Source organism: Myotis myotis, unplaced genomic scaffold, assembly GCF_014108235.1.
Source record: "Myotis myotis isolate mMyoMyo1 unplaced genomic scaffold, mMyoMyo1.p scaffold_m19_p_3, whole genome shotgun sequence".
In the NCBI taxonomy this organism is placed as follows: domain Eukaryota; kingdom Metazoa; phylum Chordata; class Mammalia; order Chiroptera; family Vespertilionidae; genus Myotis; species Myotis myotis.
In genome coordinates this window covers 209,570,859-209,842,469 of record NW_023416335.1, presented here as the reverse complement: position 1 = coordinate 209,842,469, position 271,611 = coordinate 209,570,859, and the positions used below count along the sequence as shown (strand labels likewise).

The 271,611-nt window shown below is 49.7% G+C and overlaps 12 protein-coding genes and 1 pseudogene across 20 annotated transcripts; 6 read left to right on the top strand and 7 right to left on the bottom strand.

Annotated features, from left to right (window-relative positions):
- Positions 1–1,174: 1,174 nt before the first annotated feature.
- Positions 1,175–16,431, bottom strand: CCDC134 (coiled-coil domain containing 134). Of its 4 annotated transcripts, none has more exons than XR_004966089.1 (8): positions 16,192–16,431; positions 14,393–14,511; positions 13,000–13,121; positions 12,711–12,795; positions 10,682–10,863; positions 9,622–9,693; positions 5,973–6,081; positions 1,175–5,627 (listed from the first exon to the last, which is right to left on the bottom strand). XR_004966089.1 is itself a non-coding variant. In XM_036299785.1 (7 exons), the coding sequence occupies exons 2-7, from the start codon at positions 14,493–14,495 to the stop codon at positions 5,502–5,504; spliced, it is 690 nt and encodes a 229-aa protein (XP_036155678.1). In that variant the 5' UTR covers positions 14,496–14,511; positions 16,192–16,427; the 3' UTR covers positions 1,175–5,501. The 4 variants fall into 4 exon arrangements, 1 of the variants encoding a protein (XP_036155678.1); XR_004966087.1 differs by lacking the exon at positions 5,973–6,081 and having other exon boundaries at positions 1,175–4,276; positions 5,417–5,627; positions 16,192–16,428; XR_004966088.1 differs by lacking the exon at positions 5,973–6,081 and having other exon boundaries at positions 1,175–4,276; positions 5,442–5,627; positions 16,192–16,428.
- A 1,317-nt stretch (positions 16,432–17,748) lies between these two features.
- Positions 17,749–75,906, bottom strand: MEI1 (meiotic double-stranded break formation protein 1). Its single transcript, XM_036299057.1, has 31 exons — positions 75,769–75,906; positions 72,373–72,496; positions 71,212–71,262; positions 68,945–69,018; positions 67,669–67,774; positions 66,959–67,162; positions 65,438–65,568; positions 63,909–64,023; positions 62,966–63,082; positions 61,915–62,014; positions 61,687–61,821; positions 55,719–55,833; positions 54,834–54,925; positions 53,684–53,825; positions 51,337–51,448; positions 49,425–49,485; positions 47,668–47,765; positions 46,998–47,166; positions 46,469–46,616; positions 41,388–41,663; positions 32,726–32,891; positions 31,497–31,601; positions 30,352–30,462; positions 29,878–30,038; positions 27,653–27,734; positions 27,296–27,471; positions 20,733–20,814; positions 20,161–20,267; positions 19,042–19,173; positions 18,743–18,855; positions 17,749–17,928 (listed from the first exon to the last, which is right to left on the bottom strand). Exons 1-31 carry the CDS (start codon positions 75,904–75,906, stop codon positions 17,883–17,885), a joined length of 3,789 nt encoding a protein of 1,262 aa, XP_036154950.1. The 3' UTR covers positions 17,749–17,882.
- On the bottom strand, positions 59,995–60,460 carry LOC118649431 (annotated as a pseudogene).
- Positions 75,907–76,852: 946 nt separating the features above from the next.
- On the bottom strand, positions 76,853–81,775 carry LOC118651167. The gene has a single exon (XM_036300053.1). The coding sequence runs from the start codon at positions 81,740–81,742 to the stop codon at positions 77,513–77,515; it is 4,230 nt and encodes a 1,409-aa protein (XP_036155946.1). The 5' UTR covers positions 81,743–81,775; the 3' UTR covers positions 76,853–77,512.
- A 5,636-nt stretch (positions 81,776–87,411) lies between these two features.
- On the top strand, positions 87,412–93,709 carry SNU13 (small nuclear ribonucleoprotein 13). Its single transcript, XM_036298848.1, has 3 exons — positions 87,412–87,547; positions 92,250–92,370; positions 93,304–93,709. The coding sequence occupies exons 1-3, from the start codon at positions 87,545–87,547 to the stop codon at positions 93,564–93,566; spliced, it is 387 nt and encodes a 128-aa protein (XP_036154741.1). The 5' UTR covers positions 87,412–87,544; the 3' UTR covers positions 93,567–93,709.
- A 3,392-nt stretch (positions 93,710–97,101) lies between these two features.
- Positions 97,102–122,335, bottom strand: XRCC6 (X-ray repair cross complementing 6). 3 transcript variants are annotated; one of them, XM_036298845.1, is made up of 13 exons: positions 122,183–122,335; positions 121,534–121,624; positions 117,367–117,479; positions 111,376–111,514; positions 110,871–111,125; positions 110,056–110,239; positions 104,346–104,532; positions 102,486–102,654; positions 101,442–101,603; positions 99,867–99,996; positions 99,561–99,661; positions 99,286–99,399; positions 97,102–97,502 (listed from the first exon to the last, which is right to left on the bottom strand). In XM_036298845.1, exons 2-13 carry the CDS (start codon positions 121,607–121,609, stop codon positions 97,306–97,308), a joined length of 1,827 nt encoding a protein of 608 aa, XP_036154738.1. In that variant the 5' UTR covers positions 121,610–121,624; positions 122,183–122,335; the 3' UTR covers positions 97,102–97,305. The 3 variants fall into 3 exon arrangements, with proteins under 3 accessions (XP_036154738.1, XP_036154739.1, XP_036154740.1); XM_036298846.1 differs by lacking the exon at positions 117,367–117,479; XM_036298847.1 differs by lacking the exons at positions 121,534–121,624; positions 122,183–122,335 and adding an exon at positions 111,657–111,704.
- Positions 122,336–122,416: 81 nt separating this feature from the next.
- DESI1 (desumoylating isopeptidase 1) lies at positions 122,417–143,889 on the top strand. Its single transcript, XM_036299268.1, has 6 exons — positions 122,417–122,782; positions 135,030–135,051; positions 136,178–136,247; positions 139,026–139,135; positions 139,762–139,884; positions 141,449–143,889. Exons 1-6 carry the CDS (start codon positions 122,419–122,421, stop codon positions 141,540–141,542), a joined length of 783 nt encoding a protein of 260 aa, XP_036155161.1. The 5' UTR covers positions 122,417–122,418; the 3' UTR covers positions 141,543–143,889.
- Positions 143,890–148,173: 4,284 nt separating this feature from the next.
- On the top strand, positions 148,174–156,083 carry PMM1 (phosphomannomutase 1). Its single transcript, XM_036300758.1, has 8 exons — positions 148,174–148,333; positions 151,434–151,551; positions 152,665–152,741; positions 152,854–152,945; positions 153,163–153,262; positions 154,383–154,458; positions 155,130–155,245; positions 155,593–156,083. Exons 1-8 carry the CDS (start codon positions 148,247–148,249, stop codon positions 155,713–155,715), a joined length of 789 nt encoding a protein of 262 aa, XP_036156651.1. The 5' UTR covers positions 148,174–148,246; the 3' UTR covers positions 155,716–156,083.
- Positions 156,084–156,280: 197 nt separating this feature from the next.
- Positions 156,281–168,929, bottom strand: CSDC2 (cold shock domain containing C2). The gene is made up of 4 exons (XM_036300759.1): positions 168,744–168,929; positions 159,531–159,829; positions 158,623–158,745; positions 156,281–158,139 (listed from the first exon to the last, which is right to left on the bottom strand). The coding sequence occupies exons 2-4, from the start codon at positions 159,704–159,706 to the stop codon at positions 157,977–157,979; spliced, it is 462 nt and encodes a 153-aa protein (XP_036156652.1). The 5' UTR covers positions 159,707–159,829; positions 168,744–168,929; the 3' UTR covers positions 156,281–157,976.
- Positions 168,930–181,562: 12,633 nt separating this feature from the next.
- Positions 181,563–190,410, top strand: POLR3H (RNA polymerase III subunit H). 2 transcript variants are annotated; one of them, XM_036296813.1, is made up of 7 exons: positions 181,563–181,636; positions 181,749–182,032; positions 185,389–185,485; positions 187,056–187,142; positions 187,659–187,722; positions 189,050–189,251; positions 190,114–190,410. In XM_036296813.1, the coding sequence occupies exons 2-7, from the start codon at positions 181,922–181,924 to the stop codon at positions 190,165–190,167; spliced, it is 615 nt and encodes a 204-aa protein (XP_036152706.1). In that variant the 5' UTR covers positions 181,563–181,636; positions 181,749–181,921; the 3' UTR covers positions 190,168–190,410. The 2 variants fall into 2 exon arrangements, with proteins under 2 accessions (XP_036152706.1, XP_036152705.1); XM_036296812.1 differs by having other exon boundaries at positions 181,566–181,629.
- Positions 190,411–191,434: 1,024 nt separating this feature from the next.
- ACO2 (aconitase 2) lies at positions 191,435–233,504 on the bottom strand. Of its 2 annotated transcripts, none has more exons than XM_036296810.1 (18): positions 233,376–233,504; positions 215,691–215,827; positions 210,382–210,640; positions 206,281–206,373; positions 202,610–202,768; positions 202,238–202,388; positions 200,413–200,517; positions 199,451–199,542; positions 198,858–198,963; positions 197,557–197,714; positions 197,306–197,379; positions 196,736–196,847; positions 194,767–194,889; positions 194,459–194,614; positions 193,447–193,638; positions 192,877–193,009; positions 192,269–192,390; positions 191,435–191,917 (listed from the first exon to the last, which is right to left on the bottom strand). In XM_036296810.1, the coding sequence occupies exons 1-18, from the start codon at positions 233,409–233,411 to the stop codon at positions 191,783–191,785; spliced, it is 2,343 nt and encodes a 780-aa protein (XP_036152703.1). In that variant the 5' UTR covers positions 233,412–233,504; the 3' UTR covers positions 191,435–191,782. The 2 variants fall into 2 exon arrangements, with proteins under 2 accessions (XP_036152703.1, XP_036152704.1); XM_036296811.1 differs by lacking the exon at positions 233,376–233,504 and adding an exon at positions 216,505–216,552.
- Positions 233,505–234,033: 529 nt separating this feature from the next.
- PHF5A (PHD finger protein 5A) lies at positions 234,034–241,643 on the top strand. Its single transcript, XM_036296814.1, has 4 exons — positions 234,034–234,221; positions 234,632–234,655; positions 235,130–235,296; positions 241,003–241,643. The coding sequence occupies exons 1-4, from the start codon at positions 234,170–234,172 to the stop codon at positions 241,090–241,092; spliced, it is 333 nt and encodes a 110-aa protein (XP_036152707.1). The 5' UTR covers positions 234,034–234,169; the 3' UTR covers positions 241,093–241,643.
- A 7,118-nt stretch (positions 241,644–248,761) lies between these two features.
- TOB2 (transducer of ERBB2, 2) lies at positions 248,762–258,456 on the top strand. 2 transcript variants are annotated; one of them, XM_036297513.1, is made up of 2 exons: positions 248,762–248,956; positions 254,611–258,456. In XM_036297513.1, the coding sequence occupies exon 2, from the start codon at positions 254,708–254,710 to the stop codon at positions 255,716–255,718; it is 1,011 nt and encodes a 336-aa protein (XP_036153406.1). In that variant the 5' UTR covers positions 248,762–248,956; positions 254,611–254,707; the 3' UTR covers positions 255,719–258,456. The 2 variants fall into 2 exon arrangements, with proteins under 2 accessions (XP_036153406.1, XP_036153405.1); XM_036297512.1 differs by having other exon boundaries at positions 248,763–248,952.
- The last annotated feature ends 13,155 nt before the right edge of the window (positions 258,457–271,611 follow it).

Here is a 271,611-nt window from a genome sequence, read left to right as displayed (position 1 = left end):
GCTGTGCGCACATTACGTCATCTTCCCAGCTGCCGCCCCCTCCTTCCCCCCGGCCCTGCCCGCAGAGGAGAGCGGATGGAATCAAACCGGGGCCCCTGAGGAGTATGGAGACCATTCAAACCGCGTTCCCCCCACGCCCCTTATAAAAAGGAAACGGAGGGTCAGCGTGGACCGTAAATTGTCCAAAACCTCTGCGCCTTCGCACCTGCCGCGAACACGCGCTTCTTCCTCTGGTTATCGAGGCGCGCGCGCGCGCACAGACACACACACACAGACACACACACACACAGACACACACAACACACACAGACACACACAGACGCGCGCGCGCGCACACACACACACACACACCCGCCTGCAGACCTTTAAAGCAATGCCAGTGCCCGGGCCACCACGAGCCTCGCGAGGCGGGGCGGCGTGAGCATTTTGACAAAATTCCGCAGGAATTCTGAGGCACAGCCACCCACAGATTCCCACTCCTTCAAGCACCCACCGCTCCATCTTGCAGCTGGTTACATAAACAACCGCAAATTCTAGTTTATCCTAAGGAATGGAGTACCAGTGCTCAAAGAAGTCCGCAAGTGTGTGTGTTTAAAGACTTCCACCCCGAAGTCTAACTAGGGAATTGGGTAGCCTAATAGGGGCTGGGTGAATAATTACATCCACACAATGGAATACCATGCATCACTAAACATGACATAGATAGCCCTGACCGGTTTGCTCAGTGGATAGAGCGTCGGCCTGCGGACTGAAGGGTCCTGGGTTCGATTCCGGTCAAGGGCATGTACCTTGGTTGCAGGCACATCCCCAGTGGGGGGTGTGCAGGAAGCAGCTGAATTGATGTTTCTCTCTCATCGATGTTTCTAACTCTCTATTCCTCTCCTCCCTTCCTTTCTGTAAAAAAATAAAATATATTTTAAAAAAAATTACATAGATAACTGTATACCTACTGACAGCCTTTTGCAATATATTGTTAAAGGGAAAAGTATATTCCCTATGAGCGAGAGGCAGCTGTTGCTCAAGGCTTCTGAGCACACAGGCCGTGTGAGGCAGACATATGGGCCCACTTATGCACTGTGCCCTTGGGCAGTGTGACTGTTCCAAGCCTTAGTTTTGCCATCTCTAAAATGGGAATCGTGTCCCCTCATAGTAGCGAGGATTAAACGGGATCATCTGCAGTCTTTGATAATATTTATTGAACACCTCTGTGGCAGGCAAACAGAAATAGTTCCTGTCTTCTGAGAGCTGCCAGTCTAGCGAACAACTGTTAAACAAAAAAAAACCCCAGACAATACATAGCACAAGCGATCAAAGAAAAGTAACAGGGTGTGATGAAACTAACAAGGGATCTGCCCTGGGATGTCAGGAAAGCCGCCCATATTTACGACAAAACTTAACACAATGAGGAGAGACCTGCAGATGGTGTTGGTGTAGCTGGAGCAACAGACAACATGGACAGGGACCCCGAGGCAGCAGAAGCGGCTACCAGCCAGCACGTGGCATAGCCTGGCATGTAGTAAGTGCCCACACAAAGGAGCTACTGTAATTGAAAAGAACAGGGATCTACGCGCTCACATGAAGGGCAAATGGATGCAAGGCCCAACAGCTGACTGTCAGTCATGGTTATGGGAATGGTGGGTTTAGGGTAAATTTTACTGTCTTCTTGATATTTCAGTATGCTTTTTTATAATGAATTGTGTAACATAAATAGTCTTGTTTTTTGGGGGGAAAAAGACAGGAATGTTCTCATTGTTTACAGACTAGAGTTGGTATTGATTATACCGGTCTCCGGTCTCCCTCTGAAACAGGAAACCAAACCCTGCTGCCCAGCTCTGGACCAGGCACTGAGCTGGACAATGTGACCTTCAATTGCACCTCTTAGTGGCTCTCACAGGGCTCCCCCTACTGTGGGGGGGAGGGGGGTGTGAGAGGGAGGGAAACCATCTGCTGGCCTACCCTATGACTCAATTTGGTCCAGTGCCCTCTCATTCCCTCAGAAACCCCCACAGGAGGCTGTAGAACAGCATGTCAGACTTGCGGCCGGTGAGCCATGAGTTTGACATGCTTGCTGTAGGAGCATCAGGTTAAGTAGGTGGACACAACCTGCCCAGAGGCCCTGGTTCCTAGCAAAGTAGCCTGAGGGAGCACAAGTGAAGGCTCAGTAAAAACTGTAGAAGAAAGGTGGTGGCACTGGACCCAGCCTTAGCAAAGAACACTGACATTCTCCCTCCGACCCTGGCTTCTCACCTAACCTAACAGCTCTTCCCGCTGGCACCCTGCCTTGGCGGGGAGAACTGAGGCTGGCTCCAGGGGTAGAGCAGCCTCAGACAAGTCACTCCTCAGGGCCTGCATTCTTCATGTGGAAAGGGAGGGGTTGGACCAGATGATCATTATGTCCAGACACCCACCACAGACAGGTCATAGAAGAGAACTTGGCATGTTTTATCATTTACTGCTTCTGATGCCTCCCCTTGTAGGCCTCTGTCAGTGTCTGTCTCCTTCTCCCTCCTCCCCCCATCTTTTAGAATTCAGTTCATGTATCGTTTCCTCCAGGATTAAGCAAAAGCGCGTATCTCATGGTTTAACACAGAGGTAGGCTTCAGGGTGGAAAATAACATTTGGTTTTGGGTAAATTGAAACATAAGGATTGAGGCTTATCAGGTGACAACAGGGCAAGTGCCACCAGCTTTGTGGTCTTAGAGCAGGAGTGTGGAACAGCCAGCTTGCGGGTCTACTAGTAATCATTTGGTCTGGCCCTGCCAAGGCACTGGGGGTGAGTTAATTAAATGTTTGACCAAATATACCTGGCTAATTTTTTGTTGTTGTTAATTCTCACCCGAGGATATTTTCTCCATTGATTTTTAGAGGGAGTGGAAGGGAAGGGGAGCGACAGAGAAACATCGATGTGAGAGGCACATTGACTGGTTGCCTCCCACGCATCCCAAGCAGGGCCAGGGATCGAGCGAGAAACTTGAGGTATGTGCCCAGGATCCTTCAGTCTGAGGGCCGATGCTCTAACCACTGAGTACACCCGGCTAGGGCAGCAGGCTAATTTTTAAGTTGATAATTTTATGTGGCTGGAGAATGATGTTATAAATATCCCTTGGCAGAAAAAAGGTTCCCTATCCCTGTCTTAGAGGATGCAGCTGTCAAGAAGAAGGAAGGAGAGACTAAGCCAGTAAACTCTTTATTCAGGGCGCAGGTGAGGAAAGAGAAGTCGGGAAGAGACAAAGCAGATGCAGACCAAAGGCAGAAAACAAGGACAACACAGTGGCCCCGAGGCCTGGGAGGGTCCTCAGGAACTACCAACAGCATTTCCAGGCAGTGATGGGACAGCACAGGAAGATGTGGGGCTGAGATAAGGAGGAGGAAGGGATGTGGCCAGGGAGGTTTTGCCCCCAGGGGACATCCAGCAATGTCTGGGGACATTTTTGGTTGTCATAACTGGGAGATGACTACAGACATCTAGTAAGTAGAGGCCAAGAATGCTGCTAAATATCTCACATACACAGACCTCTGCACAACAAACAATTATCTGGTCCCAAATGTGAACAGTGCCACTGCTGAGGAGCCCTGTCTTAGGGGATACTGGGAGCACCCAGATTTTCCACGGGTGTCACAGATCGTGTCTGGAAGCTCAACAGACAGGAACGACGTCCAAGACCATGCTGAACGCACCAATGAAGACATCACTGTTGCCACCAGCAGGCACCCTGGGAGCTGGTCTGGCCACTAGGAATCCCCCTGACCCTGTGGGCCACTGTTTCCACCACCACACTCACACGGTGCATCTGGTTAGTGGCACATCAGTCACTAACTGAATGCTAGCTACAAGAAGGCTGGACAAACGAGTACCCTAGGGCCTCTGCAGCTCCAGCAGGGGAGCAGACAGGCTCTGCCTACAGTATGACTCAAGGTGGAGTTCCAGGAACAAGTGACCACACAATCCACAGTGCAGCAAAGGGAAGGAGGGGGGAAAGCAGGGCAGTTCTGTGTGTTTCTCTGAAGGTGTCAGATGGGAAAACTTGGAACCATTTGAAGATGGAGAGAGGCCGAAGATGTAGAAGGAAGAGCCCAGGAGGATGAAGGTACCAGATGGGGCAGAGGGAGGATAGGTAAGACTGGACCCCTCTCTTTGGCTGGGCTTACAGTGGGTGCTCAGCAAATCTATGGGACGAATGAAGAACCATCAGAGAAGGACACCCGCAATTGAGAAGCCAGGTCCCAGCCTTGGAGAAGCAGTTCAGATGTTATCATATTCACTTTGCCAGTGAAGCTACAGAACAGAGAACGGGTGGACCAGGGTCACTCAGCAAGCCTGATGGGCTGAGACAAGACTCAGGTCTCCCCTGGGCTCTGTTGGTGGTGGTGGTGGTATGTTCTGGGGTGGTTATGTCTCTCTCCTTTTAAGAAGCAGACCCTGGCTTTGCAAGGTCGAAGAGACAGAGCTGGAAATCCCACCAGAGCTCCTCCCTATCTGCCTGGGCAGAGCACAACTGAAGGGCAGCTGCTCGCTCAGGCCCCTGCAGCTTCCCTGCCTGGTGGTGACCACGGGTCTCCGCTCGCACACCTCCTGAGCCAGAGAGCTCGCTGCCTGACTCATCCAGCTTGGGACAGCCCTGCCATTACAATGCAGTCTTTTGCAGAGCTGCAGCCCACAGGCTGAGGGTCTCGCCGCATTGCCAGAAAGGACAGCTGACTCTTTCCTGTGCTTGCTCTATGGCTGTCCCCAGTTAGCTGAGGATAGAGATCATGTTACTCCAAGGTCACCTTGGATAAACACCCACCCAGGACACTTCCAGTCCCTTTCCAACACTGACCCTTCGTCAAGGACAGGGCAGAGAAGGGATTCGGAGGCCTAAGCCAAGCCCTACTTTGTGCCCCGCCAGAGCCTGGGGCTCCCTGATGAAGCGGAACATCCTCTGAGGTGCTCTCTACACGGCACAGGACCTCTGGTTCCCCAACCCAGGCCCCGCGCCACCTGCCTGGAAAAGGCCTCACAGCTTCCTAGGGCCAAAATCAGCTGTGATTTGCCCAGAGGGTTTGCCGACTTTTATTGTGTCTCCGAAGGGGGCTGGACCTTGTGCCCTGTGGCTCAGTGACACAGTGCAGCCAGCAGCAGGCGTGGCACCTCCACACGTGGCTCAGACCCCGGTTCTGCTGCCTCCCCATGGAGAGCAGCAGCCAGCCGAGCATCAGTACTAACCACTGGGAGGGTCCAGTCCTGCACCCGTCCTACCTCCCCCAGCACCTCCAGAGTTGTGTTTGCAGCACAGGGTCCCCTCAACGCTCCCTCCAGGGAGGTCCCGGGAGGAAACCCAAGCCCTCCGCGGCCCAGTCCCTGCAGCTGGGCTCAAAGCCGGCTTCCGGGGGCGAAGCAAACATGGCCTCCCCTCTCACAGGTGCCGACTCTCACCACCAACCAGATGGCACCGCTTCACGTTGGCCACACTGCCTCCTCTTCTTCCTCCTGGCCCCTTGAACCATGGGCTGCAACGGGGCTATAACTCGGACTGGGATCGCGAAATCCGCGGGCCTTTTCGGATCTCTTTCCGCTTCTCCTCTTTTTTCCGACGTTTCTCCTCTTCTCTCAGGGCCTTCTGGAAAGGGTCGGTGCTAGAAATGAACTGGGGGAAGAGCAGAGTGGTCTGACTCAGTCCACTGGCAGCAGTTTACTCCGAGCTAGGGCACTGTGGGGGACAGGAGGGTTGCTCAGATGCAGGCCCTGCCCTCAGGGAGCCAACGACATGGAGATGGTTAAATGGGCTTGGGGACAAGGCTAAGTGGGTTGAAAGATAACTAAGGGGCTGACAGCAAAGAGGGTGAGGGGAGGAGGACATTCCGGGCACAGGGACAAGCACCACGGTGTGAACAAGCACGGGCATCAGAGAAACAATAAACAGAATCCTCCCAGAGTGAGGGGCCGAGTGCCCGACAACCGCAGACCACCCCCCACGCCCTGGCTGCCATACCCCTGAGGAGGAGGGGAGAGCAGCCAGCGAGAATAAGAGACAGCAGGCATCCTGTCTCGGCAAGGGAGTGCACAGGAAGCAGGTGGATCAGAGGTCAAACTGACAGACCCTGGAAAGGGGGTGGGAGAAAGAGAAGACAATAGTGCCCAGGCTCATGGCTTCATAGATGGTGGATGGTGGATGGTGGTGCTGGTGAGGAAACGGGAACACAGGGTGAACAGGGATGGGAGGAGGAGGAGGAGGACTTTGATTGGGGGCACTCTTCTCCCTCTACTCTCTCCAAACCCATGGCTTCAGTTATGTCTATATGGCCAGTTACCCCTCAAATGTGTACCTCCATATCTAAGTGCCTGCCTGGCACCTCCACTGGGATATCCCAAATGTGCCCCCAACTTGGCATGGCTGCATCTCCTCAAAACCCAGTCCCCTTCTAGTGTCGCTGTCCTCATGAACAGTGCTGCCTGACCACACTCTACCTCCTGTCCTTACAAGTTAATTTTCTGGTCCTCTTGGGGGAGATGAGCTGGCAGGTCAAGGGATCCTGGCCCTTCATCCTCAATGGCTCAGCCTCACCAGGGACCCAAACCTAGTTGGGGCAAAAGGGAAACACTGCCCATCCTTTCCTGGATCCCTTTCCCATGAGGCCTGGCTAAAGTCTACTTTAAATTCCTGACACTAAACTCAAGTGCTGCCTGGCAATGGAGCAACTCTCCTACCCCCGCACCATTAGTCCCTCCTCCCTCATGGGTCGTTCCCATCAACAAGCAGACATGCCAGTCTTTCTAACAGATCATGGCTGTGAGCATGGCCATACACTGAGCCCTAGTGAATCATTAACCTGGGGAAGGTTTGGGGGACCCCTGACACAGCTGTCTATGGGTGACAGCAGCCATCAGCTCCAGTGACAACAACGAAAGACTAGCTGCCACAAAGGCCAGTCAGACAATGATCTGAATTAAAAGCCGCCACCACCACCTTTGCTGGATGATACTCCTAATGACCAAGCACGTCAGTCTTCTGGGCTACCGCTCAGAAGACTACAGACTAGTGGATGAGATGGCCATCCATCTTCGGGGCGATGAACTGTGGAAACAAATTGTGGCTGAAAACTGGACAGTCTGGGTCACTCGCTTAGAAACCCATAGGAAGGCCCTCTCTCTGATGAGACTGACCAGAACCAAACCGTGGATCCAGCCTACCCAGATGGGAGTCATTTCCACTTGAATGCATTTTCGTACTAGATGAAGCCACACACCTGCCCCATTGATGGCACAAAACCCACTCTGTACTTCTGGTTTGGCTACCCGGAGTCCCAGGCTGAAATAGTATGGCCCACAATCATTAGGATAATGACCAATTGGTTGAGTACGTCCTTGCCAACTGCCCCCACAGTGGCCCATGTCCACCAAGATAGGGGATATGATATGCCTCTGAAAATTTTGTAAAAATGCCCTTGTCCCATTCACATCTGACCCTTCTGGACAAAGATCTAGGTGAAAGTAAGGGATGATCAGTGACAAAGTGACATTATAGGTCCTGGGATATAACACACCGATCTTGTAGCAATAATCCCAGCGTCTAGGAAGAAAACGCCTTAGATCCCAAGAGACACGGGGAATAATCAATCCTTTTTGTGCCTTATGTCCAGCACTGCCACTTGGCAAAACAATCCTAGAGTCTGCCCAAGCCAAGTGACAGCTGCAGATGACAATCTGACCAGCTGCTGGACGTGTCATTCTCAACCACGTGATTACTGAACTACTCTGTGTGCCTGATGCCATCAAAGGCAGCTCCCGAAGTGACCCTGTGCAGACACTCATGCCAGTACAACCTTGTTTCAATCTGATGGATACAAATGCATCTTCTTCTCCAGATGCCCAAGTGGCCTGGGGTTCTATCATGTAGGGCAACTGAGGCTGCAGCTCCACAGTGACACTTAGGATTCGGCCAAAGAATGTAATGGTGACCCAAATCCAGAATAATGTGGGAGACAATGGGCCACGGAGTATCTCTCCACTAGGGAAGAGGGTAGCTGTGGGGTCCATCTACTGCCCTTGTAATTACTGGCAATAACATCAAAGATCAGCGGGTCAGTCTAAACTCTGTGTGGGTGGTAATGAATAACAGATTGGCCTTAGACCACATCCAATTGTCTAAAACAAGACCTACTGGTCTCCCCAAAACTGATCACAGCCGGCTGAGTCCAGGATCCTGAAGCACATGGCTGAGACCAATACTGCAGGCTGGCCTCATCCTGCGGCTTAGTCCTGTTGATGGCAGCCTTCATTAAATGCAGTCTGAGACAAACTGAACAAATATGGTTCTAGCCCCTATCAGTCAGATTAATAGATTGAATAGTACATTCGAGGAGTCTGAGTTAAGCCAAGACATGTAGGGCTGAGGGATGGCCTGTAGAGGAGGCAATCTACGTGGCCTGAGCGTCCCTGTGTGTTCTTGCTGGATACACCAAGAACGCAAAGCCCCGGCCACTCTGTATCTGGGCCATTTCTCAGGATTGTGCCTGCAGCGAACCTTGAAGGATGAGGTGATGTCTCCCCCAAAACAAAGAGAGGGTTTACTTCTGTTCACTATAAATCAGTAAATTTTCCAAGCTTAGTATTCTTCAGCTATGATGCAAACCCACTGTCTGTGTGGCATCCACGTGAGCCCCTCTGTGTCACTCCTGTGGGACTCAGGGAACCAACATGACCAGTCCAACAGTCTACACCAGTGGTTCTCAACCTTCCTAATGCCGTGACCCTTTAATACAGTTCCTCATGTTGTGGTGACCCCCAATTTCATGGTTACAAATTGAACATAATTAAAGCATAGTGATTAATCACAAAAACAATATGTAATTATATATGTGTTTTCCGATGGTCTTAGGCGACCCCTGTGAAAGGGTCGTTCGACCCCCAAAGGGGTCACGACCCACAGGTTGAGAACCACTGGCCTAGAACTGCTTTTGCTGTAAACTCTGATGCCTCTGACCTGTCGGTATCCGTGTAACAGTGGCAGGCTAGCTTGTTACCCTGCAAGCAGGGTATAAAATCTGAGAGGCCTCACTGATCCTGACCCCCTTCCCCTCCTTAGAGCAGGGGCCAGCCTGTGATTTGAGGAGTCCAGCCCGCCAGCCCTTCTTTCCTATCCTTCTGGCCCCCTCTGATCCCCTCCTCTCCTCTACTGTATGTGTCCCCATCTGTCATCCTACCCACAGCCTCAGCCCTGAGAGTCCACCTCAGGCCCCTAGAATGGCCACATGTACAGGAATGGAGGATAGAAGCTCGGCTGGGTGATTAGAGGCTTAAGGACAGAGAAGAGCATGACTTGACACCCCTTGGCTTCCCTCACATCCACCTGATGTGGGTGCCTACTGTTCACTGGGAAGGGTGTGCTCACAGCCTCTGACTGCCCCCCATAGCTGGGGTGCACCATGAATAGACAGGCGGCCTGAGGCTAAGACAAGGGCAATGGCTTGCCCAAAGGCACCAGTGAGTGAGTGATGGTTCCTGGACCCAGACCTGGGTATGTCTGTCTCCAAGTCCAAAGCCCTCACACTCCACCACAGGCACCCCAACCCCTGCAGTACCTGGCTTCCCGTAGCCCAGCAGAAGCAGAACAGACATGGCCACAAGCCCCCAGAGCTCACCTCTGTGTGGTCTACTTTAAATGGATTCTGGAAGTCAGAGTCTTTCTCGCTGATCCCCAGCTCCTGGGCCATCTGCAGACGAGGAAAAGTTAGTCATCCTCTGCCTTCTCCTGCCTCTTGCTCACCTGAGCCACTCCCTCCACATTGGAACCCAGGGCCCAAGACTATGGGCCAGTGCCGGGGTCCAACCCCAGCAGGTCCAGGGGTCCCCAAAGGTGTGGACGGAGTTGGCGAAGAAGGAATGACGCGGAGACAGCGTTCAGTTGATCAGCAGCCTAGCCAGGATCTCTAGCCAGGATCTCCAGCCAAGTTCTGGTCTGGATCTCCAGAGAGGTTCTGCTTCAGATCTCCAGCCAGGTTCTGTGTCCATGTTCTCTTGCTAGGTTCTCCAGCCAGGTTCAGTCCAGGTTCTCCAGCCAAGTTCAGTCACCAGGTTCTAGTCAGGTTCTCTTGCCCATTTCTGTAGTCAGGTTCAGTCCAGGATCTTTTGCCATGTTCTCTCCAGCGAAGTTCTTCTGTCTCTAGTTCTGTGTGTTCTGTCTTCTTACATCGGTATTTATACCAGTTGATTCCAATCCTATCAATCTCTATTTCAAAGGTTAGGGCGTTTCTTATCTCCATTCCAGGGAGTAAAGATTATGTAGCTTAAGCATGATTGTTCGTAGTTAAAGTGATTAATTACCTACCTGGCACTTAGTTAAGAGGTTTTATTCCCTCCCTAACTTCAGGGGAAAATCCCTACCTGGGGAAACAACCTTTCTCAGAGACCTTGGTTAAAACACATAGTGCCAAGAAGGTGAGCAAACATATTAAGAACAGTATGCCATATATGCCAGGTCCCTTGAAACAGCAAGCATGGACCGGCTCCCGGCAGGCCAGGTGATGACCCATAGGGACCCAGGTCAGCATAGAACCCCTTGAGATGGCACCTCAAGGTACCCTGAGGCTTATCACAGAAAACGCAACCAAGAGCTGACATTCAGGCCCAGATGCATACAGCTGCGAGGCTCACAGGACACTGGGAGACAGGGCTCCGGGCTGTCCCCGCCCCAGTCCTTACCAGGCTGAGGATGGGTGAGTGGGGCCCCTGGTCAAAGACGCCCGACTGGTTGCAGAAGCTGATGCCCCAGCGGATGAGGAGATTCCAGTTGGAGTTGTGGTCAAAGTAGTGGTGCACGATCCTCGGGAAGCGCAGCACCACATCGCCGAAGAAGGCCGTGTTCTCCAACACTTGGGAGAAAGCTGGTGAGAGGGACCTGATGAGAGCCCAGGGCAGATGACCTTCTACTGCCCTCCTGGCCAGCCCAAACACTCCCCAGACAATAGAGGCAAGCCCACCAAGCCCAATAAGCAGAGAACGGACAATTGTGCTAAGGCAGGGGTGGGCAAACTTTTTGACTCGAGGGCCACAATGGGTTCTTAAACTGGACCGGAGGGCCGGAACAAAAGCATGGATGGAGTGTTTGTGTGAACTAATATAAATTCAAAGTAAACATCATTACATAAAAGGGTACGGTCTTTTTTTTTTTTAGTTTTATTCATTTCAAACAGACCGGATCCGGCCCGCGGGCCGTAGTTTGCCCATGGCTGTGCTAAGGGCTTTGTGTCCACCAAATCACTGAATCCTCAAACCACGTTAGAGGGAGATGTGGTGGCCATTCCCATTTTACCCGGGAGAAAGTGAATGGCAAATCTGGCTGTAAACCCGGCTCTGTCTGACTGCAGAGGCCCTGCTCTTTCCCCCGTGTCTCATGGCTTAGAAGACTCCTTTGCTGTGGGGACCAGAGCAAAGGTGTGGGTGTCATTCTGCACAAGGAGGCATATGCATCATGCACCAGGCCTTTAGTCTTACATAACCACTGGACAACTATCTACACCAGGAAGTTAACATCAATACAATACATCCATAGACCTTATTGAAATTTCATCAATTTCCCCACTAATATCCTTCCTCTCATCAACAGTTCAGCCTAGACTGAATTTAGTGTCCACCATGGTGGCAGGTCCCCCGGCCCAGGCCAGCCTGAAGAGTAAGTGTAGACCCAGCCCTGGTGGCAGCTCCTGCTCCAGTGCCCGCAGATGAGGCCCAGGCAGCCCTCAGCAGCACTGGCCAGGCCACGTGCAGAGATAAGCTGACTCCTCCAAAGACAGGCCCAGCTGGGTCTGAGCCAAGTGGGGCCAGACCCCTGGGCTTCAAACCATCTTGCACTCAGGAGTAAGCTTGACTTATAGGTTAAGAGCCAAGTTATATGTATAACTTCCTCAGTTACAGTGGAGATGAGAGATGTTACTTGTAAAAGTGCCCACCATTCAATATGTAAAGGCCACTTCCATCCTCTCTCAGTGTAATCTAAGAGGTTTTATTGTTAAAATGCCATCAGTTCATGAGAAAATTATCACCGGAGAGAAATTCTTGGAAGAGGGAATGAAGGGACACAGAATAGTCTTTTATCTTATTTATGTCCTAGAGGCCCGATGCACGAAATTCATGCAGGGGACTCGGCCCTCACGGCCTGGCTGCCTCGCAGCCTCACCCCCTGCCCATTGGTCGGCCCACTGGCCACTCTGGAAGGTCGTTCCGCTGTCCAGTCTAATTAACATATTAGCTCTTTATTATAGAGGATGTTTGTCCCACCTAGTCTCAAAAAGGATTTAAGAAGGTTGAGGCTTTTAGAACAGTAGTAAGGAGTGTGGGCAGCTGCCCCTAGTGTCCAGTCACTTCAGTAGGCCTATTTTTTCTCCTGTAAATGCGAACAACCCTTGCCTTCTCTATCAGAAGGGTCAGGGGTGGAGAAGGCAAGGATCCCCGGAGTGGTAGCGGGCAGAGCTTCCTCCCTGGTTCCTGTGCTCCAAGCACAGGACAGCACAAAGGAATACATTTGTGTCAGGGACACAGAAATTGGCTCTGAAGCCCAGAAATTCTTGGAAAACCATATACTAAGTGCTTATCCACTAAAGGTGGACACTTGGAAGGTGCCACAAGAGGGTGTTTCCAGAGAGAAAAAAAGCGTGACAAAAACAGGAGGGAAGAAACAACTAGAGAAGATCAAGGTGGTGGGGAGGAGGGGGAGAGGTCAGGAAGACCATACCATCCTTCAGTTTCTCATCCTGGGGGAAGGGCCCATCTGGGAGCACGTCCGCAGCAAGGAGCACTGTCCGGGAGTCCTCCAGCACCTGAGGGAACCCCACCCTGGCTGAGTGGCTTTGCAGAGGCCTTCACCGCCCAGCCACACCCCAGTTTACTTAAACCCAACTTCAAATCTTTTGTGCCCGTAGTTCCCTCTAATTGATCACCATCCCGTTAAGGAACTCCTACTCATCCCTCAGTGCCCAGATCAAAGACTAGGCTGCCATGAGCTGCCCTGCGCCTGCATGCACCTTAAAGAGCCCCTTGAGCATGACATCAAGGATCTTGTACTGCTGGTGGACATCATTCAGCTGCACCAGGTTTTTCAATGCCAACAGCTGCTCCCGTCGCTTCACCTCAAACATCTTCTTGTCTGGGCAGTGTTAAGTTAAGGAGCTGGCACTGATACTTCTGGATAATCCAGTGGCCCCAACCCAGAAGGCCCATTCCTGGCCCATATCTGCAAAGGCCACAGATGCCCAGGTCCGAGGCCCTCCCTACCAGAGAAGTGACAAACTGAGAAGCGTTTGCATCCTACAATGTATCATTTGTCCAGTGTACAGAGGATTCTACACCCAAGAGCCTGAACACAGCCCTTCAGGACCTAGCTCCTGTACTCCTTCCCCATGGTCTTCCCACCATCTCCAACTACTAGTCACTGTCCCCAGAACCTGCGGTCCTCTGCTCACACCGTACACTCTGCCTGGGATGCCCCCCAACCCTTCTCTAGGAGTTTTTTTATTTTTTTATTTTTATTTTTTTTAACTATATTTTATTGATTTTTTACAGAGAGGAAGGGAGAGGGATAGAGAGTTAGAAACATCGATGAGAGAGAAACATCGATCAGCTGCCTCCTGAACACCTCCCACTAGGGATGTGCTCGCAACCAAGGTACATGCCCTTGACTGGAATCAAACCTGGGACCCCTCAGTCTGCAGGCCGACGCTCTATCCACTGAGCCAAACCGGTCAGGGCTATTTTTTTAATCCTTACCTAAGTATATGTTTTTATTGATTTTAGAGAGAGGAAGGGAGAGAGAGAGACAGAGAACATCAATGTGTGAGTGAAACATCAATCGGCTACCTCCTATAAACACCCAGGGATCGAACCCACAACCTAGGTACGTGCCCTGACTGGGAATCGAACCTGCACACTTTTGGTATACAGGTGACTCCAACTGAGTCACATGGCTAGGGCGCCTACGAGCTTTTGTTCTTTCAAGACCTCGCTCAAAAGCCAGCACAGTGTTTCTCTCCTGTTCCATCTCAGCAGTGATCACAAAGTACAATGTGAGGCCTGTGAAGGCCTCAAAGCCAGGGCCTGACTCATCTTTGTGTCCCCAAGTCCTGAACCCAGAGTAGGTGGCCCAGAATGCCAGGGCCTGAGTCCCTGCCCAGGGTCTCACCCACAAGGTACTAGGCATATATGTACTATTCTCAGAGTCCTTGTGGCTCTGAGAGATGTAAATTGCCTTCTCTGTTTAACATAATAGGGAAACTGAGGCTCAGAAGGCAGTGGACTCGATCAAGGTTTGATGAGAGTATCTTACCTTTTCTCTCCTATTCCCATCAGCTGGGCCTCATCCATCCCTAGAAAGTGCCCCAGGCACAGCACATTAACTCCACCTCCAACCCCAAAGGATACAGATCTCCAGGCTCGGGTCCACGGAGGTCCTCTGAGTGTCTGTGACTCCTGTCCCAGACACTAGCAGGACAAACAGGTAGACTAGGAACTGCAAAAGGTCCATATCCACGACCCTGGAGCTAGGAGAGTAATAGAGAAAGGAGGTGAGGCCTGAGCATGGTGTTATATAAACAGAATGAGGTGAACTGAACTCCCCCTGACATGACATAGCTTCCAAATACCAAGAACCCAACATCGGGAAGCCCCGGAGCCCCAGAGCCTAGCCCAGGGCCTGTGACCAGCAGACACAATAAAGGCCGTGGGATAGAGGCAGGAGGAAGCAAGAGAAATGTCAGCAATGGAGGGATACTTTGAGCACAGGGCTCAGTGCCTGGAGCGCTGAGCTAGAGCCTGGCTCTTCCCAGCTGTGGAACAGCAGGCAAGCTGCTCAGCCTCTCTGAGCCTCACTTCCTCACTATAAAATAAAAATAAGGAGGTCACCTCCCTGCTCCAGTGGGGGAGGACTGGGGGAGGCACCTGGGGAAGGTGGGGCTGGTCAGTGTCATTCCTTCTCACCCCCCCTTCTTTATCCTGGCCTCCCAGGAGACTAACTGGTCAAGGGGGTCCAAGCAGTAGAGGGGATGTGAAACTTCTGGTGTTTCCCTCCTTCCCTGACTTCTGTCATCAGAAAGGAAGGGACACAGGGCAGGAAGGGAGGCAGGACGGTCTTGGGGTAAAAGGGATGCCACTCACTCACTGTGTACCATAGGCACATAAGCCAACACCTATTCCTATTCAGGCAACATTCCGCAGTTATTTGTTGATCACCTCCCATGTTCTAGGCCAGTGATGGCGAACCTATGACACGCCTGTCAGAGGTGACACGCAAACTCATTTTTTTGGCGGATTTTTCTTTGTTAAATGGCATTTAAATATATAAAATAAATACCAAAAATATAAATCTTTGTTTTACTATGGTTGCAAAGATCAAAAAATTTCTATATGTGACACGGCACCAGAGTTAAGTTAGGGTTTTTCAAAATGCTGACACGCCGAGCTCAAAAGGTTCTCCATCACTGTTCTAGGCCCTGTTTCAGAGCTGGGAATACAGTAGTGAGTAAGATAAAGCTCCCTGCACTCAAGATATTTTCCTAGTAGGAGTAAGAGATAACCAATAAACTTGTAAAACAAGCACAGAAGAATGAGAGGGAGTTGGTGGGATGCAATATTTCAGTGGCCAAAGACGGCCTCAAACTCAGATGACAGGGGCCCAATTTTACTAGTGTGGAAACCAGAAAAGTGAGGTAACTGTCCAGTCACTCAGCTATTCCCAGGCTAAACCAAGTCTAAATGAGCAGTTTATTTCAGAGCAGACCACGCCCAAGGGAGGGATGGTCAGTTACTGACAGATCACCAGAGAACCAGCCCCACCCCACACAGAGGATATAACTGAAACCTAGAGAATGAACAGCTGTGCAAGTTCACCCAGGACTCACTAACTTCCAATGTCACGCTCCAGACTCAAGAGAACCGGATACAATCTAGAGCAGAACTTGGGGCCAGGGGCATATCAGACAGCAGGTAATGACTGAAGCAGGGAAGATGGGGAAAGAAAGCCAGGCTGCGTGGGGAGGATTCTGCCTTCTCTACTGTCACTCCCGCTCACCGCCCTAGAGCTCTTCCCAGCTCCGCGAGCTACCCGAACGCATTCTGCAAGAGGCGTCCCTGGGCCAGGTCCCTGGGCTCGCGGACCCCGATTTCTGTCCCCCGTCTTTGGGGCTCCGGGAGGAGAGGAGTCTTTCCAAAGAGGCGTATCTTACCTCCCACTCTTGCAGCCGGTTCGACCCTCGGTCTCCACGCCCCCACCTGGAGCCTGCCCGCCCGTAGACCCCACTTCCACCCACCAGGCCGGGGGTGCAAAAGGGGCAGCCCGGCAGGCCCTCGGCGTGCGGCTCGCAGGGGCGTCCTGAGACCAGCAAAGGCGCAGATCTCCACGGTACCGGGGAGCCGCAGCGCTGGGACAGCCGAGCGCCGTCCCGCCCACCGCGCCGCTGCTGTCCAATGAGCGCGGGCCGCGCCGGTCGCGCCGTGACCTCACTTCCGGCTCCGCCCCGCCGGGCCCTGGGACTGGTCGCGCGCGAGGTCCGCAGGAGAATCGTTCCTTCCACCCTGGGTCGGGCTCCGGCGCGTGGTGCTCGGTAAAGATGAGGTTGGAGGAAGTCAAGTCGGCGCCCAACGTAGAGGGCGCGTCAGCACACTGGGGCCCCGTCCGCCCGGGCGCCCTCCCCGAAAGTGTTTCGTCAGCGGACTGTTCTGGCAAGATCAGTTTAGTGTGTCATGACTAGCACGTGTGTTTTTAAGTAACCAGCCGTGCGGAGTTGGCACATCCCTGCTCGCCCCTTTGATGCACCAAGTTCTAAACCCAGCTCATCGGGAACTTCCCCGTCGATTCATTAGGGCGGAGTTCAGACCACTTTTGTGCAGGCTCAGGTCCCGAGAAGGAAGGGCGGGCTGGCCATTCCCGGGCACGGGGTCCTCACGGGCAGGCAGGTGGGCGGGCAAGGAGCTAGAAGCCCAGTGGGTTGAACTGGGAACGGGAGAGGCAGCTGTGGAGCGCAGATACTAAAAGAACCACACGCCCTAACCGGTTTGGCTCAGTGACTAGAGCGTCGGCCTGCGGACTCAAGGGTCCCAGGTTCGATTCCGGTCAAGGGCATGTACCTGGGTTGTGGACACAAACCTAGTGGGGAGTGTGCAGGAGGCAGCTGATCGATGTTTCTCTCTCATTGATGTTTCTAATTCTCTCTCCCTCTCTCTTCCTCTCTGTAAAAAAAAAAAAAAAAGCAATAAAATATATTTAAAAATAAAAGAATCAATCAATCAATAAATAAATAAAAGAATCACACATGTGGGTATACAAGTACAAGCTCCACGTTAAAGAAAGGAACACAGGGACCTACTTTAACCAGTGTGGGGCCGAGCTGTGACAGTTCCGCTCATTAGGAAGGCTGAGAAGGATTCGACCTGCTCAGCTTCCTTGCCTGGAAATGACACCTCTCTCCACCTTCACGGGAGGTGAGGCGGCAGTAAAGTACCTCTCAGAGCACTTGGATAACAACAGCAGGGAATATATGGTCTTTCTCTGCTCCTGCAGCCCTGAGCATGGATGACCTGGCTAGTGTTTTCTGGGTACAGCTGAGGCAACCAGCTAGGACTGGTGCTCCTAAACGGGGTAGGGTTGTTACGAGGACTAATCCTACCCCCTTTCCCTGAGGAGGCCACCCATTCTGGCTGAGGAACCAGCTGGAAGAGGCCAAGATAGGTTGAGAGGAAAATATTTTTGGAGTGCTCACCAGGCATGTGAGTGAATCATTTTATTTCCGGATTCAACAATGGAGAAAAGGCTCCAGATTAGTGGCTGCAGTTGTCATTCATTTCCCCAAACCACTATGCCCGACTGTCTTCTCCAGGTCTCAGTCCTCTCCATGTCTGGGTCTTCAATTGTTGAGGGTCAGTCTCTGATGTGGGACAGGGATACAACCACACCTCCCAGGCAGCTGGCAGCAAAACATGAGAGGAGAACAGCAGAGAGGCAGAGCCAACCGTGGGAGAACCACACTTCCAGAGCCCCAAAAAAGGGTAATAGCGGTCAGACGAACAGAGGTTCTCTCCTAAGAAGAGTGGGACTAGATTCTAAAATTGGAACCTGAACACCTGGGTTAGGTAGTTGTATACAACAGGGAACTACTCCATGGGAAAGGGAAAGAGGGGGCAGAAAGGGAGCCAGTAAGAGCTGGAGGAAGCACCTCCATACACAGACACACACCTCCTGACCAAAAGTGTCTCTGGAGCCCCACAGCCACCCCAGAGGGCCTCTGCCCACTGCCCACAACCCCAGGCTTTCTCAGAGACATGCAGCCATCCATGCTGGGCTGAGGGAAGCACCTGTGCCCCCTGGGCTGGGTGATTTTCTCCAAAACCGCTGGGGAAGGACTAGCTCCTCCCCGAGTTTGGTGATGTGGCTTTGGCAACAGGCAAATCTGGGATCAAATCTGGATATGATCCTGGGCAAGTCATTAACCTCTCTGGTCTGAGTTAACAACATTAACACTCCTAGATGCTGTGAGGATTAACACAGTGCACGTAATGTGACTGGCCCTATCTTTTTTTTTTTTTTTTTTGGCCCTATCTTAATAAATAACAAGTCATTGTCGTTGCTATCACTATTAATTATTTTCACTGACCGCTGCCTGCTTGAGAGGACAGGGCTGTAAGGCAGTGCACCTCTCTGTCCTGAAGCATGAAGCCACACCATCCCATAGCCTGAGTGACCTTGCACAGGCCAAAGCTTCCAGATACAAGAAAGGATACAGCATGTCTTGCAGGGGAGGCTGGGCTGAGGAGGCCCTGGAGGAAAGGCCCTCCAAGGAGGCCTGCAGGGTCTGGGCCATGTTATGATCAGTCAAGAGGCCCATGCTCTGAACCTAAGGGAAGAAAAAGGCAGGGAAAACAGCCCTTCTCAGAGCCTACACCACAAAGGCCCTCTCTACCCTCCACCCCCTGTATTCCAGACCCCACTGGCTGCTGTGACCAGACCTCCCACCTCCACCCAGAAGATGGTGTGGAGAGTCTAGCATCACAGCGGCTACATGCATCCTCTTCCTACACACCTGCAGGAGGAAGCCACGCAGAGCCTTGAGTGCGGTGTTCGAGAGAGTTGAGAGGTCAGCCAAAGCTGCGCCTTGCAGAACGAGACCCACCTCCTCAGGAGAGAAGACGCTGCTGCTCTGGAACCGCACAAACTGGCCCGGGAGAGAAGCCCCGAACAGGCAGTGATTCCCATCTCCTTCATTCAGACGTTTCTCCTGTATTCCTGCTGTGCTCAGCACTGGCTAACTACACAGATCTGGAGCCCCAGCACCCTTCAAGGAGCTCAGAGTTGGTGAGTAAGGGTGGGGTGATGTCATGGGAGACTGGGGTAAATGAGGCAGACTGTGACACCCTGAGAGTTAGCCCTGCTGACCCTACAATACCGACCCAACCCCACCCCGCTGCCTTGCACCTCACACTCACAGCCAAAATGGACTGTGTGGTTACCCAAACACACCATGTGTTCATATCCTGCTGCTCTCACTTCACTACCTGGATTACATTTCCTCCTCCTCACTTATTAATCCTTCAAGCCTCAGCTAAAATGTTCACTTCACGAATGAATGTTCTTTCACTGTAATAAAGACAGGCCCTGAGTGCCGACTACATTTTTATTCCCAGCTCTGGCAGAGTACTTGCTCTCTTCTTTAGTCACGTACTCTCTTCCCAGACCTAGCACTGATGTTCACTGACCTGCTTCACTGTCATTCACAGGCTCACTGCTTTGTTGTTTATTCAATGGACACTGACTGCGCATCAAGCACTTAGCATATCTCCTACTCTACCACCAATAACATCACACTTGAACTTGTCCATCTCCTTCTCTAGACTGAGAGATCCTTAAAGGCAGAGCATCTGGCTCATCGGCCCCTATTATAGGACCTGGCATATGGTGGCCAGGCTCTGATCAATTTTTTGAGTGAGTGAATTGAGAAAGACTGTCTGGCTCTTCTGGGGTGAGGAGATGTGGACATTGGTAGGAATTCTCTGAGCAGGCCTCTTGTGGGATGAAGGCCTGCCCAGCCCCCTGTACCTTCTTTGAGGATTAGGGTTACCTAAAGTAAGGTGTCCCTGGCCTCCTCGGGACAACTCAGCTCACGACATTCTTCATACCACAAGACCATCCTTACTGCACTTACCAGAGTCATGAGCCTCAAGATCTCGGGTCTGAGGAAGGAATTCTCTCCAGCATCCAGGAGGGTGAACAGTAAAAACCGGTTCCAGGGCTGGGAGGCCACATGTTGTGCTATAGGAAACACCAGTCATCCTGGGTCGTCAATGCTTCTTTTCCAAAGGCCCTGAAACATTACTAAGCAGGACTCTCTCCTATTGGCTCAAAAAGGGCTACTCAGCTAGAGGCAGGGCGTTGCACAAGCCGACCCCAGGACGTTCCTTTCCTCCCCGGGCTTCTATCCCCCTCTGCTGCCTGGCTCAGGGAGACCATATGCCCCACTGTTGTGGCAGGCAACAGGAAGAGCTCTGCCATTAAGAGCTTTGCGACCATGGCTGGGTAAGTGGCCTGACCTCCTGAACCGCAGTGTCCTCATCTGTAAACTGGGCATAACAGTGCCCATGCAGTTTTGTTGAAAGAATTACACAAAATGAGTGTGATTCACAGAACAGGGGATGGCAGTTTGGAGCAGGAAGTGGCAGAGGCTGGCCTCCTCCCATCGCCCTCAGGGGAACATCAGAGAATGGGGAGGGTTTCTACCCATATCTGGGCTCCTGGCATGCAGGTAGTCAAGCAAGGCCTCCAGGCAGCCAACACAGGCATGGGACAATAGAGGGTCCTTCTGCAAGAAAACAAAAAACACAAATGTTTATGTCAGGTTTTGTTACCAATGGGTTTGATGCCAACCAAGAAAAACAATTTGATTCAGAACAATTGGATTTCATAACTTCAGATTTGGGATTGTAGCCCTATAGGCAATGAAGAAATGTCTGTTTCATCTCTCACCCATACACAGAGCACAGTGCTTACACTAATGATTTACCTACATTCCAGACACTTTTGTTTCAGAAAGGAGATGGGCCCTGGGCCCCACTGAGAGATTCACAGATAGTTTATCTAAGCCAGTGAGTTTCAACCTTTTTTAAAAAAGCAGCTGACTCTTTCATAAAACAAAATGTTATGCTCTAATAAGCATGTGAAAAGATCTCATTATCATAGTCATTAGGGAAATGCAAATTAAAACCACCATGAGATACCACTACACTCACCAACAGCTAAAATTAAAAATTTGATAATATTGCCCTAGCCAGTTTGGCTGAGTGGATAGAGCGTTGGCCTTCGGATGGAAGGGTCCCGGGTTTGATTTCAGTCAAGGGCACATGCCCAGGTTGCAGGCTCAATCCCCAGTAGGGGGCATGCAGGAGGCAGCTGACCAATGATTCTCGCTCATCATTGATGTTTCTATCTCACCCTCACCCTCTCTGAAATCAATAAAAATATATTTTAAAAAATTGTTAATATCAAATGGCCAGGATATTGACTGAAACACTCATATACTTCTCTGTTGGGAAGGTAAAATGGTGCAGCCACTTTGGAAAATAGTTCGATGGTTTCTTATAAGGTTAAACATACAATTGGCATATGCGGTAGACAGAATTTTAAGATGGTCCCAGGAGTCCCTGGCCAGGTAGCTCAGTTGGTTAGAGTGTTGCCCCAAGGCAACGTTAGAGCGTTAGAGCCCGCCAAGTTTGCAGGTTTGATCCTGGTCAGAGCACATATAGGAATCAACCAGTGAATGTATACATAAGTGGAACAGCAAATCTCTTTCTCTCTCAAATCAATAAATTTTTTAAAAAGGGATGGTCCCATGACCTTTGCTCCCAGATGTTACCCTGTGATTATGTTACGTTAAATGGCAAAAGGGAGACATTTGGGTGGGTCCAATCAATTCATACTAGCGCTTTAAAAGCAGAGTTTTCTCTGGCTGGTGGCAGAAGAACCGGAGAGATTAGAAATGTGAGAAGGACTCAACATGCATTGCTAGTTTGAAGAAAAGGGCCATGTGGGCAACATCAAAGAGCTGAAAGAGGCCCCTGAGGAAGAGATGGGTTATTTCCCAGATGCCCCAGGTAAGTACCCAGGCTAGCCAATGCCTCATCTTCAGACCCTAAGTGAAGAACCTAGTTGAGCCTACCAGACTTCTGATATAAAGAACTGTGAGATAATAAGTGGGTGTTGTGTTAAGCCATTAAGTTTGTGGTAACCTGTCACACAGCAATAGAAAACTAATAACATCATTTGACCCAGAAATCCCACTCTTAGGTTTTTACCCAAGAGAAATGAAAACATATATCCACAGCAAGACTCGTCTTCAATATTATGAGCAACTTAATTCATAATAGCCAAAAATATGGACATCCCAAATATCAATAGGTCAATGGATAAACACATTGTGCCATAGCCATATAATGGACTACTGCTCACCAATAAAAAGAAATGAAGTAATGATACACACAACAATATGATGAATCTCAGAAGCATTAACCTAAGTGAAAGAAGCTGGACACACAAGACTATATACTGTATGATTTCATTTATATGAAATTCTAGAAATGGGCCCTAACCACTTTGGCTCAATGGATAAAGAGTCGGTCTGCGGACCAAAGGGTCCTGGGTTCGATTCTGGTCAAGGGCATGTACTTCAGTTGGGTTGCAGGCTCCTCCCTGGCCCGGGCCCTGGTCAGGGTGCATGTAGAAGGCAACCAATCAATGTGTTTCTCTCACATCGATATTTCTCTCTGTCTTTCCCTCTCTAAAAATCAATATAAAAATATCCTCGGGTGAGGATTAAAAAAAAATTTCTAGAAATGGTAAAACTATAGTGACAGAAAGCAGATTGGTGTTTGTGAGATTCAGGGATGGGGAGAGGGAACTGACTTCAAAAGGGCAAAAGGGCCCTAACCGGTTCGGCTCAGTGGATAGAGCGTCGGCCTGCGGACTAAAGGGTTCCAGGTTTGATTCTGGTCAAGGGCATGTACCTTGGTTGCAGGCACATTCCCAGTAGGGGGTGTGTAGGAGGCACCTGATGGATGTTTCTAACTCTCTATCCCCCTCCCTTCCTCTCTATAAAAAAATCAATTAAAAAAAATTTTTTTTAAAGGGCAAAAGGAGCCCTAGCTGGTTTGGCTCAATGGATAGAGTGTCAGGCTACAGACTGAAAGGTCCCAGGTTCGATTCCGGTCAAGGGAACATGCGGGCTCCAACCCCAGTGGGGGGCGTGCAGGAGGCAGCCAATCAATGATTCTCTCTCATTATTGTTGTTTCTATCTCCCTCTTCCTTCCTCCCTGAAATCAATAAAAATGTATTTTTTTAAAAAAAAGGGTAAAAGGAAACTTTTTGGGATGATGGAAATGTTCCATAGCATGAGAATTAACATCCACCTAATTCTACACTTAAAAATTAATGGAGCCCTAACTGGTTTGGCTCAGTGGATAGGCCTGCGGACTCAAGGGTCCCAGGTTCGATTCCGGTCAAGGGCATGTACCTGGGTTGTGGGCACATCCCCAGTGGGGAGTGTGTAGGAGGCAGCTGATTGATGTTTCTCTCTCATTGATGTTTCTAACTCTCTATCCCTCTCCCTTCCTCTCTGTAAAAAATCAATAAAATATATTTTTTTAAAAAATTAATGGATTTTATTGCATGTAAGTTATAGCTCAATAAAACAGATTTTTTTAAATGTAAAAACTAAAACTAACCCAAAAAATCCTATGCTCTCCTTTGGAAGGCAGCAACCTGATGGATAAGGGTATGGGGCAGACTCAGATTTGAATCCTTGCTTAGTCACTTACCATCTGTGTGATCCTGGCCAAGGTTACTCAGCCTTGCTGAGTAGGAATAAAAAGATGGCCTGGGTTGCTGAGAGTTTAGATGAGAAATGGACATAGTGTTTAACCAGTGCTTGGCACAGAGTAAATACTCAGTAAATGGTGAATATCTTAGTGGAATGCATAACAGGGAAGCATGCCCCCACTTTAACAAGCCCTGAGTCTCTTGCACAGAACCACTATGGCCTCCAAGGTGGACGTGGTTGAGCTAACCCAGTGGTCAGCAAACTGCTGCCCGCGAGCCACATGCAGCTCTTTGGCCCCTTGGGTGTGGCCACGAAGTTTCAATCGCACTGTACGTGCGCGCCCGCACGTGGTATTTTGTGGAAGAGCCACACTCAAGGGGCCGCAGTTTGCCGACCACTGAGATAACCCACTCACCTCATTTTACAGCGAGAAAATGAGGCCCAGAGAGAAAATACTTGACCTGAGGATACATGGATAGTAGGTGGCAAGTCAAGAACCAAACCCTTGGCCTTGTAAAAATATATAATAATAATAATAATAATAATAATAATAATAATAATATAAATGGAGCCACTTAAAAATGCAAAGGAACTGCCTTGCAGGTCTCATGCTTCAAGCTATTGGAATGTGACAACAGGGCAAAAGAATATTTTGACTGGGCCCAAAGCAACATTGTGTCCCAAAGAACTGCTTGTAAAGATGACAAGAAAGCAGATGCTATGTCTGAGCACCCAGGCAGTGGGTGGAGGTAGCAGACTGATGGCTACCGACTGAAAATTTAAAACGTTGCTTAGAATTATGTTAGCTTATTGCACCAATAGAAATGCCTTCCCTCTATGGGTGTAATTGCTCCCTTCCCTTTCTCATAAATACCCTTTGCCTCCTAATTGGAACCCTGTTTGGATTTCTGCCTGAATCAGTGCTTCCCGAAAAGCTGTTCTTTTTTTAAAATCTCAAATAAATGCTTGTTGGCTTTCACTTTGAAATGTCTTTTTCTTTTTAGGTTAACAGCTTTGTGCCCTTTCTCCTTCTCTGGCCTAAAATTCACTCTTTTTTTTTTTCTTCTTCTAAAATTCACTCTTAACCAGTGGGCACTTCCAGCCTCTTGCCAGGTATGCAAGACCATACAGCCATGGGCCAGCATGCCCCAGCTTCCCCACCTGGTGAGGAGCTGTGGGCACAGCGCCACTCTCTGACCCTATCACCCCATACAACCAGCAAGGGCCCCCTGGGTGATCGGCGAAGAGGTAGGGCCACTGGGCATTAGGAAAACCAGGGATTACCATTCAGGTAACAATGGCTCCTGTTCACAAGAGACACGTCTTGGGACACTGAAAGAACATGGGTCTTGTAGCCAAAAAACAGGTTTGAATCCTGACCTAAAATGTGTGACTCAGGCAAGTTACTTAGTAGCTCTAGGACTCTGTTTCTTTGTCTAGAAAACTGAGGTGATAATTTCTACCTACAGAGCTGTAATGAGTGAATAACAGGTCAAGTGCTTACTCAGGAAAGGTTATCTCTCCATCCTCCCCACCTCCTACTCTCCTAGACCCTTAACTTGACATCAACATCTCCTTGTAGGACTGACCCTTGCACTCAAAGCCCCAAGTCTTGTAAAACTAATTAGTTCCCTGATTTCCAATCTGATAACACATTCCACTCCCACCTCAATCAGAAAGCCAAGTCTGACCACAAAGGGTATTTCTCAGGCCCACCCTTACCCTCCCCCAAGACTCCCCGGGGATGTCGCATCTGCACCGGAATCAGAGGAGTAAGCCTGAAAGAGCTTCTGACCGAGACCATCTGACCCTGGTTAGTAAAGTATAGAAAGCAAAACCAACCAGTCCAGAGAGCCTCATTCTGAACCTCCAGGTGCAGGGCCAGATGAAGACACGTGGCTGCTCTGAGCAGGCTAAGCCTCTGTACCTCTTCAAACCGGACACTTGTCAATGCCTGTTTAATGCATACTTACACGTGTGTCTGAGCACCCGGGCAGTGGTGGTCAGCACACGTCATAGTGAGGGGTCAAACTCCCAGTCAAACTCCCGGTTGAACAATTTGCATATTAGGCTTTTATTATATAGGATTGTTGATTTCAGAGAGGCCAAGTGGGGATCAATCCTTAAACATAATCTTGCACAATCAACAGCCATATCATACTAGTGCAGTCATTATCTGGGCACCAAGTGGAACCTACTCTAATCAAGGCCCCTCTTCTCTCCTAGGAAGTCTCTGCAACTCTTCTCACTCATTTGCTGGCTGCCCCACCTCACTCTTCTTGCCCTATGAGTACCTCGCCATCAGATCAGACCATGTGGACCTGTGACTGTCTGACTTGGGCAAATATCGAAGGGCAAGAAAGGAGAGTCCAAGTCTAATTAAAACAGCATAAATGTCTGGGGCCTTGGTCACCCTACAGTGCGACCAGCTCATATCTGAAGCTCTTTGAAAGGGAAGAATCAAGGGCAGGAAATATGACACAGGGCCAGGGATGGGGAATGAATCATATCAGAGACTGAAATGGTACTGCTGTCCGGATCTCTGACGCCCCCTGCCATTGAGAACCTAGGACAAGTAATTTGGTCTTTGTAGCCCAGTTCAAGCACCTTCCCTGGGAAGCCTTCTCTGATAGCCAGCCCCACACTCACCCTGCACCAGCCTATTAGTTACATCCTGGGCCCCACAGTGCAGTGCTGTAGTCCAGCACTGACCGCACTGTGTTATCACCCGTCTACAAGGCACCATCCTCCCTCCAACTGTTAAATGCTCAAAGGCAGGCTCCTGACTTATCTCCATGCCCCCACCACCCTTCACAGTACACGATGGCTGGATAAACAATGATCTCCAAGAGCCCTCTAGGCTGTAAAACACAAACCCCTTTTGGGTGGACACCTACTGTTTTTGCTTGTCCAGGCTCTATTCTTCCTTCTTCTTGGAACAGTTTTATTTTGCAAACCATGCCTCTCTCATGTTCAGTCCACGTGGGTTATGGAGAGCTGACCATAACCTCCAGGAGAGGGCACTGACCCAAGCCAGGCCTATGAGAGCATCCCACGCCTCAGCCACAGTGATTGGCACTTCACCCAAGCCAGGCTAATGAGACTCAGCTCTAGGGAAAGAGAGAAACCTCCTTTTTGCTGGAAGGATATAAGCCAGGAGCAGCTGTGGGTCATCCTGCCATCCCATGACAATAAAGCCAAGCGACTGAGGCAGTTCTAGTGACATTGTCTGAGCCTCTGGGACCCAGTTGTGCCTGAAGCCAGTACTGACCCCTGAACTTCTCAGTTATGAACCAATCTGAGTTTCATTTCTAAACTAAAACAGTTTCATAACTAAACCCTACAGTGACCAGGTCACCATAACCTTAAAAGTTCCATATCAATCCAGGCTTTGAGAGACAGCCACTCCTTCCTGCTCTTGTCCTGGGTGAACAGGCTCCAGTACCAGGGCTCGGTCAGCAAGGGCCTTACCTGCACCAAGAGGTTCTGCAGTCCAATGACCAGGGACAGCACTTGTGATGTTCCCAGTGGAGCTAGGACAGTGTCCTCAGGGGCTTGCAGTGGCTGGGCTCCTGAGGGCACCAGAGTCACCAGGGCAGAGGAAAAGCTTTGCTGTAGGGCTGTCCGCAGGAAGCGCAAGAGAGCAGCTGAAAGCAAGAAACCCCTTACAGCCAGTCCCTGCCTTCTTCCCCACCTCCACCTGCTCTGTCAGAAGAGGAAACTATGGAGATAATAATGGGTGACCACAGGCTGGACTGGGAAGGGTGGTCCATCTCAGAATCCAGGGGAAGAGCTTTTCTTTTACTGCTACCGCCCCTGGGCCCACACCTGAGAGCAGCGTGGCCTTTTTCTTTGGAAAGCTGAGGGCCTTCAGTACTTGGTCCAGTTCCACGGACAGTGTCTGGTGAACCTGGCAGGGCAGGGGTAAAGGGTAACTCCCATATTCTGGGAGCTTGGACAGAAAATAACCTACCCCAGTATCAGTTCTACCCACGCACATACCAGCTGCATCAAGGACAGAGGAGGCCACACAGAATCTTGTGGGCCTCGCCAGCCCTGGATTCAGGAACGCGAGGAGGGAAATCAAACCTTCCCTGGAGAATCCCGTTTCTCCCAAATCTCCCCCATCCTCAAGGATCTCCTCCACTAGGGGACTTCCCTGGCCTCATCGGTGGTTCAGTCTCCTCTTAGTCCACCATCCAACTAACTTAGATCTGGAGTCAGATAGCCCGGAATCAAAATCCTGGCTCTGTCACTGGCCAGCTGTGTGGATGTGGGCAAGTCACTGCACTTTCTTGCCTGCCTTACTTCCTTCATCAATGAAATGGGGACAATGCCACCTACTTTCATTTTTTCCAGAGCTATTGAGAAGAAAAGACTAGGGGCAGCACTGGTGCATGTCTCCTTAACGTCAAAGCAATGAGCCAACGGGTTAGGAGGGGTGGCAGGTTCAAAGCCCTGAGCCTGCTCTGCATTCCTCATTCAGAACAGGAGCTGCCTGAAGGCAGGAACTACTCTGCTCGGACCTATCCCGCTCTGACACAAAGCAGTTCCTCAAAAATGCTTGTTGGCTGGTGGAATCGGCAGGTTCTAGGCAGAAGGTGTGTATAAAGGATGGAAATTCCAAACTAGTGTCAGATGTTAATAGAGGAAAGTTTGTGAGGGTTATATGGGCACTCTTTGTGCTGTCTGCTCAATTTTTCTGCAAATCTAAAACTGTCTTAATAATTAAGGCTATTGAAAACCAATCAAAAACAAACAAAGGTCTGGAGATGTGAAAGAGCGCAGTTGACTGAGAACAGAGACCAGGGCAGGAGGCAGAAAGCAGAAAGTAAGGCTGCAGAGGAGCGAAGTAAGCAGGGTCTCAGCAGCCACGTGCAGAACCAAAAGCCACAGGAGTGTAGGCAGCAGGGACGTGTGGGCAGACTGTGGCTGTGCGGGCAGATGTGGCGGAGGGGAGAGGCTGAGGGCACGGAGATGGTGAACAGGCCCTGTTCGCGGTGAGGACGAACAATCAGGCCTAGGCGCTAGCAGTGGGGAGGCCTTAGGTATTAGGTAACTGCTAGGTGTGAGTTGAGGGCCAGGGCAGAGCCAAGGCCAGGCTTCCAGCCAGCAGGTGACCGCAGGCATATGGGGAGGTCCAACAACTTCACACAGCAGAGCAGGGAAGGTTCCTGCGCACTGCAGATCTGCTGTAGCCTAGATCCGCCACAGACTGCTGCCGCCCTAGAGGCCAAATGTTAAAAGTGATTTCACTCCTACACTATAGTGTGCTTGACACTAGATTGGCACAGGGCTGGGCACAGTGTGAGGACACCTCGAAGACTAGGAGATGGTTTCTGTCCACAGGGAGCAGCCAGCCTTACGGAGGAGACACCCGAATGTACAGCAGCCCACAGAGGAGCTCTGCAAGGCCCTGGATGACAAGTCCTACCGGCGGAGGGGCTGAGAGGAAAGGAGGGGCTTTGTGGGCATGTCCGCAGCTCCCTGGTTCCCTGCATCACCTTCTCGGACAATCACAATGACAGCTTGCCACCCAGCACTTCAAGGTCACAGGTAGGCTTCTGCCTTCCTATCCAGCCTGAGAGTCCACTCCATACATTCCAGCTACAGAATACGCGCCCCCTCTCCAGATATGCACACCCTGTCCTACATTTGTGCGGCTTCATGCCTTTGCCCATATTGTTCTCTTTACCCGGAATGACTTTCCCCACTATCTTTACCTACAAATACATATTCCCCCAGGTGGGGGGAGGGGTGTGCTGTATTCATTAATTATTCCTCTGTGTCTAGAATACAGCCTGGCATGTAGGTGATCCAGGTGTGCTAAATGGATTAATATAAACTTCCTGACAACAACTCTGGATGTATTTCTGCACTCCACCCCCTACCCCCCGCCATTTTGTAGGCAAGAAAACCGAAGCTCAGAAAGTTAAATATCTTGCCGAGGTTACACAGCTAATAAGCCATAGATCTGGGACCAGACCTCAGAATCTTTATGCCACCCAGCAGGTGACTGCAGGCCACCAAAGCCACCGGGGTTAGAGACTAACCTGGAGACTGCCATCGTGCTGCTGGGCAGAAAAGGAGGCAGTGAGCAGCCAGGCAGAGCAGAGCAGCGTGGTCCTGGGCGAGCCCTCCCCGGCCCAGGTGAGCGCCAGCGTCTTCTCCAGGAGCTTGATCAAAGCTGTGCTGCTCAGGAGCACTGCGGCGGCTGCAGAGGGTCCACAAGGCAGGGCCACATGAGTTAGTCACACAGGAGCCCCAGCTCAGTGCCACCGAAGCTGAGTTAGCACCCGAAGAGGGCTCACGCACACAGTGAATGGACGCAGGGATCAGCTGGAGCTCCTAAGGGTCCCAGCTTCATTCCAGAACCACAGGTTATCAGAAGCAGAAAGGACCTTATGACCATCTGGTCCAGCCACATCCCCATTTATTTTTTTAAGATGGAAAAACCGAAGGCAGCAAGGGCCACAGACACTGCCCAGCACCCCTCCTCTTCACTATCACAGCCTGGGCCCCAGCACCTCTTTTCTGACTGCCCAGGGTGGTCTGATGAAGGCTCCAATACAGGAAGTTGAAGGAAGGCTGCAGGATGTCCATGTCCATGGGGCTGCATTTCCCACACAGCTTGCTCACTGCAAAAGATGAGAGTCCCCACACCCATGGCGCAGCGCTCTGGCTTTACCGCACATCAGCACTCACACTGCCCTCAGATGACGATTTCAGTCTCGGGGACCACACACAAACCAAGTCTCCTCAGTGTTACAGCCAATGAGGGGCAACACAGTGAGAAGCCCGAAGACATCTTCACACCCTCCATCTGAACAAACACCTGGAAAGCAGCCCACAGCTGCATTCCAGCAGACTGCACTAGTTTAGGTGGCCCAGGGGCATCCTCTAACAGCTCATGCCAGCACAGACTCGAGGTGGGAGGGTGTGCAGAGGTCATCCAGGCCAACCTGCTACCCTTAACAGGAAGAATACCCAGCCTCTGCATTCTCCCAGCAACGGGGCACTAACCACCTTCCCAGGGGAACTCTGTAACCATCCAGGTGCAATGCCCTGAACTTGCCATATTCTCTCTCTCACATCACCCCCATCGGACTAACTCCTTAATTCTATTCAGCAATCAAGATTCAGCTCAAAGTTCACCTCCCCCATGAAGCCTTCCTTAGCCTCTCAAGTGCCTTACAGTGCTCCCTCAGCCCTCATCAGAGCAGTCACTGTACTGTAAAATAGACTTCTATAGGACACGTACCTTCCCTCTGGGGAATCGCCACTCCTTGCCCCCATGACCCCAATATAAAACCTGCTGTGTGCCAAGCACTGTGCGGAATTATAGACCTACAGTTACTCTTTATCTTAACCCTAAGTCAGGTCATACTATTATTTTACCTGCGAGGAACATAAGGCTCATAGAGGCGAGGTGATTGTCCAAGGTCGTATAGCTAGTGATTAACCTAAGCACAAACCTAGGCCTTCCCAACTCCACTGCTTGTGCTTATCACATCATTTCATATAAACATCTATTTTGGGGAGTGTTATTTCACTCATAGGGAATAAACAGAGAGAGATCTGAAAGGTCCCAGCTAACAAGAAGCCCACAGGGATGAAAGGAGGGAAGAAAGGAGCACCCTGGCACACCCAGCCCGGGCCTTCAAGCTGGCACCTTGGTGAAGGAGCTTCATGGCCATGCTGTCCAGTTCCTGTTCCGACTCGTTCCTTAGCGGCAGGACCGAGAGGAGGCTCAGCAGCAACGGCAGGTTCCCCAAGGCTGTGAGGAACAAGAGGGCTGGTCAGGGGTCTGACGCTCAGATCTCCTCAAGGTCAGACAGGTACCCATGGGCTGTAAAAGGTTTGTTGGGATTTATTCCTACTTCCTGCCTTCTTCCTTCTTCCTTGGGCACAGGGGCAACTGACATACTGAGGGCTAATATGTGTTCGGTGCCAGAAATTCACTATTTCACTTAATCCCCTTAAAACCATGTGAAACAGGGATTTTTATTCCTATTTTGCAGTAAAGAAAATTGAGGCCTAGAGAGGCTGAGTGACTTCTTCAAGGTTCCACAGCTAATAAATGGCAGGGCCAGGACTTGAACCCAATGCCCACAGTTTTTCCACTACCTGTTTCCACAGAATCGCATGGCTCTTAAACACTGTTGTCAGTTAGATGGGGCTCATCCTTGCTTGCAAAGGAAGGACTCAGCTCCTCCAGGCACCCTTAAATCTATTTCTACCCCCCTCCCACCCCAAATCAGGACTGGACCAAGTGCAAGTGCCACAGCTCTCCTCCAATTTCCAAGCACTAAATCGCTTGGAAATTTAATTTAAAAATTCAACTTCCTAAAAATAGGGACAGACAAACCAATCTCAACCTTTGCAGTGTCTTCATACTGTACCAAACGTCAAGCTTCCTTGGCTTCAGGGAGTCCCATTCCAGATTTGGAAACTATCCTGGATTTCCCTGGAAGCTTCTAATACACCACTGACCCTCCCCCTCCCAGCTCCTGCTGGCTGCTGCTGCCTCCCTGGCCTCCCCCACATCTCCAGCTTTCTTTTCACCAACTGGAGGCTGCCATTCTTGTGACAAACAGCTCTCAGCACATGCCGTGCAGGGTGGGGACATGCACCCATACTTAAACACACCCACCCATGCTAAACACACAGTCATTAAACATAAAAACACTCACACACACACACACACCAAACCAAATGCGTGGAGCACCCACCCACCAGTGAGAGGGAGGAGGTAAAGTTTAGTTTGATGCCACACTCGACTGACTTATCTTTTGCAGAGAAAACTTTGCTTCTCTCCTGGAGCAGACCTCTTCAGGGCAGAGAGGCCCATGTCTTACTGACCTTTCAGGTCAAAACGTGCCCCCAGCTCTGCAGACTGACCTTCTAATGGCGAGTCCCCATACTCCACCAGCAGATGCTGTAGGATCAGCAGGAAGTGACCTCGGATGAGACCACCCACTTGGACATCCTCATTCCTTCTCAAAAAGGTCCTCAGGACAATCAGGACCTTGCGGGCTATATCCACGGGGCTGGAAGAGATGAGATCCTGAGCAGGAAAGAAAACAGTCAGAGCTCAAACGGCATCCTGGTTAGAGACCGTTAGACAGTCGAGAAGAGAGGGGTTGGGAAAGGGCTCAGGATGATGGTACCACAGAACCTGGGGAAAGAAGTGCTCACTGAGTCAGCACCCATTATGTACCAGCCTGACATCCTGTAGGTCCCTTCTAAGCAGGAGGACACAGAGGCTTAGAGAGTTCACATGATGTAGATGAAAAAGGGGCCACATAGGAAATCTGACACGCTCAGGGAAGGCCAGCATGGCAGGCCCTACAAACTCAGATTCAAGGTAACCACACAGAATGGTCTGGACTTAAAAATTCCTAACTAAATGCGAGTCCTGGTGGGTAGTCACATCCTAGGCCTGTAGCTTCCTTGACAAAGGTCAATCTTTACCTTAAAAGTGAGCCTCTCTATTGTCTCTTAACAACTAAAACAGCATGCCTTTGAAATGTCAGAGTAATCTCCTTTTCCACATCCCTCAGGGCACACATGCCATCATTACCAGTATGTGCTATAACTGTTCACTATCTCATACCCAGCAATGGAAAAGAACTATTTCTCTCTCCGTTTCACTTTTTATCCAATCCCAGAGATTCCCCCTGCGCCCCCACCCCCATTTGTTTCCTCCCATCCCTCTAATCCACCAATGGCTTTCATGTAACCTTCCTTATGTCTTCTTTGAGTCCAATGTATAAGATAAGCTGCAGGACTTATTAGGCCCTAACTGAGTGGTTGCTGTTAAAATTAGAGTTGTTTCTCTGGCAGCTGTGGAGGTTTGTGAAGAGCCACGGCCAGACACTGTGCCATCCAGTGATCAGCACATCTGATCAGTGCATCACCATTCCCTGGAGCACTTTCTCAGTGCATTGAGATTTTGCTTCCCAGTAATTGTCATCAGTTTGGCTCAAATAAACTCATAAAAATTCTCCACAGGTTTGGACATTTCCTACATGGACAATGATATGTCAAAGGTCACATAAACCAGTATGTGGCACAGCTAAGATTTGAAAGCATCTTCGCCTAATTCTAAGCCCAAAGCTCTTTCTACTTTCTAGGATGCCTCTCTCATGCAAATGGAAGCATCAGGGTCAAGAAAAGGTTATTTCAGGACAGCAGACCTGAGTGTGCCTTAAGGGAAAAGAGGACAGGGGGATGGAGGTGCCACTTGAGGGGTTAGGGCAGACTGAGGACCAGGCCAGGCCTTTCCTCTACCATGGCAGTCTGGCTATCTGTGCTCCAAGCTGTAAAAGCCCTGGGTTCAGAAGGTGAGCAAGGACACTGAGTTTATTCGCTTTCACAGTCATTTTAATGAGTATATGTTAAAGGCACAGCCAGTCAGAAGCTGCGCCACAGGCTCTCCCACTGATAACTCCTGGCACCTACCAGCTCCAATAAGCCAATTCCTTTGGACAGTTAGGGCTAAGTGCTATGAGCCCAAGGTCACACACAGACACTCTTTCCAGGAAGATCAGCTCTTGACGTGCAGAAACATGACTACAGGGCTCCAGACCAGACAGCTCCAGATGTGCTGATCACTGGATGGCACAGTGTCTGGCCTTGGCTCTTCACAAACCTCCACAGCTGCCAGAGAAAAAACTCTAATCTCAATAGCAGCCACTCAATTAAGGCCTAAAACTGTCAGGTACTATGCTGTATTTAAATAGTAGCTGAATGTTTATCTGTTCTCATAGTAACTCTTCCAGGTAGGTGTCACCCCAACTTTTCAAATGAGGAAACTGGGGCAAACTAAGTAATCTGCCTAGCAAAAAAGCAGTGGCCTGGCAACTAGAAGTTAATGAAGGAGTTAAAGCAGTGGCCTGATAACTAGGAGTTAATGAAGGAGTTAAAGCAGTGGCATGGCAACTAGAAGTTAATGAAGGAGTTAAAGCAGTGGCCTGGTAACTAGGAGTTAATGAAGGAGTTAAAGCAGTGGCATGGCAACTAGGAGTTAATGAAGGAGTTAAAGCAGTGGCATGGTAACTAGGAGTTAATGAAGGAGTTAAAGCAATGGCATGGTAACTAGGAGTTAATGAAGGAGTTAAAGCAGTGGCATGGTAACTAGGAGTTAATGAAGGAGTTAAAGCAGTGGCCTGGTAACTAGGAGTTAATGAAGGAGTTAAAGCAATGGCCTGGTAACTAGGAGTTAATGAAGGAGTTAAAGCAGTGGCATGGTAACTAGGAGTTAATGAAGGAGTTAAAGCAGTGGCCTGGTAACTAGGAGTTAATGAAGGAGTTAAAGCAGTGGCCTGGTAACTAGGAGTTAATGTCACCTTGTAGGGTTGAGAAACATCTCTGGAAGGAGAGGATCACAGAATGGGAAGGCTAGGGAATCTCAGTTCATTTCCATCAATCCTTTTACTTCACAGAATATGAGGCTGAAGCCCAGAGGGGGTGTGATTTTCCCAAGGTCCCAGGGCCCAAGGCCAAACCAGTTTCCAGGTCCTCCTCTACCAACAACAAGTGCCTGCCTGAATGCCAGATCTGGTCCCTCAGAAGCCTGAGTTAGTACATCTTAAGGGCCCAAAAGTAGGGGGCTACTCAGCCTTTGGTGGCCATGTGAATGCCAGGGGAATGTGTGCGCCCGCACATGGGCCAGTGGGAAGGCTCTGGGCAGAACACAGCCCACTCTGTAATCTCTCCTGCTCACAGCTGTCAAGAGCTCTCTGGGACTGGACCAACCAGGGTGCCAAGGCCAAGCAGGGAACAAACAGAGCGTCTGTGACATCATCGTTTTTTCACATCTAAACCACCTACACGAAAGACCACCCATTGATAAGAGTGGCAATTAACAGCGTTGTTTTCAGTTGTTAATTACCCATATCGAAAACAGAAAATGGTACCAACACATATTTTTAGACTCTTTTCCCCTCCTGTGGCTACAAGTTGGGGGAAAAATGGTAGGAATTATATATATAACAGACAACAAAGTTGTTCCTTGCTGTTTTGTTGTTGTTGTTACCACTGGTGTTTTTAGGATCTGAGTTAATGCAAAACTAACTTTAGGCTCCAATCCTGGTCATGACCCTCATTAGCAATAGGACCTTGGGCAATTCAATAAGCTCCTCTGAGATCCACATTCTCTGTGGTCCAGTCTGGATCCGGGTGGAAGACATCCAGAGCAACCAGGACTTGGTAAGCCTAGAGGGGCTCAGACTCTCCAGCCACTCCCACAGCCCAGGGTGCTGTGTGCAGCATACCAAGAGTGTTCCTACGTGTTCTTTCTTTTATCCTCCCGTTATCTCCATTTTACATGTTGAGAAAACTGAAGCTCAGAGAAGCCTCCATCTTTATAAGCCTCTACAAGGTGACAGAGCATTTGTGAAACAAGCATTTGTGATTTCCTCGAGGGCAAGGACTGACCTTAACTGAATTATCTTTGTATCCGAATGCCTAGTAAATACCAAACAGATGTATGATAAAGGAAAAAGTGAATGACTGAAGTCAAGGCCTCTAAAAACCTGCTCCTTTCTGTCTTTCTCCAACCTCGTCTCCTGCAACATATCCCACAAGCTCAAGAACCACCCCAAACTACTCCCTGTCCCTGAATTACAATAAACACTTTCATGTTGCTGTATTGGCCTGGCACCCCTTTCACTGGTCAAGTTCTTTGAGGATCAGCATTTATGTCACCTTTGTGCCCTTCTTACCACCCAAGCGCTCGGCCTGACCTTTACTGCCACTCAGTACAGTTGTTAGTGGTTTGATGCCTCAGATTCCCTCATCAGTGGTTAATGTAAACAAAGCCACTTAAAATGGAGTGGGAAGAGCATTGGCCCAAGGACTAAAGGGTCCGGGGTTCGATTCCAGGCAAGGGCATGTACCTCAGTTGCAGGCTCAGTCCCCTGGCCTGGTCAGGAGGCAACCAATCAACATGTCTTTCTCACATCGGTGTTTTTCTCTCTCTCTCTCTCTGTCTCTCCCCCTCCCTTCCACTCTCTCTAAAAAACAATGGAAATATATCCTCGGGTGAGGATTAACAACAACAAATGGAGTGGGAGCTGCAATCCCAGAACTGCCTTGCACATCTTACTTCTCAAACCTTTGGAACGTTAAAACAGGACAAAGCAGCCTTTGCACTGAGCCTAAAGCAACACTGTATTCCAAACAAGTTTGCAAAGAAAACAGGAAAGCAGACCTTAAGACTAAAACTGAAAATTAAAGGCATTCTTTGGAATCAGCATCATCCATGTTAGCTTATTTGCACCTTTAGAAAATCCTTTCTTAGCTTATTAACACCCATAAAAATTCCTTCCTTCTATTCAGGTAATTGTTCCCCTTTCCTTTCTCACTAATTGGCCTTCACTTCCTCATTGGAACACTATTTGGGTTTCTGCCTGAATCAGTGCTTCCTGATTGGATCTTAATACATTCTCATTGCCTTTCACCCTGGCCTTTTATTTTACGTTAACAATCCACAGTGCTCAAACGAACAGCTCTTCCATTAGATGGAACACTGAATCAAGGTTGATTTCTCTCTTGTTCTGAGTTAGCTCAGTTCACTGAAAAGAACATCAGACACAGAGTCCAAATCTGGGTTTTAATCTCAATTCCTATGACCTTGAGCAAATCTCTCTCAACCTATTTCTTATCCTTTTAAAAGAAAAGAAGAGGAGAGAACCAAGATGGCGGCATAGGTTAACGCCGGAGTTTGCTGCTCTGAACAACTACTTCAAAAGTGAAACCAAAAAACGGAAGGGACATCACCCAGAACCACAGGAACGCTGGCTGAGTGGAAGTCCTACAACTAGGAGGAAAGAGAAACGCATACGGACACTCAGAGGAGGCACAGTGCTGAAGTCAAATTCTGAGGTGCGGAGTGCGCGGAGCGGGCTGGCGGCGGAGGGTGCGGTTGGCGTTTTCAATCGGGAGGGAGTCCCAGACTCTGAGCTCCAGATCCGGGCGAGTCTTTAGGGACCCAGACTCAAACGGGAGAAGCGGGACTGTCTGGCTTCGGTCAGAGTGAGTGCAGCTTTCTCTCTGAGTTTTGCAGCGGGTGCTGGGACTCAGAGAGGCAGAGCCCCTGGGGACAGGACTGAGAGCCGCCATAACTGCTCTCTCCGGCCCACCCTGTTGATCCTGTGCGACCCGCCCCGCCCAAGCCCTGCACACAGGCATTTGTTGGATAGCCTCAGGCAAACGCCAGATTAGCACCTCCCTAGAGGACAGAAGTTCTCTCACTGCTGACACAGCTGATTCTCATAGCCACTTGGCCTGGAGGTCAAACCCTCCCTGGAATTAACTACAACAATCAAGATTTAACTATAAGCCTGCGAACAAAGACCACTAGGGGGTGCACCAAGGAAGCATAACAAAATGCGGAGACAAAGAAACAGGACAAAATTGTCAATGGAAGATATAGAGTTCAGAACCACACTTTTAAGGTCTCTCAAGAACTGTTTAGAAGCCGCCGATAAACTTAATGAGATCTATGAGAAAACTAATAAGACCCTCGATCTTATATTGGGGAACCAACTAGAAATTAAGCATACACGGACTGAAATAACGAATATTATACAGACTCCCGACAGCAGACCAGAGGAGCGCAAGAATCAAGTCAATGATTTGAAATGCGAGGAAGCAAAAAACACCCAACCGGAAAAGCAAAATGAAAAAAGAATCCAAAAATGCGAGGATAGTGTAAGGAGCCTCTGGGACAGCTTCAAGCGTACCAACATCAGAATTATAGGGGTGCCAGAAGATGAGAGAGAGCAAGATATTGAAAACCTATTTGAAGAAATAATGACAGAAAACTTCCCCCACCTGGTGAAAGAAATGGACTTACAGGTCCAAGAAGCGCGGAGAACCCCAAACAAAAGGAATCCAAAGAGGACCACACCAAGACACATCATAATTAAAATGCCAAGAGCAAAAGATAAAGAGAGAATCTTAAAAACAGCAAGAGAAAGAAACTCAGTTACCTACAAGGGAATACCCATACGACTGTCAGCTGATTTCTCAACAGAAACTTTGCAGGCCAGAAGGGAGTGGCAAGAAATATTCAAAGTGATGAATACCAAGAACCTACAACCAAGATTACTTTATCCAGCAAAGCTATCATTCAGAATTGAAGGTCAGATAAAGAGCTTCACAGATAAGGAAAAGCTAAAGGAGTTCATCACCACCAAACCAGGATTATATGAAATGCTGAAAGGTATCCTTTAAGAAGAGGAAGAGGAAGAAAAAGGTAAAGATACAAATTATGAACAACAAATATGCATCTATCAACAAGTGAATCTAAGAATCAAGTGAATAAATAATCTGATGAACAGAATGAACTGTTGATTACAAATAGAATCAGGGACATAGAAAGGGAATGGACTGACTATTCCTGGGGGGGAAAGGGGTGTGGGAGATGCGGGAAGAGACTGGACAAAAATCATGCACCTATGGATGAGGACAGTGGGTGGGGAGTGAGGGCAGAGGGTGGGGCGGGAACTGGGAGGAGGGGAGTTATGGGGGGGAAAAAAAGAGGAACAAATGTAATAATCTGAACAATAAAGATTTAATTTAAAAAAAAATAATAAAAAAAAATAAAATAAAATAAAAAAAAAAAAAAAAAAAAAAGAAAAGAAGAAAAAGATACCATCATTAGTATGTCTCTCAGAAGATCCAAATTCTCCACCCATCACCTTTTTTTGAGAGACTTGGATCTGTCCAAACCCCTAATTCAATGCATCAGCAAATAAAGTACCTACTGCGTGTGAAGAACGCTTCACCTGACAAAGAAAATCCAGTATCTTAGCTCTGTTCATTGCTACCCTCCCTCTTGTCCCATCTTGCCTTCCTCCCCTATGCACTAATGCTTTATTTTTAACCCATTCCTTCTCCGGTTTTCTTTCTCCAAGAAAGCCAAAGCATGAATGTGGTCCTTATCAAGCCAACCCATGTGTGACTTCACAAGATGAAAGTCCGAGTGGAAGTGTGTGCAGGTGTAAATGCTGACAGAGATTGGTACCTAAGGATGTGTGATATATAACATGCACGTGTTATTTTCACCACATCACTCCAATAAAGTCAGGGAATGGTGTCTGTTGATGATAAGAACATCAAAGTCATCTCATTGTCTCTGATAGGCTGTGCCATTCTTCCTGCACTAAGGAGGGGCCGAGCAGGTGAACTAGCAATGAAGGCAGTAGCTCTAAACCAAGTGTTTTCCATGCTGGTGTGCTGCCATCAGTTTAGGACCTGTCACTAGTAATTGCTCACTAAATACAAAGTGTCAAATGTACAAATAATTTTTATTTTATTTAATTTATTTTTGTTAATCCTCACCCGAAGATATTCTTTCCATTGGTTTTTTAAATATGTGTTTATTGATTTTTTTTTTGAGAGAGAGAGAGGGATAGAGAGATAAAAACACGGATGAGAGAAACATCTTCAATTGGCTGTCTCCTGCACGCCCCTAATAGGGGATCGAGCCTGGAACCTGGGCATGTGCCCTGACCAGGAATCAAACCAGTGGCCTCTTGGTTCCTGGGTTGATGCTCAACTACTGAGCTATACCAGCCAGTCTCCACTGATTTTTAAAGAGAGTGAAAGGGAGGGAGAGGGGAGAAGGAGAAGGAGGGGAGGTGGGAGAGAAACATAAATGTGAGAGAGACACATTGATTGGTTGCCTCCTGCATGTGCTCTGACTGGGGCCGGGGGAATCAAGCCTGCAAACCAGGTACTCACTGGTACCCTTTGGTGCTCAGGCCAATGCTCTATCCACTTAGCGATACTGGTGAGGGCGTGCAAATAATTTTTTAAACATGTAAATTACAACAGTTAACTCTGTAATATCACTCTCATTAATTTGTTTCCAATGTGCTTTCTTGAATGAAAGAAAAAAAGATGAAGTTAAAGTCAGTGTTTTATAAACTGCAGACAACAGGCAGCTCACTTATCTGATGTACCTGACAGAAATTATAGGGATGTCTGACTTCATAAAAAGCACTGGGGTTTCTGACTATTCTGGGTATGCCCAGGGGAGTGTGTTGCACGTGGACCATTATCATGTTAGTCATGGCAGAAAAAAGGCACAGTCCCCCTGCAATCAGACATCTCCAGCTACATCTCAGGGGACTCCTCTGATATTAAGCCCTTCTTAACAGAATCTGCTTTAGAGAGGACAGGGAGGTGAGAGGGAATGGTGGCTGAGATCAGCATCTCATAGTTATATCCCCTGGGGAGGAGAGGGGTACATATCTCTCAGTGAGCAGACTGCCATCAGACTTAGGCCAGGGGACAGACTTATAGGAACCAGGCACCTGCCAGCCAAAAGGGCTTCCTATTCACATGGGAACAGCATTAAGTCCAGAGGTGGGCAGAAGCAGGTGCTGGTACCCCATGACCTCAGTAAACCAGCAGAGAGAGAGAGAGAGAGAGAGAAAGAGAGAGAGAGAGAGAGAGAGAGAGAGAGAGAGAGAGAGAGAGAGAGAGAGAGAGAGAGAGAGAGGCGCCCTCTATCTCTGAATGCAGAAATGAGCATGTGGTTACCTACTAGCAAAATAAGCAGGATGCTGGGGCTGCTTCTGAGTATGTGGAACAAGGCTGCTAAGCTGGCAGGAAGGGTGGGCTGCCCAGCAGCGGGGACATCATCCAGCTCCTCATAGCTGCTCTCTTCCCAGGAGAACCAAAGTTCCAGGACACGATGCCCAAACCTACTCATCAGCTCTGGATACAACAGGAAGAACCTGAGCAGGAGCGGGTGGTGGGCGTAGATGAGGTGCAAGTCCGTGATGCCCTCTAGAAACTTTCTGATGGCACTGACCACAGCCTGGAAGCAAGAAATAAAGAAAGAGGCTAAATACACCTTACATGTCTGGGGAAATTGTATTGGCATCTCAGTACTCCAGGACACCTTCACTGACTCACCCCCGCGCCTCCTGGGAGCAGAAACTCCGCTGTGCTTACCTATGACAGTGGTTCTCGGGGTGATTTTGCTCCCTAAGGGACATTCAGAAATATTTAGACATTTTTGATGGTCTTGATTGGGGGAGTGCTACTGACATCTAGTGGGAGAGAGCAGGGATACCGCTAAATATCCTATAAAACACAGGGCAGCCTCCCACAGGAAAGAATTATGCTATGTAAAATGTTAACAGTGCCAAGGCTGAGAAACCCAGCTCTATAAATATACTTACCACAGTGTGTTGTAACTGTCAGCATATGGATCTACCTCTCACACTAGACTTGAGCTGCTTGAGGGCAGGGACTATGGCAGATTAATCTATGAACACCTGGTGTAGGGCCTAGCACAGATGCAGCAAATGATGTGTTGAATCATTTAACTCTCAACATCCTCTTCCCATTGCATATCTAACAAGGTTCATATTCCTTAATATGATATTCTAAGAGTTTTATAGTTCCTATTTGTGGCCCTTTCATTTAGCCCGTTGATCCATTTTTTAGTTAATTTTTGTGTATAGTATGAAGTATGGGTACAACTTCATTCTTTTGGGTTTTTTTTTAATGTATTTTATTGATTTCAGAAAGGAAGGGAGAGGGAGATAGAAGCATCAGTAATGAGAGAGAATCATTAATTGGCTGCCTCCTGCATGCTCCCTACTGGGGATCAAGCCCGCAATCCAGGCATGTGCTCTTGACCGGAATTGAACCCAGAACCCTTGAGTCCACAGTCTGACAATCTATCCACTGAACCAAACCGGTTAAGGCCCAACTTCATTCTTTACATGTGGACATCCAGTTGTTTCAGCACTATTTTGTTTAAAAGACTATTCTTTCCTTATTGAATTGTCTTGGCATCCTTATAAAAAAAATCAACTGACCGTGACTATGAGTTTATTTTTGTTTCTAATTTTTTTGTACTTTTATTTATGGGTTCATTTTTGGACTCTCAATTCTATTCCATTGACCTAGATGTCTATTCTAATGTCAAAACCACACTGTCTTGATTACTGTAGCTTTGAAATAAAAAAATGGGAGTCCTGTCCTGGCCAGGTGTCTCCGGTGGATGGAGTGTCCTCCCAATCGGCCAAAGCTGCCAAGGTTGCGGTTTCAGTCACCCGTCAGGGCACATGCAGGAAGCGAGCAGGGTATGCATGAACAGGTGGAACAACAAAAACTGATGTTTCTCTCTCTCTCCTTTCCTCCCTTTCTTTCAAAAATCAATCAAAAAGATTTTTTAAGTGTGAGTTCTCCAGCCCTAGCTGGTTTGGCTCAGTGGATAGAGGGTCCCACAAACTGAAGGGTCCCAAATTCAGTTCTGGTCAAGGGCACATGCCCAGGTTGCGGGCTTGATCCCCAGTGTGGGTTGTGCAGGAGGCAGCCAATCAATAATTCTCTCTCATCACTGATGTATCTCTCTCTCTCTCCCTCTCTAAAATCAATTTAAAAATATGTATTTTTTAAATAAATAAATAAATAAATAAATAAAAGTGTGAGTCATCTGAAAAAAAGGCAACTGAAATTTTGATTGGGATTGTGTTGAATCTATAAATCAATTTGGGGAGTACTGCCATCTGAACACTATTAAGTCTCCTTTTCTTTTCCAGTTTTATTGAGATATAACTGACATATAACATTATATAAATTTATTATGTTCAATATAAGGATTTGATAAATGTATACATTGTGAAATGATTAATATAATAAGTCTAGTTAATATCCACCACCTCACATACTTACAAAATTATTTTTATTGTGATGAGAGCTTTTCAGATTTAATCTCTTAGCAACTTTCAAATATACAAAGTAGTATTATTGTTAGCTACAGTCATTGTGTTGTATATTATATCCACAGAAGTTGCTTATCTTATAATTGGTTATTAAGTCTTCTGATTCATGAACACAGAAGAATGTCTTTCTATTTATTTAGGTCTTCTTTAATTTATTTCAATGATTTTTATTAAATTTATTGGGTTGACATTGGTCAATATGAACATATAGGTTTCAGGTGTGGGCTTCTTTGTTACGAGATCTGTATATTGCATGTGTGCCCACCACCCCACTCAAACCTTCTGTCATCATATGTCAATGATGTTTTGTAATTTTCAGTGTACAAGTCCTTGCACTTTTTTGTGAAATATTTTTCCTACATATATCATTTACTGATGCTATTATAAATGGGATTGATTTCTCAATTTCATTTGCAAGCATGTTATTAAAGATATAAGTCCGGCTTCTCTCCACTGTCTCCCATGTAGCAAAGTACACTAAACTAGTCTCCCTTACTTGAGTGTGTAGACTGGGCAACTTCCCAATTCTGTATCTTAAATCTTGCTCTACTCTCAGCCTGAAAATTCTCCCTTCACCTCAGTCTCCTCCAGGAAGCCTCTCCTGATGCAACAATCTCCTAAGTGCTGTGGTAACTCCTGGCCAGTCCTTCAGGCTCCAGGAGAGCACTCCCTGCAGTTGCTGCCTGCCTTATAGGAAATATTGTCTCTCCTGGCAAACCAGTGCTCCCTGAGGGAGAGAACGTGTTTGTTTCACCTCAACCCTGAGAGGACCCCACATGGCACCTGGCCCCTGTCAAGTGGTCAAGTCACATTGTTTGAGTTGCTAAAATGTTGAGAAACAAATAAAAAAATCATGTGCTTATTTATTTGAGTAGTGGTCAAGGGCTTAGGAAATGCTGATAAAACTAGAGAGAAGTTACTGAAAAGTAAGAGCTTCCAGGAATAAGTAGGGCCTGACACTCTGAAATGCCCATTCCCAGAGACACTAACACAGCAACTATTGTGGGCCCTCACATGCACCCCCAGAAGTCTCTCATCATACTAGAAAGCCCAAACTCTGTTAAAGACTACTAGGGTTGTGTCAAAAGGACTTAGAACTAGCATGAATAGGCTCCCACTGGCCAAAGATAGAACAACTTGAGCCTCAAAAGGCTAATATCTACAGTGGATTGAAACACATCAAATATTTTTAAATTCATGAGTTCATAACAATACTAAAAAAAAAAATCTCCTTGGATCAAATATTCAATCTATTCTTTCTACATAATCTATCATCCATAGTAACAAATAGTTGATAAGGGAAGGTTTTTTTTAAATAAAAGTATTCCAATTAATAAAGAGAAAATAACAAAATTAGGGTATTATTATTTTGCAATCCCTAATGAATTAATGAATCAAGGCAATGATCACCAATGGTTGAGAGACAATGGGACATTGTATACCTTGATCTATCTTACTTGAAAATCAATTGCACTTCGACTATCCCTTCCTGCTTCCATTCAAATTAAGTTTGCTTACATCACATTTGCCCCAACAGTAATAAAAAAAAAAAAAAGAGGCAAAATTAATAGTAAGCGAAGGAAAAGTATCCTAGGTTGAGGCTGAAGAGTTCACAGGAGTAGAAGCAATCTTCAATGAAAAAGGAGACTCAGTGATGACTCAGACATAGTCCTTGTCCCCAAGAGTTTATAAAGAGCTAGATAAGAGAAAACCTGATATACATTACCACCATCAAAAGTGATCTGAGATCAGCCTGACTGACAATAACCTGTCCCAGCCAGTGTTGCTCAGTGGTTGAGCACTGACCTATGAACAAAGAGGTCACAGTTCTATTAGGGATCAGGACACACGCCTGGGTTGTGGGTTCAATACCCAGTAGAGGCGTGCAGGAGGCAGCTAATTGATGCTTCTCTTTCATCATTGATGTTTCTATCTCTCTCTCTCTCTCTACCTTCTTCTCTGAAATCAATTAAAAAATACATATATATTTTTTAAATGCCCTAGTTGCTCTGGATCAGTGGATAGAGTGTTGGTCTGCAGACTGAAGAGTCTCAGGTTCAATTCCAGTCAAGGGAACATGCCTGGGTTGTGGGCTCAATCCTTAATGGGGGGTGTGCAGGAGGCAGCCCATTAATGATTCTCTCTCATTATTAATGTCTCTCTCTCCCCTCTCCCTTCCTCTCTGAATAAAGAGCTAGAGAATAAAAATATATTTAAAGCCCTAACCAGTTTGGCTCAGTGGATAGAGCGTTGGCCTGTGGACTGAAGGGTCCCAGGTTCGATTCAGATCAAGGGCATGTACCTTACTTGTGGGCACATCCCTAGTAGGGGGTGTGCAGGAGGCAGCTGATCGATGTTTCTCTGTCATTGATGTTTCTAACTCTCTATCCCTCTCCCTTCCGCTCTGTAAAAAATCAATAAAATATATATTTTTAAAAATCTGCTTAAAAAAAACACACACACACACACACAACAAAAAACAATAATGTGGGTTTCAGCAACCCGCTTTGTTGGTAAACTGTTACTAGGAGGAAATCCTCACACCACTCTCCTACACAAACTGGACTTGGTGCTAAGAAAAGAGCCTTGGGAATTGGTCAAGTCTGTGTTGAAGTCTGGCTCCCCATCGATTACCTGTGTGACCTAGAGAAAATGACTTTAACCCAAGTCTTGACTTTCTTGTCTGTGAAAAGGAAATAATAATCGTTGCTTCCCAGGACTGTTGAGAGAATTAACTAAATTACATAGGCTCTGTATGTGTCAGCACCCTCCCCCCTCTCCCTACCGCAGCTCTCTCTCTTCTCTATACACACAACATCAGTCTCCCAAGGAGCCACAGTGCCCAGAGGTGCAGGAGGAGGAGTGCCGGGAGTGTAGCCCATACCTCATCCAGGGCATCATCTTTGTCCTGGCAGATGGCAAGCAGATAGATGGATGCCCTGAGAACCACAAGTGGAGGGCGCTCACCCTGGGCCTGCAGAGACAGGAGGAAGCTCTGCACAGCCACAGATAAGTCTGCCTTTGAGACAAGCCTGTCAACCAAAGAGGGTCTGAGTGAGAAAGGCAGAGACAGCTGTCCAGCCTTGCCACATCCTCCCGTAGCCACTGTCATTCGGCTCCAGCATGTCCACAGCCTAATGACACCTTGCACAAAGACCGGGCCATATATACTTAGCAAAGCATTATCACACTCACAACACACGGTTCCATGCTTTGTGCAAGGCTGTTAGGGACCAGGACTCCTCACTCACACCCGGAAGGTGGAAGAGCCAGCTGAACCGGCATTGTTAAAAAGAAGGATGCTACTTCTGGAGGTCAGGAGGGCCCGCTCTGGCAGCCAGTCCACCCCTTCTCCTTGTATTTATCAGTAGGCATTTATGTGGTTAATGGGCAAATTTCTGGGGGAGGGAGACCTGTCCTCGTGCATGTAGGCCAGGTAGAAGAGGAGCAGGATGCAGAACTGTCTCTGGCGAGCAGCTGCCTCCACATACTGGCAATCCGACAGGAGGGCAAGGCTTTCAGGGCTCCTGCTGCTTATCTGGGGCAGCCCGTGCTGCAGGACCTCAGACACTGCAGAGAGTTCTGGCGAGAAAATAATTAGAGAAAGCCACACAGAGAACACATGAGAGTAGTAATGAGCACGTAAGTATCTGCTACATGAAGAGTACTGCACAAGGTAGCAGGGTACATGCAGGATAAAAGCAAATCAGAATCCCCTCTTCCTTTATGGAGCTTTCAGCCGACCAGGAGAGACTAAAGGTTACATGGATACAGTCTCTCATTCATTCATTTGACAAATATTCACTGAGTGGCTACTCTAGACCAGGCTGTGAGACACAGGCCCTATCTCCAGTACCTCCAGGCAGCTGGTGGGGAAAACAGATGAGACAAATAACCACAGGACATGTGATGAGTGCCATGTTTCTCTCTCTCTCTCTGTCTCTCTCTCTCTCTTCCCCTTCTCTCCCTCCCTTCTAGTCTCTCCTAAAAAAAAGAAAATGGGTGAGGATTAACAACAGCAGCAACAAAAGACTCTAAAAGACCACCACAGACCTCATGAGTAGTCAGCCAGCAGCATCTTACCTTCTTGGGAAGGTGGCCCTGTATTCTCTGGAGCTGAGAGGAGGTTGGTGCACAAGTAGTAGAGGAAACTGGAACACACCTGGTTTAGGGCTGAGTGACTTGGAGAACACATGAGAGAAGACATTGCTACTTTGGCTGGGACAGCATTATCCCTACATGTACTGGGGTGCCACTGCTTTGTGCCAGAGCCCAGTGATAGTCTAACCGTGGCCTTGGTAGAGGAGGTCTCAAGGTGGCTATAAAAAAGTAAATATGGCCCTAGCTGGTTTGGTTCAGTGGATAAAGCATCAGCCTGCAGACCAAAGGGTCCCGGGTTCAACTCCAGTCAAGGGCACATACCTCGGATGCAGGCTCCTCCCTGACCCGGACCCTGGTTAGGGCACGTGCAGGAGGCAACCACTCCATGTGTTTCTCTCACATGGATCTTTCTCTCTGTCTTTCCTTCTCTCTTCCACTCTCTCTAAAAATCCATGGAAAAATATCCTCGGGTGAGGATTAAAAAAAAAGTAAATATGGAGCCTGGGTAGACTGGCACAGTTGGCTGAGTGTAATCCCATGTACCAAAAGGCTGTCGGTTCAGTTCCCAGGCAGGGCACATATCTAGGTTGCAGATTTGATCCCCAGTCGGGGAGTGTGGAAGACTATCACTCAATCCCTCCCTCCCTCTCCTACTTTGTCTAAGCATGTTATGTACTCTGGTGACAATTACAAAAAAAAAAGTAAATATAAAACCTGCTATCCAGAGCTGTAAGTTAGGCACTTGGTCCATATAATTATTAATTAAAAATTTGCTGAAAAAATAAATCAAGGAGGCCACTAAGTTCCAATTTCACAAAACATACAAACAACAATGTGTTCCTGGGTCAGGAAAGGGCTGAGGAATACAAAAAAAGAGGAAGCTGTTGACCCCAAACGGGTACTCAAGGAGAACAACAAAACATCCAAAACGATGACTTTGAATCCAGCTGGACCCCCATATTTTCTCCTGAATACTGGGTGTTCTATTCCCAGGCATGAAAGGACAGGTGGATTCTGCCCTGTAGACAGTAACAAACGGAACCTGCCAAGTACATGCAGAGACAGGTGGCAAATCACAAATGGGAAGGTAAACAGGGCTGCTCTAGCCCTGGCTGGTGTAGCTCAGTGAGCTGGAGCGTTGTCCTGTACAGGTGGCAGGTTCAATTCCAGTCAGGGCACATGCCCGGATTGTGAGTTCAATCCCCTGGCAGGGCATGTGCCAGAGGCCACTGATCAATGCTTCTCTTTCATATTGTGTTTCTCTCTTTCTCCCTTCCTCTATCTAAAAATCAATTAAAACAAAACAAAACAAAACAAAAAAACAGGAACCTAAGAAGACAGACTATTCTGAATAAGAGTTTCTCCTCTGGAATTGCTGGGCTGGTGGCCGCTAGAACATGACTCTTTCTTGATGTTCACTGCATCCCCTACCCTCGGAGGGCCTCTGTTTCCCCATTTGTAAAATGAGGGGTTACACAAATGATCTCTAAGAACCCTTCCAGTTTTCATGTGAGAGATGCCCATCCAATTATCACATGGATGGAGGGCCTTACCAGAGCCAGATGAAATACAAGCTATAGACGCAAGTCTAGCTCATATGACTGGTTACTGAGTAATTCTGATACTGCGTCAGTGCCCCCACAAGTCCTATGACTAAACCACACCAGTCAGAAATTTCCACGTGTCCAGTCGAGGATGCTGGCTCCTTGACCATTAATTTTGCCTGGGACCATACGTACCTCAGGCCACTGCAGAACCTGGCCTTCAGTTCCAGAGTGAGTCGTATGAAGGATGAGGCAGCTTGGGGAAAGTGGGAGGAAAGCAGAAAGCGGTTTAAACCAGATGCATTAGAGATTCCCAAGTCTGGGGGGCACCAAGGAGAACTAGTGTTAAAGTCATGCAGACCAGAGCTCAAATTTTGCTCCTTCCCTATCTAGGACTATGACACTGGAGCACTTATTTAACCCCTTCGAGAATCAGTTTCAATATCTATACCTCACAGGTGGCTGTGGAACGGAGATAAAAGCAGGATTCTAAACAAGAACATCAAGAGCTCCCACCGCACCAGCTCCAGTGCTGGGGAGAATCTGTATTCTGTCCTGGGGCTAAAGCATCCCGCTGAGTTTCACAGCAACTTGCTGGGATAGCAGTTTAACCCATGACTCCCGCAGGGAGGGGGTGCCCAGCTTGTCTGCTGGAAGGGCTCCTCCTGGCCCAGTCTCTCAGGGACCCAAAGTCTCTCTACCCCCACTACTCCAGGTCTCTGCCCAACTCTTGGCTGGCAGTGCCTGCTTCCCTCTTCTCTCCTGCAGGTTGGGCCCCTGATCCTGTTCTAGCTGGCTTCATGCTGCATACTCTAAATCTCCCACACACAGCCTTTCTCTACATCCCTTGCTCCCCACCACTGTACCCCAGAGATTAGCACATCTGAAGCTCTACCCATCTAGCACACCAAGACTGGATCCTCTTGGCTCCTGAAATATGGCAGGCAAGAAGAATGGGTAAAAGGAAGGAAAGAAGTGTGTGCTGGCTGGCACTCCAGTGTAGACCAAGGGGTACAGTCATTCAGGAAATCTACATGTTATCTCACTTAATTCTGATGATCATCACCATGTTCTAACTGAGGACATTGGAGATAAGAAAACTGATTTGCCCAATATCAGTAAACAAGTAAGGGATGAAGTAAGAATCCCAACCCACATGTGCTAACAACAAAGGCCCTGCTTTTTTCTCTCTCCCACACAGCCCCCCACCCTCCCCTCTCCTGGAACTGTGCAGGAGCTTCTTTCTCTCTCTCTCTCTCTCTCTCTCCCTCCCTCCCCCTTCCACTCTCTCTAAAAACCAATGGGAAAAATATCCTTGGGTGAGGGTTAACAACAACAACAAAAATGACCGAGAGACTAAAATAAACAGATGCAAGAAGGCCTAGAGAAGGCTAGAGTCAGGAGCCACTTGGGGTCAATTTTAGGAAGGCACTTCTGTATAGAGCTAGACAGCAGCTTCACACAGGGCTACCGCTCCCCTAGAAGGCATCTGAACGCATGTGGGAAGTTTCTCAGTTGACACAATGACTGGGGGTACTTTGGGCATTCGGTGCTCAGGCATAAGAGATGCTGAACATATCATGAGGTCTGAGGGAATATGGAGTATGACAGTAATATGGAAAGAGGTATATTGAGGGCTTTGAACTGGAACCTCCAGGACACTCTAAGAGAAGTATCAATAAACTTGAGAACTGCTGCCAGAACCGGTTTGGCTCAGTGGATGGAGCGTCGGCCTGCGGACTGAGGGGTCCCAGGTTCGATTCCGGTCAAGGGCATGTGCCAGGGTTGCGGGCGCATCCCCAGTGGGAGATGTGCAGGAGGCAGCCGATCGATGTTTCTCTCTCGTCGATGTTTCTGACTCTCTATCTCTCTCCCTTCCTCTCTGTAAAAAATCAATAAAAATATATTAAAAAAAAAAAAACTTGAGAACTGCTTTTAAGGACTTTGTTTTCTGAATGATATTCCCTTCCACTCAACACTGGCAGAGCAGATTTGATTCTGAACAAATATGTCAACTTCCCATCAACAGGTTATGCTCTTTGAGCATCTGAGCAGCTGCCTAAGGTGCCTGCCTCCCTCCCAACGTCCACTCTGGCTTTCTGCCTACCGAGCTTCTTGGAGAACTTCTCCTTCATGTGGGGAACGATGACAAAGAGGCTGTGTAGAATTGAAAGGAAAACTTCCATCAAGGCTGGATGAGTGGCCTGCTCCAAGTGCCTCTGAAAAGAACCAGGAGGGAGAACACAGCCCACCAGGGATGAGCCTCTGAAGAAGAAAAATCATTAGCAAAACTGGCATCAAATCTGAAACGGTAGACTAAACCCTTTCAATGGAAGGAAACTGAAGTCACAAGCCTACATCCAAGGCTTATGATCCATCACTTAATAGTGTCAGGTACTTTACCCCTCTGGGCCTCTGTATCAAAAAGGGTGAAACAGGAGTAACAACAAGTTCTACTGCCCAGAAACAAACGAGATCTGGTATGTGAGAGGTACTTTCTAAATGATAATGCAGAGTGACACCCATTTCCTATTACTGTAGCCATAGTAATAATAATACAGTTTACAAACTGCCTTCACATTTATTTTTGATGTGATCTTTGAACAGTTATGAGACAGCCTGACGTAGTAGACAGAGCTCTGAATTAAGAGTAGAGAAACATGGCCTGGCTGGCGTGGCTCAATGATTGAACCAGGAGGTCACTTTTCAATTCCCAATCAGGCCACATACCCAGGCTGCGGGTTCAATCCCCAGTATGGGGCATGCAGGAGGCAGCTGAGCAATGATTCTCTCTCATCATTGATGTCTCTATCTCTCTCTCCTTCTCCCTTCCTCTCTAAAATGAATAAAAATATATATTTTTTAAAAAAGAGTAGAGAAACTTGGGTTCTAGTTCAAGCTCTGCACCAGATCACTGTGTCCTTGGGTCATTCCCCTCCTCCCCACCCCTCCCATCCTTCTCAGTGTCTCGGTTCCCTATCTGTAAAGAAGATCTGGGACCTCAGAACATGACTCTTAAGATACTGTTCCTTTGGTTTTTAACCAAGTTTTTTTTTTTTTAAACACCTTAGAAAATACATAGTGTGAAATACAGAAAAGTAGAAAGCAAGAATAACAATTCTATGGTCTATTCTAGATCTAGCTCTAACACTTTATAAATCTAAGAGGAAGGCAGAGCAGATGAGGACATCAATGTGAATTGCCCAAGTGTTACTGTTTGTGTCAATCAGGGCTACAACCCATGGCTCCTACAGTTACCAATCTGAAGACCTTGGCACCTTGGCTCACAGGCCTCTTCAAGGAAAAGCGGTTCTACCCTGTCAGACGCAGAGGATGGCCCTGGCTGGTGTGCTCAGTGTTTAGAGCATCAGCTCACACAACAAAGGGTCTTGGGTTCGATTCCTAGTCAAGGGCATGGACCTGGGTTGCAGGTTCGATCCCCAACCCTGGTTGGGGCATGAGCAGGAGACAACTAATTGATGTGTCTCTCTCACATTGATGTTTCTCTCTTCTCTCTTCTCTCTCTCTCTTTCCCTCCCTCCCTTCCTCGCTCCCCTCCACTCTCTCTAAAAATCAATGGGGCGGCGGGGGGGGGGGGGGGGGGACCAAACCAGAGGATGCCTCCCTGCTGCCCTACTGTTCCCAGATGGCCATGCTGACTAATAGGGACTCTTCAAAGGCTCACAGATGTCCAACCCTCAATCAGGACAGGATTCACTCAATGTCAGCTGGGCAGTCAACAGCTCTGGACCCAGATCTTCCTCCATCTCCAGCTCAAGTCAGCTCAAAATGAATTTCTTCCAGACCAGGTCTGTCTCCAGAGTGACCATCTCTCACTACACAGAACACATTTGTGTTCCTTAGTCTGGATCACAGACATTCATCGCTATGCTTTACTATGCAGGACACATGGGTTCAAACCTCAGTACCGTCATGCACTTGCTTTATAACCACAGGAATATGACAATACCCTCTTTAAACTGGCGGAAATTATAGCTCCCTCTCACGGGGTCACTGGGATGATCAAACTAGGTAATGAATATAAGGCATTTATCACCCCATAAACACTACCTATTTATTTTATTATTACTGTTTTCTACTTTTTCTCAAGAGGCATCTATTAGTGTTACAATGAAATACTACACTTCGTTTTTAAAACCAAAGGAAAAGTGGCTGCAAGAACAACCCCGCTGAGAACCTCAGAACAGCAGTTGCCAACCTTTCGGACCTCACGGACCACCAGTGGTCTGCGGTCCATCAGTTGGCGACCGCTGCTCCACCGGTTTCCTTAAACCAGCGGTCACCAACCTTTCGGACCTCACGGACCACCAGTTGGCGACCGCTGCCTCAGAAGGTCCGGTTGAGTAGTCACTGCCTGGCATCTCCAGGCCAGGCTCACACTCACATTCTTCCCCACCCCAAGCTTCACTCTGCCCGTGGCTCAGGGAACCCACCATCACCATGGGGATGCAAGCGGAGTCACAGACACTGAGAAGAAATTCTGAGAAGGCCTCCAAGGTGTCTTCCTTCTCGGCGCTGGGAGCCGTGAATGGATTCTCCTGGGCCGAAGGCTCGCTCTGGAATTCCACAGCCAACCTGAGAAATCGGTGTGTGAGTATATCCCCCTCTACCGAGGTAACACAGAGGTGAGAAGCATCCTCCTAGAGGAATGCCTGAGCTCAGGATCTGGAGGAAGTATCCCTAACAACAGATCTGGAGAAAACTCAAGAGGCCTCAGAGGGAGGGCCTGGCCCTTGGCTACCTCCCCAGCTTCGTGCTCCCACCCCCTCTCTCATAATAAATGACTCTTCCACCCTCGTACAGATGCTTCCCTGAGCATCCCACCCAGTTTGCTGTTTCACATCTCTCTGCCTTTACTGATGCTGCTCTCTACCTGAAACACCTTCCTCGGATCTGTGACAACCTAATCGCAGTGGTTGGCAAACTGCGGCTCGCGAGCCACATGCGGCTCTTTGGCCCCTTGAGTGTGGCTCTTCCACAAAATACCACGTGCCGGCGCGCTCGTACAGTGCGATTGAAACTTCGTGGCCCATGCGCAGAAGTCGGTATTTTGTGGAAGGGCCACACTTCAAGGGGCCAAAGAGCCGCATGTGGCTCGCGAGCCGCAGTTTGCTGACCACCGACCTAATGAATCCCACATATGTAGACAAAACAATCTCTGTGAGCTTGTCTTTCTACTTCCACTACCTAGCACCAGGCCTGGGACACAGTAGATATTTTTTAAAAGCACCATAAATGTGAACTGAATTAATCCAACAAGCATGTAGCTCAGTTATTTGGGAAGAGGAACAAAGTTGAATGAGACAACCTTCACCAGAACACAAACACAGTACACACACACAGAACATTATACAGTAACACAAACTTCACCAGAAGGGAATTTCTAGAAACCTTCTACTCTAGCTACATGTCTTCAAACCTCCTTCACACACACCCTCCACACCCACACATATCCCCGACCCCCACGCCAGCCAAAGTCCTCTCACTATGCAGCAAAGCATTAGAAATCAAGAACTTCATCCTTTGATTCCTTTCCAAGCCCACCCTCCATACCACTATTTTAGACCATAGAAGGCCCCTCACCTGCAGGCATTCCTAAATCCCTCCAGAGTGCTCAGGAGAAACGTTCCCCTTCGAAGAATGGCCTTCTCCAAATCTCTACTGGAGGCACGGCCCTGAGGTGAGGAGAGAAGGAAGCCTGGGTCAGGTACCTACTCTGGGTCCCAGTCTGTGCGTAGAGGACTACGGACCTCCTCTCACCTGAAGTCTGTCATTCCCATATACCTAACACTTTCTAGTGTTATCTCCTCGCAATCTAGCCACCTTACAGCTCCTTTAAAAAATGGGAGAAGGGGGAACCTTAACCATCTGTTTCCCTTTGAACCACAGAACTGGCTCTTGTTCATAAAGCGGCCACAGGCTGGTGGACACTGGCCTGACTGGTTGTAATGCCCACATTAGCTGCTTCAAAACACATAAAAATCTCCACCCCATTAGGTATGAAGACCTTGACTTCCAAAATTAATCTTGAAAGACATAATCAGTATTCATATTAACAGTATCTTTTCTGGTATTTTAAGTCCATGGACCATTAAAAACCAATAATTCAATACATTGCATATTAGTCAAATTCTTTCTAAGATTCTAGTAAATCTAGCCTTAAATAATTTTGTGAGCATGTTTAGCATACCTGCTTGAATAATATAAAAGACAGAGAGTGTAGTAGGCTTGGTACAGATACCCTGGGATTTACTATCCAAAATGAGGTACTTGTTAGTTTTGAACTTTATAGGAAAATTATTTAACCCTTATGACTTCAGTTTCCTAATCTGTAAAAATAGCAATTATTAAGCCTCACAGCTCTGTAGTTAGGGGGGAAAATAACATCTCAATGTAGGTATAGTGGCATACAAAGGTAATTATACTAAAACACATTACAGCATGATCTCCAGACTGCAGTTCACTGACCAGGGGCCTCCTGCTCAATGGGATCTGGGAGAAATCGGCACAGCGGTGCAGCATGGCTTCAAGCAAGGACCGCAGTTCCCTGTACTGCACGGGCGGAGCACTCTGATGGTCCTTCCTGCATCCAGAGACAAAGGCAGGCTTAGGGCGAGGTAAGGGTACTCCAAGATGCCCAGGTCCTAGGGCAGTGATGGCAAACCTTTTGAGCTCGGCGTGTCAGCATTTTGTAAAACCCTAACTTAACTCTGGTGCCGTGTCACATATAGAACTTTTTGATATTTGCAACCATAGTAAAACAAAGACTTATCTTTTTGACATTTATTTTATATATTTAAATGCCATTTAACAAAGAAAAATCAACCAAAACAATGAGTTTGCGTGTCACCTCTGACACAAGTGTCATAGGTTCGCCGTCACTGTCCTAGGGCAATGGGGAGCAATGTGGTTGATCAGAACACAGGGCCAGGATCTGCTCTGATAAAAACCCTTGCCCCAGCACTTATTTAGATGCATGACTTTGTACACATTCCTCATTCTCTCTAACACTGTTTCCTCATCTATTAAATGAGAGTTAGTAGTACTCTCCACATAGAATTATTCTAAGATCAAGTCAGTATGCTTAATAGATACTAAGTCTTTATAAATGACAGTTATGACTATTATTGTTGTTATTAAGGATACAGTGGATTTTCTCACTCAGAAGGACCTCCTGGTGAAAGAAGTACTGTCTAGAACTGAAGGTGCATCAAGAGATGCACCTGGTCACTGTTCTCAGGTAAGTGATAAGCTCTTCTTGGGGAAGAAGGATCAAATTTGCTCTGTTACCTTGATGAGGAAAAACTGGATCAATAAGGAAATGTTATCAGGACCTAGATTTTTATTTCAGTATACAAAAGAACTTTCTAAGAGTCAAAACTCTATCAGATAGAGGGGACTATCTAAGAAGAAGTGAGCTCGCTGTTCTTGGAGATTATAAGCAGAGGCTGAGACTACTTTTGGGGCTGCAATCATTGGGAGTGCTGGTTAAATGTGAAAAGTAACACGCTGAGGTCCATTTGAACCTGCTTATTCTACAGACTCAAAGAAGGCAACCGTCACTGACTAGTCTCCTTGTGAGCTCCAGGAAGCCAAGGACCAGTTTCATCTTTTCACTTTACCTAAACAGAGCTAGATGCATTATAAATTGATGCTACATAAAAAATATGTTAAATGAATGAATGACTACTTGGCAGGTTATAAGGTAGCAGTATTGGTTTCCTAGGGATGCTGCAGTAAATTATCAATAACTGCTTGGCTTAAAACAACAGAAATGTATTCTCCCACAGTTCTGGAGGCTCTAAGTTTTGAAATCAAGGTGTTGGCTCCCTCTAACGGCTCTAGGAAGAATCCCGCCTTGCCTCAGATGCTAGTGGTTGCCAGCAATCCTGGTCATCGGTTTGCAGCTGCATCGTTCCAATTTCTGCCTGTCTTCCCACGGTCATTTTCCCTCTGTCTGTGTCTGTCACTGTATGTCCCAAGCCTCCTCTCCTTATAAGGTCACTGCATTTAGGAGCCCACACTATTCAACCCAGAGCAGTAATTAAGGAGAAACCTATGCTAACCTTCATCACTTGGCCTTTCTTGAACATTGAGAGTAATCTGTTGAGCCTTCTAACAGGCACTCAGTCTATAATTTAGGCTTGATTTCCTGTTTCCTTCTTCATTTCTGGAAGCTCTAAGTTTCAATCCTACACTGACTGTCAAGCCCTGGTTCCCCCATCTTTAAATTCTTTTCAGCAAGCCCTAGCCAGTTTGGCTCAGTAGATGTAGCGTTGTCCTACGGACTTAAAATTCTCTTCAGCAATTCTCACTCCTTTTTCCTTGTTCGAGTTGTGTTCCACTTCAGAGGAACCATCTCAGTAAACATTCTTGGAAATGAAAGTCAAAATTAAAATAGTCTAAAGATTAATAACCAGCCCCTACCCATCACTATCCACAATTCTGACCAAACCAGCTTTCTGACTTCTTCTTGTATAATCCCCTTCACACGACTGCTGGCCACACTGGCTACTATACTCTGAGTAACCCCTACACTTACCTACCAACATGTTCTAGCTAAACCTGATCCTTCCACAAATCTAAATCTACCTCATCCCTCATAGCTCAGCTCAACTACTACCTCTTGCTTGAAAGGGCTACCAGTCCCATAACACCGACCGGGGAGACTTCCAGCTCTGCATGGGCACATCTGACTGACACTTCTCTGGCTCTATGCTTTGCTACCCTGTTGGCTTCCTCATCCCGCCCTCACTGGGATTCATGCCCCAGATTTAGAGATTTAAATCTAGGAAAGGACAAAGGGAGAAAAGAAACAGAAGTTATTCAGTGTATTAGGCAGCATGAAGCATATTATGAATAAAAATTAAAAAGTAAAATTGTAATGTAAATGCTATTTTTTGTCAATTTTTAGAACCAACCTAGAGTCAAATCACAAAGACTTAGCTATGGTTAAAGAAGAGACCATAACCTGACTGGTGTGGCTCAGTGGTTGAGCGTCGACCCATGAACCAGGAAGTCACAGTTCGATTCCCAGTCAAGGCACATGCTCAGGTTGTGGGGTCAGTCTCCAGTAGGGGGCAAGCAGGAGGCAACCAATCGATGATTCTCTCTCATCATAGATGTTTCTATCCCTCTCTCTCTCTTACTTTCTCTAAAATCAATAAAAACACAAAAAAAGAAACATTATAAAACATTATAAAAATATTGTTTACATGTAGGTTATTAATCACCAGAACTAAAACCAAAATGAGTTAAAATTAGTTTCCTTTAGGAAACAAGGACAGAGGACTGTACCATTTCATTATAAACTTCATATATTTTTTATTTTTTGAATATGTTACTTTGTTAGATTTTTAAAAGTGAAAATGTGGAAACAAAAGTTACTACATAAATAAATATGATTTTCCTCCATCATTTTTTCTAAGACATCAAGCATCTTGCTAAGGAATAATTTCCCATCTTGACCCTAAAATCTTTTAGTCTTATCATCCATTTTAACATCCTTCATTCATATACTGACTACCTATTGGGAGAAAGGCATAGCACAGTGAAAAAAATGACATTGTCCCTGATCTCTTAAAGATTATAAAGATACCAGAGGCCTGGTGCACGGATTCGTGCACATTGAAAGGAAATTAATTAGAAGGTGGCTGACAGGGTGGGACTGGGTAAGACAGGCCAGACACGCCCTGGAGCCAACCTCCTGCAGTCCCTCCCCTGGGGCAGCGTCTGTGGAGGTCTGCAGAGTGAGCAGAGTCCTTCCGGCAGGTGGGTCCCTCAGCCTAAACTGTGGGGACCGAGCCGAAACCAGCAGTCTGACATTCCCCAAGGGGTCCCGGAGTAGTATGAGAGGGCACTCTACAAAGTCACTGTTGCTCGGCAGCTCCTGCGTTGAGCGTCTGCCCACTGGTGGTCAGTGAGTGTCATAGCTGCCGGCCGGTTGGCAGGTCACTTAGGCTTTTATATATATAGATATAGATATATGTTGAGGTGAGACAAAAAGCAAGTGAATATATAAGAACTACCAAGTGTTTGGTAGGTGCTATAATAGCATAACCAGGCAGTTAGGGAACGATGTTCTGAATGAGACTTGAATGATGGAAAGAAGCCACTCATACAAAGATTTAAGGAAAGAGTATTTTAGGCAGAAGGAATAATTAGGAGAAAGGGAGTGTGGGGGGAAATTCTAGACTAAAACAAAAGGCTGGTATTTAAAAATTATATCCATGAAATAAATACAAAATAAAAATGCTATTTAAAATATGCAGAGAATTAGAAAGAACTCTTTCTTTTTTTCTTTTTTTTTTTTTTTACTCTTTATTTGATATTATACAGAAACCACACTAAAATGCCTTTCATTCAGTAAAAGGCAACAGTTTAGATACAGGGAATTTTATTAAATTGGCAAAGTTGGGACCAAAGAGATAAAATGGTCACTAACAGCTTATCTGCAGACCTTCCTTTTAACAAGCTAATGAACACAACCTGAAACACAAGCTAGTCTTGCAGGTCTAAGAGACAGTGAAGGGGTTTCCTCAGAATTTAAACATATTAATACAACCAGTCGTATAAATCTAAATGTAAGCCAATCTCCTACAGGTTTTGAGATGGCACTCACCACCTCTGTGAAAAGCTGAACACTAGGAATCAAGTCCCACCATATTGTTAGAAGGGAGGACAGTGGCAGTGCTTGCTGAACCAAAATTATCATCAAAGCTCAAAAAGTTGACCATATTCATTCAACCACAAGCCAATCTTATTTAAATCAGGACTGCCCGAAAGAAATGCTCTATTAGCCATTCATGATCTGAATTCTGGTGTATGAGATCAATTTAAATACAGTACACATAAAAAAAGTCATGAGACATTTGTAATAAATAAGGCAGTGGCCAACTATTACTCAGTAGCTTTTTTGAGATAACCTATCAAGTCTGCCCTCTCTGCACTCTTCTTAATGCCAGCGAAGATCACTTTTGTTCCAGGGATGTACTTCTTGGGATTCTCCAAATACTCCATCAGTGTAGCCTCACCCCAGGTGATACCTTTGTTCTTGTTGGCATCCGTGTAAGAAAATCCAGGGCCTAACCTGTCTTTCGCCCAAGGAGACCATGGAGATTTGGCCCAGTCTTGTGCCTGCCTCCCTTTTCCACAGTATGGCACTGGGCACACTTCTGAACAAAAATCTTGCCCTTCTCAACATCACCCATTTTTAAATCGCTCGTTAGTCGCGCGTGACACGGAGATGTGCAATCACGAGCCGGACGTCCTGCTCTCTCAGAAAGAACTCTTCCAAATTAAAAATATAAAAGCAGAGGAGTTACTCAGTTTTCCCAGGTCTCTCCCATGTATACAGGAGGGTATGCATGTTACTAAATTTGGTTTTTCTCCTGTTAATCTGTCTCATGTCTATTTAATTAGACCAGCCAGAGACACCTTAAAGGTAGAGTAAAATTTTTTCTTTCTGAACAGTTCTGGCGCATAAGCCAGAAGAACTCACTGGAGGGGACATTGCTAGCTACTGGGAACTGCAGCAGCTGAGAATTCTGTGATGTCTGAAAAAACGTTGCCAAGAAGAAGAAAAGGTTGCTATTATTCTTATCAGTGGACTTTGATGGAAAGAGACAGGCCTTTCTGGAGTTAATTGTTACTATGTAAAAGATTTGGAGAACATTGATTACTGAAGCATTTTCCTGATTGATGAAAAATAACGCAGTTATGTGCATCTACCCCTGCTAGAAAGTTATTCAGTGTATTAGGCAGCATGAAGCATATTATGTATAAAAATTAAAAAGTAAAATTAAAAAATATGAAAGCAGAAATAAAACACTCAATAGAAGGGTTGAAAGATAAAATCAAGAAAATCTCCCAGAAACTACTACATAATGACAAAAAGATGAAGAATTTACATAAAACAAAGAAAATTAGATGACCAATCCAGGATGTCCAACATCTGAATGTCAGTTCCAAGAAGAGAGAACAACAGAGTATCAGGAAGAAAAAAATTCAGCTCTATTTGGTTTGGCTCAGTGGACAGAGAGTCAACCTGCGAACTGAAGGGTCCCGGGTTCAATTCTGATCAAGGGCACATACCCAGGTTCCAGGCTCAATCCTCAGTAGGAAGCATGCAGGAAGCAGCCTATCAATGATTCTCTCATCATTGCTGTTTCTATCTCTCTCTCTCCCTCTCCCTTCCTCTCTGAAATCAATAAAAATATATTTTTAAAAAAGAAAGAGGTCTGGCAAAAAAAAAAAAAAGAGGGGAGGGAAGGGAAGGGGAAGGGAGGGGAGGGGAAGGGAGGGGAAAAAGAAAAGAAAAGAATAGAATAGAATTCAAGAAAATTTCCCTGACAAGTAGCCCCTAGAAGCTGCCCTGGCCTTGACCTGGCCCTCAGGTACATGCAGAGGTGGAAAGGTCAGCCTGCCTGTCTCTCACCTCAGAAAGGCAGAAATAGCCTTCACCGCCTCCATGGCCACCTCCAGCACAGGGCTGCTCACTGCCTGTTGGAGGGCACGGCCAGCATCTCTGCACATGGCTGAGCTTGTGAACAGCTTGATCTCCTCTGGCTGTCTAAGTGGTAAATGAGGAACAAGTGAGTGAACGATCACTGACCCCACCAGAAATAAATACTTCACTTCTTTCCTTCTCCACTGCTTTGCTCACCGAGTCAGGATCTCAGCAAACAGCAGCATGCCCTGCTTGTGCAGCTCTGTGTTGTTCATCCTCAGGCTTCCCTGCAGGCTCCTCACCACCGACTCGATCCCTACCTCAAAGTGACATGGCAGAGGCAGGGATGAGTGCGTGGTAGCTCCTTCACTGACCGCCCAGGAGAAGTGAGAGGCTCTGCACAGCACATGTTTGTTAGCAGCCCCTCGAGGAGGCACCCTGACAAGGTTGAGCTGATGGAACAAGACGGTGAGATCTTGAGGGCAGACCCTGATCGGATTTATCTCTGTCTCCCTGAAACCCAGCACAAGCCAAAGCACAGGCCCTGGCACTCAAAATATTTAGTGAATACCTACTGCCTGAGCTGCACCTTCCCCACTAGACACTCTTATTGCTCCTCAAAGAATCACACTGGATCTCCCCTCCTCCAGGAAGCCTTCTCGGATCCACTCAGGCAGAGCTGTGGGTCTTTCCTGAGCTCCCACACCTGCTGTACTTTCCTCTAGCACAGCCCTAGTCAGCTTGTTTATATTTCTCTCCCTTTCCAGGTCCAAGCCTGGTGCCTGGCTTAGAATAGGAACACAGAGCCTGGCCAGCGTGGCTCAGTGGTTGACGTTGACCTATGAGCCAGAAGGTCATGGTTCAATTCCCGATCAGGGCATATGCCCAAGTTGCAGGCTCCATCCCCAGTGGGGGCCCTGTCCTACAGGAGGCAGCCAATCAATGATACTCTCTCATCATTGATGTTTCTCTCTTACACTCTCCCTTCCTCTATGAAATCAATAAAAATATATTTTTAAAAAAGGATGAATCAGCAAAACGTAGGGACTAACTAGATGGGCAGATATCTGGAGTACAGTAAAGGACTGAAGAACTGTTGGGATAGTACTGCTTGACTATGGCTCTGGTAACGAGTCTCGGCTGAGGGAAATGATCAGAACCAGCGTGCCCCTCCAAGATGAAGGTTAGTCCCTTATCACTGCTGTGGCTACCCAACTTCAAAGTGCTGTCCTCCCAACCCAGAGCTAGTATAGGGCCCCACACCAACCGTACACCGTGTGGCACTTGGAAAAGAAGAGTGGCTCCTCTGCCAGAAGTATCAAGCAGTTGTAGCTGGACCAGATAAGCACTTCGCTGGAAGCGGAAAGATGCTCAAAGAGGAACTCTGGTGACAAGAGGGAAAGAAAACAATAAATGACAGCTATGTAATCATGATCCCTTAACTAATGCTGGGGCCTTAGATTTCTTCAGCATCTCACACCTGTTACTTTAGCTGTTCACACACCCTCTCCATGAAACATGATCATTAATTCAGATAAATCTGAAAAATGCCCTCAGGGTTATGGTTCAACCTCATTTTTTTAACAGATGGAGAAACTGAGACAGATAGAGGTATTATTAGTGGTAGAGAGGGGACTAGAATTCAGATCCCCTGATTCTCAGATGGGCAAGCAGCATGATGCAGAGAAAGAGTTTTTAAAACTAGAAAGGCTTATTTTACATCCCTTTTCTGCCAATGAATATCCTTGTTAATTTAAAGAAGTTATTTCCCTTCTTTGATCCTCAGTTTCCTTATTCATAAAAATAAAATATGAGGGCCTAAATGTGGCAACATTTACAAGCACCTTGGGGAATATTTCCTGGCTCATAACAAGCCCTTGGGAAACATTAATTCCCTTTGCCTCCCCGGTGCATGAGTCTTGTCACCAGCCCACACTGGGTGCTTTTTCCTAGATGGTCAAACAAATGATGAAGATCAGTAACAAACTGCTCAGGGTCATATAAGAAATCTGGAGCAAGAGAATTGAGACATCACGAGACCTACTTCCTAGAGTCTGTCCTGTAAAACTGAACCTGCCCCCAACCCATCCCTCCAGGATGCACTATCACCGAACCCCAACAAGACTGCTGCTGCTGCTGCTGCTGCTGACTCAAGGGTCACCAAGTCAGAACTCTAGGGTCCTTGGAGGAAAGGTCAAAGGGGCCCCTACCAGGGATGTCAGCATGAATGAAGGCCGGGGCATGCTTCGCTGGCGAGTGGACCAGCACCGCAGTTATACAGTGGGCACTGGCCACCTGCAGAATCTCATCCCTGGAAAGGAGGAGCTGGAGAAACAGGAAGCAGAAAGTGCTGGTTACACACCTGACAGGACCAGAAGCACACAGCCTGAGTGCCTCAGGGCAGGAACCTAATGTCTCTGAATCCCTCCTGCACTACCAGTCACCAGGCATGAGGATGGAGCTCAGGGAGGGCAGTTACAGGTTATGAAAAGGAGTCTCTATGCACAGCAGCAGCTGAGAAATAGAACAAAACAGTGGCACTGAAAGGACACGAAAACCATCACCTAGAAGTGATGTGTCTCACCACCAGGATGGCAACAGCAAAATAAACACAGAAAAGAGGGTTGTTGTGTGTTTTTTTGTGGGGGGAGGGGTCAGAGGCACAGGACTTGATCTTTAGATTTCACAGACCTTGTGGGGACCATTCTAGAGACATCCAAGGGGAACAAGGAGGAGCAGTCTGCCCTAGCTTTTTTTTTTTTTTTAATATACTTTATTGATTTTTTACAGAGAGGAAGGGAGAGGGACAGAGAGCGAGAAACATCAGCTGCCTCCTGCACACCTCCCACTGGGGATGTGCCCGCAACCAAGGTACATGCCCTTGACCAGAATCGAACCTGGGACCTCTCAGTCCTCAGGCCGATGCTCTATCCACTGAGCCAAACTGGTTAGGGGCTGTTCTAGCTTTTTAACCCCTAACTCACCTATCCCCAACTGTCCTTTCCCACTTCTGACCAGAGCTCCTCCTCTTTCCTGCAGGAGTCCCACAGTCTGGTCAATCAATGATACTCCTGCCAGCAGATGAGGATTATAGCTCTGCCAAGCCCTGTGCTGAGCCCTTCAGACAGACAGCCAAGCTCAGGTCCCACCCTAAAGAGGACCCCAGCTGATCAACCACAATATGGTGAGTAAGCACTGTGACTTAGGGGCACCTTCTACCTAAAAAAACGAGGGTGACAGGGGAGCCCTCTAGGCCTTGAAAGCTGAATCAGAGATCAACATACAACGGAAGGCAAAGGGGAAGCGCATCTGCACAGCTAGCCGGGATGTCCTAGTGTAGACAGGACCAGGGAGAAGTTGTATATGGCTGGAGCACTGGGCTGTGGAGTAGTAGACACAGGTGAGTAAGGCTGAAAGGGTAAACAGGGTCCAGAGAAAGAGGGCTCGGGTGCCACGCTGAGAAGCCTGAGCTGTATCCCTGCAACAGCGGAGGTAGCTTTGTTCCCGCTGTGGCACGTATTCTTCACTCCCAGGCAGCCCGATGTGAAGGGGAAGATGCAACATAAGGATTCACAACTGAAAAAAAGTGTATTTTGAGTCTTTGAACAGCATGCTGTTTGGCTGGTAAGGAAACGCTTTGTAAATTCTAGACAGAAGGAGTGGTGGATGAGGACAAGGCTCGGGACATTCGGGTTCCCTCGTCACTGAATCTGGAGACAGGGTATCACAAGACAAGGACCTTTTTGAGCACCAAAGGCAGTGTGGTCTCTCCTGGTGGCCCCTCAACACCGTCCGCACTTTCCGCCAGGGCTGACTTGTTCATGATCATGGACACAAAGAGATCATACTTCAGCAGCTGCCTCAGCAGACCTGGAAAACAAAGGGGTGGAAGTCAGGCAAGAGGAGCAGAGCCACCAGAGGACACCTAAGGGAGCTCCTCAGACAGCCCCTCGGAACGTCTTTATGTCTCCGAAGATACTCCCAAGTATTTTGTTTTGTATAATGCTATTGTAAAGGGCATTGTTGTTTTAATTTCTTTTTCAGATAGTTTGTTGTTAATATGTGGAAGCACAACTAATTTTGTATCCTGCAACTTCACTGAATTCATTTACTAGTTTAACCGTTTTTAGAGTTTTCTATCCCTATATATAAAAAGCCAGTGTCTGCGACGATCGATCGTGACCAGTCACAATGAGGGTGGGTAGGCAGGGCGGCGAACACAGAGAGCAGTGGCAGGCGGGTGGGTGGGGCTGCAAGCATGGTGGGGCAGCAGGCGGGTGGGCAGGGCTGCAAGCAGCAGCGGGCAACTACACGCGATTTTGCACCCTGGGCTCCTAGTATATAAGAATTATAGTACTATTTTAAACAGAATTCTACCTTTTTCTGTGCAACCTCCATAATAGCACTTACGACACTAGACTCTAACTGTCCACATCTGGACTATGAGCTCCCTCAGAACAGAGCATGGGTTTGATTAATTTTATGATTCAGAGCCCAGCACAGAGCCTGGCTCAGAATGCATGCTCACTGTGTGTCCCTGGACTGTTCATAACAGAGTTCTTGGCTCAAAATGGGAAAAGAAACTGTTGTCACCCAGACTATGCTTTTCCCTGTAACTCCTGCCTAAGGAGCCTCAAATTACATGCAAAGAAACCTGGACATCACCCTGGAGGCTAGAGGAAGCTACAGATGATTTTCCAAATAGGAAAATCTGACAGGATGCAAGCTGTGTAGGGTGAAGATGAACTTGGCAACAAGTACAGGGTGCACCAGGATAGGCAGTGAAGACTGGAGGCAGAAAAATGGCTGTCCACTTTCTTTCCTCTTCTCCTTCCAAAGGCAATATTCTTTTTCTTTTTCTTTTTAATATATTTTATTGATTTTTACAGAGAGGAAGGGAGAGGGATAGAGAGTTAGAAACATCGATGAGAGAGAAACATTGATCAGCTGCCTCCTGCACACCTCCTACTGGGAAGTGTGCCCGCAACCAAGCTACATGCCCTTGACTGGAATCGAACCTGGGACCTTTCAGTCCACAGGCCGATGCTCTATCCACTGAGCCAAACCAGTTAGGGCCAAAGGCAATATTCTTAAGATGCTACACCAACTCTACGCATCTTTCACAGTCTGTGCATCTTATCTCCCAAACCCATGGCTTTGCAAAGCAGCAAACTTCCCCACCACTAGAGAGCCTATACCTCAAGTCCTCAAGCAAAACCTCAAACACTTTCTCTCTGTTCTCTGCAGCCTGATGTTTTACCCAAGCAATTGATCTGTAGCTCCTTTGTCTGGGCACCATCCAGCGTGGAAAGGAAGAGAGGGCACAGCTTCTCCCGGAAATGGCCCGAAAGCACCTCAGCTGCAGTTGGTGAGGAGTACAGCTTCCCATAGAGGTAGCAGACAGAAGCTTGCACCCCCTCGCTGGGGTATACTAAACCTCTTACCAGATGCTCCATCAGGTCACCTGTCCAGAAAACAACCAAGGGGCCAGGGGAACCGCACAATGTCAACTGCTACATGAAACTATAAATATTGCTCTCAGTGGGGAAGTGATGATAATCCCCAGTAGTTTACCACAATAAATTATTTCTGGGCACTTAATCAAAGGGGAAACTAAAGTCTGGAAAAGTAAAGTGATTTACTCTTGGGTAAGTCCTCTGTGCGATACTTATTGCATTTTACTGATAGAAAACAGTGCTTCTAGATTTCAGAATTAATTCCTCCTTCCAACCAAAAGGAAGATTCATACTAGGTACTTAATTAGTTGTTTTAAAATAGTGAATATAAAGAACCCAAGACCAGAGTTGAGAAGCACTTTTTCAAATTGGCCAACATAGAGTGCATTTTGCAGCTGGAAACCAAAGCTTAGAAAAGGAAGTAATGAAGTTGTAGACAATGAATGGACCATCCAGAGGGAAGTGATCAAAGCAGGTGAAAGGGGAGCAGAAGCTCTTCCTCAGAGGCACTCACGATGCTCCATTACAAGCTTGTCGGCCAAAGCAGGGATGGCATCCACCAACTTGCCGAGAAGGGTCAGGGTGGCCAGGCTGCCTCGCATGGAGGGCATGTTACAGAGCTACAAAAAGTGAACATATTCCACTCCATAAATTAGGGTCAGGACAAAGCTCCCACAAAATTTACCTTGCCCTATCCACACCAAAGCCCACATTGTGCGTGTCTCTCCCCACTATCAGTAATCAGTCTCTTTAGCTAAGTGTCTGTCTCCCCATTGGGCTGGGAAGTTCCGGGGGAAAGATTCCTCTCAGTTGGCAACGTCATAAAGACAGAATTCTGGCTCAGTGCAAAAAAAAAGTATTGCTATTATCATTGCTACAGCTACTGTTATGGAACACTCTGTATGCTTGGTACTTCACAGGGAGAGTCAATAGTATATATTTCGCCTTTCCTATTGACTAACTGTAGCACCTTATGTAAGACCCTTAACGCCACTTGTGGGAAATGATAATAATATTAACTTCATAGGGTTGTTGGGAAGACTGAATGAGATACTGCATGTAAAGCACCTAAAACAATAACTAGCATATAGAAAGTGTTCATAGGGTTAAATGGCATCATCATCATAAGTACTAATATATATACTTATAAATCCAATCTAACATATTAATCACATACAGAGTAATTATAGTGGCATGATAATTTAATATCATTTATAATTACATGTTGCTCTTGATGGTGTTAAGATAAACGTGTCTTCCTTTGCAAAAAAAAAAAGTGATTCTGATCATTCCAAAATCTTAAACACAATGCAAAAGCTGCTTGTTTAATTGGTATCTTTGACTATACTGGAGAAAGCAGGTTAAACATACCCACTCAGTGCTTACCTTAGATGCTGATAAAAACAAATGCCTTCAGAACAAAATACTGTATACAATTCAGACCAAATAAAAATACTAAGTCAAGATAATGAACTTATTTCCTTGATAAATTCATCAAGGAAATCTGTATTATATTTAGGAGGACATAAAGAATGGCCATGGATGATTACACTAGAAAGATGGGACTTCACCACATGGAGGTAGCATTTGGGAGATTGAAAGGGGAAGGTAGGAAGTTGCAAGGAGTACTGAAGCAGGATCAAAAGACCCAGGCCCTAGCTCTGGCTCTGCCACTGACTCAGTGACCTCAGGCAAGTCCCTTTTCCTCTCTGGATTTTCATCTCCCATCTATTCAAAGAAGGGTTGGCCCAGCTCTGATATCTGAGGGGTACTCACAGCCACTGACTGACCTCTTTGTGGCACTCATCCAGCAAGCAAGGAATGGTCTGTTCTAATTTCAGCTGAGTTGTAAGCTGGATAAGGACTGAGCAGACACAATAGCATTATTAATCAGAAGACAACCCAGAGTTCACCTTCTATAGCCCTTCTACTCAAAGTCATTTGCTTGTGCTAATTGGTATTAGTATTTTCTGTCTCCCTCATTAAACCATGTGTGCACATCCAAACCAAAGAATTTCTGTCTTCACTGTTTTACATCAGTAGTTCACAATTAGGCTGCACATTAGAATCACCTAGGAAGCTTAAAAAAAATACCAATGCCCAAGACCAATTTAAATCAGAATCTCTAAAGAAAGAACCTAAGCATGTAGATATTTTTAAAGCTCCCCAGGTAAGTCTATTGTGAAGCTGAGGTTGAAAACTGCTATTTATATTAGCTCTACTTTTTTCCTTCCTCAGAATATGCTCCTTCATGTACTAGAAAATAGAATTATGATTGAGTTCCTTTGCCAGTAATTGCCAACAATATCACATCTCAACCCCAAATCCACCCTTCTATACAATCATGTGTGATGCTTCCGCTGGTGTTTGGAGAGGGGTAGAGAAGAGGCTGGCTCTACAAAGTGTGGGAAAAGCTGCCAATGAAACTCAGCCGCTGCTGTGGGAGGCTCTGTCACTTCCAGGGTAAAGGATAATACAAAACAGGAAGAAAGCAGGGAGCAAACAGGAACAGTGAGGAAGGAGCAAGTCCTTCTCCCTCTGGTTTTACAATCTCCATCTAGGGCCCACCACCTCAGTGAAGTTCTTGGAGTCTGTCTGCTGAAGGTTTTGCAAGCTGTACTGGCACCCATCAGAAGCGAATGGCTTTAGGATTATAGCCCCATTCAAGAGTGGCCTTGAGGAAAATAGTGAAATCTCCCTCCCCGGCCAGTAGTCAGAACTTCAAGTGATACATTTGTTTGTCCACCTCCTCTAGATCAGTGGTTCTCAACCTTCCTCATGCCGCGACCCTTTAATACAGTTCCTCATGGTGTGGTGACCCCCAACCATAAAATTATTTTCATTGCTACTTCATAACTGTAATTTTGCTACTGTTATGAATAGTCATGTAAATATCTGATATGCTATATGTTTTCCGATGTCGCGACCCACAGGTTGAGAACCGCTACTCTAGATTGAAAGATGGTCAGAAGTACATACAGATCGTGTTAACTTATTATCTGTTTGTTAGAGCTGCTGACTGTGTTGCTGGATGGTCTGGGTTTCATATATTGGGTCCTTCCTCCAAATTTATAGTTTTAATAATTCCAACCTTTCCTTTGTTTTCCCAGCCAGCCTAGGAACGGGAGCTACTTCTGACACTGCTACCTCTTTTTGTCTTCAGTTACCCAGTTAATAATTCTTCATATTGGTTTTTTTCTGTTCAAATAACATGTGTGGTTTGTTTCTTGACTAGACCCTCTGATACCGTGCTTGCTCATTCTGCAAGAATTCTCTCATCTCAATGCTCTTATCTTCCTTCTCATTGAGCTTTTTATAGGTAAACCCATGCACTTCCATAGCGAACCTATGTGCAGACAACTTCCAACCAACCCATATGAATGTAATAAAAACAGCGTTTGTACATCTTTGTAACAGCACTCGTCAGCTCTTGTTATCTACCAGCCAATCTTTCCGCCACGCTGTAAACTCTCAGAGGGCAGGACCATGTCTTTTGTTGTTGTTAACCCTCACCCAGGGGTATTTTCCCACTGATTTTTAGGGAGAGTGAAAGGGAGGTGGGGGGTGGGGAGGGAGGGAGGGAGGGCTGGGGGAGGAGGGGGGGAGGGAGAGAGGGAGAGGGAGAGGGAGAGAGAGAGAGAGAGAGAGAGAGAGAGAGAGAGGAGAAATATTTATTCAAGAGAGACACATGGATCAGTTGCCTCCTGCACTCGCCCCACCAGGGCTAGGGATCAAACCTGCAGTCTTGGTATGTGCCCTTGACCGGGAATTGAACCTGAGACCCTTCGGTGTGTGGGCTGATGCTCTAATCACTTAATACACTGGCCAGGGTGGCAGGACCATGTCTTATCCATCTATGTATTACAAGTGTCTAATACAGTACTTGGCACAGAGTAGGTGCCCAAGAAAGAAATGCAGACGTAATGACTAACAACTAATTGAGCTTTCTTTATCTCTATCTAAAATGGAACATTTCATCAAGATCTCAAATAACCACAGCTCCCATTCAGGCTGACAGCCCAGCTTCAAATGCTAAGTGCACACGGTTTCACCCTACCTTCAATGCAGAGGTCTGCCGTACTCCCATCTTCCACACTGCGTAACAGTCCTTGGAGGGGACGGAGGTAAGAGGGGGGGAGTTAATAGTAAAAGAAAGATAAACCCACAAAGGCACTCTGTGAAGTCTAAGACTAATAGCAGCTTTGAGCAACGCCCCAGCTATCCTTAGCACCAAACACCTAGAACTGGAATTTTACCCCAGGTCTGTTACAGACTCCACACTGAGCCACACGGACTTTTAATCCTTTTAAAGCCAGAGTGGGTCATTGTAAGTCTGGGTTCGTGGTCGGCAAACTGCGGCTCGTGAGCCACATGCGGCTCTTTGGCCCCTTGAGTGTGGCTCTTCCACAAAATACTGACTTCTGCCCATGGGCCACGAAGTTTCAATCACACTGTACGTTCGCGCCCGCACGTGGTATTTTGTGGAAGAGCCACACTCAAGGGGCCAAAGAGCCACATGTGGCTCACGAGCCGCAGTTTGCCGACCACGAACCCAGACTTACAATGACCCACTCTGGCTTTAAAAGGATTAAAAGTCCGTGTGGCTCAGTGTGGAGTCTGTAACAGACCTGGGGTAAAATTCCAGTTCTGCCAGTTGTTAGCTGTGACCTCCCTGAGCCTTAGGGATCATCGCCTCTCCCTTAAAGTACTGCCTTACCAGTTAAAAGCCGGAAAAGCCTCTGGCAGAGAAAAGTGCTCAATACGCTTAGCTCCCTTCCTCCCTAAAAGGGCTTATTCCAAAGAGTATTATAATTGTATTAGAAGAAGGGACATCTTAACACATCTCATTTTACACATGAAGAAACTAAAGCACAAGAAAGGGGAAGTAACTCAATTAGGGTCACAGCCAGGTCAACAGACTCCAGTCTGGGCCTTCTGATCCTGTTCAAAAACCATAAAAGACTAGACTTTTTGAAAGATCACACATTTCCCATATTCATCTTCAAATTTTCACTAACTTCTTAGCTGTAATAACCATATAATGCATCACGTATCTTAGAAAGGTGACCAGTTCTTCATCATTCTGACCAAACAATTTGCTAATAAGTTAGTGTTACTTCGAAAAAAAGTCTAAATTATCTTTCCAAGACCATCTCTCCAAGACCCCAAAAACAAATATACATGCAATATGCATGCCAAGTTCCCCTTTTAATCTCACCAAAAAGCGTTCTTATGAAGTGGATACAGACTCTGTGATCCTGAGCCAGCAGCGGCACGACCAGGGAGGTGTGCCTCAGGAGGACATCTCGGAAGCAGGACAGCACGTGCTTCTTGCGCACCAACTTGGGGTACATGAAGAAAAATATTCAGTAGCAAACAAGCCTCAGCCATTCTGAACCCCCAAAACTGAAATTATATATACAATACATAAATATACAACATAATTACAAGATGATACTGGAGGGGTCATCCTATTTATGGTCAAATCAATGATTCCCTCTCATTATTGATGTTTCTATCTATCTCTCCTAAAGGGAGTGTGGAAAGGATTTCATTTACACACAGGAATCCATGTGTTCATACAGAGGATTGTACATGAGCTAAGGTTCCTAATACCCTGTGTTTACACAGCACTTTACTGTTCACAAATCACTCCTTTACCTACTTGCTCATTTAAGCCTAACAAGTTAGTTAGCAAAGCAAGCAGAAGCAGGTATCATTATAGCCATTTTGGGGGTAACTGAGGCTCAGAGACTGTCCCAAGGCCTCAAATCTAAATCTCCAATCAGATCTTGTCAAAGGCCAGGGCTCTTTCCACTTCAACAGCCCAGCAGAGTGATACGGTGGGGGTGTGTGTGGGGGGGATCCTTCATGAACTTTTCAGAGGTAGGTAGAAAAAACGCATCCTTCCATTCAACACAGACATAAATCTTCACACTCAATTCACCTAGTAGTTGTGCAAAGTGCTGAAGATTGTAGCAAAAGTTGGGTCAAAAGGGGGATAGAATAGAAACATGGGTACAACTGACTACATCACCCTTTCAACTGGTGAAAGGTGAAGCTAAGAAAAGTGTGTTTGCCCTAACCGGTTTGGCTCGGTGGATAGAGCATCGGCCTGCGGACTGAAAGGTCCCAGGTTCGATTCCGGTCAAGGGCATGTACCTGGGTTGCGGGCACATCCCCAGTGGGAGGTGTGCAGGAGGCAGCTGATCCGATGTTTCTCTCTCATTGATGTTTCTAACTCTCTACCCCTCTCCCTTCTTCTCTGTAAAAAAATCAATAAAATTTATTTAAAAAAAAAAAAAAGTGTGTTCGTTAAAGGTGAAGTTGGCCCTGGCTGGTTTGGCTTGGTGGATGGAGTGTCAGCCTGCAGACTGAAAGGTCCTGGGTTTGATTCCAGCCAAGGGCACGTGCCCAGGTTGTATGCAAGAGGCAGCTAATCAATGATTCCCTCTCATTATTGATGTTTCTATCTATCTCTCCCTCTCCCTTCCTCTCTGAAATCAATAAAAATGTATATTTTTTAAAAAGGTGAGGTTGCATCTTATTGCCTCTAACCTATGCTATTGCAAATCTGTTTTCCTTCACCAATAACTCCTACATAATCCATTAAGCTAGCGCTCTAAATGAGTCCCTCCAAAAAATCTCAATGACTCTCCTTCACCTCACAATCTGACTTAGCCCAAGTGCCTTAGCTTGGATTCAAACTCTTCAAGGAACTGAGCTTAACCTGGTTATGCAACCTCAACTTCCCTTCAAACATTCTACTTCCCCAAACTCATCCTTGATAATTAATATCCACCTCCTGGGATAAGATTCCCCCATCTCTTCCAGTCCAAATCTTACCCATCTTCTCAGGCCTAATTCAAACGCTTCCTCCTCTAAAAAAAACACCTTTCCTAATTCCCCTCCTTATCCCACACAGCACGTGACCAGCTATATTCATCTTTGAAACTCCCAATAATGTGCTCTTCTCCTTGTCTCCCCCTACCGCACTGTCTTATTCATCTCTGTGTCTCTGACTCACTCACGGCCCAAGAATGACAACCTCAGACCTTCGGGCCTCAGCGATATCGCAGATGTCATCAGCGAGCTCAGCAGTTCTCACTGTAGTCTGGGGACCCTGAGAATCCCCTTCCAGGGGATCCATGAGATCAAAATTACTTCATATCACACTAAGGTGCTATTTGCCTTTTTCACTCTTATTCTCTCACAAATGTATGGTGAAGCTTTCCAAACATCACACAACATGTGATAACAGATTAAATGCATACAGGAAAATCCAGCTGTCTCCAAATAAGCCGGCCATTAAAGACACCTCCAAAAACGTAAAATAAAGCCAGTACTCTTCACTATCTTTTTCGTTTTGGAAAATGTAGTTATTTTTCACTTTTTTATTTTATTTTTTTAATATATTTTATTGATTTTTTTACAGAGAGGAAGGGAGACAGAGAGTCAGAAACATCGACGAGAGAGAAACATCGATCAGCCGCCTCCTGCACATCCCCCACCGGGGATGTGCCCGCAACCCAGGCACATGCCCTTGACCGGAATCGAACCCGGGACCCTCCAGTCCGCAGGCCGACGCTCTATCCACTGAGCCAAACCGGTTTCGGCTATTTTTCACTTTTTTAAATTATAATGCTTATACATTATACACTTAAAATAGCAAAATGGTAAATTTTAGGTTATGTATTTTTGCCAGAATAAAAATTATGTTAATGTGAAATAGATTTACTATTGTTTTTTAAGTAGATTAATATTTTAAATTTTTGTTTTGCTTTCTAGTACAGTAAATATCAGTGGCGCCCTCTGGCGTGGCTCAGTGGCTGAGCGTCAACCTATGAACCAGGAGGTCGCGGTTCCACCCGGGTCAGGGCACACGCCTGGGTTTCGGGCTCCATCCCCAGTAGGGGGCGCACAGGAGGCAGCCGATCAATGATTCTCTCTCATCATTGATGTTCCTCTCTCTCCCTTCCTCTGAAATCAATAAAATATACATCAATCAGTGGCTATAACCCACATACTCGTAAACAAAAGCTCTTTGGGGTGCTCAACACTTTTTGAAAGTGTAAAGGCTCTCTGAGGACCAATGATATGGCCCCTCCCCGCACCGAGACCCGGATTCCCTGCCCCCCTCACCCGCCCCGCGGCCGCGGACCGCAAAGCTCAGGGCAAAGGTGGGCGAGCCCGGGGGACAGCGCCCACACTCTGCCCGCTCTCGCTAGCACAAGTCTTCCCCACCCCCCACTCTGCCACCCCCACCGCCGCGAGCCTCCCCGGCCCATTTCCACCCTCTGGAACCTGGAGGAAGTGAAGGGCCCCGGCGCGTGTGCGCCTGGCCCCGGGGGGCGGGGGGGGGGGCCGCAGGCGACTGCAATGGAGGAGGCCTGAGCCAAGGCCGGAGCCTGGCGAAATGGCGCGAGGTCGGCCTCTGGCAGGGCCGCTGGAGAGGGGGGAGGGCAGGCGGGGAGGGCCCAGGGTTACCGCGCCCGGGACAGGCCCACTGGGGCACCGAGTGTGGAACGGGCCTGGGGGGGCCGGGGCTGAGCGGGTGCAGGGAAGAAGGCGGCTCTGGCGGCCGGGGGGGGGGGGGGGCGGCGGGGGGGCGCACCGACACCCCGGGCTCCGGCAGCAGCTCCAGCACGCAGGCCAGGCAGAGGCGTGGGCACGCGGGCAGCAGCCAGCGCGGGTGGTGCCGGTAGTGCGCCCTCTTGAAGAGCAGCACCGCCTCTTCGTCCCTCACAGCCATCTCTGCGCTCACGCGGCGGCGGCAACACGTTTTCCCCGCGCAACTCGCGCGCACGCGCACAGGAAAGAGCCCCCGCTGGGGCGGGGGAGGAGGGAGGGGAAAGGGCAGTGTAACGCGCCTGCGCAAGGACCAGAGCGCGCGCCACCTAGCCAAGCACTCCCTCCCGTGGTCTGCAGCCTTCATCACATGGAAGATTGAAAAGCATTTATAAAGAAATAAAGAAGCTGACATTCCCTGGGAAAAGGAAGCAATCTATGTCTATTAAAAACTTAAATGAGCGATTTCAGGTATTTTTATCTAAACATTATTAGCATGATTATTTTAAATTTATGTGACATCTTGCCCTAACCAGTTTGGCTCAGTGGATAGAGTGTCTTCCTACAGACTGAAGGGTCCTGGGTTCAATTCTGGTCAAGGGCACATGCGTGAGTTGCAGGCTCGATCCTCTGCAGGAGGCAGCCAATCGATGATTCTCTCTCATCACTGATGTTTTTTTCTCTCCCTCTCCCTTCCTCTCTGAAATCAATTTATATATATATATATATATATATATATATATATATATATATATATATATACATACACACACACATACATACATACATACATACTAGAGGCCTGGTGCATGAAATTCGTGCACGGGTAGGGTCCCTAGTCCTGGCTGGCAATCAGGCCTTCCTTCCCCCAGCTGCCAGCTGCCAGCCCCAGCCTTCCTTCATTCTGCACCTCCCCCTGGTGGTCAGCACATGTCATATTGAGCAGTCAAACTCCGGAGGGAACAATTTGCATATTGGCCTTTTATTATATAGAATATCACACACACACACACACACACAAAAGAAAAAAAGAAGAAGAGGAAGAGAAACAGATCTCTCAACTTCTCCATGTACATGCACCATGGAAAGTGCGTGTGAGGATGTGTGAGAACATAGTGAGAAGATGACCATTCACTAGCCAGGAAGAAAGCTCTCACTAGAAACTGAATCAGCCAGAACCTTTGGCTCAGAAGTTTTACTCTTGATTAAAACCAATAATTAGCTCCAGGATGTCCCACAGGTGGGCCAGGCAAAGCAACAAGTAATTATGGTTAGCAGTGCTTGAGAATTGGAGAGGTGGGGATGGTTTTTCTGTGGAGTCTGTTCATGGGCAGCAGAATCCCAGCTGGGAGATGCCCAGTGATCAGCCCCCTTCCTTGTGACCAAAAGGACACGAATAATGCTTTCCCCTGCAGAGCACTAACCCTCCCCGCAAGCAGCTGAGGCTGTCTGAGCATTTCATCTTGATCATAATTAGCGTGGAATCGGGCAAGACAGAACCATGGTAGAAACCTCAGTAAACCCTCCTGTGAGGAGCTGGGGAGGGGAACTGCTGGGAGATGACATTGGGCTGACCCACATTCCCCAAACCTTCAAAACCATAAAGTAAAAATGGCTTCTACCCCACCCACAAAGTATCCCAAACCCCAAAAGGGGGCACTTAGAAAACAGGTGCCAACAAAATCAGAACCCTACTGGTTCCAAGTAATTAAGTTTATTAGAGGCTTTGGGGGCGAACAGGCTACTCTCATGCCTTCTCCAATGTGTTCTGAAGACTCTGGGCCTGCAGCCTATTTTCTAACGCGATGCCGGAGCAGAAAACACCTCAAATGCTTTAAAAAGTCGAGCTTTTTGGAGGCTGGTGGATTCCGTGGGGCCCCAGTTGGGTTTTCAGGTTCCCCTTGACCCTGGAGGTTTTCTATCTTGGGAAGAGCGGCATCAGCACAGCAGTGACCCGGTGGCTGAAGGTCCCTCTTTGAGGAAGTGTGGACCCCGACGCTCTTCTCCCTTCTATGTGGGTCACCCACTTTGGGGAGCAGGGGAGGATCAGAACCCCTCAGGTTCAGGTTGGGGGCTGAGTGCTGAGGCTTGGCCAGCTGCGGGGCCCAGGAGGTCTCGTTGAGACAGTTGATGCTCAGGCTCCTTGGGGCAGAGCGGAGACTCCCCTTGAAGCTGGAGGTGTCTTTGGAGCAGGGGGAAGACTGCAGCTCAGCCCCCCTGCCCTCCAGGCTTTCTCTCCTCTGCTGTGTGGGCTGCTGACATTGGAGACTGGGGTGCTCAGAGGCCTCCTGGGACTCGCTCTCCTTCTGCCGGTGCTCATGGCCTGCCCTGGAGTATGAGGTTCTCCCTCTGCTGGGAGCCCTCTCTGACATCTGGGAGACTCCTGGCCTGACCATTTTCTCACTGGAAGGATCTCCAACACTTTCCTGGCCAGTCCAGTTCCTAGGCTCTGCTGCGGGCCTAGGGTTCCTGGGAGCAGGAAGCTCGGGGCTAGGAGGAGCCTCCTCCTGGACAGCCTGTCTTTCTATAGAGCCCCCAGGTGGCCTGACCCCCAAAGGGTTGGGGAGATGGATGGAAATGCCCTCGGGCTCTGATCCCTGTGGCCCACACTTCTCCAGGGCGCTGGCCTGTGAGGAAAGATTTGAGCTTTTGCTTGCTGGGGGTTGAACCCTCTGGGACTTCTCAGGGGACGTAAAGCCTGGCCTGGAGCCCTGAGCCTCACAAAGCCTTTCCTGCTGCTGTTGGAGCTCACAGGCTGCGTGTAATCCAGGGAGCTGCACCCCAGGAAAGGGCAGTAGGCAGGGATCTAATGAGTTAAAGAGCAAATGGGACTCCAGGATCCGCTGGGGGAGGCCCCACTTCAGGTGTTCAATCCTCCGCAGCATGAGGGACTCCAGGAGCAGTTGCTGGCTCTTCTGGAGGACTGGCCACTTGGGCAGGACAGTGAGGGCAATAGGAACACCCACCAAAGCTATGGTATCTTGGGGGGCTTGGCCACATGAGTCAAAGGGGTAGGAAGAAACCAAGTTCAGGGAAACAGCCAGAGACTGTGGGTTCTGGAGCTGCCAAGCCAGACTTGCATCCACTCTTTTGTCCTTTTGTCGGCTTCTCGGGGGTTTAGGCGGGGCCTGCAGGAAGGCTGGACTGATGCCCACTCTGGCAGGGGCCATGTTCTGGCTGGCCAAATGCTTTCCCTCCCCACTAGAGAGCAAGAAGAGTTCAGCCTGGTGTGCTAGAGGCTTCATCTCAGGACAGGTAACAGAGGCCACTACTTGTTCCTGGTCCAGGGCCCCATACCCAGAGCCAGTGAGGATGAGGAGCCCCTCATCCCCAGAACAGTCAACTCGGGGATTGCCTTTAGCAGCATCCCGTTCTCTGACCTGGTCCTCGATTCCTCCCCTTGGAACTCCAGGTTCTCCAGCATCCTCAGCTCTGTGCTTTCTCTGGCTCCCTCCATCCCAGATTTCTGCAGCATCCTCATCTCTATCCCTTTTCTGGTTCTCTTCCCCTTGAATCTGGATCTTCCCATCAATATGACTTCTTAACTGTGTCTGGGTCTCTCTGCCATCACCACCTGTGGTCTCTCTCAGGTTTCTTTTTCCTTGTATTTGCATTCCTGCACCATTCTCCTCTCCAATCTGCTCCTGGTGCTCCCACTCTGATGTGCAGGTCTTTCCATTAGCTTTACTTTTTAACCGTCTCGGGTTCATGCCTCTAAGTCTCTGGATCTTTCTACCATCTTGGCTTCCAACCTCTCTCTGGCTTCTCTTCTCCAATGTCTGATTTTTTGCATCGTTCTTTCCTCCACTCTGCTCCCAGTTCCTCCTCCCTGGTGACTGGTTCTCTCCAATGTCCTGATCTAACTGTTCCAAGTTCTCTCTTTCAGGTTTCTGGGTCTCTACACCTCCAGGTTCCCTTTGGTTTCTCTTCTCTAGGGTTTGAACTTCTGTGCCATTCTCACCTCCAGCTTGCTCCTCTTTCGTCCATTCTGCTGAATGAGTTTCTCCATCAATATTATTTGTTAATTCTCCCCAGTTCTGTGCATCAGATGCCTGGGTTTTTGCAGCGTCCTTGCTTTTAATGTGTTCCTGATTCTTCCATTTTGGTGTGTGAAATTTTCCATTAATTTCATTGCATAACTGACCTTGGTTTTCTTCCCCAAGTTCCTGGGTCTCTTTATTATCTTCACCTTTAACCCTTCTCATGTTTTCCATCTCTGGCAACTGAATGTCTGTACTAGTCTCATCTCCAAATTGCTCTTGGTTCCTCCTGTCTGGCGGATGGGTGTCTACATGAGTTTCATCTCTTATCTGTCCCTGGTTCTCTGCCTCAGGTGCCAGGGTATGTATGCCATCCTCCTCGCTGTCTTTTCTCTGGTCTCCCTTCTTTGGTGCCTGCATTTCTATTCTACGTTCAGCTCCAATCTGGCCCTGATTCCCCCAATATGGTATCTCAAATTCTCTGTCGACTTCACTTGCCACTGGTTTCTGGTTTTCCCACAATGCTATCTGGATCACAACCCAATCCTCCCCTCTTATCTCCCTGAGGTTCTTCTTTTTAGATGTCTGGGTTTCCCCGGCACCCTTGCTTCTTCTCAGGGCTTGCTCACTCCACCCCACTTGCAATTCATGTCTTAGTTGTTTCTGGATCTCTCCCCCAGCTTTCTCACTTTTACCCTGACCCTGCTTTTCCCATGCTGGTGTCTGGATTTCTGTAAAATTCTCACTATCAACACACTCCTGTTCTCCCCACCCCAGGAGCTCTACACCATTTTCTTGTTTTACTTCTCCCAGGTTCTCCATCCCATATATTTGGGTTTGCACAACATTCTCAACTCCAACCTGGTCCTTGTTTCTCCTCTCTTCTGTCTGAATTTCTGTTCCAGTATCACCTCTAATCTGGTCTTGTTTTCCCCTCTGTGGCACTTGGAACTCCTCACCATTCTCACTTCCAGTCTGGCCCTGATTCCCCATTCCTTGGGTCTGGGTCTCTGCATTAATTTTATATCTTGACTCTTCCTGGTTCTCTGCTTTATGTGCCTGGGTTTCAGGAAGAATCTCACCTCTAGCCACCTTCTGGTTTCTCTTCCCTGGTTCCTGAGTTTGGGCTCTATTCTCAACTCCCATGTGGTCCCAATTCTCCCACCCTGCCGTCAGGTTCTCTCCACCAGTTTTACTTATCACTAGTCTCTGGCTTGTCCACTCCAGGACCTTAGTCTCTGCATTGTTCTTCATCCCAAAGTTTATTGGGAGTTGCCTTTCAGATGCCTCCATCTCCAAGTCACCCTCCAGGCTGCTCTCTCTCTGGTTTGCCCACTCTGGAGCCTGGGTCTCTCCAATATCCTCTCTGCTTAGTATTGGGTTTTCACTCCCTGGTGTCCAGGCCTCTTGTGGACAGTCCCAGGGCTTCCAGGTGGGTAGTCCCACTTGATGGCTGAAAGGAAAAGGCAGGAATTCTCCAGAGCAGAACTGCAGCCTCTGAGAAGAAGGGAGAGCAGTGGTTAAAGTGCTGGTGGTGGAATGGGACCCCATGCTGACAATAGGCTCCAATGGCACTAACTCTACCTGGGAGTGGACCAGCGGTTGCTCCATCCTTTGATGATACATGTCCAGGTCAGGGAGCAGTGGCTTGTGGGTCAGATGAGGGTGCTCATCACTGAGACACCAGGGTACCTGCCACATACCCCAAGAACTGTCCTGAGGGAGCATGCAGGTGCTTGAAAAGCAGGTGGTACAAAAGTTGGTCTCAGAAGGGGTATGGGAATCCCAACGTGGACACTGACATGGGTGCTGCCAAGAGAGCAGGTATTGAGCCCCTGATTCCCGGAGGCTCCTCCAGTATTCCCATCTCTTCTTTTGTGCCCATTGTTGAATATGAGCGTCCAGGGCCCTGAACTTGCCAGAACTGAAGAATAATTTAGGCGTTGGGCCCAAACAAGTGTCATGTCTCACGGAGGGCACTGTCCACTTCTGTGGTGGTACCTGCAGGCGAGAACAGAGAAGCAAAATGCGTGCACACATTCTCTCGTCTAATCCTCACAGATCAGCGCTGCAATCCCCTTTATTCCGACGAAGGTGCTGGCGCTCAGGAAAGGGGGAGTCATTTCCCCTAGGGCAAACAGTAGTCATTCATTCAAAAAAAGATAAAACATTTACTCCAGGCCACGCAGTATTCTAGAATAGATGGTGGGGGTACCAGCATGAACAAGACAAAGTCCTTGCTGGGAGCTATCTTCTAGACATGGAGAGACAGTAGCCAAGTATACAGCATAATGTTAGCTATGGAAAAGTGTTCTGATGGAAACAAAAGCATTAAGGGAGTAGGGCTAGCTCCATTAGACGGACAGTCACAGAAGATCTCTCAGAGGTGGTGGCATTTGACTAGAGACCTAAGGGAAGTGAGAAGCAAACCAAGTAACATCTGAAGAGAGAGCATTGTAGGCACAGGAGATACTAGTGCAAAGGCCCTGAAGACAGAACCAGGTCACATGCACAAGAACAGCAAGGAAGCCCTGTGGCCAGAATGGAACGGGTAACGAGGAAAATGCTGGGAGATGATGTCAGAGAGAAATGGAGGGACAGATCATGCCGTCCTTGGAATTAGGGTGAGGAGTTTGGATTTTATCCTGAGTTTGATGGGGAGTGTGTCCTTAAGAGTCATTACTGGGGCCCTAGCTGATTTTGCTCAGTGGTTAGAGTGAGGGCCTGCGGACTGAAGGGTCCCAGGTTCGATTTCGGCCAAGGGCACATGCCTAGGTTGCGGGCTCGATCCCCAGTAGGGGGTGTGCAGGAGGCAGCTGATCAGTGATTCTCTCTCATCATTGATGTTTCTATCTATCTCTCTCTTCCTCTCTAAAATCAATAAAAATATGTATATTTTTAAAAAAGAGCCATTACTGGGTTTTGAGTGGCAAAGTACTACGATCTGTTTGTAAAAGTGTGTTCTGGCTCCTAAGCACAATGTTAGGCATAAACTGGGTGCAAAAGAAAACTTCTTGTATGATTCCACAATAGTCTGTGCTATTAGAAATCAGCAGACTTGTGACTGCAAGCTTCTGGGCTGCTGGTAATGGTCCATTTCTTAACCTGGGTGCTGCACATGCATGTGTTCAGTTTGTGAACATTCCTTGACCTATATACACTTAGAGTCTGTGTGTGTACATTTTCCTTAGATTACATTTTTAAAAGAAAAAGAAAGAAGGTCATTCTGCTCTGCTGCCTGTGTGGAGCCCTGGCTGTGGCTGAGTGAGAGAAGTGGTGGGGAAGTCCGGGTGAGACACAAGGGAGCTTTGGCCAGGAAGGTGTGGTGCGGTTCTGAGGAGTGATCAGATTTGAGATGCGGGATGCAAGCGGAGCCCGTGGTACCTGTAAATGGATTGGGTAGGTGGAGTGAGGAAGAGAGGATCCCAGGATGACCCACTGGGCTTGGGGCAGGAGGACGTGCTCCCTGACCAGTCTGAGTTCCCCAGTATGATTCGTCTCTGTACACAAGCCATAGGACAGGGTTTTGGTGACAAACGACTGAGGGAAGGAGGTACGTGGGACCCCTCACCTTGATGATATTCCTCATGCTGGGGGGTGTCCTGATGATCTGGTGTCAATAGTGCCGGACCTGCTAGATCACAAAGAGGCAGAGGGCAAGCAGGTTGCCGCATCCCTGAGGGTCCCTGCAGCTCTGATCCCCAGAGAGCAGGCCCCTCACTGGCTTTCACTCAGGGCCCTGGAATGGCCCCACCACCGCACAGGCGCCCAGCAGGGGCAACAGCATGAAAAGCTTAGGTCAGGCAGGTGGCATTAGGGAGCTGGAGGGCAGGACTGGTGTGGCTATCCCAGCCAGGTGGGGGTGGGGTAGCCCCTGCCTCACAGCACCTCTGTCACTGAGGACACCTCACAAAGGAGCCTGATGCTCCAGTTCAGCTCCAGCCTCAGCTCCAGCTTCTGAGCCCAGCACGCGAGCTACCTAACATGACTGACTTCAGTGCAGGTAAGGGCAGCGCTGGGGGACTGCCCACAGGAATTAAGAGGAAGAAGAATTTGTCCTTTGAAGGAAGAGATAAGTTCCCCCATGGATGATGGGTGATGTAACCTGTAGTCTGCTTATTTCTTTCTTCCTATTAGATACTTTTATACATTTGTCCATGTCTATCCAATATCAAACACTTAATGAACACTGTATTAAATATATATATTCTTGTTTCACCACCCCAAATTACTTTTCCCATCTCAGGATCAGTGTTGATGGGAGATGCTACCCTGAATAAATGCTACTGTCTTTCACCTAAAGATTATATTCAAATTATTAAGTAACAGAGCTGACAGGGATATCAGCCAATCAAAATGGGCCAGGCCTTAACCCTTTAATACCTGGGTTGTAAGTGGCCTGTGGAGTCTTGGGAGAGTGGAATCATCTATTTAACCAACCATTTGGGAAGTATTTCTCTACTTTACAAACCAAATATGCTACTCAATGTATCCTGGCTGAATGTCACCCCAGTTTATATTGGCACTCTCTCACAGACCCAAGACAGCCAAGGAGTGGAGGAGTGACCAAATGGCCAAATGGGCTCTCTCTTCCAGGGCTCTAAACATCAAGAACAAAGATTCAAAGTAGGCATAGGAAGCTGGTGATAAAAAGAAAAGCAGCTCATGGCAGCTAGAAGCTGACCCAGCTCTACCAGTTAGACCTTGATGTTGCTAGGACCTAGCCTCATACTCATAGTTGGGCCTTGGTGTTTTCCTGCTAATTTCATAGAACATCAATATTAGACAAAGCCACTCTAACTGTGAGAATCAAGATTAAAAAAAAGACCACTCTTTTTTTTTTTTTTTTTGATTTTTTACAGAGAGGAAGGGAGAGAGGTAGAGAGTTAGAAACATCGATGAGAGAGAATCATCAATCAGCTGCCTCCTGCACATCTCCTACTGGGGATATGCCCGTAACCCAGGTACATGCCCCTGACCGGAACCGAACCCGGGACCTCTCAGTCCGCAGGCCGACGCTCTATCCACTGAGCCAAACCGGTTTCGGCAAAAAGACCACTCTTTAATCATGTCTGAACATACTAGTAGACAAAAACATGAGCATTGTTGAAACTGCAAAAATAACCAAACATCCTCTTATCCTGGCTAATATGAGTGAGTGACTTTCTCAATTATAGCTTTAGCCTCAGTTCATTTCTTCCACCTTGTAGATAAAATTTATCATAATGCCCCACCACAGGATTACTTCCTGACGGTGTCTGATCTAGAGCAAATGCCACTTCCTTGAATACCTCTCTAAAATCACCTAACACAAGCCCAAATCCTATATTAAGTCTTTTCTAACACCCTCTTATTGAAAAGTCCCACCGTTCTTCATGGTGTGCATTCTCCCTTGTTGCAATGAGTAATACCGCTATAGGTGTGTTCTTGGTGGTCTCTGGCTGGAGGACATTGCCTGTGGATGGTCCTGTTCTCACAATCAGCTCCCCTTGAACCTCTGGGCTGCACCACAGAATATTTTCCCAAATTCCTTTTGGTTGCTTGCTACCAGAGGTCCCTAAGTGAAACAAGCATTCCCTTTGGGCTAGGCGTAGTGCCAGAAGATAGGTAGCCGCAGCGTCCAAAGCAGCTACAGATCCTGCTCTCATAGAGCTCTGCGTGGTTGGAACAGTGAACACAATAAAGACAAGGTCAATGAGTGATACAAATGGCAAATACAGGGGGCTTGTGGGTGCGCCTAAGAGGGGAAATTACCTGGTCTGGGTGATCAGGAAGGCTTCACTGAAGAGATGGCGAATAGGACCTAGCTACTCAGAACTCCCAACAGAGGGTGATGAAAGGGGCTGGAGGTATTGGGTGTGCTCAGGGTAGAAAACGAAGGTGGGGCCCAGCGGCATGGCTCAGTGGTTGAGCATCAACCTATGAACCAGGGTGTCACTGTTCTATTTCCGGTCAGGGCATATGCCCAGATTGCTGGCTCAATCCCCAGTGTGGGGCATTGCAGGAGGCAACTGGTTAATGATTCTCTCTCATTGATGTTTCTCTCTCTCTCTCTCTCTCTCTCTCTCTCTCTCTTTCTCTCTCTCCTTTCCACTCAGAAATCAATAAAAATATATTTTTAAAAAATAAAAGAAAAAAATGAAAGTGAATGGGACTATAACATGCAGATGAGGCAGAGTACTAAAGAGGGGTCTAATAAGCCATGGCAAGGATTTAGGTTTTTAAGGACAGAAGTGTGGTAAAAGACAAATTCCTAAGGCAAGTTGATCCTGATCATATGTCAATATTAATTAACTTACTAGTGAGGGAAACAGCAAGATACAAAAGGGTGGGCTAGTTCTGAGAGAACATGGAAATTGAGTAATTACATAGTTGGGAAACGGATTAATTAGGTAAAATGTGAGGTCTCATTACTCTTGGTCATGAAAACATCAAGTCCCTATCAGATCTGGAATATGATGGCCCAAGATGCCAGGTAGGCCAAATAACAAGCAGAAATTGTTATAAAAGACATAAAAAAGCAAATGATAAGAACACACCTATTAAACTGGAATAATAAGGTTTCATTCCTCCAGCAGTGGTGGGTGGTAGGTCCAACTAATATGATAACAGGAAACGGCATCCAAGAGAGGTGAAGAGCAGAGCCTGCATCACAGGTCCTGCTCTTAAACAGGAGCCATCAATAGACATTTCTTAATTTGGAGACAGATTTTGTTCTTTGACAATCATATATGATTTGCATGAGGTGAAGTGTGCTGGAGGGATTTTTGATGTAATAAGTGCTCAGTCCTGGAGCCAGTTCAAACCCATCTGTTGTCCAATGCCACAACTCATCTCAAGCAGGGCAATTCGATTTAGTGAAACTAACCCAGGCTAAGAGCCCAAAATGCCAAGGTCCAGTCCAGGCTCTGCCACTGCCTCACTCTGACGGTGGGTAAGCAGCTTCCTCTCCCTGGGCATCAGTGTCTGTAAAATGAAGGGGCTGGGCTGTATGACTCCTAAGGGTCCTGCCAGTCCTCTACTTCTAGGTTTCCAAAGGAATTAACTGAAACGAGTCCTTAATGGTCCGAAGATATGCCTGACATCATGCTGGAGAGAGATGAGTAAGGGCCATAAGCATCAGACAGGACCTACTGGAAGTGGGGAGGCGTGAGTCCAGCCTTAAATGACGGAGAGTCGGAGAAGCATAGAGGAAAGGACAGTATGCTGGGCAGGAGAGCATGGCTGTCCTAGGACATCTCCAAACTCAACCTGACAGAAACTCAACCCCCACCCCCAAGCCTGCTCCTTCCTGAATTCCCTACTCAATTGATTCCATTTCTGGTGGATCCCACACCCTTTCAGAAATCTTAACCCAGATAGCTGAACATGAAGGAAAACATTTAGGATTACTTATCAGTATCCCCATACCTTTCCCTCTCCGGTGATGAGTCAAAAAGATGATTTTAAACACAAGAATGGGCTGAAACATAAGCCGGCAATGGAATAATGTCACCATTGAAACTCTTTGTTTTGGTGCATTTTTTTTTTTTTTAGGTTTAACTTGTTTTTGCCTGCAATGTAGAATGATGGTAAAAAAATAAATAAATAAAAAATAAAAATAAAAACCCAGCAAAATGAGGCCCCAAGCCCAGGACTGAATGAAGCCATTCCACGCACCCCTTCCCTCTGGCTCTTGAGCGGGCGCGGCCAGCCCACTCTCGGTGACATCACTTCCGCTTCCGGCCGCACGCGCGGCCATTTCCACTACTTCCGTGAGACTTTGCGGTGGATTGAGCGCTCCTTCTCTGACGTCGGTCGGCGGCGCGTCTGGAGGGGAGGCGAGCCCGCGGAACCGCAGCGATGGTGCGTGCGCGCGCGGGCGGGAGGGCCGGGAGGCGGGCGACCCGGGGTTCGGGCCACTCGCGGCCCTGCAGGGGCTTAAACGTGCGAGGTTCGGCGCCAGGCCGGGCGGGACCGGCGTCCGGGAGTTGCGTAGCCCGGCCGTCCGGCCCCGAGTCTGAACTCGGGCGGCCGTGCGGTCCCAGCAGCCCCGCCGCAGGTCAGAGCCCCGAGAGCCTTAGGGTCCCAGCCGTTGCGAGCGGGGTGCAGCCGTCCGTGCGCGCTGCCGACGGCCTCTGGTGAGCGGGGCGGGCACGGTCCGACCTGGGAGAAAGAGGCCAGCCCACGTGGGAGAGAGGAGAAAGTTGGGTGAGAAACCTGGCTCCATCTTTTCTGTTTGGGGAGCAGGGGTCTCTAGAGGATGGTGCGGACTCGCTGGATTCAGATCCGCCCCCCCCACCCCACTTCCCGGGGCTGATGTTCCAGCGAGGATCTGCGCCGAGTGCTCGCCGCGAGTCACACGTGCCCGGACCTAGGGAGGGAGCCTTTGGCGTTCGGGGCGGGGAATGTGGGGGATCCCCGAGCCCCGGCTGGGGGTGCAGTAAATAAAGGCTCCGGCGAAGCTGTGGTCTCCGAAGTCAGGTCCTGGTAGCCCCACGTGCGGTTCCAGTTTGGGGCTGTCTGCTGTACAGGAGGCCAAACTGGTGGAGCTAGGGTTAAAGCTAGCTAGTGATCTCATTCATGGTTTAGTTAACCCTTTAAGAAATAAAAAGATGGGGCCCGGCCCGAGTGGCTCAGTTGGTTGAGCGTCGTCCTGTGCACCAAAAGGTTTCGGGTTCGATCCCCTGTCGGTGCAGAAAGCAACCCATCCACGTTTCTACCCCCGCCACCCCGACCCCCTTTCCTCTCCCTAAGCATGTGCTCCGGTGAGCATTAAACATTTTTTTGGAAGAATGTGTAAGTACACTAAGAAATTGCTGTTGCTATTTCTAACATCGGTAGCTGACCTTCTGTTATTGTTGACAGATAAGATGATTCCTCTTGGATGGGCGGGCAGGCTCCCCTTGTTTGCACTTGATGTTTGTTGAGAGCTGAGGATACTTACTTCCAGAGATGGGTTGGTGGAAATCACAATGGAAATACCTGACATTTTAAAACGTAACTTTGAGGAGTGATTGGAATTCAAGTGTTGGGTCCTTTATTGTTTAGGAGGTGATGATTGTTGTTGAGAATTAGATTTTGACAAATATCCTTTATCCAGGTAGGCACCAAAAGAAAAAAAATATACCACTCCAAACTAGTAGAGGGGAAAATAGTAGAGAAAAATTAATTATAAATCTAAAGGAAGAAAAGAAAGAAAAAATAAACATGTGGGACTGATCTGAGGCACAAAAAGAAGGAAGATTTGAATTCAGTGTTTACTTAATTTACACAGTCAGTACTTAAATATAAAAGTAAATATAAAAGCAGACTAAATGCTCCAGTTGAAGGACAGATTGAAGTAAAAGAATGGAAAAGATATGCCAATTTAAAAAGTGTTCTGAAGCCTATATGAACATCAGAAAGAAATGATCTGTAAAGATAGAGAGTGGCCAAAAAATACAAGACACATGTGAAAATGATATCATTGCAAGAAGAAATAGACAAATATGCAATCATACAGCATTTAAGTGTATAATTGTTCGATTATGAAGTGAAACCGTCAGTATGGAAATAGAGGATTTTAACAAGACTATAAGTAAACTTGGTTTAGTGATCATAGTGAATGTAGTAAATATTGCACCTGACAAGTATAAAAGGCACTTTCCAAGCACGGAACATTTATGAAGACTGGCTACTTCCTAGATCATAAAACAAGTTCACCAAATTTTGAACAATTGATAATAATACAGATCATATTCTCCCAACGAAAACACAAATAAATTAGGGATCAATAACAAAGTGTTTGGAAAGAATATATATCCCTGGCCGGGTAGCTCCGTTGGTTAGAGTGTCATCTCTGTTCACCAGAATCAACCAATGAATCCATAAATGAGAGGAATGACAAATCGATGCTTCTCTCTCCCTTTCTTTAAACAACCAATAAATTTTTTTAAATGCTTATGTTGGGGGGAAAAGAACTAAGAAAGTAGGTAAAGAACAAGCCTGGCCAGTGTGGCTCAGTGGTTGAGCACAGATCTTTGAACCAGGAGGTCATGGTTTGATTCCCCAGTGTGGGGTGTGCAGGAGGCAGCAGATTAATGATTGTCATCTTTGATGTTTCTGTCTCCCTCACCCTTCCTCTCTGAAGTCAAAATATTTTTATTGATTGGTTTTAGAGAGGGGGAAGGGAAAGAGAGAGACATCAATTTGTTCCACTTATCTATACACTCGTTAGTTGATTCTTGTATGTGCCCTAACTGGAGATTGAAACTGCAGTCTTGGTGTATGGAGATAACACTCAATAATCAACTGAGCTGCCTGGCCAGGGCCTAACATAAAATTATTTTAACCTTGAAGAATCTCTAGACCTAGTTTATTAAATAGCTTTATTGAGATAATTTACATGCCATAACGTTAACTTCATTAAAGTGTATATAATTCAGTGGGTTCATATATTTACAGAGTTGTGTGACCATCGATTTATTGAATTTTAGAGCATTTTTATTATCCCTCAAAGAAACTATGTTCATTAGCTAGTAGATCTAAAATAAAATCTTAAGTTGTTTTTATCTCAAGAATGCAAAATTGGTTTAACATTAGAAAACCTGTAAAGATTAAAGAAGAAAAATCTTATTCACCTGAGTCAGTGCAGAAAATCTGATAGAATTCAGCACCAATTTATTTATTAAAGGAGAAGCTCGTAGCACACTAAGAAATTCAGTGAATTTTCTTAATTTGAAGTATCTAGGAATAAGTATAAAAGATAATAAGGCTTTTGGAGATTAATAAAACTTTACTTAAAGGCACTAATATGAATGGGATTGACAGATTCTGCATCCTAAAGTTGTGTTACTGGGATTATTATATCAAATCTACAAATCAGACATTGTCCCAGCAGGCTTTTTTGTGGACCTTGAAAAGCTAATTCTAAAATGTATGGAGAAGAGCAGACAGATAATAAAGTCTTTCTTACCCACTACTTCAGGTAACTCCTTCAGCCCTCGCCTAATTTAATTGCTCATCACCCAGGGATCATGTGTTAAGCCTTTGGGGGTCGAACGACGCTTTCACAGGGCTCGCCTAAATACATCCTGCATATCAGATATTTACATTACAATTCATAACAGTAGCAAAATTACAGTTATGAAGTAGCAACGAAAATAATTTTATGGTTGCAGGTCACCACAACATGAGGAACTGTATTAAAGGGTCGCGGCATTAGGAAGGTTGAGAGCCACTGTGTTAAGGACTAGGTGTCTTGGTAAAATCTGGCCCTTAATATCACTTCCTGCTCCTTCCAGGGGTGGGTCATCTCAGTCTCGACAGATGCAGTTGTGAGTGTTCCCACCTGGCCATCACCCACAAGTCACCGCCTACAACTGGTGGTGCTGCATGTGGCCTGCCAAGAAGGTTCAGTCCCCAGACCCAGGGATGGACCAAACTTCCATTGGCAGACAGCTGGACTCATGAGATAGTGGTGTTGGGCTGCATTTGGATTGTATATATAATATAAATACATTTATAAAAAGAATCACAGAGAAAACAAATGAGAAATTAATGAAAATGGTTAAACTGGTCAGGTGGGAATGAGATGGGAGGAATGGAATAATTTCTCTTTCTCTCTCTCTCTCTCTCTCTCTCTATGTGTGTGTGTATATATATATATATATATATATATATATATATATATATATATATATATGATTTTTTGATAGAGAGGAAGGGAGAGGGATAGAGAGTTAGAAACATTGATGAGAAACATTGATCAGCTGCCTCCTGCACACCCCCTACTGGGGATGTGCCCGAAACCCAGGTACATGCCCTTGGCAGGAATCAAACCTGGGACCCTTCAGTCCGCAGGCCGACGCTCTATCCACTGAGCCAAACTGGTTAGGGCAGGGAGTAATTTCTTAATATTAAAATATCTAGTATTAGAATCAAAGTCTTTTTTAAAATATTTTTCTTATTGATTTCAGAGAGGAAGGGAGAGGGCGATGGAAACATCAATGATGAGAGAATCATCGATCTGCTGCCTTCTGCACACCCCCTACTGGGGATCGAGCCTTCAACCTGGGCATGTGCCCTGACTGGGAATCAAACCAGTGACTTCTGTATGCATGGGATGACGCTTAACCCAATGAGCCACACTGGATGGGCAATTATACCTTAATTTTGATTCAGTAAACTTAGTATAGTATAGAGTACAAAAATCTAAATTTAAAGATTACCCCAGTGTGACTCATTGAAACTGAGCCATGGGAGCCCATTTATAATCCATTTGCTGTGGATTATTACCAAGCATTAAGCTAAAGAGAGGCAAGTTTAAAAGTATATGACCTTTAGTATACATTTTTGGATTATGTAATTAACTTTGTGTTTAAGTCCTAATTCAGTTTTCCTAAGTTCAGAGTGTGCTCCTAACTTAGAAAAACTGGGCAGTGTGGCTCTAGTGTCATTTATAAGTGTGTTTGGGGGTGAGGAAGCAGGGAAGCTGACCGTTGTGTCTCAGTTGTCGATTATTTTGTGACTGGTCTGGAACAGCTTGTGGTTCATTTTCACTGGTGCTTTGATTTCACCCCCATAGACTGAGGCTGATGTAAATCCGAAGGCCTACCCTCTCGCAGATGCCCACCTCACCAAAAAACTATTGGACCTCGTTCAGCAGTCATGTAACTACAAGCAGCTTCGAAAAGGAGCCAATGAGGGTAAGGCAGCCAGCGTGTTCCAGGGGGGCTGTTGAAAGCACCTGACTCGGCAGGAGTCCCTGGTCTAGGTTTCCAGTACAGAAAGAGGGCCGGGTACTCTTGATTGGGACCAGTGCGAGGACCTGAGAACAGCATTTTTACATTAGATACTAAAGCAGTGGTTCTCAACCTGTGGGTCGCGTCCCCTTTGGCGGTCGAACGACCCTTTCACAGGGGTCACCTAAGACCATCCTGCATATCAGATATTTACATGACGATTCATAACAGTAGCAACATTACAGTGATGAAGTAGCAACGAAAATAATGTTATGGTTGGGTCACAACATGAGGAGCTGTATTTAAAGGGCCAGAAGGTTGAGAACCGCTGCTCTAGAGCCTGTGCCCTTGTCTAGTACTTGAGCATTAATGCAGAGTGTGGTCCGTGTGCTGGCGCTGGGCCACAGAGATAGACAGTCAGGAATAAGCATTAGAACGATGCTGGTGGTGGTGTGCTTCCTGGGTGAGTTGCATGTGAGCTTGTCAGAAGTATTGATCGTGGCAGGTTGAGATGGTAAAACTGTCACAGATCACAGAGTCTGAGAAGTGCTGCATGCTCTGCTTCCTGCTGGCGGGGCTTGTGTGAAAGCTGTTCCGATCAACCAGGCAAGAGATGGCGGTGACTTGGACATGTGGTACAGAGGAGAGGAAGGAAGTGGACTGATTCAGGATGTGCTCTGACAGAACTGATGGGTTTGAGGAAGGCACTGAGGATAACCAACTGGCACTTAAATCCCTTGTCACTTCCCAAGGCCACTACAGGGCAGAGACTTGCTTATGTGTGAGAGTTTTGCCCAGTTTTCTTGCATGTGTTTCTTTTCCTTGGAAATGGCTTTGTTGTGGCTTCCCTGCCCAAACCCCCCATCACCTATTGGCCTCATGTCCTTCTCTCTACAGCCACCAAAACCCTTAACAGAGGCATCTCTGAGTTCATTGTGATGGCTGCAGACGCAGAGCCCCTGGAGATCATCCTGCACCTCCCGCTGCTGTGTGAAGACAAGAACGTGCCCTACGTGTTTGTGCGCTCCAAGCAGGCGCTGGGGCGGGCCTGCGGGGTCTCCAGGCCTGTCATCGCCTGTTCTGTCACCATCAAAGAAGGCTCCCAGCTGAAGCAGCAGATCCAGTCCATTCAGCAGTCCATTGAAAGGCTCTTAGTCTAAACCGTGGCCTCTGCCACGCTCTCTCTTGCCTCCTCCCCCTCGATTGTGTATCATATTGTCTGTGTTACCATGTAGGATTTCCAGCTACCTTCTATTGTTATAAAATATTGTAGTAGTAAATCTTTTTATATTTTTGAATTGTTTTTGTTTTGTCGTATAGATTATCATCCCCACACCCACCCCACCCCTAACCCTCCTCTTCCACTTTCCTCTGCTATCTTTCCTCCCTTTTGAAAAATGAACTAAGCCCAGAACAGGTAGAAGCAGAGTGGTGACACCATTCAAAAGCAGGAAAGAGCCAGGGTAGAGAGATCCGGTTCCAGCTTTGAGGCACTAACCCTTTTGTGTACAGGGCATGGTGAAGTAGACACCACCCACTTGATCTCCCTGTGCCTGGCATACAGAATCATTCCATACATGATCCAGGGGTTCCTTTGCTCTCTAGGGTACTATGCATCATTTGAGGAAGAAGCATGTATCCTGTGAGGTAGTTGTATGCCCAAGTGTCATTTATTAATGTACCCCTACCGTTTGCTTTTGGAAATATATTTCCTTCCCCCCTCACCCTCCAGCCCCGCCCCCCCCCCCCCAAAAAAAAAAACCCTCCCAATTGTGCCCCTGAGGGTGGAGGACAGCAGCATACCAAAGGGATGTGTGCTGCAGGATTCCAAAAGTGGCCTGGGCTAGTGAGACATGGAGCAGTTGACCTAGGTCTTAAAGGAGTCTGGAGTGGCAAGAGAAAGTAGAGTCAGCTGGTGCTGGACTGAAGGATTCTGGGCAAGTCTTGGAGACGAAGCTACAACAGAGGTGATGGAGTCCAAGGAAACGTCCTTTCTGGTGAATAGACTTCTTCAGTGGACACTTGGTATCAGCTCTGAGAGCCTTTACCCATTTCCTGTCCCGCCACGATGTGGGTCAGAAGTATGTGTTCTTGATCACGTCAGAAGGACAGTGCTAATGTATCATTGTTGTGAGAGTCCTAGTAAAGAAATATATTCATACTACAACTTAAAGAGAAAGTGTGATTCTTGGTCGGTATCCAGCTAATACTTGAAGAACTGCTTAGCGTTATTAGTATGGTTTTAGCTGCTCAAACTTTCCACCAAGAAGCTGTGCAAAAGCCATCACTACGTACCAGCTGGTTTCTGGTAGTTCAGAACTTGGGGCTGGGTAATCCTGTGACGGAGGCTGCCTGTGTGTGGCAGGGTTTTTAGCAGCATCCCTGGCCTTTACCCACCAGATGTCGATGGCAACCTTAACCCCTCCCTCCAGGCATTGCCAAGTGTTCCCTGGTGGCAGTGTCACGGCTAGTTGAGAATCACTGTTGCAAAATTAGGGCTCCTGGTAGCCCTTGGGAGGGGGGATTGGGATTGGTGACTGAAATCATTGCCATGTCACCTGCCTCACCTATTTTTGTTATCAAAGGGGAAGTACCCTGAGAGCCTGCTACCTCAGCTGGAGACATTTTCTTACAAAGTACAAATAACAGTCCTGTAATGGTCAGATTAATGGGGATAGGTTATATTTGGTTTCCTCTTGGCCAGCATGGGCCAGTCTCTTCCTCCCCCTCCTCCCCAGCCTGCTCCAGTGTTTATACACACACTGCCCCCAGCAGTTTCCTATTTGTGGATGGTGAAGTTTGAGGTAGTTCTTACTCTCTTGTACTTTAAAGTACTCCAAAGGACTGAAATAATTTGGGGGCAGAGGGAACTAAGAAATCCAACCTCCACCTGAATGGAAACTCAGGCTTACCCATTAGAGCCCTAAAAGTGGGGTGGGGCGGGGCCCGGGATCTTCCTTCCTGGTGCCTGGTCTACTCCATTGTATCCGCTCCCTTGGAGGCCTTCAAAAGGCAGGGTCAACGTGGGATCACCTGAGACCCGTGGCTCTTTCCTGCTCCTTAGTGGTGGTCTCTGCGTGTCCTGTGTCTGCTTCACCGGGTTTTGTCTTTGCTCAGTGCTTCATATTTGGTTTCTGGAACACCCCCTACCCGTTTCCTTCTCAAATTCTTTGTGCTTGGTGTTCCTTTGCTGCACGGGTGGCTTTCTCCTCATGCTAGTCATTCACTGGCACTTCTTTAGGGCCTTTCCCAGCTACCCCACCTCACGTGGCCTCTCCTGCAGCACCGTCACATTCTGTTCCACTTGTCCTTAACTAATATCAGATTGTCTTCTGATTATTGCCCTCAGTAGAGAGCCAGAACTTAGCACCTGCAGCAGCACCCTAACAGGTGCTCCAATGTGTAGAATGAACAGTTCCTAAAGCTTAGACATGAAAACAAGGAAACCTGTCCTTTCCATCCAGCCACCTAGGAAATAGGTTGAAAATTTTGCGTATACAGTTTATTTTATTTTGGAGAGAGAATCCAATGGCTTTCACCTGGTCTCAAGGGGCCCTGATGAACACTGGTCAGGAACTTCTATTTTAGAATAAGTTTCCTAAAACCAATTTCTTAAGAGGACCTATGATTAAGGAATATTTTTACATTTACGATGATGACCTTGTGAAAAAGATGATTCATTTGTAGTATTGTTAAGTACTAAACTACATTTCCATTACCTTAAGTCCCAAATGACGTTATAAAGCTCAGAGCAAAGAACCCAAACTGAAAATCTCTCAAGAGTAATCTGACCCTCCTACCCGCTCCTCATGAGGCGCACGCTAATCCTGAGAGGCCCTACAAACTCTGACCCTCAAGCCATCCTCAGAGGACACAAATTCTTGCAGATGTTTTTCTTCCTTCTCTCAAGCTAATTTTTCAAAAGCAATAGCAGAGAGAGCAGGAAAGAAACAGGGAGGATGGCGGAGGGGTGGGAGAGGGGAGGGAGAGGGTCCCCTCTTCCCCTCCTAATACTAGGACCTCCCCTCATCGTGAACTTGCTTTACTACAGCTCCCCTGAAAAGTAAGAACTGATTTCACTTACACTGGAACCCAAATTCTTGGGGCAACAGAAACTATCTTCATACATTTGAATGTCACATTAAAAGGAATGCAACATGGGAGGTGGGGGAGTGCTATTTACTCAGGAAGCAAATGGTAACAGTATTAGAAATGTTACATTCTTATTGCTTCTGAAATCTGGCCTTTAGGTCTTAACCCTTTGAGTGCCAACCAATATCCTAGGAACTATGCTAAAATTGCCAAGGCATTTTTGCTGATTTGACAGCAGTTTAGGAAAAAAATTATGAAATGCAAGTAAACGAAGTTACATATTCAATATCTTCCACAAAATCGTCATCTTCATAGCAAGAATTGACATATTTAGCAATATCATCATCACTAATAAAAGCAGACTTAGAACTGGACACTGCAGGAGGAGTGCGATAGCGCTCCCAGCACTCCCCGGCACGCTAGTGGTTAATAGGACACAATTAAAGGAAAAGAGGAGAGGACAGGATCTTGCTGGGGCTTGTCATTCCTGAAATCTGCTCATCTGTCCTTAATCATCACACTGTCCCTACCTTCACTGGTGTTCATTTTGTTCCCATTGTGATGATGTGAGAAAATTAAGCTAATAGCCAATAGCAAATGATCTTTGGATGCAAGACACATGTTTCTTTCACACTAAAAAACAGCATTTAGTACAAAATTAGGGCTCTATTCAGTCAGAATAAGGCACAACAAAGTGGGAGGACTACTTTGCCTCCTTAGCAACAGAAAGTCTCATAAATGTGAAGTTCTGGCTTTTGTCAGGCAGCCTGGCTCCAGGGCGGAAGGGTGGCGGCTGGAGGGTGTCACTCAGTCCTTCTGGAAGTGCTTGGCGAGCGCATCCAGCAGCTCCTGCTTCCTCATCCCGCCCCTCAGTCCATACACCCTGCAGGCTTCCTTCAGCACGGGCACAGTGAGCTTACCCAGCGTGCCCTTGCTGACATGGGCCTTCAGTTCCTCTTCCGATAACTCCATCTTGGGCCTTTTGCTTCCAGCACCTTCATCACCTGGGGGAAAAGGTCGGGAGGGAGTGATTGGAAATGCTACCAGTGGCATCCCAACTACACGCATAGGACCTCACATGATCTGGACTGCAGTCAGACATTTTCCATAAGCCATGATGCCCACTTAGAACACTCTGGGGAGATAGTGCCTTGATAAGGCAGCTTCATTTAAGCATAAAATCAAAACTATCAACCTAGGAGGGTGTTAAGAGTACTCTGAGTGCCATCAGTTTACCCAAAACTGGTCTCATCTAAATGAGCAGGTATTCATTCCCTCCCTCTCTCCTTCCAAAAGCATTTCCAAAGACCAAGTAAGTACCAAGGGACCATGTGCAGGCTGAGCGAGACAAACAAGTACAGCACCAGTGCATGCACAGGTGTGAAGAGCTCTGTTCCCACGGCACTAGAGGCGCTTCTGATGCAGAAAGGATAAAGCCCACTGCCGCACCGACCCTAAAAAGGCCAAGAAAACTACATTTCATCATAATTGGAGAATTGCAAATCAAAACTGGATAGAATTTCCCCTCTTACTTTTTGTGAAAATTAAAAATAGTATATAAAGTCCAGGATTGGTGAGAGTGTAGGGAAACACACCCATCCCCCTTCTTGGACAGGGTATAAGCTATCACTTTTCAGAGGCAAACTGGCAATTCTTATCAAAACTTGAAATGTTTACAACCTGAACCAGCAATTACAGTGCTTAGAATTTATCCTATAGATCTGTTCACACAAGTACATGATGGTGGTCCATGTTCACTGCAGCATATCCATCAATAAAGGGCTGGCTGAATAAACTAGCACATCTATCTAATGAAGCACTATATAGCCTTATTTTTTGTTTTTTATTTTTTACATATTTATTTCATATTTTTCCCCTACTGATTTTTTAAACTATATTTTTATTGATTTGGGAGAAGGTAGAGGGATAGAGAGATAGAAACATCGATGAGAGAGAATCGTTGACCAGCTGCTTCCTGCATGCCCTCTATTTTGTTCCCTGACCAAGAATCAAACCGTGCCCTACTAGTTTCACAGGTCGATGCTCAACCACTGAGCCATGCTGGTTGGGCTCCCTCACTGATTTTTTAGAGAGAGTGGAAAGGTGGGAATGGGGGAAGAGAGAGAGAAACATTGATGTGAGAGAGACATTAACTGGTTGCCTTCTGCAAGCACCCTGACTGGGGCTAGGGATCAAACCTGCAACCTAGGCTTTGCCCTTAACTGGGAATTGAACCCGAAACCCTTTGGTGTGTGGGCTGATGCTCTAACCACTTAGAAACACCTGCCACGGCTGTTGTCTTATTTTTTTAAATGAGGTAGAAAAGTAAATATGGATAAAAATAACTGTTGAGCCCTGACCGGTTTGGCTCAGTGCATAGAGCGTCGGCCTGCGGACTGAAGGGTCCCGGGTTCGATTCCCGTCAAAGGCATGTACCTTGGTTGCAGGCACATCCCCAGTGGGGAGTGTGCAGGAGGCAGCTGAATCGATGTTTCTCTCTCATCGATGTTTCTACCTCTCTATCCCTCTCTTTCTCCCTTCCTCTCTGTAAAAAATCAATAAAATATATTTGAAAAAAAAAAAAAAATAACTGTTGAACATATATAGCTGAGTGACACAATAAACTAGAAACAATGTGAATACTAGTCCCCTTATGCTGAAGCATGCCTTTGTACATGTAAACATGTAGGTTTGCACAGGAACTCCGGAAGGGTCATTATTCTCTGCGGTAGGACCATAGGACAACTTTTGGAAATAACCCACAGGATGTCCACGCCCAGCTCTCACCTTGTTTTCGCTTGGGAACTTTCCCCTCAGGGTTGTAATCTGGTGGGTAGACAAGCTCCTTAAACTCCTCCACGAGGGAACCCAGTCTTTCATCCATTGCTTCAACCTTCGGCACTAGAAAATCAAAACATAGGAAAAATGGCCTGGTGAGGGAGGGTTAGGGACAACGAGGTTAAGTCTCAAGAGGGCGCTAGGAAATGCATCCACATTACTGTCCAGAGCGAGATCGAGCAGAAAGCCCCCCGACAAGACGCCTCTCAGTGGCGCCTTCTTACACGTCAGATCTTCTGCTTGTTCGGGCTCCGTCAAATCCAAAGCCAAGGCCTCCAGGTTCCTGAAGTGCTGCTGCAGCACTGGGTTCTCAAAGCTGTCACTTCTGTTAAAATCATCGTAATGGAAACACAAGTAAATTTTAAAATAAAAATGTAAACATGTTAAAAATAATAAAATTAAATTAACCCAACTCAGTGCAGGTCCCAGGTCAGCTGAGAAAACATATCCTCAGGTGAGGATTAAAAAAAAGGGACTTTCAACCCAGGAGGCAGTTCCAGAAGCAAGCCAGTGATCGGCCCGCTACTCACCTGTATTTGAAGCGGAGCTTCTGAACAATAGCCTTCATCTTGTCGACCTGCTCTGGGTTTGCCACGACTTTTTCAGTAAAGGGCACCTTCCGTTTATCGTCAGCATAGGGTAAGAAGACAAGATGGAAGCCTGAAGAAAAGAGATAAGATTTCTGAGACTTGACTTAACAAAAGGTTTCAGTGACTGAGTTGTCATTTGTCCCTCAGCTCCAAATTCACCCGTCTTTTTAAAGAGAGAGAAACACATTATACCTAGTGAAATATTTTGCTTTAAAGCTTACCTTATCTGATCCTAATGTAACTACCTCAACATATTTTTGTTGGCAGCATTTTTTTGGTATATTCTTTTGTTCTTCCCTTTTTTATATTTGAGGTTTATTTCTTGTAAGTAGCATGTTTTTTAAAATATATATAATCTGACAATATTTGTTGGATTTTAATTGGAATAATTAAAACATTTCACTTTCAAAAAATAAATAAATAAAGAGAAACATCGATTTGTTATCCCATCCATCAGCTGATTCCTGTAGGTGCCCTGACCAGGGACTGAACCCATAACCTTGGTGCATCAAGAGGACGCTCTAATCAAGTGAGCTACGTGGCCAGGGCCAAATTCACCCTGAGGCTGCGACCCTGCCAGCCCCATTTTTCCTTTACCAGCTAATTTCTGATAGCATCTGCCTAACACACTCCTCAAGAGGGCAACCCCAAGGCAGGAGTGCTCCTCCATATACTTCCTGTTCCTATCACTGCCAGGGCTCTTTACCTGGCGGCAGCAGCTGGTCCCACCTCCAACTTTTCGGATACACTAGAGCCAGCTGGACAGTGCCCGCTCCCTAAGGACTAAGTCCCAGCTCCATCAGGCCCCCTCTGAGCCCCCTCTTCATTTCCTCACCCTCCACCACATGCTGAAAGGGAAGAAGCGAGGGCAATCAGGCTGATCTTGTTCCACTCACTGGTTGGTTCTAGAAAGACTGAAAAATCTGGAGACTGGAGCCAAGCTGCTGCCCTGGGAAGTGCCCTTGCAGGCAATGCCAATAGTACTGGGCAAGAGGGAGGAGCAAGTCCCCTCGCTCTCCTCTGCCCTGTTATCTCCTTCTAACACCTACTCTCGACAGAGCCTCACCCAGAGCCAGCTGGAAAAGGAGAAACTGGGTTCCCTGGCCAGTGTGGCTCAGTGGTTGAGCATCGACCCATAAACCAAGAGGTCACAGTTTGATTCCTAGTTAGGGCACATGCCAGGTTGTGGGCTCGATATCCAGTAGGGACGTGCAAGAGACAGCCAATCGATGTTCCTTTCTCATCACTGATGTTCCTTTTTCTTTTTTTTTTCAGAGAGGAAGGGAGAGGAAGAGAAAGATTGAGACATCAATGATGGGAGAGAATCATTGGTCGGAGAGCTGCCTTGCTTGATAGTACGTGCTGTGCACTGTACAACCACATTTGGTTTCTGTGCTACTCATCAGACTCACCTGTGAAACCTTAAAAACACACACTTCCCAGTCCCACGAACCCCATGGGGGATTCCAAAGCCTGACAAGGTTCAGAAGCCCGGAAAATCTCTCTGCCACATACCTGGGGGAGTCACTTGGATTTTCTGGTCATCCAGCTCCTCTTCCTGTGGCATCAAGGCCACAAAATAAGGGGGGATGTTCTGGCGGGGGGTGTATCTGCACACTGCCACCACTTCCTTCTCCAGACACTTGGTGAGGAGAGCACTGAACAGGGTTGAGCTCCCTGCAAAACAAACATCCCTTTAGGGGTAATTTTTCTTCCACTTTCTTTAAAGGGTTTATGATACTTCAATAGGTAAGGGGTGATGGATCCAGAGCTGAGGGGAAAGGAATGAGAATGGATGCCTCAAATGTGAATTATTAATGTCAGTTCACTTTTACCTTCTTTAGGTTAACGACATAGCCCCAGTTATTGATGAAAACCAATCAGTCAAATCAGGGGGTTCATTAGCTATAGCACAGAATATAGGTCTAGAAGACAGTAAAATAAATCCAATGCCTGAGTTAATACCATCTTTAATTGCCAACGTTAGGGAAAAAGTTTGTTTTGTGGTTTGTTTTTCAAACTGTCTATCTGATGCCTCAAAGAAGGAAGTTTTTAAAATGCTAATTCCATACCCCTCCTGGATATTCATAATGCATATTGGCATATCATAGGTCCTAGAAAAGCTTCTTTTAGTTTAGTCCCACATTTCCAAAATTTATTTGCACATGAAACACTTTCAGAATACCTCAGTAAGCCCAGCTGATGTGGCTCAGTGGTTGAGCTTTGACCCAGGAACCAAGAGATTATCAGTTCAATTCCCGGTCAGGGCATATGCCCAGGTTGCGGGCTCGATCCCCAGTAGGGGGCACGCAGGAGGCAGCTAATCAATGATTCTCATCATTGATGTTTCTCTCTCTCTCTCCCTCTCCCTTCTTCTCTGAAATCAATAAAAACATATTTAAATATATACTGTGTATGTATATATACATATAAATGCATGTTTAATTACCCCAGTAATACACTCTATGCAGTTTCCAATCAGCACCTCTTTAGGAAATGCAGCTCTGCAAGTTGCTTTCTGTGCTACTCAGTCATTTACCTTTGGTCTGTGCCACTTACCATTAATCAGGGACTCCTCGGGGTACACAAACAGGGAGGGCCTCACGTAATGGTGCTTCTTCAGCATTAGCAAGGGCTTGAAACCAATGAGAACCAAACCTGGTTCATCAAACCGTTTTAGCTGTTCCGTCTCCTCTTTCTCTAGCACAATCTGACGGCTCCCATAGATCTAAAGGCGGGAAACAGGAAGGGCCACACAGGCAGGCTGTTGGAGATTCCAAATAGCTGCCACATGACGCTGGCGAGTCAAAGCCAGCTTTCTTCTACGGAGCAGGAGTATGGCTCACCGGGGGCATCACCCCCACCACCAGAAATTAACATTTACTGAGTGCCCAGCAGGTCCTTTGAGTTTGCCATCCTGTGTAATGTATCCTCTGTAATAATCCTTGGTGGGAGATGTTAAAACTGTTTTACAGATAAGGGGCCTGAGGCTCAATGGTTGGTAACTTGCTCCAGGTTATACAACTGAATTAAGCTTCAGCCAGCTCTGTCTGGGGCCAAAGACCACGCTCTTCAAGCTTCATTCTTTCCCTCGTTTTACATGTACTGGGCGCTCATCCCTGACACACAAAGGGTGTTGAACCACACACATTTATTGAGAGGACCTAAGTCAGGCAGTGGCTGGGTCTCAGGTAGTGGGAGGCAGATACACACTTCAATGTTTGTGTTGTGAACCTAGATACGTGATTAGTTACAGAAGTTACTCTGTTAGAGTCAAATTTGGGTTTTATGAAAAACAGAGCCCTGGAGGTTTTCTTTAGGGACATTGGGTCAGAAACTCAGGCCTGGCCAGCGTGGCTCAGTTCATTGCGCACTGTCTCATGCTCAGAAAGGCTGTGGGTTCGATTCCTGGGCAGGGCATATGGAAGGCAACTGATCAATGTTTGCCTCTCTCTATCTCTCTCTCTCTATCTCTCCTTCTCTCTAAGCATGTTCTCAGGTGAGGATTTAAAAGAAAGAAAGAAGGGCCCGACCAGCGTGGCTCAGTGGTTGAGTGTCGACCAAGGAACCAGGAGATCCCGGGTTTGATTTTCGGTCAGGGCATATGCCAGGGTTGTGGGGTCGATCCCCAGTAGGGGGCGTGCAGGAGGCAGCTGATTAATGATTCTCTCTCATCATTGATGTATCTCTCTCTCTCTCTCTCTCCCTTCCTCTCTGAAATCAATAAATATATTTATAAATAAAGATAAATAAATAAGGCCTATGTGTATCATTTCAAAACACAGGAGAAATGAGGGGGGGGGAATCTCTCCCTAAAAAAAATCAAAAATTTAAAAAGCACTTGACACGTAACACATTTTCCCTAACTCCCCATCTCCCTAGTTAACTATAAGCATTTTCTGCTATTATACCTGAACAAGGAATTAGACTGTAAGATACAGCCCATCCTGTGCTGAGTGATCAAGGGCTAGTTTTCTTGGGGGGAAAAAAAAAATAGTGTATTGAATTTTAGAGAGAAAGGGAGAGGGAAAGAGAGAGAAACATCAATGTGAGAGTGAAACATCGATCCGCTGCCTCCTGCACGCCCTCTACCGAGGATCAAACCTGAGACCTGGGCATGTGCCCTTGACCGGAATCCAGCGGACCACTTGTGGTGCATGGGATAGCACTCAGCCAACTGAGCCACACCAGCCAGGGCAAGAGCTAAAGTTTTCACTAATGTCTCTTTCAAACACTGGCTCTAACTTTCTAGCTCTCATGGTATCTCTGATCTAGATGCCACAGTTTCAAAGAGTAATGATGTTGTAACAACTTGGCTAGAAAGATGCGCACATGAAAGTTATCAGGTTAGGCTGATCACTGTCTCCCCTCCCTGTGAACTCCTCAATGAGACAAAATTCAGTCACTGGGCAGGCCTACCTGAGATCTCTTGGTGTCACTTGGCAGAAGCAAACTGCCTGTGTTTACATTGAATGTCCGAGTCTTGGTTTTCACTGGTTCATTTGTTTCCCGATAAAGCCTAATTGGAGGAGGTTTGTGAGCCTTCTGGACCATATTATAAATGCCAACAGTGAATGCTGTATCTTTGTTGAGCTTAAACTTCAACCTGGAGGACAGAAAAATAAAAAAGCATAAACTAAAACAGTGGTTCTCAACCTTCTGGCCCTTTAAATACAGTTCCTCATGTTGCAACCCAACCATAAAATTATTTTCATTGCTACTTCATAACTGTAATGTTGCTGTTATGAATCGTAATGTAAATATCTGATATGCAGGATGGTCTTAGGAGACCCCTGTAAAAGGGTCATTCGACGGCCAAAGGGGTCGCGACCCACAGGTTGAGAACCACTGGACTAAAAGATTATACTTTCCTATCTAAATTCCACAGTGGCACCCAAGACTTAAATTGTGTTACTCTCTCTTATATTCTAAATGAGCTCTTAGAATATAAATATAACTCATTTTAATAATACAATGGAGTTTGCTATAATACTATCTCAGGGTCTATGCCACAAAAATTAGTTTCAGAATATATTAACTATGTAAAATAATGATAAAGAATATACTGCCTAACCTATGTGGCTCAGTGGTTGTGTGTCGGCCCATGAGCCAAGAGGTCGCAGTTCGATTCCAGGTCAGGGCACATGCCTGGGTTGTGCCCTCAGTGGGAGGCATAGAGGAGGCAGCTGATTGATGATTCTCTCTCATCATTGATTTTCTATCTCTCCCTCCCTCTCTCTTCCTCTGAAATCGATTTTTTTAAAAATATATTTTATTGATTTTTTACAGAGAGGAAGGGAGAGAGATAGAGAGTTAGAAACATGGATGAGAGAGGAACATCGATCAGCTGCCTCCTGCACATCTCCTACTGGGGATATGCCCGCAACCCAGATACATGCCCTTGACCGGAATCGAACCTGGGACCTTTCAGTCCGCAGGCCGACGCTCTATCCACTAAGCCAAACCGGTTTCGGCTGAAATCGATTTTTAAAAAATAATTATTGAATAAGCTTATATTAAAAAAAGAATGTACTGTAATAAAAATGATTACTTTTACTGAGTTCAGTACTATTCCAATCCCTTTACAGCTATTCACTGTCATAATAACCCTACAAGTACTGTGTTGATTATCTGTTGTTTCTGCTTATCTAGTACCCCTTCCCCCCTTTTTAACAATGAAACCCCAGTTTTTCTTTGGGAACCACCCTTCCCCCACTGCAGATTTGGGGGATGTTAATCAAAGTGCTATGTCCTCCTCTGGTCAAGTGGTGGATACATCTGACCCAGACTCAAGCCATCGCACCTATTCTCTTGAGCGTCTGGGTCCTAAGCAGTGACCAAAGGCGGACATGGAGGGAGGGGTGCTTTCTGACAGTAGCACCTAGAAGGCACGGTCATTAGTTCTTGCTACCTAGACTCCTGGTGCCACTCGGGTTCCTACCCTCCCCACCCTGCTCAGAATATTGCTTATTATACGGACATTAATCAAGAGTCTGTTTCTATTGCTTGCCGCCCATAAGCCTTATTACAGTCCTTTTTACAGACGAAAGCACCGCGGCTCAGAGATGTTACCTAACTTGTTTAAGGGCAGACCAGTAATAAAACCCGGTGTTCAAACTCTGGTATGTCTGATTCAACACTCGTATACGTATCTATTATGACATATTGCTCCAGAATATTCATACCAACATCGTAAGAAGCAACAGGATCTCTAAAATGTATTCTATAGTAATGACAATGTGCAAAATATTTACTACATGATATTGTAAAAAAGGCACAACACAAAAATAACCCATGTCATGCATTCTTTTCAAGCACACGTGGAACATTCTCTAGGACAGACCATATGCTTGTCCACAAAACAAGTCTAAATAAATCCAAAAAGACTGAAATCATATCAAGTATGCTCTTTAACCAAACTGGAACTAAGTTAGAGATCTACCATAGAAAGAATTCTGGGAAAACCTCAAATGTTTGGAAATTAAACAATACCCTTCTAAATAATCCAGGAGGTCAAAGATAAATTCACAGGGAAATTTTAAAATTATTTTGAATTAAATGAAAGTGAAAATACAGCCCTAGCTGGTTTGGCTCAGTGGATAGAGCATTGGCCTGCGGACTGAAGGGTTCCAGGTTTGATTCCAGTCAAGGGCACACGCCTGGGTTATGGGCTCGATCCCCAGTTGGGGGTGTGCAAGAGGCAGCCAATCAATGATTCTCTCTCATCATTGATGTTTCTATCTCTCTCTCCCTCTCCCTTCCTCTCTGAAATCAATAAAAATATATTTTTTAAAAAAGTGAAAATACAACATATCAAAAGGTACAGGATGCAGCTAAAAAGTGTTCAAAGGAAATTTATGGCTTTAGAGATCTTTATCAAAAAGGAGGAGAGAATCAGATTAATAACCCAATCTTTACTGTAGTGGAATGTTCAGGAGTATTGATTTTAAAGAAGAGAACATATTTAAACAAGTTACAACTAGTTCAAAGGTATATTGGTTCACACGGTGGAAAGAACACTGGGTTGGGACAGAGTCCTAACTAGAAATGTTGGCTCCTGGAGCAAGCAGCTATTATGCATCCAGATCAATTTGGTAATGTATCGTGAGTACTAGTAACAGATGGCATTACTAACAACACCAACCACTTGGTGGCTTCCTATTTTAAATTATTCTGGCTGACTCAGTTAAACTCAGTTGTCTAACGGCTGCTGACAATAAATGTAACCAATTAAAAAACCTGCACCATCTTCAAAGTAATTTTTTAAAATTGCCGTGTCCTCTGAATTTTAGTATCCTGGGAAAGAGCATTGGCCAATGTGGTCCACTCAGACCTCAGGCTTCAAGTGATCTTGGTTCTATTTCTATCAAATCCATTACTCCCCGTACCCAGTCTTAAATTTTCACATTTATGTATTAAGGTACCTTTCGACCTTGAAAATATCATAACTCTGAGTTAAGATAAAGTTATAGCCCGACCTATGAACCAGGAGATCATGGTTCGATTCCCAATGTGGAGCATGCAGGAGGCAGCCAATCCATGATTCTCTCTCATCATTGATGTTCCTATCTCTCTCCCTCTCTCCCTTCCTCTCTGAAATCAATAAATATATATTTTTTAAAAGTTACAGTATAACATCATAGTTTACAACCTCATGGCTTATGTCATAACTTGTCAAGGAAAATATAGAAGCTCACAGTGCAAAACAAGTTGCTTGATATGTTTAACTTCATCTGAAATGTCTTAAGGTTAATAAGTGTTATTAATGGGTAGGTTTCAATCTATTTCAAAGGGTTGTCATTAAAGATTAAATAAGTTAATTAATATATTCACAAAGAATTTAAGACAATGCCTGGCACCCAATAAACATGCAATAAAGTAATTTTACTATTTGGTTATAGCAAGAACAAGTGTAATAATTTTCTAGGTCTTCAGCCTAAAGCATTATTAGTCCTCAAACAGCTCCAGTGTATTAGTCATACCAAGTATCCTATAATGACGCTACCACAAAGTAGTAAGAATAGCTAACATTTATAAATAATTACCATGTGCCAAGCACCGTGCCTAGGTTATTCCATTTAATCATCACAGCAATCCTATAAGGAGCTCTCAGTTTTGCTCCCATTTTACTGAGGCTCAGAGAAGTTACATGCCTTGCCTCGGGCCACACAGCAGAGGGGCCAGAACTAGAATCCAAGCAATCTCCCTTTAATTTATGCATCCTCACCAAAATGTGTAGTACCAGCATGTCAAGCTCAAAGGCTAACCTGAGCCAAATAAAGGAGGCAGAGAGCCTGCAGGCCACAAGTTTGACATGCTTGCTGTGGTAGGTTTCCAAATTGTGGTAACAACATGCCGTCATTTCAGAAAGGAGGAAGAGGTAACAGGGGCTTGAGGAAAGAGAAGCAGTTCCTAGGGGGAAAGGATAGCAATGACAACACGACGACTGCGGCAATGCGTGGGGTTGTGGTTCCTTACAATGCCATGCAGCCTCTAGTACAGCGGTTCTCAACCTGTGGGTCGCGACCCCTTTGGGGGTCGAACGATCCTTTCACAGGGGTCGCCTAAGACCATCGGAAAACACATATATAATTACATATTGTTTTTGTGATTAATCACTATGCTTTAATTATGTTAAATTTGTAACAATGAAAATACATCCTGCATATCAGGTATTTACATTACAATTCATAACAGTAGCAAAATTACAGTTATGAAGTAGCAATGAAAATAATTTTATGGTTGGGGGTCACCACAACATGAGGAACTGTATTAAAGGGTCATGGCATTAGGAAGTTTGAGAACCACTGCTCTAGTAGCATACCAGGAATTCCTTGAAAACTGCTCAGAAACCACCAATGGTCATATTCCTCTGTATTGAGGAAACTAGTCAAAAATGAAAGCCTGATGCTCTTAATGCCAAGGCGCCCTTAGGATTCCAATGCCAAAGTTCTCTAAAAAGAGATAATCTGCCCTAGCTGGTTTGGCTCAGTGGATAGAGCGTCAGCCTGTGGACTCAAGGGTCCCAGGTTCGATTCCAGTCAAGGGCATGTACCTTGGTTGTGGGCACATCCCCAGTAGGGAGTGTGCAGGAGGCAGCTGATTGATGTTTCTAACTCTCTATCCCTCTCCCTTCCTCTCTGTAAAAAATCAATAAAATATATTTTAAAAAAGAGAGAGATAATCTGCCCTGGCCAGTGCACTCAGTGGTTAGAGCATCGGCCTGGGCACCAAAGGGTTTTGGGTTCAGTTCCCAATCTGGAGGCACGCAGGAAGCAACCAGTTGATGTGTTTCTCTCACATCAATGCTTTTCTCTCTCTCTCTTTCCCTTTCACTCTCTACCCCCCCCTTCTTCCCTCCCTTCCACTCTCTCTAAGAAATCAACGGAAAAGATATCCTCGCGTGAGGATTAAAAAAACCAAAAAAAAAAAAAAAAGATGACAATCTAACTATCTGGTTCCTATTGGTCTCAAGTTTATAAGAAATCAGAATAACAGAATTTTAACAATGCTAACTAACATCTATTGAGTTTTTGCTCTATACCAGGTACTATTGTTATCCCCACTTTACAGAGAAGAAAGCAGGCGATAAACTAGTGAGCGCAACTGAGGATACTGTTAGGCCTCAACTGTTTACCCCAAGAAAGTGGGGGGCTGTGTTATTTTTTGTTAATTCTCACCTGATGATATTTTTTCCATTGACTTTTAGAGAGAGTGGAAGGGAGAGAGAGAGAGAAACATCCATGTGAGAGACATATCAATTGAACATGCAACCCAGGTATGTGCCTTTGAGTGAGAATCGAACCTAAGACTTCAGTACAGGGACTGACATTCTAACCACTGAGGCACGCCGGTCAGGGCACGGGCTGCATTATTTTGAAAAAATATACCAGCTCTTTCAAGGGAAGAAAAGCAAATAACTTATGCTATCCTAAAATCAAGCACGTTTTTTAGAGCAGCGGTCGCCAACCTTTTGGACCTCATGGACCACCGGTTGGCGACCACTGCTTTAGAAGAACACAGTGAGGCAGAGGCACCGCCCAGAGTTAAGTAGCCAGGGAGATCAAAGCTATGCATTACTGATGATGTTAGAGGACTCAGGGCCAGTTGGCGCAGGCTCAGTGCCCACCTGCTGAGTGGGCGCTTCCTGGTCTCCTTGGCTCGGACCTTCCTCAACAGGTCTTCTAGCTTGCTCGACTCCTTGAAGTGAACCCCCAGGTCCTCATCCTCTGCTGTGCTGATGACATCTCTGTAGAATAAGGATATGTCAAAGCCTCCACGTTTCTTCAGGTGCATCAAGTCAAGAAAGATACCTGGGGCAAGGACAGACACAAGTGAGGGGAAACAATTTTCAGCAAGACATTTTTGCAGTTAAGTTCAAATATGCTTTTTAAAGATCCCAAAGAGCCTGGCTGGTGTGGCTCAATGATTGAGCATTGACCTTTGAGCCAGAAGGTCACGGTTCAATTCCTGGTCAGGTTTGAGGGCTCAATTTCCAGTAAGGGGGCCTGAGGGAGGCAGCCAATCAAAGATTCTCTCTCATCATTGATGTTTCTATCTCTCCTTCTCCCTTCCTGTCTCTGAAATCAATAAAAAAATTAAAAATAATAAATAAATAAAAATCCCAAAGAACTAGGCTGATTAATAACATTTTGGGAATTAGAGAAAGTGGCTAAGGGAGCCAGCTGTACAATGACTTCGGACAACATATTCAAATAACTGCCATTCACAGTAGCATTAAAATCAAGAAAATCTTGCTCCAGTAGAGTCCTTTAGACTGCTAATGGCCTGCCCATTTTCACTGGGAATGTTACACAAGGGTCTCCTCCAGCTGCATGTTATTCTTTCATTTGACTCTGAATGGTGAAAAGCAAATGTTTGACATCAGCTATACAGAAGCAATAAAATTAAGTGCCAATTCAAAAGAACGGGGGAAATACCAACCTGTGTCACGGAGATCCCCAGCTTTGGTCCTGGCCCGGCTGGCTTTGGCACTGTCATTGCCATGGGGGTCATCTTCATTGGTGAACAGCATGATCCTCTTATGGCTCATCTTGAACTGGACATCGCTAAAGAGGTTGGCACAGACCCACAGCACTTCACTTAGTGAGTAGTCACATCCATAGCCGATCAGGTCTTGGAAATGTTTCTGTCCCTGCTGCCCCTTAAACTGCGCGAGCTCTAACACTCGTTTAGCACCTGATCAGAGACAGGGAGTCAAATGGGCAGAAAAGTCAGTGTCAGTGGACACCTTTACAAGACCAATGGAAGGGCCTAAGGTCCATTTGTCACCACGCTGTTTAACCCATACAGCAAAAGTCCACATCCTAAGAAGAGCCCCCTAGTGCAGGAAAGCATACTCTTAGTCAAGGTGTCATCTGCTGCCTTCTCCACATCTCTTTGTTCAGGGAAAACATGTAAGGGAAAAGTTAATCTTAGAAACACTGACCTGGATTATCCAGCTCCTGTAAGACATAAATATTTTTGAAATTCACTGAGTTTTTGTCCTTCTTGGTACCATAGAACACCACTGCCAAGAGATCTCGATCACTGCTTATGATTTTACTGGTGTACACACTCTGGATACACTGGAAAAATAAAAACAAAAATTCAATTAATGTTTAACTACTTAGCACTAAACTTAAACTCCATAAGTGCCTGGCACATATCGGTGCTTGATATATATTTGCTGAATGTAAACATGGCATTAGAATAAGGTATGACCTCTACCTTCAGGAAATTCATGAGTCAGCGAGAGTGATGGTCAGATATATTACACTATAACAAAAGCAGAGTGCAGTAAGTATATAATAGAAGTATAAGCAGTCCTTATCATAAGAAATCAGAAATTTAAAACATGCATATACTCAGGGAGGAAACTGCTATATGGGAAAAGCCCAGTAATGGAATCAGAAAACCTGGGTATTAGTCTCACTGATGTCACACACTAACTGGCTGGGTTTTGGTCAGGCCACTGACCTTTCCTCAAGTAGCTTGATACTAAGAAACAGAATTTACATTTATAAAATAATTATTTGTATAAAAGGTTTAAGCTAACAATAAGTATATGTGACCTGAAAAAAAGTCATAACTACTAACAGCATTTTCTATAATACAATTTGCTTAATTACACAATTAAAAACATCAGTATACCAGGAGAGGTCTAGCTACCTATTGAAACTAATGTCAGCACCTGGTCAATCGGTGTCTCTGAAGAGTTGGTCTGTCCTGGCAGCCTATTTAATTCTGGGGACACTGACAAAGTTAAGTTTCTGAATCTGCAAAGCTGGGGAATAAACCAGCATGGTGACTCCTCCATGTCCTGCCCGAGCTTCTCAGCAGCCTTCCTCCACAACAATTCTCTCGTTAAATGCAGAACTTACAGTGTTACTCATTGACAATAATCTGCAGGCAAGTAGTCATTTCTACAAACACTTCCATCTATTTTTTGAGCAGTCTATAAATACTTATAAAAATTTGGTGAGGCCTTCTTATAAAGAAATAAAAACACACACAAAAGAAAACTAACATCGAATTACAGAAAACGTTTTTTCATTGCTTCTTATCAAATACACGAGACTCTAGGTCAGAGGTCCTCAAACCTTTTAAACAGGGGGCCAGTTCACTGTCCCTCAGACCGTTGGAGGGCCGGACTATAGTTTAAAAAAAAACTATGAACAAATTCCTATGCACACTGCACATATCTTATTTTGAAGTAAAAAAACAAAACGGGAATAAATACAATATTTGTATTTGCATGTGGCCCGCAGGCCGTAGTTTGAGGACCCCTGCTCTAGAGGCCTGGTGCACAAATCCGTGCACGGGTGGGGTCCCTCAGCCTGGCAGATCAGGGTTGATCAGGGCTGGCTGGCTGGGAGAGGGACTGCAGGTTGGCTGTGGGAGCGCACTGACCACCAGGGGGCAGCTTCTGCGTTGAGCATCTTCCCCCTGGTGGTCAGTGCGTGTCATAGCAACTGGTCAGTCGTTCAGTCATTGGTCGCTTAGGCTTTTATGTATTGACTATGCTCATCTGTGAATGTCTCACGTATTCGCTACATAATACTACATTTTCTTCTGGGTTCTTTAGGCATCAAGGGTTCCTCGAACCCTTTGAAACTACATGTAGAACTGTGAGTGTGTGTTTCTGGGGAGAGGGACATAGTTCTCATCACATTGTAAAGAGTGGGCTGTGATCCCAAAAAGGTTAAAGCAGTGCTCCTCCAAGAGTGACCTCCAAACCAGCAACATCAGCACCACCTGGGAACTTGCTGGAAATGCCAATTCTTAGTCCCAGCTCTAGACCCACAGAATCTGGGGAAAAGCCCCGCAGTCCATGCTAACAAGCCCCTGCAGCTGACTCTGATGTAGGTTAAAGTTTGAAAACCGACTTCCAGGGGAGCAACTAAGATGGCGGCATAGGTAAACACCGGGAAATTATTGCCTCACACAACAATTGAAAATTACCGCAAAGGACTGAGCAAACATCATCCAGAACAACAGGAAGGCTGGCTGAGTGTAAATTCCACAACTAGAAGGAAAGAAAAGCACGCTGAGAGCCAGAGGCGCTACAGAGGTGAAGTGCAGAGGTATGGCGGCGCGCGCGAGGAAAGGGGGTGGCGCCTGAGGACGCGGCTGTCTTTTTGAATCACAAACTCCCCACGGCTCTGAACTCCAGTTCCGGGAAGTCTCTGGGGACCCAGGTCTCATACGGGGAGAAGCTGGTCTGTCCGGCAGCGAGCGAACTTGAGGGCGGCTTTCCCTCAGAGGTGCTTGCAGCCGTTACCGGAACACTGAGACGCGCGACTCCAGGCGGAGAATCGGCCATGGCCGCTTTCTCCGCCCTCTGACTCCCTGAGACCCCGCCCCACCCAGGCTGCGGCAGAGGCTTTTGCATGTGAATGTACCTAACTGCAGCCGAACCAGGCAGACCTGGAACTTCCAAGAGAAGGCCCAAGGCCCCGCAGCGGCTTGCATTGCTTCACAGCTGAGCCTCTTCGTGGCTCCTGCTGTGTGGCCTCAGGCAGAGGCTGAATTAGCACCTGCTTAGATCCAGGAGCCACTGTACCCAGTGGTCAGAGGGGGTCCATCCAGACTGCAACTCCTCAGATCCATAAGGGACGCACTCAGGGAGCAGACTCAGTGAGCACCAAAGCCCCACTGAAGCAAGTCTTGCCCCAGAAGGGTGTCTTCAGCACAGAAGTTCTCCCACTTTAGACACAGCTGATTCTCACAGCCAATTGGCCTGGAGGTCAATTCCTCCCAGTGATTCTACAACAACCAAGGCACCAAGAGTGCACCAAGAGTGTCCACCCCAGGTAACTGGGGAGGCTGAGCTACTGGGCCCTACAGGACACCTGGCGCACAGGGCCACTCTATCAACACAGGGAAGCTGCCAAAATGCGGAGACAAAGAAACAGGTCACAAATGGCAGAAATGGAGGAAAGCAAACGATTGGATATAGAGTTTAAGGCCACGGTTATAAGGTTTTTCAAGAATTTTATGGAAACCGCCGATAAATTTAATGAATCCCTCAATAAGTATAGGGAGACCATGGAGGACATGAAAAAGGACCAACTAGAAATTAAGCATACACTGACTGAAATAAAGAATAATTTACAGAGATCCAGCAGCAGAAAAGAGGATCCCAAGAATCAAGTCAAAGATTTGAAATACAAAGAAACAAAAAATACCCAACCGAAAAAGAAAAAAGAAAAGAGATTCCAAAAATATGAAGATAGTGTAAGGAACCTCTGGGACAACTTCAAGCGTACCAACATCAGAATTATAGGGGTACCAGAAGGAGAGAGAGGGCAAGATATTGAAAACCTTTTTGAAGAAATAATGACAGAAAACTTCCCCTACCTGGTGAAAGAAATGGACTTACAGGTCCAGGAAGCGCAGAGAACCCCAAACAAAAGGAATCCAAGGAGGACCACACCAAGACACATCATAATTAAAATGCCAAGAGCAAAAGATAAAGAGAGAATCTTAAAAGCAGCAAGAGAAAGACAGTCAGTTACCTACAAGGGAGTACCCATACGACTGTCAGCTGATTTCTCAACAGAAACCATGCAGGCCAGAAGAGACTGGCAAGAAATATTCAAAGTGATGAATAGCAAGAACCTGCAACCAAGATTACTTTATCCAGCAAAGCTATCATTCAGAATAGAAGGTCAGATAAAGAGCTTCACGGATAAGAAAAAGCTAAAGGAGTTCATCACCACCAAACCAGCATTATATGAAATGCTGAAAGGTATTCTTTAAGAAGAGGAAGAAGAAAAAGGAACTCTTACCATTTGCCACAGCATGGATGGAACTTGAGAGCGGATAAATACCACAGGATCTCACTCATTTGTGGAATATAATGAACAACATAAGCTGATGAACAAGGACTGATCCAGAGACGGAGAGGCATTGATTGGACTGTCGGGACTTGGAGGGAAGGTAGGGGAGGGTGGGGGTAAGGGGGAAAGATCAACCAAAGGACTTATATGCAAGCATATAGGCCTAACCAATGGACATGGACAACGGGGGGGGGGGGGGGGGGTGAGGGCATGAGCGGGGATGGGGGGGGTGGGGGTTAGAGGGTAACGTGGGGACAAGGACACATATGTAATATCTTAATCAATAAAAAATATATTTAAAAAAAAAAAAAGAAATTAAAAAAAAAAAAAGTTTGAAAACCACTGCTTTAAAGTTAAGGATTGATTTTTATTAATTCTGTTTTTAAATGCCAAGATATTCTGATCTGCCAAATGCAAGAGCTGCCTGTATACAAATTAGAACATGAGAAGCTCATTTGGTTCCAAACTCTAAAAATATGAGACCTAAGATATACAATAAATGTTTAGAAATTCTTTTCTATGAAGTGACCTTTTTAATTGAAGTGTAATTCATATAACAAAGTTAATCATTTTAAAGTGAGCAATTCAGTTGTATTTAGTAACTTTACAATGTTGTGTGCCCACCACCTCCATCTAGTTCCAAAATATTTTCACCACCTCCACAGCAAACGCCATATCCATTGCACCATCGCTTCCCATTCCTCCCCAGCCACCCCCACCCCGCCCCCAGGAACGACCAACCTGCATTCTCTATGGATTATCTAGTCTACATTTCATTTGTCTGGCTTCTTTCACTTACTATGTTTTCCATGTCCATTTACCTGGTGGCATATATCAGTTTTTTCATTTCTTTCTATGCCTGAGTAATACTACGATGTAGGTATAAGCATTCTTTTATCCACTTCAAAATGTTTTGGAATGAGACAGAAGTGGTGGTTACACAACATTGTGAATGACTAAATACCTTCGAACTGTACACTTTAGAAAGGTTAATTTTGTTCTGTGAACTACACCTCATTTTAGAAAACTAAACTAGCCCTGGCCAGGTGCTCAGCTGGTCGGAATGTCGTTCTATACACCAGAAAGGTTGCTGGTTCCATCCCCAGTCAGGGCACATGGGCTGGAGGCAGCCAATCAATGGTTCACTCTCACGCTCTCCCTTCCTCTCTCTCTAAAAATCAATACAAATATTTTTCTTAAGTTTAAAAAATATTTTTTAAAAAACAAACTAATTCTCACAACGTGATATGGAAGATACTATTATTCTCTCCATTTCACAGATGAGAAAACAGATACCAAAAGGTTGGGCAACTCTTTGAACATTAAACACCAGACAGTTTATTAAGTGGCAGAATCAGGATCTGAGTACCTGATTCTGTTGGGTATACACCTGGGAGAATTGCTGGGTCAGATTGTAATTCTATATTGAATTCTGAGGAACTGCCAAACTGTTTTGCACAGCAGCTGATCCATTTTACATTCCCACTATCAATGTATGAGGCTTCTAGTTTCTCCACATCCTTCTTATTTTCCTTTTTTTTTTTTTTTTTTGTAATTATATCCATCCTAGTGGGTGAGATATCTCATTGTGGTTTTGATCTGCATTTCTCTAATGACTAAAGACGTTCAGAATCTTCTGTGTTTGTTGGCTATTTGCATATCTTTAGAGGCATATTTATTCAAGTCCTATGCCCATTTTTTAACTGGGTTTTTTGTCTTTTTGTTGTAATAATCTTTTTCAACCACAGGTAACACCCAACTTCCAAATATCACTTACAAGAGGACTCATTTCCATACAATAATTGCTGGAATGTCCTCTCTTCCGCTCTGCTCCCATCTCTACAGAAGGAGCAGCCCATTTCTACTACCAGGACTAATGCCAAAGGTGGGAGCAATGTATTCCTAGTGTCCGGAGTTCAAACCCAGAATTAAATGGGCCTGTTCTCCAACACTGCCACACTTTTACACATAGCCATCCGGGGAGGCTAACCACCATTTATCATTCCCAAACAAAATTTTCACACAGAGCCCATATTTTTAAAAGCAGTGTTAATACTTTGGGGTTTTGTTTGTTTTAAATAAAAAGGTAGTCTTACCTGGATGCTCATGTCAAAAGGAGTCATTTCATCTTCACCTTCTGATTTAAACATGGCCCTAGAAGCATCAACCAAAAAAATCAAACTATCTCTTCCTGAATATGTGTATTCTCCTACAGGGGGGAAAAAAAAGGAAGGAAATGCTTGCCCTTGTGTTCATATTTATCATGTTTATTATTTAAATAGAACAAATAGAGAAAAGCCCATTAAGCAGAAGTATAGCCTGATGAATTATTATAAGACTAGAGGCCCAGTGCATGAATTCGCGCAGGGGTAGGGTCTGGCTGGCCCACCTCGATCAGGGCTATCGGTCCGGGCCAGCCTGTGGGGAGGGGCCATGGGCAGTTGGCGGGCTGGCCCTGCTCCCAATTGGGGTGCGGGGGAGGGGGGTAGTGATCAAGGGGGGGGGGGGCACGGGAGGTTGGCTGGCCAGCCCTGCCCCCTGGTCAAACTCCTGGTTGAACTCCACATCAAGGGGACAATTTGCATACTAGCCTTTTATTATATAGCATGAACACCCTTAAAATCACTACCCACAGTGAATCTTTTTTTTTTTTAATATATTTTATTGATTTTTTACAGAGAGGAAGGGAGAGAGATAGTTAGAAACATCGATGAGAGAGAAACATCGATCAGCTGCCTCCTGCACATCCCTAATGGGGATGTGCCCGCAGCCCAGGTACATGCCCTTGACCGGAATCGAACCTGGGACCTTTCAGTCCGCAAGACGACGCTCTATCCACTGAGCCAAACCGGTTTCGGCTCCACAGTGAATCTTACCAGTCACCCAGAAGCCCTCTCCATGTTCCCTCCCAATTACAATGCTGAGCCTCCCCTGATAGCACTGTCATTTAACCTAGTTATGAATAACGGGAAAGGAGCAAAGGGAAGGCCAAATATGGGCATGCGATTTGTGCAGCTTTGCCAGGAAGCTGCGGTTTAGATGCAGGACCAGTGAAGTCTGGATGAAACGGGTAAGGTGCTTGTCTGTCAGCCACACCTGGGAACAGGTCATTGGCCAGAGGAGGTGTGACCACTGCAAGCTCGGGAAGTTTTCAGATGTTTAATCTCCTCAACAAAGGAGCTTGCTCTTTTGTGCTCTTGCTTGCTGAAGTTGACTCCTGGCTTGCAGAGCTCTCACATTTCTACCTTCACCCAAAGGGTCACAGCCATGTGGACCCCACACACAATGGATTAATAGATTGCAACTAGCCTAATGCTAAACTGGACCCAGCTTCATACTGGAACAGAAATTTTGGATATATATTATTTTCTTAAGATAAATTTTTAAGAGGTAGAATTTCCTAGGTCAAGGTAGAATTTTGTTTAAGGCTCTTGACACATATGTCATATTGTTTTAATAAAAGATGGGTAATTAAATTTATTGTATTAAGTGGGCTTTGCTTCTACTTCTACTGAATCCCCAGCTATACAGCTTCTAGGACTGGAATCCAATGGAAATGGGACTTTATAAGCCCAAGGATGTAATTCCACAAAAACAAAGCTTTCTACCATATCTCATCCTCCCATAGGGGCCTCTGGAAATTCTTATATCAGTGGTACCCCAAGAACCCCACTCCCACTAGCAATGGAGAAAGACCATCCACACATTTATCTGGTAACATTCCCAAGAGCAGCCACTATCCTGACTTCACCTCCTTGTTTTTCTCCTTTTTTAAAAAAAAAATATTTTTATTGATTTCAGAGAGGAAGGGAGAGGGGGAGACAGAAACATCGATGAGAGAGAATCACTGATTGGCTGCCTTCTGTGTGCCCCACACTGGGGACTGAGCTCACACCCGGGCACGTGCCCTTGACCAGAATCAAACCCGGGACCCTTCAGTCCGCAGGCCGAAGCTCTGTCCACTGAGCCAAACCGGCTAGGGCACTCCTTATTTTTCTTCATAGTTTTCTCATCCACGCAAACACTCCTACACACTAGTGGGGTTTTTTTTAATGTTTTTGAAGCGCCGTAAGCTCTAGCTAACCCCCTCCATCGTTTGTCTCACAATGTATTTGTTGAAGAACCAGGATGTTGTGTCATGTGCAGTTATCCGCCTTCTGGATTTTGCTGACTGCATTCTTTTGGTGTTACACAGCCCTCCGTGTGTCCTACCACGGACCAGAGAGGCTCAGCACATGCCGGTTTTCTTTATTTTGGCATGGTTATATCAGGGTGATGTTGTGTTCTTCATATGTCTGATGGTCTCCTTTTTTAACGCTGCTGCTTAATACAATAAATTTCATTACCCATCTTTTATTAAAACAGTATGACCATATGTCAAGAGCCTTAAACAAAATTCCACCTTGACCCAGGAAATTCTACCTCTTAAAAATCTATCTTGCCGAAACCGGTTTGGCTCAGTGGATAGAGCGTCGGTCTGCGGACTGAAAGGTCCCCGGTTCGATTCCGGTCAAGGGCATGTACCTGGGTTGCGGGCACATCCCCAGTGGGGGGTGTGCAAGAGGCAGCTGATCGATGTTTCTCTCTCATCGATGTTTCTGACTCTCTATCTCTCTCCCTTCCTCTCTGTGAAAAATCAATAAAATATATTAAAAAAAAATTTATCTTAAGAAAATAATATATGAAAAAAACCTTATGCAAAATTTTCCCCAATGTTATTTATTAAAGTAAGAAGTGGAAAATAATTAAAATATCCAGCCCTGGCCAGTGTTCTCAGTGGTTAGAGCGTCAGCCTACACATCAGAAGGGTTGCAGGTTCAATTCCTAGTCAAAGGCATGTGCCCAGGTTGCAGGTTCAATCCCTAGTCCCGGTCAGGGCACATGCAGGAGGTAACCGATCGATGTGTCTCTCTTACATCTATGTTTGTTTCTCTCTCTCCCACCTTCCCTCCATTCCACTCTCTCTAAAAATCAATGGAAAAAATACCCTCAGGTGAGGATTAACAAAAAAATTAAAAAATAAATTTTAATGTATATGCACTATGATTACAACTATATAAAAACCCAGATACAAAGAAAAAACAGATATACATACGTATTTAGGAAATATGCAGAATGAAGGTATATGAAGGAAATATGCAAAATGCCAAAATGCTAGTAGTAGTTGTGTTAGGGTGATAGAGTATATAGATTATAATAAATATTCTCTTTTTTCAACATTTCCTGTTTCTCAATTTTAATAAAAACATTTTAAAGTTTTCAGACTTAAAACTAAATAGTATACAGATACATGTATCCCTTATTTCTCTTTCTTTGTCCTATGTGTTAGTGTGTTGGCTGAACATATACCCCCAAACCTGGAGGTTATGGTAAGGGAATGACAGCTGTAACTGCGTTGCTCATGTTTACTCTGGTTGCTGCAATTATTGTAGGAAGGCATTTTTGTATTGAGGTACTAGGATGAGTAAATCTATATTCCTGGGCCCTGGACGGGCGGCTCAGTAGGTTGGAGCATCCTCCCGTACACTGAAAGGCTTCAGGTTTGATTTCTGGTCAGGGCACATACCTCGGGTGTGGGTTCGATGCCTGATTGAGGTGCATATGGGAGGCAAATTGATCGATGTTTCTCTCTCTCTCTCTCTCTCTCTCCCTCTTCTTCTCTAAAATCAACAAAGACATAACCTAGCATGAAGATTAAAAAAACAACATGCCCTGACCGGTTTGGCTCAGTGGATAGAGCGTCAGCCTGCCAACTCAAGGGTCCCGGGTAAGATTCAGGTCAAGGGCATGTGCCTTGGTTGCAGGCACATCCCCAGTGGGGGGTATGCAGGAGGCAGCTGATCGATGTTTCTCTCTCATCGATGTTTCTAACTCTCTATTCCTCTCCCTTCCTCTCTGTAAAAAATCAATAAAATATATTAAAAAACAACAACAACAACAGAAAACTACTTTCCTGGAACAGAAAGAGGCTCACCTGAGCCATCTAAGGTAACAGAAGATGCCACTGCTCAGGGTCATTTACTGGAGCTCCACAGATGGCAACCTACCAGTGAGCGCCCAGCAAAAGCTCAAGCTAGAAATGCCCCACAGTCTAGAGCTGGCCGTGAATGAAAGAGCCTAGGGTAGCTCCGCAAAGTCCAAAGGGAGAAAGGTATCTGAGGTCCTCAGGAGAGGAGGGTGGGCCATTACACAGCAAAGGACACCCAGCAGACAGGCAGGGAGGGTCTTCCACACACACAGCGGTACAGGTGACAGTCACCTACCTGCTGCTTCCGGGCCCTCCTCCTGCTCTTCTTCTTCATCGCCCTCGTTTTTGTAAAAAGACTCCCACCCTGACATGTTGGTAACGGGTCACTAGATGAAAGAAAGTTAAGTTCAGTACAAGCAAATTTAAACCTAAAAATATCAATTCCTTTAAGATCTGTTCTAAGGGCCGGTGGTTACTCGTGAGGAATGTGGACGCTGGGTCCTGCTGCCTGGAGAGCTCTCGGTCCCCGAGACCCAGAGGTGAGTGGGCATCTTTCCAGCAGCCTCGCCTTCGTTATCCCTTAAGGCGGGGGCTCAGGGTGGCCACTCTGATGGATGTGAAAGTTCCGTTCCACCATGGGCACCGTCGGGACTTGAGGGATTCCCGCTCCAGGAGGCTCGGTCCTCTAGTGGACGCATTTGTCCTCATTCCGCCCCAAATCCCCCTCAAGTCCTCAGCCGGCCATGCCCAGTGGAGTCTCAAGTGCAGGCGGGCCTCCAAGGCCGCGAGCGTGCCACCTGCCCGGAAGGCAGGAGCGGGAACCAGAGGCTGCCTCTACACTCGGGCCGCACACCACAGGCCGACGCAGCCCTGCGGCCAGGCGAGGGGGACCCGGCCAACCCTGACCCGCCGGCAACACGCACACACGGACGCTTCCCGCCTACCTCGAGCGCAAGGAAGAGGTCGACTTGGGCTGAAGGTGGGGCGCCGGTACGCGCGGTCTCTCTTCCAATCAACGCCCTACGTCATCACGCACAGTGCGTACTTTTCCTGTCAAATGACACGCCCACTCCCACAAGCAGCTTTTCCTACAAGTCGCGAAGGAACACCACCCGGTCTGCGAAAGCCCCGCCCCCTCCAGCGAAGCCCCGCCCCCTCCGCCGGGCAGGATGGCGTGCACATGCGCCGAAGCGCGTCCCGCCCCTGGCCCTCTTCCGCGCGGACCCCGCTCGTCCCGGCTCTGTCACCTCACAGTAGTCGTTGCCGGTGGCGGGCGGGGAGCGCGAGCGGCGTGGGGCTGCGAGCAGAGCAGGACCGCCTCTTCCCCGCCCTTCAGGCCGGGCCCGGGCTCGGTGCCCCCGCGCTCCTTCCGCTCCCCACCCCGGTGGGTACGGGAAGGTCCCAGCCGCTGCCGGGTGCCGGAGGGGCTTCGTGGCCGCGGCCGCCACGGGTCCCGATGGAGCCGTCGAATCTCTATCCGGTGAAGCTCTACGTGTACGACCTGTCCAAGGGCCTAGCCCGGCGGCTCAGCCCCATCATGCTGGGTGAGGGCGCCGGCAGTGGGCGGGAAGGGGGGCCGGCCGGCGGAGGTGCGGAGGCCTGGGCCGAGGCTCGGGGGCGCCGTAGGGCCCAGAGGATGGAGAAAAGCCCGAGCAGAGAAGGGCGGGGTCGGGTTTGGGCCCCTGGGCCCCACGCTCCGTTTGAGTCCAGGGGTCAGGGATGGAGAGGACTCACGCCCTTCCTCATGCCTTCCGAGCCCCTGCGCCGGGAAGTGGGGCGAGCCGGCGCTGCCGCGGGTGGTTCCCTGCCTCGCCCGGCGAGCCCTCCAGCTCCTTGCTCGGCGCGGAGGTGAAGATGCCTGCCGCGTGGTGCCCCTCGCGGAGAAGGGGACACTGCGGAGATCCGCGGGTGCCCTCGGAGGGCCTGCCCTCCGTGCCGAAAGGAAGCTCTTCCCGCCGCCTCTCGGGCGGGTGGGCAGAGAAAGCTAGAGCCGCACAGGCACCCAGCCGTAGCCCATCCCGCCATAGAGGGGAAGTCAGGTCCACTGCAGCCCCGATGGTAAGAGAGCAATTCCGGGGAGGGCTGGACGCTGTTGTGCCGGTGGGATGAGTAAGGGGAGTCTCTCTGTTGTGCTCCATTAGACAGCGTCACTGCCAGCCGAGAAAATCAGTGTAAATCAAAACGCCTTGTGTCACATAGAGACGGTCAGGTTTGGGATTTCAGGTGGTAACCGGGCAGGAAAGGGTTCCAGGAATTGAAAATTGAACAGCTTTTGGCAACATCTATTTGAATGACTATTTTTTTTCCTGGCTTATATGGAGACATTTAGAGAATGCGGGAGTTCATGTGCATAAGACGAGAGGGCAGAGGTCAAGTAAGCAAGGCCGCTTTTGAGGGCATCTTTTCAATATCCTTGAGTTTCTAATGTGTAACAGTGAGTCGAGCTTAACCTCTTAACCTGGGCCATTGAGTGGTTCCTATAGTCAGCTTCACCTCAGAACCACCCGGGTGCTTGTGAAAAATACAAAGACACCTTCATTTTCAACATACTTTGTTAAATGGGAATTGAAAAAAAACACCAAAGTTAGAACAGTTTAAATGCGCAACTGTGTGTTTAAAGCAAAGGATATAGATATACTTGCTTAGGCAAATAATTATCTGGAAGAATACAAAAGAAACGGGTAGCAGTGATAACTTAAGGAAACGTGAACTTGAAGCAGGAAGGCAAACGTGAAAGGGGGACTTGGCTATAACTTTTTTGTACCTTTTGAATTGTATACTACATATATTATCTATTCCAAATAACCACGTTTTAAATACATAAATTCTAGAGCCTCACTACACAAGTACCAAGTAAGACTTTTCTGGAGTTTTGATCCAAAATTTTGTATTTTTAAAAAAATGTTTTTATTGACTTCATAGAGAGAAAAAAACATTGATGAAAGAGCAATATCAATTGGCCGCCTCCCACACATTTCCTCAGACACAGTTCCTACTGGGGATGGAGCCCACAACCCAGGCATGTGCCCTGACCGGAACCAACCAGCGCCCTCCTGGTGCAAGGGACAATGCACAGAGAGGTCACTGGTTGGATTCCCGGCTTGATCCCTGGTAGGGGCCGGTCAGGAGGCAGCCCATCGATGTTTCTCTCTTGCATTGTTGTTTCTATCCTTCTCCCTTCCTCGCTCTCTAAAATCAATAAAAAACATTTTTTAATATACTTTTATTGATTTCAGAGAGGGAGGGAGAGAAACATCAATGATGAAAGAATAATTGGTCAGCTGCCTCTTGCTTGCCCCTTATTGGGGATGGAGCCCCCAACCCAGGCATGTGCTCTGACCAGGAATCAAACCCTGATCTCCTGGTTCATAGGTCGATGCTCACACTGACTGGGCAATAAAAACATATTTTTAAAAAATAAAATAAAAAGCTCCTCAGATAATATATGTAGCTGATCAATTATTAGACAGACATTGGGCCTAGATTGTTAAAATTACTAAGGCAGCTCCAGCCAGGGCGCTCAGTTGGTTAGAGCATTGTCCCATGCCCCAGAAGGTCGCTGGTTAGATTCCCAGTTGGGCACACACCTAGGTTTCAGATTCAATCCTGGGTCGGGGCATGTACATGTATGGGAGACAACTGATTAAAGTTTTTCTATCTCCCCTCTCCTCCTTCCTCCCCTCTCCCTTCCTCTCTCTCGCTTTCTCTCTCTCTAAAAAATTAGTAAACATATACAAGGGTGAAGATTAAATAGAAAAGATTAGTAAGGCAAATCTGAAAGCAAAACTGACAAAGTCACTTGAGGAGGGTGCTAGTTTCGAAGAGATTGCATCAGTCAAATTCTAAATAAACTTCTTGGAATAGAGCCATTTGGTTAGTTTGATCATAGTGAGGCATTAAATATTTCCTAGGCCCAAAAATAAAAGCCTCTCCCTTTATAATGTTTGTTGTTTTTTTCTATTACCTAATAGTTATTGATTTTAGCTGAAAGGGTCCTTACAGATCATTGCTTCATAATTCATTCAGCAGGTATTTATTGAGTGCCTACTACATGCCATTTCTGTGTTAAACTTAACTAAGGATGACAAAATCAGCAAAGATACTCTGTCATCATGGAGCTATTTAGTGAGAAGACATTAAAAATAAATAAGCAAATAAAATAATTAAAAATGGTGATAAGTGCTGGGCTGTGCAGGAAGCAAACTGGGTGCTGAGAAAGACATAAGGAGACCTACTTTAAGGGTTATCGGGAGTAGTGACTTTTTTTTGGAGTCGGGGAGGGAAGAGAGAGAGAGGGAGAGAAAGAAACATTGGTTTGTTGTTCCACTTATTGATGCACTCACTGGTTGATTCTTGTGTGTGCCTTGACCAGGGATCGAACCTACAACCTTGGCATGTCAGGACGATGCTCTAACCAGCTGAGCCACCGGCCAGGTGGGAGTAGTGACTTTTTAAGTTGGGAATTTAACGATGAGGAAGAAGTAGCCAAATTTAATGATCTCTCTCTCTTTTCACCTTTTTTTCCATTTTGCTTTTATGCCTTTTACAAAAGTAATGAAGACAAGGGTTATCAAAGCTAACAGTCAATACTTTCTAGATTTGAACACTTAGGAGAAATGGGAATTGCCTTACTGGTTCATCCCATCCAGACATCACTAACCTTAAAGTTGGGTATGTTCTGGTTCTATTAATAGCCATATATTGATTTCCCATTCCTAAATATATATATGAACCTCTAGAAAATCAATTTGTTTCCTGACTTCTAGGAGCATATTAATACCCAGCTTCTATTGAAAGCTTACCATGTGCCAGACCCCTTTTCTGAGAACTTTGCCTGTGTTATAATCCTCACCACGATTTTGTGAGATGTGTCCTGTTATTACCTCCAATTTTCAGTTGAGGCAGAGCTAGGTTATGAACACAGGCACACTGACTTCCAGAGCTCATGTTCTCAGTTGCTTTATTATTACCACCTCTACTGTGTGATGTTTTCCCTTATAATTGATGCAAAGTAGGTACCTTGTTCATGTTTGTAAAGGCATCTTTGGCCAAGCATTTCATTTGAATGAGATAAAAATCTGGGCTCAATGTGTATATGCCATTCATAATCATCGATCTGTGATCATCCCTCTTTAGCTTTAATTTTCCCAAACTAAATTCGTGTGACCTCATCTCAGTGCCCTCTTATTCTTATGGCAGTTCCTCATTATAAGACCTCCCATCTAGCCCTAGCCAGTTTGCTCAGTGATTAGAGCGTCTACATACTGACGGAAAGGTCTTGGGTTCAATTACGGTCAAGGGCACATACCTCTGTTGCAGATTCAATCCCCAGCCCCCGCACTTGTGGGAGGCAACCAGTGGATGTGTCTCACATGGATGCTTCTGTTTCTCCTCCTCCCTTCCATGGTCTTTCTAAAAATGTCAATGAAAAAAATATTTTCCGGTGAGGATTAACAACAATAAAAAGACCCCATCTAGCTCTATGACAGTCATGGTTGGAATAAAGCCCAATGTAATTCTCTCCTGAAATATGTAGACTAGACGATACCCTGTCTCCTAGTTTCCAGTCCCCTAGAATGCTTTCCCTGAAGGTATTCCTGTTCCACAGTTCCGCAATCACCATGAAAATGATCCCAAAACTATCCTTAGTGTTCTTTTTTAAAAAATATATATATTTTATTGATTTTTTACAGAGAGGAAGGGAGAGGGATAGAGAGCTAGAAACATCGATGAGAGAGAAACATCGATCAGCTGCCTCCTGCACACCTCACACTGGGGATGTGCCCGCAACCAAGGTACATGCCCTTGTCTAGAATTGAACCTGGGACCTTTCAGTCCGCAGGCTGACGCTGTATCCACTGAGCCAAACCAGTCAGGGCTTGTCTGCTCTTTAAATTTCTTGACTTTTCTATGCTAAAGTACTTAGAGATAAATACAGAGGGTGTGGATTTTTTAAATTATAGTAAAAGGTACTTTATATTTGTTGATTGTTTTTGTACAGCTACATATCCTGAGGTCACATTTATTTTTCCTTACAAGCCTATCTTAAAGTTGTTCTCAAGTTTAAAGACAGGGATGTGGGGGCGGAATATATATATATAGTAATGAAAGACATGAACTCTGCCTCCCAGGAGTTCATTTCACTAAAAATAATGCATGTATGAATGCAGCAGCATAAAAGATTATGATTAGATGCCAAAATCATCTGTGAGTGAGTGGTGAAGCAATTATCATAAGCCTTGAAAGAAGGGAGAGGGCATGGTGGGCTGGATGTGTCAGAGAGAACAGCAAGTACCTTGAGCTCCTGGAGTGCAGACTCTGTCTCATTCCTCTGTGTGTCCCCAGTGGCCAGTCAGAGCTAGTGCTCAATAAATATTATAGGAATGAGTGAGACTTGAAGATTACGTAGAATTTATTTGAAGCTGAGGGTTTTTTTAATGTTTTGATGCCATCTATTGTGTTTTGTTTTAGATTTTTATTATTCATTGTGTAAACTTTTTTATAACCAGCTAATGAATTAATTTAGTGATCATGCAATTTCTTTATGGCAAAAGGAAAATGGATGTGGCTTACAAGGCCCTTTGTGATCTAGCTCCTGCTTTTCCTCCTACCCTCACTTGAACACACTGATGTGATCCTTTCTCAGCTGGGTTCCACAGGAGAATAAAGCCCTACGGAAGCGGATCTGAGGGACTGTTTTCTCATTCTCCCAATAGCTACCAAGTGGTGAAGGGCTGTTATACCCCCTGTCAGGGATACTTCCCCCATCTCTTGGCCTGGCTAACTTCTACTCAGGTCTCACCTAAAATGTCACTTCCTCCGGGAAACTTTCCCTGAACCCCAGCCCCCAAATCTTGGTGATGTGTCCCTATTGTATGCTGATAACATCCTCTGTTCTCCTTTAATAACATTCATCATCCTATTTTATAATTGCTTGTTTTCTCATCTATGTCCACACCCACCCCAACTGGACTGGAAGCCTCATTGGGGCAGGAACTCTCAATTGTATCTCTGGAGTCTAACAGTGCTTGGTGCTCAATAAATACAAACTGAGAAGAATAAACTGATTTTTTTAAGTTAACGTTAACCCCTTCATATTGCTGGTAATCTGGCAAATGACTGAGCCAACCAGCAGATGAAAACACTGTCAGTTAAAAACACTTTGACACTGCCCAGATTCCAGCTATGAACCAGGAGGTCACAGTTCAATTCCCGTTCAGGGCACATGCCTGAGTTCCGGGTTCAGTCCCCATGGTGGAGGCATGCAGGAGGCAGCCGATGAATGGTTCTCTCTCATCATTGATGTTTCTACCTCTCTCCCTCTCTCTTCCTCTCTGAAATCAACAAAAATATATATATTTTTAAACCAACACTTTGTCACTGGGGCTACATTTGATTTGCACATGGAACCCGTCACCATCATCCATGTTGTACTTATTAATAGACATTTATTTAGCACCAGCAGTATACCAGCTGCTGGACTTGAACACATCTTACAACTAGCATGTATATCTATCTGAACAAGCTCCATCTATCTTAATTGATGAGGAAGTGGATGGAATATTTTCTTCTTGACTCTTTTTTTTTTTAAATCCTCACCTGAGGATATTTTTTCCATTGATTTTTAGAGAAAATGGGAGGGAGGGGGAAAGAGAGAGAGAGAGAGAAATGTTGATGTGAAAGAGACACATCAATCAGTTGTCTCCTGCATGCTCCCTGACCGGGGTTGGGGATCGAACCTGCAACCCAGGTACATGCCCTAGACTGGGAATTGAACCCTCGACCCTTCGGTGCGTGGGCTAATGCTCTAACCACTGAGACACTGGCCAGGGCTCTTCTTGACTTTTATATATTCACTTTATTCTTACCATCAGTGGAAGGCTGACTAATGCGGACCTCACTTTTTTGTTATTCATGATGAAAAACAAGGCTGATATCCATGTCTTCCATTTGTTTTCATGTGCATAATTCATAGGCCTCAAAATCAGTGCCCTGGAAATGCTAACAAGCTTGGAAACATGCAGTCATCTGACCCACCTGCTCTCCAGCTTGCTGAGGAAATCCTAGTGGGAAAATAATCTGCTTTCTGTAATGTGCTGATATCCACTGAGCCTACTTCATCGTCCCAAAATGGCCTTGTGCCCTAATTCAGTCTCAAACCACCACCTCCTCCTCCCACCCCAGTCTAGCCAAAACCATTTAAGGATCAGTCCAGCCCCACTTCCCGTTGCCTGTCACCCTGTGCAGGAGGCCATCCTCTTCCTCCTGAGAGCAGGATGCCAAGTGGCTACCGTTTCTGTCTGAGCTGCTCCAACAAGTACATCATCCTAGCGTGCTTTTCCTTGTTTTTATGCTGGGCAAACCATGGGTCCTTAATAAATGTCGATAAATATTTGCCCTACACTACCTTGTATAGATGTGTGAGAGTAAGGATAACTATGAAGCACTTTAAATTAAGAAAATATGTAAATCTACTCAGCCAATTTTAAATGTTCTTTTTGGCTCCACATGTTTGGCAGTTGGATTAATAAATAAAAGAATGGGCCAAAACCGGTTTGGCTCAGTGGATAGAGCGTTGGCCTGCGGACTGAAAGGTCCCGGGTTCGATTCCGGTCAAGGGCATGTACCTGGGTTGCGGGCACATCCCCAGTGGGAGATGTGCAGGAGGCAGCTGATCGATGTTTCTAACTTTCTATCTCTCTCCCTTCCTTTCTGTGAAAAATCAATAAAATATATTAAAAAAAATAAATAAATAAATAAATAAATAAATAAATAAATAAAAGAATGGATAAGAGGATTTTTTTATACTCCCAATCACCATTCTACGAATGGATGAGATCTTGAATGTTCCTTGATGTAGTTGAATAAGAAGGAAGTGTTATGGCCAGCTTACAGGCAAATTTAGTGATCGATACAGAGACTAAAGATCAAAAGAATAAAGTAGGGTTTGTATCTTTCAACTTTTGAATTGTTTTCAAGTATTAAATAACTGACGGTGATCTCTGAGGCCCCTCTCCAAAACTCCATTCTTTTAGTAAGGCTGGGTTAGAACTAATGTGTCTGTCCAGCTGTCTTCCTGGGTCATTGAGCATGGGCATCAGAGAGGGCAGTGGCAGACTCAGAGTGCAGTATGCCAAGGTTGTAACGTCATTTGAATAACCAGCCAGGGCAGTTAAGATTGGGGTTAAGAACTTTGGCCTCAATAGCACTGGGTGTGTCAACCCACAGGGCTGACAACAGAACACCTCATCTCAACAGGTGGGTGTGCAGCATCTCTCTTGCAGGTGCTTTGCTAGGTGCCGGAATTACAAAGATGCATAAGAAACTGCCCTGTTTTGAGACAATTGTAATCTGATGGGGAGAAAGACAAAAATAGGTAGTTTCCATACCAAAGTGCTATGAGAGCAACCATAACAATCTCAAATTCTAAAGCGTGAAAGAAATGAGTTAGTCTTTTTTAGGCAAGTGTTATATGCCAGGCACTGTGATGGGCATATTTCATGTGTCTTCTTTAATCTTGGAAATGTTATGAGATAGACACTATTATGTGTGTGTGTTTAGCAGAATAGCACGCTGAGGTTTAAGCAGCACTGGCCAGTAGAACTTGGTGCAGTGATGAAATGTTCTACACCTGCACTGTCCTATCACTAACCGGTAGCCATGTGGCTGTTTAGTCCTCGAAATGTGGTAGTACCACTGTGAACAGAACTTGTTCTCTTTTCCCCGCATTGTAATAGTCACATGTAGTCAGTGGCTACTATATTGGACAGCTCAGGCTTAGCAAAGTTCTCAACTTCTACAGGTTTCATGTAATTTGTCCTCTATTACCTCTGCTCATCTAGTTTTCTTCTCCTCACCCACCCACTCCACTCTAGCCACCCTGGCCTCCTCAAGGTCCCTCAGTATGCCTGGCCGGTCCCACCTCTGCATAGCTCCTTCCCTTGTCTCCTTCAGGTCTTTGCTCCAGTGTCCCCTTCTCCAAGAGGTCCACCCTGGCTATCCCTGAAACTCCCAGTCTCCCTTACCCTGTTCTTAACTTTTCTATATACTCGTTATTACTAACATATTATGATACTGTTTATTAATATTTATTACTAAAGGCCTAGTGCACAAATCCGTGCACTGGTGGGGTCCCTCAGATTGGACTGAAACCGGCAGTCCAACATCCCCCAAGGGGTCCTGGAGTGCGAGAGGGTACTCTGCACAGTTGCTGTCACTCGGGAGCTCCTGCGTTGAACATCTGCCCCCTGGTGGTCAGTGCATATCATAGCTACTGGCCGGTTGGCCGGTCAGCTGGTCACTTAGGCTTTTATATAGAGACTAGAGTCCCAGTGCACAAATTTGTGCATGGGTGGAGTCCCTCAGCCTGACCAGCGATTGGGGCCAATCAGGGCTGGCCCAGGGAGGGACGGCGGGATGTTGGCCACCCACAGGAGGTTGGCTGTGGGAGCACACTGACCACCAGGGGGCAGCTCCTGCATTGAGCATCTGCCCCCTGGTGGTCAGTGCAAATCATAGCTACCAGCCGGTTGTCCGATCGTAATGGTCACTTAGGCTTTTATATATATAGATTACTTATTGACTGTCCCCTTCCCCATCCCATAAGGCCCATGAAAATTTGTCTCCTTTGTTTATGATGTATCCCTAGTGCCAAGAATAGTGCCTGAAATATAGTAATCACATGGTAAACATTAGTTCACTTATAGAGCTGGTGGGATTCAGACATGACTTGTCCACACCAGAACCTGTATTCTTAGTCACTACACTATACTTTCTCTCTCTCTCTCTCTCTCTCTCTCTCTCTCTCTCTCTTTTTGTAAGAGAGCATTTATTTGGTAAACTACAGAGGTAGAAGAAGTACTTCCTAGAAGAAATGGGTTTAGGAAATGAGTTATGGGGGTAAAGGAAGGGCCCTTGGAGCTTGGGAATGAGGAAGCTAAGGGTAATGTGCCTGGGGGAGAGGGAGGAAGAGTGAGAGAGGGAAGGGAAAGGCATGGGTGTGCTCCCAGGAGGGAGAGCGCTATTCTTTCTCTTAAGAGTGTGGTGTTCCTCCAGAAGTAAATGAGAGCAGGAACAGGAAAAAAAAGAGCAGTGTCCTGCCCTGGCCGGTTTCTCAGTGATTAGAGCATTGGCCTGAGGACAAAAAGACACATTCCTGGTCAAGAGCACCTAGGTTGCAAGTTCAATCCCTGGCCCCATGGGGCTCCAGCAGGAGGCAACCAATCTATGTCTCATGTCGATGTTTCGCTCTCTCTCTTTTTCTCTCTCCTCCTACTTCCTCTTTCCCTCTCCTTCCCCCCCCCCCTTTCAATTTGTCTAAAAATCAATGGAAAAAATATCCTTGGTTGAGGATTTTTTAAAAAAGTGTCCCTAATCTGTCCAAATTCACTGCATTATTACATGTCTTCAAGGAAATAAACAGCAAATTGCTGCCATTTAGACAACAAGCTGTATTATAAATGCCAGTCCAGAAGAGCACATCAGCTCTATAAAACACAACGTTCATCTCTCCATTTCACACATAGTAAACAAGGAGGAGACGTAGTGGTCTTCTAGAGTCAGCTGGAAGAGATAAGAATCCAAGCCAGTTTATCTTATAGCCCAGTAAGCCAGGATTTGAAGATACTTGTCCTAAATGGGTCCGTCCCCCCCCCCCCCCCCCTTTGGCATCCAATCTGTTTCTGATCCACCTCTGTGGGATTTTAGCTCAATTTGGAAAAGGCAGAGCCTGCCCCACAGTCTCTAGGGCAGTGATGGCGAACCTTTTGAGCTCGGCGTGTCAGCATTTTGAAAAACCCTAACTTAACTCTGGTGCCGTGTCACATATAGAAATTTTTTGATATTTGCAACCATAGTAAAACAAAGACATATTTTTGATATTTATTTTATATATTTAAATGCCATTTAACAAAGAAAAATCAACCAAAAAATGAGTTCGAGTGTCAGAGGTTCGCCATCACTGCTCTAGGGGCTACCCCAGAATCGCCAGGCCAGAACCCCTCTGCCATTTGTGATTGTGTCACCAAAACAGCAGATCTCTAAGTGGAGAGCAGACTGGCCCCTGTTTTCCTTCATATTTCATTTAGCCTTGCAACACTAACAGCAAAGAATGAAATGTTATGTGTAAAGTAGAGCATTTCATGTAATTTGCTGGTGAAATCTGTTCTTAGATCTTGCCCACCAATCCTGAAGTCAAACTTCATTTTTCTTTTGGAGGTTTTTCCCCTTTTCCCCGAGGAGGGCATTATGCCAAATAACGGTCTCCGTTTATCAAACCTCTATGTGCCCCACACTGTGGTGCTTTTATACATTATTATTCTTTTTTTTTTTTTTTTTTTTTTTTTACATTATTATTCTTGACCAACAGCTCTGAGAGTTTGAGGAAACTTGGCTAAGATCCATGACTAGCAAGAGGAAAAGCTCGGATCTGAACCTATTGTACTCTGAACCTCCTCTGATGACACTACACTGAGCCATCAGTATGTTAGTTATCCTGAGGGGGCCATGGTTTCTTACCCATTTAAAACATTTCCTTAAAGGGACAATCAATATATTCCATTTATTTCCTAGGTAAATTCCTTAATTGTGTATGTTGCACAAAGGGAGAAACAAGCATATCACCTCTCTTTCCACACAATGCTTGGTTTCACCCTGTAGAAAGTCACAGGGCAAGCATGGAAAGTAACAGTTAGCAATCAGTAAACAGTTAATGTGAAATTATAACCAGAGGCAAGTGGTGTTGATAATGTTCTCACATCTGTCACTGCCCTGCCTTCTCATCCTTAGCACTGTTGTATAGTATCTCCCATGGACTATGGCAAAGACTTCCTCACTCGAGTCTGCTCTCCACGCTTTTCCATCCCATTCATCTTCTCTGCCTAGAGTTGTCTTTTCAAAACGTGGGTCTGTTAAGGCACTGTGCTGCCTGACAACCGTCAGCGCCCCCACCAGCCCGGCCCACCGTTCAGGACAGTCCTCAGTCCAGGCTTACCCTCCTTTGCCTACGCCCTTGCTGGCCACTTGTCCTCTTATCACCGTCACTGTACCCTTTGCTCTGCCCTGCCAGACCTCAGCCTTTCTGACAGCCGTGCGTTTGCACATGCTGCTGCTCCTGTGGCAGAAGCATCCATCCTGCCCCCCACTCGCTGGTTGAGTTGCAGCTTACAAAGCTCGTTCTTTAGCTTTATTATAGGTAGCACCTTATTTTTACCACATTATAAAGCCTGTCAACCTGTTGTAATTATGTGTGTCTCTCTTTCCATTTGACTTTGGGATCCTTAAAGGCAGGACAGTGATCTGTTCATAGTTGCGTGCGGGTACCTGACATCATTTCTGGCATCTAGAGATACAGACTACATTTACAGTGACTGTTTAAGTGGATGGCATCTGCAGTTTTGCTCTTTCATTTCTGAAGGATTTTATCTCAGTGAAGAAGTGGGTAATAGCTTTTCTATACTATTGTTTTGCTATAGTCTCAATATGACTAATTAAAAAGGCAAAGTTGAAAGTTGAATTGACCCCAAAGGGGGAAGAAAAGCAGATATACAATTGGAGTCCATCTATACCACGGTTTTTATCTTGCATTCTGATGGATTCTGGTCACTTTTCAACTTAACATGACATACCTGTGTCAGGACCTAAGGACCTTATTGGAGGAGAACTGCATTCCTAGAAAGTCCCTGCAGAGGTGGATAGTGGGTTTCTCTGGGTTTGAGTGATGATCTGGATTTACTCAGCTGGGAGGCCATGTAGTCTAGTCCCCAGTGGCTAAATCTCTTCTTTTCTCCACAGGGAAACAACTGGAAGGCATCTGGTAAGTTGGGTGGGATCCTTACGTTGACTGGTTTACGAAAGAAAGCTGAACCTGTGTACTTCAGGTTCCAGTCTGTGGTTCCAGCTTAAATCCCAGCTCTGCGTCATAAATCTTCAAGTTGTAACACGGTGGTTCTCAGCCAGGGATTCTTTTGTCCCCTCCCCCCGGGACATTGGGCAGTTTCCAGAGACATTTTGGGTGGGTGGGTGGAGGCCAGGGATGCTCCTGTCACATCCTACAGTGCACAGGACAGCCCACAACAAAGAATTACTCAGCCACAACTGGCAGTGGTGCTGAGATTGAGAAACCCTGCCCTAAAGAAAGGCAGAGAGATGTCCTGCCCGCCCCTCACCAAGGTTTCTAACTACAGAAGTCTGAAGGCCCCACAAGTCTGTCTTAAATCACACCTACTTTGATCTCTCACTGCTGGACCCATCCCTGTCAGACAACGAGACGGTGGCTGAGCTCTCAGCTCCACTCATGAGGAAGCCATAGGTCAGTATTCAGTCTTGACTCCTAGACCCTCCTGACATTGGATTGATAGAATGGCCCTTTGCTTGTTTGACTCAAACCAAGTAATATGAACCTCTTCACCTGAAATAGGTCCACACTTCACACCATCTGGTCCTCCCATCAGCATGGTCCAGGTGCACTGCTCCTGTTAGTTTAAAAAGCCCAGTCTGCACCTTGGTCTGCAGTCTTTATTTCAGTAATTGATTTGTTAATACCAAGGTGAATCTCTAGGTACTCCCCTCTGCTTACATGGTTCTCAGCTGGGGTCAATTCTGAGACATTTGGTAATGTCTGGAGACATGTTTGGTTGTCACTACTGAGGGGAGGGGATGCTGCTGGCATCCAGTGGGTGGAGGCCAGGATGCTGCTACACATGCTGCATTGTACAGGCCAGCCCCCAGTCAAGAACTGTCCAGCCCCAAATGTCAATAGTGCCAGAGTTGGGAAACCCTCACCTGTGGTGTTTATCTTGCCTTTGTTTGTTTGGTTTTGAAAGGCTGTTGACCACAGTCTTATCCGTGGGCAGAAATGATTCTCAGTGCAGTGTGGTGATTGCTTTTTCTCAGATGGTTTTCAGTTTTCTGGCTTATTCTGTCTCCTCTCTGCGTTGCAGGCACACCTCCATAGTTGTACACAAGGATGAGTTCTTCTTTGGCAGCGGTGGGATCTCCAGCTGTCCCCCGGTGAGTGACCCTCCCCGGCCCCGTCCTGCAGCCTCAGGTTCCTGGGGGTTCCCAGAGACCAGGAACTCGGCTGCTGCTCTCTGTGTTCTCGTCCTGGCCCAGTGCATGGAGGCCTGTGGCATAGCTCCTCGCAACTGCCTGAAGGCTCAGCTCAAGAGAACCCTCCCCAGGCCCTCCAGCCAGTAGCTGTGCTCTCTGCTCCCATGGCACTTTTGGGTCCCTCTGTCACACTGAGCATGTTATGGTGAAATGAGCTGTTCCTGGGGTTCCACAGGAACCATGTAAGCTCTTGGGGAGCCGAGACTGTGCCTCACTTTCCTATCCCGTGACCAGCTCCGTGCCCGGCTCACAGCATGAACTCAGCCAATGTGAAGCCGAATCCGCGGGCTCTGAGAGGTAAAGTGAGTGGCCCAAAGTGACATGGCCAGTACGTGGCAGCCGAACTTAAACAGGCTGTGACTCTAAAGCCCATGCCATTTTCCAAAAAAATTCTGTCTGAACTAGCCAGGGTTGTCCCAGGAGGTGCTCAAACCACATAGCCATTCATTTTGATACTCATAAATGGGAAGTCATTCCTGGTTTCTTCTCACTGGTCCCTCACCTATAACAAATCCTTCATTGAGCCCAGTCAGTTCTGCCTTGTAAATGTGTCTTGAATCAGCCTTTCTCTCCTCACCTGTCCCCTCTTCTCCAGGGCTTTCACCTAATCCAGGCCACACTCACATCCAGCCTGTGTGGTCCCAGGACCACAGCCCTGCATCTGCTCTTTTCTCCATCAGTCAGTTCTCCCCACGGGAAGCAAAGTGACCTTTTCCAAATGAAAATCCGATTGTGGCATCCCCCTGCCACCAAACTCTACCCATTATTCTTGGAATAAAAACCAGAAAGCTCGCCCTGGCTGGTTTGGCTCAGTGGATAGAGCGCCGGCCTGCGGACTGAGGGGTCCCAGATTCGATTCCAGCCAAGGGCACATGCCTGGGTTGCGGGCTCAATCCCCAGTGTGGGGCGTGCAGGAGGCAGCCAATCAATGATTCTCTCTCATCATTGATGTTTCTCTCTCCCCCTCTCCTTCCCTCTCTAAAATCAATAAAATATATTTTTAAAAAAAAACAAAAACAAAGAAACCCAGAAAGCTCGGCGTGACCTCCAGGGCCCTAACTGGTCTCAGGCTGCCTCTCGGGGTGGCCTCTTTCAAGTCATGCCCTTGCCCAACCCCTCTCCTTACTCCTGGAACACACCTTCAAGCCTCTCCACTGCCTTCAGCCCACTCCCCGATCTCTCACCTTGTTATGCTTCTCCATCCTTCAGATTTGAGCTCAGTGTCCCTGACCCTCAAATCTTCCTGACCCTTCAGGCTGGGATGGTCCCCTGCCATATGTACTGACGGCATTCTGTAATTTTCCAGCAAGACCCTTATTGCAACTCATAATAATACATTGGTTTATGGGATTTTTTGTCTGCCTTCCCCACTAGGCTATAAGCTCCCTGAGGGCAAGAAACTCATCTGTTTTATTACATCATACCCCAGTGCCTAGCATAAGGCCCGTCACATAGTGAGTTCTCAATACATATTTGTTATATGAGTGAATAAGGGGGGTTGGGGGAGTCGAATACTGACCTTTTAGTTTCTTATAACTCTGAGGTCATTTTTCTCTGGCTACCATGATTATCCTGCTCACCGTGCCCTCTCCGGTGCCTGGAACAATGTCAGGCACATGGTAGGTGCTCACTAGCTGTTGTATAAATTCATGGTCTGGCCGAAACCGGTTTGGCTCAGTGGATAGAGCGTCGGCCTGCAGACTGAAAGGTCCCAGGTTCGATTCCGGTCAAGGGCATGTACCTTGGTTGTGGGCACATCCCCAGTGGGAGATGTGCGGGAGGCAGCTGATCGATGTTTCTCTCTCATCGATGTTTCTAACTCTCTCCCTTCCTTTCTGTAAAAAAATCAATAAAATATATTTTAAAAAAAAAATTCATGGTCTTTGCAGGGAGCTTTGCTTTGGAGCGCACTACCTTTTTCCCAGCTCATTCCCAGCGCTGTCCCTCCCTCGCCCCGCAGTGATCCTGTTGCTTCCCCGTGGCTGGTTTTCCCACTGGGCCCCAGTCTTGCCCTTGGTCTACTGTGGTGGTCTGTTAGCCCATGGCTGAGGGTTTTCTGTAGGCCCTTCAGGGGCCATTAACTCCCTTGCCTGGGGAACCCTATTAACATCATTGGATTATCCTCACTGATCATAAAAGAACTGCATTTGGAAATATTTGCCAGCCTGCCAGATTGCTCACAGTCCTTCACATTTTCCTTGCGTTCAAGGGACATCAAGTGTGTCACTAGAAACCCTGGCTGCTTACCTTTTGGACATGGGCATAGAAAGGTGGCCTGTCACGTGGGAGCCATTTCTAATTGTCCTGTTCTGCCCTCATGGTCGGGCAGTTTGGGGACGAAGGGAGATTCAGATTCTGGGTTCCTGTCTTTTTATCAGCTGAAGGAGTGGACAGCATCAGGAGTCTGACCTGCATGAGATTCGGCTTTCCAGGCCCCCACCAGAAACTAGAAGCCCAATTTCTTAGCCGTCTTTCTAGCACTGGCAATGGCAAGTCTCCAGGAAGCTCTAAGCCATTGGAGCCCCGGTGCACATAGGAAGTAACATTCTTCATCTGCCCTAGGTGCTCTGAGAGTTAAAGTTGTCAGAACAGAGCAGTTGTGGTCGTCCATGGAAAGGCACATTAAAAAGTTCAATGGAAATGGTAATTTAATGACTCTCTTTGGGTTGGCTCTTTTAGGGAGGGACATTGCTTGGGCCCCCAGACTCTGTGGTTGATGTGGGGAGCACAGAAGTCACAGAAGAAATCTTTCTGGAGTACCTGTCCTCCCTGGGGGAGTCTCAGTTCCGGTGAGTGGAGACAGGGTGGTGGTTAGTGTGTCTGTCTCCCCACTAATTATCACCCCCAGAGGGCAGCCACCAGTCCCATCCCCAGAGTCCTCAGCACCGGGCCTGCCCAGCATTTGCTGAATAGACATGCAGAGGAGGCAGAAGAGCGCAGCGTCGCTCCAAGGCCGCGTTCCACCCAGCAGGCCTTCTGCTGAGGCTTGGAGGAAGGACGGGCTAGTGATTCTTCCCGATTAAAATCAGCTGCTGCTATTCAGCAACTCCTGTTCTCGGCTTCCACTGGCCAAGTATTTTGTGCTGAAAATCAAAACCAAGGTTTGTAGAGGGATTGGGATAGAATACAAACTCGAGCAGATTTTCTCTTAAAGAAGCTTTTGTCGATTCAATAACTGTTAAACTCCAACCCTAGAGCTCTGCTTTTGTGAAAGTAAAGATTGTCCTGAAATTGTTGAGGAGCCTCATGTTTACATCTCATCCTTCCCTTCAAAATCTGTTTCCAATGGTCCAGCGAGGCAAACCAAGCAGCCCTCAGATTCAGCTGTGCTCCCCCTGCCATTTCCTGGTTGAGCATTTCATACACTCGCTTGCTGGCTGCTCACTCATGCCTGTGCTCCTTTCTCAATGTGCAGAGGTGAGGCCTATAACCTCTTTGAACACAACTGTAACACCTTCAGCAATGAAGTGGCACAGTTCCTGACCGGGAGGAAGATCCCTTCCTACATCACTGACCTTCCCTCTGAAGTTCTCTCCACGTAAGTGCCCTCTGCCTCTGCCCTGCCTTGTAAGTCCCCATTCCCGGCCAGTGCCACTCCTCCGCCCAGGTCTGCCCTCTCCTGGTCTCGGCAGAATCTTCCCAAGCCTGGTGGGCCCTGTCATGATGGCAGCTTCGAACACGGAAGGCCACCGTTTTCTCTACTCACCGATGCACCCTTGTATTACCTTCACCCGACTTGGAGTTGGGCCATCTCCCCTGGACTGAGTGCAATCGCAGAACTTAGAAACCCACTTGTACAGAATCTGGCATCTGTCTTTCCCATTGCACACGAAGCATGCCACTCCCCAGAAGTGCCCGCTTATAATGCAGTTTTAGATGGAGAAGCAGAGAGTAGGTCAGAGAAGTCCGAGGGCGGCTTGTTGTTAGTCTTTCTTCCTCTGCACCATGAGCTCTTTGACGCCCTCAAAGACAACTTCCTACTTGCCCTCGTACCTTATGGGCCATCACCCAGGCACTGTCCCTAAAAGGACACACCCACCCAAAGCCATCACACCCCTCCATTCCTTTGCTATTGACTGCGTTCAGGCAGCCTCTGCCCACTCCAGGGCCATGTCCATTTGTTGACTGACTCAGTTTCTCCTGAACTGGGGCCCTGTCCGACAGGGATCCCAGCAGGTTGAGCAGGCTCGGCAAGGGGACTGTTTTCACACCTGGGTAGGAACCCCTCAGGAAAAACTGCATCGGACACAAGGCTGCTCTGTCCCAGCCCTGGCCCTGCCTTCCTTGGCAGGTGTGTTCAACCACGCTGCCTTACTAAGAATCTAGGTTATGGGGCCCTGAGCAAGCTTTAGTAGCTGGAATGTTGTTGCTATTATTGTTTGATGGGTGGAGACTGAACTAAGGTTACTATTTTTCAGTTTCATCTGTTTCTGTTTGGAATACTTCATTCCCTTTGAATTTGGGGACAATTTTCCAAAATGGTAGTATCCACTGAAGGAAAACAACCCCAGTAACTGAGATGTGTTGTAGACAACCTGTTTTAAGGTTGAGTAATCTTGGACAGTCTCTGACATCTGGTGTTTGCAGTTCCAGCCAAGCTCCTCTGAGAACAAATGGGGAGCCCTTTACAAAGTGGCATTAACACCTGGCAACCTGCAGTTGTTGCGTTTCCTGACTCTTCCTGTGTCCCTAACAGAATCTCCTGACTTTACCTTTTTCGTGTCTTTTTATCCTCCTCAGCTTCCTCATTAAACTTTATTTTATCTTCTTGTACCGTGAAAATTAAGGATACAAGTACAGAAAGTACAAGAAGCTTTAGTTCCTTGTATGTGGTCAGCCTGTTCAAGCCATAGAACTAACCAGGACCTAGAGGCAAAGGTAGTGAGATGGTAGCATCTACTGGGGAGGGGACCCCAGGTGTCAAAATGCAGAGCAGGCTTGTTAGAGACCCCTCCCATGAAAAGCCAGGCGGGAGGCAGGTGGGAAGAAGAGATAAGGTAAGAGTGTCCTTCCCATGTGGTGGTGACGCTGCACCTGTGGGGAGCTGGTCGTGCTGGCGGTCCATGAACCCCCCTGAGCTCCTGTGTCTGCTTTCTCCACAGCCCCTTCGGACAGGCCCTGCGGCCCCTCCTGGACTCCATCCAGATCCAGCCTCCTGGAGGGAGCACCATGGGCCGACCCAACGGTCAGAGCTAACAGGACTGCATGGGACCGCCCTGCCTCCCAGGGCTTTCCTTTTTAAACAAAACAAACCCGACCAGATTTCTATTTTATAATTTTACATCAGAGCTAACAACCAGGGGACAGCTTTTTAAATTTCCCAGGGAAGGAGATCATCAGACTGCATGTAGGACAATGCTGCTAAGAACAGAACAAAATGCCATCCCTTTGAAAGTATTATACTAATTTATTAAGGCTGTCTTGTCTGTGCGTTCACTTGACGCTGCTTCCTAAGCGTCCTCCACGCTCGAGGAAAGGAGGGGGTTTGTTTAAGCAGGAAGTACAGTTTGGGGGAGCCCTAACCTAGAACCTCTTTCCAGAAAACACCCATGCTCTACCCAGGTTGCCACCTCCTGTGGGGATCCAGGTGAGTTTTACAACAGCCATGACCTGGAAGCAGTTCCTCACTAGTGTTACACAAACCAAAGGAGTTGGTGCACGTGGAACCAGTTTCAGGATGACTCACCCAACCTAAGTGAACTCTTTAGCCACAGCTGTGTCACCTTCCCTCCTCTACCCCAAGCAGGCCATGAGGCCCGAGCTGGAGCCGCCAAAAGCCTCGGGATCGAGGGAGAGCGACAGGAAGTGTCAGGCAGAGAAAACAGGATAAAGCCATTCCTCCTTCCTCCCTAGACTGATGGCCAATCCTCAGACATCAGTTTTGGAGAACCTGCCTTCCTCAGCATAGCTGACCTGTTGTAATTAACGAGGGTCCGGCTGGAGCGGCAGAGACCCAGGCCCCCTGTCTGCAAGTCACATGTAATAACCTTATTACAGTCGCCTCCCCACCCAGACCAATGTGCAGTATTCAGCTGGGACCAAGGGGAATGATTCCCGGCTCCAGGAAATGTAGAAAGGATAATAATGCAGAGTCAAGGTGGCAAGAAATTTAAAGTTGTTTCTGATGGGAATTTGTGCATTATCCTAAATGTGTTGTGAAGACACATGTTGTTTCCATCGTCATTTTGACTTTAAGGGAGCATGGTAGGGGGTGCATGGCCATTTTCCATATGAGCTGCTGCTGAGACATAGGCAGGGAACAATCTGGAAGTTTCTTATCCAGAGAGGCTTTCAGATTCCCTTTCTTCACTGTGCCTCCCCTTAAGTTAGCTTTTGGGGAAGTGAGGGTGGAGGGAGGACTCGGCTGCCAGGGACCTGAGGCCCAGCTCCGGCATTGCCCCTCTGGCCCCTCCTCCTGCAACTTCTTAGACTTGAATTATGTTGTCTTTCCTGGGGTTTGGCCTGCAGCAGGTGCCTTTCTTTTCCAAAAAGCCGCTGCTCCCCTCTGGCCCCTCTCCTGTCTGTGCCATCCGCAGAGCAGTTGGCATCAGGGTCTCAGCTCAAGGAAAAGATGTTAGTCTGCCTTAGTGTTTGCCTGTGACCTGGCCAGCTGTGATGTCAAGTCACATTTTGGAACTTTTACAATGGGAGGCCAAACGAATGAGTGTTTAATTCTTCTCAAGACCCACTGATTTGCCAGAATGCGTGGCAGTGATCCACTAGAGCAGAGACTGGCAGGGGCCCTTACCTAATGTTCACCGACTGGAGAATGGACCACGGGGCATGGCTTTCTTCCAGGAAGGCAGCACGTTGGCTCCTTCCCGCCTGGTGTCTCCTTTCCCAGCTGCCTGGCCCAGCCCTCCCTCTCTACCAGGCTCTTCCTCCAACCTCTCCACAGAGCTCCAGCCAGAGGGTGCTGGGCATCACAGCTCCTCTTCTCTCTCCTCCCCATCTCCAGGCACAACTGGTTTCTCCTCCCACAGTCACCTCCAGACCCAGGGCTATACTGAAAAATGGCTCCCCTAAGAGACTTTGAGTCACTTGGTCCATTGAAAGTCCCCTTCATGCCCAGCAGCCATTTGTGCCAATGCCTGTGCCCTAGGGAGAGACAGAGGGATCAGTAAGCCATCATCTCAGAGCCCTGCAGGAAAGCAAGCTCTCCCTCCCCGGCCCAAGTCCTACCGGCGCTCACTTCGGAAGCCCAGGCTCAGACTTGGACCCCCTCACATTCTCTGTCTCCCAGCACGTCAGGAGCGTGTCCATTGTGCCCAGCTAGCTCCACGCGGGCGTGCAGGGGTGACCAGAGTGACAAGTGAGCCACGTGTGTGATTGTGGTGCACAGTGGACACCTGCATAGCAGTCTGCTGGTTTAAAGGGACGGAAGAAGGTGGGATGAGACTGGCACCCCTCCCAGAAATAAAGCTTGTACCTTTGAGATTCTTTTTTGCCCTTGAAGACAAACTAATAACTGTGTTTAGTACGGAGGTGTTTGCTGGTTTTCTTTGATGTTTTTTCTAATGCAATAAACTCGCTCTGCCTGCTGCGTTTGTGTCAGGTGTGACGGTCCGGGTGAGCGTCCAACATGAAGCCCTGGCTTTTTTGTCTGTCTCCCTCTGAGCTTGACTTTGCTGAGTCTGGATGTGCCACCTTTGCTTGGTTGTAAGCCTTACAGATAAGAAGTGGTGAAAGCAGGAAGGAGTGTATGACTCACCACTGATTTACAAAGATGGGGGAAGAACCCTGCTGAAAGCCAGATAAGGTTACGCTGCAGTGAGATAGATGGGCACCAGGTGGCGCTGTGCACCCCACAACTGCCCACAACCAAACTCGGCTGACCTGGATGCCGCAGGTCACAAGACTGCCCTGCTCCCCACACACCTCTACCCTTTCGTGGCCCCCAAAGAGTCCACAGGGCAACACATTTATCAAGGTGCTTCTCGAATTTATCCTCGGACCTCTCCAATCCCACACCTTCCTGCAAGAGTAGTTCCTATCACTGCAGGCGGTTTCCACCTCTGCTCTTAATTTACCATTTGCTGGACCTGAATTCTCCCCTCCCCACCTATCCTCAGAGCAGCCCCTCACCAGGTGCTAAAGGCCCAGCTTTAGCACTTCTCTGCAAAGCCTTTGCCGCCTCCACGCACAGCTGCCCCTTCCCTCCTGCGGGTGCCTCCCAAACACTCCTGCCAGCTGGGGCAGGGCCTGGCTGTGGTCATCTGAGGGCCCAGCACCCAGCACATGCCTGGCAGAGAGCTGCCATCACGGAGTGAGTCAGTCCCCATAGGCCCACACTGAGGGGGAGGGGCAGGTCATAAAAAACCCTGGACCTGGATTCAGACGCCCGGATTGAACCTCTGCCGCAGATACCTTGATCAGGCCTTCCTTTCACTGGGCCTCAGTTCATTCTGTAGAATGAAAACTGCATCAAGTAGTCTCCAAGGCCCCTCCTTGTGGGACTCCTCTCTCCATCCCTGGCATGAGAGGTGAGGAGTGACTTGCCCAAGGTCTCAGTCCTGGGGCTCAGGTCTAAGCCACAGAAATCAGTAACCCAGGTGTCGGGAGACTGCTGTCCTTGTGTCCCACCCTCAGGCGGGGCAGTGCTGGGGCCAGCCATCTATGTCCCCACTGGCTTTGACTGGAGGAGCCCCAAGGGGGCCTGTGCCAGCCCAGCAACAGCCTCCACCCCCTCCACAAAACACCTATAAACATGTGCACTGCAGCTGGTTTAAATGTAACACCCTTGTTTATTGTGAAAACAATAAGCTCTGCAGGCATTTTGGAAAATGAAGAAAAAAAATCTAACACCCACAGTCTCACCAACCACCCACTGCTCCAAACCAAGATGGAATTAAAACCAGCAATAGCTCTACCCTGCTCCTCTTTAAGCACATCTCCTCCCCTGCACCCAGAGAGGCTGCAGTGGTGGTCCCATTTATAGACAAAGAACAGGACCAGAGAGAGGGAGGGACCTGCTCAAGGTCGCCTGGGGAGAGGCAGCCCCAGGAACTGTCAGTCTGACTGTACCCCCACTACACCTGGGCTGCCCCCTTGGGCTGGGACTGCCCACCTTCAGGTCACACTCCAGACAGGGAAAAGAGGGGCAACACCCCTGTATTCATTCGGCAACATGTTGACACTTGGCCTTCCACCAAGGGGCCCAGGAAAAGCCTGGGCTTTGGGGGAATGGAACTGAATGTGAGTCCTGACTGTTCTGTGTGACCCAGGAAAGCAACTTCAACTCTGATGTCAGTACCTAGGTCTGAAAATTGAGTGTCAGCACTGTCACCTCAGAGGATTCTGGCAAAAGAAAATGAAATGCCCAACGGATGAGCTATCCTGCCCAAAGCAAACATGGAAGTCACTAACCTGCAAACCTCAGCCAACTGTATGGCCCAGAAGAGCCTAGTCTTCCTTTGTGAGCAGGATCCTGCCAGGATGGGGTCTCAGGCCCCCTGCCTTCAGGCCTGGCTTCCTTTGGTGCTCTGGAAACCCTTCTGGCCCAGCCTCCCAGTCCCAGTTCCCCCAGTCCTGCTCCTCGCTTTCCCTAGGGCCTCCTCAGGGCCCCATCTGCACACCAGTTGCCAGGGAAAAGCCTCCCTCTTAAAGGGATATACTGGTGGCCATAAGGCCTCCCTATCTGGTCCCCCCCCCTCTGGGTTTCAGTATCCTCATCACTGAAATGAGTTGTGAGAATTCAGGGGGAGATTGTGAAAGGTATTTAAAAGGAAACTGGTTCACTACAGGTCTAAGGCGTAGGTGTGCTATTGTTGGGAGCTTATCTCTGTCTTTGAAAAGGTGGAGCTGATCCACAGGAGACAAACACTTGTCCTGCCCTATGGGCCCCATTCTACAGTTTCTGGATTCCAGCACCAGGGGTGGAGCCCTGGCATCTGCATTTAACAAATTCCTTAGGAATTCCTTTATTTTTTAAATATATTTTTATTGATTTCAGAGAGGGGCGAGGGAGAGACAGAAACATCAATGATGAGAGAGAATCATTGGTCAGCTGCCTTCTGCACACCCCACACTGGGGATCGAGCCTGCAACCCAGGCATGTGTCCTGACCGGGAATCTGACCATCACATCCTGGTTCATAGGTCAACACTCAACCACTGAGCCAGGCCGGCCGGGTGGAATGCTTTTTTTTTTTTTTTTAATTTATTTATTTTTAGAGAGAGAAACATAGGTTTGTTCCACTTATTTCTGCATTCATTGTTGATTATTTTTTTAAATAATATTTTTAATGGATTTTAAAGAGAGGAAGGGAGAGGGAGAGAGAAATAGAAACATCAATGAGAGAGAAACAACAGGCTGCCTCCTGCACTCCCCCTACCAGGGATTGAACATGAAACCTCTCAGTGCATGGGGCAATGCTCAACCAACTGAGCCACACTGGCCAGGGCATAAATGTTCTCTTAGAGTTTGAGCCTTGGCTTGAATTCTTTCCTAGCCAGAACTCAAGTACAGAGGTTACCGAACCTTGGTCCAGTCTGACCCTACTGGTGTAACACCTGGAGCTTTCTGCCACCACCAATAACCTTACAGATCAGCGGTTCTCAACCTGTGGGTCTCGACCCCTTTAGGGTCGAACAACCCTTTCACGGGGGTCGCCTAAGACCATCGGAAAACACATATATATTTACATATTGTTTTTGTGATAATCACTATGCTTTAATTATGTTCAATTTGTAACAATGAAATTGGGGGTCACCACAACATGAGGAACTGTATTTAAGGGTCGCGGCATTAGGAAGGTTGAGAACCATTGTTATAGATGAACCATGGTTAATTTACCCAATCCCCAATTTTTTTCTTTTCTTATTTTCTAAAAGTTGAATTGCTGGCTAAAAGGGTCTGCACAATTTAAGACTTTTGACAGGCAATGTCCATTTAATCAGTAACAGTATCCAACACATCTATACAAGTTCTCCTTTGGAATGGGCCTGCTGTGTGCCTGCTACTTTGTGGGCGCTTCTATTTCTTTTCATGTGCAAAGCAGCCCTACAAAGTAGGTGGTGTTCTTCCCATTCTGCAGATGGGGACACAAAGTTTCAGAGAAGTGAAATGACTTGTCCAAAGTCACATAGTGGTGGACCTGGGAAGACAACCTAGAACCGACTCCAGAGTCAATGTGATGAGCAAATAGTTATGAATAAAGATCCGGGAAGGCTTTTTTGAAAGAGGTGGACCGTGAGCTGAGCCTTATGAGGTGGACAGAAGGACAGCAGGAGGAGTAAGGGAGGGGAAAGAAAGCCAGCTGGCAAAGTCTATAGCCAGAGCAAAGGCCATGAGGAGATTTCTTCAAGCTCAAGATTTTTAGGGCAAAGGCATTAGCAGGGAGGGGCGAGTTATGGAATGATTGATGGCAGACGAGGAAAGTCGGGACAGTCCAGTCCTCGCCCCGCCTGGCCCTGCACTGCGGGTTCAAGGCCCCGCCCCTGTCCAGCCCTCCACCGCCTGATGCAATCAGAACCATCCCGTCACTGTCCAACCTGGGCCCAGACCCTCTCTTCCGGGCTCTCTTCCTTTCTCATACCCCGCGGGGCAATGGCCCCGCCTCCGTACGGGTCGGTACCACGCGGCCCTTACTGCGGGGCTGTGCTCCGCCCTATTCCACGCCCCTTCTCTGCCTGGTCCAATCAGAATCATCTTTACAAGTTCGCTCAGGCCCGCCCCTCCCCGCAGAGACCACGCCCCTTCTGCAGTGACTCACCAGTCCTGCCGGGGGGCCCCGCTCTCCAAGGTCTGCTCCTCTCGGCCCCGCCCCTCCAAGGCCCCGCCCCCGAGTCGGCCCCTCCCACGTCTGCCCCTCCCAGGCCCCGCCCTATCTAATCGCCCCTTCTAGCCGCGGTTCAGACAGTCACGTCCCGGGAGTGAGCCGGGCGCGCGGAGCTGCAGCCATGGCTGTGGCCGCTGAGGGCGCCCGCAGGAGGGAGCGCGTCCTCTGCCTGTTTGACGTGGACGGGACCCTCACGCCGGCTCGCCAGGTAGGGGCCCGACGTTCGGAAGCTGCGGTCGGAATGTCCCGCGGACACCCGGAGGCCGAATGTGGGGCCCGCAGCGGCGTGACCCCGACCTCTGAGACCGAGTGTGAGATGCAGAGGTCCCCGGCCCCTGACTCTCGGGGACCGCCCGATGGGAGTGATGGACACTCGGGTCCTCTTGTCACAACCCCCGAGCGTCTGCCCCCACCTTCTCCCCGCGATCATCCGAGCTGGGTGGATTCTGGAGGGAGGGGGCTGCAAGCAGGGACCTAGCTCCCCTTCCTCCCCCTCTGCCAGGCCTCCACACGCCGAGGCTCGGCTCTCGGACGCCCCCGTCTCCCCAGCCGCGCTCTCCCATTTCAGCCCTAGGACGCCCCGGTAGCCGTAAACTGGCGTCTGAACCCAGGGTTTCAGAAGGGGCTTGGAGCGCACCCAAGCGTCAGAGTCGCCATCTCGTGGGAGCAAAGGGGTTTCGGAACCATCCCACCGACCTTTGCAGGCCTGGGCCTGGGTCTGGTTTCTCCAGTCACTCTTCCCCTTTACTTCCCACCCCCAGCGTGGAGAGGAGGGAGGGCTTACTCTACCTTTTCCGTGGATACGGGCTCTGCCCACCTGGAGGTGAGAGTTCCCAGGCCCAACGTGGCCACATTGGGGACTGTGGCGCTGGGAAGGTGGGAGTGCAGTTCTCTTAAAGGCTTCTCACCATATTTATTCTCTAATCTAACCTCTGCTCCATACCGTTTTTATCCCATTGGATTTCACCTTGGATGAGCCTCCAGGCCCATCCTCACCAGGCCTCTTTCTTACCCGCCCTCCAGTGTGGGGCCTTAAGGACCAACTACTAAGGGTTCTAGAGGGGCGAGCCAGTGGGCGGGGCTACAGGGCAGAAGCTGATGGGAACACAGGTCTTAGCTTCCTTCCCCTTTTAGGTTCTGCAGGCTCCAAATCTCTCCCCTAGGGGAGGGCCCTGGCTTGGGCCCTGGGGGCACAGGAGGAATCTGGCCTCCTCCCTGCCCTCCAGCAGTCCTCAGGGATGGGAGAAAGATGATAGTGGAGGGAGAGCGGCAGGGTCTAGGCAGCCCCCACCCTTTCCTCTTACACTTTGCTCTCTGACCCAACAGCCTATACAAGAACAGTGTGTTTGTGCCGGCCACCTATGTTATTGTCAGACCCTGTCCTTAGTGCTTTTTAAGGGTTAATTTTTAATTATGCAAGTATTCATAAATGCATTCTCTTGCAAAGAATGAAAACAGAGAAGGCTAAAGTCCCCTCTGACTATGTCAGGATCCAACCCCCTCCCCAAAGTAACCTGGTTGCCTGTTGTGTAGCTTCCTTCCAGATCTCTATCTGGATCTGTGTTTGTCCAGAGGAAATAGTACATTGTTTTATGAAGCTTTAAAAAAATATATCATACATCATACTGTGTGTGCCTTCTTGCAACTTGGTTTTTTAAAATTTGCTTTTAGGGAAAGGAAGGGGGAGAAAGAGAGAAACATTGATTTGTTGCTCACTTATTTATGCGTTGATTGATTGATTCTTGTATGTGTCCTGACTGGGCATCCAACCAGCAACCTTGGTGTGTCAGGATGATGCTCTAACCCAGTGGTCGGCAAACCGTGGCTCACGAGCCACATGCGTCTCTTTGGCCCCTTGAGTGTGGCTCTTCCACAAAATACCACGTGCGGGCGCATGTACAGTGCGATTGAAAGTTTGTGGCCCATGCGCAGAAGTCTATTTTGAAGAAGTGGCGTTAGAAGAAGTGGGGGGTGTCGGTCGGTCAGTCGATGGGATGGGAGACGCAGCGCGGGGGGAGGTACATTGTTTTGAGGTACGTTCGCTGAGGTCGACCCCTTCCAACTCTCCCATCCACACTCGGCTATCTGAAACAAGTATACAAGATGAGTGTGGATGGGAGAGTTGGAAGGGGTCGACCTCAGCGAACGTACCTCAATCAGATTGAGGACGTTTTTAGCAAAGGCCAGCTTAGAAGTCCCCTAATTAAGTTAATAACAATGTATCTACCTATATAGTTTTTTTTTTTAAATATATTTTATTGATTTTTTACAGAGAGGAAGGGAGAGAGATAGAGAGTCAGAAACATCGATGAAAGAGAAACATCGATCAGCTGCCTCCTGCACATCCCCCACTGGGGATGTGCCCGCAACCCAGGTACATGCCCTTGACCGGAATCGAACCTGGGACCTTTCAGTCCGCAGGCCGACGCTCTATCCACTGAGCCAAACCGGTTTTGGCTACCTATATAGTTTAAGTTTTAAAAATTTGGCTCTCAAAAGAAATTTCAATCGTTGTACTGTTGATATTTGGCTCTGTTGACTAATGAGTTTGCCGACCACTGCCCTAACCAACTGAGCTGCCCAGCCAGGCTTGCAGCTTGCTTTTGACAGCAAGTATGTCTCGGGACTCTCTCATGTAGGAAGTACAGGCCTGCCTTACTCTGTGTCACCGCAGTATATTTCCGAACAGGTGTGTGCCATTCTCTGATTGACGAGCATGTATGTTGCTTGTAGTTTTCTATTATAAACCATACCCCAATGAACCGCCATATACACGTGGGAAAGAGAAGTGGACATTTGGATATGGGACCACGTGCATTTTAAGTTTTCATAGATCTCGCCATATTACGCTCCAAACTGGCTGTACCCAGTTTACACTTAACATTTGAGAGTGTCTGTTTCCTCTGTATTACCATCCCCTCTTGGTATTATCAGCTTTGAATATCTGACTGTTTGAAAACATGGATTATAACTCATTAGTTTACATTTCTTTGATGGGTAATCTTTTCACGTAATCGGTGGCTGGTTAATTGCTTGACCCCCTCCAGGTGTTGCTACTGTGGTCCCCATTTCATAGATGGGACAAAGAAAGGCAAAGCCATTAGTCAAGGTCATTTTGTTGTAGAGGGACTTGAGCCCGAGTTTGAACCCAAGTGCATCTGATTGTTTTAAGGTCTGTGTTTTAAACCTTGAACTGCCTCAGATCCAGGTGGAACAGGGGCCCCCCGGATTCTGAGCACTGAGTGGGGGCTGAGTGGGAGCCCCAAACATGCCTACAGCCGGATCTTGTGCTTCCCGCCCTGCTGCAGAAAATCGACCCTGAGGTGGCTGCCTTCCTGCAGAAGCTTCGAAGTCGGGTGCAGATCGGTGTGGTGGGCGGCTCGGACTACTCTAAGATTGCTGAGCAGCTGGGAGAGGGGGATGAAGGTAGGACAAGCGGCCAGCACCAGCTCCGAAGTCCCATAAGCGGGCTGGTGTGGGTGTGGGGAGATCAGGGGATCCACAGACCCCATCCTGTTTCTGCAAAGGAAGTAGAGGGAGCAGCCAGATGCTTCCCTCACTGTTTCAGCGACTGTGCCGTGAGCACCGACCGTGAGCCTGCCACTGTTGTTTTGGAGAAACAGCAGGGAATGGAGCAGGCAGAATCCTGCCCAAATGTGGTTATATCCTCAGTTCTTCCTGCTGAGTCTCGGTTTCCTCATCTTTAAAATGGGCATAATCACTGATGGCTACCATTTGTTGAAAATGACCATGTATTAACTCCCTTTCATTTAATCCTCACAACTCTGCTTCAGGGCGGGCATTTTACAGAGGAGGGCTCTGATGTCTCTGGGGGAGTTTTTGGACCTAGAACTCCCCCCCCCCCCCCATTCTCAGCTGAGTTCCTGATCTCAACTCAGACAGATGCTCCAGCTCCGCAGACCAGAAACTTCCTTGAATTTCCCTCTCCCCACCCACTTGGTCATTCCATCAGCCGGTCCCGCGATATCTCCCTGTGTCCATGTCCCCATCTCCATCACCCACCACTGTCCAGGTGACCACCTGCCACCTGGACCTGCAACCGCCTCTGGCTGCTCCCTGTGCCTCCCCACTTCCGCCTACTCACTTCTCAGCGCAGCCAGAGCTGGAAGCTCGCTCAGGCAACCAGCCCTGACAACACAGTGATGGAAGCTGTAAACAAAACCAAAGCCCCTGTGCTGAGGGACCGGGGGAGCACCAAGCGGAAATGCCGCCCTCTGCTGGGCAGTCCTGGAAGGCTCCCAGAGGAAGGAGCCGGGTCTTGGAGTGGAGGGGGACGAGGGGAAGGGCATTCCAGGCAGAATGACCTGCATGAGCAAAGCCTAGAGATGTGACTGGCTTGTTTGCTTGTTCGGAAAGAGCCAAAGCTTCGGAAAGGGAGAAGTATAGAAAAGCAGGTTCGGGGTGGAACAAAAAGTCTTTGAATGCCAGACCGAGAAGTGTGAGCTGTGTCTCTCTCCTGGGCTCTGGGTACCTGGTCTCATGCTCCCTTTCTCCCCTGGCCTCTCCATGTCCCTAAAGTCATTGAGAAGTTTGATTATGTGTTTGCTGAGAACGGGACAGTGCAGTATAAGCATGGACAACTGCTCTCCAAGCAGGTCAGTGCCCCCACCCCTGGGCCTTAGCCCAGGACACTTTTCCCCAGAGAGACAGTCCCGGGTGGCGGGAGCGGCACCAGCCGGCACTCAGAGCGCTGTGTCCCTTGCCCAGACCATCCAGAACCACCTCGGGGAGGAGCTGCTGCAGGACTTGATCAACTTCTGCCTCCGCTACATGGCCCTGCTCAAACTGCCCAAGAAGCGGTGAGACCCCACCCAGCCCTGCCCAGCCCCTCCTCTCAGTTCTGGGCCTGAGGAGAACAGGGGTAGGTCTCTCCAAGGGGACCTGGGGATGCTCCGGCCCTGGCCTTTTGGTGGGTGGATTCTCGTCCCCTGTGAAGTCCAGTAGAGCTGGATTGAATTCAGGCCATTCTCTCCTTCTCTCTGGTTCTGCCCTCCCTCCCACCCCCATCACCACCAGTGGAACCTTCATCGAGTTCCGGAATGGCATGCTGAACATCTCGCCCATCGGCCGGAGCTGCACCCTGGAGGAGCGGCTCGAGTTCTCCGAGCTGGACAAGGTGCCACCTTAGGCTTTAGGACCTCAGTCACTCAGCCTCTCTGAGCCTGTTTTCTCATCAGTGCCATGGATTGGGGAGGGGGGGGAGTGTTCTGGGAGAACCAGCACCCTTTAGGCACCTACCATGTGCCATGGTTGAGGCACGTGTGCATCTTTCCAACGTTGCTGGTTTCCCGCCCCTGGGGACCGACACCACCAGCCACCTAACTCCCTAAGCTCACACTTGGGCATCACTGACACCTTCCCACCCACCTAGGGTCCGACAATCATTCCTGCTCATTCAGCCTCGAAGTTGGCCTCAGATCTGTTCACCTGTGTGTCTTCCCCCTGCTCCCCCCCGTGTGTCTCCCCGCCATGTGTCTCCCCCGCACTACAAAACAGCCTGTTCTTCAGCAGTGCCACCGAGAGCCTTGTACAGCACATCTGTCCTCCCTGTCTGCTCTGCTCACAGCCGTCCCATGGCCCCCTTGCCAACTGGGCAGTGTCCCAGCCCCCGAGGTGCCCGAGCCCTGCGGGGCCTGCTGGCTGGGCCCCCCCTTCAGCCTTCTCTCTGCCTCTGTGCTCGGAACAGACCCGGGTCCCTCTCGCCTGTGGATGTGCCGCTCCTGCTAAGCTTAGACTTGGCTTTGCCCACTGCACGCAGCAGGCGCAGACGTGAGCGCCGGTGCACGGCGGGTGCTGTGGTCGGGAGGCTTCCTGCTGACCTGCCTCTGGGCGCCGCCACTGCGCACAGGGCTTCACGGGCTCTGCGCGCCCCGCGCTCATTCCGGCGGCGGAGCCCCGTGCGCTTTGCTGACCTGGCAAACCTGCGGGGAAGAAGCGGACGCTGTGGCTGGGACTGCCCTTTCCCCTCCGCCTTCCTCCGTGAGCCTCTCCTCCAAGCTGCCCTTCGGAGTGCCCGCCCCCTCCCGCCGGCAGGACTGGCGCTGAGTTCAGTCACAGACCCTCCGTCCAGCCCGGGCTCTGCCACCGAGGCTGGGGGCCCCTCTCGAGCCTCTGTTTCCCATCGGTCAGGGGGCCATGGCCTCCACCTGGATTTAGCGAGTCCACTGAGTGTGCCCAGCACAGGGCCTGGCTCGCAGCAGCCTCTGAGCCTGGGCCTGCTTCCTTCCCTCCTGCAGAAGGAGAAGATCAGGGAGAAGTTCGTGGAAGCTCTGAAGACGGAGTTCGCCGGCAAAGGGCTGAGGTTCTCCCGAGGTAGGTCCGCGCCGCGGGGAGGGCCGAGCAGGGCAGGCTCAGCCCGAAAGGGCATGGCTGCATACGCTATGCCCCGCCCCCAACCCCGTCTTCCCCACCTAAACCCAGTCATCACCCCACCCCTTCCCACGGCAACTGCTAGCAAGTCCCAGGCCCGGTCCGAACGCTGCTGGGATCTGACACTGCTCCCGCCTCCGCTTCGTCTGCTAACCGTGGGCTGTCTCCACTGCCTGCTCACTGCACTCCGTGCCCTGCTCAGAGCTCCCCAGGGGCTCCTCGCTCCTAATGAAACCCCGGGCCCAGGACCTGCGTGCCCACCCCTGCCCTCGGGCCTTCTCTGGCGCTGGGACACTGCATGCTTTTACCTGCCTTGGGACTGTCCTTGCTCCCCAGCTGTCACCACTCTGGCTTACATCTCAGCTGCGTCACCTCCTCAGAGGTCTCCCCTGACCCGCTGACTAGAGAGCCCACCCCAACCCTCTGGGCCAGTCTGTTACTGCCTGTTCTTCCACCTGGATCAAAACCCCCATGAGGATCCCTGTCTGTCCCATGCCCTGTGCCTGGGCCCCAGTAGCCACTCCAGGGCTGTGGAATGAGATGGCAGACGGAGGGCCTTACCCACACTCACCCATGAGCCACTCTCTGCTGTCTTTGTCCGCCCGACCCTGCAGGAGGCATGATCAGCTTTGACGTGTTCCCTGAGGGCTGGGACAAACGCTACTGCCTGGACAGCCTGGACCAGGACAGCTTCGACACCATCCATTTCTTTGGCAACGAGACCAGCCCAGTGAGTGCCTCAGCCCTGGTCCCTCCCGCTCTGTCACCCCCAGGTCAGGCCAGGACACAGGGTGACAGAGCAGGCCTCTTGGGAGACTCCCAGAGAACAGCCAGTGCGTACCAGCCCATTACACAGATGGCAAGGTTGGGGCCCAGAGCTGGTTGGACACTGGCCCCTTGTCACACCGCAGGTCAGGGCAGCCCTGGTAAAGGCCAAGGAGGAGGGCTTTCTGGGTGTTCTGAGGGGGCAGCTCTGTGGGAGCCAGTGTGGGAAGGGGACCCCATGCCACGGTGGGTGCTGGTCCCCAACCCTGGGAACCTTGTCCAGGCGCCACCCTCTCTGCCTCCTGTGTGCAGGGTGGGAACGACTTTGAGATCTACGCCGACCCCCGGACTGTGGGCCACAGCGTGGTCTCCCCTCAGGACACGGTGCAGCGATGTCGTGAGATCTTTTTCCCAGAGACAGCCCACGAGGCATGACCGCGACTTCCAGAGGCCTCCCCCAGGCCTAACGCCGCCCTGGCCCTGGTGCTGGATGGGCCGGCCCTCTCCTTTGGCCCAGGACACCTGCCTCGCATCACCTGCTGCAAGGCCAGGGTCTGTGCAGCGACTGCCCCCGGCCAGCTCGCAGTGGACTGGCTCCGTCCTGCACCCCGATGGCCCCGGCTACAGCTGCTGCTTGTACTTCTGAACAGAATGGGTTTTGTCTACACTGGAGGAGGTGGATGCGAGTGTCTGTACGAGACAGCCCGCCCTGCCTTCCTGTCCCAGTCGGGGTGCAGGGCAGTGGGGAGGGAGTGTACTTGTGAGAACTTGATCACAAATATTAAAGTTCCCACAACAAGGTATGGCGTTGGTTCTGTCTGAATGGGTAACTGGCGCCGGTCACGGGTGCTGCGACAGCCACCTCTGCGCCGACGTGGAAACAGGCACGGGTGGCAGGACTCGCCCAGGTCACACAGGAGTCAGGGAGGGTGGTTTGGGGTGTCCTCCCCCAGCCCCTTCCCCCGGGACCCAGACAGAGGCAGCTCTGGGCCAGGCTGAGTCACAGTTGAGGGTTTATTGCCAGTGTTGAGAAGACGGGGAGCCCGAGGGTGGGGCCTCAGAGGGGGTGTGACTGGACACTGGGGGGTGTGAGTGACAGAATGCCACTGACCCTCTGCCACCCCAGGTGGCCCCAGGGCTGATACCCACATCCCCCTCGCCAGTGCCTGGAAAGGGTGGGTCTACTCACAGGAGAGGGGACCTTGGGGGGCTCCTAGGGGTTAACCTGCATCAATAAACCTACCCAGTGGGCCAGGGAGTCCTTGTTCCCCAAGGAGAGGCCTCAGGCCTTGCAGAGCAGCCCCGGCTCAGAGGGTGTGGGGCTGGGCCATTCTCAGTGGGGGCGCTGCCAGCACATCTCAGCAGCTCTGGGCTTCCAGCTGCGTAAGGACTGGGGGCAGGGATGGGGCACATCCCAGCCGGGCTCTACCCTGGAGCCCTGGGGCATCTTCAGGGCTGGGGATCCTAGACGGTCACTGAGCCCTCCTGTTGGGCATCAGCCCTTTACACACAGACTGGCTCCCCTAAGGGTCACTGTCCTGGCAGGCCCTCCCTTTAGCCCCATTTCCGTCCCCACCAGACATTGTGCCCTGGGAGGGGGGGCAGGGAGGGAGGGAACCCCTCCTTCCTGGCCTCCCGGCCAGGCCAACCCCCCACCCAAGGGTGAATGCACATAACACACACGCACACACATTAAGGGACGGACAACAGGAACCACAACTCAGCCACTGGCTTGGAGGCCGGTGGGAGCCGCATCTCGGCTTTGGGAAGAGGGTCCAGCAAAGGGGTTGCAGGGCTGGTGGGCTCCCAGGCTGAGGCCATTCCTGTGGAGCCCCCGCCTGGCCCTGCCTGAGGGGACGTGTCCATCCATCGCTGGGTCCCCAGCAGCCACTGTGCTGAGCACGGGCGGAGCATCAGTGGGGCTCGTGAGTCAGGGAGAGGGGAGGCCTAATCCAAACTGGGGGGGACGTCCCCCTCCGCAGTCCCGCACCTCCTGGGGAAATGGAGGCAGCAAGACTCGCATGGCCAGGGGAGAAGATGGGACCTCAGTTTGGGGTTCACAGAGCCACTGCCAGGCTGAGGAGGAGGGATTGGCCCGCAAAAGGGGCCCCAAACTGCCTTCTGCCCTCAGGCCTTTTCCTGCCTCCAGTGTGTGCTGAGAGCGGGAGAGGGCAGGCTGGCCGGCCCTTCGCCCCTTTCCCTGCCAGAGGCTGGAGGCCCCAAAGTGCTCACTGGCCTGGCTTCTGAGGGCGGGTCCCGGCCACCAATGGAGCCCCGGGCGCAGGGGTGGGTTGAGTAACAAGCAGAGTCCGGCCGGGCCAGGGCCAGAGGCCCAGGCTGGGGGGAAACTCGTCCCAGCAGGGCCCGGGGTGCGCCTGACTCCCAGCCCCAGGCCTGATGCAGGCTCTGGAGGTTCAGTGGACACAGGACAGGTGGGCAGGGGCGAGAGGGCCTGTGCCAACGTGGCAGGGAGGGGAGGAAGGAGAGAGCGGACAAGCAGAGTGGGCAGGGCTGTGGCCTCCCCCTCGGTCCAGCTCACACAACAGTCACAGGTCACGGGGCTGGATGGAAGCACACGTGCAAGACAGACAGACAGACAGACGTGCACACTGAGGCTGCCTGGGGGGCCGAGTCAGCCCGTCCCGTGGGGCATGGAGCCTGCCCACCTGTCCATCCTGGGGGGCTCCCCGCCCAGCCTAGGAGCCCACGACCTGCCCGGACCACGTCTCGTGGGGAGTGTGTGGGGCCAACTGGGTGAGCACCACCTCCACGGCCTGGAACTTCTGGTTCTTGGGTGGGATGGGGCACATCTTGTAGGTCACCTCGTCACCCTCCACGGGGACGTAGTCCCCCTCGATGCTGGAGGCAGAAAAGGGGCGTCAGCCAATGGCAGGCCCCACTCCCTGGCACCCCTGCAGCCTGGCCTGCGGACGGACGGCCTAGCCTCCCTCAGCATCTCCGCCCTCCAGTCTGCAACATGGGAAACAAGCTGCCCCCTCCTCTGTGCTGTCGGGGGATTGAGATGTGAGGCTTTAGAGCATCTGTGTCCTCCCCGGGCCATGCCTGGCATTAGGGCTGGGACACAGGCCTAGCCCCACCTTCCCTCCCAGCCTACCTGCTGCAGGCCTTCCGGTGGCTCAGCCAGTGGCTCTTAGAGCTTGGGGTCTGAGGGCCCCTCCCCACCTGGCCCAGCCCCGATGGGAGGAGGAGGACGCCAGGAGCAGGCCTCAGCCAGGGAGGGGGGACTTGGGGAGGCACTTCTTGAGGCCCTGCTGGGACACTGCAGCCAAGAACAGGGCGATGGGAGGGCCTCACGGAGACGGGCTGCGGGGCAGGACTCACTCAGACACGTGCACGAAGATGTCCTCTGACCCGTTCTCGGGGGTGATGAAGCCGTGGCCTTGTGAGCGTGAGAACTGCTTGCAGACGCCCTTGAACACGGGGCCAGCCGAGGCGCGGGCTGTCCTAAGGATAGGGTCGGGGGATTGGAGCTGTGGCCTAGGGGTCCCCCAGGCGCCCGCAGCCTCCCCAGGCCAGAAGCCACACACAGTTAATTCAGTCCTTTCATCATCCCATTGAGAGAAAAGGAGACTGAGGCTGAGAGGGGAACTGGCTCCCCCGGGCACACGGCCAGCCCCCCCCCTCTGCACAGCGCCCTCACTCCTCACTATCTCCTGAAGCAATGGTGTCCCATCCACTCATTTCTCACTCACCCCTTCTTCATTCATTAAACGTCTGCTCTGTGCCGAGCCTTGGGTCGGACACAACAGTCCCTCAGCCGAACGCTCCTCCTTCAGCCAAGCCAAGGCAGTCTCCCTGAGGGTCCCACAACGCCCCTCCTCCTGCACCCCAGCCAGGAACTGTCTCCAAAGGCCCACCCACTCCCAAGGTCAACCCTATGCCTCCATTTTTGCCCAGGCTGTTTCATCCTTCACCTGATATATGTTCCAAACTCAGCTAAGACGTCATCTTCCCTAACGCCTAATGCCGGTCCTCACTCCCAACCCTGCTGGAGGGAGTGAATGGTGGACCAAGTCCCTTTGCACTGTAGGCCGCTTGTGGGATCCAGTTCATCACTGGATCCCCTGGTCGGGAGCCCAATAAATCTTTGTGGAATGAGTGAGTGAATGAATGAATGAACGAACACTAGCAGTTACTGGAAAGTTCATGCACAGCCCTCCTGTCCTTGGGAAAGAACAACGGGCTGGAGAAGGAGGGGACAGAAGCCTGGGTGAGGGGCAGGTACTCACGCCGAATACGTCCTGGTCCGCTTGGTGGGCAGGGGACTGGGCAGGTCCCGAGCTGAGACACCGCCCCGCTCCCAGACCCTGCTGCCCTCCCGTTGGAAGGGGAAGGTGGGCCAGACTGGGGACTTGGGGGAGTGGAGTGGGGGCACGACCGGGGGCGATGGGGGCTCCGAGGTCATGGTGGGGCCGGCAGGAGGGTCTGGTGGGCTCCTGGGCCCGGGGGCCGGTGAAGGGCCTCGGCGTCCTTGTGGGCAGGGCCCGGCCTGGCCCTGCTCAGCAGCCTCACCAGCCACAGGCTCCGTCTGGAAGGGGAACAGAGAGGTAGAGGTGAGTGTGCTCCCGGGCGGGCAGCTGCCAGGCACGGAGCACAAGTCTGGATGGCTGGGCCTGCCTGCCCGTCTCAGAGTGGGATCAGGGCACTCACGGCTCTTCTCTGGCTCTGCTCTCACCAAAAAGACAAAACACTCCTACAACCTCGCTGTGGGCTAAACTATTCCCTGAAAATTCGTGTGTTGACGTCCTACCCTCAGGTGACGGCATTTAGACACGGAGCCTTTGGGAGGTAGCGAAGTTTAGATGCGGTCAGGAGGGTGAGGCCCCCATGAAGGGGGTTAGTGTCCTTTCAAGAGACCTTGGAGACCTTGCCTCCTCTCTCCCTGCCCTGAGAGGAAGACGGACCTCATAGTCCTTCCAGCTTCAAGTTCAATTCTCTAACCCCAGGGGTCTGGGAGGTGGGGTGGGTACAGTGGCCAGTGATGGTCAGGAACCCGGTTTGACACAAGCGTCAGCAGTTTCAAGTGCCCAGATCCGTGTTTGGATCTCAGCTCTGTCGTTTGTAACGTGGTGACCTCAGTTCCAATAGGGTGGGTGGTGTGTGGGCTCTGGGCCCAGATGGCCTGGGCTTGAATCTTGGCTTCTCTACCAACTCTCCTCACTGTCGGCTCAGTTTCCTGCTCTGTACAATGGGGAGAGTGTTGGTTACTACTTTATAGAGAGGCTGCTGTGAGGATCACATGACTGCTACACACGTAGGACAGTTCAAGGGCATGGTGAGCTCTGGGGAGGCTGGAGCTTTTTCCTGAGCCCCGTTTCTTCCTCTCTAAAATGAGACAGAACTTACCATGCAGGGTGGCTGAGGACTCAGTGGTGTAGTGTATGTGACAACATCTGGCATCTTGTAGATACCCAGTAAATTGCTACTTTCAATGCTAATCAATAGAAGTTCCCACACCAATAGCTGTGTCTAGATGACCTTGAAATAATTCATCCTATAGTTTCCTCTACTGAGGAAGAGAACACAGTTTCCCTACCACACGCCTACCCGCCCACCCTCCCCCCAGGGTTGGGAAATATTGGACCCTAAGAGGCGCTGCCGTGGAACCCTGGGCAGAAAAGCACCCTGTACCGAGCCAGGCTGTTGACTGAGCTGGGTCAGGCAGCTGGCACATGGGGCGGGGGGGCCTGGATGGAAGAGCTCCAGCTCAGCTGTCTCGGCCACTGACCTTGGGGAGCACTTGCACTGGCCTCGGCTTCCTGATCTGTACAAAGGAACTGATAAACCAGCCTCGCCCCTCACAGGCTATGGGGGGCTTGGCTAAGCCTGGGACTATAAAGATTATCCCAGAGTCCTCACCCCATTCCTTCACGCCCCCACCCCTCACCCAGATGCCCGGGGTCAGAGGGGAATCCCTGAGCTGCAAGTCTGTTTCTGGTCTCCATATTGCCCCTCCCCCAAATCTGGAGTTTCCAGGGAAGAATTTAAGGCAGCGGTTCTCAACCTGTGGGTCGCGACCCCTTTGGGGGTCAAACGACCCTTTCACAGGGGTCGCCTAAGACCAGCGGAAAACACATATATAATTACATATTGTTTTTGTGATTAATCACTATGCTTTATGTTCAATTTGTCACAATGAAAATACATCCTGCATATCAGATATTTACTTTACGATTCATAACAGTAGCAAAATTACAGTTTTGAAGTAGCAATGAAAATAATTTTATGGTTGGGGTCACCACAACATGAGGAGCTGTATTAGAGGGTCACGGCATCAGGAAGGTTGAGAACCACTGGTTTAAGGCTTCTTTTTTTGTTTGTTTGCTTGTTCTGTTTTGTTAATCCTCACCCAAGGATATTTTTTCATTGATTTTTTTTTTTTTTTTTTTTTTTTTTAGAGAGAGAGAATGGAAGGGAGGGAAGGGAGGGGAGGGAGGGAGGGAGAGAGAAACATTGATGTGAGAGAGACACATTGATTAGTTGCCTCCCACATGAGCTCCAACCGGGGCTGGGATCAAACCTGCAACCCGGTCTGTACCCTTCACCGGAAATCTGCAACCCGGTCTGTACCCTTCACCGGAAATCGAACCCACCACTCTCAGGTGCGTGGGCTGGCGCTCTAACCACTGGCCAGGGAAGGCTCCTTAGGGGCCCAGAGACCAGGAAGCCCCCACAACACCGCCTGGCAGGACGGGAAGAGCGAGGAGTCACTCATTCAACCCCCATCCCTGGAGAGGCCCTGGGCGGCTGTTCAAGGTCCCCCAGCAAGCGGGGTGCTTCTGGGTCAAGATAATGAGCTGGCTCTGCCATCGGGGGGTGGGTGAGACTCCCTGCTCCCCGGCAGCCAGGAGAGCTGGAGGGGAGGGCGAGGGGCCCCTCGTGGCCCCTCAAGCTGAGCTCGGGTCTTTCTCTCCGGCCTCGCTCCAGGAGGCAGGAGTGGGCCCGGTTTGGCATTTGTACCCCCATTTTAGCGAGAAGAAAACGGAAGCTTCCAGAAGAGAAGCCTTCACACGAAAACCTGTGCCCGAGTGTTCAGGGCAGCATTCTTCGTGACAGCCAGAAAGTGGAAACAACCCAGAGATCCACCAATTGGTGAACGGATGAGCGAAACGTAGTGCAGCCACATAGAATGTCATTCGGCCAGAAGAAGGATGAGGGGCCGACACACACGCATCACAGACGGACCCGGATCACTGAGCTCCTGGGAGAGGCCGACACAAGAGACCGCACAGCGCAGGGCTCCATCCATGAGAACTGTCCCCCACAGGCGGGTCCCGGAGACAGAGCAGCTGAGCGCCTGCCAGGGGCTGGGGGAGGGCCGCGTGGGAGTGCCGGCTAAGGGGTACGAAGCTTCTTGTTGGGGTGATGAAAATGTCCTAAAATGGACTGTGGTGATGTCACACGACTCTGTGAATATACCAAAACCATGTGCTTGTCCACCTTAATGAAGCCGGTGAGTTATAGCTCAACAAAGCTGTTGCCCAAAAGGAAGACGGGCAGGCAGCTAAGATCCCCATGGTGACCGCTGGGAGGGCAGGAGATGCCAGGCTCTGCAGCACACTCCTGGGGTCCCCACTTCACCTGGGCGAGGTGGCAGGTGGTGGGGCAGCTCCGCCTCCCGCTCCCGGGAGCAGGGAGGCCCTGCCCAGCGCACAGCTTTCCCAGGCCTGGCATGCTGCTTGGTGGTCCTGGGAAGGGCAGAGGCAGCCCACCATGGTTACCAGGGAGACGCAGCTGAGCTGGGCCAGCTCTGGCCAGCCAGGCCTCCCAGCCAAGGCTGAGCAGGCATGGCTCCCAGGCGGTGGGAAGGGGAAGATGAGCTGATTATCCAGGGCTCGCCTTGAAAGGAGCACAGCCCTCCTCCTTCCCCTCCCCAACAGGGGGTCCCCCAAATGGACCAGCAGCATTCAGCCCGCACAGGACGTCACTGAGGCTGCTCCCCAACTACATCCCCCACCCAGGGGGCATCCCTGAGAGAAAGCAGGGCGTCTGCTCAGGGCGGGAGGGGCAGTGAGGCAATCTCTCCAGGCCCTCCCCGCATCTCCTTCCTCTTCTGGCACCTGGGGTTACAGGACCCCCTCCTTCCAGAGCTCCCAGGAGGAAGGAATGGGATTGGAGCCTGGGAAGCACTGGTGGATGCTGAGTGAGAGGTTGCTCTCCCAGGCAGGACTGCTAAACTGGCGTGGGGGGGCAGAGACCCCGCTGAGCGGAGCCAAGCCCACCTGTCACTCTCCTCTCCCTGCCCCCCAGGGACTGGCTCATCCACTAGATCCTGCCCCACCCTTCCTCACTTATCCTTCTTATTAAATTCCTGCAATGGAACTCGAAGGCTGGTGCTATCATTACCCCATTTTGTAGGTGAGAAAACTGAGGCCCAGAGAGGCTATGTCACTCACTCAAGGCCACACAGCAATGAATGTCTGAGCCAGGACTCAAACCAGGGCAAGCTGACTCTGCAGCCTGGAGTAGGAAGTCAGGAGTCCTGGGTCTGGGTCCTGCATTGCGACCGACTTGCTCTGCGACCTTAGATAGAACCTTTCCCACTCTGGGCCCTGCCAGAGCCCAGAGCTTGAAGGAGCTGCACATGCCCAGCGGCCTACGAGACCAGGGAGAAGGGGTGCAGAGCAAGCCTCCACGTGCTGCTGCAGAAAGGGGCGAGTGAAGACGGGCTTTTATTGTCTCAATGCCATACATCTGCCAAAGTCTTTTCAGAGGCGATTTTTCATTTTTCAACTTTCCAGTTGCCCTGGAAGGTTGAAATTAGAATTGTTTCCATTTTATAGCTAAGAAATCTGAGGCTCAGAGAGGTTAAGCGACCTGCCCAAGATCACACAGCAGATAAGCAGCAGAACCCAGATTCCTCTGAAGGTAAACAGCGCACTTCTTGTGAGGATGAATTCTGTTCCTAGATCAGCCAAGACGAGGCTGGAGTTTTCTCAAAGGAACTTTTCCTGAGAAACTAAAGGGGAAATAACTCCTCCAAGAGCAGAGAAACACATGTGTCTGGAGAGCGTTTGTTTCAACTCAAGCCCAGCTCCCAATCCTCGGTGCCCCTCTGGGGACATCTCCTGCCGGAATTACGCTCTGAAGATGGCAGTCTGAGCATGAGAGGAGAGCGCAGGCCCCAGAAGCCCCTGAGTGCCCTCCTGAGTGACCCCCCCGCCCCACGCCACCCTCCCACCCCACCCCCGCTTTCTGCGGCTCAGTTTCCGCATCTGTCGAACAGGCTAATCAGCGTCCCCTGCCCCAGTTTCAGGAGGGGTGGCGGGGCTGTGAAGGGGCCCACCTGTGAGTGGGCATCTCCCTGGCCACATGTTTTGGTTCTGACCCTCCGGCCAACCTCCTCTTCATTTGCCTGCATGGACCTCAGCTGACTCGTGATCCTGCAGATGGAGGAGCCAAGAGAGGCGAAAGCCAAGCACCAGGGCTGCTGGGAGATAACCTGGGGGGCCCTTGTGACACAGTTAGCATATGGGACCGCGGGACTGACTCAGCCGTCAGCGGGTGACCATTGCCCTGGGGCTGGGGCTCCTCCAAGTCTTAGCTCCCACGAAGGGCAGGGCAGGAAATGGCTGCCAGAGTCCCCTCCTGAGCGTGTGGACAGCCTCTCCCTCTGTGCACATCAGAGTAAAGCAAACCCGCTTGCCCACCCAGTGCGGTGTGACCTGGGCAGCACCTGCCCCTCTCTGGGCTTCACGCGTTACCTCGGCTGTGCAGGCACCACCGGGCTAGATGCCTCGTGAGGGCCAGTCTAATCGTCCTCTGAGGTTGTCAGAAATACATGCTGCCCTGCCAGTGTGGTCGGTTGGTTGGGCACCGAACCCACGCACCAGGAGGTAGCTGGTTCCATTCCCAGTCAAGGGCACACGCCTGGGGTTGCGGACTCAGTCCCAGATGGGGATGTACAGGAGGCAGCCAAGTGACCTTCTGCCCTCACATTGGTGTTTCTTTCTTTCTCTTCCTCTCCCTTTCTCTCTCTGTAAAAATCAGTGAACTATTCTTTCACACACACACACACAACACGCGCACAACCAGGGCCAGTAGCTCAGTGGTTAGAGCATTGTCCAGATATGCCAAGGTTGTGGGATCCATCCCGGTCAGGGCACATGTAAGAATCAACCAATGATGCATAACTCCTTTCTTCTCTCTTTCTCCCTCTCAAATCAATCAATAAATAAACATTTAAAATACATGCTTAAGTGAAACAAAACTGATAGCCGGGCACCTGGACAACAAAACAAAAGGCGACAGCCCCCCGTCAGAGGCCCCAGGCCAGTGGGGGAGCACAGACAGATGACTAGACTCTGTGTGGGAAATCCTGATACGGCTACCAGTATTGATTATCAACCATGTGCCAAGTGGGGTGCCACGCCCTCTGTGCCGCACTTCCTCATTTAGTCCTCACAGCCACGCTGCGTGATAATTGCCATGGTTACCCCCATTCTTCAGAAGGGTAGACTGAGGCTCAGAGAGGTAAAGGGGTTTGCTGGGGTCACACAGCCAGTCCGGGGCAGCGCTTTTGCAACCTGGAGACATTTGGGGGTGTAGGTCCAACCCCTGCCAGAGGAGGGGAGGGAGGACCAGCAGGTCCCCGGAAGCCCCTGCTCTCCCTGGAAGCACTGGGGGCGCAGGGCTCAGGGCTCTATTTCTGGCTTTGTGCTGACTCAGACCATGACCTTGGGTGAGTCACTTGCCAACACTGGCAAGCTTCTAAACAGCACCCCCAGGAAAAGGAGCCGGCCCACGCCCCCATGCGGAGAAGCAGACGGGGCAGGGAAGGACCTGATGGCCTGAACATGGGGGGCAGGGACACGGATCGCAGGGGAGGGGCTTCCTAAACGCAGGGGTCTTGTTCATGCTGAGCCCCAGGAGGCTGAGGAGACAGCCTCAGACCACCAGACAGAGGCCCTCCCCGCCTCTCCCCGCCCCTCCCCGCCCCTCCCCGCCCAGCCTCCCAGACGCTCCTTAAAATAATACATCAGTGCCCAAGCTGCTCCCGAAGCTGGAGGTGACCTAATTAAACCTGGTTCTTCCCTCTCACAGCGCGTGTGCGTGTGTGTGTGTGTGTGTGTGCGTGTGCGTGTGCCCGTGTGTGTGTGTGCGTGTGTGTGCGTGTGCGTGTGCCCGTGTGTGTTTGTGCGTGTGTGTGTGTGTGTGTGTGCCCGTGTGTGTGTGTGCGTGTGTGTGCGTGTGCGTGTGCCCATGTGCGTGTGTGTGTGTGTGTGTGTGTGTGTGTGTGTGTATGGGGGCTGCCCCAGCCAATACTCGAGTGTGAGACCCTTTCAGTCTTGTCCTTGTCATGCTGCCTGGGGGCTGCTGTGATTCAGGCCCCTGGGCATCAGGGGGGAGCGGGGATGACAGGATGGGCACCTCAAGAGCCAAGCTCACATCCCCACTCTGCCAGGCTGTGTGACCCTGAGCAAGTCACTGTCCCACCCTGAATCCCCCTAGAGCAGCGGTTCTCAACCTGTGGGTCGCGACCCCTTTGGCGGTCGAACGACCCTTTCACAGGGGCCGCCTAAGACCATCCTGCATATCAGGTATTTACATGACGATTCATCACAGTAGCAACATGACAGTTATGAAGAAGCAACGAAAATAATGTTATGGTTGGGTCACAGCATGAGGAACTGTATTTGAAGGGCCAGAAGGTTGAGAACCACTGCCCTAGAGAGAGGAACAGACTGGACAAAGTAACGTGGGAAGGCACTGAGCTTGAACTCAGTCAGCCTGACCCAAAGCCCGTGGCCTTTCCCACGCACCACGCCACGCATCCTGGTGACCATCCTTCACTGGCGTGGGGGCAGAGGAAGAGCCCCCACTGCTTGTCGCTCCCCATCGTGCTGCTCCCCATGGACCACGGTCCCACCTGCCTCCAGCCCCCTTTCCACCAGGCTCTTCCTGGTCACGCTCCTTGCGACCAGCTCAGCCAGGCCCTGAGCGCCCTCTGCTGGTGCCACTCTTGGGGACCTACCGCCAGACCAGCCTTCAGGTGTTCCCTCCCCACCCACCAGCTGGGTGGGACCCCCCCATGGCCAGTGGGCATCCGGGAACATTGCCCCCCTGTCTCTCTCCAGGCCCCGAAGAGGCCTCCGTGGCCACGACTGTCCGCTGGCCTCTCCCCGTGTGCAGCCAGTCCCTGCTGACATCGCCTTTTTAATTTTTTATTTGGAGGACGGGGCGGGGCCGGTATGGGAACATAGATGTTTCAGGAAAATACTTCAAGGAAATGGTAGGGGGGAGGCTGGGAGGAGAAGCATTCAGAATGTGGAGGACCCAGAGGCTCTGGGAGGGAGTCAGGTTTGGGGACCTGGCTCCCATCCCCCAGGGGTCTGGAGACAGCCCCTTCCCAGGGAGAGGCCTCTGCTGGAGCTCACCCAGGCGGCCAGTGCCAGGCTCCCAGCGGTTGCCCACCCCCACCCAGGGGCACTCCCAGCCCCTCCCCTCTCCCAGCGGACGGACGCAGCAGTGCACATTCTGTTTATTATTGTTCTCTCTCTGCATCCCCCGCCCCCAGCCTGGGAAGAGCCTGCAGGCTGGCAGCTTGGCAGGAACCTGCTGTCTCCCTGTGGGTGCCAGCGTCACCATGCCTTGTCTCCGCCTGGACTCCTCTGCCAGGGTCAGGCCACTCGGGACGTGGTACCCGCCAAGGCTGCCCCAGTCCCTGTATCCCACCGCCCCTAGCCTATCACCCCTGCCCTCCAGGGACTGCACCCAGCAGGGTGGAGGTCAGGGCCCCGACTGGTGAGCAGGGGAGACAAGTGGCCTCAGAAGAGGCAAAAGCTATGGGTGGGGTGCCTCCCTGGTGAAGATAATAGCATAGGCCACCCTTCCAAGCCAATTAACACCAGTATCCCCATCACACTGGGAAGAAACAGGATGAGACAGCTGCTCCCCATCCAACTGGCGTCCCTCCCCTGCTCCAGCCCAGGCCCAGGCCCAGCCCCAGCCCCAGCCCCAGCCCAAATGTCCCAGGGAAAAGGCCCACTGTGTTCCCTCCTGCACTTCACATTTGCATCTGGTAGGAACACGATTATTCCCATTATTTCTCCAGTCATTTCTCTCCCTGGATCTTAGACAGGAGGCTGCGGCGTGGCAGGTGCCTGCTGTCCTCTGCCTCGAGCCAGACACAAGTCCCAGACACACACACGCACACACACGCACACGCAGACACACGCTTTCTCACAGCCTCAGCTTCCCTTGGGGACCGGGGAGAGGGAGGGAGGGGCGAGGGCAGGGTGGGTTCTTCTACACACCCTCCCACATTCCCTCTGTAAGCTGAACTGGGCTGGGTCAGCCCCAGGGGAGGGACCCACCTTCCCAGCCTCCCCCACCCCCATATCATACCTCCCTCCTGCTCCCCTGCCAAAGCCAGTTTCTAGAGCTGGTGTGGCTCAGTCCCCATCCAGCCCCGGCCAGGCCAGCCCCGGCCAGCCCCTTACCTCTCCCTGGCAGCTGAGGTGGGACTGCCTCCTGCAGCCGGTTTAGCACTCTGCCTCCTGGCACCTGGAGCTGGGCGCAGGGGAGGGTCTGAAAGATGCGCTGTGTGTATGGGTGCGTGTGCGTGTGCGTGTGCGTGTGCGTGTGTGTGTGCGTGTGCGTGTGTGTGTGTGTGTGAGCATGCGGCACCTCAGCCCCTCACTCACTCACTCACACACGCCTTCCCCCTGACGTCAGGGGGAGCAGGAGGGAGGGGCTGGTTGGAATTTGTATCCCGGCTTAAAGGGACACGGGCCCAGACGCCAACCCGAGTGAGAGAGCTCGCTCGCAGCGTCTCCCAGGGCCCTAAAGCTTCTTTTTTCGGAAAGTGGCTTTTACTGCCAGGCCAGGCTATAATTTGCCCTGCCAGGTGGGAGGAACCGCTGAGGAATGCAGGGGAGGGAGAGCCGGGGCAGCTGGCACTCCTGCCAATTAGAGAGCAAGTGGGGTGATGAGTGTGTGCTGGGGGGCTGGGCGGGGGGGGGGGGGGGGGGGTGAGTCTGGGAGGATGGAGGCTGCTGCCGCAGAAAGAGCCCCAGGGGGTGCTCCAGGCAAGGGGTGGGGGGAGCTGGGATCTTCAGAGTGTCCCCTGCCCTCCATCAGCACCAGCCCTGTGCTCAGGTCTGTCCCTCAGTGGACTCTGGGATCCTTGTTGGCAAGTTACAAGTTACAAGAACTCGTCTCCTTCTCAGTGGGCCCTTGAGATCGGTCCATGGAACTGAATTGAAGAGGACCCTCCTAGGGGAGTGAGAAGTTTACCCCGCGCTCCCCCGCCCCCCAGCTTGGGAGTCTCTGGAGAGATCCTGGTTTCCACATCAGACGAGCCGGGTGCGAATCTCAGCCCCGGCACTTTCAGGCTGTGTGACCTTGGGCAAGTCCCTCCGTCTCTGATCCTCCACAGCTTTGTCAAGTAGGGAAGAGAGGGTGGTTGGAAGTTCATGTGCCCTAAGCCCTGGGCTGTAGGGGTGGAGGTGGGGGCGGGGGAGGGCTCCACGAGGGGCTGCTCCTCATCCCTCCTCTCAGCCTCAGCTTGGAAAGGAGGAGGCCCTTCCCTCGTAGACTGGGGACTGCTGAGGCAGGCGGGCATTGTCAAGTCTTACTAAAATAAAAGGAGGGCGGAGTTATAAGAGACACAATCGCGAAAAATACAAATAATGCATAAGAATAGCTGGTAAGGCGCCCTGAGGGTGGCCCACTGGTCAGGCAGCCGCCTTGCCCTCATTTAGAACTCACCACAGCCCCAGGCTGACTGTCATCACCCGGCTCTGCTGGAGAGGAAACAGGCTCCGACGGGAGGAGAGGCTTGCCTGTGCCCCTTACGTGATTAGAAGAGGACGGACCCAGGGCATCCGACGCTCTCACACACCCGGCCCTTCCAGAACCTCCAGGAGAGCCAGGCGCACTCGGTCCAGGGGTCTGACTCTACAGGACGGGTGGTGCCGCCCCGGCCTGCTGGGACCTGAGGCCGGAGCTCTGACTCCACTCCACCCGCTGAGGGCCTGCCCGGAGGACCCTTCCCCCTTCAATTGTCTTCCTTCAGTGCCTTCCTCTCCTCCGAAGATGATCATCGTTTTCATCATCTCAGCTGCTTCTCATGACAAGTCCTGGAGGCTCACCTGGAGGAGGAAACAGGCTGGGAAGACGGCGAGGCTCCACGCACTCACCTGGCTCAGAAGGGGCCGTGACTGAGCGGACGGGCCGTGGTGGACACCTGCGATGTTCACTGCCCACCACCCACTGCCCCTTCTGCTGGGCACTGCCTCCCTGTCGTGCTTGGGGGCACCCCTGTCCTCTCACGTGGCCCACAGGACCCCTGGCCCAGGCTTGGCCAAGGAGAACCAGTACCAGGACTTGGGCTGGAATCTGGATGGATGCCAAGGCCGGCTCTTCTCCCCTGTTTAAACGGAGCCCCAGCTGACACGAAGGGGCCAACCTTGCCAGAATCCAGAGAGAGGCCATTGTGGGAAGGGGCCGGTTGGTCGGGAAGCCCTCAGATGGGCTCGAGCTTTGGGGTGCCAGGGGGAGAGGAAGGAGGCTGGTGAGGCCAGGAGGCAGGGCCTGGAGGGCTACTTCTGAGAAGCTGAGCCTGGTGCTCAGTGAACGTGAACGAGGCCAGGGCCCGAGGCCCTTCATGTCCAGCCTTCTTCCTCCCGGCTCCTCCCCACCAGCTGGCAGACATGTGCTGGGCTGCCAGGCAGCGGGAGAGGCGTGAATGAAGGGGGCCGGCCGGTTGGAGCAGTGCCACGATTATTCTCGACAAGGAGGAGAGGGCACAGCTGTTCATTCAGGAAATGAGCAGCCTGGCGCCACCCACCACCCACCAGCAGCGAGTAACAAAGCATCATCTGCTTCCCACCAGGGCCTCTGCCGGGGAGGCTATTTTTGTGAAAAGCTGAGAATTCAAAAGCTCATCTCCTTGAAAGCCTCCCTCATCTTGGAGGAGCAAATGAGGCGGGTCAGAGCCCAGCAGCCCCGGAATCCTAGTGCTTCCACCTGGATTATAAGTCCCACTCCGTTACCGACCGTCAGCACACCACGGGGCCGTGCTGGACAACCATGGCCTTGAACCCGCATAACCCCGCATCCACAACCCCTAAGGTGTTGGTGCCCCTTAACGGATGTGGAAACTCAGGCACAGAGAGGTTAGGAAACTGGCCCAGCCTCACACAGCTGGTCATGGAGCTGGGATGAAAACACAGAAATCCTGGCTTCCATTTAAAGAATGTCTGCACTGTTACTCTCTCTGCTGCACCACATGCCTTTGAAATGTCTTTCAGTTCCCCGGTGCCCATCTCCTTGACAGGGCACCCGCTCCAGCCCATCCCAGTGATTTTGCCTAGTATCTTGGAGCGGTCCTTCCTTCTCTCCCTGCCCCCAGTCATCCTCTGCAACCCCACGACTGCCTTGTTGAGAAGATGCTTTTCTGCAGCTCTGATCACGTGATCTGTTCACTTACTGACTACCTACTATGCGCCAGGTGGTCTAGGCTCAGATACAGCTGTGAATAAGACAAACACCCTCCTTGAGCTTACAAACCTGTCTCATCTAGGAAGAGACATAGCACCAAGTACACAAACAAATGTATAATCACAGATCTGGAGGCAACGCATTGGAGACCAAGGAGACTGGTAGAGCCAAGTCCAGCTGCTGAAGTGGAGGGCTGCGAGAGGAGTGCTCTGAGAAGGCGCCCTGCACCCCAAAGGGTGAGAACGATCCAGCCTTGTAGAAAGCTGAAAGCACCTTCCCCCCTCCCCCTCCTCTCCCCCCTCCCCCCCTCCCCTGAACCTTTCTCTCTCCTAAGCTCCAAGGGCCCTTTTTGCTTCTGTACCTCTAAATAAACTTTCTCTTATTAAAAAAAAACAAAAAACAAAAACAGGAGGGAAAAGGCAGGCAAGAACTCTGCATATTCAGGGAACTTAAGGTCACTGATGTGACTAGAGCCGGGCGGAGGAGAAGAGCAGGGACCATATTGTGTCGGGTTTGGGGGCCTGAAATGAAATAGGGAGGCATGACATGCTGCTGCCTCTAGTGTCCCTGGCAATCTGGCAGTCCTGCCTAGGGAACGATTGTGCGATTGTGCGGGCAGGAGAATGAGGGAGCCCCGCGGGGTCCCCTGGCCTGGGCCTCCCCTGTACCCTGCCCTAGGACCTGGGGCTGGAGCAGCCAGGCTGACCCCCAGCTGACACAGGGCTGGGCTGGGTGTAAGCCAGGCTGCAATCGGAATCGGCCATCTGTACACACACACACACACACACACCCTGGGCTGTGGGCCTCCAGCCTTCTCAACACTAAGGGCTCACCTCCATCCTCACCTTCATTTTTTTAAATATATTTTTATTGATGTCAGAGAGGAAGGGAGAGGGAGAGAGAGATAGAAACATCAATGATGAGAGAGAATCATGGATCGGCTGCCTCCTGCACGCCCCTGACTGGGGATCAAGCCTGCAACCCAGGCATGTGCCTTGACCAGGAATCAGAATGTGACTTCCTGCTTGATGGGTCAACGCTCAACCTCTGAGCAGCAGCGGCTGGGTTCATCTTCACCGTCTTGGCCTGACACATCTCCCGGGTCTGTGTGGGGCCTCATGCACCGTGGCCCCAACAAATACCTGTTGACTCTCTGCCCTTTGTTTTGGCTCAAGCCCAAACGGTGCAACATCCTGGGACACTGCTTAGGTCCCTTCTGGAGTCACCCTTCCCAGCGGCTCTCCAGCCATGCCTTGGTCTCCATGGAGGGGCGTTTTATTATTTTTTAAATATATTTTATTGATTTACTTTTTTTACAGAGAGGAAGGGAGAGGGATAGAGAGTTAGAAACATCGATGAGAGAGAAACATCGATCAGCTGCCTCCTGCACACCCCCCTACTAAGGATGTGCCCGCAACCAAGGGACACTGGGACCAATCGAACCTGGAACCCTTCAGTCCTCAGGCCGAGGCTCTAGCCACTGGGCCAAACCGGTTAGGGCTGAAGGGGCATTTTAAAAGCGCCCCATTGAGGACGGATCCTGGGCCTGTCCGGACACCACCCAGGGCATCCCTCCGTTCCTCAGCCTCCGCTCCTGGAGGACCTGGAGGAAGTCCTCTGAGGCTCAGACCCGGGGAGCCGGGCCTACCCTGCACACCTGGTTGGTTTCCATTTATAATTGAACGGTTCTTCTCTTTGCTTTCACTGCTAGAAAGCTGAGACCAAATTCCCCCACGCCAGCAAGTTCACAGGACCGTGCGGTGCGTATCTCAGGGCCAGTCTCTCCTTTCCATCCTTTCACTTCATCCCCCAAGAGCTATCTGTCCTGGGCTTGCCGTGTGCCCGGCACTGGGGAACCGACAGTGAACAGAACAGACGACACCCGTGTACGCGGCGCTCACAGCCAAGAGGGAGAGGCAGTGAAGCGGCCTCGTAAGTGCCTGTCCACATGTCGGGAGGCGATAAATGCTGCAGAGACAGCTAAGGAGGGGAGTGGGGCCGGGAGGGGGCTGGTTCGCAATTTCAAACGGGGATATGTGTGTCAGGGGAAGTGACACCGACACCGAAGTGACATTAAAGCAAGGACTTGGGGGAGGTGAGGGATGAAGACATGAGGGTGGTGCCCTAGCCGGTTTGGCTCAGTGGATGGAGCATCAGCCTGTGGACTGAAGGGTCCCGGGTTCGATTTTGGTCAAGGGCACATGCCTGGGTTGTGGGCTCGATCCCCAGTAGGGGGCGTGCAGGAGGCAGCCGATCCATGATTCCCTCTCATCACTGATGTTTCTATCTCCCCCTCTCCCTTCCTCTCTGAAATCAATAAAAATATATTTAAAAAAAAAAAAAAAAGGACAAGAGGGCGGTGAGAGGAAGAACGCCCCAGCCGCAGGCAGAGCCCTGAGTGAGGAGCCAGGAAATCAGGCAGAGGGTGGGCACTCGTCAGAGGGATCTTGGGGTGGGGCCCCCCAGGGCTGTGGAGGCTCTTCCCGCGTGAGATGGAGCACCGCAGGGTCTGGAGAGAAGGACGGGGACTTGCTGAGCGATAGATGTTATAACAGCGGCTCTGTGTCAGTGTTGAGTGCAGACTGTGGGGGACGAGGAGGAGCTGAAGACGGAAGCTCAGGGTGGAGGCTGCTGCAAAGGCCCAGGTGAGGGGCGAGGGAGGCTGGGACCACGGGGGGCAGTGGAGGTGTTAGGGAGGGCTGGGATCTGGGTGCATTTTGGAGGTAGAAACAGCAGGATTGGTTCAAGGGTTCGCAGGGGTGTGAGAGACAAAGGAGGGTCAAGGAGGACTCCCAGGTGGTGGCTGAGCAACCGGAAGAAGGGAGAAGCCATTTTCCAGGGTGGGGAGACTGGGAGGGAAGCAGGTTTTGGGGTGGGGGTGACCAGCAGCTTGAGATGGAGGAGACAGGATGTGTGAACGTGGTGCTGGGGAGAGGGTTGGCCCGGATGGACACGTGGGAGGCCAGCTGCCCATGGCTGCTGCCCTAAGCGGTGGGCCTGAGCCAGCAGGGTTTCAGGCGGGGAGAGGAGTCTGTGAGGTGGGGAGCCTGGCCCCAGGGAGCCATGAGGAAGGCGTGTGTGAAGGAGGAGGGAGGGATCCGCCGGACAAATGCTGCCGATGAGGACTGAGAATTTCCGCCGGACCTGGCCATGTGGAGGCCATTAGTGACGGTGAGAGCAGTTTGGGTTGAGAGGTGGGGCCCCAAACCTGATGGGAGCAGGTTGAAGGGAGGGTTCGGAAACAGCAGGCACAGACGATGCCTTCAAGCAGTTTTGCTGGCAATGGGAGCAGAAAATAGGGCACTGGCGGGAGGGAAAGGGGGCCAGCAGAGGGTTTTCTTAAGAAGTGAAAAAAAAAAATCTTAATTGCTTTTTTAAAAAAATGTAAATTTTACTCAGGTTTGAGTAGGTAATATATTCCCATGATTCCACACGACAAAGACTCCAAATGGTATTTGGTTAAAAATTCTCCCTCCTACCCCTGTCCGTCTCCCAGCCCCCACCCTGGAGACAACCAATGCAATCAGGTGTACACACAGACTATTACTTTAATTTTTCTCCCTTTTTGACACAAATGGTTACATCCCATACACGTTGCTGGGTGCCTGGCTATTTTTAATACTTAACAATATTTTCTGAATATCATTCTATATCAATACACAAAGAGCATTCTCATCCTTTTTTATGGCTTCGTATTATTTCGTTCTATGATATCCCCAGCGCCCCTGCGATGGGCAGTCATTTGAGGTCAGTTCTGTTATTATCTCCATTTTGCAGAGGCGACTGCGGTGCTGCGAGGTTCATCGGTTCCCGCAGGATTGCTCAGCGAGCGCCGGCGTGGGAACTGCGGCCCGAACCGCGTGCTGGGCTCTCCTCCGCCCCCTGGATTGGTTTCCCACCGTACTTCTCCCTCACTTCTACACTCTCAGCAATTACTCTGCTACCCTTTTGTTCATGCAAATAACACAGAGTTACAAGCGCTGACCATGTGCCAGGCACAGAATTAGGCCCAGAGGACGTGGAGGGACATGACAAAGAAGTCCCCTGCTGGCCAGGACCCTGCAGGCTGAGTCTTTGTGTGCTTTTGTACGCCACCTCCAATCCTCCACGGAATGATGCGGAGAATTAATAAAGAAGCTGGTCCCTGTTTTTCACTAATGAGGAAGCCAAGCGTGCCAACAAATCGCTGTTACAGTCCTGTGAGCCCAACACCAGGAAAGAAGCCTGGGAACCCAGCCACTGACGTCGGCAATGCCTGCCCTGCCCCATCCCCCAGCCTGGCCCTCCTCCCGTTTCCCATCTCTATGAAAGCCTCCCCCCACCCCCCCAGCTAGTGGCTAAAGCCCTCAGGGATTGGCTCCCCCACTTCTGTCCCCAGGTCATTCCCCTTATGGATGAGACCACGCCCTGAAGACCTCTGGACTCTGCCCAACCTCACTCTCCAGGGCTACCAGCCTTGCCAGGGGCCTTCTCTTATAGGACTCACCCAATAACTTCCTCCCTGGTCTTCTTGTCTCCACCCCAGCCGCTTCCCATCCACTGTCCATCCAGCTGATGTGTCACGGTGTCATTTACCTGTTCTAGCCTTCTTTTTTAATATATATATATATCCTATATAATAAAAGGCTAATATGCAAATAGACTGAACAGTGGAACCACCAGAACAACTGAACAACCGGTCGCTATGACGTGCGCTGACCACCAGGGGGGCGTGTGCAGAACATGGCGGGCATTGGCCACAGCGGGATGGTGGAACAGGTGAGTGGAGGCGCCGGACCAAGGCGGGGCACCAGTCGCTGTCATGGGGCAGGCCTCTGGTAGTTACTGAAAATTCTTTGCTTCTGTGCACCGAGGTCCCACCTGGCACTCCCACCCGCTTCCAGCGCCAGAGCCGCTGCTCACACCCGCTGCCAGTACTGGCCCCACTTGCACCTGCAGCTGGCACCAGAGCCACCACTTGCACCCGCTGCCGGTGCCCGGTGCTGGTCCTGATCACTTGGCACCATCAGCGGGTGCAAGCGGTGGCTGCTGGCCCTGGTCACCCCTGAGGGCTTCTCTACTGCCCCCTGCTCCTGAGGGGCGATTGAGGCAGCAGCTGCCACTTGCACCCACTGCTGGCGCCGGCCCCAATCGCTCTGCGCAGTTATCGGGTGCAAGGAGGGCCAACGCTGTCAGTGCGTGGGAGTGGGGCTGCCAGCAGACAGGGGCCCGGGGGCCACGGCGGGAGGGGCTGGGCGGAGATGTGGAAGATGGGTCGAGACTCGCTCTTGTGCCTACCGCAACCTTGCGGCCCACAGTTCCTTTCAAGGTGCACGAATTCATGCACTGGGCCCCTAGTGTGTGTGTGTGTGTGTGTGTGTGTGTGTGTGTGTGTATTGATGTCAGAGGGGAAAGGAGAGGGAGAGAGAGATAGAAACATCAATGGTGAGAAAATCATTGATCAGCTGCCTCCGGCATGCCCTACTGGGGATCGAGCCTGCAACCTGGGCATGTGCCCTTGACCAGAATCGAACCTGGGACCTTTCATTCTGCAGGCCGACACTCTATCCACTGAGCCAAACTGGCTAGGGCTGTTCTAAACCTTCTAAGGCTTCCCTTTGCTGCCCTCTGGCTAATGTCCTAGAACAGGGGTGGGCAACCCCTGGCACGTGTGCCAAACATGGCACGCCAGTAACTTTTGCTGGCACGCGAAACCCTCTCTTATAATCTTCCATTTACAATTTTTTTCTTAATATCGACCTTTTATTTTTCAGATAAATTCAGTGTAGGTGCATCTTAGATAAATAAATAATTTTACACAACAAGTTACCTTAAAGACCATAGACATGGATTGATGAGAGAGAGGAAGACCAATTTCTATGCCTCTGCCTTAACTCTTCCTGCCTTCCTAGATCCGACCAGTGTTTTGGTTTCATCCACACACGCTTGTGAATCTTTGTTCTCAGTGATGAATATTGTTAAGTCTTGTAATAGGAGTAGCCTGACGGATGAAAGCAGTAGCTCGTGCACATCTCTGAAGGCCACGAAATATAAACCTGATGTAAAATCTCTGTCATCAGTGATGCAGCAGCAAAAGTCCCACTGATAATATCAAACGGAGTCATAAAGTTTTCTGTTGTACTATCAGTGTACACGTATACATTAAAAAATAAACGTATTTTTCATCATCATATACTGTGTTTTTGTTGCTCGAGTGAATTTTATTATTTCTTCAAGGTTCTTCACATACGTACACCTTAAGAGATATCAAGTAGGGGTAACATGTTCTCAAAAAATTAGGGTTGGCACGCAGAAGAATTTTGAGTCAGAGATTTTGCTGGTTTTGGCACTCACTCACTAAACGGTTTCCCACTCCTGTCCTAGAAGAACAGCCCAGTGGTTAGGATAGGGGGCTCTGGAGCCTGAATCCCAGCTCTGTAATTCATCAATTCTGAAACCTTAAAGACTACTTAACCTCTCTGCCTTAGCTGAGGCAAAATGAGATAATGACATAAAGGAGAATGAGAAATGACAGATAAATTAGTAATTATAATAATAACAACCTTGACCTTTTAGACTGTTGTGAGGATTAAAAGTTAATAGTATATTGCCCTGACCAGTTTGGATCAGTGGCTAGAGCGTCGGCCTGTGGACTGAAGAGTCCCAGGTTCGATTCCGGTCAAGGGCATGTACCTTGGTTGCGGGCACATCCCCAGTAGGGGGTGTGCAGGAGGCAGCTGATCAATGTTTCTCTCTCATGGATGTTTCTAACTCTCTATCCCTCTCCCTTCCTCTCTGTAAAAAATCAATAAAATATATTTTAAAAAATAAATAAAAGTTAATAGTATAATGATAAGGCCCTTGTGATCTGGATCATGTCTAGGTCTCTAATCTCACCAGTTCTCATCTTCCTATAAATCAGCTAAAATACTTCTGATTTTCTGAGAGCATCAAATTCCCTTTCTCTGTTCTCCCTCCAACACCTCTGAGCTGAAGCTGGGCCAGGGCCTAGTTCTTTCCCATTGGATCTCCAACAGCTAGACAGTATTTTGAAAGAATGAATGAATGAGAAAGGCATTGCATCCGTTCTTGTTTTTGTTTTGGGGGAGAGACAGAGACAGAGAGACAGAGACAGAGACAGAGAGACAGAGACAGAGAGACAGAGACAGAGAGACAGAGAGACAGAGAGACAGAGACAGAGAGACAGAGAGACAGAGAGACAGAGACAGAGAGACAGAGAGACAGATAGAGAGGAAGAAACATCTGTTTGTTATTCCGCTTAGGTACGCATTCATTGGTTGATTCTCGTATGTGCCCTGACCGGGAATCAAACCCACCACCGTGGTGATTCAGGACAACACTCTAACCAACTGAGCTCCCTGGCCAGGGCCTGGGTTTTAATGGATGAATAAAAGTTTTCCAGGTAAAGGTGTGATGGAGGCAGGGCTATAAAAGAGCTGGGTCCATCTTGGGGCTGGAGAACAGGAGGGAGGTGAGGTTGGAGAGGAAGGCTGGGTTCAAGCCAGACGTTTCTGTGTGGGTAAAGGATATTCATGAGGAAGGCGTTTGTGACAGTGGCAGCTGCTTGCAGGAGAGAATAAGGCTGGGAGCTGGGAATGTGGCTAAGCTCCAGGGGAACAATGAAGAGGCCTGAACCAGGGCAGTAGCTGTGGGAATAGAATGAAGAGGGAAGATTTGAGAGAAATAATATGATCTCCTAAACACTTTAGTGAATGCCTCCTTGGAAAGATGGTAGGGGATTGTGGGCATAAAAAGCAGAAGTAGCATTTCCCCCTGCCTTCAAGTAGCTCAAATCCTAGGAGAGGCAGACAGACTTATGCCGGAAGCAGGTCCATCCTTGCTGCTTGACACAGTTGCTGCAGGGAAGAAACATCTGCACAGCATATGTTTCAAGGGACCTGGCGTATATGGATACTGTTCTTAATATGTTTGCTCCCCTTCTTGGCACTATGTGTTTTAACCAAGGTCACCTCTCTGAGAAAGGTTGTTTCCCCCAGGTAGGGATTTTTCCCTGAAGTTAGGGAGGGAATAAAACCCCTTAACTAAGTGCCAGGCAGGTAGTTAATCACTTTACAAACAATCACACTTAAGCTACATAATCTTTACTCCCAGGAATGGAGATAAGAAACGTCCTAACCTTTGGAATAGAAATTGATAGGATTAAAATCAACTGGTATAAATACAGATGTAATAAGACAATAAAACACAGAACCTGGTTGGAGATCCTGGCTAGAACCTGGCTAGAGAAACTGGCTAGGCTGCTGATCAACTGAACTCTGTCTCCATGTCATTCCTTCTTCGCCGACTCCGTCCACACCTTTGGGAACCCCTGGACCTGCTGGGGTTGGACCTCAACAGACTTATACATAAAAATATAGTCAAGGGCGGGGGGAAAAAAAGGACACATATGTAATACCCTTTGTAATACTTTAAGCAATAAAAAAAAAAAAGAAAAAAATATGGATGCAAGGAAGGTCAAATTCAGTGCCACTGCAGCCCGTCTCATAGAGAGAGCTCTATATGTGTAAAAGCAGCAAATTAACGTATTATGCATTTCTGAGTGTGCCCGTCACCTACCCCAAGGCTCTTTGTAAGTTCTCAAATTTTTATTTGGTTAAAACACACTACAGTCTATTTCCACAACCTACCAACCTTAGAGGCAGTATAGTGTAGAGCAGGAGTGGGGAACATCTGGCCCTTGGGCTGTAGAAGGCCCTCAAAATAATTTGGTCTGGTCCTGCCAAGTCATTAGGGGTGAGTTGATTAAATGTTTGACCAAAATATAAAAGGCTGATTTTTAAGTTGATACTTTTGTATGGCCTGGGAATGATGTTATAAATATCCAAATGGTCCTTGACAGAAAAAGGATTCCCCACCCCTGGAGAGGTTTAGACTTAGCAGCCCCTGATTTTGGACAAGTTATTGAATTCTCTTAGCCCAAGCCCAAGTTAGCTATCAGATCAAGATGGAGACTGGAACGTGGGGGAAAGAGAAGGTGGAGGTGTGGGTGTGAGCAAGAAGATCCATTAGGGCCTTGTGAGCTACCATAAGGCTTTGGACTTTATTATTCGTCCAGTGAGAAGCTCTGAGGTGGTTTTTTGGTCCCAATGTATTACCACTTTTCAATTGAGATGTAATCGGACTATAATAAATGCAAAGGTCCTAAGTGTTGAGTTCCATGAGTTTTGAGAATTGTATACATCTGTATAATCACCACCTAAAAGAAGATACATCATTTCTTTCTTTTTCTTTAATTATTTCAGAGAGGAAGGGAGAGGGAGAGGGAGATAGAAACATCAATGATGAGAGAGAACCATTGATCTGCTGCCTCCTGCACATCCTGTACTGGGGATCTAACCCGCAACCCGGGCATGTGCCCTTGACCTGGATTGAACCCGGGACCCTTCAGTCCGCAGGCCAACGCTCTATCCACTGAGCCAAACCGGTAGGGCAAGACACATCATTTCTATCACCCCAGAACGGTCCTGCCTGTCTCTTTCCAGTCAATTCTCCCCGTGTCCAGAGTTCTGAAGGGTCTAAGTAGTATATTGTGTTTGCGTTTTGAAGGGATCACTCTGGCTACAGAGCAGAAGACAGCCTGAGACCAGCAAGGAGAGTATGGCACTGGCACGAACTGGTTGCACTGAGGTCGCCTAGCAACCAGAGAGCGTTGTGCAAGGGTTGACAGTTCAGCGTGGGGGAAGGCGGTATAGGCCCCGCCCCATCCCATCTAGGCCCCGCCTCACCCCGCTCCGCGAAGGAGCCAGTAGGCAGCGCCGCCCCACGTCGAGGGGCGGGCACAGGCTTCTTATTGGTCGGTTTTCCGGAAGCCATAGGATTCGGAATCTCGCCCGGAGTCGTGCGACCGCCGGCTGCGTGTGGGTGCGTGGTGCGTGGCGGCGGCGCGTGGCGTGTGGTTGGGAGTCGGGGCGGCGCGGCGCGGGCTCACTTCACGTCGGACAGAGTTCCCCTCGCGCTGAGCCTGTTTCCTCCCTTTGCAGTAGCGGACCATGCCCCGCACGGGACACCGCAGCCCCCACCGCACAGCCATATTGCCGGCCGGAGGGTTGTCGCAGCGCCTGGGACCGCACGGAAGGGGCTCGGGTACCCCACAGCCCCAGGCCCAGGTGCGCGACTGACCCTCCCGTTCCCAGAGCCCGCAGCGCAGGCCAGGATGTTCGTCTTGGTGGAGATGGTGGACACTGTGCGGATCCCCCCGTGGCAGTTTGAGAGGAAGCTCAACGACTCCATTGCCGAGGAACTGAATAAGAAGTTGGCCAACAAGGTACTGGGGCGCCGGGGTCGCGGGTGAGCCCAGGCGCGTGCCGCGGGCCTGGCCTCGGTCATGCCAGACTCTGGCCTTGGGCAAGAAGCTTCTCTTAGAACTCGGTTTTCTCACCTGTACGTGGCAGTCCTTATCCCACAAAGATGTCGGAGGGAACCAAAAGGAAGTCTGGTTTGAGAAAGGCCCCTGTAACGGCGAAGTGCGAAATGCCACACTTCCCAAGTTACTTTGCAATCTTGGGTTCACACTCTGGGCCTCGGGTTCCTTTTGTAAAATCGAAATAATAATTGCTGCCCCGGCCGGTATAGCTCAGTGGTTGAGCATCGACCTGTGATCCAGGAGGTCACCGGTCGATTCCTGGTCAGGGCACATGGCTCGGTTGTGATCTCCATCCCCGTTCGGGGCGTGCAGGAGGCAGCCTGTCAATGATTCATCATTGATGTTTCTCTCCCTCTCTCCCTCTCCCTTCATCTCTGAAATCAATAAAAATGTATTTAAAAAAATAATAATTTCTGTCCAACCATGCATTGTTTTTGTGAAGATGGATGGTCAGGAGGTTTATCCATTAATTTTTAAAAAAATATTTTTATTGATTTCAGAGAGGAAGGGAGAGGGAGAGAGAGATAGAAACATCAATGAGAGAGAATCATTGGTCGGCTGCCTCCTGCACGCCCCACACTGGGGATCGAGCCCACAACCCGGGCATGTGCCCTTGACCAGAATCGAACCTGGGACCCTTCAGTCCGCAGGCCGATGCTCTATCCACTGAGCCAAACCAGCCAGGGCTATCCATTAATTCTTGCAAAAATATGTTTGTGCACCTTCTGTGTGCCAGGCCTACGTGCCTTAGTGCCAGCTCGCCAGAGAGTTACTGCCTTTTCTGGAGTAACCCTCCCTCCTCAGTTACTCTGTGACATGTCACTCTTTCCTTCTTAGCACTTCAGTTTCTATGCTCTATTTTCTTATTTGTTTAGTGGGTTCTGGTTTCTCTCTTTTCCTCTGCATGAGAGCAGGGACCTTTGTCTGCTTTCTCCCCCAGTATCTCCCCCATGTTAGGCAGAGTCTGGCATAGAGTAGATGTCCCATAATTGTCTGTGGATTGAATGATTGACACAGACAAGGTTCTGCCCTGAATGAGCGGGCCCCACAGTGGAGTGTGATGACAAGTTGAGGAAAAGGCTGTGAAGGACAGGTGTTCACAGCCTGTGGAAGAAAGGAACTTCTCCAGTGAGGGAGATAAGCTGCTTTGTTAGGGAGAGGAGGAGCTAACTAGAGGATTCCTTTTCTGTGGGGAGAGGGGCTGCCCCAGCGGAGAGCTGTGCAGAAAGAGGAAACAGCATGTGACCTTTGCAGGGAATATTGTACCTTCATGGCGTGGAGGAGGCTGGTATGGCCTGGGCAGGGGCGAGCCCGCACAGGGCCTGTAGGACTTCATGGGATACTGGTGTTCATCTGTGGAACAGCAGGTGGGGAGGAGCCAGCACGGGGAAGACTGGCTGGCTTTAGACAGAAAGCAAGTCCCTTCCATAGAGGCTGAGCTCACAGAAGGGGTGTGCAGATCTAGGGAGTTGGTGGTGGTGGCAAGAACTCATGGAGTCCTTGGTGGATGGCTTCTGGTTACTTTGTGATGTAGAAAGCCAGGGGCCTGTGGGGGATCATCGTGGAGAGCAGGTGTGCAAAGTCCAAGAATGGAGCATAGTCCCTTTGTGGCATGGGTCCTTTAGTGACCTGTTGAGACAAGTCTCTCTTTCTGTTTTTTTTTTTTTAAATATATTTTATTTATTTTCCACAGAGAGGAAGGGAGAGAGATAGAGAGTTAGAAACATCGATGAGAGAGAAACATCGATCAGCTGCCTCCTGCACATCTCCCACTGGGGATGTGCCCGCAACCCAGGTACATGCCCTTGACCGGAATCGAACCTGGGACCCTTCAGTCCGCAGGCCGACGCTCCATCCACTGAGCCAAACCGGCTTCGGCTCTCTTTCTGTTTTTAAAATATGTTTTTGTTGATTTTTAGAGATAGAGGAAGGGAGAGAAAGAAACATCATTATGAGAGAGAAGCATTGATTGCATGCCCCCTACTGGGGTCCAGCTTGCAACCCAGGCATGTGCCCTGACTGGGAATTGAACTGGTAACCTTTAGGTGCATGGCACAGCCAACTGAGCCACACCAGCCAGGATGAGACAAGTCTTTATATATATATATATATATATATATATATATATATATATATATATATTCTTTATTGTTGAAAAAAATGTATATATATATTTAAATATATTTTTATTGATTTCAGAGAGGAAGGGAGAGTGAGTTAGAAACATCAGTGATGAGAGAGAATCATTGATCGGCTGCCTCCTGCATGCCCCCTACTGGGGGTTGAGCCTGCACCCAGACATGTGCCCTTGACCGGAATCGAACCCGGGACCCTTCAGTCCTCAGGCCAACACTATCCACTGAGCCAAACTGGCTAAGGCTCTATATTTGAATCATTGAGTCATTTGAGAGGAGGCCAAACAGAGAAGTTCATGGTCTAGCTGAGGGCGTAGAGCTTGTGCTGGACTTTGCCTCTCCGTGGTGAGGTCTGGCCAGGACTCTGAGTTCTCCGAGCTTCTTGCTAATCCTTGAACCGTCCTGCAGGGTCTCTCATTGGGAGGTGACGGTGCTGGTGGCAGATTAGCAGACACCAAGCAAGCGGCCAGTTGCTTGGAGCACCATGGGGTGGCGATGGGCATGGGATGTTCTCTGCCCAGTCTTGGGACCTTGGCCACGTGTCACTGCCAGCCTCAGTCCCTGTGGCCTTGTCTGTGTATCTGAGACGTTGTGAGCAGAACGGAGATGAGTTGTGGTTCTGATGCTCACTGAGCTGTGAGCTCTAGCGCGGACTTGGGGGCCTTGGGAAGCGTAGGTTTAACCAGGGCTCCCCTACCACTGTCCCTGCTGGTAATAATAGTGATCCTTGATTGAGTGTTACTCTAGCATGTGAGCCAGGCACTGGGTAAGGGTTTCCATCCATTCTCACTCTCGATTTAACAAGCCTGCAACCTGGTATGTCCATTTTCGCAGACAGGGAACCAAGGCTCAGAGAGATGACCTTGGAGGTCCCACAGGGTGGAGCTGGCGTAACCCGGATCTGCCTTGTCACCAAAGGCCTGTTCTTTCCAGAGCTCCCCCTCCTTCTGAGGTTCCTTATCTGTGCTTACTATAGGCAGGACCCCAACTCGTCTCCAGCTGTAAAACGGGGTGATTATACCTGCCTTGAGGTGGTGGGCCTCAAAAGACACAGCCTGGAGCTGGGCCTCGGGTCATTGAGTGTGTGTGTGTGTGTGTGTGTGTGTACATTGGTGCACATAGGTCGTGTACAACGTGGGACTCTGCATCTGTCTGTTCGACATCACCAAGCTGGAGGATGCCTACGTGTTTCCCGGGGATGGTGCGTCGCACACCAAAGGTGGGTACCCTCTTCTCCGGGGGCATTGGCTCTCGTGAGGCTCAGCTTTCGGGGGTGGGAGTCCTGGTCTGGGGTTGGGAGACCTGGGGCCTAGTCCTGACTGCCAGGAATTGACTGGTGGGCAGACTCTTCTCTCTGGGCCTCAGTTTCCCCATTTGTAAGAAATTCTCAAGGCCTCGAGGGCCATCCATGTTGGAGCATGGGTCAGCACTTCAGCCTTCGAGGCGGAATACCATCCATCGCACAATAGGCCGCAGTGTTCCCAGTCATCTCTTGCCTCTGGTGGTTCACCATGTGCCTTTGGATGTGGTTGCTCTGGATGGGGATCCCTGGGCACAGGATCGTATTGTTCTGCCCCCCCCCCCGCCCCCCGTAAGTGCAGTGCCCAAGCCGGCCTGGCACAGGCTTGGTAGAGGCTCCCTGGGGATTTAGTGAGCTGAACTGATGTTGTGTCATGTGGGGGACGGGGTTTTTCCATCCCGTGGGTGAGTGACCCTTGGCTGCCCTCATTTGCTCTCTGTGAGGTCAGATGAGGACCATAAATCTTCATGATGGCTTAGATGTCCGTTTGCCTCCTCACACACAGGGAGGGGTTGCCTGCTGCCCCCTCTCCTTTCCCCAAGCCTTCCTGCCCCATGGAGCCTCAAGGAGGCAGCCTGGCAGAGAGCTGAGGGCACGTGGGCCTTGCTGTCCCTTGGCAGCTGAGGGTGCTGGTGGCAGAAGCCTGTGTTCAGGGATTAAACCTGTCTGAGGAAGGCAGATTCAGCCACATGGTCCTGTCTGGTGGTCCAGAAAGACTTGGAGTCTCCCCATGGCAGAACAAGGCAGAATAGCTGTGTGACTCTGGGCAATAGTGTGACAGCTGACTCGGTGAGATTGAGATCATCACTCAGTGGCCAGCAGGGGGCAGCCTCATACTTACATTTTAGCCCTGGGTGTTCAGGCCAGTGTGGATGCCCCCCCCACCCCCCATTCAGTGCTTTAAGCGGGGGCAGGCGTGGCAAGGTGATGGCTTCTGCCAGGGCCTGGCTTGCAGTCTGGCGAATGCGGGCCTCCTCGGACAGGGCACGAGGACCCACAGAAGCATGCATGCAAGGTTATCAGCTCTGTCCCCCTTCCTTAATCGCAGGGCGCTTGTAGCATTTCAGGTCAGAGCTGTGCCTGGGGCACACTTCACCAGTCAGGGGGAGCCTGTGCCAGGTGCTTCTGCCCTTTTAGAACTTAAAGGAGAGAGCCTGGAGGAAGGTTGGAATTGACTTTGTTGTCATTGGCCCAGAATCGGCTGCCACTAGAGGGACTCAGGTGTGACTCATCTGATGGATTTGGGAGCCAGCGCTCAGATCCAGGGCCACTGCTGCTGGCCTCTTATGAGGCCCAAGCGGGGACCTCGCACGGGACGGCGTGAGGTCCCTCTGACTCAGCTGTGGGGCCTGGGCCCACAGGGGACACCTGAGTGGACTGCTGGGCAGGCTCCCGGAGCAGCTACAGGGCTCCGAGTCAGTGTGCTGGCGAATGGGGGCCGCCCGGGTTGAAGCAGCCGTTCCTCACGTGCCTGCTCTCTTCTTTCCAGTTCATTTCCGCTATGTGGTGTTCCATCCGTTCCTGGACGAGATTTTGATTGGAAAGATCAAAGGCTGCAGCCCCGAGGGAGTGCACGGTAACGGCGGCCCTGACTCCTCAGACGACACCTGGGAGCACGGGAAGTGGGGGGGACAGAGGCTGGGGCAGTGGCCAGGCCAGATGGCCTCCCTTTAGCTTCAGTGCTGGGCCCCGTGGTCAGGGGAGGGTCAGATATCGAAGCAGAATTTTACCGGGGTGAGCAAGAATACTCAGCCCCCTCCTGCGTTCATGTAGCGGCGAGGACCTCAGCGCTGTGAGCTTCACCGTGAGGCCGGACCTCAGGGGGTCCTGGAGTGGGCGGAGGTGACTCAGGGTGGTCAGCACCCACTGGTCCATGTCGTGTGTGGTGTCCACCTCAGGTTTTGGTGGCTGCTCAGGGTGTGTGAGTGGTATAGGCAGAGGCCCACATGGGACTCCGAAGTGGGGGGGCAGATTTCCATGATGACATCTGCCCCATAGGCAGCACACAGTAAAGGGCTTGCCTCTTGAGTTTCCAGACCCCTCAGTGTTGACCTGTCCATGGTAAGCCCCTGTCCCTTGCTGTCACTGCCAGTCTCTCTAGGGTTCTTCGAGGACATCCTCATCCCCCCCGAGTCACTGCAGCAGCCAGCCAAGTTGTATCCTTCCAGTGTTAAAGCTCGGGCCTCTGAAAGACGGTCCTCACTCCAGGGTGTGGCTGGGTCTTGGGATCTGCAGCTGCCGGCCTCTGCCCACCCCGCCAGCTGTGCTTGTGTTCTGGAAGCACCGACCTGCCTGTGCTTCCCCACTGACCATGATGCCCCATGCCTGTGCCTCTGTCTGGGCTGCCCGGCCTGGCTGTGTAGGTTGTAGGCAGGGATACTGCCACTTCCGGTGCACTTGGCTTAGGTTGTCCCTGCAGGAATCATCTCAAAGATGATTTCCCTTGAGAGCTTTGCCCTGACTGGCTCCTCTCCCCTCCTCTGGTCTGTAAGTGGTAGCATCAGCGTGCGCGTGAGGGCTTGACTGAGGGTCCTGGCTGGGTTGTTGCACTGCAGGTGTCTGTTTCTGTGCATCCTCACTGAAGGGACCCCACTGCTCACTGGGAGGGACTCCATCCTGTCATGACTGTACCCATGATGCCCAGTGCAGGACCTGGCACAGGAGCGGCAGGACCACTAGCCGCCACTAGAGGGCAGTGTGGCTCCAGTGTGGGCTCCTTTGGGAGAACCCGCTGGCTGCCCTCCCTGGTTCAGCAGAGCTCTGGCAGCGCCAGGGTCAAGGTCTGTGTGTGATTCCAGAATTTGTCAGAAAACCTGACCCAGTCCTGCTGGTGTTCTCGCCAGCTGTGGGCCCTCAGGCACCTGACCTCCACCACCAACCCCTTGCACTGCCTGGTCAGTGTCCCAGGTGCGGATGGAGGGGTGTGAATGGAAAGGGGTGTGGACTTGCACGGTGCACAGAAGACAGAACAGCTTAGCTAACACAGGGATGACCAGTGTGTTTACCGCTTTACCACAGCCTGTGAGGGGGGCCTTGCTGCAGCCCCCATTTTATAGATGGAGATCCTGAGAGGGGGGCCCGACTCCAGGTCACAGCTGGCGGGTGGTGGGCTGATCCTGCACTTGGCAGTTGGCCTCAGAGGATGCACAGGCCGAGTTGGACCTGGCAGGGGGACCCCAGGCAGCAGCTGGCCATGGCCATTCCTGCTTGAGAGGCGAACTCCAACTCCGCTCTCAAGCCTCCTTCTTGCTTTGATGACCTGCAGAGCCTGTGGGTGCTTGGTGGGGGCCCCCAAGTTCCCAACCTGCTCCTGCTCCTCTCCTCGGGCCCAGACCTCACCACTTGCTCATGGGCCTGCCAGCCAGAATGAACTCAATCTGGGATTGGATTTTCGGGGGATGGGGGTAGGTTCTGTGGGAGGAACCCCCAACCCTCTGGAACTCCCCAGGGTCCGGTTGTTGCCTTGACCTGCACCCCGCCCAGCGACGATGCCGAGCAGGTGTGGGTGTGGGAGTATGAGACAGAGGAAGGAGCACACGACCTGTACATGGACACCGGCGAGGAGATCCGCTTCCGGGTGGTGGATGAGAGCTTCGTGGACACGTCCCCCACCGGGCCCAGCTCCGCCGAGGTGGCCTCTACCAGCGAGGAGCCGCCGAAGAAGGAGGCCCCGTACACGCTTGTGGTGAGATGTAGCGTGTGCTGCCGAAACCCTGGGGCCGTGGTGTGGGAGCCGCTTCTTTGCGTGGTGACTGGGGCCCCCCTCCTGGAGCCCCTCCCCCAGCAGGTCAGCGTGCACTCATGTCTCCCTGGGAGCTGGGTTTCTGTGGCTGGGCCCTAACCCTTGTGCGGAGTTGCAGGCCATGCGGTGCGAGGGACAGCCGAGCCCGACAACTAGGCCACTGATAATGGAAGAACCAAGGGGGGGACTTGGGAGGAGTCAGTGTCAAGAGTCTGGGTGGGGCTTCAGGGAGGGTGACCCTCAGGGCTGCTCCCACACCAGACCCAGCACGGGCCTGAGGCGACAGGGAAGCTGTGACCCGCCAGAGCTGACGGGTTCGTTTTGCCTTTTACCCTCAAGAACTCAGTGAAAAAGTGGGTGTCAGGGCCTTCTGGGGTCATCAGCCCCAGGTTGTCCACTTTGGGGGCAGCTGTGTCTGTCGGAAACGCAGGTGGCCCCGGGCATCCTCCTACATGGATTTGGCTGCTGGGGCTCAAGGTCACCAGGCCTTTCTGGCGGGAAGAGACCACAGGTGGCTCGGGAGGGCACGCTCACCACTCACCTGCGGTGCATCTGGACGGGCCTGGGGACGAGGAAGGGTGTCTTACCCCAAGGCCTTGGGGCCAGGGCAGTGTCCTTAGTGAACCAACGCTTTCCTTACAGGCCTTACACGTTGGGGCAGGAGGGGAGTCTGGCTGTGTGTGCCCATGTGCCAGCTGGGAGCACTGGGCCTGCTGGGTACCCTGAACAAAGGGCTCCTTTTGCCTCCTGAGTTGGCTCAAGCCCTAAATTAGGTAGATGAAATGTGCCTGTTCTCCCCCTGCAGGGATCCATCAGTGAGCCGGGCCTGGGCCTCCTCTCCTGGTGGACGAGCAGCTAGCCCTGGTGCTGGACGTGGACCAGCCCAGTCCACAGGCCCTAACCCAGCCTCGGAAGGTGCCTGAGGACAGCAGCAGCCCAGATGCCGAGGGGCAGTCTGCAGTCTGCGGTAGGAGCTGCTGGTGGGGCCAGGAGTGCCCTGCCAGCTCGTCGCTCCCTGCCATCCTGGCCTTGCTCCTCCTCCCAGAAGTCCCGCTCTCAGGGACAGAGACTTTATTGAATAAACAATGGCAATGGCAGCTGAGGAGCCACCTGTCTCACTCACTGGCTGCTGTACGACCTAAGGTCACCGAGTTGCCACAGCTTGGGACAGTATGTCCTCCCTCTTCAAATCACTTGTGGAGACGGCCCCCCACACATGGCAGGATTGGGGGCTGAGATCCAGGCTGCCGCAGGCCAGGCGTTGGGCCGGTTGAGCTTGGTGGCTCCCTGAGGTCACACAGGGAGTGAGAGGCTGGCCTGGGGTAGCTGCCCGGGGCCGTGGAGCCATCAGTTGCTGAGAAGAGTGAGGATTAAGGGACAAGCACCTTCCTTCCCACTAATGTGGTAGGTGGAGGCCATGGGCTTTGCTGGCTCCAGGTGAGGACTGGTGACCAGCTGTGTCATGGCCCTGTCTCCCATCCGTGTAGCAGGAAGCTCGGGGACAGCTGTCACTCTCAGACCATGGCCACCACAGGAACACCCTGTGGGTCTGCTGTGGCCCCAGATCCTGGCATGAAGGCAGGTACCACTGTTTATTCAGAACGGCTCTGCCATGTTCACCTACTTCTGGGACCAGGACACTGGTTTTGTAGTAAATCTAGGTGAAGGGGCCCCTGCCCTTGCCCTTTTGGCCACAAATGGCACCAGAGGTGTGGGTAGTGCCAGTGGGTGTGGCTCCAGGGGGAGGAGCAGCTGTGGAATAGGTGCCTGCCACTGCCTCCTGCCGAGGGCCAGGAGTGCGCATGGACCAGCTGTGACCTGGGACAGGGTGGCCTGTGTCCACTTGTGTCTGGAGGGCTGAAGGCCCAGCGGAAGGGGAGGCAGTGGTACCGGAGTCTGGCAGGTGCTGCCAGGGCCCTGGTTTTAGCCGCATCGGAGGGGAAGGGCTTTCCCTGGGAGGCCCACCTGGGAAGGAGGGAGAAGGGGGAGTCTGCTGGCTCGCGTCTGCTTCACTGCCGTGAGCGGTCCAGCTGTGGCCGATTACTGAGGGCCTCCACCAACCTTGGTGAAAAGGGCCCCCCAAACCCTGGAGTTGATAACAGCACAGACACCACCACGCACTCAGGAACAGTCACTGAATGTGGGTTCTTATTTTCCTTGCAAGATCAAAAGGTTCTTTAAAATCCTTCAGCCACCAGTGAAATGATCAGACAGGAGAAAAACTTTACATAGGAGTCTTGTCATCAAAAATAAATACAGCTGCATGGAGGTGCTCAAGATCTGAACCAAACGAAAAACGGGAAGGCAGGTTAACAACCCTCCAACCATGGGCCGTCCGTGGGCTGAGGGAGGCGGGCAGGAGGCCTGGCCATGCCTTCTCCGTGCAGGAAGCCCGAGTGGGTCGGGTCAGATCTGCTTCTGGTGACATGCAGCACTCCACGGTGACGCGAGCGGAGTCTGAGGTGGGGCGGGACCTACTGCTGCAGCTCCTTCATCCTGTTGAGGGCACTGCCTGCACGGAACCACTCGATCTGGCCCTCGTTGAAGGTGTGGTTCAGGAGGATGGTCTCCTGGGAGCCGTTGGGGTGCTTGATGATGCATGTCAGGGGCTGCAAGAGAGGAGGTGGGTGTGGGTGGAGTGGCTCTTAGGCACATGGCCCTGGGTTCTGCTGGAGGGGCAGGGCACCGCCTGGGGCCTTGGGTGCCAGCAAGTGAACCAAGTCCTAGGCCAGGTCTGGGCCGAGGCAGTGGTAAGACCTGAATAATACAACTCCTGCTCTCTGGGGGTTGCCTAGAGAATTTAAGGGCCCTTCCAGCTGCAACAAAGGCTCATGGGAAGAGGTGCAGGTGGGGCCAGGTGTAGGAAGGGAAGCAAGGTGGCTGCCCCCTGCAGACCTCCCTCAGGAGGGCCCTTGGAGAGATGGGATGGCCAGCCTGTCCCCTTTCCCTGGCCCCCTGACCTTGCCAGGGGCAAAGTCCTTCAGGCCCTGGATGGTCAGCTTGTCCACGGGGTGAATCTTGTTGTAGTCGGCTGGGTCAGCGAAGGTGAGGGGCAGCAGGCCCTGCTTCTTCAGGTTGGTTTCTGGAAGGCAGAAAGCACGTTCAGTCCACATGGGCAGGGCCTGTCCCCCTTCTCTGCAGGAACCTCCCCAGCCAGAGAGCTGCTTTTCCTAAGTGCAGTCAGGGCTCTGGGAGACTCCCTAGCCCTGCCACCTGGGGACAAACCTGGGACAGTGACTACAAGGCCCAGGTCGGCTGCACTCCCAGCGATGTGCTGCCTCTCGCTAGGGTCCTACAGTGAGCGCTGGTGCTGTGTCTCTGTAAGCCTTCCTGGTGGACATTCACCAGCAGAAACCCTGTTGGCCATGTGGCCTGGATTTCAACTGTTTAGGTCCCTAAGTCTGGAAGCAAGATCAGTGCTTGCCAGAGACTGGAAGTTGTGGGTGTCAGACTCAACATGAATCTGAAGGGGCAGAGGCTGGCGGGTGTGGAAACCAGGAGCCATGGGCACAACCTAGAAACCAGGCACATGGCTCCAGACCCAACGCTGGGCCTGGCTCCAGCTCACCGTGGATCCTGGCGAAGCTCTTGGTGATGATGGCCCGACCCCCGAGGTGGCGAGGCTCCAGCGCCGCATGCTCCCGGCTTGAGCCCTCGCCATAGTTCTCGTCTCCAATCACCACCCACTGGATGCCATGTTTCTGTCAGGAGAGGGAGGAGTGAGGTATGAGGAAGAGGAGGACCTGGCCCCTGCCCACCCTGCCTCTGGGCTTCCTGAAGTTCACAGGTCATGGGACTGGAGAGGCCCCTCCTCACCTGCTCCCCAAGGACAGTAAGTCAGAGGTGAGGCAGGCCCTGACCATAGTGGGCAAGGGGAGGTGCACCCCACCAAGGTGCTCAGCACAGAGGCAGGCTGGGTGGAGGCCACAGTGTGGGAGCAGAGCCCAGAGCAGTGGGTGTTCAGTGGAGGTGACATACATGGAGCTGCCTCCATGGCACTGGACATCATTCAACTGCAAAGCTACTGGTGTGGGCTCCTGGATGGAGAACACCCCTCCCCTGGACCACCCACTCTGCCCCACCCAGCCATCAGGAGGTGCCAGGGACCCCGCTCCCCTGTTCCCACTGACTAACCGACCTTATAGTAGCGGGCAGTGTCAGGGACAGGACCAAACTCCTGGGTGACGGCATTGCGCACAGAGTTGGCCTTGCCATTTTCAATGTTGATGGCACCAATGAGCAAGTTGTTGGAGATGTTGTCCAGGTGCCCACGGAACTTGAGCCAGGGGCCGGCAGCAGAGATGTGGTCAGTGGTACACTTCCCTTTGACCTTGGGTGGGTGGGCAGAGAGGACAGATGTTGGTGCATGGCCCTTGACTGGTGGATTAGGGGAGAAGCCCTCTAGAGGCAGGCAGCAGACCCAGTGACAGAGAAGAGGTGCAAGATGTGTGGTTGCAGCCCTGGCATTGTCACCTGTGGGCAAAAGGGCTCAGGCAAGGCCGTCAGCCACCCCTCAAAGGCCTTGGGAGTGAGATCTCCCAGAATGGACACTCAAAGGGGGCAGAGGCGAGTCAGGGCCGCCAGGTAGGTCTGCTCGCCATGCCTTCAGGCCGAGGCCCCAGGAAGAGAAAGAAGCCCAGGCTCACTGCTACCCGTGCCGCTGTCTGGAGACTCCCTAGTAAACAGCATCATGCGTGTCTACCCTGGTGCGAGGCCTCAAGGCTGGTATCTGCTCAGCTCCCGAACACAGGCCACACCACCAGTGCCCAGTTTTGGGGACAGAGCAATCGACGGCTCCACTGAGGGGTGGAGACCCGCTGAGCTGGGTCACACGTGCCTTTCTTGCCCTCCCTGTGGGGCGTTCACTGCCCACCCACTGGAGGTGGCCCTCCCAGCAGCAGCCAGATGGCAGGAGCCCCAGACAGTGGCTGCCCAGATCCAGCTCTGCCCGGCACAGGGCAGTGAAGGGGACACTGGGCTGCAGATGCCCTTGCTCCTCTGCAGCCAAACCTCCCTTCCCGCCCTCACCTTAACCTTGCCCTTCTCCTCCCCAGGCCCAGGGGAGCACACGTGGTTTCATGGCCGTCCTGCCGGTCAGGAAAGGGTGCCTGGCAGGCTGGGGCTGTTCTCCTTGTTCCCACGTTGCTGACCTTGATCAGGATTTGAAGGTCCTCCAGGTCTTTGCCATCCCATTTTTCAAAAGGCTCCAGGAGCTGCAGACGCTGGCTGGTGGGGCTCACGTCCACCCGCTGCCCACTGCCGTCCTTGGGAGGGTGCTGGTAGGTGTCCTGCCCAGGGTCGAAATTCTGTGGGGCGACAGGGACGGGGGTGTTGAATCCTCAGGCCCCTCTCACAGGAGCAAGCTCCCTGTGCTGAAGCCCTTCCCTCCTAACGAACATAGTGCTTTACTGTCACTAACGGCACCACCGTGCCTGCCCAGGGCCCAGTGCCCGCTCACCGTGTGGGGAAGCTCGTCTGCATTCGGGGCCTCCAGCTTGAACTTCTTGCCATCCTTGCCCGTCAGGAAGTCAGTCTCTGGGTTGAACTTGAGGGTGCCAGCAATGGCCAGGGCTGTGACAATCTGAAATGGAGGCGGTCAGTTTGTTGGTTAACACTGAATGCCACTCCGGTCCCCCATCTCCAGCCAAAGCCAAATCAAAACGGAGCACAGCCCAGGAAATTTCCATGTCTCTGCAGGGGCCAGAGCTGCAGGAATAGCTCTGGGACCACCAGCCATCGGGTCTGCAGAGGCCTTGAACCCAGGGCAGGCTGGCCTTGACCATTCCCCACTGGGGTCTGGACCTCAGTGTCCTCCTCAGGGCAGGGCCAGCACTGCCGGGTATACTCTCCTCTCCCAGGTGTGCCACCCTGGACAGGGAGAGGCCCTGCTGTGATAAAAATGTCCCTAAGTGGAGCCCTAGCCAGTTTGGCCCAGTGGATAGAGTGTCAGCCTGTGGACTAAAGGCTCCTGGGGTCGATTCCAGTGAAGGGCACATGCCCAGATTGTGGGCGTGTAGGAAGCAGCCAATCAATGACTCTCATCATTGATGTTTTTATCTCCCTCTCCCTTTCTCTCTGGAATCAACAAAAATATATTTTTAAAAACCCTATATAATAAAAGGCTAACATGCAAATCGACCGAATGGTGGAATGACTGGTCACTATGATGCGCACTGACCACCAGGGGGCAGACGCTCAATGCAGGAGCTGCCCCCTGGTGGTCAGTGCACTCCCACAGGGGAAATGCAGCACCAGAAGCTGGGCTCATGGCTGGCGAGCACTGCAGCAGCTGCAGCTGCAGCAGCTGCAGCAGCAGTGGCAGGAGCCTCTCCCACCTCCACAGCAGCGCTAAGGATGTCCAACGGCTCCCGGACTGCCAGAGGGTGCAGGACGGACTGAGGGTCCCCCCGAGTGCACAAATTTCGTGCACTGGCCTCGTGTGTGTGTGTGTGTGTGTGTGTGTGTGTGTGTGTGTGTGTATTTAGAAATGTCCCTAAGTAGGTAGCACACTGGAAACATGGAAGGTCACCTTGTCACTCATTTTTAGCAAAAAAAAAACCAACAAAGTATTTCTCAAATACTTATTTTAAAAAGTCGAACCAGCCAGCATGACTCAGTGGTTGAGCGTCAACCTATGAACCAGGAGGTCACTGTTCAATTCCTGGTCAGGGTACATGCCTGGGGGTTGCAGGCTCAATCCCCAGTGTGGGGCATGCAGGAGGCAGCCAATCAGTGATTCTCTCTCATCATTGTTGTTTCTATCTCTCCCTTCCTCTCTGAAATAAAAATATATTTAAAAAAAAGAAAAAGGCCCTGGCCGGTTTGGCCCAGTGGATAGAGCGTTGGCCTGTGGACTGGGGGGTCCCGGGGGTTTGATTCCGGTCGGGGGCGTGTGCCTTGGTTGCGGGCACATCCCCAGTGGGGGGTGTGCAGGGGGCTGTGTGCCAACAACGGCGGAGGCGGAACCCCCACCAAGTGCCTGGAGCACGAGGCTCAAGCCATGTGCATCCTAAGGAGGCCTTGTCCAGCTGACAGCGCCCCTGCTTTCCGTGCTGCTCATGAATCCTGACAGGCTCCCAGGGCACAGAAAGTGGCCCCGCCAAGCCGAACGCTGGGTAGAGGCGTTTGTCCCAGTGTTAATTCCAAAGCTCCTGTTTGTGATCACAACTGTACTGAACAAGCACCTCTGACTCCTGGGACGGGAGGGGGCCAAGTGGGGGCATCAAGGGAGCACGATACTTGGTCTGGCAAGGCCTGTGACCTTGGTTTCTGCTCCCATAACCCCTTGCCTTCACTGCCAACCCTCCTGGAGCAGGCCCGTGGGTCAGATGCCCTTGCCCCAAGCCCCATGTCCCTTTTCCTCCCTGACTGGCTGGGGGCAGGGCCCCAGAGCAATCCCAGGCAAGGGCCTGGCCAGGTCATCTCACCTCTGGGGATGTGACGAAGGCGTGGGTCTCGGGGTTCGCGTCATTGCGGCCTGTGAAGTTCCTGTTGTAGGAGGTGACGATGGTGTTCTTCTCCCCCTTCTTGATGTCCTTTCTGCCAGGTCAGAGGACAGGGTTAGGGGCGTCTGGCCTTGTCACCTGGCCCAGTCTGCCTACCTCTTGAGAAGGGGTAATAGAGAACCTTAAACGAGCCTCCACTGTAGGACTCCCGCAGACAGAGCAAGAGGGAACCTTGGGGCTCACAGGTTCACTTGAGACCAGAGGAAAGACAAAGGCAGAGCCAGACCAAGGCCTGACTCTGCCAACCTGGACACTTCCCCCTCAAATGGCTCTGTGGGGGCCCCGCTGTGTCCATGAGGATGAGGCCTCCTCGGCTTCAGTCAGGTGGCCACCCAGTCCCACTGCCGGGCTCTTCCTCTGTACTTCCAGCCCAACTTCCAGTCCTGCCTGAAGCTAGAGTCTCGTCTCCTTCCCAATAACACCTCCCCTCAACCTCTGGGGCTCCAAACCCCAGGACACAAGGGCCTATCCAACCAAAGACGTGCCTCTCACCTGTCCCACTGGCCGATGCAGGGGCCACAGGCGTTGGCCAGGACAATGCCGCCCACATCCCTCAGGACCTGTGCCTGTGGGGAGAGAGGACAGGCGTGATCGGCAGGGAAAGGTGGCTCAGCTGCTTGAGGGAGGAAGCGCTGTCTGGAACCCTGGGGCAGCTGCCCTGGCCGACAACACTGTGGCTTGTCCCTCCTGAAGCCACATTCCTCAGCGGTGGGAGCCAGGGGTAGGGGCACGTGGGCACTCACATAGCCATCCCGCTCAATGGTGGCGCGGATCTGCTCAGAGCCCGGTGTGATGGTGAACTGGGACTTGCACTTGAGTCCGTGAGCCAGCGCCTGCTTGGCCACAGCTGCTGACCGTCCCATGTCCTCGTAGCTGGAGTTGGTGCAGCTGCCGATCAGACCTGGTCCATTGTGGGTAGTGGGGCCAGGAGTCAGGAGGAGACAGTGACCAGAGGTCTCCACTGACTTCAACTACCCAGACCTGGTCAAGTGTTCACCAACTGTGCTGGGCCAGGGGCTGTTCTTAACAGACACCAGCTGGAAGCAACCTGACTGTCCTGAATCAATCAGCTACTCATGACCCAGCCATTTAAGGGAAGTCAGTGTGACCACTGAGCACGCCCCTGCTCTTACGATGATGTACTCTGCAGGTGTGTGCACACCAGGGGGCTCCACTGAAACGGGCCACTGCTGGGTGAGGGCGACAGGAGATGCTCATTCTCTTCCTTTAGACTTTCTGGAATTCTCTGGTTTTTAAAAATTGGTTTATAATCAGGAGGAAAGAGTTCTTTTTAAAAAGTCTATTATCACAGTTATTACAAAAGTCAGGATGACATACTATCTATAGGTATCAAGACAGTCTAATCTCTCTTACCAATTCAACTATTTTTTTTCTATTAAACCACCAAATGTTTTATTTGCTTCCACTAGTAAGGTAGACCACATTATACAGCGCTTTATGCCACACACTGCAGAGAGCTCTTTTCATGTGTTAACTTGTCATTCCTCCCGAGAACTTCGATGAGTAAGTACGACGACCACCCCATTTTACAGACAGAGAACCAGGGCGTAGGGAGTGAGGGGACTTGCCTGTGATCACCCAGATTCACACACAGGCCACCTGGCTCCGGGCCCATGCTCTTCACAGCCACACTTACTGTGACAACGGCAGGTGCTAGTGATGACGACATGCCAGTGTGTCCATTTACAGAAAATAAAACCAGGCACCCTGGGTAATATGGTGACATGTTTGTACAGAAGGACGCACACGAACATGTGCGTGTGCACAGAAACAGCACACATTGCAAAGAGCTCCTAGAGTTGGTTTCTAGTTGGAGGCTGAGATGAGGGGTGTTTTACAATGAGCATATTTCTTTTACACCAAGAAAAAGTAATTTCTTTAAAAAGCCATAAAGAAACTCCAAACAATTTCAGAAAGTGCCTGGTACATTTAGGAAGCACCGTGGTGAGCACAGGCGACTGCCCACAGCCCCGCAGACCCACTGGCCCTGAGGCCGGCTCCCGGCGGAGGGGCAGCAGCTCACCTACTCTGATGTCCACAGGCCAGCCTTCCTTCTCGGCCACGGCGCCCACTTCTGCCACAGAGTGAGCCAGGTCAGGGGTGAAGGGCCCATTGATGAGTGGCTTCAGCTGAAGAAAAACGGCATGAGAAGCAGAAAGAGGGAGAGAACACATCTTGGAGGGTGGACAGCCTGTCTTCCTCAGAGGCTGTCTGGCCCCTGCTCACCAAGTCCCCACAGAGAGCCTGGGAGGCCAACTACTCCCATGGCTGCCTGTCCTCTGGCCTGGTCTGCAGGTCTCAGGGCCCCAAACTGCTTAAGCCTGGGAATCTCGGGCCTGACCTCTGACAACAGCGAACTCCAGGACATACTCTTGGCTTTTGCTAGAGCTAAGGTGTGGCAAACTGAACCAGTTTCCGAATCAGCCACAGCCCCCTCTGCACGCCCCTTGGCCATACAGCCCTCCTGCAGCCCCGCCCGATGCACTGGAGCCTGATTCAGTCAGCAGCTGACAGTAGTGTGCAAGCCAGGGCCCTCCCTGACTTCCCCAGGGCACCCCAAGTGCAGCCTGAACTCCCCACCCTCAGAAACTCCTTGGATCCAGTTCCCTTCCTCACCTCATTAAGGTTAATTTCAATCAGTTGGTCATACTGGCAGCCAGGGTCAGGTACCAGGTGATCCTTGAACTCCTCAGCTAGCTTGGCAATTTCTGAAATCAACAAGGGAGGGAGGCTGAAGTACTGTATGTGAAACAGAAACTGGTCATGAGTCCTTGAGGTCTCATCCATCCATCCATCCATCCATCCACCCCCCCAGCCATCCAAGCCACAATTATCCTGCACCTGCCCAACACTGGGCCCTGGGCACTGATGGCAAACAAAGAAACAAAACAAGCAGCATAGGATGCTGTCCCTGACCTCGAGGAGCTTGCCTAGTGTCAGTGAGCCAGCGTGACAATCCGCTGACAGACACAGGAACATGGGGCACACAGGAGAAGCCGGCTGAGATCAGGGAAGGCTGCCTGGAGATGAGAAGTGCTGCGTTTTGAAGAAGTTACTTGGTAATGGACAGGAGGGGAGGGCCTTCCAGGTGTGACTCCGTGTGCTCAGAGTTCAGAAGCGAACAGACTCGCTCTCCCCTCAGCGCCCTGGCCTCTGGCTCCACCAAGCACCCTCGCTCACCGCCCTACTGAGGCTGGAGATGCCAAACTAGAAGCTCAGGGAAGTGGTGAGGGAGGCTGGGAAAGTGGTTCTTGTTCACAAATGCTTTTCCTCCTCCCCTTGTTAGGGCAGGAATTATACACATAACCAGGTCCGTGCCATTTCCGAGCTTCTCGCAGCGGGCACCAGGGGCCAGGCCAAGAAGACTCAACACTGAGACCTGAGGCCCTTTGAGAAGCTGGTGAGAACTAGACACCCAACTCCGAACCAAGAGCACACACATAACTGCAAACACTCTGAGGGGCTCTTCAGCGTCCCCGAAGCCAGTCTGGAGACACCGGGATTAGGAGCCCTGTCCTACAGGGAAAGGTGGAGCTGATGGCTATTCTGCCCCCACCACCCTGCCCCTGCCGGCTCACCTGCCCGGCCCGTCTTGTTCAGGTAAGTCTTCATCCTGTGGTTGTAAGGGAACACCGACGTTGTGGCCCCGATTTCTGCGCCCATGTTGCAGATGGTCGCCATGCCTGAGGAGAGAGAGCCCCCGTGTGGGTCCCACACACCTGCTGGGCGTGTGCTCACCACCTTCACACCAGGGGGTGGGCAGCCCTTCCTCCCTTGCTCACATGGCCACCTAGTGGCCCAGGTTAAACCCAGGGCCAATGAAGAGAGGCCATGGGGGCCAGAGCTCAGTTCTGGGGCTCAGAGAAGCCACTGAAGAGAACACAAGATTCAGCCCCTACAGGCCGAGTTCTAGTTCTGGGCTGGCTGTCGGGCTCAGCAGAGTAGCAGCCAATGTACTAAAGGCTGACCTGGCCCAAATGCCCAGTTGCAACGGTGTCTACTTTGCAGGTAAGGGAACTCGCTCAGAGAGGTCCCAGGTCATGCCATAAAGCAAATGCAAGCGCAACATTCAAGTCTAGGTCTGCCCGCCGTCCTTTAGCCACCCCATGGTGCTATGTGGAAATGTTGCTGGCTCCCGGCTTTCCAGCAGTAAGACTGGAACAATGTCCACTGGTTAGACCAGAGTCCCACACAGAACTGGCAAGGCTGCCTGGCCAGTACGGCTCAGTGGTTAAGTGTCGACCTATGAACTAAGACAGTGACGGCGAACCTATGACACGCAAACTCATTTTTTTGGTTGATTTTTCTTTGTTAAATGGCATTTAAATATATAAAATAAATATCAAAAATATAAATCTTTGTTTTACTATGGTTGCAAATATCAAAAAATTTCTATATGTGACACGGCACCAGAGTTAAGCTAGGGTTTTTCAAAATGCTGACACGCCGAGCTCAAAAGGTTCGCCATCACTGGACTAGGAGATCACGGTTTGATTCCCAGTCATGGGTCATGCCCAGCTGCAGGCTCGATTCCCAGATGGGGAGTGCAGGAGGCAGCCAATCAATGATTCTTTCTCATCACTGATGTTTCTATCTTTCTCTCCCTGCCTCTCCGTTCCTCCCTGAAATCAATAAAAAAATAAAAATAAATAAAGGAGTAACTGGCAAGGCTTACAGATGTCCTGACTGCTGTCAAAATACTGGCCTCCTAAGGCCACTGGGACATAGGTCTGGGTTTGTTGTTGACTTCCTAACTGAGCTGCCAATAGCAGGAAGGGCAGCCTGTGAGAGTGGCCCCAGCCCCAGCATGGGACGGGAGCAGGGCCAGCTGGACAGAGCTCCGTGGCACTGAGACAGGCACCAGGGGCACCTGGACTGGGCCATCCCTCAGGCTGGTCCAAGTCTCTCCCTGGGTTTCTGAAGGCCCAGGCATGGAGGTCAGGTCATCAGGAGTGATGAGCAGGAAGGGCCCAGCTCCTCCTAATCCAAGGGAAATGAGTGAGGCTCCAACTCCAGCCAAGAGAAGGTGTGGGAAGGGGTAAGAGTAGGTGAAGCCCTGGCTCTGGCTCCCCAGTGCCCCCACCACCTACCTGTGTCCTCTCTGGGTCATCCTCTGCATCACCCAAGGTGCCCCAGTGCCATGGCCGGAGCAGAAGTTGGCTCAGCCCCCAATTCTGTGTGGCCACAGGGAAGTGCCCTGCCCTCCTGAGGGGCCTCCATCTCCTCCCGTTTAATGAGGGACCTGGACTAACCATCTCCCTCTGCCTGTAAGTGTTCACCCCAAGGCCCCAAACTGACTGGACGGATTCTCCGTGGAACACCATTCACGGCTCCTACGGCTCCACTACAGGTCCCATTAGGCCCAACGCAGGCTGCGGCCACTCCACGCGGCGCCGTCCTCACCAGTGCAGGAGATGGACTCCACGCCAGGTCCGTGGTACTCCACGATAGCGCCCGTGCCACCTTTCACTGTGAGGATTCCTGCCACCTTTAAGATCACATCTTTGGGTGAGGTCCAACCGGAGAGTGAGCCCGTCAGCTTCACACCAATCACCTGAATAGACAGGGCAAGACAGCAATTACAGGTCCCGTGTGCCATGTGCCAACCACGAATCCACCTCCTGGATTTCCCGTTTCTGCTTATTCCTCCCGGCCTCCTTTCCAAAGGCGGGAGGCTGACCTACTCACCCATCCTCTGTGGGTCCCACACATCCCATTCATCCTCAGCAACCACCCCTCCGCAGCCCCCGGAGCGAGCCCTTCCCGACTCCTCACCTTGGGGCACTTCAGCTCCCAGGGAATCCCAGCCATGACGTCCACGGCATCAGCACCCCCGACTCCAATGCAGATGGCCCCCAGGCCACCGCCATTGGGGGTATGGGAATCGGTGCCAATCAGAAGAGCCCCAGGATATGCATAGTTTTCCAGAATGATCTGAAAAAGATCTCAAGAAACCAAGATCTTAAGCTTTAAAAGCCTTCAGCCCTGCTGGTGTGGCTCAGTGGTTGAGCCTCAACCTATGGACCAGAAGGTCATAGTTCAATTTCTGGTCAGGACACATGCCCGGGTTGCGGGCTCAATCCCTAGTAGGGGGTGTGAAGGAGACAACTGGTCAATGATTCTCTCTAATCACTTATGTTTTTATCTCTCTCCCCACCTCCTTTCCTCTCTGAAATCAATAAAAACATATACTTTTTAAAAAGCCTTCAGCAGAGAATGGAGGTGGGGCCCAAAAGGGGTCTGTAAAACTGCCCCCTGCTGAGACGGCCAGAGGGCCTTCCCAGGCACTCCTCCAGGAAGGGTCCCTCCGGTGGGTCCCGGAAGAGCCAGAGACGTGAGAGACAGGTGGCCTGGGATCATGAATTGCTCCGACAGTTCCTGGCTGTGTGACTTGAGTTGGTAAGTGCTTCCCTGCACCTGTTTCCTCATCTATAAAACCAGGCAGCCCGAGCCGGATTGGCTCAGTGGATAGAGCGTCAGCCTGTGGACTGAAGGGTCCCGAGTTCAATTCCGGTCAAGGGCACATGCCCGGGTTGCGAGCTTGATCCCCAGTAGGTGGCGTGCAGGAGGCAGACAATCAATGATTCTCTCTCATCATTGATGTGTCTATCTCTCTCCCTCTCCCTTCCTCTCTGAAATCAATAAAAATATTTTTTTAAAAACCAATAAATAAAAACAGGCAAACAACAGTGCTTACCTCATGCATCACTGTGATGGCTCAGATAGATTATGTACATTAAACTGTAATAGTGCCTGGGAGATACATTTTTTAACTTATTATTTGCAGCATGATCCTTTATCTGAGTTTCTGTTGCTCATCTGTCAGATGGAATTATTCCCCCCACCCATATGGGTGTTGGGAAGGACCAATGAGATCAGAGGTGTGAAAGGCTCTATGAACTGTCAGGACCGACCCAGTGGTGGGCAGGCTCCCTGCAACATCACAGAAACCCCAGGGCCTCTGCTCCGGCCAGGCACCTGCCTGGCAGACAGCAAGGTACGGGGAGCCCTCCTCTTAGGAACAGAGTTGGAAGGTCTGGCCCCTTCCCAAGGATGGCAGCAGGCCGGGAGGACAGGCCAGCATAGAGGAAATCTCTCACAAAAAACAACTGATGGCGAGACCTCTGGTTAACTGTTTCATTCCCTGGCCCTCCTTGCCTCAGTCATGTACAAAGACTGATCCGTGAAGACCAGCACAGAGAAGTCAGTGTGCCCACAGGATGCAGGCCACAGTGTGGTCCACGCCCAGAAGGGAGAGGCTATGCAGACCCATGGACTACAGAAAGTGTCACAAAGACGCTGGTTATGACGGTGACCTTGGTGGTCAGCTGGATATGGCTGGGTGAATGGGGGTCGGGGTGACGGTAGGAGAAGTGTATTTTAGGCTGAACTAACATCTAGAACATAAAGCTGGAAATTCAACCATCTGTCCATACAACACACACATACACTAAGGACCTATTCTGTACTGACCTGGCTGCGGGCCCAAAGGAAGAAATAAGCCACCATCCCTGTCCCCACCCCCAGGGCATAAAGTCGGTGGGGAAAGCACTTGGCACACACTGGGGTCACTGTGAAGGGGTCCCACCAGAGGGCGCCAATGCTGGGCACGGGGATGGGGAGTGTGTGGGTGGCGGGGGAGGCCCTGGCAGGGGAGATGCAGGGAAGAATCTGCCAAGGCATTCAAGGGAGGGAAAGGAGTTAAGGTCTGACTTGGACATGGTGGATTAAAACTGCTGGCGAAAGGACATCAAAGGGGAGAGAACAGTAAAGAATTCCCTGGGAATTTCCTTTTTAAAGAAACAAATACAGCCCTAACCGGTTTGGCTCAGTGGATAGAGCGTCGGCCTGCGGACTGAAGGGTCCCAGGCTCGATTCCGGTCAAGGGCATGTACCCTGGTTGCGGGCACATCCCCAGTAGGGAGTGTGCAGGAGGCAGCTGGTCGATGTTTCTCTCTCATCGATGTTTCTAACTCACTATCCCTCTCCCTTCCTCTCTGTAAAAAAATCAATAAAATATATCACACACAAAAAAAAAGAAAAAAAAGAAATGCAGGTACATCAGCTTCTTCCTGCTTTAAAAAACAAACAAACAAACAAACAAACAAACAAACAAACAAATACATCAGGGTGTATGCTTAGCTGGCGGCCGGTGGCATGGGTGAGCTGCTATTACTCACATCCCCAAACCAAAAAAACCTGGGCATTTGTATTGAGGTAGAATGGGGGACACCTGGATTAGGGTGTCCTTAGCAACAAAAGGCCAAAGCTGGGTCCCCCTGATTCCCTGGCCCTGCCACTGAGAGAGGCTTTCTGGCCCCTGCAGACTCATGTGACCTGCTGCCAGGCAGCCCTTCCTGGCAAGGGCGATGGTTTGAAAGGGCAGAGCAGTGATCCGTGGCTCTGGTTTCAGTGGGGCAGTGCTGGGTCCCACAGGTCGGATTACAGCCTGACTCAGCTCATCTTGAAGGTGGCCTGGGAAGTGAGGCCTGGGATGGAGGTGGGGACGGGTCACCTTGGAAAGGTGCAGGGGCAGGTATCCCATGTATGACAGACACACCATCAGTGCAGAGCCACAAACCAGAACAGTGTCATGTGATGAAAGGCTCAGCACCTACCTCCCCAAACACAAACACTTGCACTTACAGAGTCACAACTGCCAACCAAGAGACAATTCCTGGTTGGAGAGGCCCTGGAAGAACTGCTGGCCGACACGGCCCCATGGCCTATGGGACCTTCATCCGACCGAAACCACGAAGGGCCAAAAAGACTCCTAGGAAGCTGTGTGCCCTGAGGGGGAAGCGGGCCCAGGGTGACAGGAGGCTGCACAGCAGCAGGGAGCACTGGCACCAGGGCCAGACGCCTGGATGCAAATCCAGCTCCATCATCGGGTCAGGTGCCATGTTTCCCCCACACACATATGGGCAAGTAGATTCACTTCTCTGTGCCTCAGTTTCCTCACCTGTAGGTGTGGCTAATAAAAGCCCCTACTCATAGGGTGGTGGTGAGCACTGAGGAAGTGACTCTCTGAAAGTGCTAAGTCTATGCCTGGCCCACGGCATGTGCTCAGCTAGCGTTAGCTGTCCATGCAACAAGGAGTCACACTTGTGTAAAAAAAGCAAAACAGAAAGTAATACAAAACTATATTGCTTAGAAGAAGGGCAGCCAAACGTAAACATGCCAAACGTAAAATGCTGGTTACTGAGGTGGTCAGAAGGGACTATTTTAATTTCTTACATGGAAAGTGAGAATGTGTAACTTGACATAATGAAAATTAATTTAAGAATGGAAGAGGAGAAGCCAGGGGCTGACTGAGATGTCGTCATCAATCTCCCCTCCTCCCTCCTGAGCCCTGAGCCCCTGCTCCCGCAGGCCTGGAGGTGCCCTCTGGCTCCCCAAGGGCAGCCCGCCACCCCCCACAAAAGGCAGGCCAAGCCCTGCATTACCTGGTGAATGATTCCAGAGCCAGGCCGCCAGAAGCCCACGCCATACTTGGCACCTGCAGTTGCCAGGAAATTATACACTTCCTGGTTTATGTCCTGTTGAAACAAATCAATACCCAGCGCATTAGTAACAGTCTGTGTCTGGGCCGACCCTTGCTCACGCCCTCCTCCCACCTGACCTCCCCCACGGCCTGACATGATGGCACTGTGGAGACAGGCCCTCTCCCGGGGGCCTTCTACAAATAGCCCCAAAGGGCTTGGACGATGGCCCAGGGTTTCGGCTGGCAGGCCTGGGAGGAAAGCAAGGGAGCAGAGACAGAGCCCAGTGTTACAATTCCTGGTCAGGGAGCAGGTCCAGGACAAGTTCCTTCCCTGCCTGGGGTCTCAGTTTCCTCATGTGTAGAAGGAGCTGAGCTACATCACCTCCAAGGGCCCTCTGGCACCCAGTCCCCCCCAGGGCCAGCAGGAGGGCAGGCCGCCGCAGGACTGGGTGCACTCTCCACCTGAGCCCCGGGGCCTCATCTGTAATCCGGGCTGACCCTGACCGAATGCCCAACTACGGAAAGGGCATCGCGCTAAATATCCTCACCACCCATCCAGGAGCGAGAGAGGTGTTGTCCTCATGCCGTTTACAGGTGCCAAAACAGAGGCTCAGAGGGGAACCGTGTTCTGGAGATCCCAGAGTTAAAAGGAGAAGCCCGGGTTTGAAACCAGGCCTGTTCACCCCAGAGCCCGAGAACTACAGTCTGATATGAAATAACGAAGGGCACCTTCCCATATCTCAGAACACTAGACCAGCATCTGGCACAGCCTAGGTGCTCAGTACTTGGTAATATTTTTGACGGGCCCCAAATGAAAGACTGCCAAATGGACTATGTCCTGAGATGTAGGTTTCAGCAAAACCGTGGGGTGGCCAAACCCATTCTGCCTGTAATGAGAAGGCAGCCTCCTCAGGGGTAGGCAGGCTTCCCAGCACCGGATGGGAGCCCGGGGTTTGCCTGGAAGCCATGGCATGCCCCTGACAGGTGAGACCCCACTGACAGGAGGGTAGGACCACCTCGGGCTGCAGAGTCCTAAAGGCAGCACGAGGAAATGAGACCTGCCAGCCTCTGGGCAGGAGAGCCATGCTCCCAGCAGAGGAGGGACCCACTGTCAGCTCCCCTGGGCCCTCAATAAAACACCCTCAGACCACGTAACCCCGTCACCTAACGTCAGACCAACCATGACCCTTCTGAGGGCCCACCTGGTTCTCCTAGGTGAAAGAATGGCAAACAAAGAACTTGGGTTCCCAGAGCGGTCTCTTTCCGATTAATTATTAATATACTGGCTTTTTCATTTACACACTAGTCACTTATAAAACTGGTACCAAGGGCGGGAGGCAGGCGGTCGTGTCTGGGTGCATATGCACGGGTGTATGTGCAAGTGGGGAAGAGGCAATGCGGTGCCCTGAGTGGTCGATCAGTGTCGGGGCCTGAACTTGGCCTAGACCAGTGGTTCTCAACCTGTGGGTCGCGACCCCTTTGGCGGTCGAACGATCCTTTCACAGGCGTCGCCTAAGACCATCCTGCATATCAGATATTTACATTACGATTCATAACAGCAGCAACATTACAGTTATGAAGTAGCAACGAAAATAATTTTATGGTTGGGTCACAACATGAGGAACTGTATTTAAAGGGCCAGAAGGTTGAGAACCACTGGTCTAGACCCTTCAGGCTGCCTGTGTGACCCTGGACAGATCACTCTGCCTCTTGCCCCAACCATGTATATCTGACCATATCCCTCCCCTCCTTAAACTCTGCAATGACTCCTGGGATGGTGCCCATCGCCCTCAAGGCCCTGACTCCACCTGCCCCCCGAACACCCCATCCCACCCTTTCACACACAGAGCTCCGGCCCACAATTCCCTTTCAATTCCAAAAAGGCATGGAGTTGCTTCCTGCCTTGGGGCCTTTATACACACTGTTCTCTCTAGACTGTTCTTCCTCCAGTTAACATCAACTTATCTGCTCAGGTCGGTTCCGGCCCAGGTTACATCCTCAAAGAGGTGCCCTTTCTCCTCCAAACCACAAATCTGACAGTTTTCTTATTCTCAGCGTCCTGCACTTTCCCTTCATAACATATACAAACTGGCAAGTTCCTATTTATTTGTATGACTGTTTAGCTCTGTCTCCCTACCAGACTAAGACCCATGATGGCAGGGCCCGTCTGCCTTGTTCACACTGCACCCCTAGCCCCTAGCAGTGTCTGGCACAGAATTAATGTTCAACAAACATTTGTTACATAAATGGGGGAATGAGCTCAGAAACCTTCTGATCCTGTGACTCTCGCCTCCAGAACGCAGATTCCGAATTCACAAAGTAAGGGGAGGCCAGACCCTGAGGGTGGTGGCCCTGCTGTGGGCAGTCAGTCACCCAGAGGGGTGATAAGGTCCCAGTTCCTGGGCATGCCCAGTTCCGGGCACACAGGAGCCCCTGCAACGCTACCATCACTGCTGCTGCGAACACGGAAACCACGGGCCTGCAGGCTGGGCTCTCTCAGCTGAGAACAAAAAGAGCCGCCGTGCAACCAGGGCACAAAGTGGCAGGCCAGCGGGGGAAGAAAGGGCTTGAATGGGAAAGCTGCCCTGAGCCTTTCCCATGGGTCTGAGGGGCTCGCTGAGCTGTGCTGACCCTGGGAGCCGGACCACTTTCAATTGCATGCCCTGCTCTGTGCCTGGCTGGGCAGAGGCCCTGCCAGCATTCAGCTCCTGCCAACTGCCCCCCATGAGGGGCGCCCACTTCCACTGCAGGGGGTGGAGAGGGTGGAGGCCCAGATCTGGGAGAGACCTGCTGTTGCCAAATGTTGAGCACACACAAAGGTACCACAAGCAGAGCCTGGGCAGGGGCAGGGATTTGGTTCCTAAGGAAGGGTGTGGGGAATTCAGTGTGGCACACAGCCCCTTGCGTCTCATTAAGCAAAACAGAAGAAGAAAGCCCTGCCCCCAAAGGAGGCCAGTCAGTAAGAGAGGGGGAGCCGGATCTGGGTCTGGCCCTAACCATCCCCCTCCCCCCATGAGGCTGTAGGACTTGACTACACGGTGCCTTTGCTGCCTCAAATTTACATTATAGCCATCGGCCCACCTCCCTGATAGGATCTTCGGGGTCAGACAAGAGTGTGAGTGGGTGCACACGTGATGCTGGGAGAACAGGAAATTTAAACTACTCTCTCCAGAGCAGCTGCCAACATTCATCAGAACCTGATGTCTGCATCATTTTTCTAATTCTATATAATAAAAGAGTAATATGCAAATTGACCCTAACAGCAGAATGACCAGAACAACTGCTCAACCAATCACTATGAGGCACCCCATCTTTCAGTCCCTTTCCCTGGCCGGCAGGCTCTGATCATCCGATGGCAAACGGGGAACCTGGGGTGGGTGGTGCCACACAGAGGACAACCGGCGGTGGGGGTGGGAACGGCCAACCTCTCAGTCCCTTCCCCTGGCCTTCAGGCTCCAATTGCCCAATGGCGAACAGGGAACCAGGGTGGGTGGCGGTGGGGGCAGGGCCAGCAGGCGGGCAGAACGTCTGACCCCTGGGTTCTTCCCCCGGGCTGGCAGGCTCTGATCGCCCAATGGCAAACGGGAACTGAGGGAAGATGGCCCTGATCGCAGGCCAGGACTAGGGACCGTACCCATGCATGAATTTCATGGGCCAGGCCTCTAGTATAACAGATAAAGGACCAGAAAAAAAAATACCATCAATGTAGTAAGATTAAGGATGATTTTGTTTTTTAGGTTTTCTCTGTATTTTCTAACATCTTCAAAATGAGTAAATGATATTTTAAGAATTAGAAAAGTATAAAAACAATTTAAAAAAAAGACTATTCCCGGCCAGCATGGCTCAGTGGTTGAGCATTGACCTATGAACCAGGAGGTCATGGATCGATTCCCAGTCCGGGCACATCCCTGTGTTGCAGGCTCAACCCCCAGTGTGGGGCGTGCAGGAGGCAGTTGATCAATGATTCGTTCTCATCATTGATAGTTCCCTCTCTCTCTCCCTCGAGGGCTTTGCCTCTCACCTCATGTCACACCATTGTCCCCCCACACCACCTTCAGCTCACCTTGGCCCGACGAAGGTCTTTCTCACCCCCGACCTGGGCCTCGATCAGATGGTCGCAGTGGATGGTGGACGGCACCGCCACCTTGGGCAGCCCACTGCTGATGAACTGCAGCATGGCCATCTGGGCCGTGGCGTCCTGCATGGCCACGCGGTCCGGCCGCAGCCGCAGGTACGTCTTGCCCCGCTCGATCTCCTGGTTGGCTGGGTCATCCAGGTGTCCATACACAAGCTTCTCAGAGAGGGTCAAAGGCCGGTTCAGTCTGGGGAAAATGGGAGAGGTTGCTTGGTACTGTCTGCACAATCCCCTGCCCACCACAGCACTGCCCCTCTGTGCACATGGTCACCCTGAGAGAGGGCAGGAGGGGACTGTTCCCTCCACAAGGCTGGAGCGGTCCTGCTCACTGTGGCATCTCCAGCACACAGCACAGTGCCTGGCACTTACTAGGTGATTCAAAGTTACTTGATGAATACGTGAAACACAAGAGGTGGTGTTTTGTTTTGTTTTTAAGAATATTTGTTTTTTCAGCCACTATTATCTCATGAGCATCGATTACATATATTTCATACCGTTTAATCCTCACTGTATGCTTGGCATTTAATAAAACAACCAAGAGGGAGCAGAGGCCAGCGGAGTGGTGATAGTTGCTCAAGTTTGCAGCCAGGCTTTCCTTGAACCCTGTCTCGGTCCATGAACAACTCCCCTGTGCTGTCGGCCCCATAAAGACAGAGGATCCAAACCAGTACCCCGACACCCAACCTGCCCACCCTCCATTCACAGCCTCCACCCCAGGGGGAGGAGGCCTTCTTACCCTTTTATGCTAAAGCCTTGCCCATGAGCCCCACTTGCTCTTCCCCCATTAAGAGAGGCGTGGCTGTCAGCTCTTAAGAACAGAAACCCCTATCGCTGCCTCTGGCCTTTCACTGGTCCTCCTCTTTTCAGACCCCATTTCCCCCACTTCCTCATCAGGGCCAAAACAGCAGAAAAGTCTGACCCTAAGGGAGGTGCAGCCCCTGCCAGGACTCAAATGCTTCCTTCTCCCCAGGGTTCCCCCAACTCAACCCTCAACCACCCACCTGAGGCGCCCTAATGATTCCCTGCTGCTGCCCACTGCACCTGGCTGCCCACACAGCACAGCAGCCCTGGCTGGACCTCACACTGCCTCCCCCACGCACGAAGCTTACGCCAAACCGGAGGCCTCCTGGGAAGGCAGAGTTTTACTCACACCCAATAAGTAAAAAAAATAAGGGTATCAGATAAGGAGTCAGAGGCTCTGGGTCTAGACCTGACCCTATTACTAAACCAATGTGACAGATTAGCGACAGTCCTTTTCAGGGAGCTCACCAACTCTAAAGTCCAGGACTTTGACTGGAATGAGGGAACAGCACTTATAATAAAACAGCTTTACTGAGGTATAATTGGAGTGCAATAAACTGCACATATTTAAAGTACCCGATTGATAAGTTCTGATGTATGTATACACATATGTCATCAGCACAATCAAGATAATGAACACATCCATCATCCCCAAAAGCTTCCTTGTGCCCTCCCACTCGCCTCCATCCCCAAACCACCACTGGCTGTTTTCCGTCACTACAGATTGGTTTATGACAGCACTCACTTGTAGCTCGACCTTGCTAGCACTTTACTGTATGTAACTCATTCCATTCTCACAAGACGATGAGGAAGCTGCAGCACAGCGGAGGTAACGTGCCCCAGGTCACGAGTGGAGAGCAGAACGCAAGGAGCCCAGCAGTGTGGCTCCAGGTCCGTGCTCCTTCCATCGCCCTGCACTGTCTCAACAGGGCTCTGCTGGGAAAGCGGAGACCTCTCTTCTGCTAGCCTGGGCTCCAGCCCCTCACTCTCAACTTACCAAGTCCCTGGAGATAAGAATTCCCTCAGGAGCTGGCTCTGTGGGCAACAGCAGAGCAAGTGGCAATTCTGAGAATCCCTATGCTCTGCTGTCATGAGAAGCTTGAATAAAAATAGTGCTGGCCTGAGGCACAGCCTGCCCCCTTTTGCGCAGCATCTCCAAGGCTAGTGGGACATGCAGTGAGTTACGGAGCACGACCCCTCTTTCTGGGTCCCAGAGGAGAAAAAAAAATAGCACATGGACTTTAAAACTAAAGGCCTTGATAGCAAATGCCTGAACTAGTATAAAAAAGTCTGACAATGACAAAAGCCCAAGGACGAGTCCATCATCATATTTCCTTAAGGATTAACTGAGGACGGCAAAATGGGCCCTCTATATCCCTCTGTCCCTCTGCGTCACCAAATGGCAGAGCCAGTTCCCAGGAACAGAACTGGACCCCTTCTTTTTATTTTTATTTTTTATTTTTAATCCTCAGCCAACGATATTTTCCCATTGATTTTTAGAGAGAGTGAAAGGGAGAGAGGAAGGGGAGAGAGAGGCATCAATTGGTTGCCTCCCGAACACACCCTGATCCAGGCCAGAGATCTAGCTTGCAACTGAGGTATGTGCCCTTGACCAGTAATCAAACCCATGACCCTTCGGTCTGAGAGCCAAGGGTCTAACCACTGAGCAAACCAGCTAAGACAGAACTGGGCCCCTTCTGTCACGGACACAGGGTGGAGAAAGAATCCCCCCTGCAAGTCCCCTGGATTTCCAAAACATTCTTAAATGTGTTTAATTCACTAACATCTTTTTAGAATAGCCTCACTCCACCTTCTTTTCTACCTACGGGTTTCTCAGCCGTGGCACCCCAGGCAGTTTGGGGCAGATGATTCTTTGCTGTGAGGCTCTCTTCTGCAATGTAGGATGTTCAGTAGGGTTCCTGGCCTCTACCCACTAAATAACACTCCCTCCCTCATCTCCCCCACCCCCCCACTGACAACCAAAAATGTCTCCAGACATTGCTAAATTCCTCTCAGGGACAAAATTGACACCCACAAACCCAGTGAGAACCCCTGCTCTATGGCAACATCCTTTATCTGCACTAATCTGGAAAATGCTGAAAGTTAATGGACTTTTCTGGTTAATGCAGGGTTGTAATAAACAGGCAAAGAAAAAAATCTTTTTTTGGTTAATTTTACTGATATAATTAAAAGCAAAAAAATTCCCAGTGCCTTAGAGGGTAGTTTTTTGGTTAATTTAAAAAATATATATTTTTATTGATTTCAGATAGGAAGGGAGAGGGAGAGAGAGAGAAACATCAACTATGAGAGAGAATCATTGACTGACTGCCTCCTGCACGCCCCCCACTGGGGATCGAGCCCGCAACCTGGGCATGTGCCCTTGACCGGAATTGAGCCAGGGACCCTTCAGACCGCAGGCTGGTGCTCTATCCACTGAGCAACCCAGTTAGGGCTTTTTGGTTAATTTTTTAAAGCAAAGACTAAAAGGTGAATAATATTGTAATACTTTAAGCAATAAAACAATTAAAAAATAAAAGGTGAATAATAGTCGTTGTCACACTATTGTAAAGCAAACATCTATGTTAACTCTCCTTTTAAGCACGACAAAGAGCAAGGTGGAAATGCTTTGCAGTCTAAAGGAAAATCCATCATTTTCCCACCAAGCTATGGTCAGAGAGCTCCAAGAATAAATAAAATGCTGTTTCCTTGGGAAAACAATATTTTTACCAGATCCCATATTGATGGGGACAGTGGTTGGAAACTGTGAGTGTATGTTAGAACCAGCTGGGAAATTGGCCAGCACTCCTGACAGTTTGATGAGAGGCTGTTAAACAGCATATTCTGATTTAGTGGGGCGGGGCTGGGCCTGGGGTTCTGCACGGCTAACAACATCCCAGAGGATGCTGCTGCTGCTGATCCCTGGACCACGTTTTCAGGAGTAAGACCTTCATGACCCAAAAAAAGAAAGACCTTCACAACCTGAATCGGAATTGCTAGGGGCTGTGTTGACTGTTTTTACAAGCTTCCCAGGTGACTCTAATGTGCAGCCTAGATGAAACCCACAAGACAGCTGGAACTGACACTGGGAGGCACTGGAGCTGGATGGACCCTCAGACCACTTCCCCAATCTGACACTCACATTTTTTCTTTCTTCTTTTTTTTTTTTTGGTTAGGTACCCCTACCAAAAGCTTTACTCTGAGGGAGAGAGATACTTAGTTGAGTAGGGTTAAGAACAAATAAAGTAGCCCCAGTATGTACAAGGGCCTTAGTAACTTCCCTTTTTATGACACTGATTTTCTTTTTTTTTTTTTTTAAATATATTTTATTGATTTTTCACAGAGAGGAAGGGAGAGAGATAGAGAGCCAGAAACAGATGAGAGAGAAACATCGATCAGCCGCCTCCCGCACATCTCCCACTGGGGATGTGCCCGCAACCAAGGCACACGCCCCTGACCGGAATCGAACCCGGGACCCCTCAGTCCGCAGGCCGACGCTCTATCCACTGAGCCAAACCGGTTTCGGCTATGACACTGATTTTCTTATCTGCAAAATGCGGAGGGTGTAAGAACTACCTACAGAAGTTGTTGAAAAGAATAGAAATCATGTATGTGACGTGCCTAGACCAAACTGGACACCTAGGTAGCTCCTATTAGTATGACCACTCTTGCCAAACACTCACAGGCCCTCACTACAATTAGATAAAGACTCAGTCAGTCCTTACCTTAGAACTGACGTGAGGATACCAGTAAAGAGGCAAACAGTGACCACAGAGAGGGAGTGTGGGAGAATGGCTAGAGCACCGGATGAGGACATGGGACAAGGTCCCACCACTCGCTCACTGTGTGGCCTCAGGCAAGTTGCTTCTCCACCTGAGCCTGTTCCCTGGCTGTAACATGGGTATGTTCATATCTGTTCTCGCTATTCCCAGGGTCACTGCACCAGGTGGGGAGTTGTTCAAGTTCCAGGAGCAGTGCTGGCTGGTGTATACCACCAGCCCCCGACCCCATCCTCCTGCGGCATCTTCGTCATCCTTCTGGTGCCACCATCTAGCCCAGGACCAGGCACACTGGACAGCAGTGCAAAGATGGCTGCCATTTTACCAAATGAGGAAAGGGAGACCCCATAAAGATATGCCCAAGATCCCACCCGAGCTCTCCTCCGGGCCCACTAGCATGAAGAGGAAATAGATATTTCTCTGGCACTTAGGCCCAGTCCATATCACCAGCTTCTTGATAACAGACTTTTCCTCAGCAAAGGGAGAAAGACCACCGCCAATCGGCAAAGCCTCTCCTCCGCAGGGGCCACTGTACCCTAAGCGCCTTGCTCCTGCCATCATCCTCAACCACTCTTCCTCAAGCACCCACTCTGCTGCCTGAAAGGGCAGGTAGCAAAAGCAGCACCTTTAGCCGTCCCCCAGCTCCCCCAGCGGCCTTACCGTTTGCGAACAATGTCGATGTTCTTCTCTAGCAGGTCATAGCGGATGTAATCATTGGGCTCGAAGTGGCTCATGGCCACCTTGGCCCGTTGGCACAGGACTGAGGCCACATGGTACTGCCGCACACCCAGGGCTTTCTGCAGGAAGAAAGGCAACAGCAACTGTCAATGGAGGACTCAGGGTGGTCCACCCCTGAAGGATCAGTGTGGTGAAAAGTGAGAAATGACAACGTCAAGAGCTATCCAGTGCCCGCTGTCTCCGTTTCCTCATCTGAGGCACAGGGATGAAAGAGATGATACAGCAGCCACAAGGAACACAGCTTGTGGCAGGAGAAAGGGTAAGGGACTTGCAGCCAGAATTGCTGGAGCAAAGTCAAGTTCTATCAGCTTAAGAAATTCATCATCATTTGAGCACCAGAGGAGATGGGAAATGGGGGCATAACCAGCTCCGCTGATGACAGGGTCACTGGAAAGAGGAGATGAGAACATCTGTGAAAGTTCTCAGTAAGCTGGGAAGCACTAACCATGTCGCGGCTGCTGCTCCACTGCACTATACATTCCTGAGGGTTGGTATCAAGCGCTATTTGTCTGATTTATCTCTGTATCTAGACTACCTGGCACGTAGAGATTCAATAAATGACTGTTGAGTAGATGGAAGAATTAATGAGGAAAACGTCATCCATGAACTTTGGATATTTTCTCATCCCTTCGACTAGGTAATAAAAAGGACAGCTTCGACGTGGCTCCTTTTCTTTGACTGCTCCTGGGAAAGACAGTCGCCATGTTGTTAAGACATTTCCCTGGGAGAGGCCTACCTGGAGAGGAACTGTGGCCAGTACCAGCACCATGTTGCCAGGTGTGTGAGCACACCATCTTGCAAGCGAGTGTTCCAGCTCCAGACAAACCTGCAGATAACCGCACCCCTGGCTGACACCTGGACTGCAACTTCTTGAGCGATTCTGACCAGAACCACCCAAACAAGCCACTCCCAAATTCCTGGCCCACAGAAACTGAGCAAGAAATGTTTGTAGTTTTAAATACTCTATGTTTGGGGGCAACAACCTGTTATACAGCAATAGATGAATGATTGTTATAATGGGGTCTGTATTAGTTCATTTTAAACTGTGGGTGACAACCTTCCAAGGGTTCATTGTGACCAGGGAAGAATAACTGAACCCAAGAAATGACAGAGGGAAAGGAACAGCCACTTCCCTTCAAGGTGGTATTCCCTGTCTAAGGGGGAATATGCCCTTGGGCAAGGACAAAGCTCAAGCTACTGCCCAGGTTCCCTTCTTTGTGTCACCAGGACATTTAAATCCAACCCCTGCCGATCTCAGCATCTGAACCAATACAAATGCACAAGTGCCATTCCCTGTGCGGGTCACCCATGGTGAACACCAACCCCACTGGAACAGCACCCCCAGCACTGCCCCCCCCCCCCCCAGCAGGAGGGAGCGCTCAGTGCAGACTTCAGCTCCACTTGTCCTCCAGCTCAAAATCCACCAAGGGGTCCTCGCTATCTATCGCACTGGGTAGGGGTGAAGAGCCCACCAAGGACACATCAGAGGACTTCGAACAGCCTGTACACAGAAGGATGAGGGTGCTGCAGCTGCAGCTACAACCTGCCGCCACCCCAGGGGGGCGACCTGGGCTTGAAGTCTGGCACGCCATTTACTATCTGAGTCATCTTGGACAATTAGCCATCGTTAAACACTCATTTCCACACAGAGCTACTGTGAGGACAGGAGCTTACATAAGCACTGGGCGCAGTTTCTGTGATTACTCCGGTGCATTCACAAGCACGCACTCAGCCTCTGTGTTTCTCACACAAATGAGAAACTACACAAGCTGTTCTGCCACTGGCTTTTACCATTTGTCAACATGTCTTATACATCTTTCCAATGTCCATATACAGATCTATCGCTTTCTTTTTGTAAATTAACTGCCCACCCCTCCCCAATATGCCTTTTGTCTAGGTAGTTCTCATTAATCCTTCAGGTTCCAAATTAATTTCACTTTCTCAGAGAATCATTCCTGAACTCCCAGCCCAGTGAGAGCCCATTTTATATTCCCACTGACACTTCTTGACATTCATATGTGAGAGCTGTCTGCGTGGTTTGTAAGCTCCTCTGGGGGAGGAATTGTGTCTGCTCACTTGTTACTAAATTCCCCGGGCCTGAGCACCAGGTCTGACACCCAGGAGGTGCTAGAAAACATCAGTAATTAAACCGATGAATGTTGCTTCTTCTTCACCAACCAGCTCTCTCGTGTTGAGCAGGGTTAAAAACAGAGCAGGTGTGGTTAACCGTGTGCGAGCAAACTGGTAAGAAGACAAATCAATCATTGACTAGTCTCAGACGCTTTTGGTTAGAGTGTAAACAGGTTAACTTTTTCTTTAATCCTCACCCCAGGATATTCTTCCCATTAGTTCTTAGAAAGAGTGGAAGGGAGGGAGAAGACAGAGAGATATCAATGTGAGAGAGCCAACACTGTCTGGTTGCCTCTTGCACACGCCCAGACCAGGGCAATGATCAAAACCTGCAACCCCACCTGGCTGGTGTGGCTCAGTGGTTGAGCATGAACCAAGAGGTCCCCAGTTCAATTCCTGGTCAGAGCACATGCCCAGGTTACAGCCTTGATCCCCAGTAGTGGACATGCAAGAGTCAGCTGATCAATGTTTCTCTCATTGATGTTTCCATCTCTATCCTCCTCTCTCTAAAAAATCAATAAAAACATATTTAAAAAAGAAAGGCAAAAAACCTGCACCCCAGGTATATGTTCTTGACTGTGAATCAAACCCTCGATCCTTCAGTCCGCAGGCCATGCTCTAGCCACTGAGCAACCGACCAGGGCAAGATTAACATTTTTGAGAGACAATTAGGCACCACCTATTAAAATGTAAAAGGGTGGGATGTAAAGACAAAGCAGAAAATGGAAGATCAACCAGGCAGAGTCAGGAAGGGTGTGGTTCACCATCCCAAAACCCGAATTATAACCTGTGGCTTACAAGAGGCAACATGGCAGTGAGAGAGCTTAGATCTAGCTCCAAAGTCCAGCTCTGCCCTGTACTAGTTGTGTGACCTCAAGCAGGTTTCGCCTTTGAACCCATCTCCTCATTTAGAGAAAGGGAATAATACCTGCAGAATTACATGAGGTATGAAATGACATGAATGGGCCCCAAAGAATGGCAATTAAATGTAAAATGCTACAAGCAGTTTTTTGTTTTTTTTTTTAAGTAGCACTTACTAGGCTTTTTCCTACCATTTAAAAAAGTAGGACATATTTCATGGAGAAAAGTTAAAAAATACATAAAACACACAATTTGATTAATTCCCTGAGGCCCACCCAGGGATACCTATAACCACCACTCCTCCACCACTTGCTGGCCCGATGACAGATACCCAGTGGTATTTAACACTCAGTGATTCCAAGAGAGCACCAAACACTGGTTCCACAATGAATCTCCCCTCCCCACAGTCCCTGGTACCACGGTACCCACACTGAACAGGTGTCATGGCTGAGGCTTCTAAGCAAAGACTGAAAAAAATAACAATCATCAGTAGTAATAGTTAACACGCTACTGAGTGCCAAGTTATAACACTATGAACAGCCCTCCTGTATACAAGTGCCGCAACAGACGAGGAAACCGCGGTCTGGATGAGGGTAGTGACTTGACCAAGGCCTCACAGATAGAAAATAACAGAGCCAGCATCCAAATCCAAGTATCTCCTGACAATTCTAAGTACTGACCTGGACCTGAATGAGTTAAAGAAATTGAATGAATCTAACCACTATGCTGTACACCTGAAACAAATATAAAATAACATTGAATGTTAACTAAAAAATAAATCAAATCAAAATGGAATAGATGTCAAACTGTTAACAGTGGCTATCACTGGAGGGTGAAATTATGGAGAACTTTTAACTTTTTATAATCAGAAAAATTTTTAAATATTTCTTTTTAAGCAACACACATGCTATTTTCTGCAATTTGCGTTCTACTTCAGAATGTTAAAAAGCAAAAGAATGAAGACAGAGTTTTCTAAAGAACATGAATATTAACCTCTATTATACAAAAGTAACTGGCAAAAAATTTAAAGATTTACAACATAAAGTATGAGCAAGGGTTTGGGGGAGAGTGGCCTTGAATTGGAGAACACTAGTAAAGTCTTCTCAGTGAGAACTGGCAATAGCTACTGAAACTTTTTGTCATCATTGATTTGAGAGAGAGAGACATCGATTTGTTGTCCCACTTATTTATGCATTCATTGGCTGCTTCTTGGATGTGCCCTTAACCCAAGATCAAACCTGCAACCTTGGCGTATGGGGACAATGCTCTCACCAGCTGAGCTACTCAACCAGGGCCTAGCAATTAAAACTTAGTAACGACGGCTCTTATCGAGGCAGCAGTGGTAGCAGCTGCTCTTCCAGTGCGACGCTGCCCAAGGACGACAAGAAGATGCTGGAATGTGGGCCAAGAAAGACAAAGACTCAGTGAACAAATCTGGGGCAAGGCCAAAAAGAAGACGTGATCCAAAGACAAAGTTCGGGACAACCTCAATAACCTAGTTTTGTCTGACAAAGCAACATATGACAAACTCTGAAAGGAAGTTCCCAACTATATAAGCTCATAACCCTCAGCTGTTGTCTCTCAGAAGCTGAATGAAGATCCTGGGCTCCTTGGCCAGGGTAACCCTTCAGGAGCTCCTCAAATCAGGGGTGGGGAACATCCGGTGAAATCATGTGGTCTGGCCCTACCAAGGCATTAGGGGTGAGTTAATTAAATGTTTGACCAAATACAGCAGCCTAATTTTTAAGCTGATAATTTTGTATAGTCTGCGAATGATGTTATAAATATCCAAATGGCCCTTGGCAGAAAAAAGGTTCCCCACCCTTGCCTTAAGTGAAGGACTTATTAAACTAGTTTCAAAGCACAGAGTTCAAATAATTTATACCAGAAACACCAAATGTGCGGATGCCCCAGCTGTTGGTGGAGATGCAGGAACAGGTCTCACCAACTGTACATTTTGAAAAATAAAACTTTATTAAACCAAAAAACCCCACAAAAACCTTAGTAACAACATAATGACCTAGAAATTCCACTTCTCCATTCTACCCACACCATACCCATACACAAGGCAGCGGCAAGAATGCTCAATGAGCATAGGAGCACAGCCAATAGATACAGACAGTAGGGGGGTGAGGGCATGTGCTGGGGGGCGGGAGCGGGTGAGGAAAGGTCAATGGGGGAAAAGGAGACTTACATAATATTTTTAAGCAATAAAGAATTTAAATTAAGAAAAAAAGAGTGGGGGGGGGGGGAGAATGCTCAAAGCACCATTAAGTGAAATAGTTAAAAAATTAGAAACAACATAAATGTCCATTTATTTTTTTTAAGGTTATGTTTTAGCCCTGGCCAGTTAGCTAAGTTGGTTAGAGCATCATCCTGTAATGCCAAGGTTTCGGGTTCGATCCCCAGTTAGGACACATACAGGAATCAACCAATGAATGCATAAGTAAGTGGAACAACAAATCAATGTTTCTCTCTCTCCTTTCCTCTCTCTCTTTCTCTCTCTCTCTTTCTCCCAAATCAATCAAATGAAACAAAAAGTTATACTTCATTCTGTGCAATACTGTACAACACTTTAGGAAAAATCCCCAAGACTCATTGTTAAGTTATAGATAAAATGTACAACGTAGTGCTTTAACACTCTGTACTTCTGTATGTACATTTATGTATGTGGATTTACACCTCAGAGGACACACCCCAACTGACGTGCTTCTACTCCTAGGGAAGGAGGAAATTCAATCAAGGCCTGATGGAAAAGGAGGATTTTAGCTTTGTCAGTTGTGTTTCAAATATTTATAATGTTCTCATTGCTACTTGTATGATTATAAATGTACTATTTATTGTACATGTTTTTAATTTGAATTGTAAAACTTAAGAAACATTGGGAGGAAATTTACCAAAATGTTAATTTTTTATACCTCTGTATTTTCCAAGTTTCTTACAAGTACCTTTATAAACAAGAAAAAAAAAAATAATGAAAAAGGTGAAAGAATTACAAAAAAAATAAAAATTAAAAAGTAACTCACAGACAACAGTATGGTGATTACCAGAGGGAAAGGGGTGGGGGAGATAGAAGAGGGTATGGGGGATAATAGTGATGGAAGGAGACTTGACATGATAATGTATTATAGAATTATATACCTGAAAACTATATAACTTTATTAACCAATGTCACCCAATACATTCAAAAAGTAAAAAATATATATTAACTACAATAAATAAAAATTTAAAGAAAAGAAAAAAGGTAAGAAATTAATTTTACCTTAAAAGTAGGTATCACTGAGTCTTATAATATGCTGATCACTTGGCTGGGTATGAGTAGTCCAAATCAGTATTATTATTATTATTATTGTTTAAAGTATTACATATGTCTCCTTTTTTCCCCATCGGGCCTCTCCCCGGCCACTCCCACCCCCTAGCAGATCAGTATTATTTTAAAAAGAATGATGATTTGGGCATATTTTTAAAAAATAATAACTTACTTGGGTTTTGTTATTTCCTAAATCAAAAAGTAAAACATACTCAGCGCTCAGTTCAACCTGGCCCAAGGGCCCAGAGACATTCCTAAGTTCGCCCATAAGGCCATCCAGTCCAGATGTCACAACAATTAGGACATGGAAAATTTTTTCCCATACTTGGAGCCCAAGTCTCTGGCCTTGTGAAATTCTCCTGGATAAATACCAGGCTCTTATCTAAAAGACAGACTTTCACTTAGTGTTCACCCTTCACTTTCTTAGAACAGAGGGGAAGAGGGCAGCCTCAAGGCAGAAAACCTCTCTTTGGCAAACTCCATAACCCGATGCGACAAGATTAGGCTAAGAAGCTCATTTTCTTCCAGAAAGTCTATTCCACTACTGGACAGGCCTAATACTTTACAACAAATGCTTCTTATATTGAACGGAAACGTGCCTCCATTCTCTCAGAGGACAGATTCTAGTGCTGGAGACCTGGGCTCAAATCCCAGCTCTGCCCAACAAGCTCTGTAGCCTTGTGTGGTTTTATTTAACCCTCGAAACATTGCTTTTCTCATCTGTAAGTGGAGTTAACACCTTTACAGGCTGCAGTGAGGATTAAAAAAGAAAGCCTGTGCCCTAGCCCAGTGGCCAGCAAACTGCGGCTCACGAACCACATGCGGCCTTGTGTGTGGCCACGAAGTTTCAATCACACTGTTCATGCGCGCCCGCACGTGGTATTTTGTGGAAGAGCCACACTCAAGGGGCCACAGTTTGCCGACCACTGCCCTAGCCGGTTTGGTTCAATGGATAGAGCGTCAACCTGCGGACTGAAGGGTCCCAGATTCTATTCCGGTCAAGGGCACATGCCCGGATTTCAGGCTTGATCCCTGGTAGGGGGCGTGCAGGAGGCAGCGGGTCAATGATTCTCATCATTGATGTTTCTATCTCTCTCCCTCTCCCTTCCTCACTGAAATCAATAAAAATAATGTTTTTTTAAAAGAGTACCTATGTGAAAGTACCCAGCCCAGTGCCAGACACCCTTCCCAGCCCTGTCCTTTGGAACCAGATCAAATTAACTTAGCAACTCTTCCACACTTTAGCCCTTCAAACTGTTGGAAACCATAATTGTGTCTTCTCCAATCTAAGCGTCCCTATAGGGCTTCCTCTGCTATAAACCAACTCCCTAATTTTACACTTGGGTGGGAGTCTCCCATCAGGGTGACCAGTAGCCAGATGCCCTGAGATCGGTTTTGGGTAAATGTCAGCTGCCACCTGCTCTGTGCCAGTGACACTGTAAAGAGCTCAGCCTCGCTAACTGCCCTGAAGATGCAGAGGAAGTGGCCTGCCCAAGGCCACACAGCTGGGAATGCTGAGCCCATGCCCTTCTCACATGCTCCTGACAGTGTCTCTCAGCCTCTGTTTAGTGGGCTCTCAGTGTGTCTGGTGGAGTGACTCCCAGGTCTTGTAGGGTCCCCTTCCTTGCTGGATGGTTACACATCTCCAGGGCCCCCAAGGATTAACAAAGGCTCTGCTGATCCTGCATTTACTGACACAGGACAAACTCTGAAGGAAGGAACATACTCAATGTTGACCCCACTGGGGAGCTAGACCAGAAATGAAATGAAAATAAATGAAAGGCCCTAACCGGTTTGGCTCAATGGATAGAGCGTCGGCCTGCGGACTCAAGGGTCCCAGGTTCGATTCCGGTCAAGGGCATGTACCTTGGTTGCGGGCACATCCCCAGTGGGGAGTGTGCAGGAGGCAGCTGATCGGTGTTTCTCTCTCATCAATGTTTCTAACTCTCTATCCCTCTCCCTTCCTCTCTGTAAAAATTCAATAAAATATATTTTTTTAAAAAAAGAAAATAAATGAAAGAAAAAAGAAGAAGAAACAAAGTGAAACTGTGCCAGGCAAGACGACAAGGTTACCCTCCCAACAACTGTGCCAAGTGGGATTATTACCGGTCACCGTGTTCCCAGCTTAGATGAGAAAATGGTGACTCAGACAGATGAGAAAGTAAATTCCACTAAAATGTAAGTTGCACAAAGGCAGAAAACGTGTCTATTCCGTCACCTCTGTATACTCAGCGTCCAGGACAATGTCTGACACAGCAGTTGTTGAAGAAATACTCGGTGACAGAACGGATGAAGGCAGAGCAATAATTTAACGCTTTCAAACTCAAGTAGTGGGTGCCTGTGGCAGAGGCTGTGCTAAGCCTTCAGTGCCTGTTCAGAGACACAGCATATGGGAAGGTGGCCCACCCGGGGCCTGTCACATGCACACCCACGCAGAACTCTGGCCTCCCCATTTGGCCAAGGTCAGACATGCTGCTCTCTCGTCTCAAGGGACGGTGTCTTCCCCTGGGACCACTTGTATCCAGAGAACAGTCCAAACCAAAGGAACTGACATCTTCTCAGGCAGGAGGCCAGCCTGGCTGGGCCAGTTTGACCTTCTGTCCATCCTGTGAAGCGCGGCATATGCCAGCACTGCCTTAGGGAACGTGTCAGCGGGCCCTAGCACTCAGAGCAAGTGAGCTGTCCCAGCAAGCGGGCTCCTGAAGGAGGCCCGGTCTCTGGAGGCAGCTGCTTCTGTAAGAGAGACAAGTCTCCAGCCACATTCTGACCTGGCCAGGTCCATGGCAGAAACACTGCACCCCCAGTGCCAAGTTACTGAAAGGGCATCCACTCTAGAGCGGGATGCATCTGGCTCAGAATCTCAGCTCCCCAGCTGAGCCTCAGTTTCCTCTTCTGTAAAATGGGAATAAGAGAGCAGAGATCTTGTGAAGAGTAGGAAGAATATATTGCTTGGAAATGCAGAGAAAACAGTCTGGAATAATGCACACAAAATCCCTGTCAGTGGTTGCCTCCGGGGGCTGGAATGGAAAGAAGGCTGCTGTTTCCCACTACGCCTTGTACTCTCTTCCCAACCACCAAACACCAGAAGGTCATAAACACCAGGACAGCGCATCTCAGAATGGAAATGGGACTGAAAATGTCTCATTTGTCCACTCTTCCTATCCTTGAATGCCTAGCACGGAGTCATCCAACCTAAGCAGGCCTTGCCCAGTGGTGGGATGGCACTACCTTATGAGGCAGGATGATGACCTCGAGGTCTTGGGTAGACCCTGATTCCTCTGACCATGACCCTTCAGGCACACAGCTTGCAGCAACCTGCTGCCTAGCTCTTTCTAGCAGGGAAGCCTCAGGTGGGCACTGCCTAGGCGAACAACACAGGAATGCATGTCAGTCAACACCTTCCTAAGAAAAAGCATATTCCCACACCTCCGCTGTTTCAAACAACTTTCTCCCGCCCTTGGTAGGCGATACTTGGCACCTCTCCTAAGAATCCAAAGTGAAACAATTCCCTCCTGCAGGGAGGCAATGAGCTAGCTCGGTTGCTATGCAACTGGCAGGCACAAAAGTGATGCAGTCCTTTTCAGAGACTTGGAAAGGTGACAGGAGGTAGTGTCTCTCCGAGTCACAGCCTCTAATGGGCTCCAAGGCAGTAGGGGGTTCCTTTAAGGAATCAGTTGATAGAATCACTCATCTGTCTAGTTCTCCTTTGCTGCTGGCGTCAGCAGCAAACTCCAGGCACACAGTGAAATGCATGCAAATTCCCAGCCCTACTCAGGCCCCCAGGCAGCAGCTCTGCACCAACGCACTATTTCGAGCTCAGGAGGCAGCCTGTGAGGCTGACCCACAGCTCCGGGGGGGGGGGGGGGTAAACTTTTTGACTCGAGGGCCACAATGGGTTCTTAAACTGGACCGGAGGCTGGAACAAAAGCATGGATGGAGTGTTTGTGTGAACTAATATAAATTCAAAGTAAACATCATTACATAAAAGGGTACGGTCTTTTTTTTTTTTTTAGTTTTATTCATTTCAAACGGCCCGCAGGCCGTAGTTTGCCCATGGCTGGCTTAGCCTCTCCCTCTCAAGCTCTGCAGGTATTCTGAGCAGAAGGCATTCACGGTCCCAAACACATACATTCAGACAGGGCATGGAGCCAACCGAACTGTGTCCCCTCTATTTAGCCTACTCTACAGACGTCTAGTTTCACTCTCTACCCCATGGGAGGACTCTGGGGAAACAGTTTGGCTGAGTGATAGAAAGCCTGCATTCTGCAGCCAAACAGATCTGCATTCAAAATCTGGTTGTTTATACTAGCTGTGACCTCAGACAACTATTGAACCTTTCTGGGCCTCAGTCTCTACATCTTGAAAGCAGGCTAATGATACCTACTGCTTGGGTGGTTGTGAGGGACAAACAGGCAGTATTTGCAAAACAAGATCTAGTTCGGTGACTGGCCTGACTACATGTGCCAGGGCAACTGCCAGGTCCAGGGTGGTCCAGTGTGGAGCAAGCGCCTCCCGCATGCAGCCCCTCCCCTGACCTCAGCCCAGTGTATTATTATAGCAATTGAGTGATCTCTTCCTCACCAGCATGTATATAAGCTCTTTCACAGGCAAAGCCCTTGTCTTCAACCAGCTCTGTAGCTCTCTCCGTGAACAAAAACAACAGTGACACCACGAATATCCAGCAGAAGGTGAAGGAGCCCATCACTGAATTGGGGGCGGGGGTTAAAGGAATTCTTGAGACCCTCAGGTACCTCCTCCCAGCACTGGCCACAGAATTAAAGTTTCCAAACAGAAACCATCTCCATTTCTGTAGTCGAAAACAGAAATACTCCTACTGCCCCTAAAATCCCCAAGGAATTTAACATTTAATTATGAAAATAGTGTAAATGCAATTCAAGAGTTCATTTTCTCAATGTTGTCCTTCAACTTAGAGAACAAAAAAATAGGAAGCCAGTGGATTCATTTCTACCTCTTCTCCCAACTCTCTTATGAGCAGTACCCAAAAGGTTTTCCTGAACAATCAGTACATTCCCAGTATCCATGGAGATTACTGAAGGAACACGCGACTTTCCCAGAGCAGTCTTTTTAAACATATGAGCTGAAGGTAAGTGCTGGGGCCATGGAGTCTGTAGGCATCTGCAGGGCTAGGGATAGAGACTAACAGTCACCAAGTGCCTATACCCTGCGCCAGATTTGCCTCAAATACTTTATACATGCAGTCCCATTTAATACTCACAACAATCATCCGAGGCAGAAGATACTGTGCCCATTTTACAAATTATGAAACTGAGGCTCTAGAATATTAACTATTTTGCCCAGAGCCACACAGCAAAGATGGAATTCCAGTCTTGGCTCCAAAGCTGGTGCCCTTTCCCTTGGCCCAAGCTTCGCAGAATGAAACCAAGAAAACCATTCTTCATACCTTTCAAGTCCCCCCAAAATAAAGAAGAGTTTCTACAGGTTCATTCTGGAACAATCTGAGGAAAAGTCTGTCCCTTTGTCAATGTTAGAAGTGGCCCATTTCTAAAAATACACCAGAAACTACTCACAAACTTCTATATTGCATTAGAGTTTAAAGAACTGTTCAAGTATTATTAGGCCTTCAGAACCCTCTCTTAATGGGAAGGTAGCTATTAATTGCCCCGTTTTGCAGATGTGTAACCCATGACCTCAGACAACTACTTAACCTTTCTGGTTAAACAGAAGGCTGAGACCTTGCTTGAAGCCTCACAGTGAGTCTGTGGTAGAGAAGTAACCCTCAGGTTCCCGACATTCTGTGCGCTGTGTTTTAAAGACTACAAGCAGCCTCCTTGCAGCCCCTCACCTCCTTCATGCTGACAGGCCCAGAGACACCACTGCTTCCAAACCAGATGGGTCAAACAAAGCTGGGGCCAATGAAGACAGACTGCTCAAGCATTAACACTCATTTTTTAAAAATATTTTTTTATTGCCGAAACCGGTTTGGCTCAGTGGATAGAGCGTCGGCCTGCGGACTGAAAGGTCCCGGGTTCGATTCTGGTCAAGGGCATGTACCTGGGTTGCGGGCATATCCCCAGTGGGGGATGTGCAGGAGGCAGCTGATTGATGTTTCTCTCTCATCCATGTTTCTAGCTCTCTATCTCTCTCCCTTCCTCTCTGTGGAAAATCAATAAAATATATTTTAAAAAAATATATTTTTTTTTATTGATTTCAGAGAGGAAGGGAGAGGGAGAGATAGGAACATCAATGATGAGAGAGAATCATTGATCAGCTGCCTTCTGCGTGCCTCACACTGGGGATTGAGCCCCCAATCCCAGCATGTGCCCTAACAGGGAAGTGAACTGTGTGTGACCTCCTGGTTCATAGGTTGACACCCCACCACTGAGCCATGCCAGCCAGGCGCATTAACATTCATTTAAAAATATTTTTTTATTGATTTTTTTTTTTTTTAGAGAAAGAGGGAAAGGGAGAAAGAGAAACATCAATGTGAGAGTGGAACATCAATCAGCTGCCTCCTGCACCCTGGGATCGAGCCAGAAACCCAGGCACGGGCCCTAAATGGGAATCAAAGCGGTGACCTTTCTAGGCACGGGGCGATGCCCAACCAACTGAGCCACACTGGCCAGGGCAACACTCATTTTAAATACTTTCCAGATGGCCTCTTAGAGACACCAGGCACCAGAATAAGGCCTGAGGCAGAACAAGGCTCACCTCGCACATGATGCTCACACACAAGTGAGGCACCCTAGGGCAAGACACTTGGCCCTACCCAGAGTCCTTACCTGTAAAATACAGGTAACTTGCTGAGGGCTGATTAAAAAGATCAAGAATTTATAAGTGAGCTTCGGCCCACACCTAAGTTTTACAAGTGCTGTGCAAACACATGACTACTGAATTCAAGTTCATCCATCCCTCAATTGCTCAAGCCGCAAACCTAGGCGTCATCCTTAATTATTCCCTATCCCTCACACTCCGCATTCAACCCATGTGCCTCCAAAATATCTCCACTACCAGCACCAGAGTCCCAGCCACCTTCACCACTCCCTGGTTAATCCATCAGCCACACTAGTCTCCCTGCCTCCTCTTTTCTCTCTGTGGTCCGTCACCCAAGCAGCAGACTAAGTGATTTTTCTCAACCATAAATCATATCCAGTTGCTCCACACCTTAAAACAGTGATGGCGAACCTATGACACGTGTGTCAGAGGTGACACGTGAACTCATTTTTTTGGTTGATTTTTTTTGTTAAATGGCATTTAAATATATAAAATAAATATCAAAAATATAAATCTTGCCGAAACCGGTTTGGCTCAGTGGATAGAGCGTCGGCCTGCGGACTGAAGGGTCCCAGGTTCGATTCCGGTCAAGGGCATGTACCTGGGTTGCGGGCACATCCCCCGTAGGAGATGTGCAGGAGGCAGCTGATCGATGTTTCTCTCTCATCGATGTTTCTAGCTCTCTATATCTCTCCCTTCCTCTCTGTAAAAAATCAATAAAATATATTTAAAAATATATATATATATAAATCTTTGTTTTACTATGGTTGCAAGTATCAAAAAATTTCTATATGTGACACGGCACCAGAGTTAAGTTAGGGTTTTTCAAAATGCTGACACGCTGAGCTCAAAAGGTTCGCCGTCACTAGCTTAAAAGCTTCATTTCACTTGGAGTAAAACTCAAAATCCTTAGGAGAGCCATGACTCTGGCTGCTACCTCTTGCCTGGACCTTCCTTTCCTCTCAGCATAGCAACCACTGGCCTTATTTCTTATCCTCAGCACATTAAGCTCATACCTATCTCAGGCGCTTTGTACATGCTGCTCCTTCTACTTGAAGTCTCTCCTTCCAAAACGCTGAGACTGTCTTCTTATCGTTGAAGTATCAGCTCAAATGTCACCTCTTCTGAGAGGCCTTCCCCCAACTACCCGGTGAAAGCCATGCCACCTCCCACCCCTCCTCTACCACACTATCCTATTTTATCTTCCTTTTAGCACTTAGTAGACGCATTCTATTTGTCTGCTTGTTCCTCTTCTGTCTCTCCGGAACTACAGTACAAGTTCCACTATGCTTGTTCACTATTGCACTCCCAATGTTTAGAACAGCACTAAGCGTATAGTAAACTTTCAACAAATGTTTTGGGAACAGCTGGTCCAAAAGGCAATGGTGTGTTCCCTTGGTCTTCAAGACAGTGATTTTATCCCCTCTCTCAAATTTGACATTGGAAGTTTGTTTATTCATCCAGTCAATCATTCATTCACTCAATTCAAACCAACAGTTGGCTAAAGGATATCTGAGGAGACGCTACAGTGAACATGAAACCTACATGGCACTTTATAGAGGCCCTTCTAACTTCTGCCAAACGTCAGGTCTCTTCGTGGTTAACTGCCATCTCAGATCTACAGACAAAGGTTACACGGCATCCCAAAGCCACATGAGAACTCAGCACCCAGAGCCTCAAGGCAAAACCAAACACCTAAGAAATGTATTTGCAAATTCCCGACTCCTTTTATTTATCATCCACAGCCCTTTACAGAGAAGTAAATTTTTAAAAAACAGAAAGTAAATGTGGGTTTTCAAAAATTTCACCTCCATTTTCTTCACTCTGCTTCTAATCTTACTACCTGGTAGCAGGCACTGTCAAATGATAGAACACTTTCAATTTAAAGAACGCCGTTCTCAGCTTATGGAGCATTAATGGTACCCTGGGCAACAGGCTGAATCTCGATGCCAAAGGAAAAGCAGAATAGTGCAGTGGCTGGGGCCTTAGGCTTTGGAACAGAAAGGTGCTAACTCAAATGACATCTTCTAGTGATAAGGCCTAGACAAGTTTATTTTATTTTACTTAATAACATTTACTACATGCAGGCAGGGTTCTAAATACTTTGCAACTATAATATGATTACTAGACCAGTCTGAAGTACTCTTATTATCTGTATCTCACAGGTGAAGAAACAGGCATAGAGAGGTGCAGTAATGTGCCCAACATTACAGCTAGTGAGTATTAGAGCCAGCATTCGAATAAGGTAGTGTGATGCAAGAATCCATGCTCTTAACCATTACATTATGCTTCTGCTCTAATCCTGTTTCTTCATCTATAAGACAGGGCGAATAGGTTTGCCTTATCTCGCAGGGTCATGTGAGATTACTGGTACACAGTAAGGTAAATGTTAGCTAGTGGTACTATAATTGCCATCATTCTATTATCTACCTTCACCCGTGGCCCAGTCAAGGGCAGAAGAAAAATATTTTGGCTGAGAAAGATCTCCAAGGTTCTCTGAAGTAGAATACGTTATAATATAGTGGAAACTCCATGAGGACAGGAATTGTCTGCTTTGCTTATCATTGTATCTGAAGCAAGCCATGGTGCTCAGTAAATATGTGGTGAATGAGGTAGGAAAATATTTAATGCGTAGACAGAGTTCTGCCGACATGACAACCAAGGTAGTTCCATCACATCTCCAATGGAGCTAAACACGAAAGAGGTAAATTTACAAGGTATCAGAGGGCAGTGTTAGCTGGCCATTTTGCCGTTACTTAACACAGCCTGGCTATTAGGAGGTAGTGTGGTATACTGTTGTTCATTCATCTTCATGAACAGACCTGAATTTTAATCCTGACTCTGTCCCTGGAAGTCACCCAGGCTCTCAAGGTCTTGGATTTTGTCTATCTGTAAAAGAGGAAGTTGAACTACATGATGATCATAAACTGTCTCATGACTTTATAACAATCATCATAACAATCTGAATGGAAGCCAAATGACAGATGAAGAAACTAGGATACAGAAGTAATTTGTTCAAGGTCACAGGATCAGGGCAAAATATAAACTATAGCCCAGATCTCTTTCTACATTGATCTAACACTCATGCTTTCCAAAACTCCTTCTCAGTTAAAAAATACTGTGGCATTAGTCCTTTCTTTCATGCTCCCTATGTCTGTAATCATTTTTCTTAAATAATCTTTCCTGACTTCACTACATCATGGGACAGCAGGATCAGAAAGAAACAACTACAGTATTTCTAGTGTTAACCTGGAGAATCAAAAGATCTGAAGTGGTAATTAGGGGAAAATTCCTTGTCTTTGCCCAGAATTGAGAGGTCAGAAGTATTTTTAAGATGAATGATTTAACTTTAAACATATGGTTTAAATTTAAGCAAAATAAAAAAAAATAACTTCTAGTAACATAACGCTTGCTGAGTACAGCAGATAACAATTTCTTTTTAAATCCAAGTTGTGCTACTTGATTCAAAGTAGATTCGCAAAGTTAAAAGACTTTCTGAGAATGTTTACAAACAATTGCCTTATTTTTATTAACAAAATACATGCTAGACATTGAACCACCGCGTACACACCTTCCTAGGGCTGTCATGTTAGAAGTGAAAAGCCCATCTGGCAGTAACAGTAGGTTTTCTAGATGGTTCATAACAGGAGAGTCAAGGTCAAACTGTTGAGTCTCTTTACCCTTTCATCTAGTGGCTGGAAAGCAACTAATTGTGAGCTCAAAATACTCCATGCTGGTACTCTCAAAAACATAAATGTTAGCTCAGAAATCGCACGGTGGCTCGGAAAGTTCGGTGAGGACAGGCTGACATGAACACGGAGGACAGAGGGGCTATAGGACAAGATGCTCAGGCCACTCCGGTGACAGCAGCAACTTTCACCTACTTTCTAGCAATTTCATTCCTTATCAAATGAGAATAATCATTTCACCAGCTGATTATATGGCTTAAAATATGATTAGCAATTAAAACAATCTTGCGGTGTTGTGCAAACGTGAGAGATTACCGTTCTTACTATTTATTACATCCGGGGCCTGAAGACCCCCCTTTCATTCCTGGCCATGAATTCCACAGAATCCGCAACAGATGGGCCAGGACGCTCGTTTCTTCTCCGGCCTCCAGACCGGGCGGCTATGAACGCACCTCGCCGGCAAGTCTCCGCTGCCGAGAGGTGAGAAGTGAGGCCTCCAAGCTCTGGGCCTAGCGGGCTCAGCAATGCCCATGCCCCCCAGTCACCTTGTCCTCACCTTGAGGGACCGAAAGAAACCCTACGGGGAAGGGGAGTGCCGTCCTCAAAAAGAATGCCTCCATTCTTCACCCGGCCGCCACGGCCGCCACCCACACTTCCCGCAGGGCGGGGGCAGGGCCGGGAGCGCTGACAGCGGGGACGCCTTGACCTCAGGCACTGGAGGACCCGGCACGGGCGCTGGGCCCACGGCCGCGACAGGTACACAAAACGTCAGCGCCGGTCGGGCCGGCCGGGCCTCGCCCACAGCCGCAGGCGGACTGGCAGGCACCCGCCCCCGTGAACCCAGAGGGCCCCGAGCTCGCTCACCTGCAGCCGGGTCACCAGGAGGCTGTAAGGCGCCATTTTGTGCACTGACAAAGATGAGGTCGCGTGAAAGTGACGTCCCACACGACCAATTTAAAGCCTTCGGGCAGGGGGCGTGGCCTGAGGCAAGAGGCGTCACGGAGAAGGCGGGGCTTCCACTGAGGCTCCAGAGCCCGCGAGCGCAGTGGGCGGAGCTCCCGTGTTAGCAACCAACATGGAAGAGGGGAGAAATCTGCATAACAACATTTGTAGGAGTAACTACCCGACAAGGACGTCTTATCGAAGTGCAAATTTCCTTTTTTTATTGCTTTCAGAGAGGAAAGGCGAGGGAGAAAGAGATAGAAACATCAATGATGAGAAGGAATCATTGATCGGCTGCCTCCGGCATGCCCCACACTGGGGATCAAGCCTGCAACCTGGGCATGTGCCCTTGACTGGAGTTGAACCCCGGACCCTTCAGTCCGCAGGCAGACACTCTAACCACTGAGCAAAACCAGCCAGGGCGAAGTGCAAATTTCTTATTTGTACTTCAGGTTGCCTCTCCCATCCAAATGGGTCAAAGACAATTTTCTATGACTCACAGGCCTGCCGGGACTTGGCCCGCCCGCTACAACGGAAACTAGTGTTTGGAACGTAGGGGTCAGATCGCGCGAGAATGAGCGGGGCTTGGTGCAAAACTTGCGAACGCCGACAGAAGCCTCGAGGACCAATCACGGAGACAAGGAGGCAGGAACAACGGGGGTTAAAGGTCAGACGGAAGTTCCCGGAGTTTCCGGTGGCCGGCTGGAGCGCGAACTATGGCTAAACATCATCCGGACTTGATTTTTTGTCGCAAGCAGGCTGGTGTTGGTGAGACAGCTTCCATGGCCGCGGCTCTCCGGGTGGGGGTAGCATTAGGAGTTGGGGAGTCAGGGCTCCATCTCTTCCCAAGGTCTTGCGTCGGAGGCGCCACGTTTCCCGCCTCTCGGCGGGTAGCGTAGGAGCGCGCGGGTTCTTGGCCTCCGTTGAAAAGGGGGCGGGGACGCGCGTGCTGGGAGCCGGGGGCGGGTGGCCAGGGTGGGGTCCGGGGAAACTCCTGGTCCGGGACCTGGGAGGGGCTTCAGGAAGGTGTGGCTTTGGAAAGTTTGTGAGGGTTAAGGTGGATGAAATCGCCCTTTGCAGTCTCTGCTTCTGTTCCCACCCCAAACTCGAGGATGTTTTTCTCTTCTTCGCCAGAATCGTAATTCTGATTGTACTCTTTGCCGTCTTTGTTCTTGCAGCCATCGGAAGACTCTGTGAAAAGTGTAAGTGGAACCCGCCCTGCGACACCCCGCCCCTCGCACCCAGTTTCTGTGGAGCCAGCAAGAGGCTGTAGGTAGATGTTCCTGGAAGCGTGTGGACACTGAACGGCGCACTGCAACCAAGGCCTCCTCCACCTCCCTACCCCAGCTTCCACGTTTTAGACACTATTAGGCTTAGGTTTTGAGAAAATCTGTAGCTGTGGATAGGAAGTAGCTTGAGCCCCTCCAACACACAGTTTTTGCCAGTCATTTATATGGACTTATCACCTACCAGATGCTGTTCTAAGCTCTTTGTTACTCGATTAGCTTTTTCCAATGTGTTGTGGGGATTGAGGTGAACACTAAGGAAGCCAGGTTTTGTAATGCCAAAGTAGAAGGCCCTAAAGTCACTGTCTGAGGAGACTAGTGTTTTTCCCCATAACAGGAGGAGGGCAAGGAATTGCAAGTGGACATAAGTCTGTTCTCTTTTTCTCATAGGTGACGGCAAGTGTGTGATCTGTGACTCCTATGTGCGTCCCTGCACCCTGGTGCGCATATGTGATGAGTGTAACTACGGCTCCTATCAGGGGCGCTGTGTGATCTGTGGAGGCCCGGGAGTCTCTGACGCCTATTATTGCAAGGAGTGCACCATCCAGGAGAAGGATGTGAGTGTATTCTAAGCTTTGCATCTCATCTTTTATTTAAAAACACTTTGCCACTTGGCCAATGTGGCTCAGTTGGTTGATCTTCATCCCATGCACCAGGAAGTCGCTGGTTTGATTTCTGGTCAGGGCACATGCCCCAGTTACTGCTCAATTCCCAGTAGGGGGCGTGCAGGAGGCAGACTATGGATATTTTTTTCTCTCCCTCTCCCTTCCTCTCTCTGAAATCAATGAAGACATTAAAAAAAAAAAAAAAAAAAACTTTGCCAGCCGTGGCAAACTCCTATAGTCTGTAGAGATTACTATGTTCAGCTAGTCACCTAGGTTATAATTTCTTCAAATTCTGTGAGCCAAACTGGGCGTAGTCCGATAAAAGGCAGTTATTTTCCATCAAGGGTAAAAATGCAAGAGAAGCAAATCTTTGTCAACACCAGCAATTTGGAGAACCCTCACTCTGTTTCTTTGATGTCTCTGATTATTTTTATTCAAAAACAACACCCTGCATTTTGTAAGTCCTAGCAGAGTGCATGGTGTGTAACAGCCACTCAGTAATTCTCTTTACTGTCATTAAGGACTGCTTGGGTGGAGGTAGTGACATTTGAATTGGGGACAATTCAGGTTGATTTCAGCTTTAAGAGGTTAAGAATTTCTTGGTTTGATAATGTGGAATTGATTGTGATTCTGTTTCCTGACATTTTTGGCCCTTGACATTATGTGGTGGCAGTGGCTAGCTGGACCAAATGCAAGACAGAGGGGTTATAGTTCTATACTAAGGGTGAGTTTTACTGTTTTTCTTTTTTTTGTTAATCCTCACCTAAGGATATTTTTTCCATTGATTTTTAGAGAGAGTGGAAGGGAGAGGGAGAGAAACATTGATGTGAGAAAGACACATTGGGCATTGGGGATCAACCCTGCAACCCAGCTTGCCTTTGAGCGGGAATCAAACCCAATAACACCCCCCGACACCACCCCCATGTGTGGCCCAATGCTCTAACCGTTGAGCAACCGGCCAGGGTTAGTTTTACCGATTTTATTTAGCCGTCTTCTTGGGAGGGAAGTCCCAGGAATCTGCTTATGACAGAATAAGAGGAAGTGTGATTCAATAGGCTAATAGAAGGTATCTGGTTACCGAATCTAGAATAAAGCAAGAAATGTATAATTCTTAATATTCCCACGAGCAAAGGGTAGTTTATAGATGTTTTCTCCCTTATTCTTCACAATAACTTTGTTAAATAGGAATTATCATTATCCCCATTTTACAGTCCCTCAACCAACTAATAAGTGACAAACCCAGACTATCTGACTAAACTTTGTGGGGTCCCCATTACCCCAGGTTGTCCTTTTGTAAGTCTTTTTAGTAGGAAGTGCCTGTGTTGAGGAGAAACAACCTTGCCACCTCAGCAGTCTATGTATGTGGATCCTGTCTACCCCCAGTAAGTGTGACATGTCAGGCCAGATAAGACTGTTTATTACTTAAGTCTTCTGTTATTTAGGGAAATGAGAAGGGTCGTTGATAAAGGATGACAAATGTAATTCCATAAGCACCTTTGGCTGTCACATCATATCCTGCTGCTCTGATCTGCCACCTAGATTCCACTCCTTTAGAGAAAGGACCTTGGTTTGTGTATTTGTATCTCATCTTCCCCACTTCTTGGTACAGTGCCTGACAGGTAGTGTAAGGGTGGGACACATTTTTGGTGCTATCCCTATAAGTTATCCATAGGCGTTCCCCCTACAGATTGGTACAGAGTAGGCGTTGGGTAATTATTTATAGTCTACAAGTAATGAAACCATGGTACGACAACAGCAGTGAGGAGGAAAGTACAAAAAATCTTAAACCAGCTAAAGATTCCATTATTTTCTTGAACTTTTTCATGGTTGTTGCTAGAGTTGTTCTCTGGCATAAACTTGGAGCCAGAGAGTGCTGAATAGGTGCTAATTGCTCTGACTCATCTGCATGTGGTGTGTGACCTGATACCTTGCCTCATTCTGTCCCTGAGCATTATTCTAGACGTCCCTTCCCCGACTTCCCATTATACAGGAATGTTCTGAGGATATTTGAGATGACACCCAGCTTACATTGTTTCCAAGGAGCCCAAAGCAGCCCAGTGACATGATCCAGCCGCTCAGGCTTACAGATCACCATCTAGATGAAGGGCCCAAGACCTTTTCCTGTGCAGAAATTTTCCCACAACCTAAGGAGGAAAGTTAAAATTTAACCCTCATTATAGTTCTCTTTATGCAACTTTCATCATTTCTAAGGGGATTAGACCAATAAACTAAGCTGGGTGTTCTATCTAGTTTTTCAAAGCTTCGAGAACGCTCAGGCGTCGGGGACAGTGCCCGTGGGTGTTGCTGCCCGAGGACTAATTTGTAGTTTCTTCTAATGCAGTATCGTCTTGATTCCCTGTAACCCTTGATTCCTTTACTCCTTTTACTTACCATTCCTCAGCTGTCCCAACCAGAAAACAAAATAGCTAATATTTATGGTGTTCTCGCTGTGTGCCAGGTACTATGCAGAACATTTTTTTGAAACACTTTTTTTAAAATTTATCTTTATTGTTGAAAGTATTATAGATGCCCCCTTTGTTGGTGGTTTTGTGGGTTTTTTTTTTTTTTATGCTGAACATCTTTTCCCCAAAAATCCTGTGTGATACAGATGAGGAAATTAAGGGTTAGACATGTTAGGCAACTTGGCTCAAGGTCTATCTAACTCAGTATTTCTCAAATTGTTTTTTTCATTGTTGCCCCCTCCCCCCAGGAGAAAAGTTAAAATTTAAATTAAATGTTCCCCTTAACAAGAGGAATTAAGTACTAAGGAATAAGATTTTTGTTGCATAAGGAAGAGCTTTAGGTCATAAACCACTGTAATGGCAAGGATGTTTTTGTCCCCTTTGAGGATGCATGGTCTAACTCAAAGCACTTAACTCCACCATCTCACTATATTGTTCTTAGGGTGGTTAAGGATGTGCCTCTCACTCGTGCTATTTCTACCATTTTCTTCTCCCCGTTTCAGTGAACATCAGAGCAGTTAAAAGTTGCCTTTTCCTTCCTTTCAGTTCTGTACGTATTTCCCTTTGGTATGTTCTATTTTGGTACATGCTTAGTGTTAGTTTTAAAGTTTTACTTGAAAGTCCTGACTGGGTTTTCATCAGCTGGTAGAGGGTAATTTTTGTAGCTTGCTTTCCTGCCATAAAAATAGATTTGACACACGGCCCTCCTCAGGAAAAAAACCCAAAGACACTGGATTCTCCTTAGTGATTGCTACAGAAGCCCAGCTTCTCCCTTCCTTTCTCTCTAAAATCAGTAAAAACATTTTTTAAAATATGTTTTCAGTTATTTCAGAGAGGAAGGGAGAGGGGGGAGAGAGAAACATCAATGATGAGAATCACTGATCGGCTGCCTCATGCATGCCCCCCACCAGGGATCGAGCCCGCAACCCGGGCATGTGCTCCCAACTGGAATCAAACCCGGGACCCTTCAGTCCGCAGGCTGATGCTCTATCTACTGAGCCAAACCAGCCAGGACTCAATAAAAACTTTTTTTTTAAAAAGTCCTAGCGCAACTCACAAATATTCTCCTGTAGCATCCTCCAAGTTTTCTTTACAGTCCTTCCATCTTCCTTTCCATGCTCTCCATTCACAGGCATTCCAACATAAGCCAACCAGTTCCATCCAGTTCCCACATCCTCACCTCTCACGTTGGTAGAATTTGAGAACGACCATGAGACCCATGAAAGATATGTAGAAAATAAAAAACAGGAATTTAGGCAAGAAAACAGGAAACCTGTAAGTCAGTAAGAAAAATGTCATAAACCCCAAGATCTAATAATCCAAGGCATTGGTTTCCAAACTTTTAAAAAATATGTAGTCCTATCTTCACAAAAATATCTTATATAGAAGCTGTGTGTGTGTTGAACCATTATGAAATTGCTGATATTTGTTTTTGGCAACTTCTTATAACTTAACTAAGAGTTGACTATCTGCCAACCATTGTTCTAAGTATATTTACTGATTCTTGATTCTAAGAGGTAGGTTTTACTATTGCAATAATTTTATATGTACTACACAGAGTTTTATATGTGACTAAACAGGGAGGTCAATAACTTACCAAAATTCAGGTAGCCTCGCTCCAGAACCTAGCGCCTTAGCCTAGGCTACAAGTGAGAATGGAACTGCACACATTGGTGTGGCACCTCTCAGGACTCTAGGGCTAGATAAGTACAAGTTTGTAAACGTTAACCAGTCTACCTATTTTACAACTGAGGAATATGAGTCCAAAAGAAGTGGCTTGCCCACAGTCACACAAGTCAGTATAACACAATAAGCCTAAACAGGTTATCGTCATTCCACAAAATTTCATAGCATCTCTAAAGGTCTTAGAGCACTGTTGTGTTTTAATGTCAGGCTACTTTAAGCCAGGAAAAGGCAGCTGTCCCCTCATTTGTACGAGAGCTTACAATACAGAGTACATAGCTTACTAGAGCTCACCTAGCAAGCCATTGATGGGGCTGGGCCCACAGCCTGGCTCCCTCAGCACACCAAACTCCACAGATGGTAGTTCTCAATGTAATACGTGGTATATATTTTCTAGAAAATAATGAAATGTTAGTGTTGGCTTTGTGTGTTTTCAGATATTTTTGTAGTATTGATATTAGTCCCTGGAAAAAGAAATCAGCTGAATTAGAAATGAGATGTCTAAGGACTTCATTGATTCATTCTGTAGCCCAGTGTCTCAGGAAGCAACAACCTTTGGCATGGATAAAATGAAATCATCAGATCTGTGAAAGTTTTTTCCAGTAGCAGCTCTCCTAGTTTTCCTGCCATCATTCCAAATCAACTAATGGAGTCGTCACTTCTGCAGAACACAGCTTCCCTGGGGCTTCACTGAAACCACTCAGGCTCACAAAATGGCCAGGGGGCATGTCATTACACATCAGAGGAGGGACTGTCGGCAGCCACCTCTGGCACAGGAGTACTCTTCCCCCAAGACCATGTGTCAAATTAAGTGAATTAATAAGGACACATTAAACCCAGTATTCTGTGATATTTAGAATGAAGGTATTATTTCCTAATAGTCTTTAGATTTTTTTCCTTGGTGGTATTCTCTCCTTTTTTTTTTTTTTAAGTATGTTTTTATTTATTTTTAGAGGGAGAGGGATAGATAGATAGAAACATCAGTGATGTGGAGAATCATTGATCAGCTGGCTGCCTCCTGCATGCCCCTTATTGGGGCCCAAGCCCGCAACCTGGGCTTGACTGGGAATTGAACCAGTGACCTCTTGGGTTCATGAGTCGATGTTCAGTCACTGAACCACACCAGCTGGGCACATTCACTCTTTTTTGGGGGGATAGTGGAAGAGAACCAGAGAGCTTGATCTGAAGATGATTATTCCTTATCTTACCTTTCACTAGAAGAAAACCCTTTGGACATTTTAAGAGTTTTAGATCCTACCTCACTATATCATAGTTATTAGCAACCGAAGTGGGCTGAGAACCCAACATTGTAAGTGCAGATCACCGGACTGAGGGTAGACAGGCCCTGGCACATTCTAGGTGCTTAGTAAGTTCTTGACAACTGATCGAATAGGATAACTAAAAAAGCAAACTGAATGGCTGAACCACTAATCCAAAAGTTATTTTTATGTTAAATCCCTCTCAATATAGGCTCAAGGACTTTTAATAACTTCTCTATTCTTCTCTTTTCCAGAGAGATGGTTGCCCAAAGATTGTCAATTTGGGGAGCTCTAAGACAGATCTCTTCTATGAACGAAAAAAATACGGCTTCAAGAAGAGGTGATTGGTGGGTGACCTCTTTCTCCCCTCATCAAGCTGCTGCAGCTGCCAGAAAAGACGCCTACTACTGCCAACAGAAAGGGAGCGGAGTGCAGAACATCGCCCAAATCGCCTGTTAGTACATTGGCACCTCTTCACCCTTTCCTCTCCTCTCACCCAGATAAGGTGGTAGGAATGGAAAAGGATTCTTCACAGAGTGCTCTGGCAGACTAAATCAGAGAAAAAAATGATAGATTAGTTCATGGTTTTTCTTGAATTCAAGAAGCAAGACTCTTTTTTCCACATTGACAAGTTCTCTCTACATCAGAGCTTCTAAAACAGAAATTGTATCATTTCAGTGATCTTTTGACTATAAAACTACCTGTGATCTTACAGCAGCTCTGATGGTAGTTGTCTTTGATGAAACATCAGCAGTGTGGTAAGGAGCTCTTGGAACAGTAAATGTGGGTGTTTAATCTTGTAACACTTACCAGGTGGTGCTGGTTCATGTTCTAAGAAATTGGAAACCCTTTCTGTTGCTATTGTATTAATAAAGTAGGTGTTTATTTTCTGATAGTTGACCACCCTCTAATTTAAGTTTAACTCCAGGAGTTTATTTTAGTCACCCAGGAATTTGTGATTCAGAATAGAAGTATTGAGATTCATTGAGCATCTCATGATCTTATTACTACATGAAGAAATTCAAAACTATTCATGCCTTTCATTATAGGTGAACCAAAGTCATTTTTAGAAACTATTTTTCCTGTCCAACTTTAATTTTGAACTGAATAGATAGCTTCCAATGATGGGGAAGGGAATGTGACAAAATGTGTTCAAATTGATGAGTTAGGAGAACTGAACTTAGTTGATTTGTTTCATAAAGTGCATATATACTCACATGAAGGATTTTTTAAAATAAACATAAAAACATATAAAAATAATAACAGACGAAGGGCAAATTCAGACATACTTGACCCTAACTCAACTGTCTGTACTTTGTCCCCACTAGAGATGATAAGCAAGTTACCCTGAGGAGGTGCATTCATAATTTGCAACATCTAGTCAAGTAGGCCTTTGGACACCATCGATTTGGAAAAGGTTGCATGTCCAGAGGATCCAGGGTCTTAGCCCAAGGTTGTGCTACAACTTGGTGGCGAAGTCAAGGAAAGAAATGAGTCTTCTGACTTCTTTGGTTTGGATTAACAAAAAAACTCTTAGTGATATATTGAGTGTCCAAAATTAAATTAAGATAATCTCTGCCTTCAAGAATTTAATAAAGGAGCCTGCCAGAAACAGTTCCAGTATAACCCCTAGGATGCACAAAGGAAGGGTTCTTAGCACGGCTTGGGGCACCTCAGGAAGGCTAGGGGAAGGTCATGGCCACAGGGCTAAAGGATCACTGGCACTACACTTTCTGTCCGGAAGACAAAACAGGCTGGGCACTTACGTGTTAAGGCTTCCCGTCTCGTCCCTTGCACCTCACCTGCTTCCTGCACGCCAGCCATGGGCCTCCTTTCGGCTCCTGAAGCTGCTGCTCTCCTTCCCTCCTCAGTGCTGTTGATCCCTCCCCAGTGCTTGCTCAGTCTTGCTCCGCTAACTCCTTCCTCCTCACCCTTCAGACCTCAGCTAAATACTTCCTCACAGATGCCTCTCTGGACCCGCAATCTAAGTCAGTTCACCTTACACTTCTACATAGCACCACACGCATTTTGTTTATAGCATTTGGTAATTATTGACTGCTTCTAGGCTGTGTTCAATGGTGGCAGGAACCAACTCTTGGTCTGTGCAGCAGATAGCAGGTGCTCCATATTGAATAAATCATTGAAGTCAAAGAACCCAGATAATAAATTGAGCTTTGAAACATGTTGAACATAAAGGCAAAGAGCGGGGTGGGCAGATGAGGGCCTTTGTGGGTGGGGCAAGACAATCTGGGATGATGTGTTTGGGGAGCTCTCTCAGCAGTTCTGAAACATCAGGTGTGGGTTGTTACAGTATGTAAAGTGGCAAAGAACATCATTTTCAGATTATAATTACAATGTGTCATTGGTTCTATAGTAATTTTAGTTTTAATATATGAGTCAAAATGTTTTGCTTATTAACCACCCTGGTCCACATAATATTGTGCTTCTAAAAATATTTTCAAAGCTACTCCTTAATTTCAACAAAACACCACCTTAAGTGCTCTGTCAGTCTCCATGTGAATGCCTGTAAAAGGTCTTGCAAGGAAACTTCAGATTAATGCCCAGTAGGATATCAGAGGGCATACCCACTCCACACTAATCACCAATGGGGCAAGTTCAACCTTAGCCCAGTGAATTCCTCTGAACTCTACTCCTCTTTCACCTAATTTCATAATCCTGTTTCTCTCAGATACCAAGAGAACAATACAATACAATGAATGAGTTAAAAATACCTGAGATAAAGTAAATGGTTTTGATTTTTTTTTTTAATGTTTTTATTGATTTCAGAGATTGGAAGGGGAAGAGAGAGAGATAGAAGCATCAATGATGAGAGAGAATCATCGATTGGCTGCCTCATGCATGCCCCCTACTGAGGATTGAGCCCTCAACCCAGTCATGTGCCCTGACCAGGAATTAAACCGTGACCTCCTGGTTCATGGGTCAGTGCTCAACCACTGAGCCACACCGACCGGGCAGTGGTTTGATTCTAATTAATTTTTGTCTACCTTGGACTTTAGAAATTTTTTTTCAATTGTAAAAATTAGCATAATTATAGTACCAAATTCTCTGTGGGAAAACATGGCTTACAAGCTGAATTTTAACCAACAGTATACAGTTCTGTGAAGAAAATTAGAATAATGATCTGTGTATGGCCACAAAAAATCAGAATGCTCTTCAATTTTATTAAATATTCAGTTCTAGGTTCTAGAAAGGATGGGTGTCTTGCTTCCAGTTTCTCAAGTACACAGTACACATATTTAAACATTGCATTTATTGTTCTTGCTAAAAAAAAAAAAAAGGAGTGAATCTAGTCCCCCTCCCCCCAAAAAAAACACGTTGTGAGAAGTGTGTGGGCTTTATAATCAGACCTTGATTTCTGCTATGCTATTGACCTTTAGTGAGTCAGTTAGCCTTTCTGTGCTTTTTTCTTATCAAGGATAATAGTGCCTACCTTTTGGGGTCATAGGATTAAATTCGACCTTGTACGAGCCTGACCTTTACTGGGAAGGCTTTACATAAATGGTGGTTCTCTTATAGTGGGTCTCTGCTTCTCCACAGGGAAACATGTAAGTCCTGGCACTGAATGTCCTCCAAATGGTTCCTCTCTTCCCTGCCCCCAAGGTTTTCCTCTACTTCTGTCTGTGCTCCTCATTGGGCAGCTGAAGGGACGTTCCTTGCACACTCCCTGTTGTCTCGTTGTTTTCCTTTGAACTAGGCCAGCCACTTCACATCAGCCAGCCAACTCGGTACCTCTTCCTTCTAAGCTCCTAATATGTCATGGATACTTCCAGATACTCTCTACTCCACAACTCTCTCTCACTTGGACTCTTTTCATGCCTAGTATATACATTTAACAAAAATCTCATGAAATATTTACTCTGTGTATTGCACTCCAGTATTTTCATTTTTTTTCCCTAAAGATTCTGGCTGAAATCCATTAAACCCAAGTGATTCATTACCCCAATAACGTGTCATGACCCAGAGTTTAAAAACAATGAATTAGCTCATAGACCCCTGAGCTCCTTTTGCTTCTCCCTCCACTACAGAGCACACAGCAGGCAGCCACTCAAGCAGTTACACTGAACTGGGAAAGGGGTCACAAACTCAGGAGTCTGGGTGAATAATATAACTGATTGAAAGGGGGAGTGTAAGAAAAATAACCCGAACATGATGATAAATGTTACGTGACCTTTGGCCTCCCTGTCTGGGAGACAATAGGGAGTGCCGGGGACCTTGCGAGAATCCAGAGCACAGGCCCTGTTTTAAAGGAGAGGGGGCTGCCATTCAACTCCAGTTGCCAGGTTGAATGCCCAGTGTTGCCAGATCTTTTGAATTAAAGACAAGTGGCTAATTAAGATCTTTGTGCAGTCTTCCAGTTTTTAAATGTCAACTCATTTAAATTTTTTAATGTGTTAGTCTGTGCCAAGCCAATACATGCACCAGATGTGGACGTTGGCCTGCCAAGTAGCAGCTTTTAAGTTAAGAAAATTAACTTCTCAGGGAATCAAACTGAACTTGACTACATTTCAGAGAGACTCACTCTGTTCTGACCTGCAGCTGTTTAATAGTAGTTTGAAGCTACGAAGTACTAGTAAAGGTGAAAGATTCTTTGCCTTGGTTGGAATTTTCTGCCTCAAAAAAAGGATTCCAATTCCCATATTTTCCCAGTTTTTCAGTTCCTTATCAACTCTATCCCAAATGGCCTGTCTGCCACCACGAAGACTAAAATGCAGTTACTCTATTAAAATACTACAGTTTCAGCCCTAGTAGGTTTGGCTTAGTGGACACAGCCGCTGCTTGCGGACTGAAGGCTCCTGGGTTTGATTCAGGTCAAGGGCATGTACCTTGGTTGCAGGCTCCTCCCTGGCCGGGCCCTGGTGAGGTATGTGCAGGAGGCAACCGATCAATGTGTTTCTCTCAGATACTCGTCTTTCCACTCTCTAAAACTCAGTGGGAAAATATCAGCGGGTGAGGATTAAAAAAGGGGGGTGGGGGTGGTTCACTTGTTTCCTATAATTCACTCACATTGGTTGTGATGAACGAACAGCAAGTCATTGCCCTGCATCCAATCACTCCTCCAAAGCCAGTGTCAGCTGGGGCTTTTTTTGCGCCTGCCCTGCTGGGCAGTGGATCTGAAGAATCAAATTGAGGAACTGTTTTCTTGGATAACTGAAAAGAAACTGCCAATTTTCTCGCCCTGGCATGTGTCTATGAGAGTGACTCACCCCTGAGAGTTAATTGGCACTAATGACCAGCCTGACTTGTCACAGCAGCAAAGCTTCCGGCACAACTTGCTTACTCCTAGAGGGGAGCTGCCCGCCTCTCCCCTCTGCACGTGCTTACTTCCGAAGCTCGCGGTTTTCAAACATGGTTGTGTGCTTTTCAGGGAATGATTATTCAAAACGGGAAGGGACTGTGGAATGCTTGGGTTAGGGATTCAGCTCACAAGCCCTGGCAAGATGAAATCATGCTGGGAAGAGAAAAAGCGTCTTCCTCGCCACATCATACTAGTACTAGTAAGTGGAAACATGAGCAGTTAGGAAGGGTGGTTACCTTTTCCCCCGTTTGCTTTTCCTGTTGACATGCTAACCCTTTATCCAGGGTCCCATTTGCGAAGGAGGTTGGATTTCTGCGTTTGTTTTCAGTGATGCTGCTCGGGGTTGCTGTTTCCAGCAGTGCAGGAGAGAGTCGAATAAAAGCATGAACACGAATTCAAAGCCTGCCTTCCAGACATCAGTGCCCTCGCTCAGCCTGCACTGAATGCTAGAGTCCTCCATCCTTTATCTGCTTATATGGACGCCCCCCACCCCTTTCCCGGGATACCCTAGGAGAGTTCCTTTCAGCTCACCCTCACCTTTCTCATCATTTTGTCTTGTAAGGTTTCCTACTGGGAAATGCACACAGAACTCAGCACAGTGTAACTTGGCCAGAATGGTTACCTTTAAGAATAGCAACTATTTGAGCCAGGCTTTGCATACGATCTACATTTTAAGGATGAGAAAACAGGTTTGATGATGTAAGCAAATTTGTTGCCGTTAAATCAGGATAGCATGGTTGGTGGCAGAATCGGGAATCAAACCCTCCATTTCCATTGCTGCCTCTAATAAATTACTACAAATACCAGCATCCCTCGCGATGCCCCGCTGCTCAAATGCGCGCTCTCCCCAGGGCTGTGTTTCTGGGCTCCGGGTCTCTAACCTTCGTGCGAGCGGTTGGCTCGAAAACCCAATCAGATGCCGCCTCTACCCTCACTGACCAATGGGGAGGCTGTTGCTAACACACCAGTTATATTTTTAGCTGCTCGGTTCTCTGAACCCCGCGGGTGGGCGGGGCCGCTCCCAGAGTGGAACAGGCGGGGGGAGGGGGGGAGAAGAAAGGGGGAGGAGGAGGGAGGGGAGAACAGGGCAAAGAAGGGAGGGCAAAGGAGCGAGGTGGAGCGGGAGGGAGAAGAAGGGGCGGGGAGGGGGGTATGGCGGAGGGGCGTGTGTGTGACGCTCAGCCTCGCTGACGCACGAGGCAAGTAGTCCCTGGAGCCCCAGGAGCTGCAGCGCTCCGTGGGGGGGGATGGGGCTCCCGGCTCCGCCGTGGAGTGTGTGCTCCAGTTCGGGGTTTCTCTGCTGCAGTCAAGGAAAGCGCGTTTAGCCCCACACGCTGCTGTTGCGCTCGGCCCTTGCCAAAAAGAACGACCAAGGGGGAAACGTGCCCACTGTTCGTAGCTGGAAATTTTTGGATCTCACCACCCGCCGTGCGTTTGGCGGCTGCGCTGGGCTGGAACTGTCTGTAATGAGAATAAAGGTCGGGGTGGGAGAGATGGGGAAGGGGCGACTGAGGGAGGGACAGGAGCCAGCGGACAGGGCACTGGCCTCCCTCCCCGCACTCCGCGTCCTGCCGAGTCACAGTGACCCAGAGCCGCGTGGCCAGGCCCGGGCAGGAGGCGCTCCACATCCGGGACCGGCGCCCCCAGGCCTGGCCGGCGCAGACCCCCACCCCCCCGGCGGGGCTGTGACAGAGCAAGGTGGCGGGTCACCAGCCGGGGAGAGAGCGGGGGCGTCCGCAGAGGGGCCGGGCCCCGCCGCGAGGTAACGGGGCGCCAGAGGCGGTTGCCCCCCGTGGCCGTCCGGCTTCTCCCTCGCCTCCCCCTTCTCCCTCCCGGTCCCCCTCACCCTCCCTGAGCCGTCCCGGGCGCCCTCTGAGGACGCACGAGCGCGCAGAGCCGGGCTGAGCCGAGGGGATGAAGCCCGAAACGTCTCCAGCGCTCGGGTCGTCCCCTCGCCCCTCCCATCGCCCCTGCCGCTCGTCACGGGCGGTGCGAGGGCAGCCGCACGGCCGGTCGCCCGGAGCTGGAGGGACTCGCCGAGGCGGCCTGGGGGCGAGTGTCGGGCCGCCGACAGCCGTGCTCCCCGCAGCCAGCACACCCCACGCGGGCGGCGCGGTCCCATCCCAGGACCCTGCCCTCCAGAGCCCGCTGTCCACCTGCGGACACAGCCTGCACGGCGAGCGGATCCCAGTGGTTTGGGGCCTGACGGACATGACTACGAGGAGGCGCCGCGATGCGCAGGGCAGGCGGCCTCGCTGACGTTGGAGCGGGGACCGGGGCGCCGGGCAGAGTCGGCCCGGCGGGGGGGCGAGGGCAGGTGCGCGCGCGTCGGCAGCGCCGGGGTTCCGCCGCCCGCCCGCTCGGAAGTAGTCCCGGCCGCCCGGCCCCGCCCCGCGGGCGGAGGACGCATCACGCCGGGCGGGAGCGGATCCGTGCGCAGGGTTGCTAAGGGTGAAACTTTTCATTGACTTTGCTCACTTCGGGCCGGGGCGCGGGCAGGTGCGGGTCGTCGGCGGAGGGGAGGGAGCGGCTTGGGAGACGCGGGGCCCGAAGGGCAGCACCGCCCGCCGGCCACAGCCCGGACCGTCCTCCGTCCCGCGACGCCAGCCACCCTCCGGCCCGCCGTCCCCGCGCCGCCGCCGGCCGGCCCTCCCGCCCCCCGCCCCCGCCGCGGAGCCCGGCCTCCTGGAAAGCTGCGAGAATTACTACTGAGAGCCGGAGCCCGTGACCCTCCGCCTCGCCCCCAACCCTCCGCGAAGGAAGGGACACCGCGCCCGGCCTGGCGGCGCCCGTGGAAGGAAGGGAGAGCGGTCTCCGCCCCGCGCCCAGGACCGCTCTGGAGGGAGAAGCCGCCGGGTCGGCAGCCCGCCCGCCGCCGCGGAGACCCGTGAGTGCGTGGGGGGCCCGGAGACCCGACAGTCCCCACGGCTTCCGCACCCACCCCCGCTCCTCGCTCGCTGGACGCTCCACGCTGCTGTCGCGCCCCCGCCCCACACCTGGGCAGCATTTCCCTTCCCCCGGGAACCCCCTTCCCCCCGCGCTCCATTTCCCCGCCGCACGCTCGCTCTCAGCCTGGGGTACCCCAGAGCTCCTCTCTCTCCCTCCTCCAAGTGTGGCCCGCTCCTGGGTGGGGTGCATTCCCCCCTGTCCGCCCCCCTCAGTTCTTAATCTCCCTAGAGACTGGCTAGAATTTTCTTGTTCCTCCAAAACACCTAACTCCCATCACCATTGAGTACATCAGAGGCAGGAGGGAATGCAGGCCTTGTTTTTCTGCTGCTTTTCCCCTGTGCGGGGAAGGGGGGGCGGGGGGGCAAGGATTAATAGGTTTGTATCTGGCCGGGTGAAGCCTGAGGGATGAAGGGTGGACAGTCCCCTTTTGAACCGGTCACTGCTGGCTGTCCTCTTGCCACTGAGCCGGAATTCAGCATTTGGGCTTAAGCTCTTTATCCTCTTTAGTGTTTTCAGGGAAAACTGGGCCAGAAAAAAAGTGCCTTGAGAGCAATAGCAGTGGGTGGATTGATGGGGTGAGGTGCCCGGGAGGAAGAGCCTGAGCCCCTTCCCTCCTGTCCAGGGGATGGACGGTGTCCTTGACCAGAAAGGGGGGGGAGGAGGGGGCAGCGAGAGGAAAGGCAACTGGCAGGCCCTTTCCCAGCCCCCAGGGAACCAGAACCCCATCCAGCAGGCTTCAACTTGGGGGCCAGCGGCGAGGGTCTTGGGGCCTGCTCAGTACACTGACCTTTTTCTCCTCCCCCCGCCCCCCCAGGAGTGGGTCCCTCATCTTAGATTTTCCAGCAGAAAAACACCCCTGTGGCTTTCTTGGGCACCTGTCCCCATCCCCCTCCTGAGGGGAGGGGGAAGCAGGCTTGTGTGGAGGGAGGGATTAGAGAGGGTTAGCGCTCCGCAGGGGAGCTTTGCTGAGAAGCTGGTAAGTCTGGTCGGAGAGCAGGCCTTGCAGTGGGAGGAGATGCAAACAATTTTAAGTGTTGGAAGGGGCCGTGCAGGTGTCAGAGGCACAGTTTTTCCTTCCCTGCCCGGGAACCTTTTCCCATGTTCCTCTCCGGGTCTGGTTACTGGGACTTGGATTAGAAGAGGCGTGAGGTTTGGGCCCCGCTGGCATCGGCCGTCAGATTGTCGGCCTGGCGCCTCCCCGCAGTTTATCTGGGAATTTCTTTGGCCAAGAGGCCCGGGGAACTGGCTTTTCATTCCTGCCCTTACTTTCTTGGCTGTTGGGATGCTGGAGCCGAGCCCGCTGGGCGTTGAATGAAAAGGCTCTTTTCTTTTTGAATCCACCGAACCTACAGCAACTCCAGACGGAGACCACCAAGCCCCAGGAATACAGATTAAAGCCGCAGGGGCAGCGGGGTGGGAATGTGACCTTATCCATTCCAGACCTCCGCCCTCAGCCGAGAAGAACTCATTTGAAGCAGATCCTTAGTTCAGCGGTCATGGGAGGTGGTGGGGAGAAAGAGTTCAGCCTCTCGAGAAACCAAGACATGGATACGGTAGGGTGGTAAACCACGGCGCGTGGGCCTGACGAGTAGAATTTATATAAAATGTACTAGGCCGAGGGCGGGGGATGGGGCCATCCGCCACAGCGCGCATGTGCATCGGAAACTTTTCCATGGTTCTCCGACCATCGGCCAGCTCCCTTTACTGGGCATGCGTGGTTTGCCGGCTGAGCCTTCGCAAAGTGCGCAGGGAGGTGTAGTGTGCAGAGGAAGTAGGTCACTTGCTTCTAACCAGAGCGTGAGGTTTGTGGGGACTACGATTCCCAGAATGCAGAGCGCAACTTTACTGCCGGTCTCTCCACTTACATTGGGGTTCAGTCAAGTCTTCCCGGCTTTGGAGGAACCGAGAGAGCCCTAGAAAAGGCCCTCCTAGGCAGAAGGAACCTGGCAGTCAGACGGGGGCTGTGCCAGCCTGTGTTTGGGGGTGATGGTGTGGGGCGGGGGGTGGGGGGGGTGCGGGGCGCACTCAGTTGCCACAAGTCCTGGAACCTTTCAACCACACCTGCCCAACGGGGCGCTCCAGGACCGGTGGGATGGGTTTGTCCCCTGTCCCCCTGGAGCTCAGCTCTGACTCGCAGGCACCCAGCTTATGACACCTACTGGCCTTGTCAAAATTGAGGATCCCTCCCCCCTGACTCCTCTGTCCACACTCACTTGAATCCAGTTGTGCTTGGTTGTAAGACGATTTGGATGTTAAAGCTTCAGGTGCCTCAATATTTTTATAGATTCTCATGGTTTGGGGAGTCTGGTGGCTTCCTCTGCCATCATCTCTCCTTTTCTCGTTTAAAACATAACTTCATAACTTTATCTTCTTAAAATTCTTCCTTTGTATTTTTGCTAGATGTTTTCTCTGGAATCCCATCACCACATCGTCTGCAGCCATCCTTTTCCCCCCCCCATTTTTGTCCTTTTACACACTTTTCTTTAAAACACAATTCAGCGCAGGATTAACTTTGTTGCTGAAAGCAAACTAGTGAAGGGGGTAAGATTCTAAATAAGATAAGACAGAATTTAGTCTCACATTTGCAACTTTTTGGTATATTGACAAAATGTAGATTTGCTGTTGTTAAACACAGCCTCCCCCCACCCCACCTCCATTTGCCACCTTTCTGACCTTCTGCCCCTGAGTCAAGGTTGGAAACCTTAGCGTCCTTTCCTGCTGCTTAACCCAACTCTACTTGTTCCTTTTATTGAAGGGTAGTTATTTCTAAGCTTTCTAATCTTACCACATTCTATGAATATTTTATATACAAGCTCTAGAATTTGCCCATTGCCTAAAAAAAAAAAAAAAAAAAAATGAACAAACTCATCAGAGTGGCTATTTCTATCTTTAGTTAAAGACAAGACAGCACCAGTGCTTTAATCCTGTGTTCCCTAAGCTTCTTGAAGTCAAAATTAGAGCCTGAGCTGATAGAGCAGAAAATATCAGTCTGGTTGTCTGGCATTTTTGTAAGGTTCCACCCCACAGCCATCTGGCTTAGCCTGTTCTCCAATTAAAGAGGCAAAGGTGGCATTATATATACTTCCTTATTTGTGCGGCAGCATCACTGAGGTATAAATTGGTGTGCAGCTTTAGTTGCTGATGCTGCAGAAACTGGTTAGCTGGGCAGGGCTGATGACAGTGGTTCTATTGTATATTGAGGTGGGAGGCTTCTATCCCAGTGACTTTGGCCTGCATTTGAAATGCTCCCATTTTGAGGCTGAACTGTTTAGGAGAGGTTAACTTGAAAGGCAAATATGCACCCAAGTTAGAGAGGGCTAGAAAGGCGTAGGAGGCATACCGAGGCTGTGTGTGCCTTGAGAAGTGTCAGATGCTGGATTTAGGTCTCTTACTTTTCTGAAAACACTGTCTTTAATTAACTTCAGGCTCATTCTTGGGAACCAGGACCAACTTTCTTCACAATTTTTCAGTCTCCTCTGTGTTTGGACACCTCTAGTGGGCCACCACTGTGGCCCTTCCATACCGCTGTTCTTGAGTGGAGACCCAAGTTCCTGGTGGCTAGCTTTGCATCTGGTGATGAACTCAGGCCTCACAAACAGAAAGGCTCTTAATCTACCGTTGTTCTTTCTCTGAAAACTAAAAGGACCCTGAAATTGATCTGTAGTGACCATGAATAGACATTTGGAGCAACTTGGAGATTAAGTCTTTGTTGGAGTCTGGGATTGAGAGGAGATAAGGGTCCCCTGGAGCCTGGGCATCCCTGTGGAGGGCTTGAGAGAGGCATGCTGATGGCACCTCTGATGACGCCCCACGTGACCCTCTGCCTCCTCAGACCTGAAATGGGGGCAGGACTAGACCTGGCCAGTGTGTATGATGCTCCAGATTGAGCCAGTGCATCTTCTCTGAGACTTGCCTCAGAGAGCTTTGCTTGAGGATTCAATCCTAAAAATGTCCCTGGGAGCCATGGCCCAGGTCTGAAAACTATAGGGAAATGAGTTAAGGCAAAGGGCTGAAAATGAGAAGGGATGTAGTTGAGGCAGGTGTTCAGAAAACTCGAGATCCTCACGCCTATAATTAGTCTCTGGATACTCTGTGCTGGACCTAAAGGGGTTTTTATCAAATTCCAGCTCCAGATCGGTCACAGGACAGAAGATGCCCTTGACAGATCATGGATCAGTCTTGTCTCTGTGCTGAGCTCAGCAGCACACTCTCACCCAGAGGTCTGGCTGGGAACATGTTCTGGCCTGGTTGGCCCTGGAAGGGGGTGGCCTTTTGAGTTCAGTTCACCCACAGCATGAGCCTGGAGCTGTCGTTTGGAGAAAGTGAGGAGATGAAACTCACTGGGTCTTAGGACCTCACAGATCATCTTCCTGAGACATGAGGCTGGCCCAGACCTGGGAACTAAACTTGTTTGACCTCTGTGCAATCTGGCTATGAGGGAGTCCCAAAATAACAATCTGAGTGTTCATCTTGGGCTGCCTCCGCTCCAGGGATCTCTAAACACTTGATAAATCTGATCCCGTGCCAAGGACAGGTGGTCACACTGTCCCTGGGAGACTGAGTGATGATGGATCCCCAGCTGGAAGCCTCAGGGTCATGGAAAATTCCTCCTCTCTGCCCTCCTCATCACTTACCCTCTCTAGCCCAAGCATGTCAAACATGCGGCCCGCCGGCCTTGAGTTTGACATGCTTGCTCTAGCCAGAAACGACAGAGATTCCTTCAGGCCATGCTAGTGCTGCTGGTAAAGATCTGTTGGCCAGCAGGACCCTCCTTCCCTCTCCTTTCCTCCACTGCCCCAGGGCAGCTGCCATCAGCAGTGTCAGCAGTTCTGTTGTTGGCCCAGGCCTCTGGTTCTGACAGGTTTTGACTTTTCCTGGGGCTCATGCTCTCATCTCTATTCTTGGAGGCTCTCTGGATGGCAGTGCTTGCCTTGGTTACACTGTGCAATTCTGAAATCAGTTCTGCAAACCCAGAGTGAGCCAGAGCACACACACACCCAGGGAGCACAGCATGACACATGGGATGTGACTGGAGTCCAAGCACCCAGCGAAATGTTGGCAGTGCTGTTTCTTGTTCAATGACCTGCATCCCTTCCACTTAAGGAGGAAAACTAAAGATTATGAACTTAGACCTTGGCCTGTGACAACTTGGCACAGTTTCACCAAGATATTACAGAGAACATTAGCAGGAGCCTTCCCTTCTCCAGCTAAATTAAGGGCTCCATATTTTTTTTGGTGCCAGTCATCCAGTGGTCTGAATTCTCAAAATACTGGGAACTGCAGCAACCCTATTTTCTTTAGAATTACTTAAAAGGAAAAAAAGCTAATTTTATCAAGTACCTACTAAAAACCAGGTACCGTGTGAGGCAGTTTACATCCTTGAACTAACCTAATCTTCATGGTAACCTCATGTTGCTGATGAAACCAAGGCTCAGAACAAGTGACTTGCCCAGTCACACAAATAAAACTAGTCACTGGTGGGGCAAAAATGGGACCTCAGGTCTGTGACCTGCAGTTGGTGTTTTCCTGTCTGTCCTTGGCCATGGGACCCCGGCTCTTTGCATGTTTACTCATGATGCCCCCTCTTGTTTCCCAGGGCCTTCTGGAGCCCAAGGCTGCCCACCTTCCGTCTTCTGCCGCTGTCCGTGGCTTGTGCACGTGCCCTGCACTGATTGTTTGCTTAGGAAAGCGCCATGCAGCTGGAGATCAAAGTGGCCCTGAACTTCATCATCTCCTACTTGTACAACAAGCTGCCCCGGCGCCGGGCAGACCTGTTTGGGGAGGAGCTAGAGCGGCTCTTAAAAAAGAAATATGAAGGCCACTGGTACCCTGACAAGCCACTGAAGGGTTCTGGCTTTCGCTGCGTCCACATTGGGGAGATAGTGGACCCTGTGGTGGAGCTGGCCGCCAAGCGGAGCGGCCTGGCGGTGGAGGATGTGCGGGCCAACGTGCCTGAGGAGCTGAGCGTCTGGATCGACCCTTTCGAGGTGTCCTACCAGATTGGTGAGAAGGGGGCTGTGAAAGTGCTATACCTGGATGACAGCGAGGGCTGTGTGGCCCCAGAGCTGGACAAGGAGATCAAGAGCAGCTTCAATCCTGATGCCCAGGTATTTGTGCCCATTGGCAGTCAGGACAGCTCCCTGTCCAACTCCCCTTCACCATCCTTTGGTCAGTCTCCCAGCCCCACCTTCATTCCACGCTCCGCCCAACCCATCACTTTTACTACTGCCTCCTTCGCTGCCACCAAGTTTGGTTCCACCAAGATGAAGAAGGGCGGAGGGGCAGCCAGTGGTGGGAGCGTGGCCAGCGGTGGGGCAGGTGGCCAGCAGCCCCCACCGCCGCAGCCTCGCCTGGCCCGCTCTCCCACCAACAACCTGCTGAAGCACAAGAGCCTCTCTCCGTCTGTGCACTCACTGAACTTCGTCGCCCCCAACCCGGCCCCGCAGTCCCAGCTCTCGCCCAATGCCAAGGAGTTCGTGTACAATGGCGGTGGCTCGCCCAGCCTCTTCTTTGATGGGGCCGATGGCCAGGGCAGTGGGGCCGGCACCTGCAACAGCAGCAGCTTCGACATGACCCAGGTGTTCGGAGGCGGTGCCAACAGCCTCTTCCTGGAGAAGACGCCCTTCGTGGAAGGCCTCAGCTACAACCTGAACACCATGCAGTATCCCAGCCAGCCGTTCCAGCCCGTCGTGCTGGCCAACTGACCACCCCCCTGCCTGCGGGGCCAGGAGCACCCAAGACCACAGAAGAGAAAAAGGAAAGGAAAGGCCAAAAAAAGAGGAAAAGAAATATACGAAAATATTCCCAATCTTCTCACTCTCACTTCTAGAGAAAAGAGGCAGCCGAGGCACCTGAATCGTGTTTAACGCAACCTCCTTGCTGTTTTCCTGCCTGCCTATGATTTATTTGGTTGGTTTGGGGTTTGTTTTTTCTTTTGTTTTTTTCCTTACATGTAGTTTTCTATATAACATCTTTAATTAGTGGCTTCCTGTGCTAAGAATGGTCCTGATGTGAATTGCTGCTCCGTCCCTTTCTTCCTCCCTCCCTCCTTCACACACCTGGTTTAGGATTGGTGTGTTCAAGCTCACAGGAGCCACAGCTGGGGCCTGGCCCTCAGAACAGGGAGAGGCTGTCCCCTGTCACTGTATCCATCACCCAGCTAACCTCTCACTCAGAGCCATCCGACCTCAGCAGGCCTTGTGTCCTGCCACCCAAATAGGTCTGGCCCAAGCCCCGCTCCTCAGGCATGGGTCACAGGGAGCTGCTGGCTGGCCGCTTGACACCCTCCCCCCAGAGCTGACGTCTGACTCCAGGGAGGTAGCCCTCTATTGGAATTCCTTTCATCTCTGTCCTGTGGCCCGCACACCACCATTCCCACCTGGCGTCCCAGACTACACCGTGGCCCTGGAGACACAGCCGCTGATATGTGTGGCCTCTCAGGCAGCCTTTTCTTCCCTGGGCCTGTGAGGTGTGAGTAGGGAGGTGGGGGCCAGTATGCGATGATTTGCTATCCTACTTTAAAGAATTCCAAGCCATGTGAAACTCCCCCCGTCCCGTCCGCCCCCCATGTGATTCTGGGTTGTAGCAAATGCTTATTTATGTTTGAGGTGGGGGAATAGGCTAGGGCGATTGTCAGGCCTTTTGTAGGGTGGGTCACATGGTGGGTGAGACTGGCTGAGCCTGAGACAATCCCAGGGGAAAGCACTGCAGGAGGAACTGGTTTCCGGACTGCAGAGGGATCTGCACTTTTGTATTTGACCAAAAAAAAGGGGGGGAGGGTAGCTGTGAGGGGCTGAGGGGAATACCCAGCCTCTGATGCCTAAGAGAAGTCCCTGGACCCTCCTGTTGTGTGACTAGCCCAGGGTGGGAGCTGCTCACCTAAGCACCCTGGGGTGGGAATTCTGAATCAGTGCCTGTAGTGGGCAGCCCTGAGCCTTGAATTGAGACTTTTGGGTCCTTTGGCTGTAGATGTTGTCGTGCACTTCTGCCCCTGCCTGCTTGGGAACATTTTGGTACCTCTTGCCCATCCCCTCTCACTGCCCGACCTAACGCCACTGGCCTTGATGCCAGAGGAGTGGTCTGGGCAGGCCAGGCTTAGCCACTGAAGCTGGGGCATTTGGATATAGAAGAGCATTTGCTCCCCACCTCTGCCAGAAGAGCTGTTTCTCCAACCCAACCGTAGTGGGCCAGCTTCCATGCCATGATGCTTTGGCAAGTGGGGCACATGGCATCAGGGCCCCCATCACTGGAAAGTTCCAAAGCCCTCGGCACCCCACCCCATCCTCCCCAGCGACCCAAGTGGGCAACTGCTCTGGCAGTGGGTCCAGCCCAGATAGACACTGCCAGCCTTCCCCGCACTGGGCACCAGCTCTACCTCCCCCAGCAGGGCAGTGCCCTGCCTCCTCAGCCCAGCACCATCTGTCCCCTTAGACTCCTCAGGGGCCAGCCCAATCTGGGCCACCCTCTCTCCCCAGCCCTTGGCTCCCACGCAGGTGACAGGCCCAGGCAGGTTGCTGCTCCCTGGGAAAGGTTGGATGCTGCCTTATGCCCCCTCCCCGCTCCCTCCTCCCAAACTCACGCACACAGGTACCCCCCCTATACCTGGTCAGCTTGTTTTCTCGCCACATGTAGGGAGAGGGCGAGACCAACCCCTTAGTGTCTTGAAATACGAAGAAAAATGTGTGTTCAGGAGCATGACTCCAGTGCTGGGCTCTTGGGCCCAGTTCAGTCTGTCTTGTCTCAAATCTAGGCATTTTTGCTTCAAATTTTTTTATTTTAAGAAAACAGAAACAGAAATCTGCACTAATTTACCTGGTTTGGTAGGAAAACTTTTTTTTTTATTTTTTACATTTTTTGGTGTCCGTTTGTATTGAATAATTTGCTACATTTGTAAAATGTAAGAGGTATATATAATATATGTATATTTCTAACGTAAAATGTAATTTTTTTCTTTTCAAGATTTTTTCTTAAAAAGAGGAGAGAAACAAAGATATTTTTTCAGGAAAAACAAACTTTAAAATAAAAAAGAGGAGAATAAAACCTTTTTCTCCCCTTTCCCCATCCTCTATCTACCCCTCTTTCCAGGAACAAATCAAAAGGTGGATCATCTTGTAAAGAGTGTAAACTTTTAGTCCAGAATGATGTATTTTTCTCAATGCAGTGAGCTCTAGATTCTCTAGTTTGACCCTTAGGGATGGGAAGGGGGCATTGAGGCAATGTGGAGAGGGGCTTGGGGAGCAGGGCAATGAACTTGTTTTCTTTAGTGAAGGAGGAATACAATCAGCGTTTTGTATTCAGAATGTTGTGCAATATTTTGGAATGGGACATTGGTGTGTTTAGAGATTTAGTTTAAAAAACAAAACAAAAGATTGATCAAATCTGTACAGTTTATATTGTTCCAGATTTTTTTAAGTTTGTATTAAAAGCATGATATATAATAGTCTTCTGCTTGCTCCTGGCTTGTTTTGTTTCTGGTCCCCGATTTGGGATGGAGAGAGTGGGAGTGACACAGCCCCTTGGGTTTCAAGAAACACTCAGTCATCCTCACTTGATCCGTGGGTGGACATAAGTGTCACAGGTTCCTTTTTTACCACCTGCCCCATCAGCACAGGACACCACAGTGCCCACTGCCACGGGTCCTTGCCCACATCGGACACAGGTTCCAGGAGGGTGACAAGTAGCCCAGCTCCCTCCCTCAGATGGTGGAGCCAGGCCTGGAAGCAGAGCCTTGAGAACAGGGTGGTGCCTTTTTGTGGCTCTGGGGAGCAGCCTCTTTCTTGGAGGCTGAAGGAGGGCTCAGCCTCCAGCTGCCTCTGGCTCTAGCATTTGCCGGCTCCAGACCGCTAGGCCTTTAGGAGTGGGCAAAGGTGAGAGCCCACCTCAGTCAGGGTCTGTCCCCACACCTGGTGCTTGGATTCTTGGCTCTTGCTGCGTAATTCTGGAGCTGGAGCTGCTTTAGGGGTGAGAGGGCCCACTTGAGCGTGGGGCTGGGGCTCAGCCACCTCCCCCTCCCAGGGCCCCATTAATGCTGCCCATGGTTGGGGAGGGTACAGACAACCTCCTTCCCAGCAGGGATTCACACCAGCCCCTAAAGGCCCCTGGGTTGAAGAGAGCAGCCAGGTATTCCTTGAATCCCATCTCACCCTCACTATCTCCACAATATCATTGAGAAATGGGCTGCAAGTTAGATTACTCACTAACTTCACACAGCTAGGAAGTGGGGAGGCGGAGATGCTGACCTGTGTATGGCTGTTTTCATGTATAAACCTAACAGCTGTGGAAAAGTGCCACTGGGGGCAGCATGGAAGAGCCGACTGCAGCCTCCAGGCTGGACAGTGAGCAAGCAGCACTGGGCATCTGTGAGATGGGGTCTCCTCAAGCCTCCCCTCCCCAAACAGGCCCAAACTGGTCCCTCCCCTCCCAAGCATGTGGCTTGGGCCTAGAACCTCTCAGGCCAAACACGCAACCTCTGCATGTCCAGCCCCTTGATGTCCAGCCCCTCCATGGGCCAGTCCTGCTACAATGTGTCGAGCAGAGAGATGCCCTGGTCCAGGGTGACTGCCAGACCTAAGGCCACTCTCAGGGGTCTCACTTTCCTCTATCCTGCCAGGGAGAAGCCCACCCTATCCCTATATCCCTGTGTCCAAGCTGCTGGCCCACCTGTGGGCCCCAGGGCCCCTTGCATGCATTCCTGTTTATATATATAAAAGCCCAGTGACCAAACAGTGGAACAACCAGAACGACCAGTGGCTGTGATGCACACTGCTGCAGCCAGCCAGCCTGATCTGGGCCCCAATTGGCACCCCTTCCCCGCAACTGGCCCGGCCTGATGGACTTCCATCGGGGCGGGCCAGCCAGACCCCAGCCATGCACGAATTCATGCACCAGGCCTCTAGTGTTAATATAAGTAACGCACCTAGCTTAAGTGCTTTATCTGCCCTGGAAGCACAGGTGGGACAGCAGTTACAGGACAGGTGTGCACAGGTGGGACAGCAGTTACAGGACAGGTGTGCACAGGGGGCCTGAGAGTCTAGGATCAGGAGGCGAAGGAAAAGTAGGAGTTGGCCAGGAAGGAGAAAGCCAGGCCAAGGCCCCTCCCTCCGCAGGGAACCTGTCAGGAGGACGCCCTTCAGCGAAGAGTGTGGACTCTGTTTTCTCAGAAGACTCAGGTTTGAGTCCCACCCTGACCATTCCCTAGCTGGGTGACCTCAAGCAAACCACTTCGCCTACTCTGTCACCTCATTTCTTTCACCTCTAAAATGGGGATAATAACTATATTTACTTGTGAAATTAAATGAAACAATGAATGGGAAATGCTGAGCACAGTGGCTGGCCCAGAGTAAACAACAAGTAGCATTTCCATCATCAGGGTCATTATTTTTCATCTGCAAATGCCAATGGCCAACCCAAACCAGGATGTGTCCTCACATCAGCAAACAGGCCAAAACCCAACCCTGCCAGCAGCAAGGCCAGGCTGGGGCGGAAGAGAAAGCCATTCTCCGAGCCGCAGAGCCTCGGCTGGCTCCCACTCTACTCTGCCGCCCTGCAAGGCTGCTTGTCCCCCGCAAGACAGCGCCCGGGAAAGTATGCTGATCTCTGATCGACACTCCTCCTCTCCAGGGGCCCAGCCTGCGGCCTGGGAATGGGATGGGCCCTCCATGTGTGTCCCGAAACCTCCTGGGAGTCTTTCCCTGGAGAGGCAGATGGGCGGGTGGGGTGAGTCATGAGGGCAGGACAACCCTGCTCTGTTCCTCACTGTCTGCCCGCCTCAGTGCCCGCCCGTAAGCCAAGGGATGCCCCTGTCTGGTCTCCGCCACTGCCATCCTCCCCTGACTGACTCAGTGGGTGGAGGGCACACTCTCACCCTCCCTCCTCCTTTTCCTGGGCCTGGCGAGTTTAGCCAAGTCCTGCCTGGGCAGGGCTACGGACAGGCTGGGACCGGCCAGGAAGTCTCCAAGTCCCTGGGCACGAGGCACCTGCTGGTCTGCTGGTTTTTAATTTAGGGAATTTCACGGCCAGCAAGAGAAGTCCTCACACTGTCACTTTCTGTGTAACTTCAAACACCTCTCTCCCCTCTTGACATCTATCCCATTTGTAAGAGGGACATTGGGGCTAGGCTCGGCCCCTATCCAGCTGGGCCACTGGGCTAGTCCCTGGGCCAGCTCCTCTTCCTGCCCCACTGGCTCCCAAGACCTGGTGAGGACCCTGGAGGACCCTGAGCTGTGGAACCTTTCCCCGGGAGGACCCTGGAGCCCACAAGCTGTGGCCCTTGTACTGACAGAGAGCTCCGCAGGTACAAGGGCCTGGTCAGAATCCTGTGGGCTGTGGCCGGGCTGCATAAGTCCAGGCAGGAGGAGAAGCCTGGCCCAGCCACAGGGACATCTGGGTCCTTCAGCGGCTCTGTGCTGATTTACTATATTCAACATTCAACATGGAGCCCGTCAGCACCAGACACTGTTCTAGGTGTGAGGAAAGTGAGGGCAGACAGCAGACAAAATCCCTGCCCCCCTGGAAATGATTTCCTGTTAACCACAAGCGAGAAAATGTTAGACAGTGAGGATGTGCTATTAAGACCATCGCAACTGGCGAGGGCAGCTAGGGACCAGGCAGTCCCTTTACACTGGGCAGATGGGGGCAGGGGGCCGCCTCAAGGAGGGGACTTTCAACCTGTGCTCTGAATTACATGGGAATGAGCAGAGACAGCAGCAGGGGGGGCAGCCACTTCTACAGGCAGGCAAGGCAGAAGCCAGCATGGCACACTCAGGGAGTGAAAGCCTAGCAAGCAGCAGGAGGCGAGTAGCACAAGATGAGGTTGTGGAAGTCCTCAGGGCCACACCATGGGCCCCGTAGCCCAGGTGGCGAGTTGGGCTTTTATATTTATATATATATGTTTTTATTGATTTCAGAGAGAGGAAAGGAGAGGGAGAGAAGGATAGAAACATCAATGATGAGAATCATTGACCAGCTGCCTTCTGTATGCTCCCTACTGGGGATAGAGCCTGTAACCCAGGCATGTGCCCTGATGGAATCAAACTGTGACCTCTTGGTTTATAGGTCGACACTCAACCACTGAGCCACACCGGCTGGGCTGGAATTTTATCGTAAACATGAAAATTAAGTTTCTCACACCCAGGTTGCCTCATCTGTGGTTAGGGGCAGAGAGATTGAGAGTGTTCTCACTCAACAAACCTTCCATCAACAAACCTTTGTGGGGCCCCTCCTTGTGCCAGGCCCTGAGCTGGGCCCTAGGCCTGAGCCTTCTTCAGGAGTGGGGTGCTTCTAGTGGCAGAAGACTGGGGCAGGTCCTTATGCTCAGGTCCATGTCAGAAGCAAGCCCAAGGGACCCCGAGTGCCTGGAGGAGGCTCCGGCCCAGCCCAGGAAGGCTCCTCAGAGGGCAGGTGGAAGCTGGAGTGTGAGGAGTGACAGCACAGCACACAGGCCAAGTCCTTTAGGCAGGGCAGCAAGATGACACCTGGACTCTGGGGGTCCTGGGGGTCAGCTGGGATGGGGCAGAGGAACTAGACTCAGAGGAGTGAGGTGGGCAAGCCACAGGCACCGCAAGTGTCGATAACCCCTTCAAGAAGCCACAGATTTATCCAGAAGGCAGAAATGTCAAAATAAAGTATACAACCTCTAAAAAAGGGAATCTGTGTGTTCTTGAATGAGGCAAAGATTTCTTAGCTATGACTCCAAAAGAATGATCCATAAAAGAAAAATAACTGGTAAATTGGGACTTTATCAAAAGAAAAAGAGAAAGAAAAAACCTCCCTTAGACACTGTTAAAAGGTGAAAACCAAGTCACAGACTGGGAGAAAATATTTGCAAATTATATATCTGATAAAAAGGCTTATATCCAGAATGTATAAAGAACTTCCAGAACTCAATTATCCTATATAATCCTATATAATAAAAGAGTACTATGCAAATTGACATGGTGGCAGGGGACGGAGCTGGCTGCGGGCAGCTCGGGAAGATGGCCCTGATAGCAGGCCAGGCCTAGGAACCGTACCCGTGCACGAATTTCATGCGCCGAGCCTCTAGTAAGAAATAAGCCCAAATCAGAAATGACACTTAACAAAGACGACTAATCGCAGATAAACATGTGAAAAGATGCTGGACATCATTAGTCATTAGGAAAATGCAAACTAAAGTCACAAGGAGCCACACCTATAAAACAGCTAAAATGGAGAAGACCGGACCACGCCAAGTGTCAGAGACACTGCCCGGCCACGTGGTTCAGTGGTTGAGCTCCGACCTATGAAACAGGAGGCCAGGCTTCCATTCCTGGTCAGGGCACAGGCTTGGGTTGTGGGCTCCATCCCCAGTAGGGGGCATGCAGGAGGCAGCCCAAGCAATGATTCTCTCTTATCATTGATGTTTCTATCTCCCTCTCCCTTCCTCTCTGAAATCAATAAAAAATACATATATATTTTAAAAGGTACAGAAATATATTTTTAAAAAGATGTAGAGGAATGAGTAACTTTCGTGCACTTCTGGTGGGAGTATAAATGGTCCAACCACTTATTTTTTTTAAATTTCTTTATTGATTAAGTTATTACATATGTGTCCTTATCCCCACATTACTCCCTACCCCCCCACACTCATGCCCTCACCCCCCTGTTGTCTGTGTCCATTGGTTAGGCCTATATACTTGCATATAAGTCCTTTGGTTGATCTCTAATCCAACCACTTTAGAAAATAATTTGGAAGCTTCTTTAAAAGTTATGCCCTGGCCGGTGTGCCTCAGTTTGTTGGAGTGTCATCCCATACACCAGAAGGTTGTGGGTTCACTTACTGCTCAGGGCACATGCTCAGGTTTGGGGTTCAGTGAGGGGGAGGGTGCAGGAGGCAGACAATCAATGTTTTTCACTTCACTCCCTCTCCCTTCCTCTCTCTAGAATCAAAATATATATTTTTACACAAAATTTTTAATTAAAAAAAGTTAAGCATACACCTGCAATGTAATTCAAACTGTTCCTAAGTATTTACCCATAAGAAAAGCAAATATATGTCCATACAAAACTTTGTACACAAATGTTCATAGCGGCTTTATTTGTTATTAGCCCCAAACTGGAAAAAACCAAATGTCTTTCAAGGCCTGAATGGCTGAACCAACTCCTATACAGTCACACGATGGAATATTCCTCAGCCATAAAAAGAAATGAAGAAATAATGCATGCAGCAACATGGAGGACTCTCAAAGTAATAATGCTGAAAGCCAGGCCAAAACACAAACCAACCAACAATGGGTACTGCTTGAATCCATTTACAGAAAATTCTAGAAAATGCAAACTAATCATGTAGCCACAGAAAGCAGTTTAGCTTTGCCTAGGGACAGGAGGGAGGGATTAAAAAGGGGAACAAGGCCCTAACCGGTTTGGCTCAGTGGATAGAGTGTCGGCCTGCGGACTGAAAGGTCCCGGGTTCGATTCCGGTCGAGGGCATGTACCTGGGTTGCGGGCACATCCCCAGTAGGCAGCTGATCGATGTTTCTCTCTCATCGATGTTTCTAACTCTCTATCTCTCTACCTTCCTCTCTGTAAAAAATCAATAAAATATATTAAAAAAAAAAAAAAAAGGGGAACAAGGAAAACTTTGGGGATGATGGATATATTCATTATCTTGATTGTGGTGATGACGGTCATGGGTGTATAATGTGTCAAAACATCAAATTATAATCTTTTTTTTTTAATATATTTTATTGATTTTTTACAGAGAGGAAGGGAGAGAGATAGCGAGTCAGAAACATCGATCCCACTGGGGATGTGCCCGCAACCAAGGTACATGCCCTTGACCAGAATCGAACCCGGGACCCTTCAGTCTGCAGGCGGATGCTCTATCCACTGAGCCACACCGGTCAGGGCCAAATTATAATCTTTAAGGGCGTGCAGCTCACTGTATGCCAATCTTCCTCAATAACGCTATTTCAAAAAGAAAGAAGCGAGAAGTGTCCAAAGTACTGAAAGGCACAGCCAAAGTTTAATCGTTCGTTCGATGAATACGTATTGACCTCCTACTGTGTGCGAGAGCCTGTTTGGCACTGGAAGTGCAGCAGGGGGAAACGGAGCCCTGTCCTCATCGGTTCATGTTCTAGAGGCCAAGGTGAACAATCCATCTGACCAACAAGAAAAGCCACGGGAGAAATGTCCTCAGGCAAAAACAGGAATGGGGGCTCTCCTCTGCCTGGGGGAGGGGGTGAAGGAAGGTGTGTCTGGGCAGTTAAACTAAGACCAGGAGGGTCTCACATACCCCTGCCTCTCTGAAACTGCCCCCTCCCCATCGTCACTGTCCCTCAGCCCTGTCCTGCTCCCACTCCGTGGGGTCTCAGCTTGGCTGTGTGGCTTTGCACGAATCTCAGCCTCAGCTTCCTTCAGTGAGGAGATAAGGCTGTGCCCAGCTCACCTGGGCACACACAGTTGGTTCTCTGCCTGAGCGGCCTCTCACCTTGGCTTGGCTGGATTTGGAGACAGGCAGAGAAAGCTACTAAGGGCGGGAGAACAGGCATCTCAGGAGCCCAGCTGGCTTCTCCTGAGAGGCGCCCTGTGGGCCGGTCTCCCAGGATTTCCTTGTCTTCTGGGGAGAGGGCATGGGCCGTAGCAGGGGGCACAGTCTTGGCCTCTGAGAGGGCAGCTGTGGCCTCCTTTTCACGCCAGGGCCAGGGCCAGGCCAGGTTGGCCTGAGGCCCGGAGGGACAGGACGGCAGGTCAGGGGCCACCAGTGGGGGGGATGGGGGGGGGCCTTGGCCCTCTTTCTGAACACAATGTCCTGGACGGCTCCATGCCTTGGCTGGCTGACAGGGAACAGTGGCTGGCAGCGGGTACGGGCAGCCGGCCAACTAGGGGGGAGAGCAGACTGGCCTAAGCAAAGGACTTTTTCCTATAGCGTGTCCTGCCACCTTGGGCAAGGAGAGGACCAGCCTGTCTGGGAGGCAGGCAGGGGCCCTGGCAGCCTGTGGGCACCTTGACAATCTCTCCCTACCCTGTGCCTTGGTTTCCCCATCCCGCCACCAACGGTCCTTGGTTGAAGTAAGTTCTGCAAGAGTGCAGAGCCCTGCCAGCGCCGGCCCTGACCCTGGCTGCTGTGACCTTGGGCAGGTCGCCACCTCTCCGAAACGCAGATCTTTACCTGAAAAGAAAACACGGCATCTGCCATCTGCGTCTTTAGTCTTTGATGTGGGAAGCATTAGTACGGTTCCCCTCCCGAGGGAGGAAGCTTTGATGGAGTAGCTTGCTGTAATTAGCACATTAATAAGCAGCAATAACCATGAGGTATTGAGGGCCCCTGTGTGCCCGCCTTGCCTACATTGTCCTGAGTCCTCCCAGCACCCAGAAGGCAGGTTTTATCAGCCTCACTTCGTAGGTGAGGGAAACTGGGCTCCAAGAAGCAGAGTGACACAGCGGGGAGTAGGGGCGAGTGGCTCCCCCGTGGGAACCCAGCCTCCCCTGCAGGCAGAGGGTAAGGGGCTGATGGGTGGACCCTGGGGGTTCCCTCCGCCTGACCACAGCCAGGGAGGGGCCGAGCCCAGAGCCCTCTCTTGCTTCTCACAGGACACTCCTGGTGGGGTCCAAGCTGGATCAGATGCATGAGCTGAGGGCCCAGCGAGGGCCGGGGCAGGTGGGGGAACACTGACGGAGGGAAATACACTCGGTGCTGCCGAGCGTGGCCTCTGGAGCCTGCCGGCCAGACTTTGGACTCAGACACGGTCGCCTGTAAGATGTGTGTCCCCGGTTTTCCCACTGAAACCCCTCAGTCCTGGGCCAACCGAGGCAGCAGGTCACCCCGCTGTTGGCATTGCTCTGCCTCTTGGTTCCTCAGCTGTAAAAGGCCACCACGTCCCCTCAGGTTGCTGTTTGAAGGTAAAATCAGCACAAAGCCAGCGGGGCCCCCAGGCCAGGCCCAGGTCAGTGGGAGCAGGGAGGGAGGCTGAGCCAGAGGGGGGGGTGTTATCCCCATGGGCAGATGCAGAGATGGAGGCCACCTTGGTTTCTCAGCGGAGCAGAAAAGGCCCGGGCAGATGCCGCCCTCATTCTAAATCTCTCTTAGGAGCTGCTCAAAACAGGTGCTGGGTGGGCTACGTCAGGGAGTAAGACCATGGGGGGCCTGCGGGGGGCCTCCCGGAGGCTCTGTGCGGAGGGCAGCCAGGCTGGGCCCCTTGCTGCACCCACCTGCAGGCCCAGCCCCACAGGCCCAGCACCCCCCCCCCTCCCCCCCGCCCCCCCCCCCCGCCAGGCCACAGGGCAGGCCTGCACCACGTGCTCCCTGGGCAAAGGCCAAGGCCCACAGGGCGCTGACTGGTCCAGCGGGCACCACCTACCAGCCCAGAGCCCGGCCCAGCTCTGGCGCGGGCCCAGGTCCCGGCTGGGGGAGGGGCGGGGGGACAGCTCAGCTGCCTTGCTAAGTACTCAGCAGGTGCTGACAGCCCGGATTTTCCCTGCGACACTAGAAAGAGGGCCCTGTAGCCCCATTTGAGGCGGGACACAGGCTCAGAGGCCAAGTTTACCCAAGGTCACCCAGAGGGCGGGTGGAGGGCTCATCTCCGGGCCTCAGCGCCGGACCAGGAATTCTAGAGACCCAGTGCCCAGCACAGTGGGGTGGGGAGCAGCTTGGAGGGCTTCCCCGCAGGCACCTCCAGCGCCCCAAGTCGGAGCCAGGGAGGGAAACTTGGCTCAGAAGAGGAAGCGTGGCCCCAGGTGGAGCCGGATGCCCTGGAGACCCTAGGCCCACACCGAGGGCTGTCACCCCCAGCCCCGCGGCCACCCCCGGGTTGGACAGCGGCCTCAGTTTCCCCTTGGGCGCTGAGCAGAGGCGGGGTGCTGGGCCAGGGCTGGCTGCGCCAAGTGAGGGGCCCAGCCCCTCCTCTCCTGACCCGCCCCCCATTGCCGCGGAGGCAGGAGGGGGGCAGGATTACGTAACGGGCGGCTCGGGGGGCGGGGCGTCAGCCCCCGGGAGGGGAGGGAACCAATGGGGGTGCCCCTAGGAATGAGCCCGGCTGTTCCGTCCTCGGGACTCGGAGCAGCCCCCTCCGCGCCCGCCCGCGGAGCCGCAGCGCGCGGTGGAGGCGGACTCGCGGGGGGCGGCGCGGCGCGGGGCGGGCGGAGGGACCGCGGCCTCCTCGCCCGGGGCCCGCACACCGCCCGCTGGCGGCCCAGATGCTGGCAGCTCAGCCTGCTGCCCGGCCTCGGGGCCCGGAGCCCTTCCTCCCCGAAGGTCCTCGGGCCCCAGGGAGCTCGGGGCCGCCCCTGCCTCTCCCTCGCACTTACTTCCTCCGCCTGGCCTCGTGGTTGTGTGTATCGGCGTCTGTGTCCAGCCCACGGCCCTGAGCCTGCACGGACACCTGGCGCAGCAGAGGCGGGGCGGGGCGGGCGCCTTTGGCCCGTGGACCCAGGAAGCCCCTTACCGAGGCCTGGCTCACCTTGGCCTTGGGCAAGGAGGAGGGTGCAGCAGCGGAGGTCATCCCCGCCCCCAGTCCCACCGTGGCTGCACTGGCCCGCCCTCCCTCCTCCGCCCTGGTCAGGGCATCACCTTGGGCTTCCCTGTGGCCCCCCACCCCCACCCCAGGAGGGTCCTACAGCGGGATGTGGGGACTGGGACGCGGCTTAACGAGGCTGATTCCCGGTCCCACGCCGGGCCCCTCGGAATGGGCCTCGTGGGGATGAGGCCGGGACTCTGAACCCGAAACACGCTCCCCAGGGGAATCCTGGGCTTTCGGAGGGCTGGGAGCCCAGGGCTGCCTTTGGGAGAGGGAGCTCACAGGCTGGCACCCCCTGCTCTGATTCCCTGGGGTGGAGGAAAGACAGGGCAGAGGGGAGAGGGGGCAGAGCAAGTGAGGGCCTGGGGGGAGGGTAGACGAGGGACTTGGCTAGAGAATGTGTGAAGTGTGAATTGTGGCCTCCTGGGGCAACACCCCCACGGGAAAGCCCCCCCTTTTTTAAAAATGTATTTGTGTTGATTTCAGAGAGGAAGGGAGAGGGAGAGAGAGATAGAAACATCAATGATAAGAGAGAATCATTGATCAGCTGCCTCCTGCATGCCCCCCACTGGGGATTGAGTCTGCAACCCGGGCATATGCCCTTGCCTGGAATCGAACCCGGAACCCTTCAGTCCACAGGCCAACGCTCTGTCCATTGGGCCAAACCGGCTAGGGCTTTGGTAAAGCCCTTTAATGCCCACTCAGCGATGCAGTAGGTCCCACCATTTGCCAGCAACCCTGCAAATGGGACTTGTCCCCGCTTCACCAGGCTCCCAGAAGGGATGTGACTTGGACAAAACCCCTGGTGAGACAGGAACAGGGTCAGAGCCTTTTTTTCATTCCTTCGCCCACTGGCTAGACCCTGGCACAGAGGGAGAAGTACAATATAGTTTTTCCCCCCGGAAGACTTGTGGGTCCAGGAAGAGATGGGCAGCCAGCAGCCATCCTATTCACAAGCATAACCGTGGCCTGAGGAGGCACGAGGGCTCAGGGCTGAACTGGGAGGGTGAACAGGAGTCCCCCGGGAAGATGCGGGAACAGCTTGTTCAGCTGCTCAGAGGCCTGAAATAGCAGTTGCTGGAGGGATCTGGGAGCAGCTGGTGAGGCTGAGGCTTAGCGTGCGGCACGTATGTGATGAGAGAGAGGCCGGCTGTGCAGGGAGAGCCTGGGCCAGGCCAGGGGCTGGGCTTTGTCCTGAGTGCGTGACCAATCCCCCTGGAGGAGGAGGAGGAGGAGGAGGAGGAGGAGGAGGAGGAGGAGGAGGAGGAGGAGGAGTGGCAGGGCGGCTAATGAACAGGGCACCGACCTGCAGAGCAGGGCCTCCCTCCTACCCCTTCCCTGTCCACCCATGGCAGCCCCTCTTTCCCCCACCCCCCTGCACCCACCTTGGCCCCACTTTAGGTCTCTTTCTCTCAGCAGCCCAAGCTGGGACTGACTGGCAGGGGGCCCCGGACCCCATCCCAGCTGGGCATGATGTGTTGGCTGTGAGGCCGGAGTAGGTGATTTTGTCTCCCTGGGTCTCAGTTTCCTCATCTATAAAATGGGGGCAGCATTAGTCCCCGCCTCCTTCCTCAGGGTCAGCGTGAGGAGCTGGTTCTGACCAGTGCCCAGCACAGTGCCAGCCATGGCTCATTTGATGCCTCCCCTCTGCCCTCCATCAGGTGAGCCTTCTCCCAAATGGTCCCCCGCCCCGTGCCACCAAGCTTCAAGAACCAGTATGTGATGCCCTGACCGGTTTGGCTCAGCGGATGGAGCGTTGGCCTGCGGACTGAAGGGTCCCAGGTTCGATTCTGGTCAAGGGCATGTACCTTGGTTGCGGGCGCATCCCCAGTAGCGGGTGTGCAGGAGGTAGCTGATCAATGTTTCTTTCTCATCGATGTTTCTAACTCTCTATCCCTCTCCCTTCCTCTCTGTAAAAATCAATAAAATATATTAAAAAAAAAAAAAAGAAAAAAAAGAACCAGTACTTGAGAGCCAGAACTTCTGGCTTTGAGTTCTTCAGCTGCCACAGTTTGTGTCTAAGAGGCCTCAGACAAGCCACAACCTCCCTGGCCCTCAGTGTTCTCAGAGGCAAATGGAAAATGTTGGGGGAGGAGGGACCTGGGCAGCCCCTCTGGCCCAGGACAATCCAGGCTGGCTCTCCCCACACACAAATAGCTTCCAGGTGCAGAAAGGGCACATCAGGGCCCCTCCCCCATCCCCCCTGCCATGTCCCCTCTGCCACCCCCAGCCCCTGCCAGGGACATCCTGTGCCCTGGTGATGTCACCAGGCCCTGGGAGCCCTGGCTGGTGGTAGCTGACAGCACTTGGGTAGGATTTATTTTTAAACTCTCAGGGCTGGGTCAGCTCCCTGCCCCCTCCCCTTCACACCCCATCTCATTCTGTTTACCCTGTTTCCCACCCCCCAGCTGAGCACCCAGGGCAGTTCTGGAAGGTTCTCTCCACACATACTCTGTTGCCTGACCCACACTGACCAGGATTCTGAGGGGCCGTGAGGAGCCAGGCCATTGGCCAAATCTCCATCACCAAATCCAGACCTGCCGAGGTAAACAGATGGGCTCCTAGAGGCGGGCTCCAGCCTCCTGTGCCTCCTGAAGCCCAGAGGGTGAGAGACTTGCCGAAAGCCCCACAGCCAGGGCTGGGGGTCATCAGATGGCTCTGTAGGCCCCCAGAACCCCAGGCTGAGCCTTGGAGCTGTCACCAAAACTTGATTTGAATTCATTTAAAAAACAACAGGTTTTTGCCAGTGGGCCTCAAGGTTTCTTGATGCCATGCAGCTCAGATAAGCTTCAGAAATAGACTGGGTGCTGGGGTACCTCCCAGCTGCACACAGCCCTCACCCACACCCTGGGCAGGATATGTGTCCATCACAATTGTGACACACCCTCTTAAGTGACTTTAGGCTAAGGACCTGTCAGCACCCTGAGCTTAGAAATTTATGCTGCCCTAGCAAGTTGCTCAGTGGTTAGAGCATCGGCCCACAGATAAAAGGGTCATGGGTTCAATTCCCTGTCAAGGGCACATACAGGCTCAATCCCTGGCCCGGTTGGGGCACATTCGGGAAGTAACCAATCAATGTGCCTCACATCGATATTTCTCTCTCTCTCTCTCTCTCTCTCTCTCTCTCT

Coding starts and splice junctions, on each gene's coding strand:
- CCDC134 (XM_036299785.1), bottom strand. CDS start 14,495: ATGGACCTTTTGCAGTTCCTAGTCTACCTGTTTGTCCTGCTAGTGTCT. Junction 10,864..12,710: donor GGATGAGAAACTGAAGGATG/GTATGGTCTTCC, acceptor CCCTCTCACCAG/CTTTCTCCCAAGTGTTGGAG. Junction 5,628..9,621: donor TTAAAGTAGACCACACAGAG/GTGAGCTCTGGG, acceptor CTCTTCCCCCAG/TTCATTTCTAGCACCGACCC.
- MEI1 (XM_036299057.1), bottom strand. CDS start 75,906: ATGGCTGTGAGGGACGAAGAGGCGGTGCTGCTCTTCAAGAGGGCGCAC. Junction 61,822..61,914: donor TTTGCTGAGATCCTGACTCG/GTGAGCAAAGCA, acceptor TTTACCACTTAG/ACAGCCAGAGGAGATCAAGC. Junction 53,826..54,833: donor GGATTTAGGAATGCCTGCAG/GTGAGGGGCCTT, acceptor CCGATTTCTCAG/GTTGGCTGTGGAATTCCAGA.
- LOC118651167 (XM_036300053.1), bottom strand. CDS start 81,742: ATGTGTGCACGCATTTTGCTTCTCTGTTCTCGCCTGCAGGTACCACCA.
- SNU13 (XM_036298848.1), top strand. Junction 92,371..93,303: donor TCGAAAAGGAGCCAATGAGG/GTAAGGCAGCCA, acceptor TTCTCTCTACAG/CCACCAAAACCCTTAACAGA.
- XRCC6 (XM_036298845.1), bottom strand. CDS start 121,609: ATGTCAGGGTGGGAGTCTTTTTACAAAAACGAGGGCGATGAAGAAGAA. Junction 110,240..110,870: donor TGGGGATCTCCGTGACACAG/GTTGGTATTTCC, acceptor TCCTTGCCCCAG/GTATCTTTCTTGACTTGATG. Junction 99,997..101,441: donor AATCCAAGTGACTCCCCCAG/GTATGTGGCAGA, acceptor TCTTTTCTTCAG/GCTTCCATCTTGTCTTCTTA.
- DESI1 (XM_036299268.1), top strand. CDS start 122,419: ATGCGCCGAAGCGCGTCCCGCCCCTGGCCCTCTTCCGCGCGGACCCCG. Junction 136,248..139,025: donor GGATCTCCAGCTGTCCCCCG/GTGAGTGACCCT, acceptor TGGCTCTTTTAG/GGAGGGACATTGCTTGGGCC. Junction 139,885..141,448: donor CCCTCTGAAGTTCTCTCCAC/GTAAGTGCCCTC, acceptor CTTTCTCCACAG/CCCCTTCGGACAGGCCCTGC.
- PMM1 (XM_036300758.1), top strand. CDS start 148,247: ATGGCTGTGGCCGCTGAGGGCGCCCGCAGGAGGGAGCGCGTCCTCTGC. Junction 148,334..151,433: donor CCCTCACGCCGGCTCGCCAG/GTAGGGGCCCGA, acceptor GCCCTGCTGCAG/AAAATCGACCCTGAGGTGGC. Junction 151,552..152,664: donor GCTGGGAGAGGGGGATGAAG/GTAGGACAAGCG, acceptor ATGTCCCTAAAG/TCATTGAGAAGTTTGATTAT.
- CSDC2 (XM_036300759.1), bottom strand. CDS start 159,706: ATGACCTCGGAGCCCCCATCGCCCCCGGTCGTGCCCCCACTCCACTCC. Junction 158,746..159,530: donor CGGACCAGGACGTATTCGGC/GTGAGTACCTGC, acceptor CCCTATCCTTAG/GACAGCCCGCGCCTCGGCTG. Junction 158,140..158,622: donor ATCTTCGTGCACGTGTCTGA/GTGAGTCCTGCC, acceptor TTCTGCCTCCAG/CATCGAGGGGGACTACGTCC.
- POLR3H (XM_036296813.1), top strand. CDS start 181,922: ATGTTCGTCTTGGTGGAGATGGTGGACACTGTGCGGATCCCCCCGTGG. Junction 187,143..187,658: donor CAGCCCCGAGGGAGTGCACG/GTAACGGCGGCC, acceptor TGTCACTGCCAG/TCTCTCTAGGGTTCTTCGAG. Junction 187,723..189,049: donor CTGCAGCAGCCAGCCAAGTT/GTATCCTTCCAG, acceptor CACCCCGCCCAG/CGACGATGCCGAGCAGGTGT.
- ACO2 (XM_036296810.1), bottom strand. CDS start 233,411: ATGGCGCCTTACAGCCTCCTGGTGACCCGGCTGCAG. Junction 210,641..215,690: donor ATCGACATTGTTCGCAAACG/GTAAGGCCGCTG, acceptor CATTTTCCCCAG/ACTGAACCGGCCTTTGACCC. Junction 199,543..200,412: donor GAACAAGACGGGCCGGGCAG/GTGAGCCGGCAG, acceptor TGTTGATTTCAG/AAATTGCCAAGCTAGCTGAG.
- PHF5A (XM_036296814.1), top strand. CDS start 234,170: ATGGCTAAACATCATCCGGACTTGATTTTTTGTCGCAAGCAGGCTGGT. Junction 234,656..235,129: donor CGGAAGACTCTGTGAAAAGT/GTAAGTGGAACC, acceptor TTTTTCTCATAG/GTGACGGCAAGTGTGTGATC. Junction 235,297..241,002: donor GCACCATCCAGGAGAAGGAT/GTGAGTGTATTC, acceptor TCTCTTTTCCAG/AGAGATGGTTGCCCAAAGAT.
- TOB2 (XM_036297513.1), top strand. CDS start 254,708: ATGCAGCTGGAGATCAAAGTGGCCCTGAACTTCATCATCTCCTACTTG.